Source organism: Strongylocentrotus purpuratus, unplaced genomic scaffold (genome assembly GCF_000002235.5).
Source record: "Strongylocentrotus purpuratus isolate Spur 01 unplaced genomic scaffold, Spur_5.0 spur5_scaffold_3, whole genome shotgun sequence".
Taxonomy (NCBI): domain Eukaryota; kingdom Metazoa; phylum Echinodermata; class Echinoidea; order Camarodonta; family Strongylocentrotidae; genus Strongylocentrotus; species Strongylocentrotus purpuratus.
The window spans coordinates 27,122,427-27,408,809 of NW_022145609.1; the positions used below are offsets into that span (position 1 = coordinate 27,122,427).

Below are 286,383 nucleotides of genomic sequence, written 5' to 3' on the forward strand. Positions count from 1 at the left end.
TTAAATCCCAATTCATGGAATTATTTCAAAAATAATTTAAAAATAATAGATCTAGATAATACTATACATTCTCAGATTTTATTGAATAATAATTTGCCAATGTGTGTTTTGCGTGACTGCTAAAGCATGTGTATGTTACTATGCTTATCAACTAGGGGACCTATGCCCTTAAGTCATTAATGACAGTAATGAGGATTAATGCCCCACAAAAGGGCACTAATATAGCACATCGACACGGTTTTGATCCTGGGGCCTCACAGTTACGAGGCCATTGCTTTGTCACTGAACCATGACTGTACGCAGCGGGGGCTAGGGTAGGGGGCAGTTTCCATAAATTAAAAAAAAAACAGAAAATGCAATAAATTTTCAATAATTTATTGCATTTTACCCCGGTTCCCAACATAATTTTTTTTTTCTGTGTGCTCATGCCTTGAGCCATAATGCATGGCCGTCCAGAGGATTTTTTTATGTTGGGAACCGGGGTAAAATGCAATAAATTATTGAAAATTTATTGCATTTTCTGTTGTTTTTTTACAACAAAACAACAATTCAAATCTAATGTATAACGATAAATAGGAATGATCTAAACCTAGGCTATGCTAAACCTAAATACAATATATATCCTGAAATGTGGAGAAATTCCACACGAGCAATAAAAATACAAACAACAACAAAAACTACATAATTGTCCCAATTATCTACAAAATTACCAGTTTCATTTTTTACATGTAAGTGAGATGTGATCGGATTGTTAAGATTTATGCAGACTAACAAAATACGGCATAATTGTCCCTAGAAAGATAAACGTAAATCACTCTTGATAACTGTCTATATAATTTGACCCCGCTTCCACCCCGCTTATACTTATAGCGGTGTGTCTAGACAGAATAAAGAGCACTCAACTCCTCAGGCTGCCATTGTCATCGATCTGTCTTAATTGTCCGAAGTGTTCCGGCTACTCGTCTCAGTTCATTCCCTTACAAATAGCTGCATCCACGGCCTTGGATAGGATGATGTGAGAGATTTGACTGTCTCCAGCCATACTCTTGCTTAGCTGCTCAGAGTCAAACTGCCCATAATCGAGCGCGGGTGTTTTGATGCTGCCCCCACCAGCTAGCATGCCTCTTGCTTCTTGTACCGCCTCGTCAATGCCGAAATGGGCAATAAAACATGTCTCTGGTGGCTCCTGGCCTTGTGGTACGTAGTATAGAAATTTCCTGGCTTATTTTTCTTCTTCTTGTTACGCATTCTGAGATTTCAATGGTCGCACACAACAAACTGAATAGACGGGACTGCAATAAGTAAGAAAGTGAAAGTTTATAATATTTTCAAACACAAAAAGGAAACTCTATGAAGAACCTTGCGAGGTCTCCTCCCATTCGCGGCCCTGTATTTAAAAAAAAACATCGGCAAATTATATTTTCAATCATACATTCACTCTAAATTTAATTATTGCAAATATGTTTAATATAATTCCTGAATGAAACAAATCTAGTCCGTTATCAATAAGTAAGAAAGTGAAAGTTTATAATATTTTCTGTAAGGAGCAAATTGGAAAGGAGCTTGTAAGATACGCCACAGTTTTGTCATATTTTGTTTCATTGATGATAACTTCAAACACTTCTAACTTTTCTATTTCTATTTGGATATTGCTCAAACTTTCAATAATTTATTTCTCTCATTTATCTGCTTTTATCGGGCTAAACTTTCCCTTTAATAAATGCTCGTTTGCACAGGCTTGGTAATTTTTTTATAATTTTTTCCATCATTTATCAATCGAATAATACGTACATAAGAAACACATAATTATATTGATTACAAAGGAAAAACACATAAATTATACTTATATCACAAAATTAATTATACTCTTTTTTCTTTTTTTTTCATAATGATTTTTTTTTCTTTCCAGAGGTGATACTTATCAACATTTGCCCTCAATAATATGTCCTTTTAATAAATGTCGAAATGTTTGTAAAATTACATTATCTTTTTTGTGTGTGAAACATAAGAAGCTAAATTAATTAATAGATTTGGAAAAACTACATATTTTGAATTATTTAATATTGCTTGCCTACAATTATATCACTGTTTTCAATTTTTTCATTATCAAACAAAACTTTTCTTTTTCTGAGAAAAATTAAGACCTTGTTCCAAAATATTTTTGAGTAATCACAATCGTAAAATAAATGATAATAATTTTCTGAACATTTGCACTTCAAACAGTAATCATGATCAGATTATTTGAAACTATATAGACATTCCTCACATGCTAATAACTTATAGAGTAGTTTGAAATTAAACTGTTTAAATCCTTTTTCCTTAACGTGTGTCAAATTCATTTTCAATATATTTGCCATATAATTTTTTCCAAAAAAATATTCCCAATAAATTTGAACATTTGGATTTATAAAGGTTTTATCAACTAATACCTTTTATATAATTTGTGACATTTTTAGTTTTATAACTGATATACTTTGACTTAATTTTGGTGTCAATTCAAAATAATGAAGACGTGTGTTTTTATGTGAGTATTTTCGTGTAGCTGGGGGATGGGGCATCTAGTACCGCTCTTCTTTTTTCGTTTTTTTTTCGGTACGTTATTTGTGGCTTCATGCGAACTCTTTTTTGTTTTTGTCATTACTTATTCAGGAGTATCCTCCTATATTAAAGCGGTACCACCATCATGTATATAAGTTGGCTACTGTACACCTATTCCTATACTGAGTTTGCAGTGAACACAGAATCGCACAAAGTGCGGATACAGTGCTTGCATTTCCCTATTTTTTTATAAACGAATCGGTTCCACTATAGCTGGCTGTCTGCCCTAACAACAAACAAGACGACAGACTTCATGCATGGCTGATCGTCGACGAAACAGAGTTTTTTGTTTGTTACTACTGCAGGCAGCCAGTGAAAACGAATTCGTTTAAAGGGATAGTTGAGTTCTGTTGCAGAGGGCTAAACAAAATAATATTTTTGTGAGATAATGAGAAACTGAGTGTCAAATATGAAAGAACATACAATTGAAATGACAAAATCGTCTTTGGTCAAAATCGATTCATAGACGGCTAAATATAACCATTTCTAATATTTGTGTACCAGCACAATATTAGATAATTTGAACCAGCCGTTGAAAAAACGAAATAGCGCCTTGTACGTTTTATTCCAGCCAATGCCGATGTTGGCTTTTTGTTGGCTTTTTCGTATTGGTTATAAAACGCACAACCAGCCGGCCCATGTTTTGTTATTATTAATTAATTAACGGTCACCGTAATTTTTTTAAATTGGAGCTGAATTGGTACGATCGTATTAGCTAAATTAAACTTATTTTGGGGTCTAAAATTACCTTCGTAGCAATTTTAGGTCCTAAAATGGCAATAAGAGCAATAACCATTCACTTTAAAGACATTTGCGGTCTGAAACAAGAACTCATCTATCCCTTTAATAAAATTATGGAAATGCAAGCATTAATTTAAACAAACAGAACTTTGTTAATCCTAGCTCATTTTCCTGATTGGGGTGTCATATGAAAGGGTAGAAAATGAACTTTCTGAAAATGTGATTTTCTCTTTGGAATTCAGATACCGTGACTTTTTGGTACCCTTTCTTCAAATTGTTTTTAATCACTCATGCGTGACATTTTGATCATATGAGTTGCATCAAAAGAAAGAGGAGGATCTAAGCTTTACATTTATGTGTAATTTACTACTTATAATTGTGATTAAGTGATAAAACATCGGTAATTCTCGGTTTCGTTTTTTTCTTGGACGCCCTGTATATTAAAATGTTGCCGATATTTTCAAGTTTTCAGTATATCAAATCTGCAGAGTAGTATTAGTTAAATTCTTATCACAACGTCTCCTCGATATCACTGTCTCTTGCAGAACCTGTGAGCCAGATAATGCAGAGAAGTTTGTCTAAAAAGATCTCTCTCCTTTTGGTGATTGTCGCCGTCATCATTCTTGTCCAGCCGTACAAGGTACAGTTCTCAGGAACAATGATGTCATCCAGCAGGTCAATGGCTAGTCTAAGAGCACCGGTATGTAAGGAAAGGTTGAGTTTTTAAAGGTACCATGTCCCATTTGCAGGCCAAAACATGAAAAGGTTAAATTCCAACGGCATTTAAAAGACAATACTAATTTAAAACTTCCCTCAAAACGAAAGGGCTTGAAAATGGCTTTAGTGGGAAAATAACGATCAGTTGTTGTCTATTCGACTTTAGTGAATACAATCACCTAATAGTCTGATTTTCAGACCCTTTTACTGGATGGCCGTATGTTTTGTTCTCCACAAAGATTATATCAGTTTAATTGTGGCCATTACAAGAAGTGAGTTATTGATATAGACAAATGCTCATGTACCTGTTACAGCTCATTTTAAGTATGTTATTACTAGAGAAAAAAGAGATGTCAGTCAGTCACTCAATAGTGTCTGACAATTAAGTCTAGAAGGTAAACGGGTTTCCTTGCATAATTTGAATACTAGGACACTGCTAATGTTTAAATTTCTCAGATAGGACATGACATATTCATAATTCCTCCAAAATTCTACGGAATTTGATGTTGGCTGCATAAGAGACATAATATCTTTAAAGGTTCATTCAAACTACAATGAATAGCTGAATAGTTTAGATCAACGTTTTACAACCGGGGTGCCGCGGCTCACTGGTGTGATGCAAGACATCTCGAGGGGTGCCGCGAGATGATATCACTAATAAAATAGAATTATGAAAAGGAAGAAAAAATATCATTATTTTGGAATAACATCGATTTCGTGAAAAACAAAATTAATATTAGTAACCTCTAACGTACGTAATTCCATGAGAAAATAGCATTTAAGGTTAAAAGTGTCTTTCTACCTCGATCGCTTCGGCAGGCTCGCTCGCGATCTTTAAAAACATGATGATTTCTGGAAGCGAAGTGCCTGAATACATCCATACTTTTTGACAAGCAATGAGGTGCCCTAATAGCCTCCTATTTGAAAACGAGGTGCCTGAATTTGGATTATATCTTTTATATGATACAACGCTATAGTTCGCTTCACTCGCTCTCAACATTTAGAAACTGGATGATTCGGGGCAATGACATGTGAATGAGTTTGGGATAGGTGTGACGCCACTGGCATACTGATGGTGTGTGTGTGTGTGTGGGGGGGGGGGCGGCTTGGGGGCAGTTGCCCGAAATCAAATTCAACGTGCTTTATTTCTAGTTCGATACCAGTGATTTACCAATGTTCCTTAAATGACATGATTTTGCGGTGTTTTTTTTTTCACTTTGAAAATTATACTTTCAGGCAAAAAAATATGCTTATTTAGTAGCCTACAAGTAGAAGGTAGGATCGTCATTTCACGCAACTGCCGCAAAAAGCACTGCCGTGGGTTGGGCTATATGCATGATTAGGGACAAACGCTCAACACACTGCACTGCTATGCGATTATGTAGTACTGGTTTGTAAAGTGTTTTATTATGTTGTTTACACTTTGATCAGTGATGGGTGAGATATTAACTGATCATCTTTGGTGCTCAGAGTGTGGAGAACATTGATTTAAGCTATCAAGTAATTTGTAATAGTGGGTAGCGGAAGCGGCGGAACCGGGGAGAGGGATCGAGCAGGGGGGGGGGGGGCAAAGTGCCCCAACTTTTTCAAGTACCCCTAAAGTGCCCCTTTTACATATAAAAGGTGCCCCGTTTACTTCAGATAAGTTCCTTTTTTTATTTTTAATAGGTGCCCGTTTCACATTCTTATTTTGGTCCGCGGTGTTAATACAAGTGTCACGTGCCCCCACGCGCCGTGATGTTATGACCGCTAATCCTTCATGATTCAGCCGCGGACAAAAAAAAAAAAAAATCGGGGCAATGTGGCAGCCAAATTTGGTATCAACTTAAAGCTTAGACATCAGAGAAAATGGTGGTATTAAAATTTAAACGGAACTCTAAAACATCTAAACATTTCCTCTGGATTCATAAAAAAAGACATGTATAATTAGTCCATTTTTCAGTGAATTACCCTTTAATATATCATGAAGATTGTGTTTCTATTAATTTTAACCCATTCATGCAACGAAATGAACTATCAGGAATATGTGAGAGCAATTTCCTATCAATAACTTAAAAACTTCATGTTGAATTGAAAGATTTATAAAATAAGTCACTTTTGCACTAAAACTATGAAGATTATGTAGGATTTTGCTGTTTGAAGGAGTAAATATATACCCTTATTGTGCATACCGGAATTAAATGTTTTACTGAGGTATTCCTCAATGTATTACATTCAATTGGGCAAGAAATCAATTGAAAAAAATAAATCACCAAACATGAGTTTTGGCGCACTTTGGTTCCTCCCTGGCCCACTTAACTGTGCATCGGTTCATAGATTCATAAATCATATTCCTACATGGAATTAGTGTCCTTAACATGAGGCGAGAATGTACTTCAACCTTTAATCAAATTAATCGTTGGAGCCACTTGTTGTCACAGCTACCTCCAAAGAACAAAATGTTTATTTAGTCAAAATCATTTTCAAAACTAGTACAAACAAGTTTATAGATCATATTCAGTGCGTATAAAAAAAGTATTCAAAACTTTGGTGGCTCCTAATTAAAAATGTATAACTTATGTAACCTTATATAGTAGATAATGAAGAAGGGTAACTTATGCACAGTTTAATAAAAACATATTCATATCTCTGTGCCACGAATGACTTAGCAGCAGGCCTTTCAAAAAGTACTGTCAGTTTGGGCTGAACTTGAAGCAATGAATGTGAGTCAAAGCCATTATGCGTGTGTTATCTCAGTTCGAAAACTAATTCCTGACTTTAATATTGACATTATGCTTAGGCTTTTCAAGAGAAGAGGTATTAAGGTCAACTCATACTCACAGGAAGGCTTATTACCAGCAAAATTTATGGTATTATATTTGTTATAATGACTCAAGCTTGGCTTCTCTCGAATCCCTTACTTAAAGCCCCACTGTCCTGCTTGTAGCTACTTGCTCCCTCTATAAAGAAAACTTCCCCAATCGGTGCCTGTTGGTCCCCCATGATCCTCTTTTTCTTATGTTAGTTGAGAGCTGAGTTGATGAGATAGCCACCTGCCAGTGACCTGGCTGGGTGGTCTAATCCCTTCTGGCCCAGTAGTATTGACGGTCTATAAGTTAGCCCTTTTCATTGCTTGATTCAAAATGGATTATTTGGGTTGCAATTTTTTTTAATGAAAGTCGACCGCCATTTTCTTTGGCCGTTATCAAAATATGAGTTTTTTCTTTCATTTGGGTTGGTAACCTTTTAGTTTTCCGTTCGCTATTCGAGATAAACACCTTGTGCACCTTTCGAGTGTGAAATGGCGCGGTTTATACACGGTCTTAACAATGTCTAAATAAAGATATCAATTCAATACAAGAGGAAATAGACACCTACCAGATATTAATAGAGGCATTTATCAGAGGTGAAAAGGGGCATTTATGAGAAGGGGAAGCGATTCTTATTAAAGGGGAAAGGGGCACTTATCAGAAGAAAAAAGAAGCACGTGTCAAAGTAAAAGGGCAATAATCAGCCGTAAAAGTTCGTCATTTCTCGAGCCTGAAAAAGGGCCACTCACCAGAGATGAAAAGGGGGCACTTATAGGAATGGAAAAGAGGCATTTAATACAAATGGAAAGGGGCATCTATCATATTTTGAAAGCGGCATTTATTAGAGGTGAAAAGGGGATAATTATGAAAAGGGGAAGGGCCATTTATCAAATTGAAAAGGGAGCAAGTGTCAAAATTAAAAGGGCACTTATCAGAAAAAGGGGTACTGATTATATATTATAAGGGGAACTTATTACAAAGGAAAAGGGGGCACCTGTCAAATGAAAAGAAACACATATCAGATTTTAATAGGAGCATTATTTAGAGGTGAAAAGGGGCATTTTGAGAATGGGAAGGGGCTCTTATTAATAAAAGAAAAGGGGCACGTATCAGAACAAAAAAGACACTTATAAGAACGACAAAGGGACACTTTCAAAATAAAAGACACAGTTATCAGAGGTGAAGTCTGTCATTATATATAGAGGGCACTTATCAGAGGGCACCTATTGGAAAGAAAAAGGGGCACTCATCTGAAGTAAAAAGGGATTTTTCTTTGTAAAAGGGGATACTTTTAGAGTACTTCAACAAAGGAGGGGGCATGAGTTTGTTAAGTTTCACGAAATCAGATTTGTAGAAGAGTAGAAAAGGAACACCAGTAGGCAGAGGAGTTGGGTAGAGATGGCAAAATAGATAGAATAAATTGTATCACTTGTGTACAGTATTTAATAATGGAATGTTCAATGGGTAATTTTCGATTATGATTATAAATCTTTTCTTAATCGCAGATCTTCAAGTCAGTGACAGGGAGAGAGACAGTAAAAAAGTCAAGCATCAAAGGGAAACAGACTAATGGAAACACCACGAGACCGACGACACCACGTCCGGCTACGATTCAGCCTTGCATCTCATGCACAAGCAATTACTCAACTGCCGAGGTGGTCAATGTGAGGGGTACGTACAAGGTCAATGACGTCATACAGATCCGCATCATCGCCCGCGATGGTCAAGGCGTCCCCAAGCGTTCAGGTGGCGACTACTTCCGGGTCAAGCTCTACACGAAAGAGACCGAGTCGTCTTCAAGCATTGATGTCACAAATGACCTCGGAAATGGCACGTACTCCGCCGAAGTCACACTCCGATGGCCAGGCAAGGTCAGGGTCATTGCGACCCTGGTGCATCCCCGTGAGGCCGTAGACATTCTAAAGAGGATCCGAAACATTGAACCTGGAAGAACTGTATTCCTCGGCCGCTACTCCAAGAAGGTGAACTCGACAGAGGTCAACGAAGATCTCACATGCCTTCTCAAAGTCATCGCCAATGTATGAAAAACAATTTGATCTTTTTCTTCATTTTAAGTAAACGCAACTAGAAACTCTTTATCCAAAGGGGAAAACAAATTCAATTCCGGTAACAAAGATATGATTCTGTATCATTAGTTGGTACTAATTCGACTTTGAACCTTGAAGATTAGGTTTACTTATTTCACAACCAACTTTTTGGAACAGGGGCTTGAGGAAAGGCTCTGTCTTTCATTGTCTTATAACAACTGGATATATGCCCGTACATCCAATGCTGATTGCTTTGGGGTCTACATGGCTTTAATTTCTACTTAAAAAACGCCCTCAATGTCGAAACTCACTTCATCGGAGAGTTGATGTCAGCGATAATCAGAGGCATTGATCTCCTTCTAGCTAATTAACTGTCCTCTCCAAATATGTATAATATTCTTCGTTAATACGGTATGTTTCTCGTTTGACAGAAATCGCTTTGTAACTACACGGATGAACGAACAGGATACCCCTGGTTCTGTGTAGCGCCCTCTAAGAAAGAGCTCACCTGCAAGGACTGGTTCTCGTATCAGATACATCAGTCGTTGTCTTCCAAGTACACTTTAGATGCACTCAAAAAAGGGGAGTATGATGTTTTCAAAACGTAAGTTTATTTTTCTAATTTATCGACAGGTTTAGAGTGCCTTGGAACAATTACAAAGTGTCGTTTAAATGGGTATGAGAGATATGTTTGTAATTTTGATTCCAATACATTAATCTACACTTACCACTCTCCAGGGGCGTACGCAGGATTTTTTCGAGGGGGGGGGGGGTTAAAATTTGAAAATCGCGCCTAAAATTTCGAAACTACTCAGCCACCCGCTGAATAAGCGGGAGGGGGGGGGTTAAAAGAACTTTTTTGGGTCCAGGGGCGTACCCAGGATTTTTGCGAGGGGGGGGGGGGGGTTAAAATTTGAAAATCGCGCCGAGAATTTCGCAACGACTCGGCCAGCCGCTGAATAAGAGGGGATGGGGGGGGGGGGGGTGTAAGGTCATCTTTTTGGGGGTCACCCTATTTTTTTAAAAAATAAAAAATAAAGTGAGGGGGGCCGGGTATCCTCTGAAACACACACATAAAAAAAATTGAGGGGGGTTCGACCCAAATCCCCCCGCCTCCCCGCGTACGCGCCTGTCACTCTCCCTGTGGCTGATCCAGGGGGGCCGGCAGGCCCGGACCCCTCCCCCTGGGAAAAAAAACCGTGGAGAAGCCCCCCCCCCCCTCCCCTGGCGCTCAAGGGGGTGGGAGGGGGTGCGATTTTTTCGAATTTTCGAGGACCAAAAATAAAAATTATAAAAATAAGTGCTCACTAAACCCCCCCCCCCCCCCCCCTCCACTGAGCCAATTATCGGCCGGCGCGATTTTTCAAATTTTCGAGGACCAAAAAAAAAATTAGTGCTCACTAAGTTGTGATTGGTCCATGATATCGATTGCGAGGACCGTAATTACCCTATTTCGCCCTCGGTCATTTCTTGATGTTATATTGACCATCCGGTCAAATGAGTAATAATAATTAATGTAAACTTTGGCGATGATTATTCTTAAGTGCACAATGTGGGACTTCTCTATGTTTAAAATATCTGTGGATACTCGGGTTTTTTTGAGTCGTGTTCTAAATATGAATTGGTCTATTGAAACATGCAAACACATTACATTGACGTGTAACGTAATCCGAGGATTTCTATGGGATTTGACATAATTCCCTTGGGTTGATTTTTTCAAAGTCTTTTCTATTGTTTTCCGCATGTATAAATGTAGAATGCATGATACTTTGATATTTAAGTCACATCACCCGTTTCATTCCGTCACAAGATACGGCTTTTTACTGTATGTCTGAACTTGTCGAAACAATCAATCTTTAAGAATAATTTTGATACTCAATCAGTGGAAAAAGACTGAAAATAATCATTTAAATGGTAACCTTTGTATTTGATGTAATACTGCCTCTCTTTTACGTCATGAACAACTTGAATTTCCTTGCACTCATTTACCGGCATTCGATCCTTTTTTAGACACAAACTACCGATAACAATCCTGACTCCGGAGTTAAATGTTGCCGATAAAAATGATGGTACGTACAGAACGATCGCACAAATGTTTTTCCAGTTTAAAGGAAAATCCAACCTGGTCCTTGATAGCAAACTACTCTGGAGGAAAGTAGGCGTAAATATTCATAATTGAATGACACACGCCCTTAAGACTAAAACAACAACAACAACAAGAAAAACCAGAGAAGCAGAATGGTGAAAGTTTGAATGAGATCGGACAAATTATGAGAAAGTAATGAATTTTTGAAATTTGTAATAACAGGTATGGGCTCCTCAAATTGGCTGAGTCTGTAATTTTTCTGTGATGTATTGGCGGACAGCTTTCCCTTTTGTTCCAACACACTATATTTCTCAAATACATGAATCAGGAGGGTCTTTTTTTTCTTTAGAGGACCCATGATAATATGCTATCCATAATATATTTCGGGTAGTGCCTAAGGGAGAAGGCGCTCGGGAGAAAAAAAAACAGAAATTGATTTTACTTTTGTACACAACAAACTGGAGAGATATCCGGGACTACGTCACAATATAACTAAACTGCCAATTGGAGATCCGCATTGACTTAGTCTTCTCATATTTGAAATATTCATAACTTTCTTATTACTAGTCCTATTTATTTCAAACCTTCGCCGATTTGCTTTTCTTATTTTCCTGATTTCATTGAAATGAACTTATTACGAAGGTTGGATTTCCCTTTAAAGGTACTATGTCCCTTTTGCATGCCAAAAAAATGAAAAGGTTAAATTCCAACGGCATTTGAAAGATCATACTAATTTAGAACTTCCCTAAAAATAGGGGGCTTGGAAATGTCTTTAAGTGGGAAAATAACGACTATTACTTGAATCGACTTCCGAGCTATAGAGCCAATACGTAATAGTCTTGATTTTCAGACCATTGTACCGAATGGTCGTACGTTTTATGCTGCGCAAAGATTCAATCAGTTTAATTTTGGCCATTACAAGAAGTGGGTTATTGATGTAGACAAATGCTCATGTACCCTTTACAGCTCATTTTATGTATGTTATTACCAAAGAAGAAAACAAATCCAGTCAGTCACTCAATAGTGTCTGACAGTGAAGTCTAGCAAGTAAACGTGTTTCCTTGCATAATTTGAATATTAGGACACTGCTAAATTTTTAATTTCACAGCTATGACATACATGACATATTCATAATTCCTGCAAAGTTCTACATAATTTGATGTTGGCTGCAAAAGGGACATTGTGCCTTTAATAGACATATCTGAATCGTGATTTTCAGGTGAATTTTATGTGAGGACTATTCTGAATAATTGCATTTATTAGAATCCAATCACTGTATTTCAAACAAGTCAAAGGTTAAAAGGTCAGACCGAATCGTCATAGGTTTCCGACAGTTAAGTGATGAATACTGATAATTACCCAATCATCTTCCTGTGGGTCCCTTCTATGGGAGGGGGATGGGTCGGGTCTCCTCGTTACCGTTGTCCATCTCGTTCTTTCTGTAGCCATTTTCAAGTCAATGTATCTACCTCTTCCTGGGCATTCATTTCTTTCTCCTTCCTTTCTCCTTTCTCTCTGCTGCCCTTCTAATCACTTCACATTCACATTTCCTCTCCACGTGCCCATACCATCACAGGGTACGTTTATGCTCAACTTTTACTGGCCGGAGTGAGGCATTTGTTACGCGTTTAGTTCAAAACACGGTTGCGTCCTTTCTCACTTTTGTAGAATCACAGAAAAACGGTGATCGTAATTGCCGATCGTAAACTCACAAAATGGTACGTTTTGGATCGACGATTCTGGGGAAGCATAAACGCACAATCATTTGTAAACGCGTTTAAATGGGGTCAACGCACTGACCTCTACTTCAGACTCTGCACTGCACTTCTCTGGCTCATCCAGGCATGATTCTGGCTCTGAGCCAGAATCATGCCTTGAGGAGCCGGAGAAGTGAGCATAAACAGTACACCGTGGAACTGCGATTACGATGAGCGTTTCAAATCGCTCATTCTGCCTCCAAAACTGAGCATAAACGTACCACCAGTCACGTTTACTTCCTTTCGTACTTAAATCCTCGGTCACAAATGCCATTACGAACTGCTACGAACGCCGTACGAACGATTTTCAGACAATGAAAATTCGGGAAGACAATGGAAAAACAGGGAGATACGTACGAAATTATCGTTCGTACGAACCTTTGTGACCGTAGAATAATTTCGCCTCCTCTCTATTCTTGTCACTCCTGTCACACCTCTCAGACATCTCATCTCTGCAACTTCCAGCTTCTTCACGTGATCCTCCTTTACTGCTCACGTCTCTCCTCCATAATTATAATGTAACCGGGCGGACCATCTTCTTGACAATGTTAACTTGAGCTTTCAGTCTCATTGGCATGTTTGGGGTCATATACACCACACTGCTCAAACTTCCCCATGCCTTTCCAGCGCCTTGAAGGCGGTTTTCTGATAGAATCGAATGATCAATACGGTATTCTGATGGGTTTGTCTTGATATTATGTCTCACATTGAATATTCATAACATAACCGTGTATGTTGATTTTTAATTGATTAAATTCAGGTTGGCAACTTGCCCAGGAAACTTATCAGAAGTCTCTTCCATCTTGTTTACCGGGACAGCATCTTTACAACAAAGTTCCATCAGGGTTTTACCATCATAACATATGGTACTCCGACCAATGTCACATCCGCCGATTGAGCAAGAAGTCTGCTTTGGAGTGTCTTCGCAACAAGGATATCCATATATACGGCGATTCGACGGCGCGGCAGTTGTATGAATATCTTTCACTGCATTACCGACCCGACCTAGTAGGTTCAGAACCTGAATTTGCCAGCCAAGCAAGGTCGGGTCCTCTGACCGCAAAGGACGGAAAGCGGAACATCTCAGTGCATTTCAAAGCTCATGGGTTTCCTCTCCGTCCCACGATCATGACAAGAAGAGACACTGCAAGTTACATCGTCAATGAACTAGACGATTTGAAAGTGAATGCTCGGTCAGTTATCCTCCTTTCCCTTTCTCAGCATTTTACAACTTTCCCCCTAAGTTTGTACGAGCAGAGGATTAGAGACATCAAAGACGCTGTTCGCAGACTACACGTCAGAAGTCCAAGAACGATGGTGATTATTAAAAGTGCTAACACGAGAGAGCACAGTCAGGTCATTCATCAACTGCAAAACAGTGAATGGTACATCAGATCGTTGGACCTCTCCTTGAGGGCGCTCTTCAGCGATTATCCTTCTGTGGCTTTCATTGATGCCTGGGACATGACTATTGCTCAAAACTTCGTTTCCAACGTTCATCCTCACAAAACAGTCGTGAACAGTATGAATGATCAGTTAATTTCATTTATCTGCCCGGTACCGTAGATAAAGAGACACAAAACAACATTAGGCAGAAAAGGAGGTTGCAATACTGTAGGACCTCTCTCTCACTTGTTATGGCTGTGGTACTTTTTGTGAGATTTCACGTAAATATACAATGATCTTCAATAATCTATATTGCAGTTCACTTTATTTAGCAAATCTATTTATCGAAGATATTCCCTATTCTTTTATCTAATATTTTTTCCCTATTTTATCCTCCCTTTAGTCTTTCCTCCCTCTCCCCTTCTCTTCTTCTACGCGTATCTTTTTCCCTCTTTATTGTTTATAAGATTCATGATTTCTCTATTCCTTGAATGTCAGTAGTGACATCACATTTATCTTTTTTTCTTTCTTTTTTCTCCTTATAAGCTAATAGTTTTACTGGGTATCACTATACGTGTGCATGCAAGTTTATTGCCTATTGGTGTATTGTCAAATCTTTACTTACTTGTACCAAGGACATAATCTTTAATATGTTGTTGTTATATTGCACCTATCCTCTAATAGCTTTGATTTTATTGTTATTCAGTGTAATATACTATATACTTTACCTCGTGCAATATCTTTTTGATAATATTATCCTTGTACTTTTAGGATGTTACAATCCGTGATATGTCATGTTACTCTTGCTTTGTGTGAATCCCCTTTTCCTTCCTCTTCTCTTTGGTTCTCATCTTGTTCCCTTTTCTTTCTGTTTTCTTACCTTTTTCCTCTGCTGTTATCACCTCTTTTTTTTCCTTTCTTCGCACAATACATAATTTGCCAGTTTTTACATGTACTGTGATGCTTTGGTAGTAACAGTGAATATAACATTTTAAAAATCTGCATATTGTCCTTTTGAGTTACAAAATTATTTGCATTGAACTTGGATGTATTGCGGGATTGGCATAACTTTACTCTTTTGACTGTCTAAAAATTAACGAAATTTTTTAATGACTCTAATATATTATATTTTCAAACTGTTTTTTTTTTAATTTATTTTTTAAAAATCATACTTCAACTTCAGGTGCACTAGGGAGAGACTAGCATTCCCTTTTCCTGTTTTGAATGAAAACATACCTCAAGACTGTACAATTTTCCTCTCTTTCTACTTTTCTTTTTCTACTCTGTCCTTCTCTACCCCTCTCCTCCAATCTTTCGTATATTCTCTGATCAACTTTTCTTTCATTCTTCTTCTTCCTTCTCTTCCTCTTTCTAGTTCCGTCTCTCCCTCTCTCTCTCTCTCTTTCTCTCTCTCCTTTTTGTAACCTTTGATGACACATAAGTCTTTTAATGTTTTTAATATTTGTAATATATTTAGATTCTGATGTCAAATTGAGTTTCATTTTGTTTCATAATGCATGATTTATGGGTCGTACGTTTTTAGACATTCATATTTTGATCGTTGAATGTGTTTTACATTGACTTTGTAAATTGAGCAATCTCAGCTTCCCAGCTGCACGTTCTTTTATTGCAATAAACCGAATCAAATCAAATTTAAAAAAACTGCAAATCTACCCACCTAAGGAAATATAAAACATCATAGTCCTCCTTAGTCAAAACAACTGCGTTTTTCATAACTGGCACCATCTTCCTATACAAATGGCTTCGATAATGAAATAATGGCCTTACACGAAGACACTTTTCCATCGATATCCAAACACGCGGGACACTGCACTATTTACTGATATTGAATTAAGATCGTAATGAGTCAGTCTATTATTACGATGTTCAAGGTTACATCACATTAAAATTTACACGTCATCCGAATTAGAAGAGTTAATACAATTTATCTATGTATTTTTCGATCCCCTTTTACCAGGCCAAAGTTAAATGGGTTTTTTTTTTGTAGGCGTTTTATATTTCTATACTATTTCAGATCACGTATATTGTTTGTATCAATTGCATATTTCCTTATCTATTTCAAAATTAAATTAATTGATTTCATCAATTTAGTGAATCTAGCTGTAGCCCTATATCAGTAATGACGCGCTTGGTAATAATGGTATCATAGTGACAGGTGAATAGAGTTAACGGCTAAGAATGCACCCATACAACACTTCTCTTTCTTTTTCTTTTTTTCTTTTTTTTTGCGTAACTGATTTGATTATACTGAGTCAATTTGGTAAGCAGGAGATTATAAAAAAACATCATTATACACTTCATATTGTTTTCTGTTAGATAAATAGCTCTCAAACCATGACGGTGCAACCCCACGAATTCCATAATAGTAAAGCCTTTTCAGTGACATTGTGTGGTCCAGTGTATCAAAGACTTGATAAATCCATGAATACTCCTATTACATGTTCTTTATTGGCCTTAAAGGTAAAGACCAGCGTTGGAAACGCCCCAATTTCAAAAAATGAAATGGAAGCTCTCATTACCAACCATGTGAAAGAATATGTTTTGACTAATACATGATGATAAACAATAATATTTGCCGGGAAACCGCCTACTAATTGATATATTTGGTAAATTAGTATATCTATTTGACTGTGAGAGATAATAGGGTACTCCCATATACATCTTTCTGTGTATAGTGCTTGTAACTTTTCGAAGAATGGGCCAAATTTCTTATCATTTTGATGATTCCAGAACCTTGCAGTACACACCAATACTTATATGCTAGATGATCAACCTTTTCTGATCGATTCCACAACGTTTCTTTCACAATGCAATCGCATGACCAGAACTGGTCTTTTCCTTTAATAGCATTCGTTACTTTATCATATAATTGTACTAAATCTTGGTCGGTTGAGTGTCCTTTTCTGAGACCATATCAATTTAGATTTAGGAAATGAAAAGTATCTAAAAACTTATAAAGCCTATTGTAAATAATCTTATCTAGGATTTTGGATATGCTGGGAGGAATAGAAATAGGCCTGTAATTACTTATTCCGTGAGGAATGTCTTTTTTAGAAACAGGATTTACCTTAGCAATTTTCAAGGACTCGGGAGATTTTCCCGGTATTAGTTGATAGATTAAAAATGTGAGTTAAAGGAGAAGCGATGAAATGTATGATGTGTTTAAGAAGGAAGGCATTAATTCTATGGTGACCCTGTGATTTACTTAATTTTAGATTTTTTTTTCTTATTTCGGTTATTTCATTAGGATCAGTGGGATTAAAAACAGTGATGAATTTGAGGTTTAGGAAGAAATGTAGTAACATTTTCGTTCGGTGTATTAAGTTTATTTGCTAAACTAGGTCCTGTGTTTACAAAATAGGAATTAAATGTATCTACTACATCTTCAGACTTTATTAATATATCATCTATTGTAAAATTATCACTGGGCGATTTAAAAGTTTTTCTCTTCAATGTAATCATAGTTCCCCAGGGAGATTTCATATTTGATTTCACTCAATTAAGTTTGTTGGAGTAGTAAATTTTACGAGAATTTCGAATGATTTTAGTTAATTTTTTTTCTGTATGTTTTATATATATATTTTTTTTTATATGAGTAGTTGAGTTCGTTAGATAAGCCTTATACTATACGTCCCCCAAAAAACTATACACTTTTGAAATGGCTGCCAAATAAAAAATATATAATTCTGAGAGAAAGGTTTTATATGAATGGAAAGCTCATAAACTCAACTTTTATATGCCACCAAAAAGTCCGAAAATAAATCATGCTTGGGTGAGCTCTGCTCACTTTTGTAAAGGGTATGAAAATTAGATTGCGCATTAATTAGCCTTCCAATTTGTGAGAGGTAAATCCTTTGGAGCTTACAAAATTGAGGGTGATACGATACATTCATGATTTGCTGAGTGAACTTAATGGTTTATCAAACCAAACTGTTATGCATGAGTGAACAGGAATTTCATTTTTTATTGTAGCATTGTACCTTTCCCTGGAAGACACAGTGGTGTGTTCATGGGAGTCAGGATGGGGTGATGGTACATGTTGTAATTTCCATGTTACAAACTGTTATTTTTTACATCTGTGACTTCGAATAAAACATCAGCCCACATTTCAGTTACCATTAACTTGAAGAATAAGTAGCCGACGGGCATCCTGGACATTCCCTTTTTCAACAAACCGTATTCGAATATTCAATTTACGTAATCCCTACCCGGGTATTAAGTAAATCAATGAGATGTTCAACTAATCTTACAATAATTGAAATGTGGGGTGAAGGTTTTTATTCAAAGTCACAAATGTAAATAAAAACACTTTGAAACATGGAAATTACAACATGTAGTCTACCAATACCCCATCCTCCAAAGGATTTACCTATCACAAATTGAAAGGCTAATTCATGCGCAACCTAATTTTAATACCCTTTACAAAAGTGAGCAGTGCTCACCCAAGCATTAATTATTTTCGGACCTTTTGGTGTGATATGAAAGTTGGATTTATGAGCTTTCCATACATATAAAACTTTCCCCCCAGAATCATATATTTTTTTATTCGGCAGCCATATTAAAAGTGTATATTTTTTTGGGGGGACGCACGGTATAGTTTATTCCTTGTGTGTATCGATTGTACAATCTAGAGGGAAATTGTTGTCATAATATATTTGTAGTTTAGTCTTAAAAGTTTCGTTAACTATACCTGCATTTGATTCATTTCATTGTAATTTCATTATTACATATTTAAAAAATTGCCAAATGATCAGATATATCAGAATATATTAATCCACTAGTAATGTTTTTATCAAAGATATTAGAAAAAATATTGTCTATAAGGGTTTAAGATTGACCGGCAATTCTGGTTGGTTTATTCATATGTGGATAACAATAATTAGAAAAAGTAATATGAAGAAGTGTATCATGGTATATGAGATAAAAGGTCAATGTTTAAGTCGCCCATTAAATATAAGTGTTTACCTTCTCCTGTTAGATTATGAAGGCATTTATTCAGATCTTCACAAAGTAAATTGTTATGACTATGAGGGGGTCTATAGATTAATCCGCCGATTTTTGTTTGGATTAATGGTTTCTAAAAATAATGATTCACTTGTTTGAACGATATTTCTTTCCGGATTTTGAATTGTAAAATGCGACACCCACGCCTCTTGTTTCTTCGCGATCTAGTCTGATTAATATATAAGTTTGCAAGTTAAATAAATTAGGCGAAGTGTTATAAAGCCAAGTTTCAGTGACACCAATAATAGAAAAGGGAAAATTATTTAGAGTATGCAGCAATGTTTGCAGAGAATCAAAATTTCGCTTAAACTTCTAGCATTTACGTGTTTTTTTTAAACTAGAGGTAAATTCATCAGCTGTGTAATAGTAACTATCAGAGGATACATTGTTTGTATGGGAAATGGATTACAGGTCTAAATCATTATTATTGAACATTGTTATTACCAATTTATTTCGATTAAATGTATATTGGCTGGTGTGCGTGTAACGTTTCTGTGCCGTGCTAGTATGTTGGTGGTAGTGATCATGAGATAAAAAGAGAATGGAATGAAGAGATAATGATAAGTTAACATGAAATGCATAAAATAAGAATGAATAATGATGAGATCCTAAAGCGTTTACTAAATGATTGACTTTCATAATGATAAGCTCACTAGTTTTTGAGCATCTCAACCATGAAGTACATTTAAAATTACGGAACCTTTGATGAAAACACTCTGTTCCGGCACCACTGCACTACTGAAAACGTATTTGCTTTCTTGATGATAAGTATAAGTAATATCATATTTAGTTTCTCATGAACCAACATGTTCCCAACTCTACTCCACTAATGATCCAAATATGAAGCAGAACCGAGAAAGAATTCCTCATGAGATAAAGCAGGAACATAGTTTTTACATATTTACATGAAGTAATAGCTATGAACTACAGTTGCAATAAACAGAACAAAGTACTAATTATTCAATTAATCAGGGAATGATTATCTGCATGGCATGCAATTGTAAATTTGTAACATTTAAAGTTAAAACATGGAAAACTGAATTATTGAAAACGGGAGTATAGGAATGTCATCTTGTTCATTATCAATATATTACACAAATTCATGCTATATTCAGCAAGTATTACAAAATAAACTCAAACGACGACATATGAATTGAAGTTGAATATAATTTTATCTATAGTATTAGCATCTAATGAAGTTTAGCTTTACTTCACATAGCTTTAAAGAAAACAAGAAAAGAAAACTTTGTGTTATACCCTTTCATTACATGTGTGTTAGGTACGTAAGTAATGAATATCGGTACATTAAAGAACAGATTTTCAAAAGAATAATTACACCCTAAATCAAATTCTGTGCAACTGGATCCCACAACAAACCAGCTCACGCACCTAAACAAAATTCCTTCCCGGGGTCCGTGTGATGAGGCACTCCACCAACCTGTCGTCAATGAAGGGACCACAGCGCATGGAATCCAGTCTGCATTAATAACCTGCTGCCACGTTGGGCAAGCCCCTGGCAGGTCGCCAGGGATAACCTTTGTTTAAAGGCAGCATGCAAGGAACTCTGACCGGGCGCGCAAACCAGTCCATGGATAGTTAAATAAGAAGAAAAGATATAAAAGTACACACACACAAGAGAAATCTCCAAAGAGAAAATTGATCCTTTTCATAGACACAAGAGTAAACACACATAAAACCCCAAAACAAAGAGAAAATGCTAGTTTGGAACAAAGCGCGATATTCATTACAAATAATTAATGACGGCAGTGATGATAATGATAATTTAGTGATTACAACAACAACAATAATAATGATGATGACAATGATAATATTTAGAATAATACAAATTATAATAAATAACAACAAAAACAACAACAACAATGAAAAGACCCCAATCCCCTCCCCACCTCCATCCACTGTTTCTCAATTCATCTTCTGAAACTAAGTGGGACGAGTCGGTCTTATGGAATGCCAAACGTCTTTCCACTTGTGACAAAATTCCATTATTCTGTAGCAACCCCCCCCCCCCCCACTCAGTGTTATTTAGGGTACCCATACGCATGTTCCCTCCTTTTGAAAGCACCCCCTTAAGTCCGGTGTGTAAAGTCAATACGGGCCGAATTTTTGTGTAGGCCTACTACGAGCCGGACTTTGGTGCGTGAAAAGTACCCCTTTACCGGACATTTTGGGAACACTCATGGTATCCCTCCGTTCACGGAGTGGGGGGGGGGGGGGCTGGGGTAACAACATTAATAAGGTTGAAATTAATCACACTGAACTCCATACTACGTGTAGTGTAGAGTTCAATGGTAAATCACAGTCATCATGGAATGCAATTATCAGTTTCTTGTTATGACTAGGTTAAATCATGTTTATGGGCAAGTAATTCCAATAATATATTTGACATGTAATATTGGACCAACCTTATTTTTCTTTAATGTTTTATTCTTGAATTTCATCAAAACGTAATAGAGATACACTGACTTGCAATATGTATCCTTTCCCGGGATCCTTTTTATTGTATTTTTTTTTTTGGCAATGTTTCGTATTATTACGTTCCATTTTGAAATATCAAAATATTTGCATACATGAATATTTTATGTGTCAGGATAATAAGTTATGTAATATGTCTTACACCATATGATTTGTGTTGTCCTGTAAATTGTTTTTTTGTATACAAGTAACATGGACTTGTTTCATATTTCCCTTTGCATTTGCACGATAAAAGTGATATAAAGAAGAATTGCTTTTGCATATTTCCTAGTGTGACTATATCAAAAGGGGACAAAGTTGACCAAAACGTATATAGACGAATTGTGCAATATTCTCAATTTTGTGTAGTAATTTTATATGTTTTCTGAAAAGAGTCATTTAAAAATATTTCAAAACGTTAACCTCATTGTGTTATTTTCTCTTTGGAAGCATATACCCCTGAATTTAGGAATTATATGGATGTATGCCATCATGAATATTACAGAGAGTAGATACCAAATGTATCAATTAATAAAACAATGTAGATTCTTCGGGCAGTAGCATGTAAAGGATTAATTGAATCATTATCAATCAACATTACTGTATAAAGTAGCTTGTTTGTTAGCTATTGTAATTAGTGAAGTATCTTCATGCAATAAATACAGCTGATTAAACGACTCATAGCACTTTCTGATTTTTGTTTGCGGTTTAATTACTGTTTATCTATCCATAACTTTTTCCAGTTATCATAAATTTGCTCCACACAAAAAATATCTATATATCTCAATTTTATTTCATTGTTATTTATCTAACTTAATTTCGATATATATATATATATATATATATATATATATATATATATATATATATATACATATTAGTGACAGAGATTTATGAAACAACCGTAGGTATCTCCTTTGTTTAATGAAAGTGCCAGGATGTAATTAAGTTGAGCGTCAAAGGCTTGTTTACATAAACTTCAGGGAAAACATGGAAGACGAACCTGACTAAGTCGACCTGATTTAATAATAATAATAATAATATGAAAAATGTATATAGCGCTTGTGACAAAAGTTTCAAAGCGCTGTACATGTACACAAATCAAAATTACTTCAAGAAAAATCAATATTACTAATGGAATTAACATTACTCAAATTACAAAGAAAACAAAATATTACTAACATAACTTAACAAATAATCATTACTTAAATTAACAAGAAGATCAAAATTACTAACATAACTTAACAAATTAATATTACTTAAATTACCAAGAATATCAAACATTACTGATTACTAACATTACTAACGAAATTAACAAAATTAACAAAACATGTAAATTCCTTGGAAATTAACACATTATAATATCAATATCAACGTAGTCTACTGATTAATGGAGCCGCTCTTAATGTTGAACAATTTACTGTGGTCGCCTAACAAAGTAGATAAATACAATTGCAATAAAAACTTGTTTTTACGACTTATTTCTTTTTCTTTTTAATGGAGTAAAAGAGATTGACGTTTTGACTGACTCTTTCCACTTACATGTAGGCGGAGATCAAAACGGGACTAAAATTGGTGGGGTAGAGTGAATACTGGCATCAGGTACTAATGAAGGTGACGATGCCCATTTTACCCGACTGATAAAGAAGTAAAGAGATATTCAGTTGTGATACCCCGCTAAAGGGACTTGTTAATTTTAGATAATATCTGAGGTTAACAAAACTGACAAACACAACACAAACATTCCCTTAATATTGGAACTTGATGTCATTTGAACCGACTTTATGACAATAGCGATAATTTGATTTGATTTATTGGTTTCTGTATCATCTTTTTTAACGTATATTTTATGAATACATTACGATTGAATTGATATAAGGTTTTAAATAAATAATTGTATATGTATGTATGAGTACGGGTGTGCGTGTGTGTGTGTGTGGGTGTTCTTATGGCACGACTGAATTTTATTTCTAAGATTGATTTTTATTGTTTGGAATCAATAAAAAAAAACTATTGAAAGAAAAAAAAAGTTAATATGTTCAGACGTATACATCAAACGTGAAACATCAACGTCCTTCTGTAATAAGTTTCACTATATTATTTGCCGACAACCAGAAGGACGTTTATTGTAAAGCCAGTCCGGATGCCAATAGACGATTTATTCCTCTCTCTCTATCCCTCTCTCTCTCTCTCTCTATCTCTCTCTCTCTACCTCTCTCTATCCCTCTCTCTCTCTCTCTCTCTCTCTCTTCCCTCTCTCTCTCTCTCCCTCTCTCTCTTCTCTCTTCTCCCCTCTCTCTCTCTCTCTCTAACTCTATTTATATTCTCTCTCTCGCTCGCTCTTTTTATTCTCTCTCTCTCTCCCCCTCTCTCTCTTTCTCTGTCACTCACTCTCTATCTCTCTCTCTCTCTCTCTCTCTCTCTCTCTCTCTCTCTCTCTCTCTCACGAGAGATATCGGCCTTTAGTGGCCTTTAGATGAGTTTTTTGATTGGATTTGGTCTCCCAGGTTACGTTAAGGACGGGGATAAATGTAAGTAAAGCATTTTCCATCCATAACTGTCTATCTACATATTTAATAAATTCAGTTGATCAACTTGAATGGACTGGTAATTTTTATCAAATACGATATTCAAGGCCGCATTGCATCGTATTGTGTCAAAGGGGATGGGTAGAAAATGAGATGAGAGCTTGCATCAAACGCTGTTGGATTAGATAACAATAAAAAGCCGTATACCAGGAACCGCGGTGCAATATTTTGCTGCACAATTCGTTTTTCAGCTTGCCGTTGACAAAATGCAATTCACTTCACAGTCTTTCCATCACTCGGAAACAACTTTTTAGTTGTGGTTGAAACCGAGATCAACCGTGATTGAAATCCAGAATACTTTGACGGTGTCCTTGGTTAAAAAAAGGAGGGTAATTTATCTCTCCAAATGCATTGCGCATTCATTTACTTGAGAGCTTCTTCCCGAGAAGTTTCCACGATAAACCATGATTTAAATAATTACTTTCAAGTTAAAATAATAGGTTGACGTAATGCAAGGCAATTATGAACAAGACAGTGACGATATGGGTGGATGATCTTGGAGAGGTCGTATCATTTTTTTTTCTTTCTCCCTTTCCCCCTTCCCCCTTTCACTCTATCTGTATATCTATCTATCTTTCATTCTCCTCCTTTCCTATCCGCTTTTCTATCTTTCATTTTCTAAAAGAATCGTCCACCATTGGGGGGGGGTATCAAGACTATAATGATACCACTAAATGTTGACTGATAATAATAATAATAATAATAGCCTAATAGTCCACTCCAAATTTTATTAAACCGAAACGGAAATTCTTTTTGCCCAATTGATCGTGAACCCGGCAGCCACTGAGCAGCGCCAGATCGACGTTACTCTATCCCTTATTGTTGAACGCCAAACAAGGTAGCAACAACTCCCATCTTTTAACGTCTTTTGGTATGACGCTGCCGGGGTTCGAACCCACGACCTCCTGGTTGTGAGGCGGTCGCTCTACTGACTGAGCCAACACCCCGGTAAGGTGACACAGTCATATTCTGTTACGATGTATACATTTACACTTGCCAAAGCCTACAAGAAAGTTATGGATTTATAAAACTCAAACTTTTACTGGTCCGTTTCTCTCACTTTCTGCTTTAATCAAAACTTCATATCAGGGAGGCCTTCCCTTTAAGAACATATTAAATATAGTCTCAGGTAGTGAAACAATTCAATTTTAAGTATTCATCACTGTTATGTCATAAATTTTGTTGGATCTAATTTATTATACAACATTCATTCAAAGTCATTGGAGCATTTAGTCGAGAGTACTACTAAAGACAATCATTGTTTTAAAAAATATGAAGCATTTCCCGAAATGCACTCAGAAAATAAGAAAGTACAATAAACCAACTATGAAGGAATATATTTTCAAAGACAGTTTAAATAAATTTGAAGGTATGGTAAAACCACTTTGATATTCATACGATGTTCAATATTCCCTTTAAGACATTGGTGAGTAAGCAGCATAGGCGCATAACGAAGGTACCCATGAACCGAGCACGATAATTCTATAACTAATATTGGCCTACGCTATCCGACCGACCCTCCCCACTGCTTCGTATAACAATACTGAATTATATTCGATACTGCATCTCATTTCTATTAGGCTATGATGCGGCCAGTTTGATATCATTATTATTACTCTCGCTATTGTTGTTGAACTAGAGTTGTGTAGAGACAATATGAATCATAAATTATTATCCAGTATACTGCATGGAAGGACATAACTAAAACTCGTGGTAGCGTGGCACAACGAGGAGCTATTTGCCAGTTATTGATAGACGTGTAGTTCGTGAACAGGTTTAATGCTAGCTGGTGTAATGGTATGTTACATTCGATCCTCATCCATTCATTGTAATCGCGAATCGCATTATCGGTCGTACACGTGCACGTTGCACGTTATGAGTCTCAGGACGTGAACCATTTTAGCACGGCATCTAAAACAAGCACTATGTTACAATCACCAGTATCGATGGTCTAGTTCATTTTTGTATTGAGACAGGAATTCATATTAACGCGACCTGCTATTTCGTTTGATGTTACATTCAATGGAGAAGAGTTGAAATAGTTATATTTTGACTTGGCAGCTCGGCGTGTTTTACCACCTAACACAAATCTATTGACATGACAGTAGAGAACCCAATTCTCGTCCTATCCGAGAGACGAGTTGGACCAGCACTATTGCGTAAACCGGTTTATCACTACGAAAGTCATCAACGAAGAGCAACTGGCAGTGGAACGTAGTTTTGATCAATTTTCATACCTGGAACATAAACATGACAGAAATATTGAATGCAACATGCAGATGCTTAATATATTATTTGCGTCTGATAATAATCACGCGATACTGATAGGAAGAACAATTCATGTATTTGAAAATTAATTATAGGCTAATTAACTTTAGATTTTAGAGACTTGCAAAGGCCCCAATAATTTTTGTGGGCGAAAAAGAAATCTTCGTTGACTAATATTCCAAATTGGAATAAATGGAGAAACGTTACGAAACTCCTCGGTGGTAATTATGCAGGACGCTCAATTTCAACCCGAGGCCTTCGTCTTTCAAAGACCCCCAATTAATCAGCCTTCTTTAATTTAGACGTACTAGGACAACAACATTTAATTGTCAGCAACTGTCCTTCTACCAAATCCATTGACGATTCAAACAAACGTTTCAAGCAGTCGTTGGAAATAAGTTTTTATCTACTTCAATGAGAGGATTTATTTGATCCTCAAGATCTACTTATAAATGGAGACCCACCACCGTTTCGTCCTCTTGAAACAAATCGACGACATCGTAAAGGAGGTCAACGCGAGAGAGATCGCGAGATCGCTCGCCAACGACCAACAACGCGAAAAGGGGGTTCTTCCAATCATTTTACTGAAGGACGTTGCCAGGCAACCGTCTCCCGGGAAGCAAGCGTATCGTTTAATTGAGTTGCTGGTGTCATGCGGGCCGAGAGCTTTCGAAGCGCTGTGCGAGGCACTGGAAACTCATCGACATGAGAAATTACTTCAATCGATCCGTCGGGCTGAGAAGGACACACGAGTCGCGGATCCTGCCGTCCTGCAGCAACTACGGAAAGGTAAGATTCATATTGATATTAAAACTCATTACAGCTGAAGTATCTTAGAGAAGTTGTGCGTGTTATGCTTTGCCAAGTGCATTGGGGGGTTAACAGTGTTTGACCGTGTGACAAAAAAGGGCAAAAAGGCAATCAAAAGAAAAATTAAAACGGGGGAGTGAAGGGGTAAAAAGTGGTGTGGTGACTTTTATCATGTCCTCTCTCTCTCTCCCATCTATTGAGGGATTCCGAGAGGAACGGCCTGATTCCCAAGGTCATGGTACTCACAAGAAGAAGAAGAACTCAAAACAGTCTCGTCAACCGCTTTTTAATGATTATGGATCTGCCCTTGACATTAATATACAGTTAACAACTAAACTATTACTACCCTTACCAAGTTTTGAATTTTATTTAAGTATGTGAAAACTTGATTTGCCCCTATCATTTTTTCTTGAGAATGAGATATATCAAAGCTTACATCTAAAAGTATCCAACGAAGGCCTTAATTCATAAGCCAATCTTTCATACTTGAGTTTCCAGATTAAAAAAAAAGACAAATATACAAGGGATATGAATAATTTAGTATTAACTGCATATGACATTTTTTTGTAAATGTTGTTGTTGTAGTAGTAGTTGTTCCTCTGTGTAAAGGTAATACAAATGTATCCAAATGATGTGAAACTTTTGATATTGTGACGCTTACATTAAATGCCTTTTTTAATGTGAATTATATTACTTTCATTTCCATTAAGTTCGTCTCAATACACAAATGCCTAATCACGCATTGCTCGTACCATATGTTTTTAAATAAAATATATATCTATAGATATCTTATATAAATATAACATTTGGAGCCTAACTCACAAGCGTTGCTTTCTCGATATAGGCCCCTCCATGTTTTGATCTTCTTGTAGTTCTATCTTCTCAATTAACATTCCATGCAAAGTAGTTGATATGAAGTACTTATTTTCTGTACTTGTATTTGTCAATATAACTAATGTTTGTTAGTTACATTTAATAAACATTGTAGAATGCATACAAGTGAAATATATGAAACAATAACTCCAAACTGAAATTGATACTTTTACTTCACTGTTCACTCGGTTGAATTAACCTAACTATATAATTAATCTCATCAGATCTGAAAGCAACAAAAAAAAAATTAACATCAGCTTTGTATGCTTGGAAAACTACTAATTTGTATAAGAGAAATTGTCTGCTTGTAACAATGATTATAAAGCGATAGAAATGATTACAAGACAAAGGTATATACAATTTTCATCAAAAGTTTGTGATTGTGTGTAAAATTGAAATGGTTATCCATGAGGGCTGACATGGAATGAAATCTATTCCACTTGATATGGAGTATATGTTACGGATTGTATAAAATGTTGTTTTTTTCTCTTCAATTCTTATTCTACGATTCTCATATCTCTTCACAAATTATTAGTCCTTAATATACACTGACATTCTAAATGATAACGCATAGGAAAATGGCTTGGATTTGCCAAAAATAGATTCCTAACATTAAACCTGTTTTGGCTTTTACCTAAACGATAAACCATTATGTTGTTGGTCCTTTTTGGACGTTTTGTTTCCTTGTAGGTATTTATATTTACATTGATATCTCATCAAAGTTTCAGTTACTTTCTTTTTTGTATTCAATCCATAGTCTCCGAAAATTCTGTCATACACATAAATGCACTCTCAACTACACGCATTCTCGCACACACGCACATCCACTCTACTTACACACACTCAAATTGCATATTTCTCATGTATCACAAGCGGTAGTAAAATGAAATTCACAACTTTTATATTTTTCCAAAAGGCACTTGAAATAGCACAGGCCATTAAATATGAGCCAAAAGAGAAGATATATAAACAGTTTGAAGAAAAGAAGAAAAAAAATTCAACATAATGATGGCGCAGACAGCAATAAATACGTTAACATAACGACGGTGGCTTTTTCTTTCCACACTTCCACGTTTCACGTACTAATTATTCTCTGTTTTACACAGTTATGCTTTTCACACTGGCAATATTTTCCTTAACCCCGTACTATAGGTGGGGTTAAGGGGTACCCCACCTATAGTACGGGGTTAAGCCTATTCCACTTTCTGTTCACACTGGCTTTTACCAAAGTGGGCTAAAGTTGGCTAACCCCACCTATAGTACGGGGTTAACTAACCCTGCAAAATAGCAGGGCTAACTCCGCAATTGTGGTGCTAACTCCTGCTAACCCCGCAATTGCGGTGCTAAGCAAACGAATGAGAACAGAAACGAAAAATAGTCCGGTACTACGCAATGGAGCGTATCGCAGCTGGCCAGATGCGAAGTATGTCCTATCATAACATACACGATATCCGGGGTTAACGAAATGCAGTGAGAACAGCGGGAATTTTCTTATTCCGGAATAGGCGCTAGTACGGGACTAAAAACAGCGAGTGTGAAAAGCCAAAAAAATAGTCCGGGGTTAAGGATAGTACGGGGCTAAGCAAAGTACGGGGTTAAGCAAAACCAGTGTGAAAAGAGTAAGTGAGTACCCTCATGTAAAGATTTGCAAAGATATTATGACTTTTCGTTAAACCACTTTCTATGTAGACGCTCTTGTTTTCAAAAGCCTTTAAATAGAGTTTGATTGTGTGTATGTATAAAGTATCACTTTGTGGAGTTTTTTTTAAACCACATCGCTGTATATAGAGTATGTTGACATAGAAACTGCGCTTTTCAAATCAATATTATAACATCATTAATATTATTATCATCATTAATATTATTATCATCATTATCATTATCATTAATATTATCATTGTAGTAGTAACATTACAAATAACTAAGTATATGTTATTAACATTTTTCTTATCATTATCCTTATTATTATCAATCATTGATGAGTACTCGGCAGTTTCTAAATTTATGATGAATGCATGAATTTGTTTTCTCATGATAATGTAGACAATTTAGCGATGTGCGAATACTTTTCATTTCAATGATTGCTTTTTGTTAACATCAGTGATAAACAGCACATCAAAGTAATACATTGGCAGCCGATATGCAGAAACATTGACAACACATTTAGACTGGTATGAATTATTCACAGATCCCATGGTTTCTTTCAGCAGTGTAATAATAGCCAAAAGGGCAAATATATTTATTTGATTAATGCATGTTATAGTCAGCCGCTTGGATTACTTTAATGGTCTGCTCCATGGTGGCACTGCGGAGGACATACGGAGGACATACTGTGTATGATCGAATCTCTTTGACATTGAGAAACTACAGCAAATTCAAAATGCTCCCGCCAGACTTGCCACTGGCACACTCAAGTTCGGTCACATGACTGATGAAACCCGCCCTTCGTCGATTGAACTGGCTACCCATCAGGTCCCGGATTCAATACAAAATACTTCTTCTTACCTATAAATGCATCCACGGTCTGGCTCCTCCCTACCTATCTGAACTCATAACTATGAGGCAACCATCCCGCTACTCCCTTCGCTCTTCTCAAGGCATCACGTTGAACCATCCATCTCCCAATATGGTACACACACTTGGTGACAGAGCCTTCACAAACTGTGGAATAACCTACCCATATCTCTTCGTAACCAGCAATCTCTCAATATCTTAAAAACTGTCTAAAAACTCACTTCTTCTGTTAACGATATAACTGTAAAGCGCATTAATATTTAGAACATGTACTATATGGAAAATGCACTATATAAGTACATTGTTAGTATGTATTACTATTATTATTAACCAACCGTAAGGGTTGCACAAATTTAAGATTCGAAAATTGTGTCGGAGACTGTAAGATAAAAGAACAAAATGATGAGGACAGGGCGAAAGTTTGTTTATATAATTTTGTTCAACGTTTTGAAACTCTAGATATTATAAGAAAATCAACTTCAAAGTTCTATTTCAGATGAAATGCCGAAGAGACAGGCACTGTATAAAGATCCGTGGAAGATAAAAGGATGCTACATCTATGTGAATATTTATTGAAAAACAACAGCGGTCAAGACCGAATGATTAACATTATGAAACGAAATGAAATAAGTAACAAGTGTCCAAGTGAGCAATTTCAAGATATGACAATCTAAAAAAATTAAAAACTCCTTAAATACCAAGTACTGTAAATCACACAAACTTACAAAATCAAGATGTAAGAAAATATTCACTTAAATCCCACTGTACTACTTATAGCTACTTGCTCCCTCTTTATAGAAAACAATGCCTAATCGGTGACCATTGGTCCCCCATGATCCTCTTTTTCTTATATTAATTGAGACCTGAGTTGATGAGATAGCCACCTGTCAGTGACCACCCTGGGTGGTCTAATCCCTCCTGGCCACACTAGTACAGACGAGTTTTAACAAATAAAATAAAATCATTATGTTAAAATGACAATTGTGCAACTTTCCGAGCACGATTTTTTCAAATAACTGTAGCTTACGGGAAAAATAATCTATATGTACCTTTGCCTTTTCGATGTTTATTGAAAAAGGTGATCCAATTAACAAATTAGAAGAGGAATTTAAAACAATAGCCTGTCGACCCAGGGCATTTGAAGGTCAGGAGGAACGGGTTGTGAGTATAGGTGGATGAGAGCTAGGATGACAGAGATGGATTTGAAACCATGGCAACGAGATGACTGTGATGTTGAGTGTTCGGTAGGCTGTTAATGAGGTTACAGCTAATTAGGCAAATTAAACAATCAGACGATTAAATATCGACGCAAAGAGAGATGAAAACAAGCTACAAAAGTAGGGATAAATATTTAAAGAAAGAGAGATTATAGGGAATAATTCTCGTTGTTCTCCATCCCAATAACCACTTTTTATTATCCTTGTATTAAAATGTAAGGGCTCACATGTACTGTAGCTGAAATGAAATGAAATGGAATACTCAAACGAAGACTTGGAAAATATAGGAGAGTAGGTAATTTATAAAGTTGAAATTATGGTGGGAAAAAGGAGAAGAGAAAGAAGAAGAGAATGGCCTTTAACGCACGACATTTTGTATACCCATGATGAGTGCTGTAACGATAAAAATTACTTCATCCCCCGTGAGAATTCGAGAATGAAAAACGTCTGGAAGGCACGGTATGAACATGATGAGGGTTGCCAAGATGGATGTCATATCTGTTTGACTTCTTTGTAATCTATAATTCATTAAGATCGCGAATGATTGTAGCATAGTTATGGCTAGGGCAATTCATTGTATGTACGCTGATTAATGAGAAATCAACCTTGTAATGACATGACAATTTTAACATTTGAGTAGAAACGAGCTGTAGGCTGTTTGAAAGAAGGGAAATGAAAAAGAGGAGAAAGAATTTATACAATGGACCTACCGAGGAGGTGGAAGAAAGCGAGACAGAAAGAAAATGATAATAATGATGATGATGATGATGATGATGAAAATATTAATTACAATAATGATAATAATAATAATAATGATTATAATAATGTTAATGATAATAATGATGATTATAATAATGTTAATGATGATAATGATGATCATGATAATGGTTATAATGTATTGGACGCTATATAAAAGCTGAATATTATTATTAGCATTATTATAATAATGATAATAATGTTTAAAATAATGATAACAAATAACAATGATTAAAATAATACTAAGAAGAAGAAGAAGAAGAAATTTATTATTGTTTTCTTCATTGGTTTTCTTCCTGAGGGATTTGCAATCATTATCAGCCCAGTAATTGCCAGGTACTCGTTTAGTTCTGGGCTGGGATTCGAACCCTCAACCTTTAACTGAAAGTCAAGTGAACGAACCATGATACCACGACACCTTTACTAAGGGGATGAAAAGAGAGAAAGAGAACAAGCGACAAAGAGATATGTAATTGCAAGAAAATTTAATTCGTTGATTGAATAGATGGGAAAAATGAGATGCTAACAGAATATATTAGAAATGAGAATTAAAGAGATGAATGATTAATTTTTTTTTTGCGACAGAATACTTTAGGAAAAAGCTATTTAGTCTCCAAAGTGAAATAAAAATGATTCAATGTTATTTTTGATTTTTCTAAATCTTGTCACGTTCCACCAGAATGGAACATAACAATGGCAATCATAAATAGTTTTCTTAGCCTGGTCTTAGAATATGGGTATAACTATAAATTTCTAGAGACATTAATCAATGAAGACGCGAATAATCAATTGATTTTCGTCCTTGAAACTGGAATAATTGCCCCCCTTTAACGCTAATACTTGCTCCATTTGCATCCTGTCCCAGAAACCCTTTTGATAACGAACAATCAGGCCATTGTTTTTAAAACTAGGAATCAAGCTTTAATGCTACTATGAAACGTTCCTGCTCCAAATTTATCCTATCACAAAAAGCGTTGAATTTTGTTTTCCGTTAAAACGCTTCCATGAATAGATCCTTTAATTAGACGTTGGATTAAACGACAATCGGCTTAAAAGATTCTGTGTCAATGAAAATATTATTTATTCAGATATTAATCTTTGAGAGTGCAAGGCTGGAAATTACTTGCCTAAAAAAACTATCGAGATATATGCTTTACATTATAGAAGGATGCAAGTCATCTCTCTCACAAATTAATTACATCTTTTTGAGAGGGAGAGAGAAAAAAAAAGTGGAGTGGGGTGAGAGAGAGAGAGAGAGAATGTGTGTGTGTGTGTGTGTGTGTGTGTGCGTACGTGTGTTTGCGTGCGTGTGGCCTGGATAACTTAATTGGTATATTTTTCTTGAGTTGAGAATGTTGGCAGACATCCACTGAGTGAGTACTGTGTGTGTGTGTGGGGGGGGGGGTGGGTGGGTGGGTGGGTGAGTATGTGTGTGAGTGGGTGAGTATGTTTGTGTGATAGAGGGTGAGTATGTCTGTGTGATGGAGGGGGCAGGGAGGGGGCAGGATTGTTTCAGTAAAATTACCTCCAGATTTGTTTTTTTTTGTAATATATAAGTAAATAACATTTACAATTGACATATTATGTTTAAGTACTTATACCTTTACTTTGTTGCTAGGTTATATTATACTGCAAATAAGTTTGTGTTTAATTATGTTTATGTAAAAGCATCAATATTGAACACGTTTATTTTATTCAATTGTATGTCATGGTTTGTATTACACATCTGGAGAAATAAAACAAAATTGTTAAAAAATAAAAATAAAAAATAAAAAATAAAAAAAAAGTGTGTTTGCGTGCGTGTGTGTGTGCGTGTGCGTGTCTGTGAGTGTGTGTGTGTGTGTGTGTGTGTGTGTGTGTGTATGCGTGAGAGAATGTCATCAAGAGAGGAGAGTCGTACCAGAAAGAGCGTAAATAAACAAGTTGAATAATTGCAATTAGGAAGAGCATACATCCACATAAACCCACACTTTCACACACGCACGCGCAAACCCACGATCCGTTCTTAATAGCGATATGAGAGTCTTTATTGAAAATCATACCAGAAAGCCGAAAATGACTCAAGTATATGCGATTAATACCCACTGTCGTTGCACTAATAACGTTGAATCTACATTTGCCACACTCCACCCAGGTGACGTGGTAGAGGGGTCATCGGACTGTGAATCATATGGTTCACGGTTCGAGTCCCGCCGTGGTACTCTTGTCCTTAACTTAACAAGACAATAATCTACTCCGCAGGTGCAGTGTATGGAGGAGGATTACACGAACGCTTTTGCGGCTTTCACGGTAGCTCTGTTTATCTCGAGGTAATATAGTATTCATATCATCAAGAGAAAAAAAACTAATTGAATAAAAAAAGGGCCTTCTGTCAGCCATCTTGACAAATGGCATTTTCATATCATGTCGATACTAAAGAAAAAAATAACAGTAGGTAGTGGAAACAAATAACATATTGCATTCGTTTCCATTTTCTAAGGATATAACTATTGAAATAAAGTCTACAGTTTTAGTTTCAGGTTCAGTTTTATTTTTCATTTCCAACAGAACAGTGATTTTGACAAGAAATCTGACATACAATTCAATATTCAATAATATAATACATTTGACATGGTTTAAAGCTATCGAAAAGACAGTATACATAAATATCCAGAATAATAGTTATTTTTTATTTTTTAAGTTAGGTGGAAATGGAGGGATCCACTGAAAACCAGAGCTTGTAACATGTGGATCCTCAAAATAAGGACAACCATAATTGTTGTAACATGCAAATATATTGACTTGAAAAGAAGAAGAAAAAAAAACAGTGGAAAAATACCGACATTTTTTTTTCCATTACAGGATTTGAAATTCCAAAATATTTTCATTCCGTTTTAACAACCCCCTTCTACCGATTAATTTATTCATCATCGTCATCATCTTTCTATTTTTCATTACTCATAAAGTCAGAATGGTGCTTTTTGATGATTTGTTGTTGTTTTTCTGGGAAAATTGCTGGTTCGGTAATCATGTGATCATGATATTTATCTGTCTACCGAACGGTTGGTCGCATCTTCACCCCCCATATGAATGAACCATGCTTATCGTTACCAAGACAACTCCATTTAACTTGCTGTATAAGCCATGAATAATTTCATTCATTCGTGATAACCTTCGTTTCCACACAATTCTAATTAAATTCAGTAATGAGATGTTGTTTATGGGTACATGGGGCGCATACCTACTCATCCTCAATAATCGACTACGTATCAAATGGGGCGTGACATGTTTACCCCCCCCCCCCCCAATAATGCTCCCCCTTTCCTGGAGTCTAAACCTGGAGAACGCGGATCCGAACATTATGAAGATGCATAATCATGTCAGAATTTCTTTTTGGTGATAATTTTGCTATCATTTTCTCAGAGATTTCTATGTTCCCGTCGTTTTATTTCAGTTCATGAACGGTTGAGCAAGGGCATATTTGAAGTGCTCGGTTTTGCTTTATTAAGTGGCCTTTCCATCATTGGAAATTGTTTCAGTAAGAAATTCATGAGTTTATTCTAAAATTAAAAAGGGACACGTTTAAATTCAGAAAGTATATTTCTGATACCTATAACCCAATATTTCTCCTTTACACTGCTCCCTATCTGCCCCTTACAAGAAGACTTTGTTTTCAATATAGCACATTTAATATGAGGTGTCTTTTTTTATTTGGTAGGAGTTTGAGGATTCCAAGCTAGCATTTAAGCAGGGCTCTCACTTAGCCGAGTTGGAGCCTCGAGTTGTGGCGAGCTGGCGCGAACTTATGGCAAGCCGTTTTTATCATTAAAACATATTTCTTTATATCAAGAATTCAATTCTTGATATCACGAAATCGAATTCTTGATATCACGACTTCAATTCTTGATATCAAAAATAATCATTGCTTTACAACGTAAATTTATTTCTTGATATCAAGAAATATGTTTTAATGATAAAACGGTTTGCCATAAGCTCGCGCCAGCTCGCCACAACTCGAGGCTCCAACTCGGCTGAGTGGGAGCTCTGCTTTAAAGGGCATTTAGGAAAGAAGACTTCTTTTTGGAAAGATTGCTTGCTTCCGTTTCTGATCATCATTAGAATACTCATTCTGTGCTGCTAACATAGAGTGAAAACAAGCACATACAAAACTGTGGTTCTTTTACTTGATCCATCTTGCTAGAGCGCAACACAATTTAGCAGCTCGACTGTGTCCGGGGTAATGTTGGAGCGACGGGCATGATCGCTACAAGAAGCCACCTTTTTTTATTAGTAGTAGTATCAAACCTAAAGTTTGCTAGCTCTCCTCTCTTTATAATAGGGACTTTTAGATTCTGCACGACGAGAACGTGGACTGCCCTTTTAAGGCAATGTGACGTCACTGCCAGTGCCTTAAAAGGACGTCACATTGCCTTAAAAGGGCAGTCCACGTTCTCGTCGTGCAGAAACTAAAAGTCCCTAATTATGCATATTGAGCTGAGCGCGTACCACTTATAACACGGATGTGAGTCCTTGATCTAGCCCGCTGCCCTCGTTTCAGCACAATTGAGTACATCAAATTAATTGGTTCGCCTTAGTGAAACGATTTCATATTGATGAATTAAACTGATTATACCGAGAAGTCTGCGTAATCTAGGTTCTAAAGATATCATTTTGTTTCTATCACATCTTAAAGAAGGTAATGGGATTAAAATATCGGTCAAAAGTCGTACCATAAAAATATGATATTAAGATTATGACATATCACATACTTTGACATTTAACGTCTTTGGAAGCGCATAGAGATGTTATTTCATAACGTATTATGCGCTATACAAGAACTGAACTATTATTATTATTATTATTCTATTCTACAATAATCATTGAAGTGGTGTTACTCGATTAACTCATAAACTAATATTGCATCATGTGGTGATAAAAATGGCGCCAACTTGAAATGTCACATTTCAAGCTTCATTATGGTTTAGTCGGCGAAGTGTGAGTATGACCTACAAATCATCTAATTGTGTTACCGTAAATGCACCAAGGAAATGAAAATAATATCATACCACAAGCCTATATATATAATCTAGCTGAGATAGGTTTCATGGTCGATTTGAATTTGTTATTATTTCAAAACAGGTTGCACTGGTTTGATATATACTCAAGCCAGTAAAAACTTCCATCACTATACATAAAAAGGCCTAGCCACGATGGTTTTGTGATACCACAGCGTCATACTCCAGTCAAAACTCGAATTTCCCACATTGATCTAAATTATTAATCCAAAATTTCGCAAAACTCTTTAAAGCACAAGAGTACGAGGGCTTATAGCGAATCGTTTTATCAATGTGGCAATTTTTTTCCCAATTCCTTTTCTCTTTCCTTTCGTGTCTGTGCGGCCGAGATCCGAAAGAATAATAATTAGTAATGTATTGTAATATAGAAGAGTTAGCTTAACTACAATAAATGCAGTCTACTACGCCACTCACTCTCCCATCCCAATCAAATTAATAAGTCGAACAGTCAAATAATGAATTGCATCTTATTGGCATTGGACTTCTGGAGTCGGAAGAAAAAACATACGGGTTATAGGAATTTCGCATTCCTTTTTTCTTCCAGGCAACTTCAAGAGGTGCAGCAAGGGAAGCCAATATTATTCTTTCATGCTTTGTATCCTAAGTTGTAATTCTATTGTACCTTCTATTTTATGTTTTAAATGCCAAATAAATAATAATAATAACTACGATATTGTTATTGCTGCTGCTTCTCTTCGTTCTCTTCCTCTTCCTACTTCTACTAGTTATTCTTCTTTTCCCCTCCAATTACCGTTACTTCTACTAATAGTAGGAGACCAGCCTGTAGGTCCCGTGACCAATCTCGGGGAACAAAGGTTTGAAAGTGTTTTTGTGTTCCCTGATGAATACCCAACAATTTTGACTTGGGCTGCCCCCTTGAAAATCCCAGGCATTTTCGTGAGGGGTCAACAAAGGTCATACAGGGTAGAAATTAAAATATACTCCAATCGTGTCGATATGCATATCAAATTACTCGGCTGGTCATGAGGATTCAAAAATGTACAGTTTGCTATACCTCCGACCTTAAATGAGGGCGCTATGGTCAAAAACGTTGAAAGGTCAACACACTTTTGACTGGTGGTCAAATTCACCAACACAGTGAACCTTATCAAATTGTATATCAAACTACTCGTCTGGTCATGAGGATTCCAAAAATGTATAGTTTGTTATACCTCCGACCTTAAATGAGGGCGCTATGGTCAAAAAGGTCAATGCACTTTAGACTGGTGGTCAAATTCACCAACACAGTTAACATCATCCGATTCTAATGATTTTAGTGTCTAATAATATGTTTTCTGACACGGCAAAATTCAACTATACAACTTTCAAAAGTAAAAGTGCTTACCTTGACCATGTACATTCAAAATGGCTGCCGTTTCGGTGACAAACATATATAACTTCTTATCCATGGGTTTGAGGGAAATTTCAAGGTTATGGCAACCACTTTTGGTTTTAAAAGTTGCTTAGTTGAATTTTTTATGTCAGAAAACATATTATTAGACACTAAAATCATTAGAATCGGATGATGTTAACTGTGTTGGTGAATTTGACCACCAGTCTAAAGTGCATTGACCTTTTTGACCATAGCCCCTCATTTAAGGTCAGAGGTATAACAAACTATACATTTTTGTAATCCTTATGACCAGACGAGTAATTTAATTTGATAAGGTTAACCGTGTTGGTGAATTTGACCACCAGTCAAAAGTGTGTTGACCTTTCAACGTTTTTGACCATAGCGCCCTCATTTAAGGTCGGAGGTATAGCAAACTATACATTTTTTGAATTCTCATGACCAGACGAGTAATTTGATATGCATATCGACACGATTGGAATATATTTTAATTTCTACCCTGTATGACCTTTGTTGACCCCTCACGAAAATGCCTGGGATTTTCAAGGGGGCAGCCCAAGTCAAAATTGTTGGGTATTCATCAGGGAACACAAAAACACTTTCAAACCTTTGTTCCCCGAGATTGGTCACGGGACCTACAGGCTGGTCTCCTACTATAATGCTTTTTTTTGTGGATACACCCTTTTGTCTATAAATAGACAATAATGTTTATCCTTTTCGTGTTACCTCATGAGAAATATCAGCACTTAAATACTCATTCTGCTTTGTCTAAAATGAAGAAAAAAAACACATACAAACAAAAAAACTTCAGGTTCTATCACAAACACGAACGTACACTGTCTTATGAAATCTTGTCTGTCTCCCGTTTGCGCGTTTACTGATGAAATAATACAAAATATGGATGTCTCTTGGGACTGGGTCGGGTGATACCCCATTCAAGATTTAGATCAGCTGGGGGGCATTTCACAAAACTTGTCATCGGTGACAAATGACAATTTGTGTTATAAGCTACTAAAATCCTTGCTTCTGATTGGTTATTAGCAGATTTGTCACTGATTTATGTTATTTGTCATTGAAAAAAGGCTTTGTGAAACGCCCCCCCCCCCCCCAGATCCATGAAGGTATGTGACAGCATAATGTATAACAGCAAATGTATTATATCATATGAATATCAAGTGAAATTAAATTTGAAAGACCATTTTTGATTTTTCTTTCAATTTTTAGTATGCATGATAGTTATTTTTCCATTAATTATATGGCGGCAAGATAAAATGCATGGTCATTATTTTGTATGCCCTTCTCGCCAAATAATAATGTATATATATATATATATATATATATATATATAACCCTACATGGTACATTAAGCAGACATCATACAAATCCTAACCCTAACCCTAACCCTAAACCTAACCCTAAACCTAACCCTAAACCTAACCCTAACCCTAACCCTAATGTCTACTTAATGACTCATTTTTTCACTCCAAATGTCCCTCCAATGACACCTTTAGTGAAATGACATATATATAGATAGATATATAAACAAATTTGGGCTTCTATGAGAAATAAAACGTAAAAAACGTTAAGAGGACACCATATTGTCCTTCTAATGACAATGTCTACTTAATGACTCATTTTTTTCACTCCAAATGTCCCTCTAATGACGCCTTTAGTAAAATATATGTGTATATATATATATATATATATATATATATATATATATATAGTAATGTGTATGTGTGTGCGCGCGTGTGTGTGTGTGTTATGTGTGTGTGTGTCTCTCTCTCTCTTTATGTGTGTGTGTGTGTGTGTGTGGAGACATCTTATTTGTTCGCTTCTTGAACAATAATGACGACGAACCTACAGACGATTTTCTCCTACACGGTACCAATTGAAATAGTCAGCAATGTTTTGCAGAATATCCTCATTCAGATATGCAGTTTTAAATTAACAAATTAATTTATTCTACCAATATGTCGACAAAGTAACGGAGTAGATATTTAATTGATTGCTTATATTCAAACTGAGTCCAGAGTATGGCTTTTATCAGAAATTGATATTATAAATCGGGCAAATGAACAAAAGGATAAATTCGATATACATGGATGCATTATGACTTAACATGTAATATTACAAGCAAGCACATGTACATTAAAAACTACTTACACTAATATATTTATATCATGGCATGCATAGCATCCATGCGCTTTTCAATAGAATGACCTTCCTTAAATATTCTTTTCATTGCAAACGTCGTTTCAATTGGCAAAATGGTATACTGGAGTTTCATCGCTGTTTGATGTAACAGCTTAGGATTACTATAATGGTGCAATTGATTAATTTTATGAGATGTTGCTAAGCGACAGTAGTTTCATGTCTTCTTAATGGATTTCTGTAGCAAGAATGACACGACAGATAGAATTGAAATATGACTATAATGTGTGTTTGTGTTGAGCGATAGATAGATAGGGAAAGAATGAGAATGGGAGAGAGAGAGTTAGAGAGAGAGGGGAGAGAGAGTGAATAAGAGAGTGTGTGTGTGATAAAGAGAGAGAGAGAGAGAGAGAGAGAATGACAGATGGAGAGTGAAAAATAGACAGGGTGCAACTTAGATATAAGTGATACAACCATTTTGTTCCTATTTTTTTTAAATTTAAATGAAAATCGAAATCGGTTTTGAAATATGTGAAGTCTTAAATCTGACAAGGTTGTGTTATGCCCACAAAATTTGAAATTGTTATCATCTCATATTACTTTATATTTCTGTTTGTATTTGAACATTGCACAATTTTCTTTCTTTTTATGTATACAGAGCTTTTTTTAAAGCTGGCCTTCTGTCTCTGACATATATAAACAATTTAAAATGAAACTGTACAATAATGATTTAAAAATTAAAAAATTAAAGATAAAGGTGAGTTCTGGTAATGCGATTGCATTGTGAAAGAAAAGGTGTGGAATGGATCAGAAAAAGTTGATCATATTGCATGTAAGTATTGGTGTGTACTGCAAGGTTCTGGAGTCATCAAAATCATCATAAATTTGGCCCAGTCTGGGTAAAGTAACAATCACTGTACACAGAAAGATGTCTGTGGGACAACACAAATGGTGTCGGGGCTAGTACTACCTTGATTTCCTTATATTTCTATGCTCATTACTCAACCAGTATACATTTTTCTCCAAAATTGTTTGGCACATGACATTCATTTGTAATCTTGAACATTCAGTGTAAGTTTCGTTAGATTCTGTGAGAATTCATTTTCTTTTTTTTTTACCAGAACTCATGTTTATCTTTAATAACGAATGATGATACTTACTAATTATAAAAATAACAATAATGTCGATTACATCGACTCCGTGTATCATGAGAAGATCTAGTTTTCATCTAATCGACATATATCCCACTTCGGCTAGAAAACGCTTCTCCAGTTTGGTCCACATCAATTTCGTAATGGTTAGTTTGCAGCCTGGAGAAAGTGCAGAAAGTGTCTGCCGTATTATCATTGGATACGAATATTTCTTATAAAACCTCTCTTACTCGCCTTCCTCTTCAGAGTCTATCTTCTTGCCGTCTTGCCCTTCTTGAAAACTTTTCTCCCAAACTTTTTCCGTCATCACAATATCGTGATCTTCGACGAGTCGGCGCCGACTCGTCGCAATACCTCTTGCCGTGAACTAAGAAACTCTCAACACATAAATATGCCCCGATGTAGAACTGAAAGACACCGCACTTCAACTATTCCCTATATCGTACGACTTCTTAAAAAACAACTTTGATTATAATTACCTTTGTCATATTTGTATTTAATTATTTTTCTGATGAACGCTGATTTTTCTTTCTCTTTCCCATTCTTCATTCTTTCATTCTTTTCTCTCCTTACTTCTCTCTAACTCAGCAAAGTAATTAATATAATTATTACTGCAATTTTGATTATTTACAAGAAAGTCATAACCGAATGAAGTATCTTTTTTTCATTCAATATTTGTACGCAATAATTATGTGTATCTTGTCTTCATCATATCGGGAATGCCAGAATTTTAAAATCATGATCATAAGCATGTATTTTCTTAGCGGAAGGGGGGTGGGGGTGACTTTGTTGGGACTGCTGTGGTTTGTGTTTGCGATGGGATTTCATTTCTTTCATTACCCGTTGTCCATTCTTCTCCACATGTTTGTGCTTCATATGTGCAAGTAATCCCTCTCTTACTCTAAAGTGATATCATTGTGCAATAGGATTAATATTCCTGAATATATTCAATTAAATCTATCATCGAATATTTAATGACATTGCCTTAACTGTTTTGATAACTATTTATCCACATCTTCGATACATTTTTTCTAAATATTTTATAACATCGCTGTGTGATGTTACCATTACTTTTTTTTTGTTATATTGCTTTTGTATTTTGGAGTTTGTATCAAAATATAAATATCTGATTGCTTTGTAAAACAGATAATATGAGCCTTGAGATGCATGTCACGTTTTTGTTTAAACTTTCAATCAATCAATCATTCAATCATAACAATAATGATAATGATGATAATGATAATGATAATGATAATAATGATCATAATAATGAATAAAAAAAAATTGACAACCGACGACCAGTTCGTTGGTAACATGTCTCTAACTGCTAATGTTCGTTAAATATGTATTAACCTTGCAGAATCCCCCCTCCCCCCCCCCCCCCCCCCCCCCACTCCAAATTGTTACAACAGTTCCGTACACTTTATTGAGCTCTGTTTGGATTGAACAATCTGAGAACAGTTTCTTTTCGTTTAAACATGAACTTTTTTTGCTTGTTAGCAGCTCGGAGAACAAAACACAAGCTTTTAAAGGCGTATGAAAGCATGGAACCAGAGGAAGGGAAATCATTATAATTTCATTAAAGAGACCTCCATTGTCTTTAATCCTCTTTTCCCCCTCTTCATACTCTCAGCTACATCTAAATTTCCAACGCCTGAATCATACGTCGATGTTTGCCGAAACAGTGCCGAGGCTTTCACGAGCGACGTCTGGGTCGAGCATCTCCTACCACTCCTCAAGCCCCCTATCGATCCCACCGATTCCATTCGACAGCGCGTACTCGACGGGACGACGCGTCAGGAGAAGGCCGAGCTGCTCTTTGATTGGCTGATTCGGAAGGTCGACGCGCATGGGAAGCAGGCATTTTTCGCGCTTCTAGACGCCGTGAGATTGACCTATCCCCATGTAGCAGAGGAGTTTTGGAACCATCTTAAAACGATCGCCGTCACCAAGGTGCATTCAGAAATGGGTAAGAACTGCAACTACATCTTTAAAGGATCCTTAGATAAGACGCCGCGGTAAACCGCCTCCAAAAAACAAATAACCCCACGGCTTTTTTTTTTGTTAACGTGTAAATGAATGGCAACTGCGCGTATCCAGTGAGCTATGTATTATAAAAGATACAAAAATTTGACGCAAATTACACTGCGTCTTCCCTCGCAAAGAAATTGGGGGAGAAGCATTCGCATAAATGCACTACGGAAAAAAATATAACTTTGTCACTGAGATAATAATTATTCCAATGTTAATCAGTGCAAAGTCACTTGAAGATTGGTTCAGTTGTTACTAGAATCCTCTGTTGCTAGGTCGGAGGAAACTCTGGCTGACGAGCGTCTAGGGTTTTGTTGGGCAAGTTATGTTCACAAATCATCCATAAGAAAAAAAGAAAAAAAATTGTACCAATAATTAATTGGGAAATCGCCACCTTATAAACTGACAGAAAGGTGGTTTACTTGTAATCTTTATTTGATATGATTTGAAGAAAAAAAATCTGAAATTTTACTTTGAGTTTAAACAAACAAAAACAAATAACTGAGAAAAGTCGATAATCATTCAAATAGGAGACGTCAGACCCCCAAACGAAATTGTGCCCATACGCCTTCAGATAACTTTCATTTAATATTTTAATTTTTTGATCAACTCTCAAACCAGACCATGCAAGGATAGGGTTCGGCGCCCCCTCCAAGTTAGGCCAACATCAGGGGCGGCCGAGCGACTTCCAAAGTGGGGGGGGGGGGCACCTACAAATGGAAATCTGAAAACGAAAATATACAATTTTGTAGACACTGTATAAACCCCTACATTGTGATTACATTGTTAGGGATAATTTCAATATTTGTTTCACTTTATACACCATACAAGATATTGCTTAAGCATCGTGCTTCGCAGTCGAGTGTGATGGTCTGAACATTTATTTGCGAGCGAGCGAGGAAAAAAAATAAGATTTAAGAGGTCGTAGTGAGAAAAATTCCATCTTGTAAAGAGGAAAACCCCAATCCTGATGGGGTTATGAGCACATTCTCATAAACGGAAGACTGAAAAGGCCTTTGATAAGTAACATAAGTATATCATCTGTAGATGCGTGCGAGCTTTGGGGGAAACTGCTCTTAGTCGCTTGAAATCAGGGGCGCCTTTAATGATGAGAGGAAAAGGGGACACTTATCAGTAAAGAAAAGAAGCACGTGTCAAAGTTAAAAGGCTAATTGTCAGAGGTGAAAATGGGGCACTTCTTACACCCTCAAAAAGAGGCACTTACCAGGGTTAAAAAAAAGTCAGTCATGAGAACAGGAAATGGGCATTTGTTGACGGAAAAGGGGCCCCCCATCAGATTTTGATAGGGACATTTATAAGAGGTGAATAGGGGCATTTATGAAAAGGGGATAGGTCCCTTATTAAAAAGGAAAAGGGGCACGTATCATTGTTAAAAGGGAAATTATCAGAGGTGAAAAGAGGCACTTATCGCACCTGAAAAGGGGCAATGAACAAGTATGAAAAGGGGCACTCATGTGAAAATATAAGGTGCGCTTATCCGAATTAAAACGGGGGTAGTTATTAAAAGGAGCAGGGGCACTTCTTACAAAGGACAAGGGGCACTTGACAAAGTAAAAGAGGCACCTTTCAGATTTGAATAGGACAATTATCAGAGGTAAAGGGGGCACTAATCAAAAGTAAAAAGAGGCATTTCTCGTACCTGAAAAGGGGCACTTACTAGCAATTAAAAAGGGCACTTATGAGATTGGAAATTGGACACTTATTGCAAAGGAAAATGGGAAGATGTCGAATTAAAACGTGTCCAAATAAAAGGGGCGCTAATCAAAGCTGAAAAGGGGAAGGGGCACTTTTCAAGGTAAAAGGGGCACTATTCCTATGTAAAAAGGAGCACATTACAAAATTAAAGGGGCACTGGGGCACCCCAGGGAGGGCCGCCTCTGCCCATAATCATACGACGTTTAGTTTTACATCCCCTCTACCGTATGAGTAAAAAAAAAGTTTACACCTAGAAAATTGCTAATTATTTTTAAAATAATCTATGAACAGTAAATTATTATACGTCTTATGAAAGAGTGTTTTATCCCAAATCATTTGGTACCATTTGTGTGTGGTATGTGTTCATGCCTGGATGAAAAGGTGGCATTTTTTTGCGAGAGTGCAAAAATCGACTTGCGCCAAAGTGATGCCTTCAGTATGTATTATGTTGGGATTAGTGGAGTGAGAGAATGGATTGAATGTATCAAATGAAATGCATTGCATATGTTTTTTGCAAAGGGCAAAGTCACACACACCCACGCACACGCGCACAAATGTTCCTTGATATTTGATATTCGATATTTGATATGTGTGGCATGATTAATTTTGTTAGGGGTGTTATTTGTATCTGCAAAGACCGAATTAATACCCAAATCCCAATTGTTTTATTCAGACATCACATAGGCTACTTTGGCGCAAGTCGATTTTTGCACTCTCGCAAACAATGCCTCCTGTTCACCCAAGCGTGAACACATACCACACAAAAATGGTACCAAATGATTTGGGATAAAACACTCTTTCATAAGATGTATAATAATTTACTGTTCATAGATGATTTATATAATAATTAGCAATTTTCTAGGTGTAAACTTTTTTTTGACTCACTCTGTATATCGTCTAAAAACTGGACCCGTCAATATTTTTTGTGCTACCAAAATAATGCCTATTGATCTGTACCCCACGACGGTTTGATATTACCATTCGCATGCCCTTTTTTCTCATTTCAATTTGTACCCCGCATTATAAGCAATTTTCAATCGTCTGACTTTTCCCTACCCCTGTGAATAGGCCTAAGCGAACAGCATTAACAATACGACGTGAGTGATTCAAATTAGAAAAATAGGAGTTCTCTTGTATCTGTCCGCGGGTGAAATTCATGAATATCATTATCAACGTGCCATGGAACATCAATCAAAATGCTTTTATTTAGCAACGATTGATATTTCTGTTTATTTTGCTTCATGATCTGTCACTCTGTAATCAATTTTGTTCTCAACATGTAGATGGTATTCAGAGTGATATATTATTATCGGTAGTGACCTTGTGTGTCAGCAGAACAAAGGAATCATATTTTATTGAAGAATTCAAGAAATTTATTGAAGAAATTAACTGAAGTAATCATATTTTGTTACTCAAAAGTCATAATGGCCCGAATTCACAAAGCAAGGTTTGAGCTCGGACCAAGGTTTGAGCTCAAACCTCCTTTTGTTTCGCCAAACCTCCTTTTGTTCTTTACAAACCAGGTTTGTAAAAAACGCGTAAAATGCGTCATATGACGTACGAAAACCAAGGTTTGTCGACAAACCTCCTTTGTGAATTCGGGCCATTAAGTCTAATTTCATAAAATTTGAATTGGGGGTGGGGGCTGTCATAGGTTTCATACAACTTGCTTGCAATGGCAGTAATTCTTCCGCAAATATTTTTTATAAAAATTGATGAAATATGATAATTTAAACAGTGTTAAAATTGATTGACCATTAAATAACTTGACTGGCAGATATCTAAATTAACTATTTGCTAAATCCCGGGTTAAAAAAAACGAAACTGAAGGGTGCAAAAATGAATTTGAATGAAAAAAATGTTAAAATGGACATGAAATCCTATAGAATTAGAATTTTAGTAATTATAATGATAAAGAAAATAATAATAGTAGTAATAATTATAATAATAATACAGAGAGAAAGATATAATGGGAGACAAATATCTAACAAATATGAGGAGGGAAAATATTTATATGAGGAATGAGAGTTAGAGGGATAGATATACATAGAGAGAGAGAGAGAGAGAGAGAGAGAGAGAGAGAAGCCAAGAAGCCGGCGATATTTCATCGGATGACCCTGCCCAATTGTGTAGACGTTTGTAATGAACGAAGACAATGCAGCTCTTGAGTAAAACCACTTCGAATGACTTTAACAATTCATGATGTTGTCATGACACTCAGAATATCATGATTCCTGCCTTCGAGCCGAACCATCCCTTTTGTCGAAAACAACCAAAACTATTAACATCCGCCATCAGCCAATCATAGCCTTCTCCTATTGTGACTGCCCTAGATATTCATCGCCCAGTTTATTGTACTTGATCATCATAAACCTTTGATTAGTGGCAACGTTGCCTGGGCCCCGTTGCACAAAACTTACCATTGATGTTAACTTTGCCACCAATGGCAACTACCATGGTAACAGGGCTCAACAGCCAATCAAAATCAAGGTTTCCATGGTAGTTACCATTGATGGCAAAGTTACCGTCAATGGTAAGTTTTGTGCAACGGGGCATCATTTTGACCCTTTTAGAATCTGGCATTATGCCTTGCATAATTGGACTATTTCCTGAAAAATTCGATTTCTGGGGGTTTGGCATAATTTTTGGCGATTTAGCATAATTTTCGCTGCTCCCCTAGCATAATTGTATTTTTTTCACTGGCCACGCTGATTGGTGGGCGGCTAAGTAACAGACTATTTAATAGACAGGGCCAGTGGCACAGCGGCAGTTCAGTCATTGGGGAGGGAGGGGGTACAAGTCTTAATAGATGGAAGAAATTCGACGTTTAATGTGGCGACTTAGCTGGGAGGTCTAAAATGGTGGTCGTATAATTTTTTCTTCTTCCCCCTTCCAATCCTCCTTTCTCATCACCCCCCCTCTCACTCCCCCCCCCCCCGTCTCTCTCATTCGATGGGATGGGGTATATGCCCCTCGTGCCCCAAATTTGACAACTTTGATACGCCAATGGACAGGGTATTGATAAAGTGATATACTAATGTGTTTTGTATATCTTCCCATTACAACCATTCCACATAAATGTTTTATTATGTTATATTTTATATTTTATTATCAATATTTTTAGCAAGACAATTTTCGTAATCGTCGGAATTGTGCTACCACCCCCTTTTTATATACAAAATTAAGATCTTTCCACCTTTCATGCAACACATCCGAATGTAGCGTCCTTCCCCTTAATTTGATCTGGGCGTATAAATATACCCATTTCTTGTAATCGGATAATACCATCTAAATTAATGGACAGAAAATATTAAGGGGAAAGTAAAATGAAAAAAATATTACACGTCGTGTGAAATGAAAGAAAAGTGCAATAGAAATCATTCTACCCTTGCACACATTATTCAATATTCCAAATTGTCCATAATTTTACACCGTATAAAGGCTATTGTCACCGGATTGTAAAAAGAGACTGTCACGGTCTTTCAGAATTAAATTTGATGAAGTGGAACTCTCTTTTAGGAAATAATCCATTTTGCGAGCAGTGAAAGCGTCGGCCTACTGTCATGTTGATCTGAGTAAAACTATTGTGTGAGAAAGTAATGCATAACAGTTAAAATAGACTCATGTAGAACAGAGAAAATAGAACACAGAACATACTTTTTATTTTTGTATATACTTATGTCTTTGTACGTTATAGAAATTCAACACATTCATCAATATTTTCCTCCTCTTCCTCCTCCTCATCCTCCTCTTCTTTTTCTTCTTCTCTCTCTTCTTTTTCTTCTTCTTTTCTTCTTCTTCTTTTTTTTTAAAAAATATTTTCCTAATATTCTTATAGCACTTATTATCATTTCTATCATTATCAGTTTAATGTTGTTATTATAATTATCATCATTATAATCTTTAATTTAAAAAAAAATCTTAAGTATATGTCTGTTGATAATACGATTTTGACTTACTTATTTTGTACATGTATTTCGGGGACCCCACTGAAAACAAGCTCTCAAGCTTTCGTGGGTTATCCTGTTCAAGTTGACTTGATTTTTGATCCGTTATTCTTTTATATTGTTGTATGTTGGAGGCTTGGCAAATAATAATCAATCAATCAATCAGCTCGGAAGAAAGAAGCAACGTTATTTCTCTGCCAAAGAGGTTCTTTTTTCCTCATCGTTACCCTAAAAAAATTGCCGCTTTTATTCCTGGTTCCACCTATTATGCTTCATAAATTTTCTTTTTCATTTCTCTCCTATTTTAGCAACGAAGGGAGTCGGTGGGAGGGGTGTGAGGCAGACAAACGGAATGAAAGGACGCACCAACAACAAGGGGAAAAGCGGTGGGTACTTGAATAATTATCTTAATTCTTGTACTTTTAACAAAGCTAATTACTACCGCTTTGGGAGAAGAGGACCAGAATGTAATTTATCATTATATTCTGGTCCTCTTCCCCTGTGACTTATCATTACATTCTGGTCCTCTTCCCCCAAAGCGGTAGTGATTAGCTTTGTCGACAGCACCAGAATGATTGCGAGGCAGAGAGAAATAGATTGTCAGAGAGGGAATGAAGGAAAGGAGAACAAATATAAAAAAACATGGGGAAGTCTATTACAATAATTACAGTCTATTACAATAATTACAGTCTATAACGATAATTACAGTCTATTACAATAATTACAGTCTATTACAATAATTACAGTCTATTACAATAATTACAGTCTATTACAATAATTATCATTTTTAAATAGCAGTTTCACAATACCGCAAGTCTGGTGGAGAGAGAGAGAGGGAGAAAGAGAGAGAGAGAGAGGGAGAGAAAGGGGGGGGGGGGTGGCACAATTTATTTACGAAACATGCTTGTTTTTAGAACCGCAATTTGCCTTTTGACGAAGGCGGTTAGAATGCACTGTTATTGGCTTTATCCGGAAATATTTATGTCAAATGGTTTATTAAGAATATAATCGATATTTTCATTTCATACAAAATCATGTTTTGAACTCGTATCAAGAAACGGGTGACATAGATATAATTTGTTATTTCGTTCCAAAAAAGCGATGTAAATGAAACTGACATATTGATATGACATCTTTATATCCAAAAACATGTTATTGGTTCGCGTTAGGAATCGGGTGACAGAGTTTGCCAATTCGCACCAAAATAAACGATGTCAATTACAAGACAACCATTCACATGCAACATGTCTTTATTCTAGCAAGATTGTCGGAATACGTGAAACATTTTTCATATCGATTGCCAAGTCTTTTGAAGGTCAGAAAACCATCGTTGATGCCAATAGGGTCAATTATAGGAGAAAAAACTTCGTATTAACGTTAAACTGAAGTCAATAATATTGACTAACAATACTTTTGTGGCAAAATTGTTCCAATTGTTCATTGTTGAATGATCATAATTTTTCATGGTCATCATAATTTGATTGGAAATTAAACTAGTATTGTCGACAATAGGAAAATATTTTTATGTCCTCATATCCCCCTCTTTCGTTGTAGGAGATTCCTTAACAAATGGGAAGCTGTCGAATGATGGAGATCCTTTCAAGGGACCCTCTGATGGTGAAATGGACTACCATTCCCAGCTCGACCGGGCTGTCGAGGTGATCGGTGAGGCGAACTCGAAGATCAGGAGGACCGAAGATCGCACCAAGGCCTTAGAAAATGAAAAGACGGACTTGGAAAATAAACTGCGAATCGCTCTCCGAGAATCTTACAGTCTGCGATCAGAGCTGGAAACTCTCAAACAAGAAAAAGAAGGGAAGAACTTGAAGGAGGCCGAGCAGAGAAGGTCACGGGAGCGTAAGCTTAAGGGCCTCCATGAGGAGCTGGAGACTAAGGAGTCCATGATGGCGGACAGGGAGATCGAGTTGAGGAGGAGAGAGCTGGAGCTTGATCAGAGGGTGGCCAAGGTCAGGAGGCAACAGGCTGACGTGGAGAGACAACTACTAGAAGTCCTGGACAAGGATAAGTCATTTGAAGGTAGAGTTCACTCACAGAGCAAAAAGGACGAGGAGTTGAAACGTCGCGACCGAGCGCTGACCGTTCGTGAATCCATCATCGCTGACAAAGAAGATCTCTTGACCAGAAACCTTGAGGAACTCAAGGATAAGGAGACCAACCTTGTGAAGGCGATGAATGATTTGGAAAAGAAGCGAGAAACCCTGAATAATCTTAAGAGAAAGAATGATGAAGTAGCATTGAAGCTCTCGGAGAAGAAGATGGACATTGATGTCAAAGAAAGAGAAGTGGGCATAACCCTGGTGGCCTTACGGAAGGATGAGGCAGAGCTGCTGAGGAAAGAGGAGCAGTTGGAGGAGATGGAGGAAGATAATGAACAAAGACAGGCAGAACTTGAAGAGAAGGAACGAGGACTGAGTCAAAAAAGTCGTGAGACGGGCGAGTTTGAGAAAGAAAAGAAACAGTTCTCTTCTGAAAAGAAAAAATGGCATGGCGAGGCTGCAAAGATTAGGAATGAACTTGAAAGGGAACGGAAAAGTTTGAGGGAACGTGACATGGAGCTCAAAACAAAAGAGCGCGAATTGCAAATCAAAGAGAAGGAATGGCGTACAGTGAAGGGTGCATTGGACAAACACTTGCAAGATCAGGACAAGATCGAGCGCTCTATCAAGGCCATCGAGATGGAGCAACATCGAATCGAATTGGCTCAAAGCGTGCGCGAGGCTGAAATGGAACAGAAAGACAAAAGAGAGAAATTGATTTCGTCGATGACGAGTAAAGAAGATGAACTCTTGCTGAAAATAACCGATCTTCACAAGAAAGAACAACACATCAGAGAACGAGAGGAACGCTTGAAGGACGAGGAACAACGGTCATTTCCTCTCATATACCGAAGTGATAATCAACTGAGAGATAGTGGCGATCACGAGATGGTTTTAGAAGATGTCTCGGAGACACAGACTCCGTCTTTAAGACAACAAGGTAAGCACTATAGTCAAATACCTTTTGACAACAGCTCGACCCCAGAAAGTGGCTTTTCTGATGCTCATCCCGGAGAGTACAAAATTCTCCAGAGAGGAACCCTAAGCGCCCATCATCGCAACCAGGCCTTCACTGTCAGAACGGGTAACGTCAAGAACATCGGAGAAATGAAAAACATCATCTACAGGAGAGAGGGGATACCAATTCCTTGGCAACAATTTTATTTCAACAGCAAACTCTTGCCGGACACCTCTTTGCTGCCGCCAACAGAAAGCCTGGCAAGTGGAGTCCTTGATTTACGATTGGCTCTTCCAAAAGGCAACCTGACTCTCATCGTTAGGATGAACAGCGCTATCTCAAGGAAGATTGAGTTTGACGAAGTTGAGACTATAGCAGCTGCAAAGACGCGCATTTATAAGTCAGAAGGCATTCCTCCACACCAGCAGAATCTCTTCTACGGCGACATAGAGTTGCAGAACAAATATCACCTCAGTGATTATCACATTCATCCAGGAACAGAACTCTTCCTGAGATTACGTTACGATATAGTCGTGGTTCTCTTCCACGATCGTCTCATTGGCCTTACCGTGGAAGACCTTGATACAGTTGCTTCTGTTAAGGGTCGTATCTACGAAGAAACCCGGATCCACGTTGACTATCAAGTTCTGACGTACGGAGCAACGACCATGGCTGATCAGAGACCACTGGGGCACTACCGAGTCACCGAAGGTTCGCGGATCTTTGTCTCTTTTGTCTTACCCATCGTGGTGGAGCCAACCAGAGAGACCTTCACCTTGACCATAGACCCACAGGCCGAATGCCACAAGATCAAAGAACAGATCTGCAAGTTCCGTGGCATCCACGTCCCGCTTCAGAAGCTTGTGCAGCATGGGCGACTCTTAGACGACCAAGTCCCCATAATAGAAGAGCTCTCGCAAGGTGGACCAGTCCACCTTCACCATGGGAACATCTTGATCCTGGACGAGAACGGGAAGGTCTTGATGTATGACGTCCAGCCTTGGCACTGTGTCGCCAAAGTCAAGGAGATCATCTGCAGGAAGATAGGGGTCCACACAAGACACCAGCACCTCATGCATGGAGATCAGGAACTTAAAACAGTCAACAGAGCGATCAAGTATTTCGGGGTAAAGCGATCTGACTTCCTCGTTTTAAAGACGGAACCGAAAGCTTTTATTTCTGACAAAGAGGGTTTAGTCCAGAAATAAATTTTGCCTGTTCAATTTTGCGTTCCAATCGGGCTTTGAAGATAAAAATAAATTTCTCACAGAAAACAACTGAAAATTATATTGCAAGCAAGAAGCTAGTTGCTGATATTTTTGTTCAACTATAAATGCCTTTTACTAAAGATAGTATAGGCATGATTTAAAACAGAAGCATCTTCCGCTTTATTATTTTATCACACAAAGAATATGGAAATAACCAGAAAATATGCAAGAAAATAAATCCACATCCAATTTTCAATAACAAAGTGGTATTTTATCAGACTGCACTTTGCCAAAATTCATCTATTGGTAACCAGCTCATAAATTATACGTCTTGTTGGTGCTTTGGCAACACTATAGTAACCATTTTCATTATAAAATGAAGTGATCTATTCAAAGTTGATCATTCAGAGACATTATATAGCACTCATTATGCCCATCTTGTCTACGTGGTCTGGAGCCATACCTACGTTAAAAGATATAGGGGCGTATCCAACTTTGGTTTGAGCCGGCGTAAACACAAGATTGTCATTATCATTATCATTAATATCATGACTATTATCATTATTATTATTATTTTTATTAAATATTTTTTTATATTATTATTTTTATTATCATCATTGTTTTTTTTTATTTCTCATTATTATTAATAATAATAAAAACAATAATACTGCTCCTAATAATTAGGAAGGAATAAAAAAAAATAATAACACCAATAATAATACTACTACTAATTGTATTATTATTATAATTATTATTATAAAAGAGTTTTCGAACTTAACAACCCATGGGAGCCCTTTTTTAAGTTTGCATATTTTGCCGATATCCATCTTAGTCACTTTGCATTCATGACGTCACTGGGCCAGTTTGAATAGGTTGTTTGTCTAAATACCTATACTAGAAGGCAGGCGCGGATCCAGGATTTCTTAGGGGAGGGGGCCCAACTTTTTTTTTTTTTGCTCCCGAAAATTTGAAAATCGCGCCGGCCGAAAAGTCGCTCAGTGGGGGGGGGGGGGGGGGGGGGGGGGGGGGGGGGGGGGGTAGTGAGCACATTTTTTTTTTTTTGATCCTCAAAAAAAATTCAATTTGCACCCCCCCCCCCCCTTGAGCGCCAGGGGAGGGGGCCCAACCCCCAAAAATCGTAAAAATCACGTGATTTTACATGGTTTTTTTCTCAAGGGGGGGGGGGGAGGGCCCGGGCCCCCCGGGCCCCCTCCCCCCCCCTGGATCCGCCACTGCTAGAAGGTATCCGAACAAGGGCACAAAAGGGGATCGAGAAAATCCTTACTTTTACAGCAAGAGTTACAAATATTTGTATCAATTGTGCAATCATTAATTTCACAATAGTCAGCCCCTATAAAGATGTTTTAATAGGGGCATCACACCCCTACCCACAGTGGCGTAGACAGGTTCGTACACCTGGGGATGACTCAGGGGCGGATCTAGCTTTTTGCTAAGGGGGGGGTGACCAATAATGACGATGCGGAGCATCGTCCACGAGCCGCGAAGCGGCGAGCCGATTTTTTGGGGGGTGTTTATTTGAAACCCGTAAGTGATGTTTTCCTGGCATCTATTAACACAATGGAGACCATAAAAAGCAGTGCATGATAACGTCTTTTTAAATCAAGTAACAGTTAAATACACAGTTATATCCAGAGTTATCATGTGTTTGATTAAGTTACCAGATGAGTTGAATATCTTCTCACAATATTTGCACTTGAAAGGGTTTCTCTCCAGCGTGCGTTCTTTTTTCTTTCTTTTTTTCTTTTCTTTTTTTTTTTTTTTTTTGTTTTTTGGGCCGCCCAAGGGGGGGGTTAACCCCCTAAACCCCCCCCCGTAGATCCGCGCCTGTTTAATCTTGTGGTTATCTTGTGGTTTCCAAACCACAAGATAACCACAAAATACTTGTAAGATTTTCTCTTTTTTTACCGTCTGAATTGGCTTTCACCGTGTGAATGCGGCTAATAACAATAAACACAATTACAATAATGATGAGGATTATTATTATCATCATCATAATTATTATTATTATTAATATTATAATTGTTATCATTATTATTATTACTATTATTATCATCATTATGACTTATTAAGTAAGCAAATATCATTCCCCAAAACCTGGGGGGATGATTGTACATGCCACCCCCCCCCCCCCACCTTGTGAGGTGGGGGGATGCATCCCCCTCATCCCCCCGTTGTCTACGCCCCTGCCTACCCAATTTGTAATACCCCAAAATGTACGAGAGGGTTGAAAGAATATCTAAATTTCAGTCACTTGAGTAAGACATAACATTTTTCGTAATGTATTCTTTATTTCAAGAAAATGATGTGCAATTGCTAAAAGGTAATGTGTAATGTTAACCTACATTTTTTGTAAATTATTTCGACAGGATGTCATCCAATTTCAAGTTTTTGATTCATAAGGTTAGTTGCATTTTCAGCCGTTTTAGAGAATAACAATTCAAGCGCAATATAATAATGCATGCATGGAATTCGGTTCCATTTTCCTTCAAGCGGTGCAATATAGATATTGCATCTATTTCGACATACTTCACCTACTTTATGTCATTTTTACCGTTCCATAGTCTTTCAATTTGATTTGAAATGAGAAGATGTATTAATTTGTCAAACCGTATACCGTCCGATTCGCCATAGTAAGCGATGAACCTTATGCCTTGAATGTGTATAGTATAGTAGTTTACATATTCAGTTTATTAATCATGTAATATCAATATTTTTACCCACTATGAATGTCTTTCTTATTACACGACGTATTGTGACAACCGAATGTATCATCATGGTCTAGCCAATGCCAATTAATACTTTTCTAAATGTTGTTTAGATAGTGAGGATTGCTGCACAAAAATGCTTGTAAATTGTGAGTTTTTGGAGTGAAAATTATTGTAAATGATAGTGTGTTATTTTAAAACGGACGCATTTTTTTATCTCGATAAACAATGATAATCCTGTTTTGCTGCATGTTCTGTTTACTCTTCTAAAATCTAAATTAAATTCTTAAAGTGGATTATAGAGTACACAGTACCAAATTTGAAACGGGAATTACGAGTTTAAAGCCACTTTCTTGAAATTAACATATGTGCAAATACAGTGTCATCGGAATATGATTCAACGTCTTGTAAATGCATGAATGAAATTTGTTCCCCGCTAATGACTTGTGACCATGTCCTGAAGTTAGCACGTAGACCTACATCAAACATGCCAAAATACGGGTCAAAATATATCAACTTGACCGTCGGGCGATCTATTCACTGGAAGTATTTCACAGTTCTTTCCTCTTTTGTTTTATAGAAAATGTATGATGATTATGGCTCAAATATACTCAAGTGCAATTATTAAAGCAAGCGCAATAAAGATTATGTATTTTGATATATCATATCCTAGAACAAACTGATTAGTTTGCAAATTATCAATGCCACTTTTCTACGCATCTTTAGTTTTATCCATCTGAAAATGTTGATATTCATTATATCCTTTTTTGGTTTAGTCAAGTTGTAATTCATTTCTAAATTTAGACAATATTCTCATAGTATGTTACTATGCGATATTGATACATCTATTTCAGAATGACCCATAACATTGGATTATCAAAGAAGAAACCTCAGTTTTATGTGACCAAGAACAAAGTGTAATTTACAAAGTGTCATTTCTTATCAATGCATCTATAATGCTCATAAAACGCGTCTGTATTTCAAAGTAATGTTGTTAACATTTATAATCTATGTGTTTTTATTATTTTATATTCAAGCTCATCGCAAAATAGTTACTCTCAAGATTTGAACAACTCTCTGTGTAAAACTATGCAAATTTGATACATCTTTATGGTTTTTAGATGCTTAAGATAAACTGCCTCGTTACAAAGAATGTAAATATAGTTTATCGACATGTTTTTGCAAAGATTTTATTCTGAAAATCATGAATTGAAAGAATGATTTTGAATTTGTATTAATTTAAACTTCGAACAAAACTTTGTACATACAAAAGTCTTTAATTTGTATTGTAAGTGAACATCATACTACTGAAATATAGTGAATCTATTTATATCATAGAGATATGCAATCATTTATAATCTTGTAAATATGAAGTATGCTTGATGATACAAGTGTTTATCATTGGAGTAAAACAAAGAGTGCATGTATATTACATTTAGAGAGAAATGGGGGAGTATTTTACGGATTTTTCGTATTCCCGAGCATCCATTCCATGGGGAATTGTAGATAATTTGTTGAAGTGGAAGGAAGCAGTATTGTTGTATGCCTGAGAAAATGCAACAAATCACCAGATGATACTCTTTCAGGGTTTTTTTCCTGCATTTTGTTCCTGTTATGTGATTCTAGTTTTCTTTGTCATTTCTAAACTAATAACTTTCTCTAATGAGTGCATTGTTTAGATTACAGAGAATGTAATGTGTCAATTTAATTGTATAATTTAGTTCTTAATCAAATTGATATACGTCAAAAGCGTTCTATGTACTTTTATCAATTTATTTTTGACTTAGAAATAAACTAGCTGACCTTAAAACTGTACCATATAATATTTTGTATATCTTGTGTTGCAAACAAATCCTTGTTCTCTAAATTTTAATAGAGTTGATTTGAAAGCAAAAGGAAATCGAAATAAAACGATGAGTGAAACTTAACATCGTTTTTAATCATCTAAACAACATGTACTATGTACAGAGCTTCAGATCTACTGTAGTCATCTTATTTAAGATAGGCCTATGTATAACAAAATACTTATATATTACCTTTAATTTTAGCATTTAAAAATACATCTCTTTCTTGACATTCAAGTTAATACAAAGCGGATATATACAAGCAATGTAGTGATATGAAAGACCAAAATCAATTAATATGGACAGGGGAAAAGCTGTCAGAGGCAATAAGAGCAACAGCGGACGGAGAAGGGTGGCATAAACTTGTGATGGCCACAGTAGCGCAGTTAGCGCCACCGGACAGAAAGGAGAAGGTTTCATGAAGGCAAAATACAGTGTCCGAGTGCGCTGATTAGAAATGTATTCCCCTGCATGCTTTTGACATCACGGGAATTTAACTTACAGGGGAGTGGACTGAATTGATAATTATTATCGAAATGTCTTTAACAGATGTGACTTCATTACATGCAATTACATTAAAGGGGAAGTCCATGCTAATAATGAAGTTGGTTTCGAAAGAAGCAGAAAAGTTAGAAAAACGGATATTACAAGTGAAAATTTGAGCACTGGCAAATTTCAGAATCTAATAGGAGTTGATATTCGGGCAAAAGCCGTAGAAGCTTGTCTTTAGGCGTCTTGGCGAGTTTGAACAACTCGCCTTCGCACTAATAATTTCAAGCCCGTCCACTCAGTGTGACGACATCGAGGCGTAATTTGGTCAGTTTTTGACTAAATTGCCCTTCTGTACCAAAATATACTCCAAATGGCACGGTTAATCTCATTCAGGTTTAGCACAATGACCAGGGGTTTTTTCACAAAGATCCTAAGTCAAACTTAACTCTAATTAAGTTGGACTTAAATATTATGGAGAGCCATTTGTAGCCTTAAAATAAAATATGTTCAAAGCGAAAATTCAAGTATTTTAGACTTTTTATAAATTCCACATCAAGAACATGAATTCTCCTTGATAATAGAAAATTATGAATGATTTGAATCAACATTTTATGCCTCTTAAAAAAACTTTTACAAAATATTTTCAAAGATGCTAACGGCTTTCCATAATTTTTAAGTCCAATTTAGAGATAAGTTCAACTTAGGATCTTTGTGAAACACCCTCCTGGACTTCTGAAAAGGTTACCAAGTCACAAATTTAGTGTCATAGCTCGCTTTTCTCCCATTACCATAATAATAATCATCATCATAATCATCATTATCACCATCAGTATCATGGCTAGTTGGTTTTTTCTTTTGTTTACCATCAAAATCACTACCACCGCTACCACCACCATAATAATAATAATCATCATCATCATCATAATCACCATCATCATCAACATCATCATCAACATCATCATCATCATCAACATCATCATTATAATCACCATCATCATCATCATCATTAATATTAATTTCAGTGTCATAACTTACTTTTTTCGATTACCATCATTATAATCAACATCACCATCACAACCATTATCATCATCATATCTACAATACTTAATTATGCTCAAATGAGAACAAAATTGGTACAAAGCAATATTTTTCTGAAGGTTTTATTCACAGAAAAACAGCACAGCAACAGAAGTTTTTTTTCTTCTCCATCCACATCAATGGGAAAGAGATACAAAAAAGCATCCATCAAAACTTGATCCTCCTTCTGCTGCTGTTTCTCATAAATTAACATATAATCACAGAAAATCAGTTCATTTTTACAAATAATTAATCAAATCTATCGATTTTACACAGGTTATTTATCTGTATGTGTACATAATATAAACTAACAGCATGAAATCACTGAATAAGGTGGATTGGTGTTCTGTCAAGAATAATTATTATGGGCCTGGAAATAAACTAGCTGACCTTAAAACTACCAAACAATACTTGATCATGTTCTGTATATGTTTGAACAGTTGATTTAAAAAAGCAAGGGGGGAAACAAATAAAACTCTGAGGAGAATAATTACATAACTTTCAAACATTTAAACAAAAATGTATGTACAGGAACACAGATCTACTGTATTCATCGTATTTCAAATATGTATAAAAATTCTTGAACATTTATATATTTCTTTTAGCTTGTACAAAAACATCTCTCTCTCTCTCTCTCTCACTCTCTCTCTCTCTCTCTCTCTCTCTCTCTCTCTCTCTCTCTTGACATGAGAACAATGTGGATTTTGCTTTCAAAGAAATTCGGCATAAATTAATGCAAATGGCATCATGAGACTAATAACTGGTGAACATTTGGGAAACCTAAAACCTCAATGCGCTGCTTTACACATCCACTGTCCTGCACGGTACATGCATTAGACATAACAGCAACGGAACTGGTCGGAAGTTGTACTTAACTGACATAGCATCAAGAGTCTAATCAGTACTGACCCAATAGACTATTCAAATGTAATGCTCAAATCTTTGTAAAGAGCCTCGTTGCAAATTATTTCATTCACCTGTTACAAATAATGTGTTGATAGGTAGAGCAAGGTATGTTTGTCCTACCTAGCAACAATTAATGTATAGAGTTTGCATTCTTAATTTTGAAATACAGTCAAACCTGCTTTAGTGACCACCTGTCTACAAAGACCACATTTGTTGTTTCCCTTGAAAATGGTTTCTCATTGATACATCTACTAAAGGAACCTGTCTACGAAGACAACCTTTTGTGTTTCCCTTGGGCGGTCGCTATAGACAGGTTTGACTGTACAATTATTCATAAAAGGTGAATTAAATAATTTGTTAAGAGGCACTTAAGAAAGATTTGTGCATCAAATTAGATTACATTACGAAAATAGTCCATTACAATTACATTAAAGGTAAAGACCAGTATTGGAAACGCCCCAATTTCAAAAAATAAAATGTAAGCTCTTATTACCAATCATGGGAAAGAATATGTTTTGAATAATACATGATGATAAAAATGAAACCGGGAAACCGCCTACTAATTGATATTTTTGGTAAATTAGTGTATCTCTCGCCTGTTGAGAGATACAAATGCATGTGTCGTGCACGTGTGTGTAGTCCCATATACATCTTTCTGTGTACAGTGATTCTAACTTCATGAAGACTTGGCCAAATTTCTTATCATTTTGATGATTCCAGAACCTTGCAGTACATCTATGCTAGATGATCAACCTTTTCTGATCGATTTCAAAATGTTTCTTTCACAATGCAATCGCATGACCATAACTGGTCTTTACCTTTAAAGCAATCATACTTTAATCAACATAACGTAATTTGTGGAACTAACAATTCCACAACTGATATGCATGCATTCTCCTGTACAGGAATAATCTGATTAAAGGTAGAGATATCATGCTTCAAATATATTAGTCTATGTATGAAACAAAGCTTATTGATATAGTCCAAGCGTAAATGTATAGTATCTATTGGTATAAATCGCTCTGTGAGCATTTGAAAGATACTAATTTAGAACTTCCCTCAACACAAAAGGGCTTGAAGATGTCTTTCAGCGGGAAAATAACGACAGTTGTCTTATCAAATTTAGCAAGCGCGCTCGTTTAATTAAAAGGTCTTGGCGTTTTGTGCTACGCAAAGATTCAATCAATTTAATTTTGGCTATTACAAGAAGTGGGTTATTGATGTAGACAAATGCTCATGTAACCGTTCACTTTATGTATGTTACTACCAAGAACAAAAGAAGTCACTCGATAGTGTCTGACGGTGAAGTCTAGAAAGAAAACAGGTTTCCTTGCATAATTTGAATTTCACAGATAAGACATACGCGACATATTCATAATTCCTGCAAAGTTCTACAGAATTTGATGTTGGCTGCAAAAGGGATACACTACCTTTAAACTGTGAAAGAATGGAAATTACACAAATAAATCGTTTTTCAATTTGAGGAGGAAAAAGCTCAAGCATAAGACATTATGCAAATTATGAACTGTGATGGGTTACCTTGTTAATCTTAGGAAATGAATTACTACAATATCCCTCCAAACCATTAGCCATCTTTGTATTGTACAGTATGTCCCAGAAAAAACGAAACCTCAAATCTTTCCTCTTCTGCGTTCATGGCCGATTGTCAACAAAACAGAGCTAAGTCTTCTGTCAACTCTGTTTGTTGCTAGGCAGGCAGCCAGTGAAAACGAGTTCTTTTAATGAAATTATGGAAATGCAAGCATTGAACAAACAGAACTTTGTTATTCCTGGCTCATTTTTCCTGATTGAGGTGTCATATGAAAAGGTAGAAAATGAACTTTCTAGAAATGTGATTTTCTCTTTGAAATTCAGATACCACCCGCCAAATGACTTTTGGTACCCTCTCTTCAAATTGTTTTTAATCACTCATGCGTGAAATATGCATCAAATGAAAGAGGAGGATCTAAGATTTACAAATATGTGTCATTTATTAATTATAATTGTGATTAGGTTATGATAAAACATCAATAGTTCTCGGTTTCGCTTTTTCTGGGACGCACTGTATAGTGATCAAAAAATTGCTTGTAACATTATCTTTCCACATGTTCTTATGGATTCTCTTTCAATCAATGCCCACTCCAAATCTCAAAGAATCTGTTTCTTAAAACATTTAACTGCACCTCATGTCAACTTAATGAAGAGTCAATAATGCATTGGCACATAATGTGACGTTAGTTGCTTAATAAATAAGCTATTTCAAAATAACACGGGCAGAAATGCAAGCAAACACAGAAACACTGTATCAAAATGTACTCTGTACAAATCCATTTACATGTATTTACAGTATGCTGTACATTTGTTTTCATGTTTTTAAATCTAAATGGTAGAAAAACGCATATATCACAAACTGATAATATTCAGATTGTTGAGAAGACTTTCATTGGTTGGGGTCAATCGTAACTTGTAGTTTGGGCTTCTACCGATTTTCAAATTAGTAGGAATTAGCTTTCATCCACTCCTGTGGACTTTCTCAACCAGTGAGAAAAAAAACAAAAAAATTTGACACTACCACTGGCCGAGTAAAATTTCAGAAAAAACGTTTGCTCTTTGATTACAATTTAATGAGAAAAATGTAGAGCAAAGTTTTTGTTGGGGTTGCGGGGGTTTACTTGAGCATGTAACTATGCGATTCCGCTGTTTTTATGGGTTAAAAAAATAAAAATAAAAAATAAATAAATGAAAAATCATATTTTAAGATTTTAAGATCGTATTTCACTCTTATTATCGTACTAAATGCAATTTAATCGTACTGGTTGGCATCTCTGTAGATACATAATACAAGTAAAGGACTGAGGTCAAGATGGTTATATCTTTAATTCCAAACTTATTCTGGCAAACAAATTTCAAATTTAATTCTTTAAAAAATTCAATCATTAACTATAAATAAATCATAAATATAGATGCTTTTATCACAATTTACAAATCAAAATAGTTCAGTTGAATCAAGAAGCAAACATTTCCCTCACAATAACTGAGCATGAATACTGAACAGTCCTTATAAATAGCTACAATGTACTAGTCTATGGCAGTCGACATTTAAAGCATAACACGGAAAGCTGCTAACACTTGGATGTAATCAAAATCTAATATGCTATAATGTACTTATTTAATATGAAAACTGCCATACACAACTGCAACAGCTTTTATCTGCATATATACAAATTATTTACAAGTCCATACAAAAAGAGGTCATCATATATTGAATGTGCACTACAGAGAATTCCTACGACATAAAAACATAACAAATATCTATAAAAGTGGGAGGTATTTGATCACATATTTAAACAAAAGAACTGTTTAACATGAATGCTGCATAATTCCAGTTTGGATTAAATACTTGCTAGGTCCTTACAGTAGCGAGTCATTGGCCACTCTCCACCCAGGTGTTAAATGGGTACCCGGTAGGATGCGAAAGCTAATGTGCTTAGATTAGCAAGCTGGAATGCTCCCCAGGGAGTGGAGAATGTGCATACATTGTGTGCGGGTAAGCCTGAATCCGATGACCGGGGTAATTATCTATGTGTTGATCTGTAAAGCGCTTTGAGAGGGCCTTCGGTCCTGAAAAGCGCTATATAAGAACTAGCTATTATTATTATTATTATTGGTATTATGGCCCCCTTTTTGGTCTCTAACATAACTGGACCTTCAGAAATATGGGAAAGTGAAGACTTGCTGCATGGAAGGACAGCCTTAAAGGGAAAGTCCACCCTGATATTAAGTTGGTTTTCATAGAAGCAGAAACATTTGCTCAAACTTTCACTGACCTGGGCCCAGTTTCATAAAACTTGATATCAATAACAAGTTACAAGCTACTGTTATAAGCTACTGAAGTCCTGGCATCTGATTGGCTGAGAGCAAATTTGTCATAGAAATTTAGCATTTGTCATTGATAACAAGTTTTATGAAACAGGCCCCTGTTTCTCTCCTTTTTCTGCTTCTGTGAAAACCAACCTTATATCAGGGTGGACTTGCTCTTTGAAGAACAATTTGCATCTGCAACCTGACCCCACCCCCACCCCTCCCCCCCCCCCCCCCCCCCCACAGAAAAGGTTAAAGTTGCTTTAGCATGTCATTAGAAAATATACCAAGGTTGGGATTTAAGGCAGTGGATGTTTGAAGAAGAAAATGCATACAAAGAGAGTCAGTGAGAGACGCTCATTTGTTTTTCACCACTGAGACTATTCTCTATGCTACAAAAGCTCACATTTTTCTATGTAACTTCTTGGTCTGAAAAATCCTTGTTTAATTTCAACTGCACCAAACAAAAATCTATCTAAGATACCAAAACTTCTTGATAAATGCTGAATCGCCATGAACTTTAATATTACATATTTGATGGAACTGGCAAAATAATCAAGTTTTTATAACCAAAGAAGAGTTCAGTTGTAAAAGACTTGAATTTCTAAATCTCGGAAGACACTTAGATATAAATGAAATTTTCCAACACAGTATACGGTTGTATTATCTGGAGTTATAACATGAAAATTGAACGATGGTACATAAGACAAATGTACACAATAAGAAGTCTTCATGCACCAATGTCTTAATATTGCATGGGAAAACCTGACATGCTTGTTCATTTTAAATGTCTAGCTTTTGAAAAAATCCACCTAGCCTGCAACTTCTATTTCACCATCTACTCAAAGTCGGCTCAAATGAAGCGGAATCCATTCACATAACAGCATAACTGTACATTAACACCTTGGCATAATTTCTCTTCAGTTGTCCAGGCTTTATCAAGTGTTGCAGATGTGCTGGTTATCTATGAATCCCTGCAACTCTCATCCGGAAAAGGAAAAAAACACCTGCAGTTGTTTGATCACGTGCCTGGAATATACAAAAAACTACGAATGGCTATTTCAGAAATCACTGCAAAAAGAATCGTCCATTTGGCGCCGTTTCACCTGGTCTGAATGACACAGTATCGAGCTTGAGCGATGCATCGTTGGGAAAGTAGACATGGCCCTCGCCGCTGCTAGACCCTTGTATTGCTTGAGGGTCTGCTTCAGTCTTTACGGTCACACCGGGAGCAATTAAAACAGCACCTTGCAACGTCGGGGCGGTGCTACTGCTATCGTTGAATTGCAGCGCAAGCGTTGTGACGGCCACAGAGTCTGTATCTTCCTCATGCTCTTTTAATCTTGCATTTGCACTGTCCATTGCTTCCTTTACACCCCCCGACGCACTGTTGCTTGTCGAAGGAGCAAACATAGTGTTCCATGAGCTTCCATTGCTATTTATTGATTCTGTTGCATGAGTGGTCTCAGTCCTTTGTTGATTTCCTGATTGAAAAGAGGTTTTGGAGGGTGAACCCAAGGCCGATGTCCCTGCTCCTAATCTCTCACTCTCCTCCTTGTGTGTCGTCTTGTCTTGGTTGGACAGTTCAGCCAGGTCACTGAATCCAATGTACCGCACTTCTGTAGCTTCAGACTAGTGGAAAATATTTATAAGGAAATTACGTAACTGTTAGAAAACATAATCCAATCACAATTTTGATTGCTCCCGTCTCCCCCCCCCCCCCCCCCCCCCGAGTTCATTTTTCACCTGCATAGCATATCCAAAAGACATTGCCAACCAAAAATAAGTGTTTAAACTCGATGGAAATGTACATCCCTGGAAGCTACAAGAAAAGATTCATCAAAGCATTTCTCTTCCCATCTATTTGGCAGAAAGATAGACAGTTTACCAAAGCACATTATCATCACAACTGTTTCTCTACATAGAATGCCCCATCAGTATATTCACTATTTATCAAAGGGGTTCTTTTTAAACGACACACATACATTAATACAGACATGTACAAGCAATAAAGAACAAAGTTTAGCAGTTGACACTGTCTCTTACTTCAACCAACAAAGTCTTCTTCTTAACTGCGTACAATCTTATCAATATTTTTCTTTAAACACTTTTTTTTTCGGGGGGGGGGGGGGGGGCAGAAGTGTGTCTTAAAGCCTGTCTGCACTAGTTTGGCTAGGAGGGATTAGACTTCCCTGCGTGGTTACCTCATCAAATCAGCTCTCAATTTTTCAATTTTATTTCATCAAATCAGCTCTCAATTAACAAAAGAAAAAGAATAATTATGATACAATTTAAGTGAAATGTTGCCTTCAATTTTCTGGCAAATTTGGGGATCCAAACACTTTGGAGGGCCCCCCCCCCCCCGCCCATTTTGCCTATGCATGCGTAGTCGTACTCACCAGTCTTGCCCGCACCTTCTTGGGCATGGGTTCACCTTCCTTATAGATATCCTCCTTCTTGACGGTGATGACCGAGCCGTCTTCAAACAGGACCTCGTACATCTTGGTGGAGTAGCTGTTGATGAAGGTACCTGGGTAGAGGAGAGCGTCCACCCACCGCACTTCAACGTCACTTCCCACCTCGGGTACCCCGTCTGCGGCAATGTTGTGACTCTGCAAGTAAAAATAGGATGTGGATTTAGGAACTCTATCTCTCTCTCTCTCTCTAAGTGCCAGAGCTGCCAACCTTGTGCTAACAAAAAAAGGAACCATGATGGCAAAAAAAAGAATGCATTAAAACCAAACTTACAACCAGGCGCGACACACTTCCAATGCAGAAATGTCCATTCCTCATGCCTTTTTTTTTCCATATTAGGTAATTTTTTTTGTATTTTGGTATTATCGACATTTCATTCTTTTGAGAATATTTTCTCTTCAAGTATGTTTTCAGGTATGTTTTAACCTTATTTTTCTATTGAATAACATTTTAGGGCAGTTGTTTGACATATGGTATGCAAAAAAAAAAAATTAGAAAAATAATAATAATTTTAAAAACGTATTTTGTAAAAAAAAAAATTGGGATGAAGAAACAGAATAATTCCTGGAAAAACGGAATGGTTGGCAGCTCTGAAGTGCCATATAGTTTGACTTTGGCGATCATGCTGTTCCACAACCCTCGGCTCCTAGCATACTCTATTAGCACCACTCCCAGTTCTTGCACTCCTCTCTCTTCTAACAATTTCTGCAGACTGTCCATCCAAAGTATCCTCCCTTCCAACAATTTTGAGGAACTCTATACCTCAGAATAAAAGTCTCGATCAATGTTATGACTCCTTGAATTGGGCAAAAAGAATTTCTGTTTCGGTTTAATAAAATTTGGAGTGGACTATTAGGCTATTATTATTATTATTTATTATTATTATTATTAAAAGGTCGATCAAACTCTATGCTTCGAAAAAAAAGGATGAAGAAGTAATGAAGGCCCTCGCTTGAAAAATTGGTAAAAGCCTGTGGTTACACGTGCTTATAGACCACCATGGATGTTGCTCACTCACATCAACAGTACACAGATTATAACTACTTTATGTTCAAGCTCCGACACACAAGCTTTCTCTGCAGCAACAATAAAAGCTGTACCAATGATATACTTGCTCCACAAAGAAACAATCCCGACTCTCATAGCTCCAAGCGGCGAGATACGTGTGAGTTTTAAACTGCCTGTAGACATCCAATACTATACTTATTTCAATCATAAGGTTGGGACTACGAATCCCACTCAAGGACCTAAATTTCCTTCGGCAAGAAACTCATCCACATTGTGCTGCACTCCACCCAGGTGAAGTACATGTAAATGGGGACCTGGTAGGAGTTTATTCCTTGAAATGCAGAGCGCGTGACAGCTGCTCTGTTAAAGCCAGGGGAAATTATGCCAAAATATTGTAGAGCGCTTAGAGACTTCTGATACAGTAAGTGCTAGGCGCTATATAAGCACATATAACTATTATATTAACTTGATATTTGTAATTCAACTTAAAGCCCCACTGCACCACTTGTAGCTACTTGCTCCCTCTATATAGAAAATAATGCCTAAGCGGTGCCTGTTGGTCCCCCATGGTCCTCTTTTTCTGATGTTTATTGAGAGCTGAGTTGATGAGATAACCACCTGTCAGGGACCAGGCTGGGTGGTCTAATCCCTCCTGGCCAAACTAGTACAGACAGGCTTTAAAACAATAAAGGCTATGTCCATTGGGCACTCACCTCGATATCTTCTGGGTAGAGATTATCACAGAAGCTTTGATCTTCCTTGAACACCACATGGCAGAAGAGCTGAGCCTTCTCTCCCTTCACTACTGAGTTGTAGTACCGATTGTTCTTATGCTTGGCAATCACTTGGTCCCCTGTTTGGATCTTCTTCATCTTACGTATCCTCGTCTGAATCAGGGAGATGAAACACGGTTTATACAAGATCGTTGATCGTACATCCATTAATCATAACAGAAATCATGTGCATTAGCAAAACCAAAAACTTATTTAATTTTTAATTTTTAATTTTTTGTATAACTTGATACAGATAGGCAGTATCATTTTATATTTCAGTCTCTTATTTATTCTGAAATGGTGAGTAAATGTATCCTTTAACAAAACTAGATGGAACTTCGACTGCGCGCAGTCGAAAATGATGCCTCCGTCATAGAGCAATTTTACAAACCAAAACAGAAGAAATTTTTCGAATTCAAGTTCAATTGTAATCCATTAACAGGTTCTCAGAATATTGTGATTACAAGCTATTTTTGCATACATAATAAGCCCATGACCTTTGACCTTATGAACCAAGAATCTACTCAGTTCATTGGCTCTGCAAGAAACATACATGACCTAAGTTGGCAGGAATCCATCAATCGGTTCTTGAGATAACGCGATCACGAGCTGTTTTTGCATACATAATGTGCCCTGTGGCCTTTGACCTTTGACCTTGTGACCCCTACATCTAATCAGTTCATCGGCTCTGCAAGTAACATACATGACCTAAGTTTGGCAGCAATCCATCAATTGGTTCTTCAGATAACGCGATCACAAGCTCGTTTTGCATACATAATGAGCCCTGTGGCCTTTGATCTTTGACCTCGTGACCTCAAAATCTAATCAGTTTTTCGGCTTTGCAAGTAACATACATGACCTAAGTTTGGCAGCAATCCATCAATCGGTTCTTCAGATAACGCGATCACGAGCTCGTTTTGCATACATAATGAGCCCTGTGACCTTTGACCTTTGACCTCGTGACCCCAAAATCTAATCAGTTCATCGGCTCTACAAGATACATACATGACCAAAGTTTGGCAGGAATCCATCAACCAGTTCTTCAGATAACGCGATCACGAGCTCGTTTTGCATACATAATGAGCCCTGTGACCTTCGACCTTTGACCTCGTGACCCCAAAATCTAATCAGTTCATCAGCTCTACAAGATACATACATGACCAAAGTTTGGCAGGAATCCATCAACCAGTTCTTCAGATAACGCGATCACGAGCTTGTTTTGCATACATAATGAGCCCTGTGACCTTTGACCTTTGACCTCGTAACCCCAAAATCTAATCAGTTCATCGGCTCTACAAGATACGTACATGACCAAAGTTTGGCAGGAATCCATCAACCAGTTCTTCAGATAACGCGATCACGAGAACGGGACGTACGTACGTACAGACGTACGTACGTACGTACGTACGTACGGACGTACGGACGTACGGACGGACGGACAACCCGAAAACATAATGCCTCCGGCTACTTCGTAACGGAGGCATAAAAATCAACAAGACCAACAAACTATTCCTCCGCAAAAATATTTTGCAATAAAATGAGTAATCCATCAATTGAAATATAGTCTGATCGAGTCTAGCTTCTTGTGACATAACGATTATGTCCTGGTCAGTGCTTGGTGATTCACTCTCTTCAACCTTCTTTTCCTCTATCCATCTTTTCATATATTTCACATATTACAAAGCCAGGTTGTTGTTTTTTCCTCAACCCCGCCCCCCTTCAGTAAAAAAAAAAGAAAAAAAGAGGATTCGGGGGGGGGGGGGAATGCGATTTCCCCCGTTTGAGTAAAAAAATTGGGGAAAAATAGGGAAAAATAGGAAGAATAGAAAAAATAAGGGAAAATAAGGGAAAATAGGGATAAACTCGGGGATAAAATCGGGAAGAAAAAAGAAAATTGGGAAAAAATTGGGAAACCGATTTAAATCGGGTTATTATCAGGCCTGCAAAGTCTAATTGGATCAGAAAGCAGAAGAGTGGTAGACTCACCCAGTCTTTGACGTTGACAGGATGCCTGATACAGGTGGCAAAGACCGCACAGGGCCAGACTCCAGGCTCCATGATCACACCAGCTACGTTGGCACACGTTACATGGAATGATATGGCGCACTTGCCTACAGAGCACTGGATGCAGGAACCAAACTTGGGACTGTACTTGATGAACGATCGGCAGAAGAAGCATTTCTGGAAGAGAGCATATTAAAGGGATCGTTTAACAATGTTAAATCTGAGATGCACGGCTCCACGTGTTATCAGTGTCTGTGATATGGTGTAATAGTGAAGCCTTGAAAAAATTGAGCTTCAAACTAAATATTCCGAGATTTTCATGGTCGCAGCTACCATTGTACGGCCATAGGCGCTATTTGAACTTTATCAAAATTTACCGGGAGCACCAGAAATTTTTGTATTCAATTTTTCTCAAAAACAGAAGTGTTTTAGGGGCTAATTTTTTTAGTGCTTATAATACATCTACAGGGGCATCCAAATAAATCAAAATTGTAAAGATTCACTATCCAACCAATTTTTAAATTTTCCCAAAACTTTGTATTACCTTTAACAAGTTTGACACTCTATCAATAAACTTGTTAAACAGTATTTATGGAGGTACTGTTGAGCTGCAACTACAACATTTGATAGATGGAAACAATCTTTTGGGGGAAAAAGTGAAATACTATTTATATGAAGAAGAAAAAAAGTTGGTTAAAAATGATACATGTTTTACTTGGGTCTGAATATAGTTGACATCGGATTGAAGTTGTGTGAGATAGAAGGCTTCTTACCAGTTTCAGCCTTGCTTCCGAGATGTTAGAGCAATCGATGGGACTCCTCTCCTTTACGTTGACAAAGCGTATCTCTGGGATGGCCATGGCGCACATGATGTGGGCCCATTTCCCACTGGTGGTATGTCTCAGCGCCCCGCCCCGAAGGTTACACAGACAACACACCTAGGATAGGATATCAAATAAGGACATTAGTTACATGCATTAGGATTGCACAGGGTTAGGTCAAGTGGATACGTCACCGGACTGTCGATCACAAGGTCTGCGGTTCGAGTCCCGCCGCGGCACTTATGCCCTTTGGCAAGACATTGATCTACCTTTGCCACACTCAACCCAGGTGATGTAAGTGGGTACCTGGCAGGAATTTAATTCCTTCAAATGCTTTAGCGCCTTATCATGGCAGCTAAGCTACAGTCGGGCTAATGATATGATACCTTGTATTAAGCGCAGTAGAGTATATTAATATAGTAGCTACGCTATATACATTGACCTATTATTATTATTTCCCAGTCAGAGAAGTGAGTTACATACATTCTCACATCAAAACACAATTGCATTAGGAATACATCTTTCAATCAAAAATACATATTCCACAAAACAGCATAGCTTTGCAAGTAACTATCACCATCCTCATGAAATCCCTTCCAACACATATTTGAGTCATATCACACCAAGTGCATCAATTTTGTTCATGTTATTCTCATTCTGAGTTAGCCTCTACACTATCATCACATGTTGATTCATGACAGTAACTAAGGCCAATTTCCCAAGCCAAGACCAATTCATCAAGCCTAGACCAATTCCTCAAGCCTAGATCAATTCCTCAAGCCTAGACCAATCCCTCAAGCCCAGACCAATTCCTTAAGCCTAGACCAATCCCTCAAGCCTAGATCAATCCCTCAAGCCTAGACCAATTCCTAAAACCTAGACCAATTCATCAAGCCTAGATCAATCCCTCAAGCCTAGACCAATTCCTAAAACCTAGACTAATACATCAAGCCTAGATCAATCCCTCAAGCCTAGACCGATCCATCAAGTCTATACTAATCCCTCAAACCTAGACCAATCCCTAAAACCTAGACCAATTCATCAAGCCTAGACCAATCCCTCAAGCCTAGACCAATCCCTCAAGCCTAGACCAATCCCTCAAGCCTATACCAATCCCTAAAACCTAGACCAATCCCTCAAGCCTAGACCAATCCCTCAAGCCTACACCAATCCCTCAAGCCTATACCAATTCCCAAAACCTAGACCAATTCTTAAAGCCTCAAGAATGTCTACTCTTCCACAGTATGGACTATGAACAGAGCACCCTCCCAATGTTTATGGCGATAGGTCTTATCGACAAGCAAGATTCAACCTGTATGATAGGCATTTCGTCTATATTTCCTTCTATTCCCTCTGGCCACATGTAGTAACTCAGTAATTGAGAGGATTTTTGAGTGGCCATGTGTAGTAACTCGGTAATTGAGAGGATTTTTTGAGAGGATACTCGGAGAGTAGTACTTACAGCTGACCAGTCTTCTTCTTGGCATCTCTGACAGAGCCATGGTTTATCATCTTCTCGTGGAGAATGTCCATAGCAACCTAATAGGATAAGACCATCAACATGTTGTCATTCAAATTCTAAAACAAAAATTTGCATGGAATCAAATATTTTGCCTGGCTTCCTACTTCGACTTCAATTGACTTCAATGAACCATTTGTTTAGCTAGGTACAAGTGATTTTTTTTAATACTCTGACCTCCCCCCCCCCCCCCCCCCCCTCCCCAATAAAAAGAAGAAACAGAAAATATAAAATTACATACGTTTTTAGAAGAAACTGTAGGCAAGCAAAAGCGATGGAAACCTTTGAAACTCATTGCAGTCTCTACTTTTTTTAAATCCAAAAGGCCCTCTGTACTTTTTTGACTAGGAGGGATTAGACCACCCAGGGAGGTCACTGACAGGTGGCTTTCTCATCAACTCAACTCTCAATTAACATAAGAAAAAGAGGATCATGGGGGACCAATGGTCACCGATAAGGCATTGTTTCCTATATAGAGGGAGCAAGTAGATACAAGTAGTACAGTGGGGCTTTAAAAGAAATATTTGTAATTATATATTGTTATGATTTTATGATTTCAAAGAAAAACAACAACGAAACTTACTTGCATGAACGGCCATATTGCAGGAACTACATGAGAGTATAGGGCTACATGCCTCGTCATCGATGAGGGGGTTATGACAGGAGGGGTTCGAGTTCTCCTGAGTAGCAGCAAAGCAGTCTTCCGGTGTCAGGACAAACTTACGGTAGTCTTGCGATGACCCCGCCAGCACCGTCTTGCCCGAGTCATCCTCATCATAGATGCCCAGCTGAAGGGGATAGAGATGTGTGAAAGGGTTATGTAGGTTAACATTTTATAAATAATCACCCTGTGCCATTTTGTATTTAATCATGGTATAGAGATACAGTCAAACCTGCTTTAGTGACCACCTGTCTACAAGGGCCACACTTTTTTGTTTCCCTTGAAAATGGTTTCTCATTGAAACATGTACTAAAGGAACATGTCTAAAAAGACCACTTTTTGTGTTTCCCTTGGGCGGTCGCTATAGACAGGTTTGACTGTATCACCCAAAGCTTCAAGATTGTCTAGTTTTTTGGAGTGCAACTTTAATTGATAGCAGTGTTTAAAAGTGTTATCAAAGAGCGAATACCGGAAATGTGTAATTTTGCAAAACCATTGTATTACACAAAGCAATCCTTCCTTCAAACAGTGCCTATTGTTTTGCACAAAATTGCAAGTGTGGCAAACTAGCAACCGTGCTGACAAGTGAAGAAAGCAAACAGAATGTTAAAGGAAGTCAATGCACATACAAGGGCTCGAGACTAACAGGCGATGGGACTCACGAGTGCCCAAAATCTAAGATTGGAACCCTAAACTACAACACCTCCAATACCCTGCCATAAACATTCATCATATATATCAAATCTCCATCACCCTTGAGATATAGGCAAGTTGGAGTATTTTCTGGTGGAACCTAGGGTTCGCTGCTTCAGAGACCTTTGTACGCACAGACACATTGATTAGTACTTCAACCAAATCTAGTGTCAGCAAATTATGATGCAATACACATGGACACTGAATACTAGGCGGCATTAATCTTTGTTGATAACAGTCATTTTCTCAATGATACTATCTTTATCATCTTTATTAACCTCATATTACCCATCGATAAACACTAGAATATGGCCAGCATCAGAGCTGCCAATCTTGTGCAACCAAAAAAAAAGAAACCATGACGGCAATAAAAGGAATTTGAAGCCAAAAAAAAGGAATTCATTAAAACAAAACTTACAACCATGCTCGACACACTTCCAATGCAGAAAGATTCAATTCCTAATGCTGTTATTTCCATATTAGGACATATAGTATATTTACAAGTAGGTAGTTTTTTTGTTTTTTTGTTGGTATTATCAGCATTTCATTCTCTTTTAGAATTTTCACGCCTTTCAATTGTTTTTCTTTCTTTTTCGTTTGCTATTTATAAATTTGTATTCTTCATAAATCTCTATTGAAGTAGTGATCAACATTTTAGAGCATTTGGTTAATGTGCTGTATGTTTTTTTTTTTTAAATGTAAATAATAAAAAATGAACAGTTATTAAAAAAAAAAACATGTACTACCGTAATTCTGAGAAAAAACTGAATACTGTCGGAAAAAAACATAATGGTTGGCAGCTCTGCAGCATCAATATCATCCCTACTACTGCACCAACTAATCTTTAGAGCCTTGTCTTTACATGCAAGACAGACAAGCAGATGAGTGTACAAGAAACCAACCTTGTCATGAAAGAAGATCCGACACACACAACATCCTGGCTTCTGATCGGCCATGGACGCATTGTGCACCATCTCCATCATGAAGTTGGTGGGCTGAGTAACCCAGAGACCGTTGAGGGACCGCGCCCAATCCTTCATAGCTCTGGTTTCTTTCATCGTAAAGGCTACATGAGAAGAAATAATAATTATGAAGTTATTTGCGTACATGTACTGTCTGTTAATGTCTAGAGTTTTTGTAAAATCATTAGTAAATGTTAATCTGTGTATGTTACACCAGTGAAAATCAAATATCGAGAAATGGACAATAAATACTAAATACTAAATACAATATGCATAGCAATTACAGGGGTGATAGTGAGCACTAAAAAAAAAATAGGTTTTTTGTTTTCCCCTCAACCACGCCCCCCTTGAGTAAAAAAATTTTTTTTTAAAAGAGGATTTGCGGGGAAAAAATGGCATCTAACAACATTCCCCCCTTTCGAGTAAGAAAATTGGGACAAAATTGGGGAAAAAATAGGGCAAAATAGGGAAGAATAGAGAAAATAAGAGGGAAAATCAGGATAAAATAGGGAAGAAAAAAGAAGAAAAAAAAAAATTAATCAGGAAAAATAGGGAAACCGATTTAAATCAGGTTTTTATCAGGCCTGCAATTAAAGACAAATATTCAAGCTAAATGCCCTTTTCTTTGTTTTCTATGCTTAACTAAAAACAGAAAGAAACACAAAATGACCATAACTTGTCATTCTTAAAAAGAAAAAAAAAGAAATTTTGTGTTTTTTTTTCTTTACTAGCTTATTAGCGACAACAATTGACTTTGAAACTTATCCCACCAGTCAACAGCATCATTTTTATATGAAAAAATATATAAAAATTCATTAGAACACATTAAAAGACATGTGATTACTGGACAGACATAAAGATTGAACATTGTTAGTATCAAAGAAAGGCAAACCTCATAAACACGTGACATAAATTGTTAACATGAAGACAACATTTGAAACATACACATAATTCAGTTATATTAAGCTTCGACATAAGTTTTCAATTTCTCTTTTCTATCAAGGCTAATTCACTGCTTTACCCTAAGATGAAAATTTGTTTACGATTGATCCCATGGCTTTAAAACCTACAAAAGTCCTTGCGTTTTGATATCTCCCACTTTCAAATAACCTGCATTGACCCTTCAAGCTAATGTAAACATGTAAGAGAGGGAGAGAGAGAGAGGGAGAGAGAGAGGGAGAAAGAGAGCAAGAAGTGAGGGAACTTTGACAAGAGCATTCGCAGAAAGAGGGTTGATGCTGAAGGAGGGAGGGAAGGGTCTGGTGGAGCAATATCTCGTAAAGCAGTGGCCATATTTAGAAGAGAGAAATTGAGCGTAGAATCGTTTTTTGTGTTGCAGTATAATCATGTGCTAGGTAGTATCCACCTGGGCTTGGAAATAGCTGCTGCAGAGGCCAGAGCGTAAACGATCTTCAGGACTACTTCTTTTTCCTTCCAATAGTGCAAAAAGCGGCAGTCAGGGTACCAACATTTTCATAATATCCTTTATCTTTCAATTCCTATCATGGGTACTTCTCTTCTTCTTATACCTGACTTACAAGTCAATTGTCCTAACCAAACGCAAGCAGCCTTCACTTGAGTGCAAGATGACCATATTTGTGAGCTTAACAGAGCATTTTCAGAGTCGGTGCTACATCAAATGGTGCTAGTATCATCATATACTTCAAAAATTGCTCAGAGTCTTTCCTAATTTCACCAGTTCAAACAAATTCTTGAAATATCAAGCAAAACTGGAAGTACTCTGATCAAAGTTTCAAGGGTTTATTAAATTGTTTAAAACCATTAGCTAGCACCATGTAAAAATAGCACCCCCCAAAAAAATGCATTAGGCAAGTATGTTCACTGCACATGCGTGTAAGGATGGTTTGTGCTTGAATCAGGTAATTGAAAAGTCTTTCCTTGCCATTCCTAAGAACACTTGTAACTTATCACCTTGAAATCAAGATGTGAATTAGAATAATAACAGCTCCATTACGAATGTAAGAAGGATCCTGGTATTCAGTTGATTTCAAAGTGATAGGTACGTTTCCTTGGGATGGTAGGTACAAAAACGGATACTTGGCAAAGAATTTGATTGTTTAATTTAGGCTGGAGAAGCCCAAAGCAGTTGATAGCGCGATCTAAGCATAATTTGGATTTTCTCTAATTAATAGAACAGATTTAGTCCAATTTATATATGCAGGGAGCTTGGTGCCTATTTGGAGACACCATAAATGATATCCTTGCAAGACCCTGCCCTGAAGTGTCTGACAATGTTTAGCTCGAGCAGCAGCAGCGGCGATTTCCAGCTCCATGTAGCCTGGCTGTATTCCTCCTGGGCTTGGACTATAGATGCCCAGCCCAACTTATCTTGGGCTAGCTTTTTTTTTCTTTGCTTGAGGAGCATTTACCAGAATGTGTGTGAACCAGAGACTGAGGTAGCACTTGAGGTAAGCCGCCTGGCTTAGGCATTGCCAGAGCCCGCCTATATTCCAACATGGCCACTGCCGTACGAGGGGGTGATGGGCATCGGTCTGTGTAAGGGAGAGGGTGTACATGAAGGACCAGTGACAGGGTGTCAGTATGATTGAAAAGCAGAGGTCAAAGGTCAAAATGCAGAGGTCAAAGGTGAAAGAGATATACCAAATTCCCGGGGGCAAAAGGAGGTTGTTTTGAAAATTAGTAGCCTAATTTTTTTTGTATAACCCACCACAAAAATGAAATGAGCAGGTCAGATAAGGATATACAGGGTGTTGAAGAAGTTCACAAGTTGAAATTCAGGATCTACATGTAAATTACTTTCCTTCTACACGTATAAATAAAAACTTGTGTGGAGGAATTTTGTTACAAATCCTATTGATTTAATTTCTTCTAAGAATCGCCCTGATCTTAACATTAGTATTTAGATTATAATATATGAAGTACACATTAAAGAAATAAAAAGTAAACATTTTTTTATTTCTTAAATAATATAAACTGTAACACATGTTAGTGTATTAATTAATACAAACACAAAAGCAAACTCTGTAATTTTTTTATGAGAGTACCAATAGAATCCTCAACCTAAACTTCCAAGTTGATTATATATAAGTCATTGAATTAGTAGTACCATCATCTAATAATTACAGTACCCCAGTATAAATAATATACAATGCCAAGACCCATCCTGCTAAAATGTTAAGTATAATGGCATCATCAAGAAGAAACAATCATGATGACTTTTAACAAACTAGTCAAAACTACGCAAGATTCTTTAATCACTTTCCTTTTAAATTTAAAATAACTTTGTGTTTTAATGGCAATTAAACTGTACTAATCTGTTAAAATCTACTCAAGATGGCAATCATCATCATATCCTAATGGAACTTTTTTTAATCAATTTCCCCTTTGAATTTAAAATAATTACATGCTTATCACACTCCTGGAATTCAATTGAGGCCTTTTAAAATTTAGCAAATTCATTATTTTTTTCCTCAAGGAAACTTGAACAATAATTCACTGTCAACATGGATGAAAAGAACTATAGTCATTTGCTAGGAAATAAAACCTGGAAAATCTCTCATAAAAAAAAAAGTCAACTTTAAAAAATATATGATCAATCAAAGGTAAACCTCAATGAACATGATGAAAACGTTGTTTCGATGGAGCATTAATAATGCCTTTAGACCAGATGCCATTGAGGCCAATGTGACAAGTCTTTCACAGCTGTTAAAGATACTAAATTATTAAATAGATATTTTGTCAACAACCCCCACCCCTAGCACATTTATTTGTGATTTCTAAAACAGAATTAGTTCACAAAAATCCTTCTTACTATCGTCTTCTATTATGCATGTATGTCCATCTAAAAGCAGAAAATTAAGTGAATTCACTTATTTTGTTTGGTTCTGATTTTGATCAAACATTGCGGTTTACCTTTAGCAGGAAGGTTATTTCTTTTAAACAAAAACTTTAAACAAATAAAAATAACACAACAGAATTGATAGAATGAGAGGAATACATCCTTACCCTTGCCTTTCCTCATCCGTACCATCTGCCTACGTCCTTCCTCTTCCCTTGACGGTCTGGGTTGGTGCTTATGCTTGTAGGTGTTCTTGGACGAGGAGGGCTTCCCTTGCGGCTTGAGGACCGCTGAGTAGCGATGGTCAAACATGACCCACCTGCTGGTCTCAGAATACTCGCCACCCCTGTTATCCTCCTCCTCTTCCCCTTCCGACACGCCATCCTCCACCCTGGGCTTCACATCCGCACCGTTGGCTGATGAAGTTGGCGCATCACCACTGCCTTTCACGGACATTTTCTTCGGCCTGCCCCTCGGTTTTTTCCCCCCCTTGGCGACTTTGGTAATGTCTTTCAGTTTCTTGGGGCTACTGTTCTGCTTTTTCCGCTTCTCTGCATCGGGTACGATGACAAGATGCCCCACTGTTTTTTTCTTGTTCGTGCCATCGCCCGACAGCTTGCTCTTGGAGTCTGTCTTTTTCTTCTTGGTCGGTGACTCTCCCTCCCCGCTCGAGGTAGATTTCCTCTTCTTCGAGACACCATCTTTGTCCTTCACCTTCTTCGTCTTCTTCTTCTTCAGCTTAAGACTGCTATCACTTGCATCGGTATCCTTGCTGCTGGTCTTTGCATCACCTTTTCCCAATTCTGCTTTCTTCTTCAGCTTCTTGTACTTCTTCTTCAGAGCATCAAGAGTAACTCCGTCGACCAAAATATCTGGCTCTTTGATTTTCTTCTTCTTTTTCTTTGGAAGTGCATTAGGAGAGTTTGTCCGTCTACCATCCTTCTTGTGTACTGGATGTCTCCTGGGGAGCTCGTCACTCGTGGCGGTGAATGGCCTGTACAGGGGAAAAAACAGTTAAAGTGACTCAGTAACAATGCCTCAGATTCTGAAACAAAATCCTGGATTTAGCTCATGCTGCAATCATAATTATAAACCTTTAGGTCAGTCAGGAATCCCATGACTTTTACAAGCCAATCTTTCTTCTTTAACCCTATTCTTACAGGGCTTTTTGACACCCCCCTTAGATCTCGGCCGTGGAAGGTCCAATCAAGGTCAAATTTGCATTGTTATTGACACACATATAAAAAGTACTGCTGCATTTTCTCCCAGCAAATATTGCCTATTTGTTACTTTATCATAATTTATGCAAATTAGATACCTATTTCTACATATTCATTGATATTTTGTTTGAAAATTAGGTCAATCTACATGTATTTAAAGAAGTTTCTGAGTAGCATAGTTCACGATATTATATTTTAAACAAAATCATAATCAATTGTTCTGTATTATATTTTATTTAAAAGTTGCAAGACACATGAAAAGGTTAAGTCACAAAAAGGCAAGTTGCGATCTGCAGCAGTTGCACGGATTATGGGATGAAGTATTCCTATCAGGATATTTTGTTTGAAGGGGAAGTCTACCCTGATATTAAATGTAATGCAAAGTTTTGGGAAATTTTGAAAATCTGATTTTAGTAATTCTTTAAAATTTTGATATATTTGGATGCCCCTGTGGATGTATTATAAGCACTGCAAAAGTTAGCCCCTAAAACACTTCTGCTTTCGAGAAACTGAATAATCAAAAATTTACCGGTGCTCCCTGTAAATTTCAAATATAGTCAAATAGCGCCTAAGGCCATTCCTTGGTAGCTGCGACTATGGAAATCTCAGAATATGCAGTTATGATATATCATTTTCAAATGGGAATAGCAAATTGGTCGATCGTAGTAAAAAAACATTGTTCTAGAGATAAAGTAATATCGGTCTTGAGAGGGCATTATAGAACATAAAGAGTTTATTATTCACAATTGCATCACTTGAGACTGCGACAACGATCATTGAATATTGTAATATCGCATATGCTTCCAATATGTTCATTTGAACCAAATTCATGACCCCATACCAAAACTTTGTAATACTTTTAAGTAGGTTTTAATAAAATCAGACAAATGAGAAGAAAAAAAAAATCAGTGAAAATTTAAGCAATATCCGATTAAAAACAAAAAAGTTATGAATTTTTTTAATTTGTCATCAGTAAAACACAAACTGGCAACACTGACTAATCTTGTGAGCTCCTCTCCCATTCGCTCTGTACAGATTTTTAATAAACTTTCTCTTTTCTTAGTTATTGATGACAGAACAGCTTTGTTGCATACAGGTGTTGTATAAAAACATACTTGAAATAGTCATATTTAGGGTAAATGTATGATTGACTATTTTCTTAAGGGCAAAATACAACTTTGAAGTTTTTTTTAGTTCAGGGCAAAATGGGAGGGTACCTCACAAAATACGTCAAAGAGTTGTCTATTTGTGTTTGATTAAAAAATTCAGACCTTAAGCCTCGGTCACAAATGCCATTACGAACTGCTACGAATGCCGTACGAACAATTTTCAGACAATGGAAATTCGAAAGACAATGGAAAAACAGGGAGATTGATACGAATGCATCGTTCGTACGAACCTTTGTGACCGTAGCTTAACTTATTTTCAATTGTTTTTTACACAAACTTTTACCCACCTGTTTCTCTCATGTTTCTGCATCTATTAAAACCAACGTAATATTAAGATGAACTTCCATTTTAAGCCCTGCCATTTGCAGTATTTTTCTGTCAGTTTTTCATCACTCTCCTGTACACCAAATTTTGAAATGTGATATTCTTTACCATATTTTTGTTAATATCCATGTTTCTGCTCTGTACAGCAGAACAGACCAGACATAGCAATTAAAAAGTCTGAAACTGATTTCTATTTTCATCTTTCTCGCTGTAAATATGTGTTTTATAGCCACACAAATGTATTCCTTGCAATTTCAAAAATTCTTTTGATGTCTGTCTCACATCTGGCATAAGCAGTGATACTTTCAGCGTGTTGCCACAGAAAAAAAGTGGAACACGGATTATCTGTTTCCACAGAGCGCAACATTCCAATTAGCCCTGATTCCGTGTAATACTGTGTCAATCGGAAGCCAAGATTCAACCTTTGACCTCGATCGTGGATCCAGATCTACACAGGATTCCACGCGATCATATGTGGTTTGAAAAGGTTGTTCTCCCTCCCGCCAGACACGGTTTGTGGCGGTGCGTTTCCACAGCGATTTCACACGGATCGACACGGCAATGATAATCCGTATCTCAGTCGACACGGGTCGCCAATAAACCGTGTTACTTGTGTTTCCATGGGAAAGTTACACGGTACTGTGTAATACCATGTAACATGTAAGTAGTGTAAATATATCGCATCAGTCTTGGCCTTATTAAAAGTGATAACATTTTGTGTAAAATGATATTTTATAAGTATTACTGATCAGTGATCGCTGATACATGTTTGTATTTCTAAATTATCTTATTTTCATTGCACAAAATTACAGAATCCTAATGGAAATAAATTTCAGTATAGAAACATTCTCACAAAATCTTCTTGACTTTAAAGTTTCAACTACTAATACAATATGTTTCAAATGTTTAAAACCTTTGCACGGATATTAAAACACAAATTGGAAAATGGTTCAAAGAAATGACAGGATGTAAGATAACCTCATGAAAAGGAGAATGCATACTGGACAAAATATATTTATTAGACCAAGGACAAAACTGTTTGAATTACATTATCGAGTATATGGAACAAGGCAGAATTTGATTACTATATATTTTTATTATTGTTTTTTTAAATTTTTCCTGTAAGGGGTGAACATTTAATCCGCATTCCCACACTTCTCTAATCATGATAAACATTTTAAGTACGTCCTGTACGTTAACCCCAAAACTCCTGAATTCACTCAATCTAATAGGCCTCAAAATGGGAGCTAAATGGTTCCCATAGGCAAATAGCTCATTTTTGTAATGTAACCAAATTTATACTTAAAGAGAAGGTTGAGTTCTGGGAAGAGGTGTTTAATAATTTGAGAGCGTTATCATTGTATTATGCAAGTGTGGAAGAACATCAGATAATAAATGTTCCCTAAAAAGAATGGCTCTTCAAATGACTTATTATTTTAAATATACACAACTGTAAAGTAACATCATAAAAATTGGGTTGGATTTTTATGCCACATGGTTGTGTAGTCCCATATACATCTTTCTGTGTACAGTGCTTGTAACTTTACCAAGACCGGGCCAAATTTCTTATCCTTTTGATGATTCCAGAACCTTGCAGTACACACCAATACGTATATGCTTGATGGTCAACCTTTTCTGATCGATTTCACACCGTTTTTATCACAATGCAGTCGCATGACCAGAACTCAACTTTATCTTTAAGTGCCTTGATATTGTGATTGATCCAAATCAATCGCAGTCCTCTGATCAATCGCAAGTTTGCAGTCTCCTATCTCTTATAGTATGCACATAGTTGCGATTGATACTAATCGCGAATAATTTGCGATTAATATCTCTTTATAAGAAAAGCATATGCATATATTACATGTTGCTAGGTAGGAAAGCCATAATGTTTTCCCTACGTACATGTAACAACACACAATATATGCAATTCCACTCTATTGAGATGTACATTCATGCGTAACGGGTGAATAAAACACTTCGTATCGAGGCGCTTCACAAAGGCATACTAATAAATTTGGTTACATTACGAAACTTTCCTATTGTTTAAAGTCCATCAGCACTAGTTTGGCCAGGGGGGTTTAGACCTCTGTGCAAGGTCACTGACAGGTGGTTATCTCATCAAATCAGCTCTCAATTAACATAAGAAAAAAAAAAGGATCATGGGGGGGACCAACAGGCAACGATTAGGCATTGTTTGCTATATAGAGGGCGCAAGTAGCTATAAGTAGTGCAGTGGGGCTTTAAATTAAAAGAAGACACGTTTGTGACTTACAGCATAGGGGGTTCCTTCATGTTTCTCATGCTGCTGCCGTGCCCAGTGGGATTGTCCACCTCCTCTATGTAGAGGGAGTCCTTGCCTGCTTTCCAGGCTTCGTAGCGGTCCGGTTGGAACACCCTCACAAACGGCTCCATGCTGATCTTTACAGAGTCCTTCTGGCAAGTGCACTATGATCAGAAGCAACAGAAAAGGGATGGCAGATGATTGTCAGGAAACTTGTCGTCAGGAATTTCAATAAACCTGAGATTAACATCAGGTTTTCTACACAGAAGGGATCGTTTAACATTGTTAAATCTGAAATACATGGCCCTACGTGTTATCAGTGTCTGTGATGTGGTGTTATATTGAAGCTCTAAAAAAAATTGTGCTTCAAAATGATCAAGAAGTGCCTCAAAAAAGTAAAAAACTTTGAGTGACCTGTTTACCATACTCCTTTTCCCAAATAGACTGTAGCGTTATGAAAACCGTTTGGCAAACGCAAAAATGAACTGTGCAGTACTTTGGCGTCATATTCAATGTAATCCTAATTCCTGATTATCCTGATAAGAGAGTGTAGATACTACCAAAGTACTGAGCTTGCTCTATTGCCACAGTGCTTTACAAATCATATAATATGGAGGCACGATAGCTTAGTTGGTAGAGCAGTGGTCTCGCAAGTGCCCTTTGGTAAGGCATTAATCCTCATTACCAGGTCTCTCGGAGAGGACCTACAGCCGTCGGTCCTCTGGTTGCTTACTAACAAGCATTTATGCTTTCTTAGCAGTCGGTTAAAATAACCACCACTACCACTGTAATATCCCCCCCCCCCCTCCTCCTCTTCCACCTCATCATCATAATCAATTTATCATCACAACTGTCACCAGCATCATCACAACTGTCACCATCACCATCATCACCAGTATCATCACAAATCATCATCATCATCGTCATCATCAGCATCACAAATCATTGTCATCGTCATCACCATCACAAATCATTTTCATCGTCATCACCATCACCATCACCATCATCATCATGACAAATCATTGTCATCATTGTCATCTTCATCATCATCATCACCATCACTGTCATTGTCATCATCATCACCATCACTACCACCGTCACCATCATCAAAAACTTCATCACCACTAGCATCATCAATATAGTCATTACCATCATCATCATCATCATCATCATCATCATCATCATCATCATCATCATCATCATCATCATCATCATCATCATCATCATCATCATCATCATCATCATCATCATCATCATCATCATCATCATCATCATCATCATCATCATCATCATCATCATCATCATCATCATCATCATCATCATCATCATCATCATCATCATCATCATCATCATCATCATCAAGGATATTCAAATACTCGAGGGAGGTAACTTACACAGCTGGCTCTCTTGCCGTAGTTGATCCATCTGAGTGAGGCAAAGTTGGTAGATTCAGCACAGTTATAGCCATGGTTGAACCCAGAGTGATACCCGAAGGGGAACGTCACCATGAACTCTCCTTGCTCTTGGGTAATCTACAAGAGAGAGAGAGAGAGAGAGAGAGGGGGGGGGATAGATAGAAAGGGGGGATAGATAGAGAGGAAGAGGGGAGAGAGAGAGGAGAGGGGGAGAGAGAGACAGACAGAGAAAGAGAGAGACAGAGAGAGAGAAAGAGAGAGACAGAGAGAGAGAAAGAGAGAGACAGAGAGAGAGACAGAGAGAGAGAGAGAGAGAGAGAAGAAAACAAACAAACATGTTCACAAATATGGAAGCAGTTTGGAAGAGGTTAGATGAGCATGTCTAATATTTTATTTTTGGAAAGAAAATCATCTTTGTTGTTGTTGTTGCGAAATGTGAACAATAGTGTCAACAAACTTTTTACAAAATGTGCTGAAACAGCAGACTCTTACTGAGAGTTCTGGGGGGGCGGGGGGTGTTTCACAAAGACTAAGATCGACTTTAAGTTGGACTTCACTATGGCAGGCCATTCATGCCACTAGTTGCCCTCACCATTGGCCTCTCAAATATGATCTTTAGATGACGTTTTTTCCTTCAATAATTAACTATCAAATTCTGTAGATTTGTGACCGCGATTTGTAAGTCCTTTGAGAGACGATGCCAGTAAAAGGCGAGAGCAAACAGTGGCATGATTGGCCTGCCATAGTTAAGTCCAACTTAAAGTCGATCTTAGTCTTTGTGGAACACCCCCTGGTGGGCTCATCAAGCAGTTCACTGCATCACAGACTGACTGACTAAATGATTACCTTACAGGCTGTGATCAAATATTTTCCATCTTACATTACTGGATAGATGGGCATCTTCTTTCATATATTTGCACACTGTATATGTACAAGAGTATGAACATTAGATATTTCTAAGAGATATTTCCTATACACAAAAAAACAATGCTTCACTCTCTTCAGAGCACTAATTCCACTTCCTATCTAACTAATAGCACACGGAATTGAGGCAGCATTCCACCCATTATTAAAGATAAAGTTGAGTTCTGGTCATGCGATTGCATTGTGAAAGAAACGGTGTGGAATCTATCAGAAAGGTTGATCATCTAGTATATAAGTACTTGTGTGTATTGCAAGGTTCTGGAATCATCAAAATAATAAGAAATTTGGCCAAATTTTGGCAAAGTTACAAACACTGTACACAGAGTGATGTATATGGGACTGCAAGAACACGTGGCGGAAAAATCTGTCCCGATTTTTTTCGATGTTTCATGTCATATTTAGAATATGAAGGCATTTGAAGAGCCATGCTTTTCAGGGAACATGTTTAATCTGATGTTCTTCCACCCTTGCACAATAACAATGATAACGCTCACAAATTATTTTTTACCTCTTCCCAGAACTCAACCTTCTCTTTAAGAAGTAGCCTTTGAACATAAACCAACTGTGATAAAACCTAAAGGAGCTACTTGTATGCTTCTGTGTAAAAGCTACTCACCTTGTTAAAAGGTATGGAATACTTCTTCAAGATGTGCGGGGCGATGATGGACATCTTGTGCCTCAGGAAGTTGGAACAGATCTTGAAGTTACCAGGGAAGAAACCTATCATGCAATCACACAATTCAAAAGAAGACAAGCCACATTAACATTTGAACAACATTGGTGTCTTTAAAGAGTTAAAATCTGGGCCCCGTTTCCTAAAACTTAAAGCCATACTGCACTACTTATAGCTACTTGCTCCCTCTATATTACAAGCAATGCATAATCGGTGACCATTGGTTCCCCATGATCCTCTTTTTTGTATGTTAATTGAGAGCTGATTTGAGATAACCACATGTCCAGTGACCTTGCAGGGTAGTCTAATCCCTCCTGTTCACTAGTATTGATGGGCTTTAATATCAATAGCAACAAGACCAAGCTCTGTAATTATTAGGATCTCTGTCCAGTAGTGCCGTACGTGTTTGTGCCATCGAACTGGATCGACCAAATCAATTGATTCATAATATATATATGCAATATTTTTTCCCGTAACATGAGAGTAATTTTAATAGTTTCATACTATTAATTAAATGTAATGTTAACTGTTATGGTATAATTGTTTTAAATGGGGGCACGCTACAAGAGTCCTATCTCGCACCCTGGGGCAACGTGTCTGACACGGCCGGTTGTAGCAACTACTCCGAAGATCAAGATTACATTAACCTTGATCTAAGGAGACATGAACGAACGAATATCAATAACAAGTTCCGATAACTGTTATAAGCTACTGAAATTGTGGCATCCGTTTGGCTGAGAGAAAAGTTATCATAGAAATTTAGCATTTGTTATTGATAACAAGTTTTATGAAACAAGGCCCTGGTCATGCAGTTGCAATGTTGAAAGAAACTGTCTATACATTGGTGGTAAAGTGTTTATGTATTATTACCCATATCAGACATCTGAGCAGTGGTTTTACAAAATCATATTAGAGTTGTTTGTAATCCTAAAAGAAGCTAATCAGTGAATATGAGACCATATTCGCCTATGGGCTTTACGTGTTAAAAAAGCAGGAAATAAAATCTCATATTCACCGGGCTGTATCTTGTCATTTTCATTGCGCATCTATTATGCGTACGAGAACCTGAGCACTTTGCGCGCACTCTATTGTGACGTAATAATCACACCATATTAGGTACACTGCAGTGTATCAACAAATTTGTCAAGCACTGGATGCACAGTGCTGGTATGACAAAGTTTTTTTCAGTTCTATGAGATTGTCATGGTTGATTTATGTATTTGCTCTAGATGTCTGATTTGGATAATAATAACAATATTGACTGGCTTAACTTTCGGGAGATACCACATATTGCCCTCACAAGACCCATATACCCATGATATAGTATAGTATTAATGACTGCTTTGAGAGAAATAGTTGTTTTATTACGCTCAAGGGAAGGTTAGAATTGTGCTATTCCCCGAGGCTTGCCGAGGGGAATAGCCCAATTGTAACCTTCCCGAGAGCGTATGAAAACAACTATTTCTCGAATATTAAAGCAGTCATTAATACTTTTATATGCCGAAAAAAAATAGACTAAAAAATGAAAAATTAAAAATATTTATCATTTTGTCGAAGACGGGATACGAACCCTTGCGTACAACAAGAGGTGTACCGAAAACCAACGCTTAGACCACTCGGCTATGGCCCGCCGTTAACATGCTTGGCAGTTTTCTCCAATATATACATTAAAATGGATTGAAACCGGCTTCGCGTGTGATGAATGCTTCGCAAAAGCTCCATATACGGACTCTTCTTTTACTTTTGCAATGCATATTGGCACGAACTTAGATCAAGATCTATCGGCAGATGTTGTTTTTTTGTTTTTGGAAGTTTATTTTCGTCTTCATGTCAACAATGCAAGATAAAATTGTCGGTAAGATCGATCGAGATTCAATTGTATTGAAATTACCGACCAATCCTTCGCACACATACGGCATCCTCCATCGCTCAAACCATTTTTTAACATGTAAACCTATGGGGTAACCATGGAGGCTGACCAACTGTTTTTAATAACCATGGTTATTAAAAATATTGAAATGTTTTATGCATGGTTACCGAGAATTTTACAGGAACAGTTGAAGTTTATGAATGCAATTCGACCAATCAGATGGCTGGATTTCTTAAGTGAGGTATATAATGGTGAATAAGTACGTAGTATCTGATTATAGCCACAAGGGCGTTAGTTCTTACTTGAAGAATACGAATTATCGCCCTTCTGAATCTCAACAGTCGATTGTGTAAAAGTATACTTGTACAACGAATGTCACATAAAAATAATGGAAAATGGAAGTGAAATTTAAATTATGTACATAAGCAGTCATCATTTATTGTGAGAAGAGTGACTTTTTCAGGCTATATGACTTTGTTAGAAGAAACAAATTGCTGGATATCAAACAGAAATAAGGAAAGAGAAAGCAGAGCACATTTTGGAGGGGAAAAAAAAATCACTATCAGGATTTCCTTCGAGTAACATCATGTTGCGTAAGGGTGGATTAACGTCTTCCTTACAAAAATGTTGTAATAGGACACAGTGACTTCAAGCAATATGATGGCAGGATGTTTGGAAAACAGTGCAATACTAATCACAAAAATTATATCAATATAAACAAATATCCAAATTCCCATTAACTAACATAGCCAAGGCACAGATAGAAAAGCTATATATTTTTAAGGAGACATTTAAAAAAAGAAAACTGTCCTAATGTTGGACTGATGAATTTTAATAAGTCAGAACGAGTCAGGAGAGCTGAGGTATTTGTTTCCAGTTCATCGTGACTGTGCCATGGACCAGTGATGTCCGGGTGGTAGAGTCGCTGCCTGGCCAGCAGTAGATGGCAGGTTCAATTCCCGCTGGTTCCAAGATTTTATCTGACTTGTCTTCAATTACGAGATTGAGCACGTAAAATTCATCTACCAGGTGCAAGCCAAAACTTTCTTTTCAACAAAGTATAAGCTTTTTGTGCATGCCGTTTGAACTTTATATGGTGTTCACACGTAAGTGAGTGACAATGATGATATAGAGTGTGTGAAAGCAACTGTTAAAGAAAGTGAAAAACATGCTCAAAGATAGAACCTGTCTTGAATATAGTTTCTCATTGAAACCTGTACTAAAGGGACCTGTCAATAAAGATCACCTGCCTATAAAGGCCACTTTTCATGTTTCTATTGAGAGGTGTTTCACTGTATATACCTTTGTTTGGGATAAGTTTAGAAGGGGTATTGTTTGAAATTCTGCAATGCTACTGAGAGAACAAAAATTGTACCTACCGGTAGTTACCATACCTTTTTTCTTATTTTTTAAATCATGATTACTAATCATGTTTCACTGCCACTGCAAAATTTCATCTCAATTTGCTATCCCCAGAGCTGCCAACCTCAACTTTTCAAAATAAAAAACCTATTTTTGATCTTTTTAAGTACTTTCTTTTTGTTAGACTGTGTTCGTCGACATTTTGAAGAATTATGCACGAGTATATTTTACAAACATTTTGTTGAATATGCAAGAGTTCGTCATGAATGATCGTTCAATGAACGGCATGTAAATGTATTTTTATGGACCATTGGTTGAACTTGCATGATTTTATTTTGTCATGACTGGTGTGTTCAATGAACCAATGAACATCTACAGGTATAATGAATACAATTTGTCGATGTGAAATGCTTGTAGGATACTTTGCAGAAGAGAATGTTGAAAATGGCACACACACAAAATACATTAGCACATTCAAATTTTTGGGAAAAATCATTTTTGTTTTTGTTGTTTGAAAATCATATTTTTAAGGACAAATCATACTGTCGTACTTTCTTCTAAAAATTGTACGAATACGATAAAATCGTACGAAATACGATAAAATCGTACTGGTTGGCAGCTCTGTATCCCCCATGCTTAAAGAGTGCAGCATGGTATCTCTCACATCATAGCGACAGCTCAATATGATAAAATCATGATTCAAAATATATTGCATAAAAACAGCATAGGCACACATACCCCATGGCCCTTCTAAATATGTTCCTTCTGATATTTTAATAACTATATCATTAATAAACTGAACAGTAACATTAAAAAATGTAAAATGGCGCGCATTTCATATTTCATTCTCATTTTTTTTCTTTTCAATGATTTCAACACTGAATGGAAAGCAATATAAGGAGTGTGCGCATACCCTCTGCAAGTCTCTCCAAACGTGTCCCATGTTCAATGGGGATAGCATACCTAGATTAACACACAGAACATAAGAGGTTATACACATCAAATAGAACAAACATTGAACGCCTATGAAAGGGTAGAGGCTGCACTGATCACTTGTAACTTCAAGACCCGATGAGAGTTTAACCTTTGACCCATCAAATGCTATCTTAGATCTTCTGACTGGCAGAGTAATGCTGAAGGGAATGGCTCAGAATTAATTTGCAAGTCTGCTTAAGTAAATAGAGTACCGAAGCTGTGACGTCATTAAAATCTATTTTTAGAATTTCTCAATTTTTTTCTTCATTTTCCGAAAGAGCATCAAAAATAATGTCCAAATGTTGAAAACCAGTTGAATATGTTAAGTATTGCCTGAGATATGACCATCTGAATGAATGTATTTCCTATAGGAACTCAGTGTTATATGCTCTGGCTCTTAATGGTTAGGAGCCAGAGCAGAGAACACTGAGTTGCTTTCGGAAAATGAAGAAAAAATTGAGAAATTCTAAAAATAGATTTTTGATGATGTCACACTTCACTACTCTATTACCAGGTATGATGTGCCGAGTGTCACAATGATGTTGGAGCGAAACAAATCATTGATTAATACTTTCAGGGCAATGGATATCTGAGAAGAAGTAAAGCAGGGGCCCGTTGCATATAACTTATCATTGATGGTAACTTTGCCATCAATGGCAACTACCATGGTAACAGGGCTCAACAGCCAATCAAAATCAAGGTTTCCATGGCACAGGTAGTTACCATTGATGGCAAAGTTACCATCAATGGTAAGTTTTGTGCAACAGGGCCCTGATCAGTTCATTTCTCACCCACCCAATCCATTCATACGTTTGGTGAATCTGGAACCTTTTGGAACTGAACTTCTGAAACATCAAGACTAGCAATGCCTCAAAGCGTTGTTTAGAACAGACATGAAGTTACAATGGCTATCAGTGACGCCCCTACCCTACCACGGGTCACATAGTACACTTACCAGTCGCTAACCTCTCCAGGCGTTTACCATGCTCAGGAGGTATAGCATACCTGTTTGCATAACAGCCATTTTAGGGAACAAGAAGTTGGAAAAATGTTTAGAGGTAGATTATTCATACAAGCCAGTCTTATACAGAGCTGCGACTGATCAAAAATGGATTGCAAGTCTTCATATCAATGCATAATTTCAATCACCTGACTTTTTCAAGTAGGGTTGTGACCGATATAAAAACTTGTAATTTAGATCGATCGCAACTATTTATAAGACTAGGTAAAAATAGCAACATTCATGACAATTTTCAGTATGTAAAGTCTAAAGATAGGGAGAATTTCCACTGAAAAAAAACGTTGTAGGATTGAAAGCCTAATATATTCTTTGATTTTTCTTTGGAAGTTTACTTTGAACAAATAACTGATGGATAAATCAATTCAAATAGGCAGACACCAGCTGGAAGTCTTCCTTTGTTTGTTACCCTCTTTACTGATTACAAATCAAAAGTAAATCAATACAACAACTCAATAATCAACTTCAGAGTTAACTGAATTAATCCATGTGAAACATCTTCAGCAATGCTGTCCATGATTTATTTGTAATCATTGTCATGGGAGTTATACCATCCCTACAAGACTACCGTAATCGATATGATGACTAGGAAAACCAAAGTATGTGGTCAATCTTTTAATTCCTTGATAGAATGACAAATGAAAGTCTAGCTCATCCTACATTGAGGTCCTATTGGGTAATGAAGGTAAAATAAATAGTATACAAAGCCTTTTCCTTGGGACAGGGATTCCAGTTAGAATTGATCAGAGGGCCTGAAAATCACCTAGAATGAGCTAGTTAACAGCCTAAACTATGGTATAAAATATCTCACCAGGGCCTGAATTCAAGCTATTGCCTGAAAACTGGCATCCCTGCTTGGGGAGGGGGGGGGGGGGGGGGGGGGGGGGGGGGGGGGGGTGATTTCTTATTCCTCACTCCAACGAACCCTTATCCCCTATCATGTCTCGCCATCATTTACTGTATAATTACCAAGACTTTGGGGCACCGTAATGGAGATAGTTAATGCTGTACAGATCCAAGTCTTCGGTGTGCCAGGCGAATGTTGTCTTCCACATTCCAAAGTAGAGGTAGGCAGTGTTCACACCTTCTATCTTCACACCTGAAAAAAATGAGAAATGGGATTAATGCTACAAAGAGAACACAGCTCACAAAGTCATAGGGTCATACTGTAGGAAGAATCAAAACATCTTCACCAGTAATAGACACTGTTAATACCATCTATCTTCACACCTGAAAAAAACAAGAAATGGTATTAATGCTGAAATGGGAACACAGTTCACAAAGTCATAGGGGGGTTACTGTAGGAAGAATTAAAACATCTTCACCAGTAATAGTCATGTGTGTATTTCTTTCCCCATGATGATAGCATTTAAATAATGCAAAGAAAGCACAGGGGGACTCCCTACAATATATCATGGATAACACTTTGTAACAGGTACTCTAAAAGATTTTCTTGAGTAATTAATTTCGAAAAATTGGCATTGACAACATTTTGTGTGTTGGAACAAATGGGAGAGTTTCCCAGCACTACATCACAGTGATATTACTGATTCAGTCCATCTGAAATTCCTACAGGTATAAAAAATACAACTTTTTAAAATTCATAACCTTCTTATTTTGTATCCAATTTGGTTCACACTGTCACCAATCTCCTTCACTGATTTCTCAGTCTTCTTTAAAGCCCATCTGTACTAGTTTACAGGAGGGATTAAGACCACCCTGCATGGTCACTGATGGGTGGTTATCGCACCGCATCAGCTCTCAATTAACTTAAGAAAAAGAGGATCATATGGGACCAATGGTCACCGATTAGGATTGTTTGCTATATAGAGGGCGCAAGTAGCTATCAGTAGTGCAGTGGGGCTTTAAATACAAATGGCTCATAATAAGGTTGGATTTCTCATTGACTTGCAGATCTTTTATCCAGTGTAACAGCAGCTGATACAACTTGTTAGATCACCAGGGCCATGTTTCATAAAACTTGTTATCAATAACTACTGCTGAATTTCTATGCCAAATTTGCTCTCAGCCAATCAAAATGCCACAATTTCAGTAGCTTATAACGGTCATTGTAACTTGTTCTTGATAACATGTTTGATGAAACAGGACCCAGGATCATATGGCTTATTGCTCCTACCTTGCTCTTCCTCGATAATATCCAAGACTGTATTCAAGCGGTTGATGTTCCAGGTGTCCACACCTTTATCGTAGACCGAGCCCGAGATGTCGGCCCCGTAGATGGGAGGGTTGTAGGTGATGTTCTTCCAGTACTTTCGCTCCAGATCTTCATAGCCAAAGTGGGGTGGGGTCTGATACCTACCAAAATGGAGTCAAAATTAAATAGAAACATTAAAACAAGTGCATGCTGAAGTGCTTATAAAATACTGAACAAGAACTTCCACACACATACGTACGTCAATATCTTTTCTCTTTGATCTCATGCATGTACGCCATTTATGAATACTATGACTACTCCACCCAAAGTGGTTCCTAATTGTAACCAGAAAGCCTCTTTGTATTTCACCAACAAACCGACAACTAATGTATGCATTCCTGTCTTGAAAATAGATGCTTTAAACTAAAAAAAACTCAATGCACATGTTCCAGCAAGTATTTGCGGTTGATTCAACTCCCCTGGCTAAAATCAGCCTTTATTTTCTGAGCTGTTCCTAGCTTCAAGTAATCCTGTTTATCTTGATTTCTACTCGTCCATAAGTGGCATTGTACTATTCAATATTGTCAAACTCTTGGAGCTCAGGGGGGCATTTCACAAAACTTGTCATCAGTGACAAATGACAGTTTTTGTTATAAGCTACTGGAATCCTTGCTTCTGATTGGTTATCAGCAGATTTGTCACTGATTTTTGTCATTTGCCATTGAAAAAAATGCTTTGTGAAACGGGTCCCAGTACTCACTTTGCACTGTTGGCTAATTTAGCAAACTCCTTGACAGTCATGGCCTTCTTCTGGATGTTATACTGTGTGTAGAGGCCTTGATGACCCATGACCTCCTGCTGGATCGGTGCAGGAATGATCAAGTCCAGATCATCGTAGTTCTTACGAGGCACAAACTCCTTCGGTGGAATCACCTGAAATACAACAGAAGCAAGAGGGAGATGTTTAATAGTTTACATGCCTATTTGATCTGCTTTTCGTAAGTCATACATTCTTTCAATGTACTCTCTCTCTCTCTCTCTAGTGCCATATCGATTGACTTTGGCGATCATGATGTTCCACAACCCTTGGCTCCTAGCCTTCTCTAATACGGTAGAACCACTCCCAGTTCTTTCACTCCTCTCTCTTCTAACAATTTCTGGAGACTGTCCAATGTACATAATACAGAATTAGAAATATATTTAGGCCCTAAAAATGACTCAATAGTAGAGAAAACATTTCCTTTCATAACTTTGATGGACTGCTAGTTTTGTTTTAATGTTTTTTTAATAACATTTCTCGGCCAATTAATTGATTTACATCCTGGGTCTTATTACTCATTATCACACCCATAAGGTGTTCTGCGTCAGTCACACCTTTGCGTATTTGGCTTGCGTATTGCTGCATATTTTTGGCAAGCCGTTTTTACTTTTGATTTTCTGTCGTAGAGCAATGGTAATTCTTGATATCAAGATCTCAATTTCTTGATATCAAGAACTCATTTTTGGATATCAAGAACTCATTTTGGATATCAAGAATTCAATTCTTGTCATTTCTTGATATAAAGAGATAGGAATAAATGTTAAAACGGCTTGCCATAAATACGCAGCAATACGCAAGCCAAATACGAGAATGTGTGACTGGGGCATAAGACTACTGAGGATGAACAAACCGGAATCTGCGAAAAATGCGAAAAATTGAACAGCGTCAATTTGTTTTCTTCTTCTCTTTTCTGCTTCCATTTGAAATTGTTAATACAACTTGAATTCGGCGTAAATATTCATAAATGAATGACACACGCCTTTAAGACTAAAACAACAACAATACAGGGGTGATAGTGAGCACTAAAAAAAAAAGGGTTTTTTGTTTTCCCCTCAACGACGCCCCCTTGAGTAAAAAAAAGAAGAGGATCCGCGGAGAAAAACTTGCATCTAACAACATTCCCCCCTTTCGAGTAAGAAAATTGGGAAAAAATTTGGGAAAAAATGGGGCAAAAAAGGAAAGAATAGAGAAAATAAGGGGGAATCAGGAAAATCAGGATATTAATAGGGAAGTAGAAAAAAGTCTGGTAAAAAAAAAAAAAAAAATGGATTTTTTTTTTTTTTTTTTTTTTTTTTTTTTAAATCTGGAAGAAAAAAAAATTGGGAAAAAATTGGGAAAAATTAAAAAAAATCAGGTTTTTTCAGGCCTGACAACAAAGCGTCTTACCTTGGCGACACCGGCTCTGTTCGCACCCTGGGACTCCATGTAGGAGATGTAGCCAGAGAAGTCATTCATCTCCTCCAGGGTAGGCCGAAAGACCATGATCCTGGGCACGTTCTGGGATGACGCTGTCAGACTCATCTTGGAACAACTACATAGGGCTGTGGAACATAGAAAGACAAAGGAACAACAATTTAGTTACTGGCATGGCAGCGACTGGCATGGCAGCGACTTTTTTTTCAACCTCTGTGACCTTTGGCCTTTGACCTCTTCCATCCACAATCTAATCACTTCATCCCATGCTAATAAATACTTGATCCAAGTTTAGTTAAAATTTGCTCAATGGTTCTCGAGTTATCACAGTAACAAAAAGCGGGATGGACAACCATAAAAAATAATGTCTTCGGCACCACGACATGAAAAACGTTTTATAAAGTTTCCTATAATATACAACTTTTTACGGTCATATTTACATCTTTACATCGCAAGAATGAAATTTTTGTGGTCTTTATCAGTCCAAAAATTGAAATCATAAACAATTTGAAAATCTGATCTGCACATACACATTTTTTTTCTGAGTCAAATGGCACATGTAATTTTCTGATATGTCTTGATTTTTAAAAAGAAACGAAAGACCATAGAAAGACAAAGAGGACGGACCATACTGCCTAGGTAATAGTGCTAGGAGTTAGCATGTAATTTCATATCCGTGTACACAGGCAGTTTATCCGTTCGTGTACTTGTGTAAACGGTTATGAAGTTTACAAAAAACAAAAGCAGTAATTCAGCCACGTAAGACCAGCATACATGTACATGCCTGCCAAATTTGTTTGACTTCACAAAAATGTGATCCTTAATTCTTTATTGATTTTCTGACTTCTCATGATGACAAGAATTCAAAATCCTTTGGAGAAACGGGATTTAATACATGTAAAATACGTATTAGCAACGAGCCTAGACACTTTTATTCTTTCAATTCAGTAATTTATTACGGTATCCCTCCACCCCCTTCAAATAATGTTAAATGAGGATTCGCTACATCGTCCCCAACGCTATATGTACTAAAACAAACGGACAACGGAAACCATTGCGCAAATCACGCTCTGGGAAAACATTGCACATGCTCTTCTTGTCCTAGCTGGCTTGTCTGTTGGACCAAGGATTTTCTCAGAAAAGTTGTTACTGAACACGAAACCATCGCGCTCATTGGTAACTTTCGCACGGCTGCCGACGGAGCTTCATTTCATCACATGCATTCTTTACATTGGTTTCCTCATTCCCACTCAACAAATATATACGTGTGGACGCTAGCGCATATGACATAATGAAGCACGCCCAATGGCGGTGCGTAAGTGCAGTAACGCCATATTTTATTCAAACTAGCTTCACATATGATACAAAATATTTATACAGTCTGTGACACAGTTTAAATGTCTTTGAATTTCAGTGTTGAGAAACTAGGGTAAATCACATTGTTTATCATAATAATATCCATCCACAGGAACTACTTTACTGATAGTGGACAGTTAGAAAATATACTTTCAAAATTTGTTTTTTTATCAATTTGGAAAAATAGACACATTAGGGAAACATTAATTTGCTTGAATAAATTATATGTTACACAAAGAAACAACAAATGATAGATAATCATGAGCGTGTATTCTAAAAACTACAATAACATGAACTCTTGTCCACAGCCAAAATGTGTCCAAGCCTGGAGTGCACTACAAGAGCTTCAAACAAAATTTATGCTTCACTTAAAATTCGATATCATATCACATTACCCCTATATAATTATTTTTAAGTGGATGAAATGCGTTTTGTGAATTCTGCTTTACGGATATATCTTGTATGAGTGTCAATAAATGATAAACAAGTATAAAAACATCAAATCTTTCATCGTCAGTTCAGTATGCACAACCAACCGACCCATTACAAACGCATTGTGAGTGGGACGCCCATGACGTGGGTACGGGACGCGTACGTTCAACGGCAATTCATGAAACACACACACACTCGTACACAAAACATAATCAACAAAATTCTCACCGACGGAGACCCACGAAAAAACATACGAACAAAACCTCCTAATCATTCTCTAATTGACACAAAATTAGCAATCTTTAAGTAAAATAATGTGTATCATGACCAATAACATTTGAATCGGATCCGAAGCTAGCGTACTTTCCCAGTTTACTTGAAAGGTTTATTGCCAAACTTGAAGTAAAAAAAAACATTTCTCGAGAAGGCTGGTCCGCAGCTGAAGGATGGGGGTCTACGTGCAAATCTACGAGCGATCATGATGGGGAAGTCCACTTAGGAAGAAACGCATATCAAATCATCACAAATGCTCATAAGACAAAACAATTAGAGTCTGATTTCACATCGACATTAATTTCATGCTTAAGCTCTACCAAAAAATTGTATTCATACCTTTACAAAATCAAACAATCAAGCTGAAAAAGGAAGAAATGTCATCTCTTCATCAGCCGAAGCGACGTCAAAAATTGAAGCTGATAAATTTTCGTAACCGCAGTACACACAACTGTAACCGTGTTCTTACATCAAATAATGTAGTTCGCGTACTAGTAATTAATGTCTCTCCATTTTCTGACCATACAGATTCGCTTCTTGTCCCCCTTGTCCATCCCCTCAGGCGCGTAGCCAGGGGGGGTGGGCGGTGGGGGCGGTCGCCCCCCAAAAACGCCGGCCAAAAAAAAAAGAGAGAGAAAGAGAAGAAAAAAAGTAAGAGGACGTAGGAAGAAAAAGGGAAAGGAGTCGAGAACGGTACAACGAATCGTCTTCTTTCTCTAATAATTTAATGAAACGTCAAAGCTTCCGATCGGAACGGGGTAAATTGAGTTCAAATTAAGTATTAAGAGTCGAGAACGGAACAAAGAATCGTCTTCTTTCTCTAATAATTTAATGAAACGTCAAAGCTTCCGCGCTTCGAAAGAGGGGGACTGAATACAGATAAGGATTAAAGGTCGGGAAAGGTACAACGAATCATCTTCTTTGTCTAATAATACGTCAAAGCTTCCGCGCTTCGCGCAGGAGAAGGGGGAGGGACTGAATTCAGACAAGGATTAAGACTCGAGAACGGTACTTCGAGTTGTCTTCTCTCTCTAATAATTTAATGAAACAAAGTTTCTGCGCTTTGCACGGGAGGGGAGAAACTGAATTCAGATAATTCAGATTCGAGAACGGTACATCGAATCGTCTTCTTTCTCTAATAAATTAATGAAACGTCAAAACTTCCGCGCTTCGCGCGTGAGGGGGACTGAATACAGACAAGGATTAAGAGTCGAGAACGGTACTTCGAGTCGTCTTCTTTCTCTAATAAATTAATGAAACGTCAAAACTTCCACGCTTCGCGCGTGAGGGGGACTAAATACAGATAAGGATTAAGGGTCGAGAAAGGGACAACGAATCGTCTTCTTTGTCTACTAATACGTCAAAGCTTCCGCGCTATGCGCAGGAGGGGCGGACTGAATTCAGACAAGGATTATCAGTCTAGAAAGGTACAACGAATTGTCTTCTTTCAAAGCTTCCGCGCCCTCCCTGCACCCACCCCTAGGGAGCGCGCTACGCGCGCTTTTTAAGTGATTCGCACGCTTCGCGTGCTCACTACCGCCCCCCCCCTAAAATGAAATCCTGGTTCAATTCAATTCTAATATAATAATTTTATTTTAAAAATGAAGAAGAAAGAGTAGGCCTAGCTACCTTGAATTCAAATTTCGGCCCCCGTCAGTGCAATATGGGAGATGCAGGCAGAGGCGGCGCTCCCGGGGCAGGGGGAGGGGTGGCAGAATCCCCCCGATATTTCAAGTACCCTAAAAGTGCCCCTTTATAACTTTCATTGTAAGAAGTACCCCTCATAGGAAAAGTGCCCATTTTACTTTGTAAAAGTACCCCCTTCCCCTTTGCACCTCTGTTTAGTGCCCCTTTTATTTTGACACGTGCCCCTTTTCCTTCGCCAACTTCCCATTTTCCTTTACAGTTATAGTGTCCATTTTCCACTTTCTCACTCCTTTTTAATCTCTACAAGTAAGTCCCCTTTTAAGTACGAGAACTTTGAGAAGTGTCCCTTTACACTTTTGATAAGTGCCCCATTCACCTCTGAAAACTGCCCTATTCTAATCTGAGAGGTGACCCTTTTACTTTGACAAGTGCCCCTTAATTTCCTTTGTAAGAAGTGCCCCTTCCCCTTAACTACCTCTTTTTAACTCGGATAAGCGCACCTTTTATTTTCAAACGTGTCCCTTTTCATTCTCATAAGTGCCCCTTTTCATCTCTGGTAAATAACCCTTTTCGGGTAGGTCTACGAGAAGTTACTTCTTTTCATTTCAGATAAGTACCCCCTTCACCTCCGATTATTGCCTGTATTCAAATCTGAGAGATGTTCGTTTTACTTTGACAAGTGTCCCTTCCCCTCCTGATAAGTGCTTTTTTCATCTCTGATGAGTGCCCCTTTTCAACTCAAATAACTGCCCCTTTTATGTTTGAGTTTGAGTTAGAGTTTATTGGTTTCACATTCCACATGCAGATATAATACAGATAACAAAATATACATAACAGACATATTGTTTCATAATCCAACAAATGATTATAGTAATTGACAAAGTAATCAGACTACAAAGTTACATGGCATCACATTTGTATTTGACAACTAATATCATTTAAAGGAAACGCAGACAAGAAAAGTACAAAACGTGAAATGTGCCCCTTTTCCTTTCTAATAAATGCATTTTTTCATTCTTATAATTGCCCCTTCCCCTTTTCATAATTATCCCTTTCATCTCTGATAAATGCCCCGTTTATTTTAACATAATGTGCCTATTTTTCTTTTTGATAAAAGCCACATCCCCCTTTCTTTAAAAGCCCCCTTTTTACTTCTGATAAATGCCCCTATTGAAATCTGATCGGTGCCTCTTTTCTTGCATCAAATGCACATTTCCTTCATTATAATTGCCCCTTTTGTTATCCTCATAAGTGTCCCTTTTCATATCTGTTCAGTGCCCCTTTTCAAATCTGTTAATTTCCGTGTTATCAAATTGTCCTCACTAATTTGTTTGCTAGAAAATAAATATTCAGACCATTGCACACAACGTCAAAGTATGATGCTTAAGCAATATCTGGTATCATGTATGTAGAGAAACCCTGCCCCCCCCCCCCCCACTCAGTGTTATTTAGGGTACGCATATGCTTGTTCCCTCTTTTTAAAAGCACCACCTATCTGAGGACTGCCAACATTTTTGGACCCCCCTTTCGCGGGCTTTTCCTGCCTTGGAGACCCCGCTAAATCAGAAAAAATTCGGAATAATTTCTCAGGAGTCCAAAGAGATGAGAGAAAAAAGAAAAAACACCCCCTTTTTAAAGAAATCTCCGGGTGAAAAGTAAAAAAAACACCCCTTTTTTTACAATTCTCAAGCCGGACTTTGTCGCACGAAAAGTGCCCCTTTACCGGACATTTTGGCAACACGCATGCGGTCATTCCGACCTCTGAGTGGGGGGGGGGGGGGGGGCCGGGAGAGAAACAAATATAGAAATCATCCCTGATACTGTAATCATAATGTAGGGGTATTTAGGCCTACCAATGTCTACAAAATTGTATATTTTCGCTTTGAAATTTCCCTTTGTAGGTGCCCCTTTTTCCCTCCAGAAGTGCCCTTATTGTTGGTGTTCCCCTACTTTAGAAGTCACTCCGCCGCTCCTGGGGGCAGGGGAAGGGTAACGGGGAGAGGAGTGGAGTAAATGTTTTTAGAAGGATTGAGAATTTGAGAGAAAAAATATATATATGCATAATTTAGTCCCTGTATCAATAAATCGAAAAAAGAGATTGTTTTTTCATTAATCGGACTTTCTCTCTGTCATTATAAGAGAGAGAGAGTGTGAGAGAGAGAGAGAGAGAGAGAGAGAGAGTGAGAGAGAGAGAGAGAGAGAGAGAGAGAGAGAGAGAGAGAGAGAGACCCGACATGGACGTTCATCCTACCCCCCCCCCCTCCTTGGCAGAAATATCTTACTCTATATGACTTGCCTGGGGAAAATACTGGAATAAGCGGAGGGGGGGGGGGCACATGCCCCCAACATTTCCAAGATCGGTTGAAACTTTGTAGACCCCTCCCCAGGACGTCGATCAATTACATTTTTGTGCCCCCCCCCCCCCCCAAACATCAAACTCTGGCTACGGGCCTGCTCATAATGGGCCTAGCTACCAATTCGATTTCTGTCAATGATTTCAATTTAATTTTTTATTTTACAATTGGGTAAATGAGACGTTCATCATGTCAACCTATATACGAGTCGAGAAATCAGAAGCTTTATATTCCTCGCAAAATATAAACACACTGACAACTTTTCAAAATGAAGGCCAAATTTATAACATTCGTTGGACCATGGACTAACCATACTAACGGGCCACTCAAGAAAAATGTAGCTCTATATAGTACAAGTTTGTCTACTTGTGTTCCGGCGGTCGTTGTTCCATGAGATATTTTCCCCGGATACTTTCCATGGCATTGGGCTGGGGTGACATGAAGATGTTTTTTGACAAGGTTTTATATATAATATTGATTCTTAAATGTTACAAGCACGTAATGAGTATCATTATATCGAGGGGGCGCTGCGGTACGTGTCGGAAAAACACTGGACTATAATCCGGTGTATGGATCTGCGTGAAAACAATGTCAAAGGGTGGGGGTTACAATAGGATCGGATCTTCTTCGTTTTAAGATGACTTCTCTTTACTCTTTCTTTATCATCATCTCCAGCCATATTTTGATTGCGAGGGGCACATTACGCCCCCATGTTCAGCCCCCCCCCCGAAGCTACCCACATTATGCTGATTTACTCGTGATTTACTCATGCAGGGACATCGTCCCTTCACATATAGTTCGAGAAGTGAGAGGAAAACCAATGGAGCCACACGCGCCAGACTTATGAAAGTGATTTACTATCAATTTTATGAAGGATGGCCCTCCACCCAGGTTGGAATCGGCGCCCCTGAATAGCCATGTACATGCTGTAGAGCAGGGTTAGGAAGGAAAATCATCTGTGGTGTCCATCACGTTTTCCATCTGTGGAATATTTTGATATGTCCTTAATAATCAATAAAAATGAAAATTACATGGGGACCTTTTTTAACAAATTAAAAGTTACCGTTTTCAAAATATTTTCATGTTTTGTGAGTAAAGTTATTGGAGCTACACTAGACATAATTCTTTCTAAGATATATAGCACCCTAAAAGGGGATGGTCAGCGACCCAAGCTAGAGGTCCTCGACGTTTCGAGCAGTATATGTTCTGAACTTCTGATCGTCTTCAAGAGAATGACAGAGGCATATTCATGCTTACATACAGTACAACATTACATACATTACAATGACATATCCATATGATCTATGCCTTCCTTAAAGACATAAATTACTAAGCTGTTGCCGATTGTTATATATCTGTTAACCCTTTCATGCTGAATTAACGGGTGACTCTAGTATCAAGTTACATGTAAATTCTGTGTCTGGCTTTATCTCCCTTTATCTCTTTCTCTTTCTCTCCGTCTGTAAATTCTAAAGCTTAGTCTTTCTCTCTCTGTCGACCCCCCCCCCTTATTTCATGCATTTTCTCTTCATTCCAGACTGTTTCTTCTCTGTCCTTCAGAAGCTGCAGTTTGTCTGGCTACCTCTCATCTTCTCTCTCTCTTTCTCTCGTTTTATGTATTTTTCTATTTCAGTTTTTTTTTTCTGTCCTTCAGTATCTCCCACTCTCTCTCTCCTCTTCTTTTATCACCTGCATTTTCTTTCGCTCACTTTACCTCCCTCCCTCTCTCATTTACAACTTCTCTCTCTCTCTCTCTCTCTCTCTCTCTCCTCTTCCTTTTCCACCTCTCCTTTCTCCTCCTGTCTCCACCTCTTTCTACTCCCAATCCAGGGGGTGTTTCACAAAGATCCTAAGTTGGACTTAGAAATTATGGAGAGCCATATGAACCTTAGAATAGAATACATTCAAAAGCCCAAAATTGAAGTATTTTAGACTTTTCATAATTTCCACATAAAGAACATGAAATCTCCTTGATATCAGAAAATAAGAATGATTTGAATCAACATTTTATGCCTTTGAAAATAACTTTAACAAAATATTTTCAAAGATGATAACGGCTTTCCATATATTTGAAGTCCAACTTAGAGATAAGTTCAACTTCGGATCTTTGTGAAACACCCCCCTGCTAAAAACATTACCATTCATCAGATGACACTCTTCAAATATAATGCTCATTCTAGGCCACTTACACAACAGAAAAGAGTTCAACAAATGCATTATATGTAAGAAATTGTTTATTAATGCTTGTAACAGACATATGAATCACTTAAAATAAACAAGATAGAAACTTACTGCCTTAAGAGAAATACATGAACTTTTGTTTATAAATGAACTTAAAGCATATATACATTACTTGTATACATGTATTGAAACTGTAAACTTAACCTTAACTTAACACATACAAGCTATGCACAAAAGATCAGGAAGAATTCTTGTTTGAGTATTTTTTATACAAAAGCTGGCAAAATATTTCCCTTCCTTTCCTATAGTTACAGATATTTGACTTTATGTTTTTTCTTCTTCATTATACATGAATACCAAAATTTACATCTCTTATGATAACAGTGTATGGCAAAGTCTATTCACATTGTAACACAGAAAAAAAGAAAAAAGAAATCTGACTCATTAATGAGTCAATATTTAAAAGGGGGGGGGGGGGGTAATGATAACAGAAATTGATCTCTATGAAATACAGAACAATAACAATGCAGTAAATATCTGTTCTAAGATTATGAGAGGAGACTCACTAACACACATGTCATATCATTACAAACCAAGAATTAAATCATGAATTTTAAAGTGCAATACTATCACAAGAGAGAAGAATCAAATGAGTTGTGCGGATGTTGAATTTAAAAAGGAAGAAAATCAAAAGAAGATGAGGGAAGAATATGGATATACTTTGGCTAGTATATTACAGACATCAACAAATATCTCACAGATATGCCACATATGCAAAATATTGCATGATGATATATCATTATGATTATTGCTTTGACAAGGGGGATTCTGATAGTAATCGAGTCATATGCAAGCTGTACGGTGCGGCATAAGCACTGAGCGATGTGAAGGTTTCAAATTTGGGGGTCCAAGTTTTCTGGACTTAATAAACATACTACTACTTCTAATAATAATGAAAATGGTGCTTATAAAGCGCTTGCCACTGAAGTCTCTAAGCGCTATGAAAACAATGACCGTGTTGATAAAAAGGTGCTGGAGGTTGGCCCCTCCAATAACATCTTTCGGATGGTGACGTTAAAGGTCGGTCCCGAGACATAAATAATCATATCTGATTGATACACGTCTGTAAAAACCCAATTACACACACACACCCCTCAAATGAAAACATATCATATTGCCTAGTAAAAACCACATCTTTGTGTTTAAAGGCAGGCTTTACTACTTTAGCTAGAAGGGATTAGACCACCCAGCGAGTCAGCGAGGTCACTGTGACATGTGGCTATCTCATTAACTCAGCTCTCATTTAACATAAGAAAAAGAGGATCATGGGGGACCAACAGGCACCGATTGGGGAAGTTTTCTATATAGAGGGAGCAAGTAGCTACAAGTAGGACAGTGGGGCTTTAAAGCATATGAGTTAACGCCCTCCTCGCTCCACACAGGTGATATCATCCCCTAAGAGCCACAAAGTCATTACCTCTATGCTAAATAATATGGCTCATGGTACATGATACATGGCACAGTCTTGCAATCGAATCATTCCTGTAACTGCATCATCTAGTTTTGTGAGTGATCGTTGAAAATACCTCAAATAAAAGACAAAAATGATGTATATCTATTTTTTTTAAATTCCAGAAATATTTTTCCAATTTAAAAATGCTTGGAAATTGGGTAGCATTTATATCGTTGAAATAGAGAAGGATTCTTTTTTCTCTTCTCCAAATTGTTTGTATAAAAAACATATCTTTAACTTTGCTACTTTTATCATATACCAAGTAATTTGTTTGCTTAAGTTTATCTTTTACCTTTCTTCCAAAAAATATTACAATTTCAAATGCTTTGCAAGCTAAAGGAAGATAATGATAAAGAAGCAATATATAAATTACACAACAGGAGGACATACAATTATGGATTCTTTTCTTAATATGTATTTTATCTTAAAAAGCAAGGTAAGAAGAAACCCTAAAAAGGAAAAGAAACCGAGCTTTGAGAGGGGAATTAAAAGAATTTTACAACACAAATGGTCCACCTCAAGTTAACACAACAGAATTCCAAACATAGATTTACACTATACATTAAATCCAGCATATCTACTTATATTTACACTAAAATACATCAAATCGTCAAAAGCACTTTATCAATATGATAAACAAAAACTGTGAATACACTAAGATGCTGGTTTTTAAAAAGTTTAACCTGAATACAGGATTTCAAAAATGAGCATCTGTTCTTTTTCTTCCCACATTCTTTCAAAAGCACCAAAAGTGAAGATCAAAAGAATAAATTTTGTTTTTAAATATGATGATAAAGGAAAAACAAATTTATTTTCTACATGTACATAGAGTAATACGTAACTACAAAACATTATTCAGAAGAAGTAAGTGTATGTAAAAATACAATGTAATTGAAAAGCGTAACATTGTTTTAAGGTTTTGAATCAACAAAATCATCTGTTCCTGGTGATAAAGAAATACATTAAGAAAAACATTCAATATTTGTTCTTGCAATTATTAAAAGTAATATTTTCATGACCTGTGAAACAAGGCAGGCATGTTCATGGGCTAAATTTTTAACAAGAATAGTTAAAAATTGTTGAAAGTCTTAAAATTAAATCTTCAAATTTGAAGGAACTTTCAGCAAATGAGACAATGAACATCTAGTCAGGCAAACGAGAGCACACTGAATTAAAATGATCTTCCTGTAATAAAAAAAACAATACAATCATGGCTAAAAATTTAAAGAAAATATGAATTAGTTACTGATGTCAACAAACATAATTTTCTTTTTCTTGGACATTATACCATAATGTCATAGTATGATAAAATGGTTTTCAATTGCAACAAGCTAATAAAAATATCATCATCAAAGTGATAATCGCTATAAAAAAAAAAGGGGGGGGGGGGAGTACTCCTGAACAGTTAAAACCTGAATATAAAGTAAACATCAATGAAATATAAAATCATGCCATAGAGAAAGGATAAAAGCAGTGTTGATGAAACATTATTCTTTCGAGTTTGGGAGTAAGTATTTTTAATCTGTTTTTTGGTTCAATGGACAAAAATTTCAAGAGATTAAAAAAACACAACTTTGGTCTTACTAACTTTAATATTTCTCCATATATGGCATTAAAAACTATTCAAAGGATAACTTACATAATTATACAAACATTGATTCGGAAATAAACATCTCTGGAACCTCAACTCTTATAATGACAGAGAGAAAAGAGAGAAAAGGGAACGAGGGGTGAAGTTGAGAGAGAAAGAGAGAGAGAGAGAGAGAGAGAGAGGGAGAGGGAGGGAAAGAGAGAGAGAGAGAGAGAGAGAGAAGGAAAATAGATTTTAGGGAAGCAGCAATATCAATGGAACATGAGGTGGGAAGCAACAGAATGATTTTACGAATACATGTAGAATGATGGCAGTATCAACAAATGTGTACCTTAGAAGCGACTGTACTGAATGGATAATAAAAATGAATATAATACTGCAGCTAGTAGTTTACACACAGCATTTGAAGAAAAACATAACATACACATTCTGATGCAATTGGCTATATAGTACATATCTCTTAACTTAAGTACTTTACTCAATTCAGCACATAAAAATATCAAATTCAAATCAAAATCGTACTGCTAAAATGATTGCTCTGTACAAGACAAATTGTTTCTTTCTCCTCTTTTTGTTTTTGTTGCAAATTATATAATACAAGCTGCCAAATTAGCGATAATTCCTCAAGTATTCACTTCTCACAGATTTGAGGTGGTCTGGCATATCCGATAAGGCTTTTTAATCCATTGGAAGATGCATATGAAAGCCTTTTTTAAACAAGCCAACAAAGAAACGAAAGAAAAAAATTGTTTGCGAGAACTGGACGATTTGAGCTCATATTCAAAGAATAAACAGCTGAAAACTAATGAATTTCACTTTCAAGTGGCGTAAAAAAACATGTTCAAATATATATATATTTTGTTTTTCTCGAAAATAACTTATTTTGGTACATTTTTGTTTGTACATTTTTGCTGCAGCTCCATAGGCAGACAACCTTATGACTTGCACTCGCACTATCATCCTTTCTCATTTCAAATGTACAAGTTACTTATTGTGCTGGAGTACTGTACTAGTATGTATAATGCAGTACTGGTTTAGTACTCTATGCTAGAAATTAAAACTCACAAACCATGTCTGTTAGAGGTTTTAGTATCACATCAATTACACATGCTAATCATGTTTGTTGGAATCCCATAATTAATCAACAATTTCAGTCCTGTGTTTTCTAATTATACGATTGGATTCAAGCTAAGTAAGTGTCCTTACAAACTGGTGGATGGGACCGATAACAAGCCTTTGTGTTGCCAATTCGTGTGTTTAGATTTGAAGTTATTTGCTTTATAATCAGTGATTTTGAGCTGGTTAAACCAAGAACGTGGTATTGAACTCTGAGGTAAGAATCTGAACATCTAAAAACTATGTACAAACACAAATCTACTCGTTTCATTTCGTCTCAATTGTTGATTGTCAAAATCCAATGTACACTACGTGATTGATTGAAAGTGACAACAATCATTAATACCTAGACAAAACCTTGTGATATACCAAATCATCTAGTACTCTACTTGTTTCTTCATGATAATAAGCATCATGATGCAGAAAGTCGGCCGAATCGAAGCAGAAATTGGTGTTGTCATCATCCACAGCCCCCTTTTCTCTCTTCTTGCCATCGAGTCCGTTACAAAAAAATAGCTTGCTTGTTCCATATTCAAATGAAATCCACTCATAATAGCATCCATGTCGTCATGGATACAGAGATGACCCTCTTTCTAACATCAGTGCATTCCTTCTATTGTAATCAAAATGCTCAAGTCACATTTCTGCAGTAGTAGATGCATTCCTGCTCGGTTCGCTTACTGTCAATGCTTGGCGAAAACTCTAGCAAAAATATCAGTCAATTCTATGCTCTCCATACATACGGACAGACACAACTGTTCTCCATTTGTGAAACAATATTTAAAATAAACAAAACGAAAGTGATGACTAAGGAAGTGAGCGGCATGGCTGAATACAAATAGCTTTGCAGGATAACTTCAGGACGTCTCAGTTCCTCTGTAAAGCGTCGCATTACCGCGTTAACATTTCTGTTGTAACATTTCTGGTGATACAATACTAGGTACTCCAAGCTAAGTTCGTCTCTGCCGTTCATTCAGTGTCTAGACTAGTTTGAAGTACAAGTTCATATTGCTACAACCCTTCTGCGCTCTGCCTGGGCTGAAGTGTATGCATAGATAAGGTCCTTTCTACCAGGTCTTGTGACGATCCATTATTGGAAGGATGTGTGATTGAATCCACGGAGGACTCCCGTTTGCCGTTTGTCGTTCTCGAGAAATTTATACGCTGTCCACTACATACCAACCCTGGGGCAGAAGACAATATCGCTGTAAAAAAAAGTCCACTTTGCTCAAGTTCCTTGAAAGTGGAGATTCCAATTTTATCACTCTCTTTTTGTCCGAGTGCAAGATATAGACTTGAGCCCCAGTTGTACAGTTAGTACTTCTCTACTATTTCATTGTCTTTGGAGTACTGTTGCTAGATAGGTGCTCCAAGGAAGAGGCTGGGAAGGAGTCTATGTGTAGTGATCAAAGGAGCCCAGATACTCCAATGCAGCATGGTAGCAGAACTGATACTGATCCTGTATCAAGAAAAGAAAAGAAAAATTCATCAGACGATTTATTAAATTTACAAATATATCATTACTTTCTAGGATTCTCATAGAGAACTTTGTTTGGACATGAAAAGAACATTAACTTTACAGGATGTATAAATGGTTTGTACAGATTCTCAATTTTACTTTTAGAAAACTGCTCAAATTCAACTGTTCTTCAGTTTACTGACTTAAAAAATTTGAATTAGGACGAGAATGGAAAGTGGACACTCTTGGGTCCTGAGATACCTACTAGCGACAGTCGGTGTGCTATGAGTCCACAAATGCTATATTACCATGATCGTTTTCACAAATGAAATCAATTCTAGGCAAGATATTAACCTACACTTGCTCCACCTAGGTGTTAAAATGGGTACCCGGGAGGATGTGACCGTCATTGCTGGTCAAACAGTTTTTGAGCGTCAAGTAACGCCTGGCTGGAACGCTCCTCAGGGAGTGAAGATTGTGCACACAAGCACTGAATCCAATGACCAGGGTAATAGTATATCTGTAGAGCGCTTAGAGACGTCCGAGATGTATTAAGCACTATATAAAACTGAATATTATTATTATTTTGCTTGGTCTATCGTCGGTCTTATTGGGCGTGACTGGGGTATCAGCGTATGCAACGTTGCCTGCCTCTGGACGACTTGCCTCTGGATGACTTACCTCTGTTTGTACCATAGCAGGCCTCTGGGTTCTGAGCATCTTAACGGTCTGGAACATGTCAACGATCCCCTCGTATCGCATCCTCTCCAGTACCACGCTGAGGGTGATGAAGACTCGGTCCTTCCCACTCCAGCACTGCAAGGGGACAGATGAGGTCAGGATTAGGGGTGAGCAGAGTGGAATCAATGATCATTTGAAACATTGAATCAAGGGACATTAATGTATGTCACAATGTGGAAGCATGTTGATACTCTCTCTTGATTGTCCTTAGACTGAATGGTATTACAGTAATCATGAATATCATCATCACACCAGCCAATTGTCATCTATATTATCGTCATGGACATTATAGTAATTGTCATTCTCACTATCGTCATCATCATCATCTTCATCATAACCATTAACACAAACATCAACAACAATATCATCACCAACATCATCATCGTCATCGCTCTCATCACCATCTCAATATTCCTCCTCATCATACTCCTCATTATCATCATCACCACTAACACCACCACCACCACCTCCAGTCGGCATTATCACCACTGGCAATGACATCATCAGCATTATCACATCGTCATCATTAATCGATCGGCGTCCCCACCATCCATCATCGTCATCATCGTCATCATTGTCATCATCGTCATCGTATCAACTGACCTGCAGTGCACTGATATTGGTCCTTCTTGTCCGAACTGCTCCTTGGTTTTGTGAACCTGACCGATGAAATCGATGAAGCCTTCTCCGGACTTGGGCACGCCTTGCTCTGGCCAGTCTGTGAACTGGAACTGTCGGATTGTTCTCGACTGCCCATCCTGTTTAAGGTGGAAATTGAAATTGTAAGGAAATCAGTTAAAGGGATCGTTTAACAATGTTAAATCTGAGATACACGGCCCTACGTGTTATCAGTGTCTGTGATATAGTGTAATATTGAAGCCCTAAAAAAATTGCGCTTCAAAATCATCAAGAAGTGCCTCAAAAAAGTAAAAACCTTTGAGTGACCGGTTTTACCATACTCGTTTTCCCCAATAGACTGTAGTGTTATGAAAACCGTCAGGCGAACGGTTTTCAAAATTTGTAATTCCAATCATAAATATCTTGATAATCAGACAGGCGATCGGCTTGTAAAAGTCATGGGGTTCCTGACTGACCTAAAGGTTTATAATTATCATTGCATCATGAGCTAAACCCAGAATTTTGTTTCAGAATCTGAGACAAAGTTACCAGATCCCTTTAAATCTATTTATAATATGATGACATGTCCTAATCAAATGATTGGTTGAAAGCGTACACATGACCAGGCATGTATTTTGCCTAAAGCGTAATTTGGATAATGACCGGTCACTATCCAAATCATGTTATAAAACATCGTTGTATAAAACAAATAAAACATAATCTTATAAAAACAGATAATACACATCATTTTGTTAGGGCATGAGTAAAATTACCCACACTCGGTACCTTAATACCTTGTGTGGGTAATTTTTACTAGTGCCCTCACTGCTGTGTATTATTTGTATACTAATCTTACCACACAAAAAAACATCCTGAAGGTATATTGTAAAATAGGCAACCTCATCACATATGATTGAGCAACTTAAATATTTTACAATCAAGATAATTCTATGAAATTGAATTGAATTCTTATACACTTAAATCTAAAATGTATTATTTATTATAAACATCAACTTACATTTTGGGTTCATGCATCAACTGTTGGAAAGCATTATTAAATGAAAATGCCATTTCACTAAACCATAAAACCACAACATTATCACAATGAAACTTTTCACAAATGACAAATAAGAGCCATATTTGCATCAAGAATTTTTCCACTGCAGAAAATTGAAGGGAGAGAGATAGATGAGAAAGGGGGGTTGGGAGGGAGGGGGGAGGGGGTTGTTGTTGAGACTTACCCTTGCATCTGTAACCTTGAACTCTCTCAGGATGTACTGTGGCATGTTGTATTCGGACATGGGATCGACCACAAAGTACTGATAACGAGCCGACCTCTCAGCTGGCCAGTACTGATGACATTTCTCCTGTGGAATGAAATGTGAATATTAATAATAATAATAATAGTGGCATATTGTAATGCGTGCCAGTACGAACCCAAACAAAGACATGATCGTATCGAGAAAAAAAATCATTAAAAACTACGAGAGCACAATTAGAAAGACAACTATTCAAAATTATCGTAAGCAGGTACGTAACTTGGAGGAAAAATACAATAGTTGTTCAAGAAAAGCCACAGAAATAGTGATATTTTAGGAGTTAGTATAGGTACAATCATTATCGGAATGGGCCTGCCGCGATGTCCGAATGACACGTGTTTAAATTGAACACGAGGCTAGAAACCAAATACCGCCCTCTACGGTAAAAAGCAGTGCAACAAAGGATTCAAGTATTTGCAGCAGACCCCTTGAGAGAAAAAGGTTGGTCTTCCACGTACCCTTCCCATCTCTCTGAGTTTGGAGAGCATGACGATGATGGTAGAGTTCTGCTCCCAGAGCATCCTCCAGAAGTCTTCCGTTGTCTCAGCCAGAGGTCCCTGGGTGGCGATGTAGGCATTCCTCTGTCTGTAACCCTGTAGGAAAAAACAAGAGAGGGAGGAGAGCCAATGATTATTAAGAAGCAGAGTCATAAAGTCATGTGGTGTTTCTTTGCAGTTAAAGAAGGACAGTAACTCAAGAGAACAACTCTTAAGAATAGGGGATCTCGTTCAATTTAATTTCTACCAAAAAAAAAGAAGAAAAAAAACCCATCTTAGTCTTCACAATAAATCACAAATGCTCATGACTGAAATCAACAGAGCGAGAGAAAGAGAGAGAGAGAAAGCCAAAGAATGTACACGCGAGAGCAATTAGTCCAAACCCGGATATACATGTAAAGGAATCAAAACTTTGAAAAAAGACAAACACATTAAGAAATGGAAAAAAGAACTGTTGATACGTACGTCAATATGACTTGCATTGATGTAGTCTGATCCTTCGACTCCTCGGATTGGCTGAAGACAAACACGGTTACCCTCATCTGGTCAAAGGAAAAGGAGATAACAATATGTTACAAATCTTTATTATCATTAATCATATGCATATTCATGTTTATGTAAATGTATGCGCATGGCATTCAGATGAGTTGGTGAATGGGAGATTCAATAACCCACCACAGTCATGGGTAAATCTTAGTCGTTTACGATAATACTTTTGCTGTTTGAGTATCTGTGTGTTGTAAGGTACAAGAGGGTGAATATTGAATGTACAACCCTCTCTTTGTAATAAATAACAGGAAGATTAATCTCACTCTTCTATTCATTCTTTTAAAGTTATCATTGATGCACACGTTATCTTCTAATAAACAACACTACTTTTGTCATTCCTCACAAGGCAGATGATTCCTATCATTTTGACATAAATATGCCATTTAGGTACATACTGCAGAATCAGCATGTTAATTCATACATTAACTGCTTCTGTTCACACTATCGACCGATTGCCACTTTAGAGGGATCTGGTAACTTTGTCTCAGATTCTGAAACAAAATCCTGGACAAATTTTGCGTTTTCCTGACGGTTTTCATAACACTACAGTCTATTGGGGAAAACGAGTATGGTAAAACCGGTCACTCAAAGATTTTTACTTTTTCTGAGGCACTTCTTGATCATTTTGAAGCGCAATTTTTTAGGGCTTCAATATTACACCATATCACAGACACTGATATCACCTAGGGCCATGCATCTTAGATTTAACACAAAGGGTAGTAGTAGAAGTAGCTTACATGGCTGGATGTTGAGCAGTCTGTTCTTGAATTTATTTGCAGGAATATTGGCACTGACGAACCGTGACGGCTGGGCTTTCTGGCTTGCCAACCTCTGTTCATGAGAAAAGTATGGAGAAGAGGAAATAAATTTTAAAAACATCACTATCGATGTCAATATCTTCTCATGCTTTAAGCTCTTCTTGAAATATATCTTACAAAGTAAAGAAATCAAAGAACAGAAGACTGGCTGTTACACTTATAGGTATGGTAGCATAACGGCTACACTGAATATACAGGTTCTCCAAAAGACTTAGGATTTCTGCAAATTACAACAATCAAAATTTAAAAAAAATTGTAAAATAACATAAGTCCATCCAGAATATTATGACACCATCAATTCTTAGTCCATTCAGGCAATAGCAAACAAAATTTCTTCCAAACTACAAGTCCTACAAGCTTCTCTGACTGTGCGGCAACATCTCTCTTTCTCAAATACAAGAAAAAATATTTCACTGTGAACACAATTCAGTGCAGAAGAGAAATTTATTCCAATAGAATATGCAATTTCTTTGTGTTGTACCTTGAATTCATTTTCCATGCCGGTGATGGTCTCTCCAGGCTCCAGGGCCGTCAGCTTCTGGATGTGGCCGTAGAGGTTGCGTGCGTGGACCTCCGTGGTCCCGCTGGCCACCGCCTCGTACAAGGCCTCGTGGATGAAGATGTACTGCTCCTCCGTCTGCACCATGTAGTTACGCTGGGCACGCAGGCAGGTCACGTGACCGTAGATGTCGACCGTCTTCTCGTGCTTGATGCGCTCCAGCATGGAGTCGATGACGATGTAGGCCCCGGTCCGCCCGACACCGGCACTGTTTTAATAATAATAATAATAATAATAACAATATTTATAAAGCGCAACATATCCATCTCTAGAGATGCTCAAGGCACATACAAATAATTTTAATTAATATTCAATATACTTAAGATTAAAGAAATATTAAAGGTTAACTTATATTACACAACTTCATGGTGCCATGGTACATAACAATGTGGCATAGTGTGATTATAGAAGGGAGATGGGAAAGAAAACAAATTTGGTAATCTCATCATTAACAGAGTAGAAATATTGAAACTGATCTTTATCAAAATACTCTTCCTCACTATTAATTTTACTTCAATAGACCATTTGAAACATGATCAGATTTTGGCAATCTAAACAAATTCGAGATGGAATAAAATGTTCTTAAATGTAATTTCTGTCTATATTTCTTAATTTGAAGTATGTTACAGCAAACAAACACCAATTATCGCATGAAGTGTACTACAACAGGCCATGTTTCTCTTGGGCTACATGATGTCACTCCCCCCTTCCCCCCTCGTTCTCTACCCCCTTCCTACACCTATTCCCTACCTGCAGTGTACTTCAACAGGCCCTGCATCTCTTAGGTTAACGGTACATGACCCCCCCCCTCTTTCTCTCCCCCCTTTCTCTACCCCCTTCCTACACCCATCACCTATACCTTACCTGCAATGTACTACGATGGGTCCTGCGTCTGGTGGGTTGCAGGACTTGACTCTACTGATGAAGGCTAGGACTGATGTGGCGTGCTCTGGAACTCCATGGTCCGGCCAGGCTGTGAACTGGAACTGCTTCACTTCTCTCTTCTCCATTGAACGGTTCTGTCAAACAAACACAAGAGTGACGATCAAATACAGGTCCAAACTACCACTGCATTAATACAACATACCTGCCAACATTTGAAAATGAGAATTAAGACTTTTTAGCATGGTATGTCTTCGAAAATAAGAAATCTGTACCATTAACAGGCGTTCGCACATGCAGCGGCAGTGTAACTGGCAATACGCGGTAAATCTGTGCTAAAAAGCGAATACAAATTCGCTGCTCAATCATGCAGCCCTTCAACGCACGCAATACGTGAACTCTCATTTCGCGACATATGATAAAACAAGCTTAATTTGGCTTAAAAAACAACAAAAAATAAAAAACAAATAAATTTTAAAAAAGGAATTTTGAAAAAACAGAATATTCCGGATTTTTCGGAAGGATTGGCAAGTATGATACAAGCAGAATTGATTTCTGCCTACGGTTCTGACATATGAAGTTTCAGGATTGTCAAAATTCAAAACTAATTTTAGGCCTATACAGAGATACAAAAGTATCAGCATCCGAAATTAATTTCTTTATCAAGACTCATATTATCATGTTCCTTTATTAGCGAAAAATGGAAAGAGAAAGAGATAGAGTGTGGAAAAAGAGTGAAAATTTAAAGGGAAAAAAAGAAGAAGAAAAAAAGAAGAGCAAAATACAAAAATCAAAAGGAGACAGTGGGCCAGAGAGAGAAAATAGAGGGGGTCCAACGATCTTACCTTGAGATTAACCAAGGCAAATGATCTGACAGTATACGTAGCTAGCTCTGTAGTATCTAATAGGGTGACCTGTATAAAACCATACTTCTCTTGGTCTCTAGTCGGCCAGTATTGGTCACATTTCACCTGAAACAGAAAGGACAATAACAAAATTGAAAATTACGAAAAAGTAATAAATCATAGAGTACAGGCGCTACAGAAGAAATACACACACAACTACTTCTCAATAACAATTGAGTTGATTATCTTAGCCCCATTGATACGACTGTGTTCCTGAACTACAGTATTAATATCTCAATATTAGTGACCAATATGGTGTAATGATTCCAGTTGCAAATTTGAATAAAACTGAAAGAAATGGCTGTTTTTCATACATAACACTGGCATGTAAACTTTTACTGTTTATGAAATCTCCTTGCGCATCCATTAGGGACTTTTTCTTCTTTTTTTGTAACGAATACTGATGTAGTCCATGAAGTTCAGAGAATGAAAACAATGCAATACATCTCAATACATCGCAATAATATGAGAGACCTAGCCACCATGGCATGGAATGACCTCATCATCAAGAAATTTAATGAACTCCAAAAGAGACAGAGTGGACGAGAGGAACCCACCCTATTTCTCTCCTCCAACTTGGTCATCATGACAATGGTATTGGTCCTCTGCTCCCAGACCATCCTCCAGAAGTCTGCCATCGTCTCCAGGAGCGGCCCCTGGGTGGCGATGTAGGCGTTTTGCTTGCGGTAGCCGTCGCAGTAGTTGGCGTTGGTGTAGTCGCTGCCCGGCAACCCCTCCATGGGGGAGAGGATGACGCGGGAGTGGTCGTAGGCGATGACGTTGGCGTAGCGGTTCTTGGGCTTGTTCGTCTCCAGGTTGGAGTGGTCCCAGGTGAACTGCTGGCCTGGCTCTATCGACTGTTCGATTCATTGATAAAAAAACAGAACCACAGAATGATTCAATCTGCCTTGTATCTACTTCTCTCTCTCTCTCAAATGTTACAGACTTGTGTGATTATCGATGGTAGGGATCATTTACAGTTAAACCTGTCTTTAGCGACCGCCCGAGGGAAACACAAAAAGTGGCCTTTGTTGACAGGTGGTCTTTGTAGACAGGTTCCTTAAGTACATGTTTCAATGAGAAACATTATGAAGGGAAACAAAATATGTATTCCTTGTAGACAAGTGGTCACTAAAGCAGGTTTAACTGTATATTGTTATACACTTTCCAGGTTACAAACATGTACCACACTGCAATTAATGGAACAAATATCTAGTCATGTTTACATAATTTTTTCCATCATTTCAATTCGTGGACTTTCGATATTGTAATATCAAGAGCAAGGCAAGCTTAGACTGATTATTGGCAAGGACAAGGAAACTGTCAATGTATCTACTATTACAATTTTAAAGAAATGCATCACCGAGTGCATTTCATTTACATCAGTAAAACTTCTTTTAATATACTGTATGTACATCCATCAAGACAGAAGGAACTAGTAATACAATTTCCTTTGGCAAGGCATTAATCTACATTTGCCACTCCATACCCAGGAGAGAATTGGGGACCTGGTAGGGTGACAAAAGCCTTTATGTTAGCTATTCCCATATGCCCTCACAGTGACCATATGGTAGGAATACTCCCCAGGGAGTGGAGATGGTGGACGTTGTGCATGAATGAATCCAATGACCGGGTTAATAATATCTGTAAAGCGCTTAGAGACGGTATTTCATACCAAGAACTATATAAATCCAGATTATTACATACCTCATATTCTTGTGAGAAAAGCATGGCATCGTTGCCCTTTAACCTCTCGATGTGCTCTTGGAACTGGGAGACTGGGATGGGAGGATGGGACATCATTGCTGTTTGAAATACGAAGAGAAGGAACATTGGTTATAAGACTCAGTTTGTATTATCTGACTTGTTTGTACGCAACTGAACGCATAACGTAATCAATAACAAAATTCAAGATTGAAGAATGCCATTGGAATCTTGATAATAATTAAGATGATGATGCATGGGTGATGATGATGATGAGTATAACAATGATGATGAAAATGACAATGATAATGATGGTGATGATGCTGACAATGACGATGACGGTTGTCATGATGATGGTGATGACGATGAAGACGGGTATAATGAACATAGTGGTGGTGATGATGATAGTGACGATGATGATGATGACCATGACGACTATGATAATGGTGTTTTGAATAATGACTTAACCCTTACTGTACTGGGGGGGGGCCTGGGAGGCCCCCCCCCTCGACATTTTCGGAGATTGCGCCGCAACCGCTTGAAATTTTGAATTGTCGTTTCATGACTTTTTTCCCTCAAGTCTTACGCACGTTTTGATACCATTTTCGTCGCAATCGGATATACCTGTGAGGTGTTACATAACAATTAGTATGCGCATGTCATCAAAAATATGCTATAATTGCATATATTCATGTACAAGCAGAAATGTGAATACAGGTTTAGATGTATTCCTTCCTAAGTGGGTGATATGAATTGATATCGAATTGCTTTTATGTGTTTCTCAAAGTAACTTGATGTATTCCAGAACAAAAGAATACATAAGAAATAAAAACAATAGATATAATAAGAAATAAAAAAACAATAAAATACATAAGAAAATAATTATTTGAAAATCGCATCAAATTTGCATAAATTATCATTATTAATTACATCCAAATAAATATTTTGTGTTAGAAAAGAAGTTTCATATGAATAATGAGTTTCAACGTTCAAAAAGTGAAGTTGACACGTTTTCTGTAAAATGCATAAAATTAGCATTTTGCATAATTAATTAGGCTATAACGACAAAAATTTGCATATTTGCAAAAAACTAATTACACCATCTTGTTCGTTACGTAAATATCTACAAACATGCAAATTTTTGTGTTCATCGGACATCCGACGGCCGAGATCATAGGGGGGGGGGGCCTCCCAGGCCCCCCCCCCCCCCCCCCAGTCAGGAGGTGCTCAAAATAGCCCAGTACAGTAAGGGTTAAATGACTATGATAATAGTGATAATTTTGATAAATGATGGTGATGATAATGATACAAATAATGGTTTCTGAAAGGATGATGGTGATGAAAATGATGATGAAAATGATGATGAAAATGGTGATGGTGATGATAATAATGATGCTGATGATGATGATGCTGATGCTGATGGTGATGATGGTGATGCTGATGTGATGATCGTAATGATGATGATGGTGGTGATGGTGATGATGATGATGATGATGATGCTGATGGTGATGATGGTGATGATAATGATACAAATAATGGTTTCTGAAAGGATGATGGTGACGATGAAGATGGTGATGATGACAATGACGCCAATAAAGATGATGATGATGGTGATGATGACGATGACACTGACGCCAATAAAAATGATGATGATGAAATTGCTAGAAACCTACCTGGGGTCTGGTAGTTGAGTCTCCTCATCTCTACAGGGTCTGCCAGGTTGCTCTCTGTGTTATCCTTTCTCTTGTTTGCACTCGGAGGCCGGGGTTCCCGTCGTCTACAAACATTAAACAAAAAAAATCCAATCATACAAATTTCTCCCTCACTAGTCACATTTCATCTACATACGGTGTGATTATTCATTAAATACATCATGTGCATTACACATCGAGTATTCTACAATTAAAAACAAACATGATTGCTAGCTACAGGTTATCAAGCAAAGCAAAATATTCAGGAGAAAAAATATGTAATTCTGAGGGGAGTCACATTCAAACCATTTCCTACAGGGACATTTTTCAATATATCCTCATGACTTTTCCTCATTTCCACAATTACAATCTCTTCATAATATAGTCAATCTACCCCGCTCATCATTTATCTTAAATCCTCATGGGTGTTATTCCGGTAGCGAGTACTAAGTTAGCGCGTACTTAGTTAGTCCACACTTTTATGGAGTGCCTGTTGCCAACTGATTTACCTGTACAGATTATTTTAATCCTTCAATGAAAAGTGTCCACAAATTTAATTTTGCAATGAAATGGGAAGAAAAAGATAATATGAGTATGAACTAAATTTCAACAAGGTCTTTGGTATATTATATTTGTCATGAATATTGAAGGAGGAAGATGAAACCTAGCATTCCATAGAAGTGTGAACTAAAATTCTTTAGTCTGGACTTAGTCCCAGCTTAACTTATGAGAATACCACCCCATGAGTATAACTATTCAAAATTATATCTTTTCTTTCCACTTCATTTTTTTCTCTTTCTCCCTGTATCTCTTTAAAGCACAAACAGCTTTCTGAAACTCATATTTTGTAACTATCAAGCATGAACATATATATATATATTTTAGTAAGACTGTTCTAATATCTTTGTTAGTGGTCTATATTTACCTCCTATGGGTGTTGGAGATGAGAGGGGAGGATACACCAGGCAGGCGGGGAGGCAGCATTCAAAGGATGGAGGTTGGGAGAGGGAGGGAATCAGTAAAGGTAGCAATGTTAATAATGGATCAATATATTCAACCAATTGTTATAGCACCATACACACTATTAGATGAAAATATATGTCAGTGACTTTGCTTTAAAAGGGAATTTCATTTCACCTTTGCAAATGAATTACAATGAATTAAGTAAACACTTCTACATCGATTGTTTAAAAATCTGGTGATCTATCTCAATTGCTATGGGCTTTCATTCTTAAAGGCAACGTTTAACAAAGTTAAATCTGAGATGCATGGCCCTACGTGCAATCAGTGTCTGTGATATGGTGTAATATTGAAGACCTAAAAAATTGCACTTCAAAATGATCATGAAGTGCCTCTAAAAAGTAAAAATATTTGAGTGACCAGTTTTACCATACTCATTTTCCCCAATTAGTAGTGTTATAAACACTGTTAGGAAAACGAACAATGAAATTTTGATTTCCAATCATAAATAACTTGATAATCATGAGATTCCTCACTGACCTAAAGGTTCATAATTATGATTGCAGCATAAGCTAAATCTAGGATTTTGTTTCAGAATCTGAGGCAATGTTACAGAGTCACTTTAACAGATATAGGATGAGTGTTGGATTTTAGATTAGGTTTGGGGTTAGAACATTACATTGTCCAGGGTTTAGATGCAGATTTTGATTAGTGTTAATAGACTGCAGATCAATTGTTGCCCAGCATGTGTCGTGTCGTACAACCCTAGTTAAACCCTAGTTAAACCATCAATCGTGAATGAAGCTCCCAAACCACTATGGCCCACTTCTCACCTGAGAACAAAGAAGATGATGAGGACAACGAGGAGGAGGATGACCACGCCACCGACGGCCGCAGCAATGATGATCATGAGGTTGTCTGATTTGGGTGTGACCTGAGGACCAGCGACGGGCTGCTCTGCTTTGATGGGGGCAGCAAACGGACTGGAGGTTTCAAGCTTGGTCTGTAGATGGATGGGAGGAGAAAGGATATCATCATGAGGTACTGGATTTCATCTTCGCCCTTCTCTACTCAGGACATTTCGTCTGGAACACTTCATGATATCGCATCTAGCTTTTATTTTTTTAACAAAAATCCAATCCAATCTAATATCCAATCCAGGAATTTATAAAGCGACAATATCTAGTTGCCTAATCAAAAGCGCTGATGAGACCGAAAAACCGCCCGAAAATGTCTGTTCATGATTCTAACTGGCAAAGACAAAAAGCAGTGACTAATTGTATGCAATCTGAAATAAGTAAGTCTTTAGTTGAGTTCTGAAAGTGGATAACTGGTGACAAGAGTGAAGAATCAACAAAAGCAACATAACTGTATAAAATACATTAAAAAAAGATAACTTCTATGGATTCAAAGAAGGGAGAAAAGACTCATTGAGGTAGAATTGTATAAAAAAAAGCAAAGGAAAGATGTAATTTGTGGTTGATATGTCCAATCACTTACCCCATTCTCACTGAGAATGACTGCTCTGGTGAAGAGGGTGTAGTATTCGCCCTCTTTGAGAGGTTTATTCCTATACCCATTCACCTCGCTGCCGTCCCCAATCACAAACGACGCGGGCATCTCCTCCCCGTTCAGCTTGGCTGCGATGTACGGCTCTGTGTCTTGGCCCGTGGCGGCCCTGCGGCTACGGGGGTGTTGCGCGCTCCTCCTGCCGCGGGACTGGATCTCGAGGTCTTCCGTCTTGATGTCGTTGGGGCTGATGGTCAGGGCCACGGGCTCGCCGTTTTTGTTTCTCAGCCCGATGACGATGACGTACAGGTAGCTGCGAGGATGGAGAGAAGTAACAAATTAAATGCAAACAACTTATCAACAAAATATCAAGGGTGTGTGGGAGCAGGTTAATGCAATGTAAAAGTGCCATGGGGAGTCTCATTGAATTGAAATTTCAGAAGTCGTAGAGAGTACTAAAATTGTGGAAATTAACCTACGGTAGATGCAATTATTTCAATATTATAGTAATGGTCTCCTGGTAATAGTAATACAGTCAAACTTGTCTACAGCGACCGCCGAAGGGAAACACAAAAAGTGGTCTTTGTAGACAGGTTCCTTTAGAACATGTTTTAATGAGAAACTGTTTTCAAGGGAAACACACCATTGAAAAGAATGAGAGAGTTGGATACTTACTCCAAGAGGGCAGCATTCTGAGTGATCGTGGGCAGCGCTATCTTGATACTCTGTCCATTCATGGTACTGTTCTGTATGGTGGGCTTTGGTATATGCTCCAGGGCTACAATCAAATCATAATCAATTATAATAAATGCAATTTCTGAACTTCAAATCCTGCCACACAGAATATATTATCTTCTAAATTGTTTTAAAAATGTGTGATCAAATAGATTACAATATCAATTTACACACACACACAAAAAAATGAAGTAAACTTGAATTCAGAAATTATTTTCAAATTGTGAATGTTGAATTATTAGATTTATAGGATTATCCAACGATAATAATGATATTTTTGCTTGTTAAGACACAACACACAATATTTTATGTCAAAGACAATTTAGAAATTCAGTCCCAAACACTTATTTCCTCTTTGAGAAGGTATAAATGCTCACTCTTAACATTATTAACTCACATCAAAGAAATGTAATTAGCTAATGGGGGTGTAGCATGACGAGACTATGTGTCTTTCCCGTGGCTTGTCAAGGGGCCAATCGGGTATAATACGAGTACGGATGACGCGACCGCAGTATTCACAAGCTAAAACATACATGAAACCGAATCGTGAGGAGAAGTTTGGTCTGTTTCGCGAAAGCCAGCGTGTGGACCGTTAATCAAGTCCATTCGTTTACGTGCAGTTGTCATGCTACCCCCCCCCCCCCCCTTTAACAAAAGCGCAGTTTACACAAGGTCAACTCTACATTAAAGTAACAGTTATTCCATGGAGACAAAAGTCCCCTACGCACCTTGTATTCTTGTCCTGACGAGGATGCTAGCCGGCGGTCCCCTGATGGCCTCCGTCCTGGCCGTGATGTTGAATTCATACTCCATGTTAGGCTTGAAGAGCTGGCCACTCAAGGAGACACGTTGCTCCGAGGCAAGGATCTCAATCTCTCCGCCGCCGTCGTAATAGTCGGGGTACTCCCTCCTGAAGTCGTCGCTCGTATGGTACTTGATCTGGGAATGATGAAACACAATTGTTGAATTATTTTGGATACAAACATCAAAATCAATGAATACATAAGTCATTCAATGCCTGGTTATTTTGCTTTATATACTGATACCAGGAAGACATTGAAGGAAATAGCGACCACCTGTGTAGAAAGACCAACTGTCTATAAAAACCAAATTTTTTGTTTCCCTTGAACAGCGTACTAGAAAACCCCCGGCCCCCCCACTCAGGTTTCAAAATGACCGCATGCGTGTTGCCAAAATGTCCTTTTCGTAACAAAAGAAAAAGGTCGAGCCGTATTGACTTTACACACCGGACTTTTGCTGAAAAGGGGGGGTGCGGAAAAAGGCTCGTATACAAAAGAAAAAGGTCGAGCCGTATTGACTTTACACACCGGACTTTTGCTGAAAAGGGGGGGTCGGTTGGAACACGCATATGCGTACCCTAAATAACACTGAGTGGGGGGGCCGGGAGAAAACCTTATCTAAACGACCACCTGCCTTCAAAGACCACTTTTCTTGTCTCCCTTGAGTGGTCTTTATATACAGGTTTCACTTTAATATAATTTACATGGGATGGTAGAATTGTAGAGCTTTCTACTCACCACGTAGTCCTTGAGCCTGCCTGGGATATCACTGGGCTCGGACCAGACCAGATTGATGGTGTTATCAGACGCAATGTGGGCATCAAACGATCTGGGTTCCGACGGGGCTGGAAGACATGTAATGAGGGTAAAGAAGATGCAGAATAAGACAAATAAGACTAAACATCTAAATGTTAGCAAAGGTGAAAATAAATCTTCTGATCTAATTCAGAGAGAGAGAGAGAGAGAGAGACAGACAGATATGGCAAGATAGATAGAGAGAGAGAGCAAGACAGAGAGAGAGAGCGAGAGAGACAGACAGACACTGGAGTCATATATCCATAACACCATGAGTATTCAGCATTTTCTCAACTGCTCAATGCAATGTGTATTTCCCCTTCAGACTATTAACAATAAATTAAATTATATAAAGCATACAGCTCATGCAATTTTATAACAAAGATATGTATGCATTACTGAATTATATCTACAGTATGATTGATTTCATTTGGTCATCTAGTTATTCATATATCATAACTATGGCTAATACAACAATACCTGTCTAGCTATTCAAGGTCTATGGTTGATTCACCGCACCCTTACCTGATGTTCCTGTGAGACATGTGATGATCTGAGACAGGGGGGAATTCCCCTCGGGCGTGTCCAGCTTGACGGCCACGTAGTAGGTGGTCTCCTCCTGCAGACCCCGCAGCTCCAGCTTGGTGAACTCCCCCGCCGAGACAGGGCGCCCCCACGTGCTCACGTCTGTGTTGTCCGCGCTGTTGGTGCTGTAGACGAGGTAGTTGTAGCCGGGGCCTGAGCGTTGGATGTTGCTGGGGTGGCTCCATTTGACCTCGAGCTGGGTGCCGTGGGGTGCGGCACAGCGCAGGTCCAGAGGGGCACTTGCTGGAGCTGAATGGGGGGGGGGGGCGAGAATAAAAGAATAACGATTGGTATCTTACAGTCATGAACACAGCAATGTCATGTGCCCTTAAAATCTCTAACAGGTACAAGATGAAAGATAAAATTCATGTTGTCAGATTATTCTTTTTTTTAATGAAATAATATCATGATGAACAGCATGCTGTTTGTAATTCTTGATAATGAGCAGATGCAATTACACAAGGCTTTTGTATACAATGGACAGTGATAAAAATACAGATTATGCAAAAGATTTAATCAAATATTAAGAGGGCAATTCATCTCATGTATGATAATACAGCAATTGAAAATAAACTTTATATTTTCAAGGGTAGCCCACGGCATCGGACTACATTACTAAAGAAAGCAGTGGCAGTGCTTTGTACATGTATATCCCCTTTGCCTATCTTCTCGACTGACATGTAACATTTATCAGGCGAGGGGGAATGTTGACCACCAACCTCAGAAAGCAAACCAATCCTCACCTTCTCTTGGCGTCGTTGCGATATCCTTGGTACTGTAGGGACCCGGCCCGACGCTGGTGTGAGCCCTGACCTCCACGGAATAGGCCGTATTGGGGACCAGACTGGTCAGTACGATGTCCGTCTCCGTGGTCCGGTTGGTCAGCTCGGTGGGCATGGCCGAGGAGTAGTAGCGGATGGTGTACTTGAGGATGAGGCCGTTGCGCTCCTCCTCAAGGGGCGGGTCCCAGGAGACGCTGATGGAGCTGCTGGAGAGGGGCGAGGCTGTCACGTTCATCGGGGAGCCAGAGGGTGCTGGAAAGATCAAGAGGGTTTGGTTAGTAGTATTAAAGCATGGAGACTGCTAAAGGGCAATAGGGAGTACACGTAGGTCTTCTGAACAGGAGGGCATTATATGGCTGGAATGCTCCCCAGGGAGTGGAGATTGTGCACAATAAGTATGGGCAAGTATTGAATCCAATGACCGGGGTAATGATATATCTGTATAGGTATACAAAAGCAGAATATCATTATTATTATTATTATATACCATTCCACCTTTAAACTCCATTTAGAACCTGTGCTCAAGGGAAACACAGAGGGAAGTTTGATGTCTAATGGCATGTTTAGAACATGGACTTCCAAAGAGGGTTTTTTTTTTTTTAAACTGAAAACTTGTCATACTGTATGTACAGTATGTAATGTAAATGCTTTACTTAAACTACTATTAAAGGAAGATAAAAATCAATCCCACAACATAATAAATACAAAGCTATGCGACAAGTAATCACAAAATATTGTGTGACTCTTCAAATTTACAAAAGTTACAACAAAAATTCATGTAATGTTAGTATGTACATACTTCCTTCATGTGTTGTATAGTAGAAGATAGCTTCATTGCTGTTTCCCTCTTCATTGGATGCTGTCAGCTTAAACTCGTATCTGGTACCCAGTCCTAGAGGAAGCAAAGTCAAAACAGTCAGAAAAACTCAAAATTTATAACATATTTGAATACCATCAAAGGTACTCCGAGGTATGGTACAGATGGGCGACTGATTTTCACTGACTCGTCTATACAAAACATTAGATATTTCAAAGAATGCTAGCCTTAAAGCGGGACTGCACTACTTGCAGCTACTTGCGCCCTCTATACAGCCAACAATGCCTAAGCAGTACCCGTTGATTCCCCATGGTCCCCTTTTTCTTATGTCAAGTGAGTGCTGATTTGACGAGATAACCCCCTGCCAGTAACCATGCAGGGAGGTCTAATCTCAAACTGGCCAAACTAGTGCAGATAGGCTTTAAAATATGAATCTTTAAAAGTGGAGTTGGGGTCAAGAGAGGAAACAAAAGCATGAACATGAAATTTCCATTTTTTTAATACATTCTCTCAATCATAGGTAATCATGAATTTTGGAATGACGGTGAATTCTTTTCAACAGTATAAAAACCCTGAATGTTCAAAACCACAAATATGTGATGTCTGCCAATAATTTTGGTAGAAAATGTAAGTATATATATATATATATATATATATATATATATATCTATAGTTATTGAAGTAATAAGAACAGAAAGATTAATAAATATCAATATTAAGCACATTGTAAAAAGGAGTGCATATGTATTAATATGCTGTAGAATACATGTGATTTCAAGGAAGTGTCATTAAGTCAAGGCTGGCAAGAGAACTTACTGAGATCATCGAACGTGTAGGACTGGAACTCGCTCGGCCTGAGGTCCAAGTAGAGTGGACGTCCACTCTCTGGACCGTAGCTCAGCCTGTAGGTCACCAGGTCACCATGGGTTTCGACCGGTGGTGACCAGGTGGCCGTGTAGGTGTCGTCCAGATTGTTCTCCACGCGGAAGGCCACTGGGGTAGTGGGAACTGCAGAAAGATCACAAATTGACATGCAACTTATCAGTGTTTGAAGGAAAAAAAAGCTAGAAAGAGATATGAAGAGAATATAAAGGGGCATAGAAGGATATATATATATATATATATATAAAGGGAGTACAGGTGTACAAGCAGAAAATGTTTAAAGGCATCGTTTAACAATGAAAAATCTGAGATGCTTGGCCCTACCTGGTATCAGTCTCTGTGATATGGTGTAATATTGAAGCCCTAAAAAAAATTGCGCTTCAAAATTATCATGAAGTGCCTCAAAAAAGTAAAAAATCTTTGAGTGACAGGTTTTACCATACTCATTTTCCCCAATAGACTGTAGTGTTATAAAAACAGTTTTTGAAATTTTGATTTCCAATCATAAATATCTTGCTAATAGGATAGGCAATCGGTTTGTAAAAATCATGGGGTTCCTGACTAACCTGAAGGTTTATAATTATGATTACAGCATGAGCTAAATCCAGGATATGTTTCAGAATCTGAGACAAAAATACCCAATCCCTTTAAAAGAATATAGACAAGAGAGAAAGAAAGAAAGAGAGAAAAGATAAGAGAGAGAGTGAGAGAGAGAGATGGCACATTCATAATTCCAAGCCCTTTAAACCAATCACGCAGATGACAGAAACCTACCTTCTCCAGGAGTTTGCTGGATCTCGGTGGTGCTTCGAATGCCATCCCCACGGACAGTGAAAGCAGCTATCTCGATGGAATAGAACGTTTTGGGCAGGAGATCACTCAGTACAGCCACCTAGACATCAAATAGAGCCAAAGGGAATAGAATCTTGTAAAAAACATGTAAGCACATCTCTAAAAAATTACCCACATGACCTCAATACTTGCAGTGTAACAACAAGGCATCTTGTACATGAAAATGTGCAAACTTTGCCAATTTCAAGGCTACCCTTACAAAGCAGCAGTGTATTAACAAGGCCTCTTGTCAATAAAAATGTGCAGCAAACATTGTCTATTTCAAAGCTACCCTCGCATTGTGAAGCAGCAGTGTTTCTTGTCAATGAATATATGAAAGCATTTTTTTTTTTTCCAAAGCTCCCCTAAGAGCCCAAAGCAGCAGTATATTTTCATATTATCTCCAAACTTCCAGCTGAGAGTCTGAAGGATATTAACTCTGCTTTAAAGCCCCACTGCACTACTTACAGCTACTTGCCCCCTCTATACAGTTAATAAAGCCTAAGCGGTACCCGTTGATCACCCACGATGCCCTTTTTCTTATGTTAATTGAGAGCTGATATGATGAAAGAACCATCTATCAATGACCTTGCAGGGAGGTCTTATTGCTCCATGCCAAACTAGTGCAGAGGGGCTTTAAAGGACACACATTAATGCTTTTTGACTCCCAGCAGAAAGAGTATTGCTTGGTGCAAGATTAATTTTTCCTTTTTTTCTTGTATGTCTCAGCAGTGTGTAGGTGGCATGAAATAATGTTCTGATGGACAAACTCTGCTGCAATATTGTACGGCATACTTGATAGGCACCCACTGATACCAACGAAGCTCAATCATGCCTCTTCAAGCCATCTCACGACCAACTGTGACAGACACACATGTCTGACACACTCTAAAGAGAAAGAACAGCACACACCTAATACGAGAAAAATCACCACAGCAATCATTCATATCCTAGGATATGCACAGAATAACTAGTGATATTTTCACTGAATGACAGTATCGGAAAACAGAAACTAAAAATATGGGTGGAAAAAAGCTGGGTAATCAAGACATTAGTTATGAATGCATTTGTGCTTCATGCGATGTAGTTTAAAAAGTGAAGTCATGCAGTAATATGAGTGAAGGGTATGAATGGTGTATTAATACACATGCATAAATCAAATTGTCAGCTCTGGAAGACAACAAAAGTGGGAGGGAAAATCAGGGGTTAAAAAAGGAAGAAAAAAAAGGGGGGGGGGGATCCTCATCTCTGGTACTTCTTCTTGGCTAAATTGCTAACATTGACAGATAGATACCGGTAGTAAGCTTAGAGTAGATGGGGCTGGACAAACAAGGAAATAACTGAATGGGACCGACTTCTTGAGATTAAATAATTGAAAGCATATTGACAGAGATTAAATTGAAGGTTTGCAAGGAAATTTATTTTACCTTTTGGAAAACAAGATAGCGATAAATAAATCATTTGATCTATTGTAGACGTGATTTATTATACTGTACATAAATATATATCTATATCACGGGCCGAGATCTTGTCTTTAATTTTGGGGGAGTCATCTTCACACAAGCATCTCATTACTTTTACAAAAATTGATAAGGTCAACTTTTACAAAAAACTATGGGGTCAATTTTTAGTTTTTCAAAATGGATGCTACTTAAGCCTTTTGCCAAAAAGAAAATATCTTCAGTATGTAAGTTCATATAACAGTTATTACACTCTTTTAATCAAGAGCAGAACAAATTGAGCAGATATATTAAGTTGATCTCTTGAAATTTCAATTTATTTCACGATACTGTCATTCCTATTAAGGAGGATTTGGATCAATTAAAAGAAAGATTTCAAGTCAAATTAAAAAAAAATAATAAATCAATAAAGTGCATATAATAACATCTACCTATTTTGTTAAATATTAGTTCTGTAAAACCAAAGATGTTAGGATTAGTTATTAAACAATAGGGTTATAATGTTAGGTGTTAGTGCACTAATACCAAAAGCAACAGCTTATTTTGTTTGATCTTTCTGCATTTTTTCTTTAAATAATAAAAAACAAATGTTTTTGTTATGTCTCAAGTGATTGTGGGGAGTTGTGTCCTACATACTGCAAAATCAAAAGGACATAGTTTGATGAGAAACTTCAGCTGTGTGCAATCTTTAAAAAAAAAAAATGAGCTAATGCTGCAAGAGTAAATTCTGATTATTTTGTGCATTATTTTTTCGTTGCAAATGCAAGCTTTGGCACTTTCCAATTGCATATATTTAATGATTGAGCTTTGCAATTTATTAAGCCGAGTAATGAAAATAATCAAAAAGCAATAAACATCCATTTGTATTTACAATGCTAATTTAAAGCTGCCATTAAAAGTGTGCTTGAAATGATGTCTTTCTTTTTTTTCAAATTAGTTGTTCATTATTTGAAATAAAACAGGTCCTTGTGATAAAATACATGTTTAGTAATTTCTTTCTCATAAAAATTAGGGTAAAATATTGCACCACGATTGACTACAGGTGGGACTATTGTGTGATTGTGGGATTCATAGCTGTTGTGCAGGGTGGCATTTATATCACTGGTGCGTTTATATGCAACAAAGAAGGAGGAAAGGGTACCTACCCAGGAGCGCTCAAAATAGGCATTTTTGTAACGCTGTGATGAATGAACAGTACAGATCTGGTGGAGAGATTATCTGTTTGTCTGTTCAGATACCAGAGTGTCTTCATTGTATGTTTGTATTTGTGTGTTTGCCTGTAGGTCTAAATCTTCCTACTTTCTTGTCAGTCTAACTGTTTGTCGGTTGTACAATCCATCAGTCATTTATACCATTTGTCTGTCAGTTCTAACATTAACATGTATCAGATGTTACATCCATCTGGCATTTTTGCCATCCGTCTGACAGTTGCACCATCTGTCTGTCACTTGTGCCATTCTCCAGTCAGTTGCACCATTTGTATATCAATTATACTGTTAGTCTGTCATTTATTTAGTCTGTCAGTCATTCCATCACTCAGTTAGTTGTACCATCCGTCTGTCAGTTCTACCATCAGAATGTATCAGATTTTACATCCACATCCACCTGGCACTTGTGCCATCTGTCTGACAGTTGTACAGTCAGTCTGTCTGTTGTATTGTTTGTCTGTCAGTTGTACTGTTTGTCTGTCAGTTGTATTGTTTGTCTGTCAGTTGTACAGTTTGTCTGTCAGTTGTACCATTGTACATCAATTATACTGTTTGTCTGTCATTTATTTCATGTGTCAGTCATACTATCCCTCTGTCAGTTGTACCATCTGTCGGTAAACTGCACCATCTGTCTGTCCGTGGTATCCTCTGTCTGTCAGTTGTACAGTTTGTCTGTCAGTTGTACCGTTGTACATCAATTATACTGTTCGTCTGTCATTTATTTCATGTGTCAGTCATACTATCCCTCAGTCAGTTGTACCATCTGTTGGTCAACTGTACCATCCATCTGTCCATAGTATCCTACGTCTGTCAGTTGTACCATCAGTCTCTCAGTTGCACCATCAGTCTCCCAGTTGTACCATCAATCCGTCTGTCGTACCATCTATCTGTATCTGTTCATTCATCTTTACACATTCCCACCCAAAGAAGAAAGAGGGGGCAAGGTTTGGGGAAGGGCTAAGCAGCTGTTCCTTTTTTTAATTTTTTGTTTATAGATACAAAAATCTGTTAATACTTGTGGTAGTACGAGCTACTCATCTACAAGAAACTTTAATCAAGGGTGTCTGAACTCAAGACTATTACCTGATCCTCGATATCATCCTACATGCGGAAATGGAGAAAAAAAGTTAAAGAGGGAAGGAGGGGGGTTATTAATCAATTAGCACGTGTTAAGTAGTAATAAATATTGATATATACAGGACAATTGTAATAAATTTCATAATAAAAACACAATCATAAAATATACCAGTAAGTTAATTTACTATATATCTGTGAATAACATTTTTGGGAGTTAGAAATTGCAGTATATTATAACCAGACCCAAATACAGTCGTGTTCTTGTTGAGTATATGGTGCAAAGTATAATCAGATAAAATCAAATTGTTGATAGATACCATTTGGAATAAGTATTGAATATCAGTGTGCAAATAATAATATTTTGAACATGTAGTGCTGGTATATAGTTCTCTTGCTAAAGTGCAGAATACATAGGCTGCCTTAATCAAAATTGAAACCAAGTGGTGCAAGTAGAGAAAGTGATGCATACCAAAAAAAAATATCTACGATGAAACTCATAACCAACAAAATTAAAAAGAGATGTATATCTTTATCATTGCATTCAAATGGTTGCATGATTTGGTTCAACATTTTCCATCATTCTAAAGTGGGTATACTTTTGAAATGCAAAAAATCCATACACACAATGTCGCCTATGTGCATAAATGAGCGATTCATTGAAATGTCCCATGCTCGTTGTAAATAAAAGTGAAGTTGATAAGTGGACTTTGGATTGTTTGAGGAATGATTTCACACAAAGAACAAATCCAATTGCAATCAAAATGGCTGCCTGTTAGAAAATAAACATGATGAAAAAGCAAAAGATTACAGCCAAAGAAGAATGAGAAAAATGTATGAGAAAAATGATAAGAAATTAGATGTTTTTTTAAAACAGAACAAGGACAAACACAGTATGCAACCACATGGACAGTATACACGTATGAGAAACAATGACGCATAAAACAAAATGTGATGAGAGCGAAATGAAATCATGCATTTAGCCTTCATTTCCTAGAAAGAAACACATTAAGAAGAGACTTTTGAAGGTTGTCTTGTGTACCGCTTGATCTGTTTCAGGGACAGCTCAAATTCAGATTGATAACATACAAATAGAAGGTGCCTACTTCTTGGAAGGTGTAAGGAATAAGAAAGGTAGGAAGAGAGAGAAGGAATGAAAACTTACCAGAGAAGACACAGAAAATGAAGAACAGAGAGAGAGAGAGAGAGAGAGAGGGGGGGGGGGGGGGGACAAAGAAAGACACACAAAAATACGAGTGAGAGAGACAATGACAAAATTAAGACAGAGCTTGGTAAAGTGACAGTGACAGATGGTTAGAAAGAGGAATATAAGAGATAAAAAGAAAGAGACTAAGAAAAGGTATTTCTCTCATTTCCCAACATAAGAGAGAGATTTACACACAAGAACCAAAGGAACTACATGACTCATAAACTCCTGAAGTACTAGATGTCAAATTATGGGGATTTTATACAGAAATGGATGTTTTGGAAATTGGGAATAGGTGTTTGGAAAGAGGTTGGGTACACAGAATAACATTGTTACAACACACACAATGACAAGAGAACACAAATATACAACCAACGATCACCATGGTAATGAAATAAACAGTACAACCCTCTTCTCTCAAATGACGTAATAGCTTCTTGACAGGTGAATTGGATTGATTTTTTGGAATGTAAAACATTTTAGGGACATAGCAGTCTGTGGAATATGGGTGTACTTGATGCTAAAACAACGCAATTCCACTGTGTATTTGGTTTCCAATTTGTTACTTAAACTCAGGAATGTTTGTACGAACAACATGATCAGAAATGTTTTTTTTTTTTAAATGATCAGAAATGTAACGTATGAACAAAATGCAGTGTGCAGTAATTTTATATCATCATCAGTAATTTAGAATGTTTGATCTTGCTCTGAATTCTTGAAAAGGAACGTGCAGTTATTACTTTGTTGCAAGTTATATGAAATGACTATCAAAAAATTACCACCATTGGTGGTTTCCGCCTTGTTTTGGTAGGATTTGCATTGACCAATATAAGACTAATTAATAGCCGTAGAATTGGTTTTAAATGATTTGTTGTAGTATCAACCAAGATAATGCAAGTCTTCCATCCAGGCATAAAATGGAGCTGTTTGTTGGTGCTAGTGGAAGCCAAATGTCATCTGAGTGAAGGTCAGTAAGACATGGGTAGGAGAGGGAGGAAAAGGATCAGAAAGAAATGGACAGATGAGAGAATAAAGAGAGGAGGAGACAGAAGTGGAGGAAGAAGATGAGGGGAAGGAGAAAGTGTGAAGGAGGAAGAGAAGGAGGATGAGGAAGAGGAAGACGAAGAGGAGGAGGAAGAGGAAGAGGAAGAGGAAGAGGAAGAGGAAGAGGAAGAGGAAGAGGAAGAGGAAGAGGAAGAGGAAGAGGAAGAGGAAGAGGAGGAGGAGGAGGAGGAGAAGGAGGAGGAGGGGAAAGAGCAGGAGGGGAAGAAAGATGAGGAGGGGAAGAAGGATGAGGAGGAGTAGGGGAAGGAGGAGGAGGAGGACGAGAAAGAGGTGGTAGAGGAGGAGGAGGGGAAGAAGGAGGAGGGGAAGAAGGAGGAGGAGGAGAAAGAGGAGGAGGAGGAGGAGGAGGAGACAGAAGTGGAGGAAGAAGATGGGGAAAGGAGGAGGAAAAGGAGGAGGAGGGGGAGGAGGGAGAGGAGGAGACAGAAGTGGAGGAAGAAGATGGGGGAAAGGAGGAGGAAGGAAGAGGATGAGGGAGAGGAGGAGGAGGAGGAGGAGGAGGAGGAGAGGGAGAGGGAGAAAGAGGAGAGGGAGAAAGAGGAGGAGGAGAGGGAGAAAGAGGAGGACGACGACGACGAAGACGACGAGAAAGAGGTGGTGGAAAAGGAGGAGAGGAAGAAGGATGTGGGGGAGAGAGCTACTCACCCTTAGGTCTGGTTGGTTGATAAAGAGGACCTGCGGTGACCCGACAGGATCGCCTTCCTCCGTCACAGTCTGGTAATCGATGCGGTATCCGCGGATCTCGCCATTCTGGAGGTCTGGATCTGGAGCCTGCCACTGGACCCTGATCGTCGTTGAGTTGTGGACACGGACTCGGACCTTCCTGGGAGGACCCTCAGGTGCTACAAAGAATGGGATTCCAAAGAAAATAGTTCAGTACATGGAAGCAAAGCTCACAGCATCCATCCATAGGCTGACTTGGTAAAGGATTCAACCCAACCCAATGTTACCGTATTTACCAGCCGATTTCTTTATTAAAATTTAAAAACACATAGCCTTAACTCTGATATGTGGAAAGTTCCTGGCATGAATAATTGGCCTTTAATCCAGACAGTCATATGCTTAAAAGGCAAATCCTTGAATTACAGAACTAGTCTTATTTCAATAGATTAAAACTACTCTGCAAGCAGGTAATCCTCTATAAATCACAAGTATGGATGAATTCAGCAAAATGTTCCTTTTTATACTCTCTGCTTTTGTACTCAAAGACCAAAATGAACGGAGAACAAATTTATCCCATGGTCTCATTCTGTAAGAAGTAATTTTGTTCTGGTCTCGTGAATTTGAGAATTTCGATCTGTCTTGATATACGAGACTCTCTAACTATATAAGTTGGTCAGCCCATTCAGTCTATACATTCTTAACGTTATTATTTTGTAGTGGCTTACATGCATGACATGGTAATCTGACAAATCATGGCCTTTAAAAAAAAAATCTTCCAGCACATGGGTTAAAGGTACTATGTCCCTTTTGCAGCCAACCTCAAATTCTGTAGAACTTTGCAGGAATTATGAATATGTCATGTATCTCCTATCTATGAAATCTAAACGTGAGCAATGTCCTAGTATTCAAATTATGCAAGGAAACCTGGTTACTTGCTAGACTTCACTGTCAGACACTATTGAGTGACTGACTGGCTTTTTTTCTTCTTTGGTAATAACATACATGAAAGGAGTTGTAAAGGGTACATGAGCATTTGTCTACATCAATAACCTACTTCTTGTGATGGCCAAGATTAAACTGATTGAATCTTTGCCCAGCATAAAACGTATGACCATTCGGTACAATTGTCTGAAAATCAAGACTATTACTTTTGGGCTCTATAGCCCTTAAGTCGATTTGACAACTAATAGTAATTATTTTCCCACTTAAAGACATTTTCAAGCCCCACCTTTTTTTAGGGAATTTCTAAATAAGTATTATCTTTCAAATGCAGTTGGAATTGAACTTTTTCATTTTTTTGGCCTGCAAATGGGACATAGTACCTTTAAAAGGGAAAGATATTGTAATTATCACCAATGGAGTTTATACAGCCCATGTTATGGACTAGTCCAATTCCATGTAATATATTTTTCTTTGAAAAACTATGCTAGTAAATGAAAGTTCACAAAAACAGACAACATATTATAATTACATCCAAGATTGACAATACACTACTTCAGTTAAAAATTGATTTGAAAGATAACTATATATATATCATGCAGGTTGCTGTTAGGGGGTATGGAGGAGGATGTTAGTATTCATAACAGGATTTAGGGACCTGATATCAACATTTGAATTTTGTTAGATATTTTATAGAATTATCATACTGGATCAACAGAATACAATTCCATATTGTTCAAACAGGCATGGCTAAGGCTACTGTAAATGAAACATAGAAATCATTCATAATCCCTTTAGAGATGGGACAATGTCCGAAAAACATGCAACTTTTCATAATGGGGATGAACTGTATTATTCTTAGGCTCAAGGTTTAACAGGTTATATGGGTGATGGGTCCTTCACTTGGAGGGGGGGGGGGGGTTCTGCTCCTAGGAAAACAGATACATACCATCCTCCGCGGTACGGATGGATAAAGAATCGGAAGGCGGACCATCCCCGATGGCTGTGCACGCCGCCACTCTGATATCGTAGAGCGTGTACTTGCGCAGGGCTTCCAGGACGTACGACCTCACGTCCGCCTCCACCGGGACGTTCATCTCCGGGTTGTTTGTGCTCACCAGGGACATCTTGCGGTAGATGATCTTGTAGCCGGTGATGTCGCCGTTCTGGTCCTCCAGGGGAGGGGGGCTCCACCGCACCTCTATGCTGGTGGAGCTCAGCACCGTACCACTCACCTCCTGGGGCGGGGCACCAGGGGCTGGTAGGAAGGTATGGGGGTGATGGGATTGTGTTAGTACATCGAGATGATCAGAGATATGGTCACCAGTCAACATGTATCACCACAGCCTGAAGTGACACATACTTTAGGTTCACTGGGCTTCAAGATAGTAATCTGTCATAACCATTCTGTTCATCTTAGGTTTGATCTCAATCTGTTCTTCTCAGACTAACTTCATTTCACATAAACAAGAGACATAATACTACATACATGTACAACATTTTTTTACAAAAATCATTCATCAAATCTTTCATTATAAAGGACTGGCTTTACACATACACTGGAAATACAAAAAACAACACATATAATGTAGACAAGTTCAAATTTCACTTTAACACTTGGTATTCTGTTAGGATCAGTTATGATATGGTTTTACAAAAATAAAAATCAATTCCTGGTTTCACGTCTTACTTGTAGATGGAACCGACTTTATACATCGTGCATGCAGTGATAAAACTTCATAAAAAGAACATGTGATTCGGGTTAAAATGAAATGTAATGTCAAGTTATTAAATCATGTATGTAATGTGCAAAGTATGAGACGGACTTCAAATTCCATGGTCCGAAAAAGTTACGTATCTTATATTCAATAAAATGGATTTTATTTCTCCTAACATATGACTTTCTTCATACCTATTTCTAAAATATTTGTAATTGACCTCCTTCACCTAGAGCGTCTGAATTTCAATACCGAGCCTCCTTTTCTTTTTTTTTTGTCCATATATATACAAATTAAAAAATTACCCCCCAAAATTGTAAATATTTACAAAGCATTATGATCAAACGCAGTGTTGCACACTTTTTTTTTCCCACTTGGGGCCTAGATTTCCATTTTTAGAGTCTGTAACTCTGTATGCATATGCCCCTTCAAATTTCCAAATTGTTGCTGTCTGAAGTATTTGTGCGCCCATATGCACTGGAGCCCTGTTATGTGCAGAGCCAGTATACATACCCTCATCTATGTATGCAACTAAAAATCAAGGCATGTCTGTTGGACAATCTTTGCCCCCTCCCCTTCCCCTTCCACGGTGCTCACCTGATTGCTGCGTTCGGACGGTGATGACTGGACTGCTGGCGCCCTCGCCTGTCTCAGAGCGGGCAGCCAGGCGGATGTGGTAGAGGGTGTTGGGTCGGAGGTTGTCCAGGACGTAGTCGGTGGTGGGGGTGATGGTCTTGTGCATGTCATTGTCATTGGTGGAGACATTGTAGTAGAGCTCGTAGCGGATGATCTGGGGCTCCGTATCGCGCATCATCCACGTCAGACGGATCTGGGAGGCAGATATGGCCACGCCTTCAAACTGCTCTGGCTGGCTTGGCACTGGAGGAGAAGGTAAAGGGAATAATGTGAATTGATCAGGGGAAAAAATATTCAAAAAATTTCGGGGGGCTACTTTTTAAGCTTGCTTGCATGAAAATAACACTCTTAATTTGTTTGGCATTGAACTCTATGCAAATATTTTTTGGCTCTTTTATGACTTTCAGGGGCTCTTTTTGGCATCTAAGGGGCTACTTCGCCCGGGCCCCCGTGTATTTTTTCCCTGGAATTGATTGATGAGACTTCAAGATTCATTAAAGATAACACTTCATTTCAAGTACTTCATAAGATATGAATCATCATCAAATGCAAAATACAATTGATTGGATATTATGAAGTTTACATTTAGAGATCAATACAAAACTGAAAGCAACACTTATTAGTTTCTCTCAGCTTAAAAGTAGAAGAAGACATCTATCAAGTAATCTCTTTCCATCTATTTACCTTTCTGTCAAGGCATTTGTCTACTAATCAATCTAAATATCTGTTTTTTTTTTTCTTCTTCTAATCTACCAATCTATCTTTTTATCTATCAATGTATCTATCTGTTCTTCATCGAGCCATCCATCTATTCACTTTAAACTACCTGTCTTTCTGTGCATCAATCTCAATATATCTATCTATTCATTAATCTATCTACTGTCTATCTTCCTACTATAGATATATATATATATATATATATATATATATGTATCCATTAATCCATCCATCCAATAATAACTCTCCGCTACTCACCTCCTTGCTGTGTCTTGACTTGAATGGGTGACGAGGATGGTCCCTCTCCCTTAACGGTGAAGGCCGACACGCTGACCGAGTAGATCTGCATGGTCACCAGGTCACTGATGGTGGTCAAGGACCGGCTAGCGTCCACCGAGACGTGGAACCACGACTCGGGATCGCTGTTGGGGTTGGTGGTGTAGAAGACGTTGTACCCCTTGAGGACCCCGTTGGGCGTGGTGGGGGCGCTCCACTGGACGATGATGGTGCTGCCGCTCAGAGGGCGCGCCCGGACTTCTATGGGCGAAGAACCAGGCACTGCAAGAGAGAGAGAGAGAGAGAGTGAGAGAGTTATAGCATCGTTTAACAATGTTAAATATGAGATGCACGGCCCTACGTGTTATCAATGTCTGTGATATGGTATAATATTGAAGCCCGAAAAAAATTGTGCTTCAAAATGATCAAGAAGTGCCTCAAAAAAGTAAAAATCTTTGAGTGACCGGTTTTACCATACTCGTTTTCCCCAATACACTGTAGTGTTATGAAAACCCTTAGGCGAACGCAAAATTTGGTTTCGATTTCCAATCATAAATATCTTGATAATCGGACAGCAATCAGCTTGTAAAAGTCATGGGATTCCTGAATGACCTAAAGGTTTAGAATTATGATTGCAGCATGAGCTAAACCAAGGATTCTGTTTAAGGATCTGAGACAAAGTTACCGAATCCCTTTAAGGTGAGTTTGTGAGCATATAAAGTGCTGAAAGCAAGAAGGGCTTAAACTTCTGCCCTAGGGTACGGAAGATGAAAGCTGGTATGGACTTCTAGTAATTCTGCAGAATCTAATGCCCTACTTGTTCTCAGCAGATGAGATCAGGGTATGTCATTAGGAAAGACAAGTCACATGACATGTTTGAAGATATATACATGATTATGAGAATCTACATTTTTATTGCAATAGCATTAACAATCCATTTATTTTCCATGCAGACTATTACCAAATAAAGAAATTAATTTGGGCAATGAATCTTGGCTGATGAATTCCTGTATAGACAGAACTGGAACAGTTTTTTTTTTCCTTCAACTCGATCTTCATATTGTTACGACAATTTGAATGATCGATATTCTATTCTATAAATATAACAGGTAGCATCATGACAGGTTGAATGGTTTACATAACAGTCAGGGTCCATTGCAGAATGTGTTTAATATCGTTTATTATCTGTATAAAAATTATATACACTTGAAATATTGTATCAAGCCATATTATGTTCATGAAAATGTATGATGAAAAAAAGAAAAAAGATGCAGAAACCAATAAATCAAACCAAATCAAATCAAAAAGCATTACAATCAATTATAGGTTATAATGCACATTCAAACAAATTGTTCTTCCTGTCATCAGTCAACAAGCCTCAAGGTCTCGGGTGTATTCCAATAAACTTATAAAACATTATTGAGAAGTCGCATGAGAGATTTACTAGAACTTGCGATCAATCATGTGTCTTTGATAAATAGATGGGTCCCGGAAGCTATTCAATTCCACACCTGGATGAAGTCACTGATGTACTTAGTACTTAGCTTGGCTACTAAAGTAATATAGCTGAATTCATATTTTGATCACATACAGCGGCACTAATGTCCTTTGGCAAGGCATTAATCTACATTTGCCACTCTCCACCCAGGTGATAAATGGGTTTAGTGTTTAGGTGCAGCTCACATCCTCAATGTTGAGGACCCACTGTCAGAAGTTTGAAAGGACTCCTAGCTAGCTTTCATAACTGTTTATATACTACATATTGGAACCACAGACTGCCACATTTTGTCAGTAATACGGTACATATCACTGAACATGTGACAAAGTATACTACATTGGCCCTCTATTTTTTTGTATTGGTGCTGTTACACAACGAAAGCAAGTAAAGAGTTAGAATTAGGATAAATACTATGCCAAAAGATGCAACTGAATAGCAATGTTGGCAACATATTTCATATACACCCAAAACCAAGAAACCAAAATATTTTGGACTTCAGTATCGTATTAAATACAAGTTCAAAATCATTATAATATTCCGCTTTCATATAGCGCTTAATACAAATGTCTTTAAGCGCTTTACAGATATACTATTACCCCGGTCATTGGATTCAATACTTGCTTGCACACACTGTGTGCACAATCTCCACTCCCTGGGGAGCGTTATCGTCTCCTTACCATCTTCTCCTGTCATGGCAGTGACTTCATCGCTCGGGTTGCTCCTCCCGATTGAGTTGACCGCCAGTAGGCGGACGGCGTACTCCGTGTACGGCAGCAGGCCCTCTATGGTAAAGGACGTGTCCTGCGGGGAAGGTATCTCCATCTCGGTGAAGGAGCCGCCAGATCGGCTGCGCTTGTACTCCAGGACGTGGGAGGTGACCGTGTCGCTGGACAGGGTGCTCCACTCCACGGTCAGGGAGGAGGAGGTGTAGCCGGTCACCACGGGTGAGTTGGGTACGCTGGGGCGTGCTGGAAAGAAAGATTTAAACAATAAACAATAATAATAATAACAATTAGATCATTTTATATAGAGCGGTGAAGTGTGACCTCATCGAAAATCTATTTTTGAACTTTCTCAATTTTTTCTCTTCAGCTATAATTCGTGCAATAAAATGTTCCCGCAACTCACTTCTCACGGTGACTCTAGCCGAGGTGTCTATGGTCCCCAGCAAGCTCGTTGCCACACAGGTGTAGTTGGCCGACTCGTAGATGTCCCTCAGCTGCAGGACATTGCGCCCGATGGGGAGATCGTCCATGTCGTCCAGGTCCATACCAGCTTTCATCCACCGTACCCTAGGCATCGGGGAGCCGTAGGCAGCACAGGTCAGGTTGACGCTGCCTCCGGGTACCACCTCCTGGTTCTCAGGCAGGATGGTAAAGCGAGGCTCCACTTGACGATCTGAGGGTAGGACAAGAACGGTGATAAGTACAGTGTATCAAAGACAACAGGACACCTCTTAATGTAACTCAATGACACACAAATAAGAAAAAATAATAAGAAGAATATTGGTGGCTGAACTTACCTTTGACATAGACTTGAGCCTCCACGGAGTAGCGTGTTCCCAGAGAGTTCTTGGCGGCACACTCATAGCGACCCTGGTCAGACAGCTGAGCTCTGGAAAACTGAAGACCCGCTGGTAGTGGCAAAAGAAAGAGGAGGAACAAAACATGAAATTAGTTTCATTCATTGATTGTTTAAGATTTACAAAATACTTGCTCTACGACAAAACAGGAAGATACTGTTCCATATGTTTCTTTGGAATGAAGAAATAGGGAAAATATCAGGTGATGTGTTTTTTTCTTCACCTTATTGTTGTGATCTACAGGTTTCCATACTTTTCATCTGTGCATCTGTAAGTAATATTTTCTTCATGTTTCTGATGCATCACATTTCAAAATATATGTACCATGTTAAAATCACTGATTGAGAAGCAAATTAATCTCATTGACATGATTGAACTAAAAAATGGACCTAAATAAATGTCGCACAGAATGACTTTCACAATTACTGACAGGCCAATTATTCTATTTTGTTATTTTTTCTTTTTTCTTTACTGAGATATACAAATCCTTGGGAGTATTACTTCATCAAATTAAAATTTAAAAAAAAAAAAAAAAAAATCAGTATCAAATGAATCATAAGGCACTGCATATACACATGCAATAATCCTTTCATACCCACTCCAATACTTAACTAAATAAAATTCAAAAATAACTTCAGCACACACAGCACTAATACATTATACAATTGCTAAAAGCATAAGCCATATAATTCATTACAGTATTTTTGGTGAAATCGACAGCATGTTTTTTTCCAGCTGAAATGTTCCTCAAAACATTTTTCTTGCTACAATGAGTTTGTGTGGGCAGAGTGCAACTGACAAATGTATAATAGACTCATGATTTTGTTCATGCTAATGAGCTTTCTTTGAACAGAGCTAAGCACTCGCTAAACAAATGCTTAGTCACCAAATTTTAAGTTAACAGACAGATAGTCAGAAAAACTACTACAAGATCATGAAAAGCAGAAAAAACTAAACAAGGAAAATATGTTTTGAATACAGCCAAAGCCATGATGAAGAATAGGCAGTGAAGTTTTTATGTTCTTTGTAACATTTCACAGAAACCGTTGAGGCACTTCAACCAACGCATAAGCTTTCAAGACACTCATGCAGTCATCAAACCATGCCAATGAAACCGTATGACTTGGCATGCACAAAAAGGGATTTAGGGGTGATATGAAAAGGTGTACCGGTAAGAGCTTTTCATTGAACAAGAGAAGCATTTAAGAAATTCCCTGCCGAGAAATTAAACATGACTTCTGAGAGTTACTGCATCATGCCTAGTTGTCCTAATATCCAAATAATTGCCTGACCAAGTAAAAATTTCCCTAACATATCTAAAGTAGTTTTGCAGAAGCATTAGGGAAGTGCTCCTTAAACTCTTTGTAATTATCAAAATGGTATAGTCCTACATATTTGTCACGCTATCATCACTTTGTCTTAAGCTCCATATTAATATCAAGCCTCATTTTTAAATCTTTCATTTTCAAAATGATCATACACCTACTGTTCTAAGGTGGGCGGTATAATGACTGCTTGGTCTTAAAGCTCCATCTATATAAGAGCGTTCCTTCAAAAGGTTTGAACACTGAAATCCGACTTCTCATGGGAAATTACTTGAGGGACGACTCGAGGCATGCGAATAACTCATGTTGAATCGGAGACATCAACCAAAGCCACAGGTTCGACTCTGAGATTTAACTTTAATTAAGAATCTCTACAACACATTGAGGTATGGCAGACGGGAAGTTACTACCGAAACCTCAGAGGGGAAACTTCGGGCATATAACATAGAGAGGTTTGAGCAAGTCACGACCGAATTCATCTATAGCAAAGCAAAGAGCAACCTGGAGATGGACACTGGAGATCTAACGAGAAATGAATGGATGATCAGCGTAATCTGAGCCGCCTGATTTTCTCTTCGGCGGCGCATCCGTGCCGTAACACGAGTATCTGGAGCGTGCCGTCTTGCGGGCCGGGGAGACGAGAGAGATGCAATATCGTGGCAAAAGGGAGGCGAGATGCCGGTGCCTGTTTGGCGATTCTGGGCTAACATACTTGGAGTGAGATTGTCATATTTGTGTTTCATCATCGCGGGAGCAATGAGTCAGGGCTTGTATGGGATCATCTCCTGAGAGAGCCCGGCTTTGACTAGACCGGGTTCAATTTCATTAACAATTGCACCTGCATATCAATGACTTCTTCTTTATGATGTCTAACAAGATTTTTTTTTTTCTCTCGCAATATTGCAGAATGGGTTGGAAAGGAGATGAGATTCACTTGTTGCTAGGTAAGGGTACACGTTGCATGCCAAGATCTACTTCACGGGTGAACTGCAATCCAGTATTGCAAAATACAAGTGTAAGGTATCGTGCATTCAATCGTACCAGATTTGCCATACGGACACCTTGGTCTAGGATGTCATTTACAAAACTAAAAGTCATATTCAATTTTTTTTCTTCAAAAATCCGCCCAAATGGTTATGTTATACGAAGGAAGACTGCATGGGTGTGCTGACAATGACAGGGAGTTATTCTGAGACCACTCTTCAAGTTACAATAGCTATAACTTTAGTACTGCGAGGCAAATACTAATATTGCACAAGAATGTATAAATTTCCCTCACTGGATGTAATCATTTCTCTTGAAACTTCAGAGTTGTTTTCTTTCTAACTTGCTAAGACAAATGAATAAACAATTCCAGACTATTTTCACAAACCTCATCAAATTTTTGATCTGTACCTTTGTAAAGGTTTATGTTCTCCTTACCAATCTTACCACTAACAACTCCAACCAAATCACTTAGAATCTAGACTTATATGTGATGTATTTCTAGAGGACGTTTAGTGCAACTACAAGAAACAAGTGAAAAGTTGGGCTACATGTACTTGAAATGAAGTGTTGCACAGCATTTTATTTAAATGTGATTGTGATTCTAGAAGCAACACAAAATTTTGAATAGTACCTTTACGGTTTATGTTTTTCTTACCAGTCTTATTCAAACTATAACAACTCCTACCAAATCACTAATAATATAGACTTATATGTGATGTATTTCTAGAGGATGTTTAGTGCAACTACAAGAAACAAGTGAAAAGTTGGGCTACATGTACTTGAAATGAAGTGTTGCACAGCATTTTATTTAAACGTGATTGTGATTCTAGAAGCAACATTCAATGACTTTGACTCCAGAATAGCGAGCAACTTGCAACCATTTCTCACTGAAGTGTGATGAAACATTAGTGCAAGTGCATGTTTTAAGCTTTGGAAGAAAAAAATAGATTTCCAATAATAGATACAAAATTAAAATATGTACGAGGAATGTTGTGTTCCTCTATCAAGAATTAATGTTTTTTTTACAAACAAGCTCTTTTCTATTTACAGCTACATTTAAGGTAATATATGTAACCCATCTAATCGATATTTGGCCTTATGGAAGACCACCATTATTGGTGATAATGAGTCACCCGTCTAAATATCAGAAATAAATAAATAAATAAATATGAAGTGCTGCAGTATTATGCTTCGTCAAGTTGCAAGATCACCCATACCCTTTATCAACCCACTATATTGTAATTGAATTATCCCACTTTTTGTACGAAATAGTGATATTGTACCTTTACTTTATCAATTCTTGAAAAGGTGAAAGGGACACACTTTATATCGAACCAAGCACAGTGAACAAACCAAACAAAATATGAATGAAGAAGAAATGTAGTTCCCAGATGCAATTTTTCTAGGGCTATGTATATTGTAGGTATGGTATAACAGGGATTGTAATAGGTTTAGACAGGATAATGGGTAATAACTGCCTCAGCGCAAGAAGGAAGTATCTGACTAAATAACACATAACCATTATTGGCTAACACCCAGGCACAGCTAGCCACAGACCTTTTTTCTTTCTAGTTTGTGCGTTATAAGGCTGGGTAAACAAGTTTCCAGTATGGGTTTTTTTTTTTAAACATGGAATATGATATGATAATGGGATGGTGCTCTCGGAGCAGAAAGGCCTCATCTTCTCACGATGCAGGCTGGCGTACTTGCGACCTTTCTGCTCCAAGACGGGATGAAAGGAAGAGATGAGGATGGAGGCTGACCATACACATAGGTAAGGTATAGTTAAGGAAAGCGGGGATGCGTCCAACACCGTAATTACCTGGTAAAGAACGGTCATGGAGAAAGGCTGAATATGAGTTGGTAGTAGAAGTAGGACACGAATGGTGGTAGTAGGACGAGAAGTTGAGTAGTGGCAGTACGTTGTTGATACACATGCCATACACATTTGTAGGAGGTTGTAGATTATGTTTTGTTTGTGTTGTGGGTATCGATTAGAATGGGGAGGGGGAGACGGAGGGGAGGGAGAATGTGATGTGGTATAGTATTGGGTTGCAAGGGATGTAAAACATAGAAGGGAGAACAGGTAGGGTGGTAAATAAAAGAACAGATAACAAGTTTCTGTTAGTCAAGATATCTACATGTACATGTATACATATACAGGATAAATATTCCATACATACATGTAGAAGTTAACATCGATTCAATCTAATGTTAGGAATAGAACATACTGTTGGACTTGATTAAATATGAAACTAAAATGTGGCATGCAAACTATGGGAGAGCCTAATATAAATCGTTTAAAGACAATTTTATCCCTAACAATATTTTAAAAATAGGGGGGGGGGGGGACATGTTATCAAAATGGAAAATATCTTACAAGAGTTTATATATTAGATTTTTCAAAGGGTTATTGTGAAAGGGAGGATTATTCTACACAAATATTTTTCAATATAATAGAGAATATTGCAAATAGTCCTACAAATGGAGAAGCCCTCACTTCTATTTATGTTTTAAATATGATCACTAGATTCAAAACTATATTCTCTCAAGGGGGATTTGTATTAATGGGACAGTACTACCGAAAAGATACACATACATGTATACATTTATATATGTAAATACAATATATATGAACCCAAAATTATAATAGATTAAAGACAAGACTTAGAAAATATTTATATACATATGTCACACGTGTCATGCCTCTCTTTCCTTTACAATTGAATACCACAAAACGCAGCGAAATTAATTGAAATGCGCCTCAACCAATACTGCGGAACGGAATAAAGATACTATATACATGTAGATCTTTTGTACACTAAACTTTCAAACTGAAGAGGAAAAAAAGCCTTTCAATAATCGCTCATGCACAAAAGCAACATATTATTTATAAAGAGTATCACATCCTTATCAAACAAGCTAATAAAGAAAGTAATAAAAGTAGTTACAATTTATATAATATATCTAATACTTACACTGGTTACAAGAAAATATTATTTAACAAAAGGAATTATATCTGATTATCATAAAACCATGTTGCTTTGACAGTTTCCTTCAGAAATCTATGACTGCAAAAACCTTAAGTTCTTTGTAAAGTACTGTTACATGTATAAATTATATGGGTACATATATATATTACCTAGGTGCATGTATATATTATATAGTTTGGGGGTTCAGTTAGTCATTGACATATGAAAGATACACACAAGGACCAAGCTACCCAATGAAAATGTCAGTTAGTTTCTAATATATGAAATGTCTTATCTAACTCTCTAACACAGAATTTCTTCTTATTCTATTATCTAAATTATTTTCCAGCCAGCTAGTCAGAAATGATCTTTATCATGCATTTATACTAAAAAGATTGAGGCTTCTTAATATGGGATTATTTCTTGCATGATACTAAATTGTATATATTTCATGCATTGGAATAAGAATTAGAAATTAAAATGTAATCCTTTCTGTCTAATTTCCAGACGATTGTTCTTCTTTTAAAATCAGACAACATATATAGGGGAGTGCAAAGCTATTGCTAAACTGGTGCATATTAATGTAATTTACTATACATCTATATAGAAAGACCGTACAGAAGAAAACATAATTGCTATTAGCACAAGATCACCAATTATAGACTTATACCATCTATTAATTAGAGCTGCACAATTTGCAAACATTAAGCATTAATTGCGCCACTACAAATTCTGCCTGAGCCATAAATTAAGCAAAGACTTGCAGTGGGGATTTGCATGGGCATTTGCCTGAAAAACGCCAGTGTTAGTGAAGGCTTTGTCAAAGCTGCTATTAGTTTCTGAAACATTTCATTGGCTGATAAAAAAAGACACAGCCCGTGAGATTGAACCATATTCTTCCCAAATTACAAGTAGCTATTAAATGCCTATGCCCTTCTGATTTAAGAACAATTTTTAATCCCTGTGCTTTTCAGGCTCAAGACCATTTAGGGCACTTGGGACTGAAGATAAACTTCATTTCAAAAGAAGCCAAACTCGCATTCTACAAGAGAGCTTGTGGTGACTCTGGTCCAAGCACTACAGCAATAGCGGAGAAGCCCAATTCTTTCCTATAGGAAGCAATTTTTATTTATTTAAAAGAAGCCTCTGGTATCCCTAAAATCTCTTTTTAAGAATATTTTTTCATTTCATTAAAACGACTCATAATTCTTTTTCAGCTGCATAGTCTCATCACTGAATAATGAAATATTTTGTGCAAACGATTATCACATCTTCTTTTCTCTCTTCCTCTTCCATTCTTTAAAAATTCTTTAAACAAAATTATTGGTCACATATTACAACTTACAATCCGTCATGGAGATCCTGTCATTAGCTTCGATGGGTACAAATTCCTTGAACCACAGGATCTCAGGCTCAGGGTTGCCGGTGGCTCCGCAGTAGATGGTCGCCGGTCGGTTGTTCTCCACCACCATGTAACGTCGCGGGTTGGACGTGATCTCGGGGTAGCCCGCTGGAAGACTGTCAGCTGCAGAAATTAAATGAAGTAGAGAGAAAGGGAGGAGAAGAAAAAAAGCTATGGTTAATATTTAAAAAATGGAATTTTAAATCTTGGAAATATTACTCCAGCTAGGACTGAAGTGATGATGCTGAAACATTATTCTGTGAACAAAAATCATGTAGAGAAATATTGTTTGGATAATGAAAGATGAGCCCTTGTGAATTCCTCAAACTCTTCACTTACGTTACTATTATTATCATCATCATCATCATAATTATCCTCATCATAATCATAATCATTCCCCTCTTCTTCCTCCTCCTTCCCATCCTCTTCCATCTCCTCATTATCATCATCACTAACACCACTACAATGAAGAAGAACATCATCAACACCATACCATTACCATCATCATCCCCACCGTCATCATCATCATCATCATCATCATCCCACCACATCATTATCATCACCAGCACCAATACTACTTAAACCTTCTACCAAAACCATCTTCCTTCCATCATCTACCACCCTCTCCAGCTGGCAAGGTGAAAACCTGAGCAAATAATCACTAGAGTGGGACCAAGACAACAGAGGGCAAACAGAACAGAAGGCTCCTCGTTTTCCTCCAGTCCTCGTCAAACAGCAACGGCCACCAGGGAGAAGGATCGAGGGAGACCAGGACGGAAGGGAGAAATCAAATTTGGGAGATGATGCGATGGCACGATTCTCTGGAGTCTGGGGACCCAGGGAGAAGACTGGTGATATTATTTCAGGCTTCTGCTGATGGGAGAGGGATAACGAAGCTGAGAAAGAAAGCAGTTTGTCATCACTCTAGTTAAGGTTGCTTGGGTACGTGTAATGATGAAAGTACCAATGTTTGGCCATGCTCCTGAGGTGATCGATGGAGCTGATTAAACTATTACTTGCCTCAGGAATAAATGGTTTGAATGGTACGGTATGTCTTCATGTTTTCCATGCACATACATATATTTACCCAAAAGATTGAACATTAATCCTTGCAGGATTTACAATCACAACCAATTATAAAAAAATATGTTCCAAAGTCCACAATGTGAGCACCGAGGCTGATATGTGAACAGAATAATTTGAACAGAGCCTGATGAAGTCATAACAGTCTTCAAACAAAAATGAACAAATACATGAACTGAATATGAACCAAAAGCAAAGCTGGCTTGAATGTTTCATGGAATAGAGGAGAAGAAAGACCATGTACAAGACAGAGAACTTGACTTGAACTCCGTGAAGATTCACCTGCGATTTTTTGGATTATGACTCATACGCATCAAAAAGCTGTTATTTGCATCAAAGTGAAGAAATCCAATCGTAAGCACATAATTGGAAAGAGCTATATGTCCCAAAGGAAACCATACCTTGAAGATGAACTTCAAGGTAAGGGATAGATGATAATTAGATAACGACTGCCAAATCTCATCAGTCAGCCCACACGCTGATATTAGAGGGATTAAAGAAGTACCAACCATCAAGTTTATTAAAGTCAATATCCATTATTCACAGTGAATCTTTATTCCATATCATTGTGAATTCTTTTCAAGTAACTGCCATTAGTTGTTAAGGTGCAATGCAAAGAAAAAGCTAGTGGATGATTCAAGTGGCCATTACATGGTCTCAAGATTCCCAGCATATCATGAAAATGTTTTATTTATTTTAATCATTCATTAGAAACTGTTCATTTTCTAACAAATTCATTTGGCAGATGCTATATTTTCATATAAATAAACATTTGGTGATAACTGTGTTAGATTCTGTTAGAATCTACATTGATTAGGACTATATTACCATATATTATCTTTAAAGCCTATCTGCACTAGTTTCAGCAGAAGGGATTCGACCTCCCTGCGTGGTCACTGACAGGTGGTTATCTCATCAAATCAGCTTTCAATTAACATAAGAAAAAGGGACCATGGGAACCAACGGGTACCTCTTTGGCATTGTTGGCTATATAGAGGGCGCAAGTAGCTACAAGTAGTGCAGTCCCGCTTAAAGTTATCATAAAGGAGCAAGGATCATAGCTGCTAGGTTCAAGTATGGACAGTGCCCATGGAGAACCTTGAAGATGAACTCGGTATAAAGCCCAAGACGCTGATGATGAGCCGCTAGATACATTAGGGAGGAGAGTCCTCTTTAGCGATGCTCAATCTCTGACAGACACACCGGTGTTAAAGACATCCCAATCCAACTCAGACGCACCTCGCACCCAGCCATCTTGCAAGACTTCTCGCATAGTGAAAACTTGACTGATAATGTTAGGATTTTGACAATCAGGGGGGCGCGTTTCACAAAACTTGTCATCAGTGACAAATGACAGTTATTGTTATAAGCTACTGAAATCCTTGCTTGTGATTGGTTATCAGCAGATTTGTCACTGTTTTTTGTCATTTGTCATTGAAAAATGGCTTTGTGAAACAGGCCCCTGGTCATACCCAAGAAATCAATCATGTTGCCTTGAGGGGGGTTGACAAAAGAGATAGTTACTAGTATGGTATGTTTGTGTTTCTTACAATTTCCTTTTCCTCCCTCCAATATTCTCCTCTTTATCATATCTCTCATCTTCTCATTATCTTTCTGCCTTCACGTCCTCCTACTCGTTCATTTTATCTGATCAACAACATTTCAACAACATCCTCCTCGTACAGCCTCACCTACATTTATGGTGCTTAATAATGGGCATCATCACCGGCACCATCACCATCTTCTTCATCATCATCATCATTATCATCATCCCATCATCATCATCATCATCATCATCATCATCATCATCATCATCATCATCATCATCATCATCATCATCATCATCATCATCATCATCATCATCATCATCTTCATCATCATCATCTTCATCATCATCATCATCATCATCATCATCATCATCATCACCACCATCATCATCATCATCATCATCATCACCATCATCATTATCATCACCATCATCATTATCATCACCATCGCCATCATCCTCACCACCACCACCATCACCACAAGCAGGATCGACAACAACAACTCCAAAATATTCAAAAGCACACACATCCCGTTCCTCTCGATTCCTTGCAGTAAACCCCTGGGGCACCGTGGCTTTACGTATGTTCCTACTGGCTGTATCTTTTTATTGACGAAAAAGAGTAAACCTAGACAGATGAATTCAACCCAATCCAATTACCTTTTATCTAAACTTTACATGAACTTGGGGGGTGAATGATTGCTATCCACTAGTCTGCTTCCAAGCCCCTATGGAATATTTTTATCACAATCAGTCACTATCCCAATTCTCTTCCATTCACAATCCAAGTGTATGTCACATCTCGAGAGACAATTCACGTCTCTTTAGAAAGAAAAAAATCTATCATACAGCTTTTAACGGTTGGATACAAAGCCTGTGCAACATAAGATGGAGTCCATGGAAAATTCATGTTATACAAAAACCAAATCATATCAATTGGGCTGAGATTCAGATGAACGGTTATTGTCAATACTCTATACAAAAGATGAACCGAGCATAACTGAATAAAAATCACAGGTACTCTTTCAAAAATCTACAGTACACAATAATGTAACAGTTCTTCTCATTTTTCAAATCTTTCACTTCATTTGCACATCTAACCAAGAATGTATAATCTGTCTTTTATTAAACTCAAGAACATCCAGGGGCGAAATCTAGCGGAACAATATTTAGGGATGAGTTGGAGCAGGGAGATCTCCCTGGTTATGAGCAAGGGATTGTTGACATGAAATACAAGCTCAGGAATCATATCATAAATCATAATATACTACCTTGAATACCTTTCAATCTTAGCTTGGGAGTTATATATCTTCAGGTGCAGAGATAATTCAATCTGATTTGTGAGTATGTCTCATATGCCTTCAAATGGCATCAATTTGGCATTCTTGTTTACAAGATGTGCATTCTCTATGTCAATGGCCCACAAGAGCAAAAATATGTTGTTGTTTTTTTGTTTTTTTTTTTTTTGGGGGGGGGGATAACAGCCCAACAAGGAAGAAGTACAGAAAAAATACAGTAATCCACACTTTCTTTAGGCTTGGGTGGAAGGCTGAACGTGATGTGAGGGTAAATATCATGAATTCATACATGATCTTTTTGTAAACAAACACAGCCATGCGCTGATCTGACTGTAAATCATCCATAAAGTGCGTAGCATGAAGAGATATGGACTAGGACGGCTAACTAAACAAACGTTTGGGATTTGACTACGACTGAAGGAGGGTAGAGGTTGTATTTACAAAAGATTTGTCTTCTTTTATTCTGTTTGATATCACATGACATGTTGGGTGGGCGCATATAGAACCAATGTGAGGTATTCTTGGTTATCATGTCATCTGTCATGGATATTAACTTTGTTTTACAAACCAAAAGCCACAGTATCGATCATTTTCAGCCATACCCACGCTTTTTGAAAATCCACTTCTGTTCCCACACATTATGGGACACACAAGACTATTGAAATTGCCTTTTGTTGATATTTCAAAAGTAGTTACGATCATGTTCAACCTAATGTAGCATTAGAATAAATTTAAAACAAAACTTAGGTACAATAAATGGAAAGAAAAAGGGGGAATGATGGCCTAAACATTGTGGAGCGTGTGTGCAGCGCTTTGTAACTGCAAGGAAAAGGCGCTATATCAAATATATTTTGGCTTGGATTGGATTGGAATGTGGCAGTTTATAATATTCAAGGAAAAAATATATACTAAAAGCAACAGACACATATACTTTTAATATTACTATTTATCATTTTGGAAGGACAAAGGTCAGTAGTAGTTCATGATACACAAGTTAAACTATATACCACGAGCAAGTGCTAACAAAGAATACATTAATTTTCTTTCTTTATTTAATATACAGCCCTTTCATCCAGGGACGTCTTTGAACATTTGCCAATTTTTTGTGGAGTGCCATCAGGCAAAACACTACAGGCCAGACTAAACAGAAGATCAACATGGCCTTTCAACTCTTCACTCAGACCTAGATCGATCCTCCTCCTCCAAAAAAAAAATATATAATAATTCTTGCATTGTCAATAGATTGAAAGGAGGTGAATAATTCACGGTCGTAAACTCTAAAAGACCCGGCCCTCTCTTCCCCCCCCCCCCCAAAAAAAAAGGGAAAAAATAAATGTTTCATGTTCAAGGTTTCACCTTCATAAAGTGAGAGAAAAAACCTGCCAAAGTAATCTCTTTCCCCTCAATTGTGAAAAGAAAAGGAAATCTGTAATTTGATTTGAACTATAGACCTTCCCAATTCAAATCGTATTTCACAACCAAAGTTAATGTTCAACGTTAAGTCACTTGGGAGTGCTAGAGTAGGGCCATAACCCATGCAAAATTCATAAAAGCTTCACAATTGAGGAAAAGCAATTTTCGTAAAATGTTCATTTTGGTGAAAGTGCTGAGTGCTGAGTACAAGCAGCATAAAAAAATGGCTTTCCAATTCAAATTTGTCCATAAAACTCGAATTGCAATCGTTCCATCTCTGCACAGTTATGTTCTGCAAAACCAGACATTTTTGTGACATAAAACTTGCAAAAATGTTAGTGCTGATTCCACTATTTTGCAGCATGATCCTTTTACAAACTAGACCTCTAACAAAGTTCAAAACATTTCTTGTTTTATAGTAACAATTTTTTCCAGTTGGCTTTCATGGGTAGGCAGGGGTTCTCCAAGAGTTTGCAAGCCAATGTTTTAGCAGCAGACGTATATGGGACACTCCCAAAATCATGCTTGAAATGTCACTGTTGGAGCTGACATTCCTCCATGCTCCATGCAAATTTGGTTTGAAGAGCAATACCTTGTTCAAGAAGAAACATACTGAAATATTTTCTAGAGATTAAGTCGCATCTTTCGGTGTCGATTGAAAGTTTGGGTCGAGGGATAGATAACAGTAGCAGAAGCAGAGACAAAATTTGAATTTCCTCAATAAGATTTCCCTCTACTAACTATCTATCTCTTTTAGGGGTAAACAAATGTCTAGACCTGAAGCCCAAACTGATTGTTGATTGTGAAGTTCCAGTGGAAAGTGATACATAACCAAGAAAAAAACACCAGAGACTGTTTCTAAATCCCTTTATAAATTTCCTCCCTGAATGTCTTGATTGAATTCAAGAGGGGATAGCACTCCATCACAGACTAAAATAATCTTTGATTACGAGAACCATACGGCGGAGAAATAAAGAAACCAACAGCAAGTTGGTCAATACGAGGCGGGGAAAATTGAAGAATTAAAAATTGGAGGATGACCCGAGGGAGCATTGTTAGGGGTGTCAAGGCACTTTGTGAGGGGCTGATACCACCCATTAGCTAGAATTGCATTTTTCACACCTCACGGCCATTCTTCGTGAACAATCTTATTCCACCCCTTCCCAAATCTTGTTAGCCCGTCGCCGTGGCCTGGAGGGAGATATTTCAACGGCCTTTCATCTCTATCCCCCCTTTGATCCCCCCATTTCGGTTTTGCGTTTCTCTTTTTGTTACACACTGGTGGGCAATCATTTTCTGGTGAGCCTTTGATAAACATAGGCGTGTCTCCACTATCTCGAGATTGCCAAATATCCAGCTATTTGAACTATCCTGATCGCAAACTATCCAGCCAATTTGCGTCTTCATTAGGACGAAGTAGCAAATTAGCTGGATAGTTGGTCGGGACAATATCCCGAGATATCTCGGTCCAGTTTGCAAAATATCCCACTATTTCCGAACTAGCGGGATAGTTTGCGACCGTCTTCATTAGACCGAAATACGGAGTCAAATATCCCGATCCCATCATGCACAACGATTTCCGGTTCACCGTGTTAACTAGTTGTACTAGAGCGCGCACATGCGATCTATACCGCTCAGCGGTGCATGATGGGATCGGGATATTTGACTCTGTACTTCGGTCTAATGAAGACGGTCGCAAACTATCCCGCTAGTTCGGAAATAGTGGGATATTTTGCAAACTAGACCGAGATATCTCAGGATATTATCCCGACCAACTATCCAGCTAATTTGCTACTTCGTTCTAATGAAGACGCAATTAGCTGGGTAGTTTGCGATCAGGATAGTTCAAATAGCTGGATATTTGGCAATCTCGAGATAGTGAAGACGGGCCTCATGAAGCAGCAGGCGGGCAGGCAGCCATGAGATGGAGTTGGGAGGAAGGTCAATAAAGTATTCTCCATCTTTTCTCAGCATCTCCCCATCCATTCCTGTCTCTCATATAAAACATTGCCTACAGATAATGATACCGTTCAAGCAATATTCAGGGAACAGGACAAAGTTCAATTATCAAGATACTTTGTCCCATTTGCAGGCCCCAAAAATGAAAAATGTTAAATTCTAACAGCATATGAAAGACAATACTAATTAGGAATAGTGAAGCATCATCACAGGAAACTAAAACTATGGTCTTAAAATTATAGACAGGTGGTCTTTCTATACAGGTAGCGCTTAAATCTCATTTGTCTTTACCTGTAACTTTTATTACTGAGATGCACCCTGTTTTCAACTTTGAGAAGTCTTCAAGGATGATACTGTGACCCATTTCTGTATAAGAATAGTGACTCCTTTCTTATTTACTTGCTGTGCCTGCCCAAGAATTGCTGGTAACTTCTTGGCCTGCCTGTGAGAGGATTCTTTCTCCCGCTCCTACATCTTCCTGCTAATCACAAATATTTGGGTCTCACCTCTAGGCGAGCTGGCTTGGCATTGTAAGGTAGAAAGAAAGCGATACTCATCTCTAATTGACCATTGTGATCTACATTCCCCCTGTAATCATCCATCTCCCCCAGCATCGATCTATCGCTCATCATGTATCTCTTATCCCATCCCTGTTTAGACTGGATGTTCATTTCACCACTCAATACAAAGCCACCTTGCACCCTACGGGGGCCCTCTCGATCCCTCTCATTACCCTCGTCTGGAGCAAGCGCACCCCTTCACCCGGCGGTGATCCGTGTTTAGAATGTTAAACACCGACACATAGCAGTACACCTGTCCAAATGAACCCTTAGAACCCGATTTGAAAGTTACCATTCTTTCTCTGTGTTGATCTTTGGGTAAGTAGGACCTTGAGGGCAATGGATTCTACTGTCTCTCAAGCTATCTTAGTACTTTCTTCAAGTGTTTAATTGGCCTTGGCTGATGTAGCCATCAACACATTTTCTAACCCGCAACTAATACCCTCTCCCACGCTCTCTCTCTCGAGTGACCCGTCTTCATCAGCTCGAGATTGGCAAATAACCCGCTATTTTAACTATCCCGATCGCAAATCATCCAGCTAATTGCGTCGTCATCTATCGGCCCGCATTTGAAATTAGCGGGATATTTGGTATAGATAATCATCCCAAGATATCTTGGGGTAATATCCCGCTATTTGGTAAAATATCCAGATATTTGTCCGGTGCGTCCTCAGCAGTCCGAAGACTCGCACTATGCGCGAACGCTGAGCAAAATGTCTTGAGGTAATTTATCGAGCTCGAGTCTCGAGCTGATGAGGACGCGATTTGTAACTTCAGGCTTATTTCCCAAAATCAGAAATAGCTGGCTATTTGGCAATCTCGAGCTGATGAAGACAGGCCTAATCATTCACTAACACGATCTCCTTCAGACGTGTGATAGGAATGTCTCGTCTGGTACAAGGTGAAGAGGAAAGGGAAGACACAAAGCTTGAGCAATTAGAGAGTAGAGAGAGACAAACACACAGACACACAACTGTGATGGCTTGCAGACAAATAAAGTAAAATGGGTAAAGATATACCAAGGAATCAAAGAAGTTGGAGAATACAAAACAGATTTCTCCAGGAGGTGATAGAAGTTAAAACAGGAGACATATGCACTCAGAAGAAAAGAGAGGAGAGGAAGAGAGAAAGTAAGAAAAAGAGAGACAGACAGAGAGAGATACAGAGACAGACAGACAGAGACACAGAGAGAGAGAGAGAGACAGACAGACAGAGACAGAGAGAGACAGAGAAATGGACAAAAGGATGAAAGACACACACAATACAATTTGTAGAAAGCATTTTGTCTACAAGCAATAACTTTAAACAATAATGCTGGATATTTCTTCTGAAATACTTTCCATACGATCCTTCCTTGTTATACTTTAATATTAGAAGCTTAAAATATGAAAGGCCACAAATCTCATCATAATTTGGGAGTTCAAACATTTTCCTGTCAAGATAACAACTTTTACTTTCAGAAATAATTCGGAGGAGCAGGTGAATATTCCAGGAGGTGAAATAAAGCGAGATAAAGCCTCGCAACGAATAACCACAAATTAGATATGCAGTACATACAGAGAGAAGTTCGAGTGAAAAGCAATTAACACTCCCAAGAAGGTGTTAATGCAGGCTATTTGTCCCCACTCTAACTGGGGTTATTTTTGATGCATAAAACACCCATGTTCAGTATCCACACCTCTTATCCCTCACATAATGGCATAATCCAGCAAGAGATGAGCAAGCAAGCATGAAAATCATCTGGACTTGGCCGGTAGGCGCTGTCTGTCTGGCGTGTGGTCAGTTAATTCCACGCCAACTGTCAAACCGCAGGCATCTGTCCTGGCAAAAGCAGGCCAAACATTGAGGCACCCAGCCCCGACAACAATATTAAATTAGTTTATTATGATCTGATCTCCTCCGCTTCTCTTGGAATATAAGGAAATGCATATATATGAACATATATATATTTCCGTTAAGTGCATATAGCTTCATCATAGATGTATTAAGCACTTTATAAACCCATAACATTTTAAGTTAAAACACATACCGGTATGTAATATTTGGGATATCCTTCCTAAGCAAGATACATTTAAAAACTCATCCTAATGCACATTTTAATAGCTTTATGCATACATCACTTATTGAAATGATATATTACGTAATCTGAACATGTTTTCTATGGGGCATACAATAGGGTATTGAAATTATCCTGGAGTGGATTTTTTGTTTAACAGTTGTTCGTGATCGTGTTCCTGGAGGATATTTGCTCAAAATATTGAAATCTCCATTTTATTGATGATATGCACTCACTATATACATTCCCTGGAACATAACTCAGAGTTGTATGAATAAATCTATCTATAGGATCTCTCACGCTATTTTGGACATGCCACATCAATCATGAAATACATGAGGGGGAAAATAGATTTCTTGATAAATATATCACAAAAGCTCTTGAGGCTAGACATAGTCGTCGGCACATCATGAACATATCGGTCTCCGCTCTCAAACTCACGCATTTACCCATAAAAAAAATGAATTATGTGCATGGGTTTGCAATCCTGCATCATTTTTTTTGGAAAAAGTAAAACCCTCTTTCCATTAGATGGCTGAATTTGTCTACTTTCAGGCAAGCGAGGGAGCTATATAATGAAGTGAATAATTACAGATTGGAGAGCGGGTAATCGTTAGTGGTCACTGTGGGGTCATTACTGGTCGGTAAATAGCCAGAGAGGGAACAATGTGGGAATGTGTTTCGGCATGATGATGAATACATTTGTTGGCAGTATGTTTCAGCAAGTTAGTGTGTTGAGAGAGTATTCCAATGTTTCTTATTTTCTAGCTGAAGACAGGAGGGGTTTGTGGTAGTAGACGAAGAGGGAGAGAGGGAGAAAGTTTAACTTTGATATCTTCGATGTTGATGTCTCCATTTCACCTCATCATGAGGCAGTCTGGGAAAAAGAGATCTATGAGGATTATTTCCTCGGCATTGGTTTAATATCTTTTTTATCATGCTGCAGGAGGGCATTAACTCAATGTTGAATTAGATGGGTAAAAGCCAATTTGGCTCCAAACAGACAAGAAAAATCACTTTCCTTAAAACACACCATTGTGTCTTAGGTGTTGTTTTGTATACTGATTTGTAGCATCTTCTTCTTTATATATATATATATATATATATATAGTTTTCATGTGATGCCTACACACCTCTAATGGTCAAATTATATTTGTATTCTTGTTGCACTGCTTGTTTTATATATTTTCCCTCTTGTATTGCAGAATTTACTTTACTACAATCACCTCAATCTTTCATATAGCCTATTTAATCTCTAGATAGGTTTATCTTATACATTTGATTCTTAATTTCTACCTTTTCTTTTCCAAAGGTATCTCTGTTTGCATTTCTAAAACTAATAATATGTTTTAAATATTCCACACACCGCTGAACATGATCCTTTATATTGTTTCAGCAATACTTTCAGTCTATACCAAGTCCTTAACAATATAATTCTCTTTCTTGTATACTCTATTTAGCTAATTGAAAGTAAGATTTTCTTCCTATCCGTAAATATCATTTTCCATCCCATTTAACATACCTATTTCTCATTACCATGACAACTTCATGAGACAAATTTCCACCTCATGAATTTCAAAACACTCTTCAGCAGCACTGCCACTCTGCCATGTAAACGCGCACACTGCCCTCGCCTTTCGCCGCTGCCACAGGCAGACGACTTGCCGGTGTGCGACGGAGCGTGTGATGTCTCGCTTGCACGTAATCACTTCGCCACGCATGACGATTTTTTTATCTCGCAGCATCGCTAGGCAGAGCTCGAGATTTGTCTTGCGTGTATAAAGGTGTAGAGAGGTAGGAACCTCTTCGGGGAATGGGCTTCACAAACACTGGCTCCGATTTAATTGCGCCGTTACATGCTTGGAATTTCAGAAATGATTTGCTGCTTCTCTGCGTATTGGGGAAACCATTGTGCAATGAATATCCTCTCATTTTCCCTTTGGGAACATGGTGAATAGGCCCAAATACATGGTAAAAAGACGATGTTTAGTTGGTACCCTCTAGTTCTGGTAATATTTAAGCCTTCATAAAGTTCATGTGATCAAATCTATATAACTACAACAACAACAACAACAATAATAAAAGTAATAATAATTTAAAAAATCAATAAAAATAATAATAATTTTTTAAATAATTTTCATTTTTTTAATAAATAAAATAATTCATGTAGTTACATTTACATTATGCATGTATTCCGCCCAGGGATGATTAAGGCATCTACAAGTAATCAAGGAATAAATCCCTACCAGGTACCCATCTACTACACCTGGGCGGAGAGTGGCAAATGTAGATTAATGTCTTGCCAAAGGACATTCATGCCACAGTGGGATTTGACCATGACACCTCTACATGAAAATCATTCTCTAAATCTCTACATTTTTAAGTTTAAAAATATATATATATATCTTTTGAGTGTATGCAATCACTGCATTGAAGTAAATGTACTTTGCAATGAATCTTCTGACTAACACTGAACCAAGCATACCACTCCATACACTGATAAAGTGGAGTAAAAGTTCTGATAAAAGAAGGAGGAAAAAATGATATATGACAAATTCCTGGACAAGTTCCAGCTGATATGCCATGAAAGTAATTGCAGGTACAAATTGAGTATCAAAGTTGAGGTCACCGTAAGTGGCAAACAAAACTTACAAGTTTTTGTCAATTTGCGGTCCTTCACGTCCTACTTTCTCACTCTTTCAATTCATAACTACATTGAAACCAAATTACACAACTGCCAAATCCCATAATATTTGACATGGAAAATACAAATTCTTTACATCTGTCTCTAAATTCCTTGAAAACTTAAAAACACTCCCTTTCCCTATTTTCAAGTATCGCATGTATGTATTACTTAAGGCAGAAAGCAGAAGTACACAGCTTTCTGTGTTGAAAACAGGAAATACATATATAGTTGAAATTACCATGGGTAATAATACACTAAAATTCTCTATTTTCAAGATGCCGTGCTATTCAACTTTGAGCCACAATTCCCCCCTTTGAAGTTCCCAGAGTAATATTTGCCATGTGATTTTACTCAACAAATATGATTTCGTGCAGCCCCTATTGTAGAGAGCGAAGATAATCCCCAGCCGAACAATGGCCGAATATAGAGCAATATCGGTGGCCGATTCAAAACAAGTCAGGCGGCTAAAGGACTGCCGATGAAAAGCGGGCAAAACGTTGAACTATGGCTATTTAAGAGAGTAAATACATTTCTCGTACTTCGCAGTGTAAATTGCAGTTACGTGAATCATCATTATACAAGACTTGGTTTTGAGAAATAGGGTCGATGTACCACCTTTGATGATTTCCAAACAATTTTGTTGTGATTACCTGATTCAATCTATCAGGAACATTGACAATCAAAGGGTTTCTGGTATGATGAATTTGTTATGATCAATTCTGACAGTGATATACATGTTTTTAACCTTGTTTACTTGTAGCTAGGTGCCTGAATGAATACCAACCCCAGAACAAAAAGAAGTACATCTATTTTGACAAAAATAGGAACTAATTGGCCATGTTATTGAGGACAAGTTTAAAAACATCTTTTTGAAGGAGAATAATATCCACATATTTCAAATACTGGTATAAATGAAATAGTTCATTGATCGAAAAAGTGTTCTCACAGAGCCTTCATATGAAATATTCCTTTTATTGTTCATTGCATACTCTTAATCCTGTTATCATCATTTTGAGGTATAGTTGACAAGAAAATGAATCCATTGACACAAAATATTATCATTCTTTTCCCACCTGTAAACATTAATTGACATATATAAATATTATCTGCTTTCATTGAAAAGTAGAGTGATTATTTCCAGCAAACAGTTCTTCCAAGGATGCTATTAGATACAAAAGATGAAAATTGGGTCGATGAAGCCTTACAATATCTAAGGTGCTTACATGTACTACAAAATCGAGGTCAGAATTCCATACAGATTATTAAGGAGATCTAACTAATGAATAATCTTCAAAGGGGAAGTGATTCCTCGGTAATCTATAGAATTCAGATGTGGGAAAGTCTCGACAGGACTTTTCTCACCTCGCAGAAATGACAGATCTCATTAATAACAACTTCACATTAAATGTTTTCATTGAGTACATGATAATTGAATATTTCATTTGTTTTCCGTGACATGAACACAAACCCAGGGAATTCTTATAGTCTATAAACCCTGAAGCAAGTAATAAGACAGTGCTTAAACCCTGATCATCCCATATCTCCCCCTGCAAATTTTGACAGCATCTATGCAAATGAGCCCTGAGATGGAGACTGCAGATCGAACCTCCAAGCATCAACAATCGCCTTGAAGAGGATGTCCCAAGATCTCTTCCTCAGAGTCAAAGACTGAATGTGGACTGTGTCACTGATATCCTCATGATGACTGGTTTGTGAGTCTAATGAGGCAAAGGTAGATTGACCCTTGACCTCTATAGCGCATGACTGGCTTCTTCATGCCCTCTTCTGGAGGTGGACACTGGACGTATAAGGGGCTGGATGTTTGCGGAAGCCAAGCACAGGTATCGATCAAGGTTACCCGAGACCATGAAGGTGCTTACCGTCTCTAGTGCGCTACATGTCAGCCTTGATGATGGGGATGGACGATGCGGGCTTCCAGGGAGTATGAGCGGGAGGGAAGGAATTGTGGGACAGCTTGGAGTGCCAGGAAAGGGGAGTGATGAAGAGATTAAGTCTACATGAACAGTATCAGGGACTCAACCCTAACTGCGTTAGATCCTTCTTTCATTAACATATCACACAAAAACAAACAGCCTCTGAAGTTTCTGTAACATTCCCTTACTCCTCCCCAAACACTCAAGGAATTTAGTAAGAGCTCTTTATCAGGGATCTTTCCATATCTGAATCCACCAAAAGCAACCTCCTCCTCCTGCTGGGTATAACATCTCAACCACCAGGGAAATTCACAAATGAAACACATGACACTTGTAAATTTGAATCACGCCCAAGAAGCAAAATCTGCGGGATATAAGCAAACAGCTGCCGAAAATCCCGTCGTTACTACATCGTCTTGATAGTTCGGCTTTGTAAAGATCTCGCAATCATCCTGTGGCTAAAATATACGTGCAACATGATCGTCAATGAAGTACAGGGAAAAAGCCCCCCCCCCCCCAGTACTGATCGGCTTTCAGAGCATTTCCCTCAGAAAATAATCCTGACTTTATCCCAATCATCCACGTAAAGCCAACCAATTTTCCAGACAAGAGGAGAATGGAAACTGCCACTGTTATTTCGGCTTCAGCTCGCTGTTTTTATGCCGGCTCACGAAGGGATGAGAGGGAAAAATCCTTCTCAACTCGCAACTTGGGGCAAAATGGGTTGGATCGGGATAGAGAGAAGGGAGAGAGGGTGGGAGATGGTGGGAGAGAGGGTGGGAGATGATGGGAGAGAGGGAGAGAGGAAGAGAGGGAGAGAGGGAGAGAGAGAGAGAGAGAGAGGTGGGAGAGAGAGAGGGTGGGGTGGTGGGAGAGAGGGTGGGAGAGAGGGAGAGAGGGAGAGAGGGAGAGAGAGAGAGAGAGAGAGAGGTGGGAGAGAGAGAGGTGGGAGAGAGAGAGGGTGGGAGATGGTGGGAGAGAGGGAGAGAGGGAGAGAGAGAGGGAGAGAGGGAGAGAGAGAGAAAGAGGTGGGAGAGAGGGTGGGAGATGATGGGAGAGAGGGAGAGAGGAAGAGAGGGAGAGAGGGAGAGAGAGAGAGAGAGAGAGAGGTGGGAGAGAGAGAGGTGGGAGAGAGAGAGGGTGGGAGATGGTGGGAGAGAGGGTGGGAGAGAGGGAGAGAGGAAGAGAGAGAGGGAGAGAGGGAGAGAGAGAGAAAGAGGTGGGAGAGAGAGAGGGTGGGAGATGGTGGGAGAGAGGGTGGGAGAGAGGGAGAGAGGGAGAGAGAGAGGGAGAGAGGGAGAGAGAGAGAAAGAGGTGGGAGAGAGAGAGAGGTGGGAGAGAGAGAGAGAGGTGGGAGAGAGAGAGAGAGAGGCGGGAGAGGGAGAGAGAGAGGGTGGGGTGGTGGGAGAGGGAGAGACGGAGAAAAAGAGAAGGGAGAGAAAGGGGAAGGAGGAGAGAGAAAGAGAGAGAGAGGGGAGAAAAGAGAGGAGTGAATAAGAGAGAAGAGAGAAGGAAATAAGAAATGACAAATGAGAGACAGAGAGAGAGAGAGGTAGAAAGCGAGAAGCCTCGCACATGAGCCTTCTTAGACGATACCATAGAGACAGCAGTTATAATAATGAGCATCTTTATTCTCAACAAAGCAAATGATCCCCAGATAGATAAGCAGATACCTTGAGGAGGATTCATGGTAAGCTTCACAGATGTAAAACTGCATTATATTATCAGAGAGAGAGAGAGATCCTCTCTGCAACAAAACGTAATGAGACATGAGCCTGTATATCCTGATCATCTCTCGGAACACCATTCATACAGCTAGGTGAAAATGGGGCTTTAGTTGGATTAATGATGGCTCAGAATCCAAAGAGTGATAATACCTTTAATACTCAAAGGAGAATAAAGGTAAACCCAACAAACGTCAGCTGATAACCTTATTCAAGATAACCTTATTCAAGATAACCTTATTCAAAACTATGTGTGTCAGCCTGTTTACAAATCTTGAAATTACATAGCGAGGAAAAACAATCTCTCCAAAGTTTGCAGTTTCCTTGCCAGCCATTCTCCCATGGAAGCTGCCATTTGGATTAAAATACTGATGTGGTGGTTGATGGATGTAATCAAAGCATTTGGTGAGAATGAATAATATTGTGGTCGTTCCAAGAGTATTTTACCTTATTTACCCTACTCACGACTGTTTGATAATTTTCGCTACTTTTTCGCCCAAAATTAACATTATGGTCATTTTTGGTCAGGGGTAGGTTTTCTAAAGGAGATTTGATGGGCCTATTCTGTGAACGAATCTGCCCTGATGCTAGAAAAAGTAGTCAAATTGACCCCCATCAGCAACTAGGGATTTGGTCACTTTATGGCAAAGAAAGGACAATTTATATTGATTTTTGTTCAAAATCAGGCCAAAAATTTCAGATCGATGGGTGGGTTTTGACATTCTAATTCAATATAAGAACATGTGCTGATATTAGAACAACAATCAATCTCATTGAATGAATTAACGAAGTGCGGACCACTTAAGTCATTTTGATTGGTGGCTGGCGTTTTACTGCTCTGCACTAGTTGAAAGATGTCGACCCAAGGGCTGAAAAATTGGCCCGTCGCGTCTCGTCTGCGGGGGCGCTGTTAATTGTGAATCCACCCTATTTACATGCTTATGCTGAAAATACATTAATTCTCTGATCCGAAAGCGGTATGGAAATATATACTAGGGAGACAGATCAAGGCACGCATGGATGGGAGGCAAAATAACATTGTACCAGTCTGTAGGACAACACTGCACGGTCTGAACTTCACGTGAAGACAACGACAGGGGAAGAAATTGTGAAAATATGCAAATATGAGTGCGAGAGAGCGTACAAATGCGAGAGACAGGTGAAAAGCCAAGAAAAGTGCTGTGACTTTGACACCAAAATACGAGGAGGGAAATGAAAACAGAAACGGTGAAGAGAGGAGTAGAAGAAAAAACTCTGGATGATTTGAAAGAAGACACAATATTAAACTATAGCCAGGCCCTTTGCTTTTACGTCAACATGCAATATACCCTTCGATTCTTCTCTCTTTATTGCATTCTTATTCATAGATTCCCTTATTTTTTCTTTTACCCTGCCTTCCTCTCTCTCTCTCTTCCTTTCTTCCATTCTCTGTCACTAACTATCCTTCCATTTTGACATCCATTGTAATCAACCTTGACTTCAGGTGGTAAGCTAGTGTTTTTGACAATTGTAGAATTGCAAACCTCTGCTCCGCAGACATCTCGCTATTTGCACCTCCTTCTATAGAAAACCGAGCTTTAGATTTGTGAGAAGAAAGATTATTAAAATACTGGATATCTTCTGCTTAAGTTGATAAGTAAATCAGGCTGAGCTGATTTTATTAGAACACTCAACAAAGAAATGTCTTTTTTTTAAGTACTTGACACTAGACCAAACAAAAAGCCAATTTTTTCCTGAATTTTGACTTTACACTTGAAGGCTTGATCTCTCACAATTAACTGCCTTTTATATTCTCAAAAATGGTACTTAAACAGGTGAAGCAGAAAATATATCAAGTATAAAGTTCCTTGATTTATTTTAAAAGCTTGTGTCCTAAAAGACTTGTCCTAGGTCTAAATTTTGAAATAAATAACACCTCAATATGCCTTCAGCAATCCCCAACCCTGTTCTTCACTTGAAGTATGGGAAATATTCATAATTCAAGTCTGTAGTCTTTCTAATGTTCAAGACAGTAAAACTCTACGATTTTAAAGCATACTTTGTTTACTTAAACAGACTCACAGAATACCTGTATATGTATGTATCTGACTTGCTGAAAGCTTCTTTACAAAGTTTACAAACCCTAATCATATTATGAAAATATCAACCTAATTCTCTATTGTGGGCTGTTTTCATAGAGACTGACATATATCTTTTCTTTCACTGCAAAATTAGGGCCTGATCAAACAAAACAAATTCAAAATACACTTGACCTACAGACCATGAAGCGTTGCCCTTTGGAGCAAATTCGTGCATCAAAGAAAAGATTGTCAAAATGGTAATGGTTGTAATCAAAGTCCATTGTAGCAACTGCCAACAAGTCTGCATCTTGGCGGTTCTCTTGGTCCAGACTCGCAACATAATTACCCCTGCAAATCCCAGCCAGCAAACCCCTATACAAACAGGGAACTATAAAGCCGATTATGACAATGAACTTAGGCTCCACTTCTGGCGCCGTGGTGCGTGGCCCCAGACTGCTCCTGCAGACGAAGTCCTCAATGAAGTCGTCGACTGTTACCAGCTTACTGAACAACATTGACCCTGGTGTCAGACTTGGGATTTCACAAACACAAGCCTCTCGATTACAGTCCTAATCCCTTAATCCAAGAACAAGGGCATTCATGTCCCTCTCTAAATCCATTATCAAATTCATCTATTTTTTTCTCCCTCCTGCTGGAAAATCTAATAAAAGAGCAGCTTATCATAATGATTTTAATAACGTTTGGATACTGCCACTGCATCCTTCTTAGCGAATGCAATAGAGATCAGCAAATTAATTTGGGAATGGAAATCCATTTTTGCAGACTGCTTTGATATTAACAAGCATATTGCTGCAGAAGATATTGTCCAAACATGTAGCTACTTGATTATCTTATAATATCATTGACTTGTTATCAAAGAACTTTATGAAATGTCTAAAAACAAACATACCAAGCACTAGCTATATCAGCTTAGTGAGATGACTATTAAACAAACACAATATTTATAGGTGTATACAATTTTTTTGTTTTACCTGACTGCTAAATAAGCATAAATAAGCATGTGTATGCTTGTAAGTAAGCAACCAGGGGACCCATGGTTTTAATCCTCTCCGAGGGACTTGGTAATGAGAATTAATGCCTTACCAAAGGGCACAAGCGCATCAAATTGATTTCGAACCCGGGACCTCTGGTTACGAGACCACTGAGCCATCGTTGCTCAAGTTTTTTGTGTTTTGTTCTTTCTTCCTTTTTTGGTATATCAAAGACACTAAATTCCAGCAGCTCAGTGCGGTGCAAGGAAAAAAGAAGAATATACAATGTAATCGAGAAAAGACTGTAACACTCTATTCAGCTCACAGGAAGTAGTCCGATTCTAAAATAGTACAGATGAATAATATTGTTCTATGAGCTAATTGTGCCTTGTGGGTTTTCATCGACCACAATATTTGTCCCCTTTTTAGTTTGGTCTCGAATCCGCTTCCTGGTACAAGCAAATTGCCACTGCTTTGAGTAACAGTAATTGCTCCAAATCAGTAACAACTGAATGGGTTTTTATGACACTATGTTTGCTTAGATACTTAGGCAATGATTTAATTCCGTCTCAAATGCAACAACAACAAACAAGATCATATTTGTTGTGCCAGTGCCATTTAGTTGCAAATTTCCCTAAATATCGATCAAAAGTTGGCAGCCTTCGAGGTTAGTTTCAATACTACGAACACTTGGATTACTGGTTATGCAACTACAGTGGTTTCACAAAAAGAAGGGTGTTCTAGATTCTTACAACAGAAATGTGTGTTTGTCACAAAGTGACTGGTAATTTAAGACTAGAAGATAGTGACTGGTTTTTAGACTAGGAGATAGGCATCTAGAACACAATAGAATCCCTAGCTACAGTACCTTTTCTCAATGGGAGAGCTATGTATGTGTGCTTGTGTGCTGTGTGCATGTGTGCTGCTGTTCAGGCATAGTTTGGGCTGGGCAGAGCAACTTAAGCATTGGTCAAGACAGGACCTGTATGCTGAGTGGGTGTGTGAGGAGTTGAGATGTGCAGCATGTAGCTACTTACTTTGGTTGGCATCTACCCTTAAATTCGGGCAGCACAGGCCAGGAGAAAACTTCTCAACAGCTCCACATCATGTCTCTGACACCAGTAAGTGATATTTTAGCAATATTCTCTAAATTAACCCATATTTTCTTGTATCATGTAATATCATAAATTAGGGCGTGGCACATGAATGAAGGTCATTTACATTAGGGATAATTGTCTAAGTTTGCATTTTGCCAAGAAATCATTGGAATTAATCATTTAAAATGTATCTTATATTTATGCCATGTATAACGTTATTTCCTTTCGACAGAAAGAAGTCAAGTCAGTTAAAGATAGTCAATGTGTTATGAAGAAAGAATAATGTGCCTTTACAATTGTGAAAATATGCTATAGGCTAGATAGTTAGTTTTCTTTCATAGATTTGGAAAGAAGGTGATTTAATTTACCAATTTGGGTTATTTTTAGTTAGGAAAATTGGTAAAAGGAATAGAAGACATTTTAGGAAGTTGTTGACCTTTAAATAAAGATATACTTTGAATATAGCTTTAACAGCCAACAAATGGTTTGCATTTATATTGATGATGAAATCCAGGGGCTATTTTGATGTACAGTATATATCTGATGAGTGTTATTTTCATGAATTTTGGATACTTTAAAATTCTCTTACACATGTAAAAAGCATTCATGTGTAGGCAATTATAAAGATTATTATAAACATTATGTTGTGACTTGTAGGCTGTATATATATTGTTTTAACAGCAGTCAGGCAGCTGGGTTCCACTTTGAGGTTCCAGTTTAGGTCCCATTCCGGGTCCATTCGGATTCCATTCCAGTTTCATTACGGTTCAACTCCACAAGAGATCTTCAAGGACAGATCTTCCAAAACAGATCTTCTCTAACCTCTGAGATGAGACTTTTCGTCTACTAGACGAGCTACATCATACTTCAACGCCGAATACGTCAGAAACGACAAGCTTCGGAACAGCGACTATACTCAAACAGCCAGGGTTCTTCAAGTTCGTGCGTTTGTCTACATGAGACACATCTGGAGCACAGGAAGACAATGTAAGAACGTTCCATAGGGTTGAGAACGGTCGCGGACATTTAATTCATATTAATTATTCTGTGATAAAACTCGTAGTATTTGAGTTTTTAGATATTTCTAAGAGGCACAGTTTACGTACTTGAGCTCAAGGTTTTGTACGGTTTTACATATGCAGTACTGCTTTACCAAAAAGGGGTATTGGGTTTTCTTACGGAAATTAGTGAATTACTTGTAAAATCATTTAAATAACTCAGACTGAGTGAATCATTTACATGTGAACAAGTAAAGTTAATGCATATGACTGAAATATATTCATCATATTGGCATTTCAACTTTATATCAGATATATGTAATACTCATTCTGAATACCGTGAGTGAAGAAGAATAGATGAAGAAATGTGATTAATAAATCATACTTTCAAGATTTAAATATCTACATAATGCATTGAATTTGTGTAATTATTGTTGTGTGAATTCCTAACCAACATATCTATAGTAAACAGAACAGCTTCTATCAGCCAGATATTGCCAAACAGGGCATTAATCTGACAAATTGGCGACCACGAAGGGACTCTCTCTTTTTAATAGAATCAGTTAAAATTGTATAGAAGTTGGTATGGAATGTAGGAATTGCAAACTGAATTAACTTGTTTGTATTTTCATTTTTATTCCCTTTATATAGGAACATTGCATTGCTAGGGTTACTGGAGCTGAGAGGAGTTTTCACCTAAAGCCTGTGCCCGTGATACTTTTTACGCCTGTTTAATAGGTTGGTAAGTGCGCTGCAAATTGTTAGTATGGATAGAGAGAAATTCATAGAACAGGGGAAAGTTTTTGGCTTGAGTGGGAATGATCTGAAGGTGTATGTGGATGATTGTGTGAACGAAGCAAGAGATGAAAGGACTGAAGCTAGAGCTTCTGCAGTTGAAGCAAACAGGTTTGAAACAGAATCTAAGAAACTAGAATCAGAAGCTAGGAGGCAAGAGTCAGAGTTACTGGCACAACAGATTAGATTAGAGGAGCTTAGGAAAGATAGAGGAAGTACTCCGCATTCAAATCCTAAAGTCAAGATTCCACCTATCCCACCTTTTCAGGATGGGAAGGATGATATTGATAGCTATTTATGTCGTTTTGAAAGACATGCCTCTAGTGTAGCATGGAACACTGATGATTGGGCTTTAGCATTGTCTGCTTTGTTAACAGGGAAAGCACTTCAGATTATTTCACGACTTACAGTCTCTGAGGCTAAGAATTATAGTGCAGTAAAGTCCGCCTTATTGAAGGGTTATGATTTAACCGAGGGAGGTTATAGATTGAAGTTTCGGCATGCAAAAATCCAATCGGGAGAAACTTATGTTCAGTTCGCATCTAGGATTGAAAAATACTTTGATAGATGGCTTGAACTTAGTCCTTATGATAATAGTATAGATGGAGTCAAGAGTCTCATACTGCAGGAACAAGTGTTAGATACAAGCAATAAAGATTTGTTAATGTTCATTAAGGAACGTCAACCTTCAAGTTTGCAGAATCTTTTAACCCTTGCAGATCAGTATAGAGATGCTCACAACGACCCACGGTTACGCAGGATGAGAGATAAACCGTTTACTGGAACCCAGACATCTGACGGGAGCACTTCAAAGAGTCGTGGACAGGAGAGACAGTCTTTCGGCGGCAAGACAACATCGGAGTCAAGCCCAAGGAAAGAGAAGACCTGCTACAATTGCAAGAAAGTTGGACATCTTTCTTGGGACTGCCCCCAGAAGAAGAGACTAGAGAAAGGAGCAAGCATGACTGTTAGCGAACCCGTCAGCGAACCAGCTGAGACAGGAACAGTTAACGTCGAGACCGGAGGTATGTGTCTTATGGTTAGCAAATCAGCAATCTTAGAGGGGAGCCTCACCGAAGATGGAATGGGTGTTAAGCTGGTAGGAGGAGGCATCTTGCCACTACTGTCTGCAGCAGCATGTGGAATACAGCAAGACGATATGATAGTATGTGAGGGCCTCGTGAATGGTGAATCGGTGGAGATGCTACGAGACACAGGTTGTACCACGGTGATAGTGCGACGAGATTTGGTGAGAGAAGATCAATTGTGTAAAGAAGAGAAACTGTGTCTTCTTATTGATAGAACTCTGAGATCTTTTCAAGTTGCACGTTTACAGATTGATACACCATACTACACAGGTGAAGTGACAGCCCTGTGTGTTAAGAACCCATTATACGACTTAGTACTTGGACAAGCGCCTGGTGTTAGGAAAGCGGATGACCCTGATCCTGACTGGACACCACAACGTCATCAGGCGAATGCAGTGGAAACAAGGGGACAGAAGAGGCAAGCGACACGCACCAAGCCACCCCTTTGTGTACCCAAGCCATTCGATGATATTGTGACTGCCAAAGACTTGATCGAAGCCCAGGCTGAAGATGAATCGTTGTCCAAGTCGAGGAAGTATGCAGATAACGGAGAAAAGAAGATAAGTCGGCAAGGAAACTCTTCTCGTTTTCTTTACAACAAGGGAGTGCTGTACAGAGAATACGTAGACTTGAAACCTGGAGCGGACAATATCTTGCAAATAGTGGTGCCTGCTAAGTTGAGAGGACAGGTAATGAGACTCGCTCATGAGTCTATCCTAGGTGGACACCTTGGTTTGAAGAAGACAAGTGACAAGATACTTATGCATTTCTTCTGGCCAGGAATGCATGCGGATGTTAATCGTCACTGCAGGTCATGTGAACCATGTCAGCGGACTATGCCCAAGGGTAAGGTCAGTAAGGTTCCGCTTGGTTCAACCCCTCTGATTGACGAGCCTTTTCGTAGAGTTGCAATGGACTTAGTTGGACCCATTGAACCTGCTACCAGTAAAGGGAACAGATTTATCTTGACTGTCATGGATTATGCTACCAGATATCCAGAGGCAGTGGCACTTCGAAGGATAGATACCCAGACAGTAGCAGAAGCCTTAGTGGACATCTACTCACGAGTTGGTGTTCCACGTGAAGTTCTGACGGACAATGGCGGACAGTTCACTTCGGGCTTAATGAAGGAAGTTAGTAGACTCCTTTCGATCCGCCAGATGACCACGACCCCATATCACCCAGCGTGTAATGGATTAGTGGAGAGATTCAACGGGACTTTGAAATCGATGCTAAAGAAAATGTGTGAGGAACGACCCAAAGACTGGGACCGTTACATTAACCCTCTTCTTTTCGCTTACAGGGAATCGATTCAAGAGAGTACCGGATTCTCGCCTTTCGAACTGTTGTACGGTCGTGCAGTTCGTGGTCCACTTGCAATTCTTCACGAGCTTTGGACAGGAGATGCAGTTGAAGCCGAGACGAAGACTACGTATCAGTATGTCTTGGACCTCAAAGATCGGCTAGAAGCAACCTGCAAAGTAGCTCAGGAGAATTTGGGCAAGGCCGCGGAGCGATACCGAAAGCAGTACAACAAGAAGGCGAAGATGAGGAGATTTGAGATCGGCGATGAAGTTCTCCTTCTTCTACCAACTGACAACAATAAGTTGTTAATGCAATGGCGGGGACCATTCAAGGTAACAGAGAAGATAGGAAAGATGGACTACAAGCTGGACATGGGTGGAAAATTCAAAACTTTCCATGCCAATCTCCTTAAGAAATTCTTCAGAAGGGAAGAGCATGTTGGCATCTTGGATGTGGTGTGTACATCAGTCGTCGATGATACCATGGATGAGGAGGAAGAAGATGATTTGGAAGAGACAACAGCTGTGCGCAGGGATCTAATCCAGCTTCCATCCCTCACCCAGTCGGAGAGCATCGAAGATGTACAAATTAGTCCACACTTGACCCAAGATCAGCACGACAAAGTTGGCACCCTTCTTCAAGAGTTTGAAGAGACAATGACTGATGTACCAGGATGGACTAACCTCGGGAAACATGACATAAGGCTGACTGATAAGGAGCCCATCAAGTGCAAACCTTATCCTTTACCACATGCGCTACGAGAGCAAGTCACGAAGGAAGTTCGGAAGATGATTGATCTCGACATAGTGGAGCCTTCATCCTCACCATATGCATCTCCGGTGGTCATGGTTAAGAAGAAGGATGGTGCAATACGGTTTTGTTGCGACTACCGCAGACTCAACCAAGTTACAGTGACGGATGCTGAACCAATCCCCGACCCAGAGGAAATCTACAGTAAATTGGCCAATGACCAATTTTTCACCAAGATAGACTTGACAAAAGGTTACTGGCAAGTGCCACTAACGGAAGAAGCAAAGCCACTCACAGCTTTTGTGACGCCAGATGGTTTGTTTCAGTTTAAGGCTATGCCTTTTGGTTTGGTAAATGCTCCGGCGAGCTTTAGCCGAATCATGCGTGGCTTGTTGCGTGGATTAGACAATGTTGATAATTTTATTGATGATATTCTTATCCACACAGCTACCTTCGATGAACACTTGAAAACTCTCAGGAGGGTGTTGGAGAGACTAAAGACGGCCAATCTGAAAGTAAGGCCAACGAAGTGTGTCATCGGTTGCGAGAATGTAGAATTTCTCGGACATCGAGTAGGACATGGTGAACTACGACCGGTCCCAGACAAAGTGGAGGCGATCCAGAGTGCGCCTCAACCAAGAACCAAGAAACAGCTACGCTCGTTTCTTGGCCTCATAGGATATTACCGGCGGTTTATCCCTAACTTCTCTGCACTAGCAGCTCCTTTGACAGACAGAACCAAAAACGGTGAACCTACACAGGTAAAGTGGGGTACGTCTGAGGAGAATGCATTTAACGCACTCAAGCAGAAGCTGGCACAGGAACCAATTCTCCACCTTCCAGATCTGAGTCAATCTTTCATCCTAAGGACAGACGCATCAGACGTGGGACTTGGAGCAATACTCCTTCAGGATGTCGATGGGCAGAGGTTCCCAGTTGCATACGCAAGTAGAAAGCTGCTTCCGAGGGAACGGCGTTATGCAGTGATGGAGCGCGAGTGTCTTGCAGTTGTTTGGGGTATACAGAAATACGAACCATACTTGTATGGAAAGCACTTTCATCTTGAGACTGACCACCAGCCGCTTAAATGCGTTGCCAAATCAAAATGTGCAAATGGGAGAATCTTGAGATGGGCATTGGCCCTACAGCCGTACAGATTCACCATCACTGCCATTAAGAGTAGCGAGAATATTGGAGCAGATTATCTAAGCAGAATCCCAGAGTGATTTGTTAGTTTTTTTTTCATTTTGTATTTAGTTTAGATATATATTAGATAGTGTGCGGGAAATTTACTTTTAGACATTTATTGGAATTAAAATGTAATTAATGTCTTTAAGGAGGGGGAGAATGTCACAAAGTGACTGGTAATTTAAGACTAGAAGATAGTGACTGGTTTTTAGACTAGGAGATAGGCATCTAGAACACAATAGAATCCCTAGCTACAGTACCTTTTCTCAATGGGAGAGCTATGTATGTGTGCTTGTGTGCTGTGTGCATGTGTGCTGCTGTTCAGGCATAGTTTGGGCTGGGCAGAGCAACTTAAGCATTGGTCAAGACAGGACCTGTATGCTGAGTGGGTGTGTGAGGAGTTGAGATGTGCAGCATGTAGCTACTTACTTTGGTTGGCATCTACCCTTAAATTCGGGCAGCACAGGCCAGGAGAAAACTTCTCAACAGCTCCACATCATGTCTCTGACACCAGTAAGTGATATTTTAGCAATATTCTCTAAATTAACCCATATTTTCTTGTATCATGTAATATCATAAATTAGGGCGTGGCACATGAATGAAGGTCATTTACATTAGGGATAATTGTCTAAGTTTGCATTTTGCCAAGAAATCATTGGAATTAATCATTTAAAATGTATCTTATATTTATGCCATGTATAACGTTATTTCCTTTCGACAGAAAGAAGTCAAGTCAGTTAAAGATAGTCAATGTGTTATGAAGAAAGAATAATGTGCCTTTACAATTGTGAAAATATGCTATAGGCTAGATAGTTAGTTTTCTTTCATAGATTTGGAAAGAAGGTGATTTAATTTACCAATTTGGGTTATTTTTAGTTAGGAAAATTGGTAAAAGGAATAGAAGACATTTTAGGAAGTTGTTGACCTTTAAATAAAGATATACTTTGAATATAGCTTTAACAGCCAACAAATGGTTTGCATTTATATTGATGATGAAATCCAGGGGCTATTTTGATGTACAGTATATATCTGATGAGTGTTATTTTCATGAATTTTGGATACTTTAAAATTCTCTTACACATGTAAAAAGCATTCATGTGTAGGCAATTATAAAGATTATTATAAACATTATGTTGTGACTTGTAGGCTGTATATATATTGTTTTAACAGCAGTCAGGCAGCTGGGTTCCACTTTGAGGTTCCAGTTTAGGTCCCATTCCGGGTCCATTCGGATTCCATTCCAGTTTCATTACGGTTCAACTCCACAAGAGATCTTCAAGGACAGATCTTCCAAAACAGATCTTCTCTAACCTCTGAGATGAGACTTTTCGTCTACTAGACGAGCTACATCATACTTCAACGCCGAATACGTCAGAAACGACAAGCTTCGGAACAGCGACTATACTCAAACAGCCAGGGTTCTTCAAGTTCGTGCGTTTGTCTACATGAGACACATCTGGAGCACAGGAAGACAATGTAAGAACGTTCCATAGGGTTGAGAACGGTCGCGGACATTTAATTCATATTAATTATTCTGTGATAAAACTCGTAGTATTTGAGTTTTTAGATATTTCTAAGAGGCACAGTTTACGTACTTGAGCTCAAGGTTTTGTACGGTTTTACATATGCAGTACTGCTTTACCAAAAAGGGGTATTGGGTTTTCTTACGGAAATTAGTGAATTACTTGTAAAATCATTTAAATAACTCAGACTGAGTGAATCATTTACATGTGAACAAGTAAAGTTAATGCATATGACTGAAATATATTCATCATATTGGCATTTCAACTTTATATCAGATATATGTAATACTCATTCTGAATACCGTGAGTGAAGAAGAATAGATGAAGAAATGTGATTAATAAATCATACTTTCAAGATTTAAATATCTACATAATGCATTGAATTTGTGTAATTATTGTTGTGTGAATTCCTAACCAACATATCTATAGTAAACAGAACAGCTTCTATCAGCCAGATATTGCCAAACAGGGCATTAATCTGACAGTGTTTAGAGCCAAACGGTGACAATTGTGAAATGATTATTCATTAGAATATCCAAATATTGTCCAACTTAACAAGAAAACTGTACAAGTTTGAGAACAAAAAATTGCCAATGGAATATCCAGTCATAATTTAAAATTAATTTAATTTCAAATGGCAAGGTGTGATTGTCACCACACCATAATCATGATATCAAATATAAGCCTAAACCCCATCTTCAATAATTTGAATTAAATCTATCATTGATTTTCAATCTTCTCAGAAACGTTGCCTGACTGAACTGAACTCTAAATCTTTCAATTGATGAGACGGATTTTGAATGAAGGATATATCACACGCCATTGAGAGGTGTACCAATCACCCTGTATGCTTTCTTTGGTTCACGTACCCGGTGTGACTCCCAATTAAAAACATGTTTTTCCGCCTTGGATCCATTCGCTTTGCTCTGTTGATGGACCGTGCAACTATCTGCTCAATTACATCCCATTTTCCTTCTTTTTCTTTTGAATATCATGTTCCTCAATTCTAATAAGTACTGCGAAAAACAGACTAGATACCAATTGTGTTTTCCATGCAGATTCACCTATGAATATCTTGTGAGCTAACAAAGGGGGCGTCGTGGCACCGGTGTTGTGTCTGCCATGGTAAACAAGCATTGTAGTAAACAAGTTTGATCATAATAACTACCGGTATATCGAAAATGCGAAGAGAGAGAGAGAGAGAGAGAGAGAGAGAGAGAGAGAGAGAGATAGAGGGAGATAGAGAGAGAAATAGAGAGAGATAGAGAGAGAAATAGAGAGAGAGAGAGCAAATGAGAGAGAGAGAGAGAGAGAGAGAGAGAGAGAATGGGAGAGATTGGGAGGAGGCAAGGAAGAGATAGAGTTTGTCCCATTGAAAGACTAACAATTTATTTCTCATGAAATTCAATACACCCCCTCCCCCCCCCCCCAATTTTTTATATATTTGTATTTATATATTTCATCACATTAACAGAGAAAAGATATTAGAAAAGGAAATTACTAACTTCTCCTTTGAAAATACTCCTGGTTCTCTTTCTCACAAACTGAATACTAATGGAACATTGCAAATGACAAACACCTACATATACCTTCATAAAAAATTATATTCCATGAATGAAGTACGGATGCCGCTAATCTATTCGGCACGAAGAGCATGTTCAGTACACAATATAGACCCTAAGAAACTAGGCCACCATTTGAATAACCCAATTTCATGCTCACCATCAATGGAGAAATCAATTTTGACCCTGCAGCCCTACGTACCACAAACCTTCATATCACGCAATGTACACAATATCAAATAGGCAAGAACATTCCATCAAACGCACCCCTCCCCTCTTCTTTACCAATGCCCCTGAACAAAATAGGGTGACTGAATGAATGCTGATATTTTGTTCTTTCTCGAGGCTCTACTAAAAAATTGGTTTGGAAGAATGGAACATGGAGGATGGTTCTAGTATTCAAGAACATATAGCCAATTCTGTTTCAATATTGCATGGATATCCTAAACTAAAATGTGGAATTTGGTTTTCTTACTACTCATCAGTGAAAATAATACACGGGGGCTCGGGCGAAATAATTGCATGATATTCTTACAGCGGAGATCAGGTTGGGATCACGATGAAAATGGGTAGTGAAATGTAAAGAACTAAAATAGAAAAAGGAGGATTAATTATTAACCAAACATGAGAGCACCATTAAACTCAACACCATCTGTGCATTGAAGAAAGGTTCTGTGCCCTCTATTTTCATAGAATTAGGGCTGAAGGAGACTTGTGTGGGAATAAAAAGTTTCCTCTCAATGGGTACCTAAAAATGTAATTTCACATTGACAAACTCAGCAGCTGCCATTCTTTCACATATCCACATCATTTGAAATATGAATAAAAGAATTGTACAATAGGATTAACTCTCATGAGTCATCTACATTCATCTGCCCCAACTCACATCATGTATGCCTTGGGCAAACAGGTTTATGACACCATTTTTAATCCACCTTTTTTCCCTCACAAAATGAAGCCATAATATAGGTGGCGTATCGAAATAGATATTCATGGTGGCCAATATACGTGCTTTAAAGGCAGGCTTTACTACTTCAGCTAGAAGGGATTAGACCCCCAGCGAGCCCCAGCGAGGTCACTGTGACAGGTGGCTATCTTATTAACTCAGCTCTCATTTAACATAAGAAAAAGAGGATCATGGGGGACCAACAGGCACCGATTGGGGAAGTTTTCTATATAGAGGGAGCAAGTAGCTACAAGTAGGATAGTGTGGCTTTAATAGTGACGCTAAAAGGCTGCATGTCAATTAGGTTCGACTTAATTAGAAGGGGGCCGTCGGATCTAGCCATAACACCTCATTAAGGCACCATAGTTCATCATTAGGTCACATCACTAGATGTACTATCATGTAGCAGACAAGTATGGTCCGTTAATATGGAAACGGATTTACGGATGTCCCTTGCGTCATATTTATTTACTCCATAAGAAGCCCTTCTTGTTTTTCATCTTTCTTCCTCTCTACCTATCATATAAATTTTGTCACCAAGTTGCTCAAGAGAGAAAGAACCCGCTTCACTGGAAACAATTCTCTTTGAGACAAGTATGGTCTGTTATGGAAAGGGATATATGAATCTCCCTTGAGTCATATTTATTTACTCCATAAGTAGGCCCTACTTGTGTTTTCATCTTTCTTTTTCTCTATCTATCATATTAATATTGTCACAAAAATGCTCAATGAGAAAAAGAACCCGCTTCACTGGAAACAAGTCTCTTTTAGACAAGTATGGTCTGTTATGGAAAGGGATATATGAATCTCCCTTGCGTCATATTAATTTACTCCATAAGCATAAGTAGGCCCTGCTTGATCAATCACAACTCTTTCAATACAGGAATTTTCACCAGAACACGTGTCATGAAACCTGAATATAATCTCCATTCAGATGCTTACCTTGAGTGACAGTAAGCCTGGCCTGTGTCGTGGCTGTCCCATCGTCGTTGCTTGCCTCACATACCACCGACTGGTCATTGTCTCGGTCAAGCCGAAGGGGCGTTATCCTCAGCACTGACCCTCCTTCAGTTTCGACGATCTGGTAACGCAGACCGCGCACCTTCTTCTTGTTCCTGTACCATTCGAACGTTGGGGCGGGGTCGCCTGTCGCCTTGCAGAAGAACGTTGCTGCACCTTCATCTATACCGCCCTCGTCTGTCAGACCAAGTGTGATGACCGGTGGTGCTGTAAGGTGAGAGAATAAGGGAGATCGTCATTATTTTTGTGAACGTGAAACAATGATTTTCAGGTCTATCTTGGTTGGTAGACTACATGTAGTTGTTACACTTATCATCAACACAACCATCATCAAGATTTTAATCAATATGATAGGCTCATCACTAAGATTACAATCATCATAAAACCAGACCAGCGTTAGGATATGTGTTATAATCACTGTCATGAGCATCCTCCTCTTTCTCATCATTATTGTCATCATCATCATCATAATCATCACCATCAATCGTTATATTTTTCCTCTTCATCACTGTCATCCTCACCATCACCATCATCCTCATCATCATCATCATTACCACCCTTCACCCTCTTCTATACATCCCTATTATAATTATAATGATCCAAAACTCTAGAGACACACACATACCTCTATTTTTTTAAAGGTCCACAACTTTTACCAAAACATCTCAATGATACATTGCATCAACTTTTAAAAATAGAATTCAATGACCCCAATGTTCATGAACATCAAGAAAACTATCTTTGGAAGGATGATTAATTCAGTGAATATCAAGAAAATTTAGAATATAGCTTGCAAACCCACAAAAAGAGAGAGAAAGAAAGAATAATGGCGAACGAGACTAGGAAAGACCAACTAAATCTGCAGTCCATAATTCAGGGCCAAAAATCAATCACACAAAATAACCTAGGGAGGCATTACCCTCTGATTTTGATTGCTTTTCCCTTTTCAAAATACAGGAGAACGGGTCACATCGAAATATGGTTTCCAGCCATTTATATTGTGAAATGATGCATGCCGTAAGAGCGGAGGCTAGCTTCATGCATAATGCCATAATCTCCTTCGTGTCGGCCAAATGAAATATTAGTTGCATACTGATGAGTTAAATCCATCACATCTACATGTTGTATTTTGTGTTCCGGCAACTCTCATTAGGATAGCACTCAATCACATCTCGTAAATATAGTCGATTTCACTGGAGAAGACTGAAGATATGAAACCATTTGGTGATTGATAATTATAATATCTCGAAGAAATGAAATGACACAAGTTAGAACCTGCAAGAAAGGACTGAGAGAGAAATAGAGATAAAGAACGGGAAGAGATAGAAGGTGATAGTAATATGACTTTGCTACACAGGTATGGTGAAAATTATATCAGAAATAATCAACCTTCTAAAAGAAAGAAAGAGAAGGACAGAGGGAGATAGCAACAGAAGGAAATGAAAGGGGACTATTTAATGCAAAAAGTGAAAATTAAGTCCTTCAAACTGATTTCGCCCGGAATACGGTAGGCTGATAATTGTGTGGCAACTCGTACTGAGCTACGACACCATCAATTACTGCTAGGGAGCGATAAAGGTCCCAAGTACTGAATTTCTTTTGATGAGGTCAATGATTACCCCTATGAATACTTTATGAGGGCATCTGTATCACCAGTATCCAGGTAGGTATCTATCTATACCTGGATACCACGGAACATTGATGCAAGGTGATCGAATCCGAGATCAAAGCGGAATAATTTTTTTCTAACATTGAAATAAAAAGAAGTTAGAATTATGTATGAAGTACTTACAAACTATCCCTCATAATCCCTCTTTCCATCACTCTGTCATAGAGTACAGCATGAATAATAGATTTGCAGCGAAACTCATTATCATTGCATAAGAAGAGGGATTCTGTTAACCTAGTAGTAGCAAGGTTAGATGTTAAATGAAAGCACTTTGCTGGCTAAGAATCGGAAGGGAGTTTTATTGCACCCTTCTGGCTCAAAGTTTCTGAGCAGACATTTCAATGGTTACCTAGTTTATGAAAACAACTATTTAGATATTATTAAATGATTGAAACATTCTATTGTAGACTATCAAATAACCTTATTCTAACTGCTGTCAAATGAATGTCACATGACCTTTCATTCCTGTATCTTCAGGAACTTCAAGCCGAGCTAGCAGAAAATTGGATCATCGCTCACAACAGAAGCTCCACTGCTATACTCTAATATCAGATTCCAATTGAGGCATACTTTCAAATGAAAATGATGGATCTTTGTTTCATATTTGTCAATGTTCATGGGTATTTGCACTGCTGAAATGGGGGGCGGTATTCAGCGGTGCCCTCTGATCTGTGGAAAGCGACGTCAGGAGCTAAAAGATCCAGGTATCTTTACCTATTACGGCTCTCTAAACCTCCTGTTGACATTAATAAATGATGAATACACACCGTCAGACCTGAAATTGTATTATAAAAGAGAAGATAGGTATATGCTTTGTTTGTTCAAACAAATGCATTGCGGACAAAATCCAAATCTCCTGACTTTCGTTATGGACAAAAGGCCATAATTGACATTGTGGCTATTTGTGAAATGGGGCTTACGAGTTACGACTGTAGTTCATGTTGTAGTGGGAGATATTACGCCAATGTGATATACACTGAAACAGTTTCTCCGTACCAATTCCAAGAGAGGCAGAGGCCTTTTGTATAGATTTGGTCTAACAGTGCGATTTCCTGAGCATAATACAAACCCAAAGTCACACAAGGTTTTTTAGGCTAAGATCATCAGTTAAGTTCAACATCCTCTGTCACTTGTGGTATGAAATCAACAGAATGTTCTTCCAATATGTTCTCTAGCAACTTTGAATTACTTAGTGATGATGTATACAGTATCCAACACTAGTGAAAGTGAAACATTTCTATAACTTTTTGTAAAGTGGTATATCTACCTAAACTCTTGAAAACAGTGCCTTCATGGACTTGGAACCTTTTTCTACGGACCAGGTTCTATCTATTCGGGATCCATGTCATCTTTCATTCCATATAAAATTTGAATGGCCAATGTTTGTTTTCTCATTCTCCCAGCAATCTAGGTGATGGAATACAGGATCAATTTTGGTATTTCCAGTAAAAGCCATAAGGACAGATCTTGCGCGGCTCCCAGCTTATCTCTGCCAGCGCCGTGCATTAATTGTGTTTACATCAAGCCCAGTTAATAACGATTTGGTGGCAGCATGGTTTGTGTAAACCCAGACGATCATGATCCATTTGAGATATCTTATTATCAGATTCATATTTCAAAGCCCGCCTCTGTAATAACGATGCTTTTAATAACGCTCCTTTAGCCCATGTACAGGCAGATAGGCAGATAGCCAATGATGTTTGAATGAAAGTCTTGCCTAACCTCATTTTCACTTGAGCAAATTTGTACAAGAAATCAGGACCTGTGAAAATGCTTCATTTTATCGGAATAGACTGATCTAATTTTAGTACTATTGTTCATCAGGGTATATTTCAGTTGCCTAAAGCAAGCATGCAGGTGCATCTATGGTTTAGTACCATCCTTTATTTTTTGTCTATATCTGTTGATATCTAGAAAGGCATTAACTCTGTGTTAAAGTAAATAAATAAATGCCCTTCTAGCCCTAAACAGATGATTTTCTCCTGCCACCTACAAGAAAAAATATCCATCTCAGAATAACTTCATTCAGAATGTCATTCCTGGTATAAGGTGACAAGCTAGAGGTAGACATGTCAGGTGACAAAGACATGTGTCAGGTGATATGATGTAGATGTATATCATGTGACATGAGCAGCATAATCCTGGCATTCATCAAGCCCTTTCTCATCTATTTCAAGAATTTCTAGAAAGTCACAAGCAAGTGATATGTTTGATATCAAAGGACTTCTAGGTCACTATCTGAAATTTTTACCTGCTTAGAGTTAGATGTCATCGTCACGATCCCTTACAAGTATTACAGTTTCTTTTATTTTTTGATTAGGTAGGCTATAGAGTCAATTTGGTTGAACTTGGTGGTATTAAAGTTGACTAGTTCTTTTTAAGTACATCTGTATTCCCTTGACATGGGAAATAAGGAAATGAATGTAGGTTTAATGGCACAAATGTAACTGTAAACCATATTTTGCCATCTGTATCAAAGATTATAACATACTTTTGAATCAGAGGGAAACAAAACATATCCTTCGACCGCTCGTAAAACACACTGAGGACGACTTGGAGCCATGAAAAAGGACAAATGCTTAATGTGAATTAACCTTCTTATCTGCAGAGGCAATGTGCAATATGATTTCATGGTAATTTATATCATCACTGAACGTTTGACCCATTTTAATTGATAGTTTTCGCTATCATCCACCAAATGGCATCCCTCTGAGTTGTTTATTGGGGCTCAGTCCCATGAATTGAGATCTGTGATGGATGTTTTGTTTGCTTGGACTAGTCATTGCCCCCTACCAATAAACATCTGTCCCCCTTCCCAAGGAGAGAGCTGGACACATTCCTGTCGTGCTAGGCTTCACATTCTATCATGGGACATTACTGAACATAAGCGTGTTGTCTGCTTTTAAAGGTAAAGGCCAGTATTGGAAACGCCAAGTTTCAAAAAATGAAATGGAAGCTCTTATTACCAATCATGTGAAAGAATATGTTTTGACTTAAACATGATGATAACAATTTTGCCGGGAAACCGCCTACTAATTGATATATTTGGTAAATTAGTTTATCTACATGGTCTGTGAGAGATAAATGCATGTGTCGCGCACGTGTGCGTATAGTCCCATATACATCTTTCTGTGTACAGTGCTTGTAACTTTACGAAGACTGGGCCAAATTTCTTATCATTTTGATGATTCCAGAACCTTGCAGTACACACCAATACTTATATGCTAGATGATCAACCTTTTCTGATCGATTCCACAACGTTTCTTTCACAAAGCAATCGCATGACCAAAACTCAACTTCATCTTTAAAGATAGCTAAGTACTGGTCTTGTGATTACAACGTGAAACAAAGTCCCTCAAAGCAATTGAGAAACATCAAAGAAATCCTAGCTACATGTAGTTCAAGATAGAAAAATATCCGTCCTCTGGCTGCTGCAGCTAAACATTAAGTTTCAAAAGTATTTCTAACGGTAATAAGAAGCGATGTATTTAACTCAATCTGAAAATATATGTTTTAATGCATATCCCATGAGTATCCAGGTACATTTCTCTGCTAAATGTTAATGAGAAAACGTATCAGTTGTACGGATTCACAATAATTACTGATCACGTCTAGCCTGGAGACATGCCCAATCTCAAATTGGATGATTCAAGCAATGTTACAGGATCTTTTTAATGATTTTTTCACACGTTTCCTCGGTGAGTCAAGCGATACCGCAAGCTCTGCTATTTGTAACGTGCTGTGGAACATCATGCCGATTACAACGTCGACGGACGAAATCAATGCACGCGAAAATCACTGAATTATTGAATGAGTCACCGCTTGCATTCATGGGACTTGCAGCAATAATGAAAATGTTTTGGGCGCATGCTGCTAAAGATGTAAATTAATATAGGGACAAGTAACTTGGCGGTCATCTGCATATGAATGAGACCAGCTGCTTGATCAATACCAAGCCGGGTAAGGTGAATGATGCAAGGGATGGCGGCCATTCAATCAGAAGTCGATCACTGGAGTTGCTCCAAGGTTTAATTAGTTAACATTGAATGAGTAATACAAAAATGATTGCATTTTTACCAAAATAAAATATGTGAATGCTTCATTAATCATTGAGAATTGGTGCTCAAAAGGGGAAAAGGAGATTGAATATAATTTCAAACCCTGTTTCAAGGATGTAGTCCACAACCCTCAATGGCATAGCTTTAATAAAAAGTTATGATTTCTTTTTTTAATCATCTCAAGGTGTTCATGTACAGCAGTGATTCATGATGTCCATCCCTTATTTTTTGTCCGCTAATTAACAGCTTCAAAAGGTGGAAAGTGATACAATTTTGCTGAAAAATATCTTTTGGGCTCGAAGCACACAATATTCTCTTAATCAAAACATGCAAGTGCCCTCTTTACAATCGTATCTGTAAATATAATGTAAATGACTGAAATCTGCAATTCATGAGAATAAACATCTTAGTTTGATCCACGGTGACCTTCTTAGACCCAATTACATTAAAGCACCAACATCGTTGCTACGGCAACAATGCAATTACATATCACAAATTAATGAAAATCTATTTGGATTATTTAGCTTCTAAGGCGATTATGTTTTATAGGGCAACCCCCACAAAATGTCAAAACAAATACATAAGTCTGCCGTTAATACCTTCTATCAATCAAGTTAAGAGGAAAGAGTTGACAGATGGAAATGGGTATTTTATATATTTGAACCAATATACAACCACAATTACCAAGATGGAGTTAAAAATATGAGATCTCAATGTGGGTAGAGACAGAATACGATTGACCTTTCCATGGATACGCACTGCATCTAGATCTATCGTCATATCTTATCTGTGACCCTTTCATGGAGGAGAAATGCTACCGCCAATTTTATGAGCCTCATTATTGAAACAAAGCCTGAAATATTTGTTTTTCATTATCCTGGAAATGTCGAGGGAGGGGAGGCCTGCGCTGATGTATGTGACCATCTTCTTCTCCTCCAACATCGACGAGATGGTTTAAATTGCCTGGATGGACTGGGATGCGAGAATAATGGTTATTTGTAGGGCAATAGGGGCTACTGTCAGTTCTGAGATGACTTTTTTTAGGGGAGGAAAACCCCCAAAGGCCTTCTCTGCCATTAAGCTAGAGATGAAACTCAAACAAATAAATATCCAGAGGGCCTTGCGTGCGTGATGCTTTATCTTCATTCTCCTTCGTCTTTATATTGCACTCGCAATCACATATCTTCCCCTGTGTTCTGCACACCTATTATTTTCTCTCATTACATCGGTTTTCCAAGTTGAATATAAAACGCAAGTGTCAATGACTTTTTCACAGCCGGTAATTTCCTCTTCGTCTTCTTCCTGTTAACCTACTAGGAGTTTCTTACTAATTTCTGGATAAGTCAAAACTTTCTAGGTCCCTCCTAAGCCTGTTCACACAAATCTAAAATGCTATCACCATGTCCAAAAGCATGTTCTTTATCAAAGTGAGTGAGCTTTACGTCTGTATTTGCCTCAAGAAATATCTTGAGACTTTGTTATTCTTCTACAGCATATGGTTAAAAATAAAGTAATTGAGATTTATGTGTACCTTTTTCTTTTATCAATAATAAATGGTGATTTATCAATTTTACTTGCGTGAGACAAGAAGTCAATATGGTTTGCCTAGACATTGGCCATTTTTTAATGTAAATATAAGTGGATGTTTTTGCTGATTTCAATGTTCTCATGGTTTTGAATTTAAAGTGAACTGATTCCCATTTTTGAACTAGTATTACACCCCCCCCCCCCAGTAAGAACGTGCTCACCATGATATTAAGACAAGGTGTCAGACTGTTCCTCAAGCGATAATTACCTTTACCAGTCTTGCGGGGATAAGAGCAATCACAATATAAATATAGAGGGAAGCATTCATTGAGGCATAATCTAAAAGAAATAAAGAGAGGGAAGATCAACACTCATGTCTCTCTCTCACAATTCCGATTCCGATTCCATTCCAGTGAAGCATGAATGCATGCTTGCTGTTCAGCCATTGACACATTCTCACACACTCTCTCTGTCTCTCTCCATGGGCTCTAACAAATGTTGCGAATTGCCTTTTTGTTGCCTGTCAGTGTCACAAAGATGCAGATTCAGTCAGGTTTGAATCGGGCGCAGAAATCCTTGTCAATCATAGTCAGTCGTACATAGGGTCTGGACTATACAGACTAGACTATCATTAAACTTACAGAGCACATACATGTAGCTCCCAAACTGTAGCAGCAAGGAACATTGTCAAGCCAATTTAGGCCGACTCAATAACCTTTTTTTTTTTCAGTGTCAAGTCATGTAAGTCCCCGGTCAAGTTAGAGCCTATAAGTTGGAGACCCCCCCCCCCCCCACCCCCCAATAACTAAAAGATTTTTTAAAAACAGAAATTGATTTCCTATATTATTTGTTTATATGGCATATTTAAAGTTAAAGGTAAAGACCAGTATTGGAAACGCCCCAATTTCAAAAATGAAATGGAAGCTCTCATTACCAATCATGTGAAAGAATATGTTTTGACCAATACATGATGATTAAAAAATTTGCTGGGAAACCGCCTACTAATTCATATATTTGGTAAATTTATTTCTCTCATGGTCTGTGAGAGATATAGGGTAGTCCTATATACATCTTTCTGTGTATAGTGCTTGTAACTTTACGAAGAATGGGCCAAATTTCTTATCATTTTGATGATTCCAGAACCTTGCAGATGCTAGATGCTAGATGATCAACCTTTTCTGATCGATTCCACGTTTCTTTCACAGTGCAATCGCATGACCATAACTGGTCTTTACCTTTAATATTGCGACAGAGGGATGGCAAAAGAAAGAGAGAGAGATATTTTGTGAGTGAGAAGCCCAATCTTGAGCATATAAAGGCTTGGGGAAGAATAGAGGTAAACCCGATAGTAATTAAATATGTAGAGGGCCCTTACCATGATTAGATGGAGGCACCAACAGGAACATGCATGAAGATGTTAACATCAGGCTCGCATGTTCATGAATGTTCCATGAAGGGCAGATAGCATGAAGAAAAAAAGGACACACTTCATGATCTTATCTCTAGAAGAAAGGAGTATATTTCAAGAGGTCGTGACCAGAATGACTTGAAGGATAGAAATGGCAACCATGCTGCTTAAATAATCTCAAATGATTGTAAAAACAGACATTTTACACTGCATATACGCATCTATCTTTCAAAAGAAATTACTTTAACACCTTTCACTCCCCCCCCCCCCCCCTCCGCTACAATACAGTCACTTGTCAATTTGATGGTCCATTAGGCTTTGTGTTGTTACATCTTCAAAATTAATCCATTTCGGTACCATGTTGTATGAATAGAACCCACAAGAAGCTGTGAATCCTCAAAATTAAGTTTAACGTTATTCTCTTTATAACTGTCTTTGAAAACAGACTTATCAATCTAATAACAGTAACAGTATTTTTTAAATGTATGGAAAAGGATGATACTTTTGGTAGTGATGGGACAACATCCATACAATATGCTGGTAAAGTAACTGTTTTGTTTTTTCTCCACCTATCCTTTATGATTGGATAATCAATACGATTGGCAAAATATGTACCTTTTCTTTTTAACTCACAAGGAGGATGGATATATAAGCCGGAAATTATGTTCATTGCACCACTTTAGAAACATGAAATTGCCTGGGAGCAACTCTTACTTTGAAAGCAATCCAATACAAAAGTGTCTGCAGGCCGCCACAAACAAACTTGATTTGATTTGGACTGCATGAATCGAATGGTTTATTCATAGGCTTTTATACATGTATGTACTTGGTGTTATTGTATATTCTCTTCTCTCTAGAGGGATAGGCATGGGGAAAGAGAGAGGTGGAAAATGGAGCAAAAATCAATATGATGTAGAATGCTGAAGATCGAGGCGGTGCAACAAAGATGACTGACAAAGTAAAAATGGAAGATGAAACAATGAGGAAAACTTAGGAAAAACCTAACATGCCTGTACCTCAAATAATCAGGGTCTGAAATCTGAATGAAGGGGCAACGTTACAAGGAAAGATGGGACAAAAATGAAGGAAATGTGAGACAGAATAAGTAAATTTGAAGGGAAAAAACCCTCAAACTTATAGATGGGACATGCCTGCACTTCATATTCTAGTTTCTGACATAAGAGTCAGAGCAACAATGAAGAAAGATAGGCCAAAAGCGAGGGAAACTTCAGGAAAATTGAACTATAACTGGTACGTACATGCTTGTACTTCAAATTCCAGTTTCTGAATGAGTTGGGAAAGAGGCCTCGAGAAATTGATAACAAGGTTCGATAGATTTGTTTACCACAACAAGAACACGTCGCCAGGCCAGGCCGTGAAAAGGGGAAAAAAACGACCGCCAAGACTCTCCTTGGCGGTCTGGATCGCACATGGATTTCTCATCAAATTTTCGCAAACAAGTGGACACCTTATTCCCTGATGATGAGTTTAATTTGCAGGGCTCTGCTTTTCCTCTCTTATAGCAACCTTCAGGCATTCATTTCACACAGGGCGCTTTTCATTCGCACCAATTTACAAACCTGATTTGGACAAGATGTTTTCAAATCACCAAGGTTTTAGGGGAGATATATCTAATGGATGTTCCAATTCATGCATGTTTCTTCCCCCCCCCCCACCCCCCACCCCCACTTCAGTTGTCATTTTTAACCTTGACAGTCTCTGTTTGAACTTTTCATTGTATCTACCATTTTCCAATCAATGGTTTGTCTGGAAAATATCCTCCATCATTGCTTCTTTAATATTGTATTAAATATATTATAATTATTTTCTACTGTTCTCTTCACAGGACATCTAAGACATCATTTTCTTGAAAACTTACCAACCATGCCCCTACTTCATCTCTTTCTGTTATAACAATATTTCCCCCCTCCTCCTCTTTCCTTTGCTTCTCTGCTCCTCTGTACTATCGTTTTATATTTTCGCACTCTCTTTCTCCTCTCTCTTTTCCTTCTTACCAGCTCATTTGTTCTGATTAAATAAACATACGCAGTTTCCTTACAATGGTACAGTATTCACATCTCCCACAATGAATACACTATACAAAACTTGACTATGTTCTAGTTTTTTATCACTCCTTCCCTTCCCCTCACTCCTCCTGTAAAACTCTTCCTTTCCCCCCTCCTTTATTCTATCGCACCATCTATCTCCCAACCTCAGACGGAGCCCCTCTCATCTCGTTCTATCAATCTGCATGCATCATCACCACCACTCCACTGCTACTCTTTCTTCTCTCCTCTCTCTCTCTCTCTCTCATTGAGTCTCTATAGCAGCACATGCAGCTGGTCACATTATCACCCTCTATCAGAAACATTCCCTTGCATATTGTCTAGCTACTTGCAGACACGGGGGTGTTCACATCAAGTGAAGGCAGTGTTTCATGCACTTCTTGTAGTTTGTTTTCGTTCTTGTTTTATATGTCCGTTTGGAACTGGGACCCGTTTCACAGAGCCTTTTTTCAATGACAAATGACAAAAAATTAGTGACAAATCTGTTGATAACCAATCAGCAGCAAGGATTTTAGTAGATTTTAACAAAGACTGTCATTTGTCACTGATGACAAGTTCTGTGAAACGGGGCCCAGAACTATCAGTCAGAAACACTCGTAAGGATGCTTTCAGAAATGAGGGTGTTCACATACACCCCATCCATTTGCATGACTACTTGCAGACATAGGAAGCATCCACACGACAGAAGATAACATTCACCAAGCTGTATCACAATAAACAGGGTTGTCCAGTCAATATGTTCATGTTATCACTCTATATACAAGAAATTTTCTCTCTCTCTCTCTCTCTCTCTCTCTCTCTCTCTCTCTCTCTCTCTACTTTTTGGGCCATTGGAAGGAGCTGTTCACATTAGATAGTTACAGCATCCAAAATGGAGGTGAATTTCTTATCAGCCTGTTTGTGTTATCATTCTCTCCCAGAAATATTCTCCATGCATTTGTGAGGCTACTTGAAGACATGGGGGTGTTCATATCAGCTGAAGATAGCATTAAAGGCAAATACTTAAAAAGCATATTCTGCAAAGTTCATGTTATCACCATCTCTCTCAGAAATGTCCTTTTCATTTGCTAGGCTGTTTGAAAGGGGACATCCATATCAGAAGACGAAGATCATCAGTCAGCATTTCGGGGAACACATTTTTTTTCTTTTCAACCCGCTCATGTTATCGGCCTCTCTTTAAAAAATCATGCCTCCTTCATTTGGGAGGCTCCCTTGCAGACATTGAGGGTGTTCAGTCATCGGTTTGTGTTACGATGTAAATTTATCTCGAGACCTACTCTTTGAGAACCTTCCCTTTATAGACAACAAATGAAGCTGAAGCATGTTCTCGTTCTATCTATGGTTCTACATCATCACGTGTAAACGTGGTAAACTGATAATGCCTTCTCCCTGTCTGTGCCTAGATCCTCACTATCAAATCAAGGACCCGTTTCACAAAGCCTTTTTTCAATGACAAATTACAAAAATCAATGACAAATCTGCTGATAACCAATCAGAAGCAAGGATTTCAGTAGCTTATAACATTAGCTTGTAACGTGTTATTGATATTAAGTTTCATGGAACAGGGCCCTGATTGAATGTAGAATGATAATGGACTGCTCATCACATCACCCTGTATCCCTGTATTAAGACATCTCAGGCCTTAAGCCTGACCATTGATCATCCGTCATGTCGTAAGAAGGGCTTATAGACTGTCCCGTACTTGACCGGGATGTGCGTCACAACTTACCCTATCCACAAACCATGACCGATCACAACATTCAGATTTGGAATATTAATATGTGATGATAAATCAGGAGGGATTAGAAATATGTAGAGACACAGGAATACAATAAAGGAGTAAAAACAACCATGGCTTAATAGCAGACTATGCCATCAGTACAATACAGGGTTAAGATTTCAGATAGGATTAGGTTTAGGGTTAGAGTAGGGTTAAGGCAGAGTTAGGCCTTCTGAGTTACAGGTAGGATTAGGGTTATTTATGGAACGGGGATTGTGTGGTTGTTCTAAATACACAAAATTCAAGTATAATTGAGATATTTTAAGGGAAGTGGGAGGATGAAAGAAATGGTGATGCGTGGATGAATATAGAGGATGACAGGATTGGGAAGATACAAGGAGAGGAAAGAAAGCTAATAACCATAGCAACTCCAGCATGATGACACCACTGATCACCAATCATCAACCCCAAGAGGGGTGCACTCCTGCCCTCCTGATACCACTCATCTCACACCCATCTCACCCCTTTCACCGATCCTCTAGTTGCAGAGTGCAATCACCTTGCCTAGCTAAGCTGGCCTCTTCCCACTCATTATGTTTTATTTGCATGTTCAACATATCAAAGTTGGTTTCTGGAGACTCTAAGAACTGGGTCACCTAATGACATGATACACCAAGCCTTCTCTCTCCTCTCTCTCTCTCTCTCTCTCTCTCTCTCTCTCACTCTCTCTCTTTATCTCTCCTCTACTCTCTCTCTCTCTCTCTCTATCTCATTTCTCCTGCTCCCCTACCCCCTCCCACATTCTCTCTATCTCCCTCCCTCCCCTAATATGCAAGCACAGTTTTACCACGATTCCTAAAGCCTTGAGCAAAGCCTAGCTGTGCCATTCGCTTGCTGTGTGAAGAGCGGCTGAAGTACAGAGCCTATGCAGTATATCGTCCGCATAGTCTCACAGTGCAGACCATGTTACGCACAACAGCTAACAATGGTTGTGCCTGCAATATACAACCCCCCCCCCCCCCTCTCTCTCTCTCTCTCTCTCTTTCCCACACTCACTCTTCTCTCCCGCTCTATCCATCTCTATTCCCCTTCGGCATGAGACAGGACCATGTTTGCTCGCTACTGATTGATTAACTAGGACTGACTTTTACAGCTCTATACAACATTGAAGAGGACTTTAGTCCCTCAGCCTTTGCATCGGGCTCCACTAATGAACCTTACCAGATCAACCATGAACTATTCGCACTAAAAGCATCCCACAGGGCAATAGGGGCAATTTTTCTCATTCATATATCAAAAACGCAGTGAGTATTCATTCAGGATATGATCTTGTGAGTAGGAGTAATTGATACAAGAATACCTACCGGTATTCATGGATTTGCCATTATACGTGTAGCAAGCCATAAATGCAACAACAACAAAACAGGAAAACTAATGTAAAATGTGTAGAGACATCCTTTATTCATAAAAATAATGTACTTTTACTCCTACACATTGTACTTTTATGCTATCGATTACAAAAGTACATTACGGAGTGTTGATTTCTCGACCATCACATCATTTCTGATCATACCTTTAAAAAAAAAAAAAAAAAACTCATCACATAATGGACATCTACTCAGCTCTATTAGTTAGTCCCCTTTCCATATCAAACAAGTCTCTTTCTCTATCTCTCTATCTCTCTATCTGTCTCTCTCTATTTCTCTCTCTCTCTCTCTCTCTCCCTACCTCTCCCCCATTCATTATTTTAATATAAAATACCCATCTATCTCCCCCCCCCCCCCCCTTCTCCACAAGCTGCAGCAGACCACAACATCCTGCCCATTCAGTCCCACGGATCTCTTTTCTTGTGCTCTTCTCAGATCGTATCAAATGTCCCATAATGGAGTGAACAACAACCCTTGCAGCGAAACAACGGCTAACAAAGCTACCCTGAAGATGCACACCTAACCCACCTATAAATCCAAAGAACACCCCCTACCGAGGTATGATTAATTAGGCAGGACAGTGGATAACCTCATTTTGCAGTTGTTGTTGTCACCTCGGTCCTTTCATTAAAATGATTCATCTCGACCATAGGACTTCCAATCCTATGTAACCCATAGAGCATCTATCAGAAGCAGTTTACAAACATTAAGAGGTATCAATCAAGGAAATTGTCACCTGTCACCAGTTTCCGTTGCTGAATGTGATTAAGAGGAAATCAAATCTTTGTCTATTTTCCCTTTTCGATTCAATTTGAACAAGGGCATGGAGAAACCAAACAAGTTTTTGAATTCCATTTGGCTTTGGTTTAGGCTTATACAGGTACAGAAGATAAAGGTGTAAATAAAATGGTGGTAGGCGTATCAAAGCTTTATCGTTTCCAGTTAATATGTCTATCAATATTTGAGGAGATCAACCTTAAATAATGGCTACTATTTTATAAAAATGGCCAAAAATGCTGGGATGTGATATCATCTGTCTGATATAAAATGATAGATATTAATTATTACTTGGTTTTGGTAACGACATAGTGATTGCCTAGATGTTTGTGAGAAGATCTAGATAGTAACTTTTAAAAACGAATCATTCCCTGTGCATTTCAGTTGACAGGATCTGTAAAGCACTTATCACCAACAAAGAATTGAAACAAAATATTCAACACAGGACAATGAGAGCTAAATCTTGAGCAATAAGGATTTCATGAAATCAGCAATCCTAAAACCAAATCTAATTTTAGAATTTCATACAATCAAGTTTTACAGCTTGCACAGGTCTGAGTGACATAGGATGGGTCCCATCCAAAGATATTCTGGGCATGTCCCATAACGATGAAGAGATATGGAGATTGTTTATGACTGAGGTATAAACCCCCTGTCCACACACAACATTTTCCGTGACTAATCATGATTAGCTATACCGTTTCGCGATAGTGATACCGTTTCGCGATAGTTTTACGACCAAAATTGTAGGTGTGGACGCTCACTAACGATACGTCGTATAACGAAACTAGTCTAACGAAACGCAGGTTTGGGCATCGTTTCGAACTGAAACTCGATAAAGAATCACGCCTAATCACGGAAAATGTTGTGTGTGGACAGGGGAGTGTAACTAGTGTAACTAACTGGGCGGGGCTTAACGTGACCTCGAGCGAAATGAGACCAGACCTCTTATCACTATCGCGAAACTCTATAAAGAATCACGGAAAATGTTGTGTGTGGACAGGGGGCATTTTATACGATGATTCTTTAGTGACGACGTTTCCTGTGTGTGGACATCCTGGAATTTATACGATGATTCTTTATACGACGTATCGTTATAGAGTTTCGGGATAAATTGTTTTGTGTGTGGACACGCTGAAAGTCAAGAGTCAGTTAATGACCTGGTTGGATGGAGCACTGATAGGCTATTGGGTGATGGAGGGGGATGAACAAAAATCTCTGGTATTCTTTTCAGATCTCCCAGCTTTGCTCGGCAGCTGCGGAACTGTATTTCATGATTTGGAAAGTGTGCCGCATAATGGACATGTTTACATTCACAGATCCATCACGATGTGTCCTCTACAGTTTCAAAATGATTAACCCTCATGTTGCTGCAAACCCTGAAGCCATTGAAATATATTTCTTGAATAGTTTAATGCACTAACAGTTCTACCTCCTTATTGTAGCCCTCTACAGAATATCTCTTTCACAAAGCAGTGCATAGTTTTACCCTTCTCCAACCAACAATGAGTCATACTTTATTTCTCCAACAGCAAATATTAAAGGTTAAACAGAAGTGCTATGTATATTTAGTGTGTCCCAAGTTCAGTTTTCGTTTCAACATGATTGTAACTAGATTTTAATATGAAATACAGGTCATGTAAATGTCTATCTTTTTCTTAGTTGAATTGCTCTTGAATGTAACAAAAAAGCATTCCTTATTTGATTGATACACCCCTTCCCCCTCTACATGTCATTTATCCTTTCATGCTCTCTGTCCAATCTCCCACTGAATTTCAACCCCTTCTGTAAATGCATCCTTCTCCCTGTGGACGGCTCAAATAACCGTCTAAAGCAATTTCCCCTAAACTGTTCAACACATCCCATCTCACTTATTCGGTCCTCTTACAACACTCTGCGAGCACGCACAAGCGGCTATCACTGTCACACGCCCCGGCCCGTAAAGTGTAAACTCTCTTCACACTCCACGCAGCACAAAGGTTTCTAGAGGATATCGGCTCAAATCCCTCATGATCAACTCCTGCAATCCTACAGCTTCATCTCCCGTAATTTGCCCATCGCATCTCGTTTCGCCCCACCTGGCCACATTTTCGATAAAAGCCCACCTCAACATTCACACACCCCGAACCTCGTTACTCCTTCTCTTAATCGTGCCCTGACCGCACATCCGTCACATGACTGCATCAAACATCCAGATGATACATTTTGCAAGTGCTCCCCTGGCAGTTGGGAGCAATTTCATGGAAGCTTTTGTTACACTTGTTTGGTCAGATCCATGACTCAGCCCCTTGGCCCTCCACCTACTCGAGATCTGCCCTTCATTTCATACCAAAAACCTTCCAAAGGGCTGTCAGTGTTAGTCATACACTTGACGAAAATCCCAAACATCGACCAACATCAAGGCCTTGTCAGGTTCTTTCAGAACATGAGATGAGGGTGTCTACAAAGGATTCACCGAATGACAAGGAAGTTTGTAAGATGACAAGGACAAGTAGGTTGACGTGACAAGACTTCCAAAAGAAGGGGCAAAAGGGCACTTTGCTGAACTAAACAGAAAGATTACGAGGATGGGGAACATTTTCCAATGTCACCTAATCATATCAAATTTCCATCTTCCTCTTGTAGACAACATTTACAGCCATCCATTTTAATGACAGTTTGATAGAACACCTTTACAAAATGTAAACATCGTGCTACAAAAGCTTTCGACAGGGGCATGTTACAATATGCCTAGACCTTCTAAGGCTTTTGCAAAATTTGCACTATCTTTCAAAACACAGTATAAACCATCGACCACTTCCTCTAAACAGGCACACAAAATGCACAATCTAATAAATCAAGTCCGATCCAATTAGGGCAAAAATAGCAAAAGTGCTCCGTCCTTAACGAAGACGGCATAAAGTTCATTAGAGGAATCATCCTCTTCATACACGACATGGCTAAACCAAGCTAGACAGGCCTTGCTTGGTGTACTTCTACTCCCGAGCGCGGGTCCAGGAGCACGGGGGAAATTGTTACAAATGAGAGAGCAAGTATGGAGACCTTTTACGGGCTCTTAAGCTCGTATCAGCATAATGAAAATCTAATGAAATTTCTGCATGCCTCATATCTTTGACGTCACCTGGGAAAGCTGTCCTTTAACCCTTCCAGTCTCGCTCTCCCAATATCCTGCATCCATGCCTACTCAATCACTGAAATTTCAAAGCATTCTGCATGCGGTGGGTTAATACCTTGCAACAGGAGTCTGGGATGGGAGTTGATTTTTCGCGGCATCGGAGAAGCGCCGTTTCGGAGAGATGGGACTGATTGCTGTTTGGGATGGATGGATTAGGCAGTAATTGATTAAGTGCACATTGTTTAGGGTCTCTTGTATACATGGACACCCACTATGTACTATCCATGAATGATGCATGCATAGACAAATATTATCAATCCACGGCAACATCATCCAGTAACCAAGTATAGACCAACGTTATGAACAGCAAAGGAGGAATTTTAAAACTGGACTAAACTGAGGTGAAAAATGGAAACAGGGAGTCAGTGATATACACAGAGATGAGAAAACAAGTTTGACGGTAGCCAAAAGAAATATGAAAAAATTACATCTAAGTCAATGCAAAGTGTAGCATCCCCTCACAGGTACAAATGGCCCATGTTTAGCAATTTGTGCATATTTAATGAGCTGTGTCTTTTGACCTTTGACCTACATAATCCAAGATCAAACTTAGGCAGTATTTTGATACCATGTACCTTCATATCAAATTTCATTAAAATCTGTCAAACATTACTAAAGTTATGGAATAGAAACCAGATTTGTTACAGACGGAAGGACGGACGGCAGCATTAATATTTCCTCCAACATCGTTGGGGAGGGGATAATAATAGACAAAGTGAAAACTTACGAACAGCATTAAAATGTTAATATCAATTTAGCTTTATGATGGAGATAAAAAAAAACAAGTCTTTAATATCTCCTCTTGTCCTAAATTGAAAAATAAGTGGCTTTCATTTCCATTACCATCAAAATTTGGCATGAAATGAACAACAAAATGATGACATTAAAAAAAGCTAAATTTTGGAACCAACTTTGAGAATTACTGTTACTTGAGATGAAACAGGAGTCAGACGTTAGAATGGTAAGGGTCAATTTCGCTGCTGTTTTCAGAGGCAATTATTGTTATCCCACTTGTTAATCACAAAGGGGAAATATTTTGAAATACAAGATCGATTCCAATCACAGTTTGCCTGCCTCCCGGCGTTTGAATCTCTACTGAATATAACCATCCTGGATAAAGAGAATTTGATCTTCCGAAAGGGGGTTATTACAAAATTCATTCTACGTTGTGATTTTGGGAATCGATTGTCAACAAGTAAGGTTACAAGGTACGTTTCAGATGCAGTTTTGATGTAAAGACTGAAAATAACAGCATTGACGAAATTTAAGATTCAGGATGAAAATGAAGGTGGAAAGATTTTAGATTCAGAATATCAACTGCAATACCAAATAAATGTACTCTTGAACATGGTTCCATACATAAGAAACAGTTTTAAAAGGAGTTGCGATACTAACAAATTATGCTATCCCGTTTCATTCTCCTTCATCTATTCCACCTAGGGTTATTTATGGACCATTTTTCTGCCATTCTTTCCCATTTCCTTTGAAGTTTTGCCCCCTTTCCTGTTTTTCTCTTCCCGACACGACTACGACAGCAAAGCACAATTCACTTATTACAGGTAATCTTTAAATCTCACCTACGGGCTATTGTGATTAGGGAAGAAGTCTTGCAAGTGTTTTCTCTCCATCCTCACACCTTCAAATTTTCAAGACTTTAATTTTAAATCAAGCAGAATACATCAAAAGGAAATCCTGAGATATACTTAAAATGTATCGACTAATGAAAGATTGTAAATCTTATAATTGCATTTGCTTTTATAAGGAGGATTAACGAAACCTTTCAAAATGAATTTCACTAGCTACACACAATAGGACCTCCCTCTATGCTATATACATGACTTTCTTTCTTTTTTCCTTTTTATTTTTCAAGCCTGAAGTTTTCCATTGAAGTTGAACTTCAAGTTAGTCCCGTCAGAAAGAAAACGATAATCACTTGGCGGTTTTTCAGTGATGACTGTTTTTCTTCCAGGCAGAGTGAGTGAGCGGCTCATGAAAATTCAGATAAACGTATTCATCCTAGGAGGGTGGATACAGTTGAAGAAATATCACAGAGGAAAAGGATAAAACTCTTCCATAAACAGGCCACCAGCAATATTCTTATTCCCTCCTTGCTTAATCAATATGCAAGCATGCAGGAGCCGACGGCAACACATGCCGAACCGAGCGACAGGGTGGCGTAAGATCGCAAAGGGAAAGATAAAGAGAATGAATTTACTCGCTCCTGCCTTTGCACTTTTCTCACCACACTTTTTGGAACAAGTGCATAATAAATAAACCTAATTGTATTTTAATTTCTCGATGCTTTCCTCCTTTGATTCGAGCACTGTTTTTTTCCTTCTGCTTAACACTTGATCTGTTTCCGCTTTGGGCTGTTTTCATTTGATGTCGGCCGTATATGAAATTATTCAACATTCTCTATAAGAAGGCATGTAAAAATTAAAAAGCAGAAGTTTGAATATTAGATTATGGTCGAGGGCACACATTTCCCCCTTCGCCACCGACTGTATTTTCCAAGCATACATTGCAGTCCCCCTGGGGACAGAGAATAAGAATACACCTTAGACAGGGCGCAGAGAGGCGCTAGAATTCTCGTGCAAAGGCACGAAAATGAAAAGGTCACAAAAATAATGATGGTTAGACTTGCAAGGTAGCGAACTGAGACAAGCTACTGTAAACGCACTAGAGGGCTTTTGAATATGTGCATCTTCAGTGCTGACTACCAGCACCAAAATATTCCGCTAGATTTCAAAGCAATTAATGTCTTGGGCTTGTTTGAAGTGAAAATAAGATGCCTTCCGCAAAAGGGAATTCCTAATGTGGGCGCGTAAACAGGCCCATGCCATTGTTGACGGAGAATGAGCTAGTCAAACATTGGGGGCTTATATCAGTATTAGATCTTAATCACATACAAGGGTGGTGAAAGCCACAATTTCAACACTATTATGAGGTAGCAGTGTTGCTGATTGGCCTGATAAAAACATGGAAATGGATATATGGTGACATGTCCAAAGACATCAAATCATGTAAGCCTGCGAGGGCAATAGTTGGTCTGTTTTCTCAATGCTTAATACAGTACAAGCAGATTCTATTTGCTATTCCCTAATGAGACAGGCCCGGCCTATTATTCAAACAGAGAGAAAACCTTGCTTTTCAGAAGCAGAACATTGATGGATATCAAACTTTGACAATCATCTACCAAGCAAGAAGAGTATTAAGTCATAGCTCTCATAAGAAAACGGACGCAAACAAAATAATGAATCGTATAGCTTATCTGCTCATAACCGCATCCTACACGAGTTTATTACATTCCCAGTGACAGAGTTCAAATAGAATATTCACTGATTCTATTTGGAATTTGAAATAGTGCTGATGTGTTACAATTCACATTGGAATTGAATATTTCCATGAGAATTATAGATCTTGTGTCTATCATTGAACATCTCCCCTGGTTTCTCATTCCCAGCATGCCCCGCAGGAGTCCTTCCTAGGTCAACAACAAGGTCATCAGATGATCTCCTGTGACATCACAGACTGAGAACAACAGATAAATGGTGAATGTCACATTCAATTGGAAGGCAAGGACGAGATAGTCAGGGTTGTGAGTAATGAGTAACAAATTGAACGAATCAATCGGAATGCCACAAATCAAGTTGCAAAAAACATGGTTTCTGTCAAAACAGATCATATTCTGCAATGATTTTGTATGAATTTCATATTTATGATAAATCAGAAGATATTCAACTCACCGAGCAGGGAAAAACTGGAATGTGTAATAAATTACATGAATGATTCAATATGCATATGTAGCAAATCAAATAAGTCAACCTTGGGTTGGGCAAAACAAATTTCCCATTCAGATTGCCTTGGGCATAGTGAAGGAGATTATGCTTCATATTCATAAGCTAAATGCTATCACTTTCCCTATTCATGATGGCCAAAGCAGTGTCTATATTTGGAACAAGTATATATGTAGTTGTATTGCCCAACAACAACAACACCCATCTCACTCAGAAAATTAATCAAATGTGAAATGAAATATCACCATCCCACAGAGTGATCCTATACAAAAGCCCATTCATCAAATGGCCATCATCATGTATTCAAAAGCAGTGCGTGCCCGTTTCACCAGATCAGGTCAAGTTTTCCTACCACTGTAATATTAAAAATAATAATGAATTCAAATAACTCAAATTGATAATTCATGTAGATTCTACCATCCATGGACACCCCTACAGCAGAGTCAGACACCTCGATCAGGCCATGTTCTCCTACGATGCCCCCCTGGTAGCACCAGCAGCATCCTCTCACCTGGTCCCAGCCTAGGGAGCACATCCCAGCCTACCAGCGCAGCATGAGGAGGCATGGGGAGAGATCGGAAGTCCTGTAATTACACCTAGGACGCATCACCTGTCCTCACCTGCTGGCATGGGTACAGGTGCACTGGAAAGCAAAAACTTTCGCTTTAATGGCTCAATCGGGACTAAGAAAGACATCTCTCAATTCTTGATGTTTGAGTGGAGAGGGGTTAATTGGAATGACCACTCTCATTCACAATCTCAACATCTTATTTATTTAGGTGCCACAGACAGGATTATTAATGCGTATGGATTTTTCAACTAAGTATTTCAGGAGCTCTTGGCTTGCATGGGTTTATAAAGTAAAATATAAAAAATATTTCTCATGAATTTCATTGACTGAAATCCCCAAAGGAAACTGAAGAAATTAGAAGTTTGGAATAAACGGTGGACTTTTCAATTATAATTGAAAGATGTATGGGAGATGGGATTTTTTAGAGTATTTAAGAAGGTTGGAAACCTGACAAATTTTTATAACAGACCAGTTTAAACCTATGGTATGAATGAAATAACAATAAACAATACAGACAGAAGTGCCGTTGTAAGTTCTCTAAACTGAAAAGTCAAGAGTGAGGGTTGGAGGGGTGAGGGTTGGAGGGGTGGGGGGGGGGGGGAGTTGCTAAACAAATGATTTCTCCAGACCGAGTATAACTGTTCTTCTTTCACACTGATCTTGTCTGCAGAAGCCATTAGAAATATTTGAGCAGCAAAAATAACAAAAATGAAGCCATTGACCCGATGCTTGATTGACAGTTCACAGTTCACGATGATAACAGAGGCGGGATAAGTGGGATGGAAAATTTGGTAGGTTGATCTGAAACTGAGGGGGGCAGGGGTGTTTTGTTTGGTCATGGGACATATCACCCACTCAATATCTTTCTTTTTTGTGGTATCATAATTATAGTTGAAATTTGTTTGGTTCAATCCCTGAGAATCACTTCTATAATTACGACTTCATATCACTGCAGTATGATTTCACTTTTCTATTTATTCTTTTTAATTTCAAATGAATACAAAATAGATAGAACTCATGCAAATCATTTTTTGCATGATCTCTCTGTGCAAGAGAACTCATTTCGTCCGCTTCATCATCATCTGCGTTTTTTTTTGTGTGTGCAACCCTAGCCCATCAGGCATGCAGACTCCAGGAAAAATTATCTTTGGTAAAATAACACCACAAGGAACTAGTCAACTTGAATTATACAGCATGGGTTGTTTGCTGGTTCAAAGATTCTAACACTGAAATGCCCAGGGTAGGATTTAGGTGTGACAGTTGCTTGAACCTTCTCCCAAAGGGTGCTCTCTTAGGCCTGTCCTCATCAGCTCAAGATAGCCAAATATTCCGCTATTTTAACTACGGTATACCGATCGCAAATTATCCAGTTAACTTGCGTCTTCATCAGCCTGAAGTTGCAATTAGCGGGATATTTGGTCGAGATAATCATCCCAAGATAGCTTGGGCTAGTTTGCAAAGTATCCCGCCCAAAGACTTGCACTATGCGCGAACACTGAGCAACATATCTCGAGCTAATTTCTCGAGCTCAAGGTTCAAGTTTAGTGGTCAAGTCTCGAGCTGATGAAGACGCGATTTCTAACTTCGGGATTATTTCCAAAATCAGAAATAACAGGCTATTTGGCAATCTCGAGCTGATGAAAACAGGCCTAATGAGGATACAATCGTCTGGGATTCGGTTGCCAGGAGAATTCATTGGACATGTGTTTCAAGAACCCACTTGATGTATTAAGGTGCAACACGATACTAAAAAAAGTTGCTTAAATATTCAGCAGGATGGGAAAAGGAAGATAATGGAATATTATAGATAGAAAAATATGGTGCTCAAGGGAAACTAAATTCATAGATAGTTGGAGAAAGAAAAGAGGATATTTTTTGCTGCTTGCAATAAGGCAGTAGGAGCTATGCATTGCCATTGGAAATTAAAAGCCTTCCTGGGAGCAGCCGATGATTTATGATGAAGTGATCGGTACAGTGAGAGAATATGAATGATGGGAGAGATAGAAAGGAAAAGAGAAAGATAAGTGAGAAAGGAGAGAAACAAGGGAGAGATGTAAAAGGGAATTGAATACGATGAATATATGGGAGGGAGGCTGCATGCAGACAGAGATCTATGGAGCACGAATGAATATACAATTTAATTTTTCACTCTTTCCATCTCTCTCCTTTCTTGATTATCTTTTTCTTTTCCTTTCTATATCCCTCTCATCATTCATATTCTCTGACCACATCAATCCATCATAATTGAAAGATAAGGAGACTGACAAAGAAAGCACTTGACAAATGCAGCTGCATTTTACTAACAAGACACAAGGCATCTTAAACTAATAAATAACATACAAAATGAAACAAGCTAACATATTAACAAGGTCCAGAATAGAAGAAGAAAAAAGTCTTGCTTTGATACTTGAAAAGTGGGGGAAAACTGGAAGTCAAACTTGGAAGTTAAACCGGGTATTTAAAATCTTTAAGTAAATATGCAAAGTGCCGTAACGAGGATGGCTCGTAAGTAGAACTAAAGTTCAATGCAGAAGCTGCAATTTTAGGGTCCCCCTGTGATTTATTGCAGCGCAATTTATCACGGAATCCTGACGGTTAAAAAACGAAAGGAACGGTTACAGACAAATTAGACGCCTCTTGAAAGCTGATAGGCAGGAAGCTTGATAAGACTCATGGGACAGTTTCAAATGGAGGATGGCGAGGCTTGTTGTCAGTATAGCAGACATTTCTGTCCTACATCTATAATCGTAAATCACAGAAATACCATCTTTACTTGAAAAGGGCATGAAATGGTGTATTTCAATTTCAATTCAGATCTAGTTTTAATAATGTAACCATAGCTCCTTAAGTATCACTATCAATATTATTTGAACAATTATACACTACCATTAATTGGTATTTTGATCTATTTCATGACAGTTCGAGAGAAAAACAAATAATTCAACTGAATTCTTTTTCTTTTTTATAACTGTTTCTGAAGAGGAATTATTATAAAAAGAAAAAGAATTCAGTTGAATTTGGGTCATAAAAGTGATTCAAGTTTATAAATACATATTTTTTTATTTTTTATTACAAATCCATAATTGTCTTGATTAAGCAAAATTTCTGCCCACCCCCCCCCCCAAAAAAAAGGGTTCATGACAATCTAAAATGTATTTTTTTAACAGAAGCACATATAGGTTTCATGTTGGGGCATGCTTCAGACCTTTGGTAAATATTCAAGCATTCAATCACATTACATGGCAATGATGGCATACAACTTTTCAGGTAAATATGCAGTTCCCAGTGCTTTCTTTAGGTGACATCCACACTTGCGTGATGTCACTTCATGTCGCTTCATGTCGCTTTTATCTATATGGTGCATGTCTAGATAGCACTTGAGAATTTGTCCCATGCTTTGATAGTGAACGCATCAGTATGGCATGCTTGTCTTGCATGTGCCTCTCCATAGGATTTATTCATGGTCCGTGTTGTTCTGAGACTGTGTATTTTGGTTGGCGTGCTGATGCTGGGAGGGTTTACAATAACATCCCTGGTCGTTCAAGATGCTTGGTTTTGCACTCTCTGGGTCTACCTCAGATTTAGCACGCCTCACAGCTCATCAGCAGTAGATCGGGTATGTCCTCATCAGCTCAAGATTACCAAATAGCCTAGCCAGCTATTTCTGATTTGGGAAATTATCCCGAAGTTACAAATCGCGCCTTCATCAGGTCGAGACTCAACCTCAAGAAATTACCTCAAGATATTTTGCTCAGTGTTCGTCCATACTGTGAGTCTTCAGGCTGGTGAAAACGCACCGGACAAATAACAGGATATTTCGCAAACTAAGCCAATGATATCTTGGGATGATTATCTCGACCAAATATCACGCTAATTGCAACTGCGAGCTGATGAAGACGCAAATTAACTGGATAATTTGCAATCCGGATAGGTAAAATAGCGGGTTATTTGGCAATCTCGAGCTGATGAAAACAGGCCTATTTGTGAAGTCTAGGGACCAGGGGTGGGAGGGTGCAAATTACATTGCCAAATGAACCTGGGTTGAAGTCCTTACACTTGATTAGGTGTACATGTATGGCAACTCAGTGATGGCAATATATACTGTACTGTGGGGGTGTATAAACATGTGCATCAAAATATGGAAACATTACAGATATCAATGTAGCTTATATTCATTTTTCTTTCTCTATCTCCCTCCTACCCCCCCCCCCCCCACCTCTCTCTCTCTCTCTCTCTCTCCCTTACTATATAAATATCTCTCTCTCCTGTATTCTATCTCTTTCCCTTACTTTATCTCTATCCCTTACGCTATCTCTCCTGTAGTTCTCAATCTTACATCTCCTCTTTTCTCTCTTCTTGATACTCCCACTCTATTATGCTCTTTCTCTCTCCCTTTCTCTCCAAGTGATAATCCATCTCTCTAATACCTTCAAATAGCATTAACACTCTTTCTCCTTTGTGACATTGTGACGTCCTCTTACATAATTTTCATTCCTAGTCGATATCATACGTCTCAACAGCTTTTCTTGTGTGTATCAAAGCGTCTCCTCCCCCCCCCCCCCCCCCTCCTCACTCAACTACCCTACTATAAACACAAAATAGAGTAGCAATCATTACAAGCCCTTGAAACTATTGTTCCAAAACTTTTTCTTAAACAAAAGCTCCCCTTCTCTCCCCAAGACATGCTGGAGATTGGTTTAACCCCAAACCGACACAAAGACGTTCAAAAGGAGAGGAAAAAAAAACTCAAAGTGGACGGCATTCCACAGTGGATCAGCTCCATTTGTAAGACCACTCAAGTAGCCGATGCAGAAGAATGCTAACTCGCTCTTTACTTTTCATTTGATTCCGTAGCTTGTTCATTCTTTGGATGTGGGACCACTTGAAGATGTCGGGGCTTCTTCATTGTTAGAATTAAACATGATCAAATATTGGACTGCTGGGGGCCCCATCTCGTGCTCGGCTGATGCAGCTGCAAACTTATTACAGATATATGCAGAGATAAATATGCAGAGGGCCACTTGCTCCACAGAAATGAAGAATTTTACTTTTTCCAGCAGAGAAAAATGGCGATTTATACATCACCAGGGATGCAGAAATGTTAAAATTGCATCTCCCTGGGTGTTCTAAGAAACGATTAAAAGTCAAAGGGTACTTGGGGATCAAAATATATGTTTGACCATTAATTTAAAAGTCTAAATAGGCCATCAACAATCATGATAAATGCTTATTTCCACTGAGAAATAAGTTTGAAAAGTTCAAAGGTTATTCCCGAAGCAGAGAGAAGTTAAAGTAGGCTATTCAATTGCCATTAAAAGTTAACTGGGACGCTAAAAATAAGGCTGTTGAAAAGATGGCAAGGTGCAGCCATTTTGTTTGAGTTGACGCTAAATATAGGATGAAAGAGGAGGAGAAATCAAACAAATCCGAGTGACATTAATCTGCATTCATGAAGTGTTCATGCCATAAACAGATTGCCTTCTTCCATGTCGCACAAAGACTGTGTCAATCTACGTCATTAGTTATTCATGCCCGTGTGTGCACAGCTTTCCAACTTCACAGCCACGGCACGGCCGGTTTCGCACCATGCGCTGCATCAGGCATGCAGGACATTGATGCGAAAGGTGCCATTCCTACGGTGTGGCACTGTTTACATTCACAAAAACATTTTGTCACCTTGCCAAATTTCTTGATTGCGTGGAATAAGTAAATGTTTTTTCTCTGAAGTCGTTTCCTTCCCTCGCCCCCAGCCCCTTTCATTCATCTCAAAATTCTACACAAAAATCTGTCCCATATGATGAATGAACAACCCAATTATTATTGTATTTCCATCTCCACATTTTGACAGAAAATGACAAGCCTTGATAATTTCATCTATTTAGTATCAAGGTATATGCATCAATGCCTTTCAGGCACCAAACAGAAGATATATCACAAAGCAGCAGCACATAAATAAGAAGCGATTCCAAGAGCAGCACATTTTCCAGCTGCAATTAGTTTTGCTATCCAGAAACTCAAAATGCTTTTATAGAGACAACGTTAAAAGGATGTCCAATACTGCATTCATCATTTTGAAGCGTTTTGTAATTATTAACTCGGCAAAGGCATCTCACACTCGAGCTCATTCATATACCTTCTGTTTCGTGTTGTTGTTGTTTTTAGCAGAAAGTTTCTGAGACTTTGTGAAGAGAGAGGGGATAGCCGACAGGGACATCGCTCGTGACGTGGGCTTGGCTGGGAGTGGGAACCATGGAGCCATGTTAATGAGCCTAGAATGCCGCAGGGAATAGCGTGGATGCTGTCTAGTCTTTGGTGAGCAAGCTCCGTGGTTCTTAATGTTTTAGCAGCCATAATGGGGGTCATTAAGATGCAGTACACTAATATTAGCTCTGGATCTTCCCATGGAAGATGCAGAGAGAAGACAAGTGAAATAGATGGTGAAGGTGAAGGTGAGGTGAAGGTGCATTGGTAGCGCAAATTAGATATCACAGGAAATAACCCTTGCAAGTCACAAGACAAATCAATGGTCAAATTATGGAGTGTGGAGATATGTCTTGATATACTTTCTGGATTCTTGTTTGTTTCTCTCTTTAAATTCACAGATATTGTTTTTCAAAATACATTTATTTTGGCATGTGAGTGAGATGTGCTGAGAAATATACGACCCCTCCCTTCTTCTGTCTCCCCCTCGCTCTCTCTCTCCCTCTTTCTCTATTCCTGTCTCTACCTCCCTTTCCCTTTCATCTTGAGTGTCTGTCTAGTCTACCGGCCATCGTTCATCTCCTCTCCTTCCCCTCTGTATTCCTTTCTCTTTCCCAGTCTAAATAGAGCATTCTAAACCACCCCATGGCTTATCCCCTTTCTTTCAGAGATTTTGAAGAGTATTTTGTTTTCATATCTGCCTTCCCGAAGCTGACAGACGAGCAAGCGATGAAATATTGCCCAATTGTTACAGACTAGCCCTCTCCCAAAAATATTTGGTATAAAAACAGACTGGTTTCCATAGGACAAACATTGGAAACTAGCATGAAAAAACATTCAGAGCTGCCTCCACCCAGCTGCCCCCCCCCCTACTCCCCTCCCCCATCCACATCACCTTACACTGTACTTTCGTCACACCCCATCTCTGAATCTGTCTCTCAGTCTCTCTCTGTCTCTCTCTCCGTCTCTCTCTGTCTCTCTCTCTCTCTCTATCTCTCTCTCTCTCTATCTCTCTCTCTCTATCTCTCTCTCTGTCTCTCTCTCTCCGTCTCTCTCTCTCTCTGTCTGTCTCTCTCTATCTCTCTCTCTCTCTCTCTCTCTCTCTCTCTATCTCTCTCTCTATCTCTATCTCTACTACCAGTATTTCATCTTTATGAATGTGTATCTACGTGTGCATTGGCTTTCCTTATAGTCCTCCTAGTGGCCTCTTTGGGTGTTGTGTTTTTATGATATTTTGCTCACATACACATTCTCTCTCTCTCCGTCTCTCTGTCTCTGTTTCTGTCTGTCTGTCTGTCTGTCTCTCTCTCTCTCTCTCTCTCTCTCTCTCTCTCTCTCCCTCTCTCTGTCTCTCTCTCTTTCTATATCTCTCTTTCTCTCTCTCCTGAATATTATCAAGATTTGTTCTCATTTCTCTCTCTCTCCTTCTCTCTCCTCCTCTCTCCTTCTCTCTCCTCCTCTCTCTCCCTTACTGCCATGTAATTTTTACTCTCAATCTTATTTTTGGTTTTTTATTTAGGTCAGGAGCAAACATTGGGATATGAAGAGTGTGACATTTTAGGAGCAGTCCACAACATCTACGGTTAATCAAAGCTTGGGCTGTGAAATACTCAAGGGGGACCCAACCGAGGAAAGGAAGAAAATAACCAGCAGAATAGCAATGTGGGTAGACGCAGAGCAGAGCAGCTAGATTTTTTTTTTCTTCTTCACTTTGCACACCTCCGCACTCAGACGTGAGCAAATACTCGCAAACATTTGCACTTAATGTGTACGCATGAATGCCGGAGCAGTAGACACCGGCAGGGGATGCACGGGCTAAAAAAGACCCAGCAATTTAAAGCGCACTTGCTTTGGTATGCAGTGTTTGCATGGTTATTCAGTTAAATATATTCACTGGGGGTTTTTCTTCAAAGTCTGGCAAGAGGGTCGAAATAAAAGCAAATAGAAAGGAATAAAGCAGCAATTACACTCTAAATAAAGATGTAGTATCAAGCATAGCAAGTCACTGACAAAAATAGCAGTACTTGTTCCCATTCTCAGAATGAAACAGATGCATGTATCTATGACTTGTTCTCTCGCTGTCTCCAATGAAAGGTACTTATGTTTTAATTCCAGAAGAGCTTTGAAAAATAGAAACACAAAGTAACAAAACTGTAATTTTATTCTAAATATAAACACACAAGCAAGGTTTAGGAACAAACAAAAACACAAATTTCAACTTAAATCTAAAATATGAGTGAAACCTATATCCGTGACTAATAATATGGTAGTGTATTTAATGCTCGAAGAACAAGGCAGCACTTATATTCCAAATAGAAAGTTTCACGAGCAGACACAAATAGCATTTCCCATTATCGTTAAGTATTACCTAAAAATAAAATCTGACGATCATATCTCTGATTTCTTCAGAATAAAGTTCAAATTGCAAAAAATGATGTACGTCAATTCTATATACATCAATTTTATGTGTGAAATCAGAAGAGAAAGAACATTCCTCTTTTAATTATTTCTTTATTGTCTAAAAAGTGCAGCGACAAAGATTGCATAAAGTACCTGCATGACATCATAACATCACCTACTCCATTTCAAGATCACTGATGCTTCTCCAGTGTCAATTTGGAATGTCAAAAGGGTGAAAAAGGGGACTACAATAGAAGCGTTTGTTTGTCCATGAATCAATCGAATATTTTGCCAAGTTCATACAGAGTTTGTGACCTCCCAATCGTGTTCCGCATGCTACGAAACAAATCAAACACCTCCATCGAAATAAAGTTCACTCCTCCTTAATTGGTTGGACCAACTGATGCCTTTCAACCGACATTTTGATTTGAAGCCATTTGATTTGATGGTTTTATTGTGCTAGTCAATTTGACAGAGAAATTGTTATTTCGGTAGTATGGTATTTAAAATACTGCATGCATGATACCATACTTATCTATCATCCCCCCCCCCCCCAATCTCCTTTCTCCCTGTCTATCTCTCTTTCTCTCTCTCTCTCTCATACATTCCACATCCCTTGTCTGCCTTTTCTTCCATTATTACTCTCTCCTTCAGATTGCAATGTTTATTCATAGTATCATTACCATTGTACCTCTCTATCTCTATCTCTATCTCTATCTCTATCTCTATCTCTATCTCTATCTCTCTCTCTCTCTCTCTCTCTCTCTCTCTCTCGCTCTCTCTCTCTCTCTCTCCCCCCTCTCTCTCTGTACTATCCTTCAGTGATTACACTTCAATTTTTTAGTTATTTCTAGTTCTACTACTTCATATCTGTGATCACCTGTGTAAACAATGGATTCATCATCTAAGACATTCCATGTCAAAGTTATTAACTTCATGTGACAGGAGAACAAAAGAACATTAGGTGCCCATGTACACTTCATGCTGAGATGATTTCAGCGCAAGATCGTTGACTGTAAACAATAACCCCATTATTACCAGCACCAAGTATTTTCACAGGATTGAGACAGGTTTACAATGGAATTACCCAACCAGTCTCCTTCCAAGGGGAATTTCAAATTACATTTATCCATTGGAAAACTTATACAGAGGCCTGTCTAAGTGCAATAGTCAGTTTCTCTACCGGTATTTGTTTTGTTTTTATTTTTGTTGATGTTTTCATTGATAAAACTTTGAATATTTGGGCCTATTTCACTCCATGAAAGTCAGGACATTCAATTTACTTTCTTTTTAATGTACTATACTAGAAATATGTGATGACATGTGACTTTGTTTTGTTGAAAATTTATGTTGAGCTAAGAAAACATACACAACAATCAACAGATTCCAACTTCCTTCTATAATTAATAAAAAGCAATCTTGTTTTACCGTTAAGGTATAAAAAAAAAATTACAGTTCAAGAAAATTCATTGAATTAACCAAGTCTGATCAGAAGGCTAACATACATCTGGAGAAGATTTAAATGCCAGATCAGTTAACCCATTTGGGTCACATGACCAAGGCTAAGGTAAAGACGCACACTTGACCCCAGCCACTAGGGTCACTGCTGGCGAGTGGACAATGGAATGTGGGGCTAGGGGCAATTACAATCCAGTTGAGGTGATGCTCTATTCCTTGGTGCTACTATTAGTCTCTTACTTTCAGACCCTTATTGAATCTCTTATAATAAGTATTATCTGAAAAACACTATCAAAGTTATGAGTGGCTGTCAAAACCAACACAAGAACCATCAAGTTATAAGTAGCCATCAAGTTATAAGTGGCCATCATAACCATCACAACAATCATTAAGTTCTCGATATCCTTCATTTATATCCATTCCATTTCTTATATCTCAGTCTTTCATTTAACCTTGAAATCTAGTCTCACGGTGGTCGTTCTTTCAGCATCCTTTTTTCTTGTCAGAATGCAAAGACTAAGGAATAATGAACTTGCCAAAAATAATAATATTACGAGAGTGCTTGTTACTTTGGTTTTGAAAGTTGATGTGAGGTATTTAACTGCTAAGTAAAGAACAGCACTTGAAGAATAAAAGTGCAAAACACTTGATAATTTTTGCATGAACCAAAATAGTTGTTGAGAAAAAATGTAAAAATATGATGGATTTTATACTCAGAAACGAAAGGAAAATACCAGAAGGATGTATTAAAGGTGCTATCCATGAACACAACATAAGGTAGTGAAGAATAGAATCGAGTTCTGAAAGTACTACATTTGATAACATCTCAACTGGGTGTGCTTACACTTTTCAGTTCCAACATTTTTCAATTGATGTAAGAGCATTCATATATTTAGAAACATAACAATAGAAATACTTTAAAAAACATTGTTCGATGCACATTGCATTCCAAGGAAGATATATTGATTTATTATCTTGCTCAGTGGGAATGGATGCAATTCTATCTCAAATGAAAATTATTTGACATTTAGAAGAGACATTTTTATTAGATCCTTCCCATAATAACATGATCTAGGTCCATCTTGATATTAAGTGGCATGATGAGCATATGAGATGATTTTAACTTATAAGATTGAAAACACTGTTTCATGTTTGATCAGACATTACTTTCTCTGAAACACGAACCCCCCCCCCCCCCTCAACAAGACATTTTCATGAAGGGAGACAGCATCTTTAAGTATTGCTATCAAAACGAAATAGAAGAGAGAGAGAATGACGACTGTTACGTCACAACCAAAGTAAGACAAATGAAAGGAGACTGCACCAGATATAGGAATGAAAACAACCCTCCCGCAACTAAAAAATGTTCCCCAAATGGAAGACAGAATCTTCAGGTTTTGCTTACAAAATGAAATAGAAGAGAGAAAGTGACAATTGTTACAATGCCACAGCCAGAGATTTAAAAATATAAAATGGGGAGGAGATTGCGGCCGGGCTGAATACTAAAGCGTAACACGATGCCCTGCCTTTTGTACAGGCACGATTCTCTCCAACGTCTGGCTTATGAAAATGAAGGTGAACGGTAATGATATCAGACAGCTTGAAATCGGGTGAAGTGCGTCTCCTCTCCTCTCGCAAAGTTGGACAAAATAGCGGCAGTTTGAAACCGTGTCTGTCTGTTGATGTGGTGATTTTATTTCTCTCTTTTTTAAAGGGTAACTTGTTGTACAGAAATTGCATTTCTTTACATGGACCCATTTACAAAATCATACAAATGCTATGAGTGAATATAATGGGGAAATATTATGAGTGAATATAATGGGGGGGGGGGGGGGGGGGCTTATACAAGAAAAAAAATCATCTTTCATTGCTTTTCGATGAAATGTACCATTGTCAAAGATGAAAATGTGCAAAAGTGTGAATAACTGAATACTATTAAATGTCAAAGAGGAATCACATTTTGTAAATGGGTTATGGTTGATAGCTCAAATGTAATGGCATTGGATGGTGGGGGGGGGGGGGGGCTAAATTAAAAATCATGTTTCCTCGATTTGATCCCAATGTAAATATGATCTACTATCGTCAAAGCAATAGAAATGTGCACATGACTGAATGCTACAATGTCAAAAAGTGAACCACAAACCACATTGTCTGTATCCCTTTAAACACCCACGTTCTATGGCGATTCTATTTCAAACTGTTTTAGCTATCAAGGTGAGACAATATAATGCTAACATCAGAAAGAGAGAGAGAGAGAGAAGAAGAGAACAAAGCAACCTAAGTGTAGAATGATCTACTAGCGAAAGAATTTATAAAATTTTATCCTATGAGTAATTATAACTACAATAATGGGTATCAATGCATACTACCTTGAATAGTTATTTGTTTTTAAAATTACACATAAGATGTAAAACTGAAACAATGAATTGTTTGTCCATTATAGTATATTCAACTACAATAGCTGAATGGATTGATAAAGAAAGACTACCGAGTGATGGGAAAGCTTCAATCAACCGTACCATATGAATCTACAATGTACAGGACTATCAAAATCAAACAGTGTTCGGCTTTAGGATTAAGGCGCACTATCTAAAATACTCTTTTGAATTTTCAAGCATTTCTACTAGCTTGAAAAGACCACCCTTCAAATGAAATTCCATCAAGATTCAGTCGAAAGTATATCTGCACGCCCGAGTTCCTGTCTGTTCGGAGGTTTAAACATTTAATCCGTTCCACTTGGCGGATGCCGAGACAAGGATTGATTATGAATGGATCAGAGAATTGGATAAGGACGGGTAGAATACATTTCAGAGGCACTCTGCACTGGGAGAGGGGGAACCTCGGGGTGCATGCCACTTTACCATTAGGCTTTTCCACTCTAAGGACCTGTTCATACTACCATAGGTTGGTCCAAATAACACTAGATTGTGTCGCCTTAAAGTGAATGGTCACAAGACATAGAACCTTAGGTCCATTTACACTACCATAGGTCCATCTAAATAACACCGGATTGTGTTTCCATAAAGTGAATGGTCACAAGACATAGAACCTTAGGTCATTAATTAGGTCCATTTACACTACCATAGGTGGGTCTAAATAACACCGGATTGTGTCGCCTTAAAGCGAATAGTCACAAGATAAAGAAACTTGGGTCATTAAAAAGGTCCGTTTACACTACCATAGGTTGGTCTAAAAAACACCGGATTGTGTCGCCTTAAAGCAAATGGTCACAAGACATAGAACCTTAGGTCATTATATAGGTCCATTTACACTACCATAGGTCCGTCTAAATAACACCGGATTGTGTCGCCTTAAAGCGAATGGTCACAAGACAAAGAACCTTAGGTCATTAATTAGGTCCATTTACACTACCATAGGTCGATCTAAAAACGTTAGATTGTGTGCCTCAAAGTGAATGGTCAGAAGACAGATAACCCTAATTTGTTAATGTTTCATTTTGTTTCCCTTCGTGGGACATTAACTCCACCAGTGATAGCCTGAATGATCTATTGCACTAGATTGTACAATCTTGACAGTGCGAATGGTCTGGTAAAGACTATGGCTCCGTTCAGAGTAGGCTAAAATGGGGTCACACTATAGACCCCATTTGGAAGGGAGCAAATGTTGTTGGGTGAGGGGGGAGGGGGGGGGGGTCTGTATTTTAATGTGACCATAGGAACTTGAAATCTTGGTGTAAACCGACTTGGGCAGGGGTTTATAATGGTAGATAGAATGTTTCCCTGCAATATGTCAAATAAACTTGTAAGATGGAAGCCTAAGGAAAGGGACCGATATCATTCATAGACCATACCCTAATGGACTGTTCTACTCTACTGTAATATGAATAGGGCCAGAGTCTCTGTTCATTCACTTTAACACATTGAGATGAATCAGAAATCCTCAAGATCACGATGCGATGACGGCGTCAACTCTAACTTATAGACGACTTACAGGTGCAGAGTGACCACCGATCGCAAATGAAACCCAACGTCATAAACCAGTTCGTTTCCGATTTCCATAATGGATCCTCGCTCTACGGTTCATGATAACGACATGACCGACCGGGAAAGAAGAACAAGAGACAGAAGTCATGTCACACATCAGACCAGAGAAAGGGGTGGAAATAGGTCCTGTCATCTGGTCCCCGGGTCCGTGCCTCCGATGGCATGCATGTCAGGCAATGACGTGCATGATCTCATATTGAGGGGTCAGTGACACAAAGACGTAACTCCATTTTAGCCATTTTGAGAAAAAGTGGTTTATGTGTCACTGAGCACTTGAGCCTTAACGAGTTAAGTCTATGTTTCACTAGCCATTGACTTCAATGGGGTGTTGGGTGGGAGTAAAGTCTTTGTGTTTCCTGAAAAGCCCACATTTTCCTGAACATTTTGATATCAAATAGTCACTTTAGCAAAATATGGAGTTACGTCTTTGTATCACTGAACCCTTGATATGTACAATTTCTTCAAAACCAATGTCTTAGATGACGATCAAAAGTAACAGGTCGGCCAACCTCGGTTAGCACTTCCAAAAAGTGCAGACAAATTTGAACATTTTGTGTCTCTGTTTTGTCACGGCAAACATCGCCCATTGAAAAGCAGCCCCAGAAATACCAACAGCATCAGTTTTATTGTAAGATCATTTGATTAACATTGCAATCCAAGCATATTGACAGCATTCCTTGACGATCACAGGCAAATTTGCTAAGACACATTTGCGTGACGTGAAGAGATGTCTCTGATGACAACAAATCTAACGATATTTTGCGAAATAGAGGAAAGCTTCCACAAGACGATAATATCTTCCCTATTTAACAACCTTATGTAGCGATTGCTGAGGATTTAGAAGCGCTCATGCTCTTGAAATTTTGCATACATAGGGTTCAAAATCTGATTCAAAGTTAGCTCATTCCAAATAAATATACAACCTTGAGCAGTAACTAAAACTGTCTTTTTTTAAAGTTGTTAGGAATGTTAGCAGATATCATGATGGAGTACAACTGCTCAAGCAAAACATGAATTTAAATTGAATTGAGTTGAATAATTGAAACACATCAACATGCAGAAAGAGGAGACAAATAGAGAGAATGTGAAAAGTTTGGATTACTATTTTATGCTATATCTTCCTCTATCAACAAACAGGCAGACTTTGGAATTCACTCTCAACTTTCAAGGGTAAATCACTTTAAAAATAAAAAAACAACGCCATGTTCAGAATTTGAAATGATAAAAATGTGAGGTACTTTGTATTTTGGCGACTCAAGTTTCCATAGTACAAACTACTAAACCTAGAAAAAACAAACTGCACTTTCTACCGAGAGGTTATAACCACTAAAGGCAATATTTAGGAACAATTTCAATAAATTTTAAAACAAACAAAACAGAATTCTTGCTCTCATCTGGGCAGCATTTTTTATTTTGACAACTGTGTAAATAAACAAAGACAATGTAAAACAGATTTGTTTATCTTTCAAATATGATAATTTGAAAAAATCATGAAAGTAGATGGGCATGTTATTTTACTAACAAAAAAAAAAACATTTTTTCTTCTAAAATAGATGGAAGCAAATTTTGATCATTACAAAATTTAGCAATATTTGAACCATGATTTTTCAAGGGTCGCAGCAGCTTCTTTTCAAACCCATCAACTCTCAAATCATCCTCTTTAATAAATTTCTTCTTTTCTTTCATTCTGGTCTCTCTTCTAAAGTTGACAGGGGATCTCCATCACCCAGGTATACCAGCAAAGGACTCCATAAACAGATGGATGAAACTTTTTTTTAAAATGGCTTCGAGCTAAATTCTGGAGCAAGAAGGGAGGATATTTCTAAACTCTAACACTAGAAGACAGTCCTCTTTTACACTCGTTTTATTCGTCAGTCATTCTGACTTTAAAAAAAAAAAAAAAAATAAGTAGTATTGGAAATAAGGTCAGGGAGTTTGAATTAAATATTTTTAGGGTAAGGAGAAGAGAGAGAGAGAGAGAGAGAGAGGATGAGGGGAAGAGGGGGGAGAGAGAGAGAGAGAGAGAGAGAGAGTGAGGGGAAGGGAAGAGAGGACAGGGAGGAGGGACAGAGAAGGGGGGAGAAGAACAGAGAGAAAGAATGATGGAGTGATGGAGCAAGAGCAAATGAGACAAAGAAAGAATGAATAAATGAGGAAGAGTTAGGAAGGCCATGGATATCATCGACACTCTGTTTTCATTCATTCATCTCCAGTCTCCTTGTCTCCGGGTTTAGAAGCAGATATGTTTCAATTTTTCATGGAAGGTGAAAGGGCAAACTCCTAAGAAGAATGCCTTTCTCCTGATGAGTTTAGATGCAGGGGGTGCCAGCATGGCGTCTTAATTGCAATTTGATACAAGTCCATCTAGGGGAGGAATCTTGGAATAAAATACCACTCAAATGGAATGGAAAAATTTAATGTTTTAATCGAGGATATGGAATGTATATCTTTTCAACACCATATTTGTTCTTAGGTTTATGAAAGTGATGCCTTTCATGAAGTTATCCTCTTCTTTTTTTTCTTTTTTGGGTACAATAATTCTTTTTGGGTACAATAATTGTTAAAGTGTTTTTTTGTGACTTCCTTAAACAAGCATGAGTACTATAGAAAGACACATTGGGTGCTAAGTGTGGTGAATAGGAATGGAAATTAAGTGGTTGTGAAAAGTGAAAGTTGATCAAAATGAGGTAAAAAGAAACTTGTGCAATACACACCACAGAAGAAAGGATAAAATGCTCAAAATCTGTGGTGAAGTGAAGCCGATTTTGGTTCAGCTTCTTTCCCTGAAAATGACCTCAGAACTGGAAAAGGTCCAGATTTGGGGGTGGGGCACAATGATAACCACAGTACATTGCACTGGAGAGATAAGTGACAGTCTTATGCATTTCAAGAGCTTCCAACATATAATGGATGTATTCATTATTCAGCACATTGAAAGCAGTCATTTCAAGTTATCATGACTTGCTTCTCATGAAAGATATCGCATGTGTGTATTTCATAAGGGCTACGCCATTTCAGTTTGCTCTCTTTCTCTTGTTCCATTATATGAAAATAAATATTCCAATCAACTTGTCAGACCGTCGCCTTTTCCGACTATAAATTCTCTCTTCTTTTTCTAAAGGAAAATGGAATTTTATAGGTTATTGGCTATCAAAATCTTTAGAATAGAATAAGTATTCGATTTTTTCAAAAATAATTGATTTGAAATACTGAAACGGGTATCATTCGTCTTGATTTCGTTTGTCAGACAGATATCCATTTCATTCAAGTCTCCTTTGCATTTAAACTCCTGCACTTAACATGGCCAGCTGCAATGAGGCAAGACTCCCAATCCGGCTCTACGAAATCAATCTTTAGACCACTGCTGTAGTAGCGGTGGGTGAACAAAACCACAAAAACCAGCGCAATTTGGGCAGCATCTGAATGCATAAAAGGAGCCGGGCGGTATATATGCCAGGGAGCTCGGAGAAATGGCCCTCAAAACCACAGCACATCAGGATCTTTTCAGCCCGTTTGAATCTCTACAAAAGAAGTTTAATCATCCTCAGTACCAATCACGACTATGCACTCCGGGAATTAGTATTCAAGTCAAATTCTCTCTTCTAAGTTTGAAATGGGTTATGATGGATGGATGGCAGTTTTATATACATTCTTCTATCAGAGTGGTTCATACTTCTCATCTTTACTTGATTAGATTTGTTCCTTTGATTCATTATGACTTTTGGGCTCGATAACATTTATTCAATTTAAAAAATAATCCCTCTCAGAAAGCAATCTTGTAACCACCCATCATTTTATATGCATGCACGTATGGTTCTACTGGTTGTAAAGATTTTTAACCTTTAATTCATTAAATGATCAAGCTTTTAATTATACTTGGAAGCTAGCAAACAATTAAAAATATATAGTGCACATTGTCAAGTAAAAGTATTACAATAAATGTAGATCTTACAACAAAATAATCAACCTAATATATACAATACAAATAGAAAACTTCACTTATTATGTTAAGAAAGCCTTATGTGACACAAATAAATAAATAAAGGTCGCTGTCTATATGCTGCCCAATAAATGGTCCTACAATTGATAAAACCCTCGAGATCTTTACACAAGTACTATAAGGCTTCCCTTTAATTTCAACTTCAGAACTGATGTGTACATTACAAAGAGGGGGACAGGTACGCAGAAGTTGTATAGGAGGACGTCTCACATTACTCACAAAGTCAATGGAAGAAATGGCCACCAATCAAGCAACTTACTTAGTAACGTTTGGCCGTTGCCTTGTAAGATTGACACTTTGCTGAATGGGGATACAAAACAAATAGGTCCGAGACGATCCCCCAACGGATAAAGTAAACATGATCTGTTTCTATAGAGAAAGGCCTGCGTTTCGCAAGAGAGGGAAGACCTTGTATCTATTCCAACTCATCAAAGTATACCTCAGGGTGTTGCATCAATTGAATGTAGAGTGTTCTGATGACGATTCTTGGTGTTGCATCAAATAAATATAAAGTAAACTGATAACGATTCTTGGTGTTACATCAATGAATGTACAGTAAACTGATCTTGACGGCTCTTCAAAATGTTTCTTAAGAAAATTGAAAATTGCATGTTTGGATCAACAAAGGTTGGTTATTCAGTTTAAAATGCAATATTTATTTATTTCTGACAGAAATGTAAAAGTTCATTTACATCAGCTGATAGAAGATGGCATATCATATCACATGTCTGATTTCCATAGTTAAGTGATAGTGAGACAACATGAAGGTCCAAATCATTGGATGATCATTTAAACAAATACAACTTAAACAAATACATTTAAACAAATACAATTCAAGGCAATTATCAGCAAACATTCTTTCCAGATGACTCATATATATATTTCCTGATAAAAAAACGATGGGGTAATCAAAGGGAGATAGGACCTGCCAAAGACCGTGACCCGATGTTTGAAGAGCGACGGAGAAATCGTGAAAAGCTGCACGCAATCACGAAGAGCACTCGCAGCAGAAAAGACACAAACACTCAAGTGGAGGGCAATGTTTATCTATAGCATGCGCTCAATCGGCTTAAACTCTCCCGTCTTCTGTTCTGTTCTGTTCTGTTCTTCACTTGACTTTCAACAAAAGCACTATTGATATGATCTATTTTTCGGCCATTAACTGGATCATCACCACTCCTATATATATATTTGTGACTTTGGTTGACGCTCTGGGAATATTTCTCACACTTTGGGCTTTCTGTTTTGGTGATCAGTATTCATGCACATTCTCAGTAACTATATACACAGACAACGGGAATGGGAATTATGCCACTTCAATAACTGAAGAAGGTGGACTTTAGACTTGTGTGTAACAAACAGCTTGGTCACCCCTCAGGAGAAATTTATAAAATATTTTTATATTATCTCTGGTTGTGTGAGAATAACTATAAGTCTCTTCCCATCTGTTTATTTTTGGCAAGCCCTTCCATTTACGTCGCTTAATACATGATGCAATAACAGCATAGTACATGCGTTGGTTAGGGTGGGGGGGGGGGGGTCAGTGTGCACGAAACAAACATATGCATATATCAGAGCTTGACACGAACATGGGTCTGGTGTACGAGGGCACCTAGATTTCCAGAACTCTGGACTACAAAATTTCAAATGTTGTCAGACCCTGCTTTCAGTATCTGCTACTGATCAGTTTAATCAGAAGTGAAAAAATGGATGTGATAAGAAGGTTTCTGGTCTTACTACAGGTATATTACACAAACTTTGGTGGCAATCATTTCACCATAATCACCCCTTTCATATTGATGACCTTGGCCAGCACACCTCAGGCATTGCTGTGTGAACACCTGTCTCTCGATTCATCATGTTTCCCCCCATCTCTCAACTGATATGAAACTTCCAGGTTCTATTACCTCAAATGAACTTCAGAAGAAGGGAGGGGGGGGGGGGGGGGGCCCACAAGACCCATTCACACACATGTTTTTAAATACACAACCTTAGTTGGATACTGTTAGTGTGAACATTACCTCTTGATTCATCATTTTCTCATCTTCTCTCCATTACCATCAATGGGCAGTCGTGACTTCACAAGACCACTTCACACCAATGCCCTAAGCCACAATACCTTGGTCTGAAATTGATAGTGTGAACATCTCTTTCTTGATTCATTACAATCCCATCTCATCTCCTATCACTCATGAACATCAGGCAGTCAAGAATCCAAATAAACCCATTCACACCAACATTTTAAGCTGCAAAACTTCACTGGACATTCAACAATGTGAACATCCATTTCTGGATTCCTTGTGATCCCATTGCATCTCCCATTCCTCATGAACATAATGAACCCATTCACACCAACACCTTAAGCCGCCAAACTTCACTGGACGTTTAATAAGAGTGTGAACGTCCATCTCTGGATCCATCATGATCCCCATCATCATCTCATCTCCTATCCCTCGGAGCGCAAATGGCACTCTCTTGATACAGTCTCCGCTTCCCAATACCTGACATCTCTCTCTCCCTCCATCATCCTCTCTCTCCCTTCATCATCCCATCTCTCCCTTCATCATCCCATCTCTCCCTCAATCATCCCATCTCCTCACCACATACCTCAAGCTTCTCTCCTTCCAGAAATGACTACCCTTCATCTCCAATCAAGCTCCTTTCTTGCCCTATTATGTGGTCGTTCTAATCGGCTTGCCCGCGCTATCCTCAACCCATTATCGCTACGGACAGAGGATCTTCTTCTCAGAATGCCTTTTATGTTACCCCTGATATTCAAATCATCCCAGGATGGCGGTAAACTCAGATGGAAGTGTCTTTTATCCTTCATCACTCTCACCGATTTTTCTCTGACTGGATTGGAAAGCGCTGGCATTTTCAGAGTCTTTCCTCGGGCTTAACCCACCTTCATTTCTAAGGTAATCACATTGCTGTTCTCCCCAGAAACATAAATATGCATCAAAGAATTTGGCTCACCTCACCTCCTGTTCAATGACATTGAATCAAAGAATAGTCAAAAGCATATCTTACTTCAGAGTTCAGACCCACCCTTTTTGGTTATCATATCACAGAGATGGAAATGAATTGGCCTTCAACCCGAACTAGGAAACTCATTCATCAAACTTATACTTCGCTAGAGAGAGAAGAAAGGGAGAAATTTCTTTTCATTTCTCACCAAGTTTAATACATGAATGCGTCAGCCTCGAGATCTATATATCTATATTCAGAACAACCCATCCATCCTTTACCACTGATCTGAATATCAGGACAAGACCCTTTCGCACTGCAAAGATTAAATCTTTTAAAAAGTGGGACTTGATGTTCAAGGCAACGTTGTGATGGTTTAAAACATGAATTGTAGGCCTACAAAAGCTACAAAGTCTGTATTGCAAGATATCATAGCTATATGAAAGTGAAGTTATCTCCGACTTGTCACCGGAAAGCAAATCAGAGATCTCTATCCATGAACATTGGGGTTAGTGTGAACACCCCCTATGCATTGCCAGATAACACAAAAAACATCCCAAATGTCAAAATCAGCATTGGAAATGATGATCCTTCGCCACCAGATAAAGACTTGGCATTATTCTAGGCCTGTAATCCTGAATAAACCGCAAAGTCATACAACAGGGATTAAAAAGATGGGAAACCGCCTCCGAGATGGAGATTTCCTCATCCTTCTTTTCTTTTTTTTTACTCCCGCATCTCTTTACTCCTACGTTGGAAGACTCTGCTGGAGTGATGGGTGAAGAGTATCTTCACTGATGAAAGGGAAAGGCTTGTTCTAGGAAAGATGCAGCATTCATCTGAAATCCATGTAATCATTCTTTTGATCCCCTCACAATACTGGGATGAGCTGAAGTTTTCTATAAGAGTCTCTTAATTGGTTTCTATTCTCTCTCTGGTAGATGTATTTCTCTCATCGTTCTACCCATCTTCTCTTTTCCCTTCCTTTCGCTAAAATAAGAGTGTATCAGTGATATATTGAATTTGTTTGATGTCATTCTCTCAAGCTCTTATTCCCCTCCCTACCACTAACCCCTCCCTACTAATGATCCCTTCCCCTCCCCCTAAATAGATAAACATGTATGCCTCTCTGTTGTTTCCACACTATCATGTAAAATAAGATTAATTCCCAAGTGTGAAAGTGGTTATGAAAGGAGACCCATTCTACCTTGTTCTGTGCCCTTTACCTTGACTTTCTGGGCCAGTGAATTAGGTCTAGTTAGATGTTTTGGTATGGCCTATCAACTCTCATCTCTCCGCAATGGTCTATACTTTCGATTCTCAACCTACGCACAAGCGGCGGAGGCGAGCACACCTGGTCAAACTTACTGATCATTACGATCTTAATCACCCAACCCTAGGAGTGGTTAAAGGCTACATCCATGTAAACCTATATCCTGAGAACTGGTCTACACTGTAAGTCTGGTAATCTCTGCTTGTCATCATTGGGTAATTTGGGTATTTAAAGGGATATCAAACCATATTTTGTATATTGATCACTGAAATGTGTTGGTAGGCTACCATAGCATTCATACGCATATATATACAAAGTTACAACAATTTATCCAGATCATGAGAATAAACTACTTGTAGATATACCCAATCAAACATCTTACATCCTTGGTATTCGGAAACCCACAAAATGTTAATTTTCCCATATAAGGCATCAAATCCTTCAATGGAGCTTCCACAAATCCTCATGCCTTTTATACACTGGCACTTTCCCTAACAACAGAATCTGTGCCTTTGTTTTGGATGTTGCCATGGGCTCCTCTCATAACACACAGATGAAGTTATGAAGGGCATGGTGATCTAAACCTAGGGAAGGGCCCCATCTGCGATATCAGATCAAATGAATGCCCCCAAAATAGAAGAGGGGGTGAACGAAACTTGCGACAAGATCCAATGGGTCGTGTTGACAGTTGTCGTCAGCTCGTGAGTTTGGTATTTGGGTGTGAGCACTCTCAAGTGATGCTTCTGCAAACACCAGCAGATATCTCTCGGTCAACTATCACTTGTTGTGTTCACATGTGAGATTTAATCCTCAATCAATGGCAATGAAGAGCGATTCCTACATGTATTTTGTAGGTGACTATCACTTGCTCTGTTCACATGAGAGATTTAATCCACAGTCAGTGGCCAAAATAAAAAGTTACTTATCTGACAGTCAATTGTCATATGTTGTGTTCGCATGAGAGATTTAATTCTCAATGAATTGCAATGAAAAACGATACCTAACTCACATCCAACTATCAATTCTTGTGTTCACATGGGAGTTTAATCCTGGTTCATTGGGAAGAGAACCACCGTCAGCACCACAGAGATCCCTTCATCAATTACCACTTGATATGTTCACACAGGAAATTTCATTCTCATGTAAACAGATGGAAGGAGAGCAATAATCATTCTAAATTCAATGGATTTAAAATTTTAAATGCATACCAGAATAATATGATTGATTAGCAATCATCGAACTAATGAAGGTACAGATACAAATACTGATGGGGGGGGGGGGGGGGAGAACACGTTCGATGGAGTTGTTTTCATTTTAAGCTATATGCAAACAACAAAATTAATGCAAATGACAGAGATCGTGAATGAAATATCAGGAACAAACTTGGCCATAGTGTATTTTAATACTAATATGACATTACCATATATTATTGAAAATGGGAACATGACATACATAATGGAGGATGATTTGAAATCAAGAGAATGTTTGTAAATGCAGAGTCAGTGAACCAATGCATGAGAGAGAGATTATAAACAAAAGAGGGTCAACTAAACTTGGCACAGGCATATCTCCATTATCTACTAACCGATACAAGGAATGCTGACGAAGAAGAAGTGGGAACAAAATGGCTGATGGTTTTAAAAGAACAGAAAGGTATTAATTGAGGAGTGTCATCGGCATGGTAATACAGTCTCCCGCTCAGCTGGAGATGATCTGGGAGGAGGATGAGAAAAATCTGTCGCTTAATTTCCTTTGAATTACCCCCACAATGAAATGTATCTAGTGCCCATCTGTCTAGAATTGAAAGGTGATAGTCGGGAAACGGAGGATCGGCGTCGGGCAAAATTACAACGGGATTAAATAAATGGAAAATATGAGTGATCTGTCAACAGCAATAAATGACTCTTGATTTTATGAGCTGGATGTCACTGGTGTATGTTATTAAGGAATATTATTGGTGTTTGTAATGAATATGAATCAAATGTCTGCTTTGATTAAACCATTGAGATGCAAGATGAATCAATGATCGAACGGAAAGGGGAAACTTGACATGAAATGATGATAATAGGTCCAAATCAATTACATCTGCAAGAAATAATGTGCTTAAATGTTACATTCAAGTAATCTGCAAGGATATACAACACTATTTAAAATGCATACTTCATGATACTTGCGAGATGTGCATTAAGCACAAACATGTTTCGCATTGCAAGTTCACATGGACATCATCATCATAACAATATGAGTAACTCCCGAACTCAAGGCTAAGAAAATACACACACAATAAGAGCAAATACTGCCCGAATCTGAAAGCAAAATATTCCACCTAGTGCGCATTTATCAAAGTTAGACCTCTCTATTATTCTAACACACCTGGAGTTGGGTGAAGAAGACACAGAAATTGTCAAGAGGCGCTAATTTGTTTGTTTAAAAATTTAGAAGAAAAATGTTATGAAAGTCAGTGTTCTGGCTAGAGTCAACATTCGGAGTGGATCGAAAGGTCACGGGGTCGGGTTTGATGTGAAACAAGGAGGTAAAGTTTTCCCAGCATTCTTATTGGGGATGAGAAGAAGAAAGAGCGTCTTCCAAAGTCCCGTTTCTCTGGTTGTCACTTTTTACACGTAATGTGTGCATGGGACGTGCAGGGATGTCACAGACAGGCAGTGAGGTTAGGGTGATAGATAATGGTAACGATGATGTGCTCGATCAGCATGGAATGGGTTCAGAAAGAGAACAAGTTAAATTTGGGATATTATGGGAGTTTTTTTGATGTCCTTGGACACATTATGAGGTCAAAGTTTGTTCAGCGGGCATCTTGGATTTATAAGTCATTCTCACTTCATGAAGGTTACATAAATAATATGCAAAAGTAAAGCAGCACATTCATTGATATATGTACTATTAATTATTCAACAAGTCAAAGAAAAAAAATTTACATCCAAGTTTATGATTCCAATCATACTAGAATTTTCAAAGCCAACTGAGCAATCATCAGACCCATCACAAGTCCATCATCATTGTCATCATCATCATCATTATCATAATCATCACCAACATCATCATCATTCTTTATCAACAACCTTATTAACCAGTGACATCAGAGTAATCGAGCATCAAATAAATGTTTAATAACTTACAAAATTTGATTGAAAATTTGTCATGGATGGCTCAATTTTCATGATCATTTTGATTCCCATTTCAAAATTAGACCCTCAATGTCAACACGCGACACTTCTTCCACCAGAGGCAGACAGGGGACGAAACGAACGAACGTAACAAACGATGAGAAATATTGGGGGTAACACGGACAGGGCCGTTGATTGACAGGTGCTGGTATAGTCTGAAGGTGCTAAAAGGTGCGAAAGGACAAATTGTCCTTCTACTAAATGTGTGAAGTCAAGCTCATAACTGTTTGACAGCCCTGCCTGCCTCCTAAGAACAAACTCAGACCTTTGCAGTCGAGGTGGGGTTGTCCATTGATCGAAGGTGTGTGAGTGTGTGTTCGGAGAAGAACCACGTGTTGAACGACGGTGGAAAGAAAATACAGTCTGTGACTCAAAGAGTTGAAAATAAATAACAAAAATCTGTTTTACTCTTTTTTCCCCGCTAGACCTCTTTTTTCAACAACACATGTACTTTCTAAAATTGTGTGTATGTTTATTTTAGGTAATTTGAGGAAATATATGATACTGAGCACATCTTATATTCCCAATCAATCTTAAACAATAAATAAGCATACCGTTACAACTGTTTAGGTCATCCACACAAAACAAACCACACACTCAACTCACATACAGAGGATGCAACAAAATTCTACTTTTGAACCTGTCCGAACGGGCAACTTGATTTTATAAGCACTTGCTCGAATACCGAACTGTTTAGTTGCCATAAAATATATAATCCTATGGCTATATATGCACATTGAGATGAAAGTGTTTTGCTTGCCAATGTGACAGGCATGGCAAAGAAATAGGAATATTTTTTTGTTCTAGGGCAAGAGGGCAAGTTGATATTGTAGCGCCCTGTTTATATGATAAGATTGTCAACTTACATGCAGCAGACTGTCCAATGGTGAGAACGAGAACCGTGGCCAGCACCACCACTGCAACACAATCTATTCTCCACTGCTCCATGATTCAAATGATTAGATGTGTCAGTTCATTGCAGTGTGAAGGCACCTTGTCTTGTGATCACTGAATCAAGAAAGAAATAAGAAAATACATCATTATTTATATTATCAAACTGTTAATGTGAACGCATCCAGATGTGCAAACAAGGCATCACATGAGTATAGTGTGAAATGGACCTAGTCTGGTGATCACTGAATCAAAGAAAGAAATAAGAAATATATCATTATTGAAATTATTAAACTGCTAGTGTGAACACATCCTGATGTGCAAAGAAGGCATCACAAGATGGTAGTGTGAAATGCACCATGTCTTGTGATCACAGCATGAATGAAAGAGAGAAATGGAGGAAAAACATGGTTGTTATCATAAAAATGCTAGTGTGAATAGAACCTGGTGCACAAAAGAAGTCATCATGAGATGGCAGTATGAATGCACCTTGTTATCGCTTCATCATAGGAACGAAGAGAAATGATATGGGTATTTCTTTTCAGAATGCAAGTGAAAACAGAGTTACCGTTGAGTAATAAAAAACATCATGCATACCAAATTGATTGTATATATCTATAGGCATTTATTGCACAATTTAAAAAACAATCAATACAACAATAGAATCAATCAATAAAAACATAGTGCTACAGCAATACTATAAAGAAACTTTTCATCAGTCAACTTCAGATTGTTTGTGTCAAGAGGCCCATCTTATTATCAGTGTAATGCAAAGACAGGGTGAAAAACTGTCAGTGATTATCACAATGTGAATTGATGCAGCCTTTTAACCCCTGCATCAAGGGGGAAAATCCATGAAATGATGTCAATCACCCCCAAGGATTAGTTTTTCAATACATGAAAACAAACATAATTCTATGAGTGATTTATCTCCATCATAAGCACTTATGATGTTCCATCCTGTAATAGCTTGTAATTATCCCTGCAAAAGCATGTATGACCCTGCCTTAATCTTGATAACACCATGAAATAAACCCATTACCTCAATGCCAGAAATAATCCTCCGCTGCAATTCAGTTTACACACACCAAAAAAAATAACACTATGCACCCAAAAGAAAAGAAATCACCAGTGCAGATAGTACAACGTTGTGTATTATGACAGTTCAATCCCTGAAAGAAGCCCCACAAAATTCCTGCCTTCACGGCTTTATCTTTTGCGTTCCGTATATCCAGTGTTTAAGCGTACAAAGTCACGGTCATTATTTATACAGTAGTGTCGTCCGGCCGGCGCTATAAATGGTATTCAGTGATGTCCGACACCATGGCCGTCTCATGCGAAGATAAATAAGTAATCCAGGTTAAGTTTCCAACGGTGCGACTGGACGGTCGGCGCAGCAACTCGCAAATGGTGACCCGCGACCGATGCGGACGTATATAAAAGGCAGAAATGGGCACGCAAATGGGTGCTGAATTAGGGAGTATAATGCTGAGTGATTATAGCCGTGTCCCGACGACCGACAACGTTCGCAGTGCCAGTCAAGTACGAAGGATGGTGAAAGGCTTGTAAATAAGGTTATACAAACACATCCAAACAGTCAAATAGACTCACTGCACCTCCAAAATATCAACTTTGCCTGCGACAATGCAACAAACTCGTCTTTCACTGGAGGCTATATACAACGACAGCATTTTTCCTCTAAAAAATTCACTAATCAATCACGGCATAGATATGTTTGGAATTCTTCCTCTATTGTTGATGATTTCTCTTCACCTCTGCACGGTGAATGAAAAATAACCTCCATTGTGTTCTTATTTTTCTTGCTGTTGTTGTACTTTTCACCACCGGGCATTCGGGTACATGCTAAATAAACAGAGGGCGAAGGAAAGAACACTTGGAATAGAAAATGGAGTACCAGTTGAAATCATTTGTGGTTTTCAAATGGGAACTGATATTTTAAATAGGAATGAAGCTTGAATGCCTATATTTGGATGATAATTAACTTTTGGGCTAAATTCTTTTGAAAGTGAGAAAGATAAAGCATATGATTTTGAATCACATCAAAATAAATGAAAAAGTACAAGGTTTGAGTTGATACGGTTTCAGAGAAGTCACAAAAATATGAGTGGGTAAAGTTTGTTCAACTTGCTCGTAAACAACTGTAATTAACTCTACGCTGCTTCATGTAACACTCATCCCTTGGTTTGATAATTTGTGCGAAAGCCAAATTGCATTTTGCCTGACAGCATAAATCTGTAATGAAATTTATCTGGTACTAAGGGACAAATTACACAGAAAAACAAAACTGAAAGCAGGAAAGCTGGACACAAATTTGATCTATCTGAACTAGAAAACCATACTTTTTCTTTTCTCCCACATACACTAAAACTTCCCATAGGAGAAAGGAACATGTGGAAAAAATCAGACTCCTCGAAAATCAAATTGATCAAATTTGTGGAACAATTTCCATTGATTCTGCTGGAATTTGACCCATTTCTCTTTTTTTTCGGAAAGCTTCCCTTTTATCGCCTGACTGATCAATAGAGCCATAAACAAATCAAACCTCCCATCGTCTGAAAACTCACAACCCAGATTCTCTCCATCTCTCTCTAGATACCTTTTAATCAGTCTGGCAGGAAAATAAGACGCCATCTTGAAAACCTATCTGTCTCTTTCCATGGCACTCAAATTATCAAATATGATCTGATGCACGTAGAGCAATTGGGGCCCGGTGAGAAATAGCGCTTTCCTCCAATTTTCCACAATTTTCCACTTGGGGGAAGACGTTGTATCCTGATCTGATGGTTTTTCCACCTGAGTATCTTTACAAGTCCCTAAAGTTATTAGATTGATGGAGGCATTCACAACAAAAATCTAATTCTAAATGGGAAAGTTGTATCCGAATTACCTGTTCTGATCATTTTTTTTCTACCTCAGTGTCTTGTATAGTCCCACAAGTAATTGCATTGAGCGAGGTGTTCACACTACAACTCTAATCCTGTAAAAAAAATTCCCCTGTGTTTTTTTCCAACCGAATGTCTTTGAGAATACCTAAAATCATCAGGAACCATTTCAGAATTCCATTATAGGATAGTTTCCTTTCCATGTGAATGTCTCGTATAACCCTGCAAAGACTTTTATTGGGGTGTTCATACTAAGAATTTAGTCCTACGTGGAGGAATAAAGATTCCCCTCCCTGAAAGTTTGCTTCCTATATATACCTGTGCGTCTTTAAAAATGCCTAAAGTAATGATAATATGATAGATGATGGAGGCATTCACATAAGAAATTATTCTTATACAAAGAAGTCATATCACAACTCCTTAATCTGGTTGATTTTAAAACCAGAGTGTAAAAGTCCCTGAAGTAATGGGATTAAAGGTATATCTCCTAAAAATGTGAAAACTTTATCTCGTTGGTTTTGGCATGAACATCTTTACAATCCTCTGAACTTATGACACTGATGGAGGTGTTCACACAAAGAATCACATTGGATTTGACCCATTTTTTTTCTCAAGAGGGAGTTTGCAATGTTTCCCAAATTGGATTTCTCTTTCAATTACACCCACCCCATGACCGTTAACAAACTTATCTCTTGATGCGGAGCAAAATTTTGATTTTACAGAAAGGAGAACATATAGTGAATGTTTCATCAAATCTGTCTAAATCTGTCTTGCAATAGAAAACTCCTCAAAAGATAAATTTCAATCGCAATTATCCTTTGTAATGTATGCAAAGTTATTCATATCACAGATCTTCTTTTTTTTAGAGCCAGAAGTGCATTCTTTCATCACTTTACACAGAGTTGACGCCCTTCTGCCTCAAAACAGAAAAACATCAAATTTTACTTCAAGTCTGACCAATTCACTTCTCTCATCATCATTGAGAAACATGATAACTTATTTTATCGAGAGATGGATTAAATGAACACAGAACACCAGGATTATTCAAGAGTACTTTCAAAATGGAAAAGACCTCCCCGTGGGGTTCTTCTGTCAGAATATGATGAACTTGGCAAGTAACAGAGCAGAACACATAAGCACTCAAGCAGGTTTCAGAGGGGAGGAAGGGGGTATGATCTCCTACAAAATTATATTGAAAGGGATAGCCTGGCTTCCAGACAAGATAGATAATTTCAGATTATTTATTTCACTCCTAGTAAATAAGACCGAGTATAACCACGTTTGCAACAATAATAATAATATTGGATATTTATATAACGCACATATCCACATGCAAGGTGCTCAAGGCGCTCTGAATATTACCCGGCTCTACTAGGCTGCGGATTTCGGCACTCACAGCATTCAAGGAATTCCTTCCTACCAGTACCCATTTAACACCTCGGTGGAGAGTGGCAAATGTAGATTAATGTCTTGCCTAAGGACTATCATATCTTACACTCTAAATTTCTCTACAACAGAAAAGAGAGTGAGGTTAGTCTATATTCCAGACTAAGTTCAGTTGTTTCTAGAGAGTGGAAGACTTTATTTGTGCCTGAAAGCCAGACTACGGATGGAGGAGAAGAGCTTGAAGATACATACTGCACAGGAAGTTAAACCAAGGAAAAATAATATGAAGGTAAGATATAAGCATGAAAGAAGGAACATTATGAAAGCCCTTACAGACAGGAGATCATTTTTGCAATGTAACATAAAGCAGATGAGACAGCAAAAATGATGAGCTAAGAATCGCAACAAATCCAAAGACGCACTCTGGAATTCCTTCATCGCTGCCTGAATAAAGACGAGAAAGAGAACTATAACTAAAAACGTCATCACCTTGCGTTGGCCATGACATGACAAGTCTCCTGGCAATAAAGAGCAATAATATTTGACTAGATACCCTTTCATTGGAGCCATTTAACCACCAATTATAAAACTTTCATGTAGTGATTCTTTAGTAAACATGGCCTGTTTGCAGTTACACCCAGTTCAGGTATGAAGGGCTGTCAGGCGGCTTGCTTGCTCGCTCGCTCGGAGAGGGCAAAACTATTTTCGTTGTGGACATTCTCACGCTGGATGATGAGCGTTACGGTTTATTTAGACTGCACACGTGAGTAGTCGGCGGGGAGGTCATGTGGTATGGAGAAAGGCACGTGAAGGTTACAGGTTCCAATTGCGATGTTGTGAGTCATGTAACCTGCGGGCTAAAACATGCCAACGGACACATAAGCAGTATACCGGTAATGCCCAAAACATGCATGGGCATCAGGTGGTCGACACACAGCGTTAGAGGCCTTAGAGTGATAAAATCAAAATTTGATTGTATTCTATTCATTTTTAATGTGTGTTTGCATATTTATATAAATTGATACTCAAAACATAATGAAAAAATCAAACTAAATTTTTGATAGCAATTGAGCAATTTGACCTTCCTAGTGCATGTGCGCATGAACAATGCCTTTCTCATAATAATAATTGTTCAAGGTAAACATTTATAACAGAAATTAGTTGAAAGTCATTGCTTTATGGTTAAAAAACAATTACCATAATGCCAATCATTTTTGAACTCTTCCAATTTGTATTAAATTGGAAGTGATTTTGAATGGCTCTCCAAGAATGAAAAACAGTTATGATAAATGGGCTGTAATTGTCACACCTGTCAAATAAAAAATAATTGGCTAAACACAGCAGTGCAATCAAGCCCTTTCTTTACTCTTCTATTGACGTCAAAAACCCTTCTTATTTGATCAAGAGATCTTACGAAATAGCCCTGCAGAATACGTCACTGTCACTGGGTACTCATCAAGAACACTGCACATACTCTATGCAAATCCGCCTACACATTCTTCCAACAATGGTATTATGTGGTTTGTATGAATGCGAGCCTCTTGGAACAGTAAATCTCATGAGAACAACTAACAGTATAGCAACGTAGTAAAGTGAATCATAACAAAAACATTACAAAGTTTGGAAAAAAGACAGGTTTTCCCCATATTTACTCTATATGTGTTGTTCTCAAACGTTTGGGGGAAAAAAGAATTGTACAAAATTTCAATCTTTGTACACTTCAACAGCTAGAACATATGCATGTTCCAGCTCTTGAGCTTAATTTCTCTGATTTTTTTTGTGGGGGGGGGGGAATAAAACATCTGCCTTAAATGGAATTCACAATAACTTTTTGGTACTTATTAAAGTATGTATGCAAGAGGCCATTTCATAATTTGGGGGAATCTGGACTTAAATTTTGGGCACCCATGTGTCCCGGGCACCTCCTACTAGTGTCAAGCCCTTTTGTGGTAATTATTTTTCATTCTTAAGATTCTTTATTGAGCCTTGATCATCAGAGCTTGGACTTTGCTTAATCATTGATCAAAAAAGTGTAAATGTCCTTGTCACAAATTCATGTTTGCTTTTGATAAATTATCCTTCGTTTATTCTTATAAAACAATCAATATCATTATTTATCTACAAACATCCCTGTGAGTTTTGCAAATCAAACAGATCAATCTTTCCCCCAAATTGGTTGAGTGACTTTTCCCACACCTTTCTATCTCCTCTCCACTGATTAAAATCAATATTTTTCATTACCTTCTCACACCCACAGTAGAAATCTTTCTCTTCTCTCTCTCTCTCTCTCTCTCTCTCTCACTTTGTCTTTCCTCTTTCTTCTCAAAGTCATTACCTAGGTAATAGTGTCAAATATTGCGCAAAACAAATATCTATGGTTACCCTCAATATTTGTACTTTTGAAATAAAAACCGACAAAGCTGAAGAAAAGCTTCCACACATGGTTGAGTGGGAATTATGATCGGTAGTAAACAAAGAGAGACAGATAGTTTAAGAGGAGATCGAGTTCTGGTGAAGGTGAAACAAGAATTTGTGCTCTTCAGCATTCTCAGCACGTCTGTTCGGAGAAAAAGACCATGGTATTGGTAGAACTGTCCCCTGAAAAAAGGATTGGTCTTCAAGTGCCATCGTGTTCGACATACGGTGAGAAAAAGCTGACTAGTTTGGACCAAACTTTCAGTTCACACGTATGTATAGCCCCATATACCCATTTCTGTGTGCAGTGCATGTTACTTTCAGCAAGATCAAACTCTGATTGTTAAAAAAAAAACATAACAGTATATCAAAATCAATTACTATGTAATACACAATAACATTTTCCCCAGTCAATTCAAAACAGTTCCTTTCGAAATGTAATTGCCTAACCAGAATTCAACTTTTCACCTTTAAAATCATCATAGCAACCATCTGTAGATACACTTCAAAGTTTGCGGTGAAGTGATGCAGGACCTTTAGAGTCAGTGAACCCGTGAAAATATGAATAAATGGATTTTTTGCAGTACTTTTGTCATGAGACTGCATATGATGCAATGCCTTAAATAATGCTTCTGGCAGTTTCTGTAATAAAAATGCCATACTTAATCAGACAAAAAGTGTAGCATTTCAACCTTATCATCCGAGTGCCATAATGCATTATTCAAATCATTATGTGAGTGTGTGAAGAGCTTTTGGGTACCATTCTTCTGCCTTCTAGCAGACAATTTTATATTGGAAGCTTTTAGTAAAAAAAAAACAAATGTTATACAACACCCTGAAGAGAAAAATGCTAAAAGTTGAATCTACGACCAAAATAATTGTTTTGTTTACATTCAATGGTTGCCAGTCACTGGCATAAATTAGGATTAATTATTGATGAGTAGTACAGGACGATACATAGTATACAAGGATAATGCGACTGAGTTTTAATAATATTCTTTTTCAACTTAGTTTGATAGTTGAAGATGTTCATCGAGTACAAAAAGAAATTTGATACTTTTATTAAAGTAAGCAAAAAAAGAGATTATTAAATATTTTTGTTTCTGATGATTGTAGAGTTTTGCAAAGTAGAAAAATGTTTGAAAGAGAATTAAATGATTGTCATTGAGAAAATAAGACTTCATTTCCTCATTTGTGCATTGCCAATATGACATCATGACTGATCATGTAAAATTAATTCTGCCCTTGGCTTTTGAGGTTTGTAACACGAGTCAGTGCCACGCATTATGAATGGCCTAAATAGATTACAGACATTGTTCAAAGGTTGTTGTTGTTTTGTTGTTTTGTTTTGTTTTGTTTTGTTTTGTTTTCTTTTCTTTTCTTTTGTTTTTTGTTTTTTTGTTTTTTTTTTGGGGGGGGGAGCATTTCAGAAAATGTACAAGTAGATGGAATAGGAATCAAAAATGAAATGTGTATGTAAACATTTTGCAAGAAAATGAAATTTATAGATCTGTTTTACACCAGGCTTTTATGGGGCTATTGCCAAATGTTTGATATAGATATAATGCCATGACAAGCAAAATAATTCTGCTTAAAACTTCAAAATTTGCAATTTCGAACAATTACTCTAAATATAAATGAATGCATGCATCCTGCAATAGGAAACTTTCCAATTTTGATATCAGCATTAACACTTTACTACATTATGTTCAAGATCAAAGTTGTTTTGTCGTGTTTACCCTGAAGTAGGGTTACAGTTAGTATAAGAAATGGTGAGAACTTGAGACAAATGAAAAGAAAGTGGAAATAAGATATTGTTGATCGTCACCCTTTCATATTCTTCCAGGAGCAGTATAAGAAGGTATCAAGGTATCTTAGGTTCAAGATGCCTTCACCCGTAAGCATAGTATTAACCTCTTTATAAAACCAGAGGCTTTCTCCGCTGCTGGTGCTAGCCTGAGTTCAAAGAGGGTAGTAATTTTTTAAAATCTATTTAAGAGGCTAACTTCCTCACTCCATATATAATTCTAATATCTATTTCAATTGAACACCATGATGTAGTGGGATGGAAGTCCACACTTTGAAGAACTCTGAACATTAAAAGATTTATAGAATCTGGCAAATAAAGTTAAATCTGCCAGTTTTATTGGAAGGTGGTGAGGTCAGACTGCGAGGCATCAAGCCTTGAACGAGGCTACCAACAACATCCAGCGTAACACTGTAAGCCTTTCGCCGGAGGTAAAAGTGGGTCATATACCTGGAGCACACATGGACACTCCTTTCAAAACCTATCTCCCCTTGGATCTTCACACTGACATATATATTTTTGATCATAAATATGCTTCATATCAACATATCAAATCTCATTCCTTAGGGGGGCTTTCAATTCAATAGGCATTTGCAGTGGAGAAGCAATTGTACCAGTATATGAGAATATATATCTTAGAGCAGATTGAGATGTTTGGGGTCATTTTGAAACTCAAAACTGACCAAAAAAAAATTGAAAGCAACCTCTAAAATTATAAAGTCCAGAATACTTGTCTTGCAGGCATCTTCACAGGTAACTTCTTCTTCTTCAGTAGCAGTACAGGCCACCATCAGGTGCATTGTCATACTGTTGAGGTGCAGTGCAGATGTATGTACAACTGATAAGATGTGGATGGTGGGAGGGGGGATACAGGGGGGGGGGGGGGGTACATATTTTGGAAGGCTAAAAATATCATCAGATCATATCATATAGTTATTTCAGTTTCTATCGTCTAGCACAACTGAACTGACATCAAGGGAAGATGGAGGGCTACTTCAATCTTGCTCCACATACTATATCTATCACTACCCCACCCAATACACTTCTAAAACAAACCGCTCCACTAAACCACATACTTCTCCGGAGTTCTCAATCCGTGCCCGAGCATGCTTTCGCATGGAGTTTGGGAGCAATGCGGTGATGTGGGAAGTCAATGGATGCTGTCGAGATGCCCCGCTGGGCCAAGCCATCGTTGGTGACCCCATGTATCCCAACCCCTATCCAACAGTCTATTACCAGGTCACCCTAGCTCCTCTCCCCATCACCACAGAGTAAAGCGTCTTACACAAAAATATTTCAAAGAGACATTGCCTTGCCAATCAATGTTTCATGATGATGATCTCTATGAAACAGTTATAAAGGGGATCTTGAAGCTCGAAATAACAACATAGAGGTCAGGTAGAAACACACACCAACAAAAACAAAAAACTGATAGCTAGTTCAAAATCAAGTTAAGAATGATGAATATATTATACTATTATCTATATAAGGCTTCAAAGTGGTACAATAAATCAGTGTATTTAATATCTTTAGCGCAGTACCCGGATGACTGACCAATATTGTTTTCGTATTGCTCAGTCTCAACAACGATATCGATATCATATCGATATCTCATGAAAACAAAGCCATATTTACAGAAGAAGGTAAAATGTTGCTATAATTTCGCTAGTCAGCCTGATATAGATAATAAAATTATTATATGGCTTTTCATGTGATACAACAATATATTGTCATAGCTCGAGCAATATATTCTTGTATCACACTCAAAGCCATTCAATATTATATAAATATCAGCTCTCTCAACTTACAATATGATAAAGTTTCAGGTTAGTGCTTTCTTTGTCAAAAAAGAAAAATGACAAAAAAAATAAATGATAGCCTTTCAACTTTACACTGGAGTGAAGAACCATGATTAACATTCAATCTTTCTTGTAACACCGTGGGGGAGACCCCCACTGTGAGCTTTATTATTTTGCTCGGATCGGGAGCGACGTATCCAGCCCTGACTAATTGCAAATAATTCTTGATATGGAGAAGCAGGGTTTGGTTCATTAATAATCACATTTTCATAAAGAGAATGAACTACAGTAATGAAAGAAATTTGAATAGTATAGTCCAAGTAATATGGCAAATTATTATCGAGTACACCTACATTCTACCCTCCACATCATGATTCCATACACTTGCGATTCTTTATACCAATACCTATCTCATTTTCAGTGCCGTGATATCATTTATTTTCTAAAGCGTATGGACTCTATCTATCTCATATATAGAAGGACATATGTTTGATATTTTCCATTGCACATTTTATTTGAAGAGCTACATTTGCTTGACCTTTTGGGGTCCCAACTGCATTTTCTAGGAGAGGATCAGTATTTCTTTTCATTAGAGAACGTTCTAAACATGCACATTCCTGTGACCTTTGCAGTTCCCGATCGTAGTTTACATAAATAACTAGGCAGGTTTTCTTTTTAATGCACAGAGAGAATCAATGTGATTGGAATTCTACTCCACACTGCTAGAAAATCAATGTGAAATGCATGACCTTTCTGCGACGGCCCATTCAAATTGCAATTGAAATGAATAAAGTATATATATCTCCCGCATCCAGTAAATCTTCCTTTGGAATACTATCCAGCAGATGCAATCAATCCATCTTCCGCTGTTTTTTCGTCGACTCTGGAACGAAAATGCCCATCCCGTAATCTCTCGCGGAGCTCCTTTGAAAGCCAAGCTGCCATAAAACTTGCAGTCGTAACCGGGGGACTTCCATTACCCGGACAGGTTAATAAAGGTTACCCCAATGTTGCATCTAAAAAACCGTGCAGACACGTGAAATGAAGTGATGACTTCATTAGGCCCCAGAAAAATCGCACCCCCCCCCCTTTCTCGATCGAGAAAGAGAAGAGGTAGGAGTGATTCATGTGTTTACAAGGCACCTGGAAAGGCATGCCACTATCGTCAGAGCAGCATCGTGCATCTCTCCTCGAGCCTCTAGGAGAAGATGCTAGTCAATGCACTGAGAGAAGAAAAATGTTATCTCATTCTACGGTCGTTGGTTTATTATTTGTGGCTCTTAGAACCACATAGATGCCATCCAACTCCCCGGAAAAGAGTCATTCCAAGATGCTATTTCAGTCCCAGACAATCGATAATGTGAAGTTGAGCGATAATGAAGAATGGCATCTCCAATCTCCTATCAAAAAGGAACAATACTTTGTTGTTTCTGGTATGAAGTTAGGAGCAAAATAGTGTATAAATAAGAGGAACGGAAAGCAGATTCCTGCAGAAAAAATAAATGAAATGGCATTGTTCATCTACATGTCTTACAATGTACCATAGTTTTTCTCTCTCAACTTTTAAAAGGGTGTTCCCCTTATTCCTGTTACAATCAATATTGTCCCCCAGAACACATATAATTAATTGAATTCAGATGGCTTCATTCATTATATCTTAATTCTGTGTGGAAATTATAAACATTCTACATTAAAACTTTTCAGCTTTCGTCAAAAGGAAAGGAGGCAACATAAATATTATGATGAGAACATTGGTTGTATGGTACCAGCATGTTAAAATATAAAAGTCATAATGACTGCTCTCTGACAACCCAAAATTACAACAAAAATCAAAGCACACACCAGGTCACATCAGGTATCAAGAGTTCAACCACCCTCACAGGTTACAAAACGTTGCAAAGCCCCTCTTTGCGAAGAAGACACTCTTCTTTCCTTCATCTTCTCGGGTATTTCCTCTAAAAAATGCATGACAGAGGGTGATGCAGGAGGGAGGGCTTGAAGGGGGTTTAGGGTGACATTACCCATCTATAAAACATGCACGATCAATGGGGTTCGCTTTCTGCAAGGATGTTCACAGGCTCTCTTAATCTGGAGGGTTCTACAAACCAACTGTGCGTGATCCCATTGACTCCCGCTGACTCCAGTCGACTCCTGCTGACTCTCGCTGACTAATGCTGTCCACTCAAAGTGTGTTCCCACAACATTGAAATATGTTTCCATGGTATTTTGCTATTATGATTAGGCATGATGGACTTTGTGTTTGTGATTTTTAATACATAGTGCCCTCCTATTTTTTTTGAGGAGGCATACAAAGTTACAAACCAAACAAAAATACACCTGTGATGACTGCAATGGATCCAGCAAGCTCGAGCCAACTTACGATGCCAATTTCAAATATTCAAACTAAGCAGAAAACACAGATTTTGGCTTTGCAAATTTAAAACCCCCTCAGGTTCAGCACCTCACCTCGCCCCAAGACAGACTGTCCTCAAATTTCCTCTTCACCATTCCATGACCCCTGGAGATTCATGTGGCACTTTTGTGAAGTCCCTGCCCACCATCCTACACCACTCAAGCTTTAAATCAAATTAGGTGTGATTCCTAAAAAGCAGAGAGTATCCTTCCTTAAAGGTGAACTCTTAAGATGGTCAAGTTTCGGAGGTAATCAATTTATAATTCTCACAAAATCCGACAAATTCACATGGAATATTAAGTTCAAGTAACAAATAAACTATGATGTGCCAAATGAATGGAAAAAATGGAAGATTGTACATCAAACAATCAGATATGTGTTTAATACGGCTGATAAAGCCCATGAATTGACTGTGTAGTCCTATATGTGTAAGTCTGTGATGGTAGTTTTCAGCATATAGAGGCCCCCTAAGTCAGCAAGTTTTTTACAATTTTGTTTAAATTTTGACGGTCCAAATTAAACAACCTGTATGCATAAGGTAAATGAAAAACAATGCAAAAATGGATTTTAAACAATTTATCTTGATATCTAGTTTCATATACCCTTTAATTTTGAAGTTCTAGTAAGTCATACAAATCTCTAACAACGTCAATCCAAGTGTGATGAAAAGTGTCTAAATAAGTTGGCCGAAAGATGAAGCTGAGCGGCCATAAGCACCCAGGGAGAAGAAAATTGGGAATGAATGTTTGGAGATTGATCAGGTGTAAACTACACTGTCAACTCCTATCTTCCAATCAGTTGAATGAACTCACTTCTCACTGATTTAGCTGCCAGGTGATGGAGTTGGGAGCTAATCCTGAGAGAGGGTAACATTTCACCAGGATTTTCTTCATCATAGGCTTTGCATGGGTAAGTGGAGAAACGGGTGCACTTTCCAATGTTGCCCCATCCATGCGGAATCATGTTAGTATTGGTAATGCAGCACCTCTGTCCCGTTGCTGCGGTAACGGTGAAGGGTAATGGAGATGTTTAGAGGAGGGTTTGGCGATGCACAAACAGATAATCTCGGAAGAAATCTCTGTTTTCGATTAAATGAGATCCAATGATCCCATCCCAGTGGTCTTCAACACTGCACAGTGACGGTAAAAGAGTCACAATTACGTTCGGCAAGCATTGCGTCATGGCCCAGCATTGCTGTATATTACCTGTTATTCGTAAAAAGCTGGTATTGCTGATTTCATTTTTGTTTGCCATTCACTTTTGCAGATATGTCAGGCATTGCATTCCCCTGCTTCTCTTTCCAGCAATCTTCTCTGTTAATATTGTTTTTTTATTCTAGATTATCCTTTCTGTATATGTGACCACCAAATTGCAGTTGCCTCTTTCTTATTGTGTTGATTAGTGATGGTTTTACAATTGCTTTTCTGAACACACTTTTTCATTTGATATATTTTCTTTCCATGATATATTTACTATCTTTCTCAAGGACAATTAAGGTCCTGAAGCAGTCTCTTATCTACTTTCAAGCTCTTTGTTTATTGTCCAGCATTCAAACCCGTAGAGAAGAACTGACCAGATATATGACTGTAAGAAACAATTTTGGACTTCAAAGTGTTCTTATTTTTCTTATTCATTATGGATTTCATCAAATCAAATGTATCCTTCCACATTTAATTTTTTTCATGTTATCTCATGAATACTTTTCCCATCTGATGCTATAGTATACCAACTAAGTCTGAGGATAAGAACTGAATTTACATAATTCACAGCACTGCTTGCAAAACTCTTGAGATAATCCATGTCTCTGCCTCCATCCAATCGATGTCCACAAGGAGAACATTAGGAAAGAACATATGCCTGAGGCCTTTCATCCCTTCTAAAAGCACACGCCACCATGGGGATATAACATGCTGTATCATAAGGCATGTCCTCATCAGCTCTAGATTGCCAAATATCCCGCTATTTGAACTATCCCAATCGCAAATTATCTAGTTAATTTGGGCTTCATCAGCCCGAAGTTGCAATTAGCTGGATATTTGGTCAAGATAATCATCCCAAGATATCTTGGGCTAGTTTGCAAGATATTACACTATTTGTCCGGTGCTTCTTCACCAGCCCGAAGACTCGCACTATGCTCGAACACTGAGCAAAATATCTCAAGCTAATTTCTCGAGCTTGAGTTTCAAGTTTTAAGGTAAAATCTTGAGCTGATGAAGACGCAATTTGTAACTTTCGGGATTATTTCCCAAATCAGAAATAGCTTTTTGGCAATCTCAAGATGATGAAGACAGGCCTATAGCTTTAGAATGCTTGGCATGCATATATAATGTAATGCACCACATTGAGATTTGAATCCACTCTTCTTCACCGTCTCTCGTTGACATAACCTACCTATCCCCTTGTGAGTCATTGATGCGTCTTGCCCGAAGCTCACATCAGCCTTTATCTTTTTTATGAGAGACCGGCATGTAACATGTTGTCGTATCCATGTCTTAACACATAGCCGTAATACACGTTGTAGATCATCGAGTCCTGGACACCATGCAGTATCTCAGACGCAAGCTAATGTGATTTTCTCTGGTGGGCTTATACAGAGAAATGAAATTAAGCTCTTCAGAATCATAACTGATGTCATTACATCATTTACATGTAGCGATAATGCACGCCGTGGTTCGTCGAACCTTGCATATCGTCACTTGAGAGCCAGAAGCATGTTAACTCTCTGTTAAAGTATACCAGTTCTGCCCTTTTGGCTCCAAACAGACAATATCTTTGACACATGCAGGCTAATATGATTTTGTCGGAACGGTTTACGAGAGAAAAATTAAATTTCTTCGAAATCACAAGTACACTTTCTCCTGGAAGTGGTATCATCACGTGTAACTCACACTGTAGATCACCTAGCCTAACATAGCTTGATGGAAGATGTGAATTGGTAATGTGATTCTCTTCAAGTGGGTTTTCAGAAGAATCATTTTTGGGGAGCTTTGTGAATTTTACTATCCACCTTGCCCTAACAAAATTTGAACTTTGTATGAAAATGGTTTGAATGGACAGTTTCCCAAACTTCCCAGAATCTGCCACATGCATGAAATACATAATACATCAGTAGTAGGCACAAACAAATCTTTTTCTGTGTTCTTATAACTATGAAATATTCATGTGAAATCTTAGGGTCCAATACGGTCAAAAAACCTCCTCGAAGTTGTTTACATCGATGCTGTCCCTTTCATCTATAGCCAGGCTTCCCGCTCTGCATGTGAAGTTGGTAATCATATACATTGACATTTGAAACAGTATTCTCGAGTATACTCTTGATGTACATGTAGCAGTCTATGTAAGTTGAGTAAAGTATCAAGGCCTAGTGTCTCGGATAAATCACAAATTCTCTTGGAATAAAAAAAAAATACAGTTTCGTTCTCAAGAACTCTTGTGGAAATTTTTCTCTAACATACATGTAAAAGTGTTTTAAACTGGCTGGAATACTCCCCAGTGAAATGTAGAGTGAGCGCTGTAAGGCGCAGAATCACAATAGAATCCAGGGACAGGGTGAGCGCCTTGGTCACTGACGATGTATCTGGTAAGGCACTTTATAATAAACAATTATTTCTATTATTTGTTCATCTCTTTTTTACAAGAGCTTTTCTGAAGTTTTTACAGAGATCTTGTGAGGACCTTTCCAGAGGTTCAATGCTCTCTCTCCTCCCATATCTATTTTCATGGCTCTCTTCCCCCCCCCCCCCCAATATCTCTCTCTCTCTCTCTCTCTCTCTCTCTCTCTCTCTCTCTCTCTCTCTCTCTCTGTCCTCATAGGTTTCTGGAGTGCTATGAGCGCAGTGGTGAGTACGAGGTGTTAAACATCTCACTTCTAATACCTAATATCGTTGAATTAAATATCTCAGCAGGACTGTGTTTAAGCAGGTTAAACTCGGGTGATTCATGCACGGCCTACGATGAACATTGACCTGCTGGTGAGGTCATCTCCTTGGCTGCAACATAACCAAATTATGCATCCCCCCTCCTCACCCCCACTTATCCTTTAGGGGTGGGCACCTAATCACATTATATACCCGACCAAATAAAATTTCATGACAAGCCTACGCCATGAGAAATACTGGAGACAGTGTTTGCAAGGATGGAGATGGATATAGGGAGGGGGCGGGAATGTAATAGAGGGAGGAGAAGAGGGGGAGATCGAGGGAGGGTTAGGGAAGGGGAGAGCGAGGGTTAGGGTGGGAGGGAGAGAGAGAGAGAGATAGAGAGATAGAGAGAGATAGATCAAGAGAGAACAAGCGAGAGAGAGAAAGAGAGAGAGAGAGAGAGATACAGAGAGAGATAGAGATAGAGAGAGATAGAGATAGAGAGGGAGAGAGAAAGAGAGAATTGGGTGGCACCAGAAAAAGACAGAGCGAATGGCAACATCAGAGACGGAATGAAATATGAGAAGTGGATATTACACAATAATGAAGACTAGTTGGACTAAGAAAGCTCCAGAGGGCATGGTATCTGATCCACAGGACAGACAGATATCATGAAAAATGTAGTAAGCAAATAAGAGCCAGTGCAGATGACCAATCAATAAGTTTGTATCGCTCGCAGAGACGGTAGGTCGAGCGGGTGTCGCGGAAAGTGACTCACGATATAACCCGGTCTTCTTTTCTATACGCTGCCTCTGGGTCCGATGGTAGAGGGATAGACAAGAAGTCTGCATCGTGGTGCTCACTTAGCCTCCAGTCAGCTCCATGGGGACGGGCATGCACTTAACCAAAAGAAGCTCTTGCATGCCTTCAAATAATGATAGCACTTGCACGTACCTTCCATGAGACGGCAAACGCGGTCAAGATTCGGAGAGAAAACGTCCGTCAAGGCTCGCAATTTTAAAAAAAGAAATGTCCACGTATCCCTCAGATTTTTGCACAGAGATTTTAATGGTCAGTGGTAAATTTGAAGAAAGTTTGTTATTACAAGAAATATGTATGATCCTCAAAAGAGAATACACTAAGCACAGCACAGATGATCAAACACGTATTTATACTACTCACAAGAAGGAAAAGGCTTTTCCAAGCAAGTTGTTTTGCTTTCATATTAATATATCAAGAATTATACATGTGGAATCCTATTGAGTTATCACTGGGATCCTCATTAGTTATCACTAGAATGCATTTCATGAAAGGGTTTTTAAAGAAAACAGAATCAAATTGTGCAAATAAAGTTTTTTTAAACCACAACTAATGCTGGGGAATGAATACTTCAAGGCAAATTTAAAGGGTATGTGTGGAAGATCCTATATTGGCATCTTGACAAACCCTAACAACCTCCAGCACTAGACAGAGGGTGCGCTGGGACTTGATGAGGCAATCGTAAAGGCCCTTAATCCAATCAAAAACCTCCCCAATTGTATTAAACCACTTTGTGAAATACTTCCTGAATTGATTTCAACTGTGTAAACATTGAGATTAGTTCCTGCAGATTAGGTACCTCTAGTATGAACTACTATTACTATTAAAGTATGCATGTGATATGCAATCTATGAGAAATTAACCTTTGCTTTGTTAATTGTAAACTCATTAAAGAGACAGGTATTAATAGATTAATGGATTAATAGACAAATTGACATGAGACTGTAACTATATAAATAGCGTTTCCGTTGTACATGCCCATTTATCATTTATATTTCCTACCCTCGTTTTATATTGCAAGCAACCGAAGGCATCATAATGACAACATTATTAAAAAGAAAAAAACAAGAGTATTTTGAATGTCTCAATGCGCCCAAGGATTTAACTGCAATGTCTAAACAATGTATAAACAAGCAAATCAATCAAAAACATCATTCCATATACAAACTACAAACATCTCAATTGCATTTGGTCATGAACTACACAAGAGTAATGCACGTCTTCTTCATTTTTTTGCTTTTCCTTCGTTCGTGGCTGAAGATGTGCGAAATGCGAAAGGTGGCCTTGGGCGATGCATTTTTTTCTCTCCTCCTCTCTTCATCTCATCCTATGAAGAAGACGAGTATTCATAGAAGATCATGTCACTAGGGAAATGACCTCGACCAAATGAAGATGCTACGGTCTGGCAAGCACTAGCAGCCAGTTTACAGGACTTCATGAATATCATCCAAGACGGAGAGGATAATTCAGATATGTAAAATTGATGTTTTTCCGCCGAGACATGGAGGGCGAAACGGGAGCAATGTGCTTAAAGAGATCATGATGTTGCCGGCGGTTACGCGACATTAAGTCTTCCACTCAGCTGCTTGACTTGATCTAGCTGATGCAGAAAATGGGCGAGATTAAGACGGTTTCGTCAACATTTTCTGCCGGCCTTGTATAGCATGAAATAGAAGTCATCTGAAAGGATGATATCTAAATTTCATGACGTGCAACATGCCCCATCAAACTCAGTTGAAGCTATATATTTTTTTAAACCTCAAAGGCCTAATCCTGGTTAAAAAGATTTTTGATGTCTTTATTTGCACACAAAATAGTCAAACACTGTCATCATTCTGTAAATATATTCATTTTCAAAGTATAAGTTGCCCCCCCCCCCCTCAAAAAAAAAATTAAATCCCACTTGCTTTCATACTAGAGCCACCGGCTTCCATCGGTAACGGGTAACTTCAATTGGTTGATATAGTAGAGATGAAGCAGCCATTACAGTTACATGCATCTCACAAAAATGTCTTTTAAACCCAAATTGGGGGAACATTTATTTCTAAAAAGCATTCAAGACAGACAGAAACCATCAATTCTCTGAAAAATATCCATTTTGTGAGGAGAGTGTTCAACCAAATTGGTAATTGAGGCCCACAGTCACATGAATAATTGATGAATAGCCAGGTTTTGAATTTTATTGAACTATTTCCCCCCTCCCCCATTCCAATTTCATCTTGAATGCATAAGCTGGCCTTCAATTTTCTGCTATCAACACTTGTCATTTGGGTTGCAGAAAACCTAAGCTTGCTTATTATTTCTAAGGTCAGTTTATAGCTTCTATTGCGCATACAATTTAATAAGTTAGCTTAATCTGGTAATGGAATAATTTGGAAACAATTACCATATTTTTCTTGCCATCAATCATCAATTGTCCACTTACAATGCAGTATTTCTTGGTATTACTTAATGGTTATTGATTGAATTGTATTTGCAGCATAATACCCCCTTAAACACAGCCATATAGTGGTTACATGTCTCCTTGGTGCTGTCAGAACTGGTAAATATCCAACTTTTATCTGGTGACCAAAAACTTCATTTCTGTGAAGGTGTGAAACTATCCCAGATTTTCATCCTTCATAACTTGTGTTTCCACAAGAACATGTGTATTATATCACTCTTGAAAGGTTCTGGAAAGTGAGAGATATTATTTTTATCTCAGGTTGGAATAAATGCAATCCAATTGCAAAACATGATGATTGAACTACGATACCATGTGAATGTATGCCCTTATCATGAATGAATTAAGGTATGCATTACGTTTTGAATGACAGACTGTGTATGTTAGAAGTGAAATCGACTACTATTTAAGATATAGGGGCCTACATAATCTATCCCACAATAAATCCTACAGACTTTTCTTAATTACTAAATTTAGGAATTGGGAAGAATTTCCAGGAAAGAATTTTCAAAAAAACTGTTTTAATATTATGAATCCCCATCTTTGCCATCTCAAGACAGCTTCAGTTTTCTTGAAAATTTGGCAAGATATGAACACCTCTCGTGTCACCTTGCTGAAAGAAAGCACTAAAAAAAAAGGTTGCTTCATCCATAAAAGCATGTAATTGGACAAGTTGTATTGTGAATGGAGGAGGAATTATACGACCAATAAGGGATTATAAGCGAGAGTGACGAGAACAAGGGTTGGATAGGTCCATTCATCTATAACAGATCTTGGCGACCTTGGATCCAGATCAATAGCTCACCTTTTCGACAAGCCGCATAATTGCCCATATTAGGCGCAGGGTTGCCATGAACGAAGAGAGAAGGGAGAGATGGATGGTGGTGGCCTCGTCACATCACAAACATTTGCACAGAGCCTCAATTGTCAGGTCGACCGAATTAGCTTGGTTATTCAATAAGGGAATATTCGACTTCACTCATGCAAGCGTTGGTGGGTTTGGGGAAGGTTAAGAGAGAACTGAGCTTTCAAATACTACCGGTTTTACCGCAGAGGCCTGCGAGATACATTAACATACATGAACATTTGATCGGTTTCACATGCAGATGCAGCATTGGACTTGCAGGCCAAAATGTCAGTTTGTACGAGTAAATCTTTCTACTCGACATAACAATGTCATGTTTAGCTATTAAAGGTTCCCCCATTTAAAAGAAAATTTGTCCTTTCAATAAAAAATGTATGCAGAACATCTGGAATACTATTTTAGTTCTCAAATGGTAATATAAAGACGAAAGCTTTCCATCTCTGTCGCTCTTGCTCCCCCTTCCCCCTCCTCCCTCTCTCTATCTCTTTCCCTCATTCTCTATTTCCATGCATGTAGAATACCCATTCATCAAAAGGTAAAAGCACCTGCTTGGGATTCTCATTTGACATATCTCTGAATGGCCCGTGCCACATCCTTTATCAAGTAAGCAGGCTTGGAGTTGTAGCTCATTGGAGCTCACAACATTTCCATTTCTACCAAAACAGAGCATGAGTGACTGATATACACACCAAAGAAGATATATAAAGAGAAAGAGATACTACAGAAGAAGCATACAGAGAGACAAGAGACAGAGAGATATACAGAGGAAGAGATAGAGACACAGAGATAAAGTGAGAGAAAGGGGGACAAATGAGAGAGAGAAAGACATGCAGAGGGGGGAAATGAGGTTACAAAAGATAGAGCAAGAGAAATAGAGGCACATTGAGTAAGAGAAAGTGTGAGAGAGTGTGTGTGTGAATGAGAGAGAGAGAGAGAGAGAGAGAGAGAGTGACAAGCAGAGAGACGAAGGGGGAAAATGAAGTTATAAAGACGTAGAGCAAGAGAAATAGAGACAGAGTGAGTGAGAAATAGAGAAAGGGAGAGAGAGAGAAGGAGAGAGAGAGATAGAGAGAGAGAGAGAGAGAGAGATATGTACAGAGGAAGAGATAGGGAGAGAGTGACTAGCAGAGAGACGGAGGGATAGAGAGAGGGGGACAAATGAGACAGAGAGAAAGACATGCAGAGGAAAAATGAGGTTATAAAGACGTAGAGTGAGAGAAATAGAGAGAGAGTGAGTGAGAAATAGAGGAAGAGAGAGAGAGAGAGAGAGAGAGAAAGAGAGAGCAAGAGAGAGAGAAAGAAAGGTAGAGTCTGAGTCACAAAGAAAGGCAGGTACGATGCCAGGTGGGCAGTGTGAAGAAGAAAAAATAGACCTACGTGTGAGCTCGTTTAGTTGCACAGATCAATAATCGTTAGATGTTGAGGTTTGGAGGCAGGCACATCAACCAACCTAATGTTTTTCCTTATCGATTCCTCTGCGGCTATGATAGCTCGACTTGAAATAATGTCAACACGGCTACAGAGTGGCTGTTTTCTGCAACACAGATAGATTTGTAGGATGCCATGAGGTCTAACTGTAAAGCATCACTCAAGGTTTCCTTCACGGTGCAGCAATATGCATGAAGAAAAAGGCTTGTATTTCTTGACAATTAAGGTCCCAGGTGGGCAGACGAAAATAGATTTGTAAAAAAGAAAAACTATATTTTAGGAAATCCTAAAAATGCATTAGTTTGAATTTTATCATTCATCAAGCTAAGGAGTTATTAGTCTAATAACTCCTTCATTAAACCAGAGTGAAAGCATTTCTTTCCTCACAACTGTCTTCAGCTATGTATAGCGTAAACAATGATGAAGTTTATCCCATGCATCTATCTTAACACATCATGATCCATGAAATGTGCTGAGACTTTAGTAATATTACATATCCCTACTCTGTGTGTGTGTGTGGCCAGTAGCTACATTCATCGAGCTCCACTTGTGCTATTAACTCATTATCCCCAATATACTAATCAATATCACTTGATAACAATTCTGGGTTTGTGTAGCAGTCAGTACGAGTCCTAATTCACTGAATGAATTGACCTCCTTGCCCAGATCAATCTACATGATAACAACTATTTATCTGCCACGGTCAATAAAACTGCTATCCATTATCATATTAGCGGTAGGATTGAAGATTCACTCACATTTCCTGCATTTGATCAATTATCGGTATTGGGATTAAAATTGTCTACATGGATAATGGTATTTTCAGATGGATGTACTGTGATGCTTATAAAATGCCTGACAAACATGAAATTTATATCTTCAGCACTGTCAAAGTTAAAGACAGTTGCTAGGAAAGAAAATGTTCTCTTACTCTGGTTTGTATGCCAACACCAGTCGAAATGAAATTTCAAAACATCTTTAAACTGTAAAGTATATTGTAGCATGTTGTACTTGTAGCACTATCAGCATATTAACCAAGCAGAGATATGGTAATGCATTTTGAAACATAACTGATAGCATGCATAGCAAAACAGCTCAATCAGGTAAGAGATGCTAAATCTCAATCCTCTTCAAATTTCACATGTTTTTGTGAAATATCATCTCTTTTATAAGACATTAATTGCGCTACTCATACCATTTTGGACACATTTTGGTTCAAATGGTCTCACAGTAACTTTAATAGTAGTACTCAATAGCATCTCCATACCTGCACAGAAAGCAGGGCAGCGTCTGCACATTACAGGTATGATGTTGCTAACCAATTCATTAGATCTATACCGCTTTCTAATATATCCATCAAATTCCTGATGAGGTGGGATCCAGTCGATTAGATTGGGATTACCTGGCAACTTTAATAGAGAAAGTGATAAAGCTATTGAATACAATCAAGGCTTTTTAGGTGCTTCTTTGAGCGAAGAGAATGGCATTTCCCTTGAGAGACACCCCCCCCCCCCCCACCCAACGCCCCTAACAATACATTTCTTTTAAATGTAGGTCAGAGAGATGAAGAGAGAAGGAGAGAGGGGGACGGACAAAGCTAGAAATCACTTTGTATTCTTAAATAGCCCTCCCTATCAATACCTGCTACCATAAAAATTTTAATCAATTCTTCCCCTTTTGACCAAAAGAAGAGCTATGGACCGGTCAGCAAGACCCCAGCAGAGAGTAATGAATGAGATTAAGAAGACAGGTATGATGGCATAAAGCCAATTCCCAAACACAATGGGCAAGTGGTCTTAATAAGACCAGTAGAACTGGCTTATTTAAGCATCGTTCCCCACAAGTGAATAAGAAGGTCTTCAAGATGAATAAAGATAGAACAGATAATTATTTGGATTGCATGCATGTGAATGTGGCTAATGGTTGAACCATTGATACTAATAGGTCTTGAAATATAATAATGAAGTGGATTTCTGTCATCATTAGTGATAAGAAATAGCTCAAGATTGTAACTACTTGCTTGCAAAACCTTGAAATAAGTGAGCCCCCTGCTCATAAGTATCACTCTCACCATAAGTTTTGACTCACTTTCAGGTTATGAAACCACGAGTGTGTCTACATGGTCCTTCACTTTAAGATAACCCTGAAGTTCAAATCCATGAGCCAAACTTCAAGTTAATGAGATGTCATGTGAACCAAGCTTTTATCCCATATCGAACTGTTTACCCCCCTCCCCCCCCCCCCCCCCTCCCCATCAACTACTTTCAGGCTAGATCTCTTCTTTAGGCCTGTTTTCATCAGCTTGAGATTGCCAAATAGCCTGCTGTTTTTTATTTGAGAAATAATCTTGAAGTTACAAATCGCGTCCTCATCAGCTCAAGACTTGACCTCAAAACTTCAAGCTCGAGCTCAAGGAATTAGATCAAGATATTTTGCTCAACGTTTGCGCATATTCCGAGTCTTCGGACTGGTGAGGACGCACCGGACAAATAGCGGGATATTTTGCAAACTAGCCCAAGATATCTTGAAATGATTACATCTGCCAAATATCACACAAATTGCAACTTCGGGCTGATGCAGATGCAAATTAACTGGATAATTTGCGATCGAGATAGTTCAAATAGCGGGATATTTGGCAATCTCGAGCTGATGAAGACAGGCCTTTTGAAACTTAACCGCAACAAATGTAAATCTTACCTCTAAGGGTTCGTGAAAAGCTCCTTTCCCTTCAACCTCCGAGTGTCGTATCACTGATTGAAGAATGCTCTGAAGAAAGAAGAAAGAAAAGGTTTGTTGAAATACGAGTAGGATGCTTTTCCTATAAAGATCCCAAACGAACGAACGAACAAAATCAAGCTCCTCCTCGTACTCCAAGGACATGAGCTCTGTCAATGTTTTCGATTTGATGTCCTTCGATGATCGGAAAGGGATGCTTTTACGGAGCAAGCGCCCCTCTGCCCTGCGTCCCATCTATTCCCCATCTATTCAGAAAGCCTTCATTGTATTTCGATGGAGAGTTAATGTAATGACTTCATTATTATCTGTCATCACCCGACTTCACTTTTATCGAGCACGCATCCCACAAAGACATGATTTAAATGTGATTCTATCTCCATAAATGCTCAAGGCTTAATTGGAACTAATCCGTCCATTGCTTTTGTTCCCATTCTTCGCTAACGGCAAGATATTGATCGTTCGTTTTTACTCCCGAGATCTCAAGACTCCAGCATCATCACGACTATAAAGCCCCACCTAACCTTTCCTTTCATGCATTCGTCTAAACGCAATGCTCAATAATGCAACTTAATTTCAAGCCAGGAACATTTATGGATTTCAATGGTGGAGGCATGAGATCAAAGTAGATTTTATTTAAATGGTGGAAATTGGTCATAAGAAAAGGAAAGAAAGTATAATGCAAAGCAAGAATTGTCAATAAACATTACGCGAAGTGCTCAAGAAAAGAAACCTATATAAAGTAGGGCTGTCAGACTTTCAGTGAAAAACAACATCAATAATACATGTTAAGCCAATGCAAGAAAAGAAAATGAATAATCTTACTTGTTTAAAACTCTTTAAAAAACTTCTAAATAAGTAACGATTGTAGAAAATCCATTCACTATCTATCAAAGACTGCATATGAAGATTAAAGAGCTATAACGTAGAGTATAAAACGTAGAACAATGAATATTATGTAGCGATGAGTGAAACAAACGTTGAGTGAACTTAAATGAGTAAGTGACTTGAGTGAGTGGTTCGCTGTAAAGCAATAGAATATATGATCAACATTCCATAATGAACAACTTCTTGAAAGTGAAACATTCTTCTTCCTTGCTGATGCGAGAAGGATTGGTGTTTGGAACATCATTACACTTCTCAGAATTAGTATACTTGGAATTTAATGTGCATACATGTACATGCCCGAAGTCTTATCTAATGGGGTCATATGTATCTGTGGGCTGGTTGGGTGTGAATGACAAACCAGAGATTGACTTATCATAAACAAATTGTTGCTAAGGGAGATAGTGTATCTGCTGACCAATAAACAGTAATTATACCTATTTTGTGCAACTAATTCATGGGTGCAAGCAGGATTGGAACATCATTTCACTTCTCAGAAATAGTATACTTGGAATTTAATTTGCATAATGTAAATGCCCCAAGTCTTAACCAATAGGGTCATTGGTATTATATATCTGTAGGCTGGCTGGGTGTGAATAACCAACCCAAGATTGACTTAACATAAACAAATTGTTGCTAAGGGAGATAGTGTATCTGCTGACCAATGAACATTACAGTATTTATACCTTTTTTTGTGCAACTAATTATGAATAATTCCTATTTGGCCTGATAGTCTTCAACTTCAGACTTATGGTACTATTTTGGTTTCATGCCGCAACAAGTAGGATATCTTCATGCATGCTGAGATCAAGAAATCTTACAAGTCTTAGGGTTAAAACTAGCCCAAGATACCTTGAGAAGATTTCCTAAGCAAGTAGCTAGTCCACTATTTGCATCTTCACCTTCCAAATAGCCAGCTTTATCGTGATCTGGCTAATTTCCCGGATCAGAAATAGGGAGCTATTCGGCCAACTCGAGCTGATGAGGACAGGCCTATTGATGCTACATAGGCACACAAACTGATCTCCTTTATAAAGTCAACATTATCTCTAGCATAAAAAACACAGCAACATTTAATTACTGTGGTGTAGGTGTATAGTACTGTCAAGAAGGCTGGCTAAAGGTTACATTAGAAGGTATCCCTCTTTACTAGTGAATGGTTCTTATCACGGACCTACTACTACACTCATATCACACCCCAAACAACCGACAGGACCGCGGCTCAATTACCTTCACAAAGGTGTGATAGGCCAGGACTTGTTTGGATAGCCAGCGAGTTTTGATATGATATGGGGCTAAGCAGGAGGCCTTATCAGGCTGGTATCAAGGGCAGGCCTTGGCGTAACCAGATAGGGAGGATGCCATAGCAAACTTGACCAAACTCTTGTACACTGGCGGCAGCAGCACGCACAGGTCAGTCCCACGTGTGTGTATTCACGTAGGGTGAATTCACCTGGACCTATATCATGCAAGCAATACAAAGGTTGATTGTACAGCAAATTAACCTTTTGACGACTTGAGTTCTCTCAGTCCCATAGACTGAACACAGGATCCACCAGATTCCTGTAGGCAATGGATTAAAGGCATTCAGTTGTTGACTTAGACTGTACCTCCTGATGATCACTTATCATTTGTACCCTAGCTACCCATAAATAAACTTAAAATGATCATGACACCATACACATTCAAACTTCAAGCAACCAATTTCTCCAAAAACAAAGATAAAAGCAGTAAGAACTTATCAAACAAAAGTGTGCACTTCGCAACCCTTCTCTCTAGGCTCCTAGTGGGACACTGAGAAACATCAAGAAGAAGTGTTCTCCATGTTCTAAAAGTACCACAATAAAGGAACATCTTGATGAACTACCGGTACATTTATGATGAGGTTGGTTTATCCATGGTTTATCCACAGAAGAAAACATTTCCAATCAGCAACATGGCGAAAATCATCCAACGACGATGGAAAACGCTATTAAACCAACAACAACAACAACAACAACAATCCAATCAGTAACATACACCTACCTTGTTTGCTTCCAGCCTACACGTAGACTATCAGCGTGTCCACACACAAAACAATTTATCGCGAAACTCTATAACGATACGTCGTATAAAGAATCATCGTATAAATTCCAGGATGTCCACACACAAGAAACGTCGTCACTAAAGAATCATCGTATAAAATGCCCCCTGTCCACACACAACATTTTCCGTGATTCTTTATAGAGTTTCGCGATAGTGATAAGAGGTCTGGTCTCATTTCGCTCGAGGTCACGTTAAGCCCCGCCCAGTTAGTTACACTAGTTACACTCCCCCAGGGGGTCCCCCTGTCCACACACAACATTTCCGTGATTAGGCGTGATTCTTTATTGAGTTTCAGTTCGAAACGATGCCCAAACCTGCGTTTCGTTAGACTAGTTTCGTTATACGACGTATCGTTAGTGAGCGTCCACACCTACAATTTTGGTCGTAAAACTATCGCGAAACGGTATCACTATCGCGAAACGGTATAGCTAATCATGATTAGTCACGGAAAATGTTGTGTGTGGACAGGGGGTTGATGTTACAGTTGTATGTTAAAAAGCTCAGGGTTAAACTGAGAGCGGTGAACTAGAGTGTTGTCCTCTCTTATCCTGCCCTTATCTTAGCTCATCTCAGCATGGATAATTCAGACTTTTTAAATGTATGTGCATAATTTTCCATAATTATGCTCCCATGAGGCTTTGTTTCTGTCTGCTGCCAGTTTGATACCAAACTGATTCATAACTAATCACACCGTGATCCATCACAATCGGCAGGACAGCGCAGCAGGATAGCCATGATGAGTTTATTGAGCTGCTAGTCTACCATCACAAACCCTTATGAACAAGAACACATCCAGGTGTTTGTCAGAATTTTACCGAGTCCTTGCTTGGGTTGTGAATGAATAGTAATAGGTTAGTCAACTCCAAATCAAATTCCTAATTGTATGATGATTACATTTTGTATAATCAAAAATAAACACTACTTGTAAATAAATGTACATTGCCATAAAAAAAAACCATAATTTGTTTTGGGTCAAATTCTGCTTTAAAATTCTAAAATTTCCTTATCAATTGTAATTGATACATTGGCGGTGGTCCATAGATTCCAAAGATTTTCAAGAGCCTTCAACATGTCACCCTATCTCAATGTGCAGGTGTATGATCTGTGGAGAACCCTTCAATATCAACACCAAGTATATCAATTTCCTGGAGGGTGACTGCTAAACATACATTTCAAGAATATAATTAGGCTTGGATGCAAACTAGTTAAACTCTATCCCTCTTTTCCCTCCTTGAACTTAACAGATAAATTTAGAAACAAGATAACTACAGTCTGAAAACTCAGACTACTGGAGGCTTGATGATGATGTAGTACTCACTTTATAGAAACACACACATTTTGTACAGCCCCAGTGAAGGCTATGACATCACTAGAGAGCTATTTTTCACACCTCCCGAGAAGCAGCCCAGATTTGTCAATCTCGGTGACGAAAGGTGACTGGGAAAGATGGCATGATTAATTGGTATTATTTTACTTTCGATCTGATTGGAGATTTTGGGTCATAAAAAGAAGATTTAAGGCCAGTAAAGAGGAAGGTTAAGGGTTTAGTTGTGGTGAAATTGGATCATAATGAGTCTTTTATGTGCCAGACAGACTGCACGATGATATATCAAGTCGTGTCTGTGAAATGTCTTCAGATGGCAGACGACATTGAACTTGAGCATCATCTTGATCTTTCTCTAGGGAATCGATTAGAAAAATAATGTTATTGCTCTTCTAGCATTATATAGCCTGAAAATGAAAAGGGTGATGCATGCATCCTATCTGCTTAGAAGGGCATTAATGCTTATGCATTTAGATGTCTGACTCTCAGCAGACATTTATATTGTATTTGCTCTTCTATAAGATAAATGGGCTTAAATATAAAAGATGGAAAAGTGGATACTGTCAGTGAAGAGCCAGAAAGGTGTTAGCACACAAGCTATGCTTTTCATGGCCTCATTGTGACTTCTGGCTCTCAAAACATGATTTATGTTCAGTCAAAACATTCTTTATGTTCAATCAGAACATGATTTATGTTCAGTCAAAACAACATTTATGTTCAATCGGAACATGATAACAAAAACTATCAATAAACACATGCATTCCCATGACTCCTACACTACAAATTCGGTTCAACGTCTCCAACATGAACAGCTTCATAAGGGCCTGCTTTCAGCAGGTAAATGAGAAAAGTCGGCTAGTGGCGATCATGTGTAAGAGCACGACATGCTAATGCACTCTGTCTAAACGTCGTAACTGGGCCAAATGACATACGCATTTCCTTTCAGGTGGGGCATCTTCACATTCACGTTTGCGCATAAGAAGTGAGGCAGGCCCAGACGTATAATCCACTAAAAGGATACGTTTCCGAGTACATTAAATAAAAGTGAACTTTACAGAAGGCGTAGGGGAAAGAATCTTGGTGGTTTCAATGCCATATCTAATTGGTGATACGGGGAGGTGCAATTTCTGTCTACTAAAAATTGATTACTGTTCTGTACTAAGAGCATTTTCTGTAATTTCAGGCTGGTGACAGCCTTGGAACAATTTAATAACACAATCCCATCCATGTATGAGAATACTTAAATAATAATAGACTATGAATTATTCAATGAAAGCCTGCAAGGATAACATGAAGGAGAATGGATAATTGTGTAGTATGGAGAGAGAGAAAGAAAGAAAGAGGGAGGGAGGGGGAGGGAGGGAGGGGGAGGGAGGGAGGGAGAGAGAGGGAGAGAGAGGGAGAGAGAGAAAGAGGGAGGGAGGGGGAGAGAGAGAGAAAGAGAGGGGGAGAGAGAGAGAAAGAGGGAGGGAGGGGGAGGGAGGGAGGGAGGGAGGGGGAGGGAGGGAGGGAGGGAGGGGGAGGGAGGGAGGGAGGGGAGGGAGGGAGGGAGGGAGAGAGAGGGAGAGAGAGGGAGGGAGAGAGGGAGAGAGAGAAAGAGGGGGAAGAGGGAGAGAGGGAGAGAGAGAGAAAGAGAGAGAAGTGGCAAGAGAAGAGAGACAGACAAGGAGACAGAAAGAGAGGGAACTTGAACAGAAACATACAATCTGTGCACATAAATAAGACATAAAGACACAAAATTGTAAAGGTTTTGAGAGAGAGATCGAAAAAGAGAAAGAATGAAAACAAAGAAATGAGGAAAACAGAATAAATGATGTGACAGTTGATACTCACACTCTGAAAAGTTCATAACATTTTTTCACTTTCATTTCAACTGTATATAGGCATTAGTGTTTTAGGTATCAAGAAAAAAATGGAATATGAATTGGTCATCTAATCAATATAATTTTCCCCAAATTCCTCAGCACATGAATAAAATCCATAAACAAAACAACCTCAAACTCATTTTGAAGGATAAATATACTCAGTGATGATTCATAAATCAAGTATTCCAACATAAATCATTTTTATGAACTGGAGGGGTAATAATAGTAATAGGATAAAAATGGAAAATAGGTAGCTAGCTTTCTAATTTAGCTCAATTAGATGCAACAGTGCAGATTCGTTATCTCTAGACCAGGCAAAACTAAAAAAGCTGAGCTATGCGTCACTCGTTTGTCGCCCGAGCATCCCCAATTTCCACCCGTTTTCCTTAATTATCGGCTGTCATTTAAATATTCATATAGACAATGAAAACATAATATTGAATAATCTCTTGCCCCGACGGCGGGATGGGATTACTGCATGTTTTAATTCATTAGAGACTGAAGAGGGACGAGGAGCGAGATGCGGTGCAGGAGATGGAGGTTGGCATTGTCCGTCTCCGTGGCCGTTGTTCCGAATCAACAGTAGCCTTAGGTAGCCCCCGGTAGCATGCATACATTATCCACATCAATAATTGCCAACATCATCATCTTTTTCCGAGGCAACGTTTGTCTACCCTATCAAAAATGCATTCGGCAATTTATTCACCTGCAGAGTGGGCTTTGAGGAGGAGGAGGGGAAGTTCTATTGTCCTTCAGGTTTCAATTATTATGACATGAAGATGGAGGAACGCGAGAGAGATTCTTGATTAGATGATGGAGGGTGAGACTGAGTGAGGATAAAGTGAGATTGAGAGGGAATGCATAGGACTGACATCAGTAAGGACTAAGTGATAAATTTAAAAGCTATAGAGATGATTACTAAAGAGACAAATCCATTTGTTTTCTAACTGTCATTACTTACGATTGCGAAAAAGATGAGAGGATAATGAATGTAATTGAATTAAAGAAAAAGAGATAAGAAGAGAAAACCATTCTCGATGTACTGCCTTGTTGTGGCAGATTCGAATTAAGAAGAAAATTATTTAGATTTATACATGAATATGTCGGGAAACAGTGGAATTTTATAGATGACATGATCTTCTGAGAGCCAATAGGGTACAAACTTTGAGGTAACACCTTTATAACTCTCAGCTGATGACATATTTTGGCAGGGACCAAGAGCAAGAAAAAGAAGCACAGCTTTATGTGATAGGAGAGTGGTCTTTCTTGTCATTCAACGGGGTGTTGTATTCATGGTTATGCACATTAAATATGGTCGAATCAATATTGTATTATTATGAAATAGATAATGAGCATGAATGAATAATAGGTCAGATATGCAAGTTGAAGAAAAAAATGAGTTGAGTTCGAATAGAGGGCAGAGGGAAGAATCATCATTACTCTGTCCAACCCTCTCTCCTATGCCCCCATCTCACTCCTATAAATCATCCATCAACAATAGAAGATATGGAATCTAATTAAGCACAAAGCGGGGCCCATCATCCGATCATTTGAGATGAAAAACTGGCCTCTGGGGCATTTACATAAAGTGATTCGCTCTGCACACATTCTGGCACTTCCGACCATTTGTCAGGCGACTGTGATTTGTTTGGCCACCGTTCAATGCCATCAGGACCAATCTAATGCTTCTTTACTTTGCGAATCCTTCTGCATACTGCATGAAAGGGGCCTATGGGTATAATTCTTCCAATTATGTTCCCTAGTAGGACCCTTTGAAGATACCTTCCAATGATCCTGCAGCAATGATTTAGTTGATCTGATAATCAAACCACTTTTCGTTTCATTCTGTACACATGCCCATTATCTACTGCTTGAGGCAAAGATCTCTCAAAATTCTAAAAGGTTTTATGTAGGTATGTCCACATCTGACATAGATAACAAAATCCCTTATAACTTGAGATATAACTCTTGTTTCAGCAAAATACATTATTACACATAAATGTCCCCCATTTTTCTGTCTGTAGTGTAGATATCATGCAGCTGAGACAGAACCAGAATAGCATAATCTATGTGTATAAAGTGATACAAGTTTCAAACACTGTTCTCTTCATTTGTTTAAAAAGGTACACAACTTAAAATGTATCGTCAGGTTGTCTACATGCAGCAAATTGGACAGCCATATAATCCTAATGGTTGGTTTACAAACATCAAAAAAGGCAAGGTCAACGATTTTATATCATGAACCTAGACCTGAACAACACCAAAGTACAAAGGTGATAAAAGTAACGTCTCGTTGTTATAGACACAGCCAAGGCAATGTGCACAAATTAAGAGTCAGACAACGTCTCCTGAGAGCAAAAAGGGCATTACTTCAAGTTCTCTTTGTGATGTGTTAACACCCTTCTGGCTTTCAACTCATTATAATAAAGGGAAAGGGTCAGATGCACTATATGCTTGCAGGAGAAAAATAAGGAATAAATCTTCCCTAACCACATTAAAATCAGAATTCAAGTCGCCTCCAAGGTTTACAGGTCTATAATTAGGTCCATAGAACCGAAATTGAACTCGGGATTGAGTGGCTCATAAAGATCATTGCGGGCAATCAAAGTCTAATTATCACATCAAATTGCAAAAGTAAATTGAAAGACTTTGATGCTCTTGCTGTCCCTTGTGAAAAATTTGAACAGAATAAAATCAGGTAAAGGTCATACGCACTTTACTTTGGCTAAACCAATATCTACCCCCTTCCCCCACCCCTCCCCCACCCCTCCCCACCCTGGAAAAAACTACTACTCAACTCCTCAGCATCCCAAGTTTTTAAATGCTGATAAAATTTATCCATGGACTGTATTCTATCATCGAACAAAAAGGAGAATTAAAGTGACACATTTGTTCTCGAATTTAGGCCTTTTAACCCCTTGTTCATTGAATGAAAGATAAAAAGGTTTCTGTTGGGTGGTGTTGCTTACGTTTGTAGCCCTCTGGAGAGCATTTGAATATCATTTAACATGAGTATGTGCTGATTAAATCCTTATATCTGACTCTATCGAGGGTTCTGTGATTACATGGTTAAAATCCCTGTAGAACTAGAAGCTCATGTGTGAAAGAAACAACTACAATAGCTACAGACTTCACACATCAGCATATTTTCAATCTAAACAGCATAGAGAAAATATGTCAAAAAGGGTAATTTGATGATGGCAAACCTCAATACCTTTACATCTTCAGTTAACAAGCCAAACTATGATGCCTTCTTGTTTTACTGGGAGAGGGAAATGGGAGGGGTGGGACAGAAATTTGGTTTGGGAATTTAGATGCAACTGGCCCACTCAACCCAGGCAAAAGTTAACAGGCCCTCCCTCGATCATGCCAAAATATTGAAAACCTCATGGGGAAAACCTCAAAACTCCTGCATAGCTATTTCCACCCCTGGAGATGGGTATTTCTCTCATCCAAACTCTTTCACTATCATCCCTCTCCCCACTGTGGGGTCATCATCAATGAATGGGTGCCTGTCTCAAACCGTCATTTCCATTCACCACAAAGAGCCCCCCTACATGTGAGACAAAATGGCTGCCCATCTGTTATCTTCATCAGTGGCATCCAGGCAGGAGAAATTTGATTCAGGTTCAAGTACTACGAGAGGACTGGACCTAACCAAAACACCGGCCATATTGCATTACGGGGATGAAGGCATCCTAAACCTCCACACCGCAGAGTTAAAGGGAATAAATCGAGTTCCGATCTTACAAATTTGCACGTTCATATACATTGTCAGCTGTTTAAAAGCAAATATGAATAGTTAAACTTGATTATGATGTCATGTATATTGTTCTTCGAACTAGAAAAATAAAGAGAAATAAGAATTATTGCTGAAATTAACAAACGTTGAAAATTACAAACACAGATATGCCTTTATGGGACAATGTATTTTAGTTCCAAGAGACAACAAGTATCCATTTTCTCTTCATATTACTCAGCTTGCATACTTTGTTTTGCTTTGCTTCTTGTTTTTGTTAAATAGTTTATTTACTTGTATGTTTGTTGTTTTATTTGGCAGATGCCTGTTTAGTTATGTTATTTAAGGTGCCTCAAATTTAAAATGTTAGTGAATATCATATCGTTTTTGTTGGAATCTTTATAGTTTCTCTTTGTTTCATATCTAGCACTCACAGTGACCTTTAAGACGAGGCCTCTGGATGAAAGACAAGAGAGGATCAAGAGAGATCCATCACCGTTCCTTTGTTAATTCAGAACACACACACAAAATAGACCAAGCAGTTGTCTGATCTCTGAACTTCGATACCAAAGGGAATATCCAGATGTTCAGAGCAAGGAATAATTGCCATTTCTTAAAAATAAGTCTTCTACTTGGGCCTTGTGAATTGTCATATAGAGCAGACAGGGATCGTTGCTTTAAAGAAATTCTTAGAATCAAAATAAGCCAAAATGAATGCCATGTCTCCTGATATTATGAACGGAAAATTATAACTTGCAGTAAATTGCATTTGTTATTATACATGTAAAACATGAAAGTCATTAGTGAATACGTTAGTCTTATTCCACTGCTATATCTTCTGCAGAGAGCCAGAAGGATGTTTACTCAAGACACTTATAACGTCTTTCTGGCTCTCAAGTCTCAACAGATAATATCGTTGAGATGATAATCCTGATATTCTGGGAAATGGAAAAACTAAGAATTTAATAGTCTTTTGAAAGCACCGCTCAAACATGAATGACATTTTAATGCATTTGAAATACCTGTGCACATCAATCACGCTGGAACCTGTAGGCCTAACTCAAGACACTGCACTAATGGGATGATGGCGCTGGAAGATGAGAGGTATCCTCCATTTCACACACCACGGCGATGGGGAAATGGGAGACTTCCCTACACTGGAGGATGCTGGCTAGTTAGGAGGCACTAGCTCTCGCCAATCGGAAGGTTTAACAGGGTGTCTGAATAGTAAGACTACCTGGTAAACTGCACTCCATAGGCCCTGTCCTGTAGTTGCCCTGACATAGCCAGATACTGACAGATTTAGGCTATTCTCAAGGCATTATGGAATTGTGTATTAATGTCAAAAGTTAGGCTAGTCTCAATGCTTTATGGAAATGTTTTAAGTGTCTAATTGAGTCTGCATGTGCTGCATATGAATGAGAGACTTACACTGGGGGATGGTGGCATGCAAGTGAGGGGTATTAATTAAATGGGATAGACACAAGAGCAATGAGGAGCAATTAAATCCTCTCAGCCATGATGGATAGACCAGCATTCTTTGCACTCATTCATAATACATCCTACAGTGTAGGCTTGTTGGAGGGGGAAGAGGCAGGGAGGGGGCGAGAGAAGTAAGATGAGAGAGAGGGAAGTAGACAGGTTTGGTACAGGAGAAAGTCAGAGATAGAGAACGAGACAGCACAAGCGAAGTTGGGAGGTACATGTGTGTGTGTGTGTGAGAGAGAGAGAGAGAGAGAGAGAGAGAGAGGGGGGTGAGAAAGAGAGAGAGAGAGGGGAGAGAGAGGGGGAAAGGGAGAGAGAGGGGGAAAGAGAGAGAGAGGGTTGGAAAGAAAGAACGAATAAGAAGATAGAAAAATGGAGAAGGAGATGAGAGTGAAAGTGAGTGACGGAGGAGAGAGAAAAAAGGAGAGAGAAAAAAGGAAAGACTGGAGGGGAGATCGACAGAAACAGAGACAGAGAGGGGAGGGAGGGAGGGAGGGAGAATGAGAAGGAGGGAGAGAGCAAGAAAAAGAAGAGGAGAGAGAGAGAGAGGGATGGCGTCGAATACAATGAAGGGAAAGAAGTAGAGAAGGGAGGTATCCCTTTCCTCATCACTTGCATCAGCTATGCCCTTTATCTTACCCTGAAAGCCGATACACCGGCAGCAGCTGTATAGGGCCTTTGAGGGAGTTTTTAATCCGGGGGGTATTAATCCCTTTTAATCCTTAATCCTTTTTAATGACTTCCATAAAACAATAGGGAAGAGGAAATGAAATTTAACGAGGTATTTCCGGTCAGGAAGTGTGTTAATTAATGCAGGTAGTCCTGTCAGGATGTGTGTGAATTAATGATGGTAGTTTTTTCATGGGAAAGGGGGGCATCTGGGTCATAAAACTTGAATTATGAGGGTCTTTCCTGTGGAGGAAGTGTTTACATCATGGAGTCATCATCATGGGAGAGGTTTGGGGATGGACGTGTTACTGGTAGGACGGGCAATGACCAAATGACCAAAGCAATGGGCCTGTGCCAGTTTTGTTGTTTGTACGCAGGTACTTATCCGAGCAATGAGAATGCGAGGATCCTTCTTGTTGGAGTGACGTCTCCATTGTGCGTGCTTGTGATTGGATGAGGGAAAAGGAAGGGGTGACTGAGAGGGCGTAACCTAAGGGGTGAGGTAAGGTATAAACGTCGGAGGATTCGCACCATTTCATATCATAGACATCAGCGCTAAATTAGTGAATCATGCATGAGCCATTCTTAGCTAATTAGCATTAATTAAAAGAACAATAGACTAATTAAGAGCTCCTTCCCCCATTTCCATCTTGAATTAGCCATTTTTCCTCTTTGATTGTCAGAAGAGCGGAAGTTTTCAGACGCTGCGAATAGATGATTTCAAATAATCGTCTTGCTTTTGATTGGTGAAAGAAGACCCATGCTTGGTGGTGATTGGGCAACTAATTAAAGCAGTGCGTTGTGATTGGTCGTGGGGTGTGGTGCATTGAGACGTGTAGTGAAGAGACTAAATATACACCAGGGTGGTGTTGAGATAAGGTATCACATTCAGCACTGAGCTACAATTCGTTCTTTGAAAGCATCTCTATAGCATATACCACACGTAGGTCTAACTCTTCATATATAACCATGATGGCCACTCGCTCACCGAAAAAGTCTACCACTACAACAGCCACCATCCACAACACTGTGTTAAACACGCCTAAGGTCAGGATGATACCAGAGAACAACGCCACCAATGTCTTACATCGGGCCAGTTTTTCAATGTCTCCGGTGGAGCAGAAGAAGCTCAAACCAGCAACCCCTCCTGAAATCTTGGCAATGAGGGTAAGTGTCCATAGTCAAGTAATATAGTGATTTGTTTTACAAATTCAATATATCATGTTATGCTATGTGTTATTAATTTTGTTTGTAAACTTGTGTAATTCGGCTTAACGCCGCGATGAAAGTTTTATTTGAAATAAACCATTTTGAATTGATTTGATTGAATTATATTATATGTATACTCTTTAATTTAAATGTTAATACTATACCTTACTGTCTTTGAAAATAAGAGTATCTTTGCATTAATAGATGCATTGCAAGTGAACTGCGTGAGAGAAGTGAAGCACGCGTATGCATTCCAACAAACTCGATTTAAAACAATTATATTCACGGTGTTGTCTTCTTTTCTTCTTTTTTGTTGTTGTTGTATCATAGGCACAAGGTGACAGAAAATGTGAAAGTTGGATTACGGGTAAGGAAGAGGCGGGGTGTCATTTTAGTCAGGAGATAATTAACGTGGAAAAATGTAAATTTGAAGCAGGTTCGAAACCATTTCATTTGGGTGGGAAGCGTTTTGCTGTAGTCAAGAAATTCAGGGGAGTCCCATACGTGAACATTCGAGAATACTACAACACGAAAGGTACTAACAGGATGCTCCCGGGGCAGAAGGGTATCAATTTAACGGGAGAAAATTGGTGGAAATTGGTCAAGGCCAAATTTGAAATCAGCGATGCTGTCAGAGATTTGAGTAACGTGAAGAAATAGTTTTACAACTTGATGTTTTTGTTTGGGGTTTTGGTTTTTTGATAATACAACATAATAAACAAAAAGGAAGAATAAAAAAGAAATTTAAAAAAGTAGATAGTTCAAAAAATACCTGATTGACGCTCCTCCCTTTTTCCGTGACCAGGATACAATCGCCGAAAATGAATCAAAAACTTTCAAGATCCTTGCTCACTGCACATGGACAGCTATCTCCTTCACCACCACTCACACCAGAAGTCGCGATTATCGGATATTCTCCATCGAGACCCCCAGTTGTCCGCCAACTGCGGAGGCAGAATGCAGTCATAGAAGGAGTGACTACCCCAAGGGGAACAAGCAGACCTCCATCTCCATCATCCTCCTCGGGTCAGATGGAAGTAGACGTACCTGAAAAGGTCCTAGAAGTCTCCAGAAACTTAGCAGAAAGCGAGGAGATGGAGGTGGCTGCGGAGGAAGAGGAGGAGGAAGAGAAAGACGACAGACTAGACACAGATGTCAGATTGCAGGAGACGGTGACGATGGAGGCGAAAGACGGCATACATTTTCCTGTAGCACCTGTCCTACACTGTAATAGCCGTCAAGGCACTTTCGGGTCTTATAAACGAGGCGGTGCATCAGTCGTGCACAGGATGCAGACTCAACTATCCTAGCCAGAAAGACCATGAGGACTGTATGTGGTTAGAGTGGTCAGACAAGACAGACAAGTATTTCGATGAGGCCATCACCAAGCTCACCGAGGAACGATACTTTTGCATCGTTAAATTGGTTTACATCGCAATCGTGAATAAAATGTTTGAGGAGGAGTTGGACGCTTGCGTGCATGGAAGGAGCCACACATTCGTTCACAACGAACTGAAAAAGAAGGACGTTTTGTCAATCATCATGAGCAAACTAAAGGAGCTTTAACCGGAAATTTTAAAAAGTGGATTTCGTTTACCCTTTTGAAGTCATGTATCCACGTTGTTTGTTTTTTAAACAAAAATTCTTTATAATGTATAGGTTAAATAAAAGTAGCAATGACGATTGCGAATGAAAATAAAATAGAACATTACTTTTGTTGCATTCTCATATTTTCGTGCAAATAGTTTTCCCGCTTGCAACAAGATTGAAGTGTATGCTGAATGTCATTAGTGATGTGCACGTGGACGTGACGATTGGGTATTGGAAGAATACGTGGGAAAGATATACTCATACGAAGCATGAAACTGGTTTTAGTGGTGGTGAGAAACTATTTCGATTTGTCAAGAAAGAAGGTGCGATTGAGTTGTCGAGAAAACAAATAAAGCAATGACTGGAAAGTGATGTTACCTCGGTGTTACCTATACTATTCATCGTCCGTTGTGAGACGGAAATTTACGAGAAGTAGAGTCATAGCGTATGGGATAGTTGATGTATAGCAGATGGACTTGGCGGATTTGCCACTTGAAATGACATATGTAAAGGTAGCAATAGGAAAATGATTAGACGTTATAATTTTGACAAGACACTGTAATTCGTGTCTTCGCGTAACGTCTCTTTCAATTATGCGATTATTTTACCTACTTGAGACAATGATCAGCAGTCTGATTTTTTTTTTATAAGCAGTTGACACGAATTAGTTCTCTCTTTTATTAGAAATGTAAACAAATAATGATCAACCTTTTTGCACTTTTATTTATGCTATGGCGTCATTGGTTTTCTTGAGACAAGTACATGTATTTGTCTCTTGTAATGTCTATTCAGTGTAGACACAAAGCGCGTATTGATACCAAAAAGAAGAAGAAAAAAAAAGCGATAACAATTACCAATTGAGAACAAATACAGGTTATAACAGGTTATGGAATCGCTAACTGCAAATGATTTTTTTTTTAAACAGAAACATAAATAATGTGTACGACAAAACGGCAGAGTAATTTTAAGTCTATAGACGTTATGATATTCGTATGACATACTTATATTTAATTACGTCTTGCTTTAATTTCTGCCTTATAAAGAACTTTCAAACTATGGAAACTTGTGAACCCACAGTTGATTGATTTATTATTAAATTGTTGACCACTATCTTTTGGACAAAACAAAATCAATTTCACAAACCAATAAGTTTTTGTTTTCACTTTGAAAAATTGATGCAAAAAAAAAAAGTGTTAACGCCTGTTCGCTTTTTTTTTTAAATTTGTTTTAAAAATTTTGTTTTAACTTTTTGTCAAGACGTTATTTATTTTTCTTTAAAAAAGTGTTATGACTTTTTCTTTATAAGATTGTTTTGCACGAGTCGATCATTCTCCCCTCCCCCTTTGAAATCTTGATGTAGAACAAAAAAAAAAGCATTTGCGCCTGACTTGATGTACAAAGAGCATTAGCGCCTTTACACCTTCTTAATTTTTTTCTTTAAAGAAAAAAACTTTCTGTCATTACGTTTTTCTTTTTCTTTTAAAAAGTTTCATAATATATATATATATATATATATATATTTTTGTAGATCATTTTGCACGAACCGATCATATTTTTTTTTTCCACTTTGAAGACTTGATTCTTTAAAGGCGTTATTTTTTTCTTTAAAAAAGATGTATTACTGTTTCTTTAAAAGATAATTTTGCACGAATCGATCTTTTTTTCCACTTTGAAGACTTGATGCAAAAAAGTGTTAACGCCTGTACGCTTTTTTAAATTTTGTTTTAACATTTTTGTTTTGTTTTAATTTTCTGTCAAGATGTTTTGTTTTTTCTTTAAGTGTTATAACTTTTTCTTTATAAGATTATTTTGCAGGAGTCGATCATTTTTTTTTTCTCCCCCCCCTTTGAAGACTTGATGTACAAAAAGCATTTTTTTTTTTTTTGATCATTTTGCACGAACCGATCATTTTTTTTTCCACTTTGATTCTCTCAAGACGTTATTTCTTTTTCTTTGAAATAGATTTTATACCTTTTTTTTTTTTTTTTTTTTTTTTTTTTTTTTTTTTTTTTTTTTTTTTTTAAAGATCATTTTTGCACCAACCGATCTTTTTTTTCCTACCACTTTGAAGACTAGATGCAAAAAAAAAAAAAAAAAAAAAAGTGTTAACGCCTGTAGACTTTTTTAAAATTTGTTTTAAATTGTTTTGATTTAACTTTCTGTCAAGACGTTATTTCTTTTTCTTTATAAGATTATTTTGCAAAACTCGATCATTCCCCCACCCCTTTGAAGAGTTGATGTACAAAAAAAAGCATCAACGTCTGTACACTTTCTTTCTTTTTCTTTTTTAAAACTTTCTTTCATTACGTTATTTTTTTTTCTTTAACATTTTGTATAATTTGTTGGATCATTTTGTACGTTTCGATATGTTTAACCCCATTTCAAGACTTGATGCAAAAAGTATTAATACCTGTACATTTTCTTACTTTATTTTTATATTTTACTTTCCGTCAAGACGTTATTCCTTGTTTCTATACAGACCCGACATGAATTTTTCTCTCGTAATAATGTACAAGTTCCGACAAGATTGAGAGCTACTTTTATATGGATGCATGTTTAAGAAACGAATTGTATATATTTTTATTTTATTTTTTATTTTTATTTATTTTTTGTCATTTTTTTTTTAATAGCCAGGACGGCCCTTTTAATATCGAATAATGATCTTCGAAGGGGGCCCCGTCTTTATAGTTCAAATGCATTTATAATGAAAAAACATATTATATAAATTATAATACAATAGAAACAAGAATAAAGTACAACAATATTCAAAACTAAGATTTAGAACAATGACACAGCATAACTCAAAAAAAAACTGGTTTACAAAATATGACAATACAGTCATACAATATCAATATAAATATGAATCAAAAGACAGAAATCGTTTCTCAGAGGGCATTCACAATACTTATCTGTTCATATTACATCTTCAATGATAATAAAGATAATATACTTGTACGTAATTCAGGCGATAGGGTGCTCCACATGAGTGAACCTTAGTAGGTCTTGTGATTAAGAGTAGGGAATGTTCCGCATGTCTCGTATAAATGAACATTGGTACAGAATTCTCGGAATAATAATTGTTTTCAGCTCCAAAGGTATACAACAATTGGTGTGTGGATTGTATGCATATTATAGATAAAATGTGGTACTCCATTCTTCGACAAACCGATTGCCAAGAAATTTCAGATAACATACAAAACATGAGGTGTAGAAATCTGCGTTCAATACAAGTCTTGCATAGTAGAATGCGGTGAGATGTGTCTCCGTAAAATCACGAAGACGCATCTCGCTAGGCGAGATGCTTCTACATCTCAACGCATTATTTATTACACATTATTTATGTTTCTGTTTAAAAAAAAAATCATTTGCAGTTAGCGATTCCATAACCTGTTATAACCTGTATTTGTTCTCAATTGGTAATTGTTATCGCTTTTTTTTCTTCTTCTTTTTGGTATCAATACGCGCTTTGTGTCTACACTGAATAGACATTACAAGAGACAAATACATGTACTTGTCTCAAGAAAACCAATGACGCCATAGCATAAATAAAAGTGCAAAAAGGTTGATCATTATTTGTTTACATTTCTAATAAAAGAGAGAACTAATTCGTGTCAACTGCTTATAAAAAAAATCAGACTGCTGATCATTGTCTCAAGTAGGTAAAATAATCGCATAATTGAAAGAGACGTTACGCGAAGACACGAATTACAGTGTCTTGTCAAAATTATAACGTCTAATCATTTTCCTATTGCTACCTTTACATATGTCATTTCAAGTGGCAAATCCGCCAAGTCCATCTGCTATACATCAACTATCCCATACGCTATGACTCTACTTCTCGTAAATTTCCGTCTCACAACGGACGATGAATAGTATAGGTAACACCGAGGTAACATCACTTTCCAGTCATTGCTTTATTTGTTTTCTCGACAACTCAATCGCACCTTCTTTCTTGACAAATCGAAATAGTTTCTCACCACCACTAAAACCAGTTTCATGCTTCGTATGAGTATATCTTTCCCACGTATTCTTCCAATACCCAATCGTCACGTCCACGTGCACATCACTAATGACATTCAGCACACACTTCAATCTGGTTGCAAGCGGGAAAACTATTTGCACGAAAATATGAGAATGCAACAAAAGTAATGTTCTATTTTTTTTCATTCGCAAACGTCATTGCTACTTTTATTTAACCTATACATTATAAAGAATTTTTGTTTAAAAAACAAACAACGTGGATACATTACTTCAAAAGGGTAAACGAAATCCACTTTTTAAAATTTCCGGTTAAAGTTCCTTTAGTTTGCTCATGATGATTGACAAAACGTCCTTCTTTTATGTGTGGCTCCTTCCATGCACGCAAGCGTCCAACTCCTCCTCAAACATTTTATTCACGATTACGATGTAAACCAATTTAACGATGCAAAAGTATCGTTCCTCGGTGAGCTTGGTGATGGCCTCATCGAAATACTTGTCTGTCGTGTCTGACCACTCTAACCACATACAATCCTCATGGTCTTTCTGGCTAGGATAGTTGAGTCTGCATCCTGTGCACGACTGATGCACCGCCTCGTTGATAAGACCCGAAAGTGCCTTGACGGCTATTACAGTGTAGGACAGGTGCTACAGGAAAATGTATGTCGTCTTTCGCCTCCATCGTCACCGTCTCCTGCAATCTGACATCTGTGTCTAGTCTGTCGTCCTTCTCTTCCTCCTCCTCCTCCTCCGCAGCCACCTCCACCTCCTCGCTTTCTGCTAAGTTTCTGGAGACTTCTAAGGACCTTTTCAGGTACGTCTACTTCCATCTGACCCGAGGAGGATGATGGAGATGGAGGTCTGCTTGTTCCCCTTGGGGTAGTCACTCCTTCTATGACTGCATTCTGCCTCAGCAGTTGGCGGACAACTGGGGGTCTCGATGGAGAATATCCGATAATCGCGCCTTCTGGTGTGAGTGGTGGTGAAGGAGATAGCTGTCCATGTGCAGTGAGCAAGGATCTTGAAAGTTTTTGATTCATTTTCGGCGATTGTATCCTGGTCGCGGAAAAAGGGAGGAGCGTCAATCAGGTATTTTTTTAACTATCTACTTTTTTTAATTTCTTTTTTATTCTTCCTTTTTGTTTATATGTTGTATTATCAAAAAACCAAAACCGCAAACAAAAACATCAAGTTGTAAAACTATTTCTTCACGTTACTCAAATCTCTGACAGCATCGCTGATTTCAAATTTGGCCTCGACCAATTTCCACCAATTTTCTCCCGTTAAATTGATACCCTTCTGCCCCGGGAGCATCCTGTTAGTACCTTTCGTGTTGTAGTATTCTCGAATGTTCACGTATGGGACTCCCCTGAATTTCTTGACTACAGCAAAACGCTTCCCACCCAAATGAAATGGTTTCGAACCTGCTTCAAATTTACATTTTTCCACGTTAATTATCTCCTGACTAAAATGACACCCCGCCTCTTCCTTACCCGTAATCCAACTTACACATTTTCTGTCACCTTGTGCCTATGATACAACAACAAAAAAAGAAGAAAAGAAGACAACACCATGAATATAATTGTTTTAAATCGAGTTTGTTGGAATGCATACGCATGCTTCACTTCTCTCACGCAGTTCACTTGCAATGCAACTATTAATGCAAAGATACTCTTATTTTCAAAGACAGTAAGGTATAGTATTAACATTTAAATTAAAGAGTATACATATAATATAATTCAATCAAATCAATTCAAAATGGTTTATTTCAAAGAAAACTTTCATCGCGGCGTTAAGCCGAATTACAAAAGTTTACAAACAAAATTAATAACACATAGCATAACATGATATATTGAATTTGTAAAACAAATCAGTATATTACTTGACTATGGACACTTACCCTCATTGCCAAGATTTCAGGAGGGGTTGCTGGTTTGAGCTTCTTCTGCTCCACCGGAGACATTGAAAAACTGGCCCGATGTAAGACATTGGTGGCGTTGTTCTCTGGTATCTTGACCTTAGGCGTGTTTAACACAGTGTTGTGGATGGTGGCTGTTGTAGTGGTAGACTTTTTCGGTGAGCGAGTGGCCATCATGGTTATATATGAAGAGTTAGACCTACGTGTGGTATATGCTATAGAGATGCTTTCAAAGAACGAATTGTAGCTCAGTGCTGAATGTGATACCTTATCTCAACACCACCCTGGTGTATATTTAGTCTCTTCACTACACGTCTCAATGCACCACACCCCACGACCAATCACAACGCACTCCTTTAATTAGTTGCCCAATCACCACCAAGCATGGGTCTTCTTTCACCAATCAAAAGCAAGACGATTAATTAAAATCATCCATTCGCAGCGTCTGAAAACTTCCGCTCTTCTGACAATCAAAGAGGAAAAATTGCTAATTCAAGATGGAAATGGGGGAAGGAGCTCTTAATTAGTCTATTGTTCTTTTAATTAATGCTAATTAGCTATGAATGGCTCATGCATGATTCACTAATTTAGCGCTGATGTCTATGATATAAAATGGTGCGAATCCTCCGACGTTTATACCTTACCTCACCCCTTAGGTTACGCCCTCTCAGTCACCCCTTCCTTTTCCCTCATCCAATCACAAGCACGCACAATGGTGACGTCACTCCAACAAGAAGGATCCTCGCATTCTCATTGCTCGGATACGTACCTGCGTACAAACAACATAACTGGCACAGGCCCATTGTTTTGGTCATTTGGTCATTGCCCGTCCTACCAGTAACACGTCCATCCCCAGACCTCTCCCATGATGATGACTCATGATGTAAACACTTCCTCCAGAGGAAAGACCCTCATAATTCAAGTTTTATGACCCAGATGCCCCCCTTTCCCATGAAAAAACTACCTGCATTAATTCACACACATCCTGACAGGAAATACCTGCATTAATTAACACACTTCCTGACCGGAAATACCTCGTTAAATTTCATTTCCTCTTCCCTATTGTTTTATGGAAGTCATTAAAAAGGATTAAGGATTAAAAGGGATTAATACCCCCCGGATTAAAAACTCCCTCAAAGGCCCTATACAGCTGCTACCGGCAGCTTCTGGTTTACTAGAAGTGCTTAAGTGCTCATAGACCGCCGTAAGCCTGAAGACTTAAAAACCACATGGTTCTGAGGTTTAGAGAGGAGCCTGAGAAGGAGACAGAGGCCAAACGATGGGATATGACAGGACTTGAGAGAGAAGCTTTCATCTCCAGTGAGAGCATCAGTCATAATGAATGCATGTATGTCAAGATAAAACATGAGAGAACGGATGCCCCCACGGTACTACGGGATTTAGACGTGAAATATTGAGGGGCCAGGGATTGGAGATGCCTTTTCTTTGCCATGATGCCAGCATGTGCATAGGCCTACATACATGTACATGTCAAAAACAGTACATAGACAATTTCAAAGAGAGTGTTCAGAGATTATTTCACATTACAAAATAAAATGAAGTTTCCAAAAACGGTATTTAAAGTATTGACAAGAAACTGCATGGCATGAAATAATAGTGTCTGAAAAAAGTAAAATGCATACAGATATTTCAAACTATAGAACAACTTTATTTACTATCTTAAATATGATATAATATTCTAAAGTGTGAATGAGTCTGGTATTAAAACACACATGTTACAAAGGAAGTGAAGGTGACTATGGGATGACTAAATGCTTGCAATATCAAACAGCTTAGCTGCCCATGTGTTGTATATCAACAGCTTCCATGCAGCAAGTCATATCACGGTCAAGGCGCAAACTGACATTTACATCTGACTTTGGACCAACATTCCGCTAGAAAGGTGATTTCTTTATGTAATGTGTATATAGACCTGTAGTTCTACAAACATAGAAACTCTCAGGTGCATACTACTGTATTAGTAAGATTTTGGTGAGTAAAAAAAAACATGTGTGGTCCAATGGTTCAGATGTGTGTGAAAGATTCACTTTGCAAGGTATTGAACTGACAAAGCACTCAATTTTTGCAATCTAAAAAAAAAAGAATATCAACAACAAAAATGGCCACCAAATACAATCTGTTTAAAGATTTATATCATAAAAGATTTGTAATGCCCTTCTAACTTTCAGAACGTAAAATGTATTTGCAAAAGCTTCAAGTTTTATCCTTCTTTACTCAAAGCTGACAAACTCTTCAAGTTCAAAGACAGTCCACGGATTTCATCGCCTTAAAAAAATAATTTTGCCTGGAACAAACAGACTGGAAAATTGACATCTATCTGGTGCGTCTGTGCACTTTTAATGTGAGAGAAAACTGACGGCGAGACATATTGCTGTCTATCATGAAGGGTGATTGAATTATATGGGCTTGAAATCAAATGTTCAGTCTAGACTTCAGGTATTAGAATAATGCAATAAAGGAGAGGGAGAGAGAGCCAATACATGTACGTGAGGAGCTAAGAACACACCCTCAACGCCAAAACGGAGATGGCCTTTTTATTTGACGGGTATATTTTCGGGGATTAAGTGATTAATGGAGACTTTGTGCTTTGTGTGGGACCAAAGGGAGGGGAAAACGATGACTGAAAAACAAAAAACAACAACATATAAACAGACCGAATCTGGACGACTGGTATGTGAGCTTAACAAAACCTTTACCCCCCCCCCCCTTCCCTCCCAGCTGAAGAAAAGTGTACTTATGAAACAAGACGAATAGATTATATGACTAATTGTCTATTAAGGGCTTTAACCCCCCCCCCCCCCTCTTTGTTTGTCTCAAGCATATATTGTCTGAGGTATTAATGAGTTTCAAGGAATTCCTCACACCACCAATACCATATATTATTCATGCAATTTATCTCACTTTGTTTTCTTTTGAGGATGATCTCATAGCTAGGCCTTGATCAAAATCAATAAAAGGACCTGAATAAAATTGAACAGCGATAGATGGAAGGAGAGAGAATAGTTGGGGGGGGGGGTCTTGAAACGTTGATCCTGTATCAAGCCAGGCGAGGAGAACCCTTTAATGAAAGACAGTCAATAGATGAGCTCTCAGAAGTCTAGAATGAATGGATTTCAATGAACACTTGAAAACATCTGGGACGAATGCATCCAATAAGTGAAACGAGTACGCACACTCAGGCTTAGGCGCAATGGCCTTTTGTGCAAATTTTAGAGAATGGGATCGGACAGCAGGGTTGTTTTAACTTCAAGGAATTATAATAAAAGTATGATTCATCAATTCAATATACTTGTAGAGATGGGACATGGATGCTGTTTCATTGTTAAGCGTGTTACATGTATTGACTCACAGAGCATGACCGCAATAATAACTGAATCATCCCCCTTATACCAAAACAAAAACAAAACAAAAAACCCAACAGACTAAATGGATATGGATCTCTTTATTTCTTTTCTTCAGTACATTACACATTCTTTTTTTAGCTTGCAATAAATTGCACATTGTGCGCAAGTTCCAGAGGCAAAATACTGAATGTGACTGACCTCTATCTAAACAGTTCAAGAAAAAACAAATTTCGTGTAAAATATATATCTAGCATTTCGGACTCGAGTCAATACAAGCAATAATTCAGAATTCTTAGAATTTGTTCTAGTCCACTGAAAATCAGAATGATTATTCACCATCCCTGAAAGCATCCAATCAACATAATGGATAAGGAACATAGCTAATATTTCTTCAATTGATCATGAACACATCTACTCTACTAATGAAGTTATTTTATCACATAGAGCATGCAGTACAGCATAGTTCATTAATCACATCACCATTCACATTTAAGGCCAGTCTTCATCAGCTCGAGATTGCAAAATAACCCACTCTTTTCAGACTCAGGAAATTATCCTGAAATTCAAAATTGCATCTTCACCAGACCGATATGCTCATCACAAACTAGCTAGGACAGGCACAAATTAGCCCGCCAGTTCCCAAATAGCGAGATATTTTGGAAAAAAGACCTAGATTTCTTCGTAATTAAATGGTTAATTTGCAATCAGGATAGTTAAAATAGCGGGTTATCTGGCAAACTCGAGCTGATGAAGACAGCCTATAGACAGCTAGCGGAGGGAGGGCAGAACGATGAGAGACAGCCTATGAAAGGGTTGGATCTTCCTATCATTCCGTGGGATTCACTCAATGTCTTTCCCATTCCCCCCAGGCATGGCTGAGCTGACAAGAAACCGAATCCTGCAAATTAATAATCCAAATTCCACCATTCACGGACAGCTGTAGATGCGTTCCCCCATTGGGAAGCGGGTTGTCCCATTATCGTGACTGCCATGCCCCTTGTCTATTGAATGCACATCAGCGTCTCGTCTTCACTTCCAATTGGATATCAAGATGAATTGACAATTTTATTTACAGATGCAGTGTGCATTTTAGTTTGTTTCTTAAATTTAACACCAGTTAAGAATGTTCTTTGTGTTAAGTTATACATAGAGTGTGTAGTGAATTATATACTAGATATTTTGATGGTTGAATTAGCTCGCATTTTGCTTTCAAAATGTACATGTAGGTCTGGGGACGGTGTGCACTTTGCACCAAAACAAATCGTCGCTGTTTTCACGAAGTGACGGTAGTGAAAAAAAATTGCATTCACTTTGCGTTACGATTTTCCTCACTACCGTCACTTCGTGAAAACAAGGACGAAGTGTGTAGTAAAAGGCCTTTAAACAATGACCTATACACCAAACAGATTACATGTTGTATGATGGATTCAGATGGCACTAAAAATGGACAAGATGTCATGAATGATTGTCTGGCTATTATGTTAATGTAGGGTGGTATGAAAAATACAATAATGCCGTTTCTAGATTTTCATGTAGGCCTATGTTCCATGCACAAAACATAAATTTCCCAAACAGCTAACATGAATCTATATGAGTGGGACAACACTGTTTCTCCTTGGTGACCGTTTGGCAGGTAATATCTTGTGACCTTGCGTAGATTAGAAATGATATTATAAATCGGTCAACACAGTTCAAAGACACTCATCCCCCTAAGGTCTAGTCCTTCGTTAAGCCTCCTCTGGTCCTGAACAACTGTTTTCTGAGGTCACTTTGTGCTGACCAAATAACCTAAACGTCCATCAGTTCATGGCTGGCTAGACAGCAGAGCGAGAAGCATGCTGAGACCACCAATATTTGACCATCAAGGAAAACTACAAAATTATTACATCAAAAAGATTCAAGAATCCGTAAATATCAGATTAAACGAGCTAGTAGGAACATAATATAATGATGGAACCCCCCCCCCCCCCCCCTTATCCTCTCACATCCCCCTTTTGCTTATTAATTTTCTTTCTTCTTTTTTTTTGTGGAGATAGTGCCCACCTGATAACCAATCAGAAGCATGGATTTCACAAGCTTCAACAAAAACTGTTATTTTTCACTGATGACAAGTTTTGTGAAATGGGGCCCAGATGGGTAAACATAATTTTAAAAAACATTACTACAACAAAAGTCAGGTAGTAATAAACATCAAAAATCTCTTGCCTTTACCAGTGCAATCAAATGGTATGAATTACTGGTTTTAAATTCCTCTCTTTTTTCAGCTTTTTGTTTATTCTTAAAGTATAATGTCCAGTGGAAATGACCCAAAGAGGACAAACAGAGTACAAAATATTTGGTCAGAGATAGACACGAGAAGCCTCCTACAAAGCAAGGTCCTTTAGATGTTAAATGACAATTAACCTTATTATGTATTGAATATTAGGAGCCACTGGTCTTCATTTTTGTTCTCTTGGCTTGCTCCAATACATCACCACCACTCAAACAATCTATCAGGGTGGAGGCTACAAGTCTGCCCCGCTTTGTTGAACTAAACGATCAGACTCGGTTAAGCAAAGATATTCAAATTCAAGGGCAGATTTGGCCGATCTTTTCAACCAATAAAGGTGAAGGTTGTACATGCTGTACTGTGTTTTTCATCAAGTTCCAACTAAAGCCCCTCATTGTTATCTTCACTCAAAAACAAGTTCAAATATTGTGGTCTATAAAGAGCATTCCTAAGAATTTCTGTGTTAAGATAGTCATAAAAAAGTCTTTAATAATTTTTCCCAACGGCTGCTTTTGTTTATATCTAGTATTAACCTGAATTTTTTTTCTTTCTGTTCTTGTTACTTATAACATTTATTTTTAAATAACATTCTACATCTATGTCTGGTTGTACCTTTATGGACAAAGATGACATTAGGTAATCAACAATTCTTCTACCAAGATTCTGTGCAAACCAGACAGAAGTTGGATAAACACTTGGTCAGTCAGCTGGGCTCCAAAGCACTAAACTTGACCCATTAATTATATCAATAATCATCCAAATTAAAAACAAATATCAAACGATGCTTCGTGACTGGTCAAGAGTCTTTCACCATTTCCGAAGCAGGTCAGCGCAACCTTCGTAGACCAAGAGCTTGACAGCCATTGTGACGAAAGCTTTAATCTGCCAAGAAGGTCAAAGGCCACATACAAAGGCTAGATACATTTTGCAAATGGATATAGCCTTTGGAGCTTCCTTCATTATATTGCATGCTACAGTGATATTGTATTAGATGTTCTGTTTGAATGCAAGAAGGACATTAACTCTGTGTAAGACAATATGGGTTTATGTCCTTCCCGCTCTCACCGGAATCGTCCTGATGACATTTTGAAAGTCTGGAGACCTTTCTTTTGCTTTATCAAAAGGCACCTTGAAGAATGAGGGTCTTCCTGATTGGATTCGGGGAACGGAAGTTGGAAAAGTGAAAGCGATGCAAAACTATTCCATTCTCCACACAAGGCAACTCTCTTGATAACATAACCACAAATGTCATTGAATTAATTACACATTATGCTTATTTTTCAACTTTTGATAACGACATGGTTAAAAGTATTTAGCTGCTGGCTATGTTCACAAGGACAAGACTTTCTCACAGAATCGACATAGTTTCTAAAGCAGAACTGGAGATGAATTTATGCATACATGAATGTCCATGAGAGGTTTCTTCTCATACACGTACACACTTTCCAGTTCTTATGTGTATAGAAGCACCTTTCTAGAGATTTATACTCATCTATATAGATTTTTTTTTTTAAATTTATTGTGCATTTGATATTCTTTACACCATGGCCTGTATTCTATAAAGCACTTAGAGACATCCTTGTCAATGTATTAAGCGCTATATAAAGCCAGAATACTATTTTGTTATTAGCATTATTAGTATCTTTATTACTATTATTAGTAGTAGTATTTTTATTGCTATTATCATTATGAGTATTTTTGTTACTATTATCCTTATCATTTTTATCATTATCATCATCATCATAATAATCATCACCATCAACATCGTCTTCATCGATCATCATCGTTATTCTACTATTTCAGTTAAAGACACAACATGAGGACTGAAGTCATATTTCATAGTGAACAGAGGGAAAACTTACACTTCAGAAGTTCAGTCAAACATTATTTGTTACCCTTCTTTAGACTGAGTTTAAACGCAGCATCCAATTTTAATTTTAGTAGGTACAGTGTAATATAGACCTGTGTGTCTTTCTTTTATATGGTGATGTAGGCCTGAACTAAAACCAGCTTGACTATTGGAATGGGATCTCCGTGAAGCAGTGTGAAGTTCAGCGTTTTCAAGAAAACTTGAGAATGCAAATCAGGTGTCCCCTCTTCTCTCACTCGGAACATCTCTGTTTGATATCACTCTCCAAAAGCAAATGAGCATGGGGTCAGTTCGGCAACAAAAACTCGACCACAGTAAACTGGACAGTACTCTGTCCACTAACGACTCCACTCACTGGTCAGATGAAGCAGGATTGGAATGGATGGATGGGATGAGACCATCCTGGTAAATATTGGTTGGTAAATAGGACCTGAGGCTCTTCCTCTTACACCCATCTTCTTGGCCAGCCAGCCAGCCAGCCAGGATTCTATGAATGCATGCATGATCACTAATCAGGGTAGGCTTAAAGGTAAAATCAGTCATTTTGAAATGTACAATGTTACTAATGTAGCATACATGTATAATCAAGATCTGGAATGCATCAAAGAATTCATCTTTAAATTCCATAAGAAAATGTTCAACTTTGATGTTTAGTTTATCAATGATATAGCACACAGGATTCTAAGTATTTCAATTTCTGTCCATCATTTAAAAAACACATCTATCCATTGCATATAAAGGTAGGACACTTCATAAAAAATGTTTGTGGGTTTGGTATTTATTTTTTCCCCCAGTCAACCAATATAGTGTAATTCAAAGATACAATTTCCCACATTTTCCTTCACTGGAGTGTACTTTTAATCCACTTCCAGCAATGCAAAACCTTCCATTCCATTTCTTTGAACCGTATCTTTTTCCCCCCATTGCCCCTACAAAATTACATGAACGTGCCGCAATGAATAAATGTAATAGTAGTAGCCAAGGGCACTTTTCTTTTCTTTTTTTACAATGAAGATATTGATGAAACATCCTGTACGCAAACACTCTGGTAAGCGCTAGCATACATAAAGGCTGCTGAGAGCCAGAAGGGTATATGTACATGTACATTGCCAACTACATACATACATATAGTTTTATGTGGTTAATGTCTTTCTGTCTCGGCCGATTTTTTTTTTCTATCTTCTTCTACATACACCTAAATTCAACCACATGAATGACTAGTCTTGACATTCAGACAGCTTTTGGAGAAGGATGGCAATCCAAAGGGTATTAGATATTCAGGGCAAATGTAATATCCTAGATTGGAGACTGAATTATGAATACAAGTAAAAGGACTATACATGGTCAGAATTTGAACCAAACAAAGAAAGAAAACAAATTATAAGCAAACTTAACATTCTGGTTGTATACCATAATCTATTCAAGTTATGCTGACATTTGCTCTAAACTGTTTTGATTCAATTAAAAAAGATTGAGTCAAGAAATAAAATGGACATCTGAAAAGATTCATGCATTCACTTGTCATTGAATTCATAGCTTGGACTTATTGTTGCAATATTAAGTGTTGCTTCACAAACTACCTTGATATTTATTTCGGGCAATTTAACCAAAAAGAGTACCACATCTTAGCCATATGTGACCGCACCTGGTGCACCCTTCTTCATATCGCATAAAAAAGTCTGGTTCGTGTAGACTACTATTTAAATGCCAATGCATAGCTAACACCTGAAATCTTATACCCATCTAAGTGGATGGAGTTTGCCCAAAGCGAACTCAATTCCTCCATGTTGACGAAGCTTTGTGCCCGTTTGCTCACCGATACATCACACGCATTCCATAAATGGTATGACGGATTCAATACCCCCTCCACCACCCTACAATAGCGGGATGAAACTTATTCATCACGCCTGTCACAGAACGGTTCGGCAGGGACCGAAA

The 286,383-nt window shown here is 38.2% G+C and overlaps 7 protein-coding genes and 1 long non-coding RNA gene across 12 annotated transcripts; 3 read left to right on the plus strand and 5 right to left on the minus strand.

The window, feature by feature from the left end:
• The first annotated feature begins 714 nt into the window (after window positions 1–714).
• LOC105447627 (NXPE family member 3-like) lies at window positions 715–16,631 on the plus strand. The gene is made up of 6 exons (XM_011685955.2): window positions 715–1,197; window positions 3,885–4,039; window positions 8,351–8,884; window positions 9,325–9,497; window positions 10,904–10,962; window positions 13,497–16,631. Exons 1-6 carry the CDS (start codon window positions 1,098–1,100, stop codon window positions 14,300–14,302), a joined length of 1,827 nt encoding a protein of 608 aa, XP_011684257.2. The 5' UTR covers window positions 715–1,097; the 3' UTR covers window positions 14,303–16,631.
• A 29,115-nt stretch (window positions 16,632–45,746) lies between these two features.
• LOC105447628 lies at window positions 45,747–54,272 on the plus strand (the record flags this gene model as incomplete). Its single annotated transcript, XM_030995861.1, has 3 exons — window positions 45,747–45,800; window positions 50,366–50,435; window positions 51,604–54,272. Coding segments are annotated over 3 exons (2,793 nt in total), but the record flags the coding sequence as incomplete, so codon positions are not given.
• Window positions 54,273–65,821: 11,549 nt separating this feature from the next.
• LOC579470 (lysine-specific demethylase 4A) lies at window positions 65,822–100,042 on the minus strand. Of its 2 annotated transcripts, XM_030996044.1 has the most exons (19): window positions 99,937–100,042; window positions 97,510–97,664; window positions 96,064–96,236; window positions 95,286–95,464; window positions 94,118–94,247; window positions 93,086–93,135; window positions 87,867–87,970; window positions 86,306–86,443; window positions 84,903–85,075; window positions 80,082–80,908; window positions 78,485–78,607; window positions 76,035–76,198; window positions 74,362–74,566; window positions 73,722–73,798; window positions 72,212–72,376; window positions 71,421–71,615; window positions 69,375–69,548; window positions 67,578–67,790; window positions 65,822–66,810 (listed from the first exon to the last, which is right to left on the minus strand). In XM_030996044.1, exons 2-19 carry the CDS (start codon window positions 97,642–97,644, stop codon window positions 66,247–66,249), a joined length of 3,789 nt encoding a protein of 1,262 aa, XP_030851904.1. In that variant the 5' UTR covers window positions 97,645–97,664; window positions 99,937–100,042; the 3' UTR covers window positions 65,822–66,246. The 2 variants fall into 2 exon arrangements, with proteins under 2 accessions (XP_030851904.1, XP_030851905.1); XM_030996045.1 differs by lacking the exon at window positions 78,485–78,607.
• A 5,772-nt stretch (window positions 100,043–105,814) lies between these two features.
• LOC580769 (receptor-type tyrosine-protein phosphatase S) lies at window positions 105,815–182,748 on the minus strand. The gene is given in 34 exon segments (XM_030996040.1): window positions 105,815–111,458; window positions 112,140–112,255; window positions 112,258–112,274; window positions 112,803–112,957; window positions 114,059–114,184; window positions 114,595–114,729; window positions 115,099–115,175; window positions 115,920–116,013; window positions 116,482–116,767; window positions 117,424–117,578; window positions 118,287–118,412; window positions 118,904–119,203; window positions 120,054–120,151; window positions 121,724–121,829; window positions 123,534–123,704; window positions 124,202–124,523; window positions 124,886–124,988; window positions 125,674–125,884; window positions 126,484–126,590; window positions 127,066–127,374; window positions 127,869–128,159; window positions 128,707–128,799; window positions 129,541–129,732; window positions 130,381–130,498; window positions 134,189–134,206; window positions 137,097–137,293; window positions 139,003–139,311; window positions 140,369–140,650; window positions 141,383–141,682; window positions 143,576–143,866; window positions 144,027–144,296; window positions 144,421–144,531; window positions 151,110–151,289; window positions 182,672–182,748. Coding segments are annotated over 33 exon segments (5,679 nt in total). The 5' UTR covers window positions 151,237–151,289; window positions 182,672–182,748; the 3' UTR covers window positions 105,815–111,392.
• LOC115928554 (receptor-type tyrosine-protein phosphatase S-like) lies at window positions 181,327–204,908 on the minus strand. The gene is made up of 3 exons (XM_030995862.1): window positions 204,791–204,908; window positions 182,672–182,956; window positions 181,327–181,370 (listed from the first exon to the last, which is right to left on the minus strand). Exons 1-3 carry the CDS (start codon window positions 204,906–204,908, stop codon window positions 181,327–181,329), a joined length of 447 nt encoding a protein of 148 aa, XP_030851722.1.
• Window positions 204,909–230,424: 25,516 nt separating this feature from the next.
• LOC105445501 lies at window positions 230,425–256,971 on the minus strand. The gene is made up of 2 exons (XR_004066146.1): window positions 256,159–256,971; window positions 230,425–231,440 (listed from the first exon to the last, which is right to left on the minus strand). It is a non-coding gene; the product is annotated as an uncharacterized LOC105445501 (long non-coding RNA).
• Window positions 256,972–268,846: 11,875 nt separating this feature from the next.
• Window positions 268,847–271,151, plus strand: LOC115928844 (putative RNA polymerase II transcriptional coactivator). 3 transcript variants are annotated; one of them, XM_030996840.1, is made up of 3 exons: window positions 268,847–269,413; window positions 269,786–269,822; window positions 270,261–271,151. In XM_030996840.1, exons 1-3 carry the CDS (start codon window positions 269,216–269,218, stop codon window positions 270,278–270,280), a joined length of 255 nt encoding a protein of 84 aa, XP_030852700.1. In that variant the 5' UTR covers window positions 268,847–269,215; the 3' UTR covers window positions 270,281–271,151. The 3 variants fall into 3 exon arrangements, with proteins under 3 accessions (XP_030852700.1, XP_030852699.1, XP_030852698.1); XM_030996839.1 differs by lacking the exon at window positions 269,786–269,822 and having other exon boundaries at window positions 268,852–269,413; XM_030996838.1 differs by lacking the exon at window positions 270,261–271,151 and having other exon boundaries at window positions 268,876–269,413; window positions 269,786–270,180.
• A 4,813-nt stretch (window positions 271,152–275,964) lies between these two features.
• Window positions 275,965–278,091, minus strand: LOC115928824 (activated RNA polymerase II transcriptional coactivator p15-like). Of its 2 annotated transcripts, XM_030996791.1 has the most exons (3): window positions 276,924–278,091; window positions 276,517–276,553; window positions 275,965–276,079 (listed from the first exon to the last, which is right to left on the minus strand). In XM_030996791.1, exons 1-3 carry the CDS (start codon window positions 277,116–277,118, stop codon window positions 276,060–276,062), a joined length of 252 nt encoding a protein of 83 aa, XP_030852651.1. In that variant the 5' UTR covers window positions 277,119–278,091; the 3' UTR covers window positions 275,965–276,059. The 2 variants fall into 2 exon arrangements, with proteins under 2 accessions (XP_030852651.1, XP_030852650.1); XM_030996790.1 differs by lacking the exon at window positions 275,965–276,079 and having other exon boundaries at window positions 276,133–276,553.
• Window positions 278,092–286,383: the final 8,292 nt, after the last annotated feature.

Bases quoted from the DNA above. Each gene is read 5' to 3' on its own strand.
- LOC579470 (XM_030996044.1), bottom strand. From the start codon at position 97,644: ATGAGTCTGACAGCGTCATCCCAGAACGTGCCCAGGATCATGGTCTTT. The intron at 87,971-93,085 runs GTAAGTGTACTA...ATTGCATGATAG, and splicing joins CCTGGAGAGGTTAGCGACTG to GTTTCTTCCCTGGTAACTTC. The intron at 73,799-74,361 runs GTAAGTTTCGTT...TTATCCTATTAG, and splicing joins CAATATGGCCGTTCATGCAA to GTTGCTATGGACATTCTCCA.
- LOC105447627 (XM_011685955.2), top strand. From the start codon at position 1,098: ATGCTGCCCCCACCAGCTAGCATGCCTCTTGCTTCTTGTACCGCCTCG. The intron at 1,198-3,884 runs GTACGTAGTATA...TGTCTCTTGCAG, and splicing joins TGGTGGCTCCTGGCCTTGTG to AACCTGTGAGCCAGATAATG. The intron at 8,885-9,324 runs GTATGAAAAACA...CTCGTTTGACAG, and splicing joins TTCTCAAAGTCATCGCCAAT to AAATCGCTTTGTAACTACAC.
- LOC115928824 (XM_030996790.1), bottom strand. From the start codon at position 277,118: ATGATGGCCACTCGCTCACCGAAAAAGTCTACCACTACAACAGCCACC. The intron at 276,554-276,923 runs GTAAGTGTCCAT...GTTGTATCATAG, and splicing joins CTGAAATCTTGGCAATGAGG to GCACAAGGTGACAGAAAATG.
- LOC115928554 (XM_030995862.1), bottom strand. From the start codon at position 204,908: ATGTGCTCCCTAGGCTGGGACCAGGTGAGAGGATGCTGCTGGTGCTAC. The intron at 182,957-204,790 runs GTAGAATCTACA...CTCACCTTACAG, and splicing joins TGTAGGGGTGTCCATGGATG to CACCACCGGTCATCACACTT. The intron at 181,371-182,671 runs GTAAGCATCTGA...TTTCTATTTTAG, and splicing joins CAGGCTTACTGTCACTCAAG to TTCTTTACATTTCACTACCC.
- LOC115928844 (XM_030996838.1), top strand. From the start codon at position 269,216: ATGATGGCCACTCGCTCACCGAAAAAGTCTACCACTACAACAGCCACC. The intron at 269,414-269,785 runs GTAAGTGTCCAT...GTTGTATCATAG, and splicing joins CTGAAATCTTGGCAATGAGG to GCACAAGGTGACAGAAAATG.